At 37.4% G+C, this 234,189-nt stretch overlaps 14 protein-coding genes and 1 long non-coding RNA gene across 24 annotated transcripts in view; 2 read left to right on the top strand and 13 right to left on the bottom strand.

Annotated features, from left to right (window-relative positions):
* Positions 1-1,120: 1,120 nt before the first annotated feature.
* On the bottom strand, positions 1,121-16,733 carry LOC122838554 (6-phosphofructo-2-kinase/fructose-2,6-bisphosphatase 2-like). 4 transcript variants are annotated; one of them, XM_044129295.1, is made up of 16 exons: positions 16,660-16,733; positions 15,755-15,939; positions 14,716-14,841; positions 14,266-14,362; positions 13,657-13,723; positions 13,502-13,576; positions 13,251-13,307; positions 13,022-13,146; positions 12,412-12,619; positions 11,727-11,873; positions 11,538-11,642; positions 11,323-11,452; positions 8,913-8,975; positions 8,753-8,817; positions 5,983-6,165; positions 1,121-2,156 (listed from the first exon to the last, which is right to left on the bottom strand). In XM_044129295.1, exons 2-16 carry the CDS (start codon positions 15,843-15,845, stop codon positions 2,106-2,108), a joined length of 1,590 nt encoding a protein of 529 aa, XP_043985230.1. In that variant the 5' UTR covers positions 15,846-15,939; positions 16,660-16,733; the 3' UTR covers positions 1,121-2,105. The 4 variants fall into 4 exon arrangements, with proteins under 4 accessions (XP_043985230.1, XP_043985220.1, XP_043985212.1 ...); XM_044129285.1 differs by having other exon boundaries at positions 15,755-15,922; positions 16,607-16,728; XM_044129277.1 differs by having other exon boundaries at positions 16,607-16,728.
* Positions 16,734-18,705: 1,972 nt separating this feature from the next.
* Positions 18,706-38,817, bottom strand: spats2 (spermatogenesis associated serine rich 2). Its single transcript, XM_044129313.1, has 13 exons — positions 38,676-38,817; positions 35,264-35,502; positions 34,441-34,520; positions 32,504-32,612; positions 32,008-32,057; positions 30,420-30,645; positions 28,938-29,120; positions 27,613-27,748; positions 25,469-25,527; positions 23,339-23,448; positions 23,106-23,208; positions 22,221-22,366; positions 18,706-21,506 (listed from the first exon to the last, which is right to left on the bottom strand). The coding sequence occupies exons 2-13, from the start codon at positions 35,295-35,297 to the stop codon at positions 21,255-21,257; spliced, it is 1,488 nt and encodes a 495-aa protein (XP_043985248.1). The 5' UTR covers positions 35,298-35,502; positions 38,676-38,817; the 3' UTR covers positions 18,706-21,254.
* A 1,505-nt stretch (positions 38,818-40,322) lies between these two features.
* Positions 40,323-44,276, top strand: pym1 (PYM homolog 1, exon junction complex associated factor). Its single transcript, XM_044129322.1, has 3 exons — positions 40,323-40,647; positions 41,786-41,879; positions 43,070-44,276. The coding sequence occupies exons 1-3, from the start codon at positions 40,617-40,619 to the stop codon at positions 43,590-43,592; spliced, it is 648 nt and encodes a 215-aa protein (XP_043985257.1). The 5' UTR covers positions 40,323-40,616; the 3' UTR covers positions 43,593-44,276.
* Positions 44,277-45,562: 1,286 nt separating this feature from the next.
* LOC122838611 lies at positions 45,563-51,322 on the bottom strand. The gene is made up of 3 exons (XR_006371928.1): positions 51,127-51,322; positions 48,641-48,826; positions 45,563-48,072 (listed from the first exon to the last, which is right to left on the bottom strand). It is a non-coding gene; the product is annotated as an uncharacterized LOC122838611 (long non-coding RNA).
* Positions 48,673-60,029, top strand: LOC122838588 (matrix metalloproteinase-19-like). 2 transcript variants are annotated; one of them, XM_044129333.1, is made up of 9 exons: positions 48,673-48,789; positions 50,939-51,027; positions 51,105-51,235; positions 51,314-51,526; positions 52,270-52,515; positions 53,233-53,334; positions 54,100-54,264; positions 54,349-54,476; positions 55,934-60,029. In XM_044129333.1, exons 1-9 carry the CDS (start codon positions 48,673-48,675, stop codon positions 56,171-56,173), a joined length of 1,431 nt encoding a protein of 476 aa, XP_043985268.1. In that variant the 3' UTR covers positions 56,174-60,029. The 2 variants fall into 2 exon arrangements, with proteins under 2 accessions (XP_043985268.1, XP_043985277.1); XM_044129342.1 differs by lacking the exon at positions 48,673-48,789 and adding an exon at positions 50,627-50,706 and having other exon boundaries at positions 50,939-51,235.
* Positions 60,030-60,168: 139 nt separating this feature from the next.
* On the bottom strand, positions 60,169-65,447 carry LOC122838599 (transmembrane protein 198-like). 2 transcript variants are annotated; one of them, XR_006371925.1, is made up of 6 exons: positions 65,181-65,447; positions 63,103-63,387; positions 61,423-61,998; positions 60,616-60,743; positions 60,281-60,480; positions 60,169-60,219 (listed from the first exon to the last, which is right to left on the bottom strand). XR_006371925.1 is itself a non-coding variant. In XM_044129354.1 (5 exons), the coding sequence occupies exons 2-5, from the start codon at positions 63,287-63,289 to the stop codon at positions 60,331-60,333; spliced, it is 1,041 nt and encodes a 346-aa protein (XP_043985289.1). In that variant the 5' UTR covers positions 63,290-63,387; positions 65,181-65,447; the 3' UTR covers positions 60,169-60,330. The 2 variants fall into 2 exon arrangements, 1 of the variants encoding a protein (XP_043985289.1); XM_044129354.1 differs by having other exon boundaries at positions 60,169-60,480.
* A 6,294-nt stretch (positions 65,448-71,741) lies between these two features.
* LOC122838616 (thyrotropin-releasing hormone receptor-like) lies at positions 71,742-77,674 on the bottom strand. The gene is made up of 3 exons (XM_044129376.1): positions 77,590-77,674; positions 74,810-75,629; positions 71,742-73,601 (listed from the first exon to the last, which is right to left on the bottom strand). The coding sequence occupies exons 2-3, from the start codon at positions 75,584-75,586 to the stop codon at positions 73,212-73,214; spliced, it is 1,167 nt and encodes a 388-aa protein (XP_043985311.1). The 5' UTR covers positions 75,587-75,629; positions 77,590-77,674; the 3' UTR covers positions 71,742-73,211.
* Positions 77,675-80,815: 3,141 nt separating this feature from the next.
* On the bottom strand, positions 80,816-90,909 carry LOC122838624 (osteoclast stimulatory transmembrane protein). Its single transcript, XM_044129386.1, has 3 exons — positions 90,670-90,909; positions 82,464-83,460; positions 80,816-81,855 (listed from the first exon to the last, which is right to left on the bottom strand). Exons 1-3 carry the CDS (start codon positions 90,813-90,815, stop codon positions 81,511-81,513), a joined length of 1,488 nt encoding a protein of 495 aa, XP_043985321.1. The 5' UTR covers positions 90,816-90,909; the 3' UTR covers positions 80,816-81,510.
* A 2,915-nt stretch (positions 90,910-93,824) lies between these two features.
* Positions 93,825-105,617, bottom strand: slc13a3 (solute carrier family 13 member 3). 2 transcript variants are annotated; one of them, XM_044129398.1, is made up of 13 exons: positions 105,086-105,617; positions 104,168-104,433; positions 103,179-103,357; positions 102,266-102,335; positions 100,548-100,727; positions 100,347-100,472; positions 100,161-100,253; positions 99,972-100,076; positions 99,757-99,854; positions 98,235-98,347; positions 96,524-96,685; positions 94,440-94,577; positions 93,825-94,368 (listed from the first exon to the last, which is right to left on the bottom strand). In XM_044129398.1, exons 1-13 carry the CDS (start codon positions 105,191-105,193, stop codon positions 94,186-94,188), a joined length of 1,821 nt encoding a protein of 606 aa, XP_043985333.1. In that variant the 5' UTR covers positions 105,194-105,617; the 3' UTR covers positions 93,825-94,185. The 2 variants fall into 2 exon arrangements, with proteins under 2 accessions (XP_043985333.1, XP_043985343.1); XM_044129408.1 differs by having other exon boundaries at positions 104,168-104,381; positions 105,086-105,150.
* Positions 105,618-107,012: 1,395 nt separating this feature from the next.
* On the bottom strand, positions 107,013-129,116 carry LOC122838640. Of its 4 annotated transcripts, none has more exons than XM_044129439.1 (6): positions 129,100-129,116; positions 117,629-117,738; positions 117,429-117,548; positions 117,125-117,320; positions 113,449-113,603; positions 107,013-108,821 (listed from the first exon to the last, which is right to left on the bottom strand). In XM_044129439.1, exons 2-6 carry the CDS (start codon positions 117,653-117,655, stop codon positions 108,771-108,773), a joined length of 549 nt encoding a protein of 182 aa, XP_043985374.1. In that variant the 5' UTR covers positions 117,656-117,738; positions 129,100-129,116; the 3' UTR covers positions 107,013-108,770. The 4 variants fall into 4 exon arrangements, with proteins under 4 accessions (XP_043985374.1, XP_043985364.1, XP_043985355.1 ...); XM_044129429.1 differs by lacking the exon at positions 129,100-129,116 and adding an exon at positions 123,765-123,783; XM_044129420.1 differs by lacking the exon at positions 129,100-129,116 and adding an exon at positions 118,183-118,312.
* A 2,090-nt stretch (positions 129,117-131,206) lies between these two features.
* tcf15 (transcription factor 15) lies at positions 131,207-133,799 on the bottom strand. The gene is made up of 2 exons (XM_044129719.1): positions 132,872-133,799; positions 131,207-131,556 (listed from the first exon to the last, which is right to left on the bottom strand). The coding sequence occupies exons 1-2, from the start codon at positions 133,349-133,351 to the stop codon at positions 131,494-131,496; spliced, it is 543 nt and encodes a 180-aa protein (XP_043985654.1). The 5' UTR covers positions 133,352-133,799; the 3' UTR covers positions 131,207-131,493.
* A 10,826-nt stretch (positions 133,800-144,625) lies between these two features.
* On the bottom strand, positions 144,626-149,604 carry srxn1 (sulfiredoxin 1 homolog (S. cerevisiae)). Its single transcript, XM_044129730.1, has 2 exons — positions 149,270-149,604; positions 144,626-148,061 (listed from the first exon to the last, which is right to left on the bottom strand). Exons 1-2 carry the CDS (start codon positions 149,507-149,509, stop codon positions 147,852-147,854), a joined length of 450 nt encoding a protein of 149 aa, XP_043985665.1. The 5' UTR covers positions 149,510-149,604; the 3' UTR covers positions 144,626-147,851.
* An 11,417-nt stretch (positions 149,605-161,021) lies between these two features.
* scrt2 (scratch family zinc finger 2) lies at positions 161,022-170,324 on the bottom strand. The gene is made up of 2 exons (XM_044129675.1): positions 169,651-170,324; positions 161,022-165,406 (listed from the first exon to the last, which is right to left on the bottom strand). Exons 1-2 carry the CDS (start codon positions 169,808-169,810, stop codon positions 164,607-164,609), a joined length of 960 nt encoding a protein of 319 aa, XP_043985610.1. The 5' UTR covers positions 169,811-170,324; the 3' UTR covers positions 161,022-164,606.
* A 44,561-nt stretch (positions 170,325-214,885) lies between these two features.
* Positions 214,886-223,424, bottom strand: slc52a3 (solute carrier family 52 member 3). The gene is made up of 4 exons (XM_044129620.1): positions 223,147-223,424; positions 221,333-222,367; positions 217,882-218,005; positions 214,886-217,719 (listed from the first exon to the last, which is right to left on the bottom strand). The coding sequence occupies exons 2-4, from the start codon at positions 222,331-222,333 to the stop codon at positions 217,507-217,509; spliced, it is 1,338 nt and encodes a 445-aa protein (XP_043985555.1). The 5' UTR covers positions 222,334-222,367; positions 223,147-223,424; the 3' UTR covers positions 214,886-217,506.
* Positions 223,425-229,183: 5,759 nt separating this feature from the next.
* Positions 229,184-234,189, bottom strand: part of LOC122838794 (ubiquitin-conjugating enzyme E2 variant 1) — a 5,647-nt gene continuing 641 nt past the window's right edge. Inside the window, exons 2-4 of the mRNA XM_044129742.1 lie at positions 233,112-233,260; positions 232,012-232,137; positions 229,184-230,110 (exon numbers count right to left, since the gene is read on the bottom strand). Coding sequence (XP_043985677.1) covers positions 229,964-230,110; positions 232,012-232,137; positions 233,112-233,260 — 422 coding nt within the window. The 3' untranslated portion in view covers positions 229,184-229,963. The remainder of the gene's footprint in view (positions 230,111-232,011; positions 232,138-233,111; positions 233,261-234,189) is intronic.

A 234,189-nucleotide genomic window follows, 5' to 3' on the forward strand; every position in this document is an offset into this window, starting at 1 on the left:
AAAGAAAATCCTGAGCAGGAAAACTGAAGGAAGGAGAATAAATAACACAGAAGGAGCTTAATTGAACACAGAGAAGAAGAATAGGACTAAAAAATAAACTAAAATGCATAATACGAAGACAGGAAAAAGTAAAAACCTAAACACCGGCGAATGAACAAAGACCTGACCAAACCATAAAAAAGAATTGATAAAGAAACTCTAAATGGGAATGAAAAAAACTTAAAAACAACCAGAAAACAAACAAATATAACAAATGAATGTCAAAGCCATTTTCATTTTGGGCCATATCAAGAGCATGTGTGTTTGCAGAATGTATTGATAAAGCTTGTTAAACTATATAACTTCACAGGTCAGCAGTGTGGAAAAAGTAAAAATTACTGTCACCTGCATGTTGGAGTTAACAGTCACTTAAACCAATGTTTTGACTACTTTTGTGGAAAATATTTGCAATTGACTCTCAGCTATGCGGTAGCACTAAAGATGTGAGGACATGGTGATTTTGCGAGAATTTCTGTGATCATGGAATGAAAACCAGAGAGACTGATTTCTATAATTTAATTTATAAAAAAATATAGTAGTTAGACAATGTCCTGATTAGAGCTTTTACATGACTGTGGTCCTTTTTCAAAATATCTGATGTCAGAGAGGGAATTATCTACAACTCTTTATCATAGTGCAATTATACAAGGACAATCACAGGCCTCAAAATAATTTTAGATTAGTCTCCAAAGGACTGATTATTTGTCTGTTTCTTCCCACATTTCCCTTGTGACTCAATCACTCTCTGACGAAAGTGTTTTCATGTAAAGCAGATTATTAAAAAATGAGCCAGTTTTACTTTTTAAATTTTAAATCTGAAGCGATTGGGTAAGTGATGGTTATAAGTTACAGTATTTAAAGTTGTATATGCGATGCAACTCTTGTTTGCTTTTAAACAAAAAACTGAAATCGTGACTCTTCTGACGTCACCACAGCATTTGATGCGTTTTCTTGCTGAAGGTGGTGAGATTCGTCATCAGATGCCATAAAAAGATGCCACATAAAAAAGTCCCACGCTGGTCTGAGCCTGGTGATGCATGTCTGCTTGTGGAGTTCAGGCTACACCCAATGAGCTCACACAGAACAGAAACATTCCATTTTTAATTCAAACAGTGTGCAATTTCCCTTTATTTAACAGAAATGTGCAGACTTTAAAGTTCTCTTTAAGACATACAAATGCATCCATATTGTATTCATTCAATGCAAATATTACTTTGCAGATCATACTGCTCTGAGTATTGTTGAGTACAGGTCTTAACAGAGCCTCACTGAAATAAATAAAGGCACTGGCTCAATTTAATTCCAAAATAAAAAGTCAGCAACATAAATAAAACTCCAACAAAACCTCTTTGGGTGAATTTGGTATCGTGAATTATACCGCTAGTATAACAGTAGAAATGAGGGATACATTCAGACACCACAAGACATCAGAAAAGAGAAAAGGCTGAATTATTCTCAGACTAAAGAGAAAAGTGCACTCCTGCACATTTAAAGGGCTAGACAGAATGTTTCATTATTTCTTTATAGCATTTGTCTGTGAGATGAACCTAAAAAGCAATTCCACAAGCTTTAATCACAGTTTAAAACAGGGTAGTTACATCACTGTCAAATTACAACAAGGAAGGACACCTTGCATTGGAATGTTTAAAAAGGAAATAGAAAAATTATCAGAGGACAAATCAAGGACGTCTTCAAGAGACGCCCTCTTCTTGCCTTTTATACTGACAGACTTACAAATTATGTCGCAGGTTTAGGTCTTTTTACTACAAATCGTTCATTTGCATATTTGGTACGAACACAGTGCAGATATAATGGCTATCATTCAGAAGCAGTGAGTTCATACATGTACGTGCAAAACCATGCTAAGATGGACAACCTCAACATAAACATAATGATACACAGAAGAGATGCATTTTCTTAATATGACAGCTGGAATTTTACTGATGATCGGCAGAGCTGGGAAAACATTCCCACAGAGGAGACAGCCTTGGACGGTTAAAGGAAGGAGTGAAAACACCGAGGCGAAGGCGACTGAAGTTGATTGTGCAGATTAGAGGAAAATACCTCTATGTGCTTTTTTCTCCTGTGTCTGGAGTGCTGAAACAATCCAGAGAGTTCTGGAAAAGGAAGAGTGGAGTGCATTAACAGAAATAGCAGAGACAAACAGAAATGAGGTATTTGTTTTGACTGGCGCTGAGTAGGAGTTAATATTGAACTGTGAGGCTTCGAGCCAGAGTAAGACAGGTTGGTTGCAGCTTTCTGGGCTTCAGAAGGGAAGCTATGCTAACAAAGGTCACTTTGTGGGCAACAGCAGAGGCAATAACATTGGAAACACTCGTCACATTCATCCTAAAATAGCCTGCATGTTACATTTTTCACTTCAGAAGCTGCGCTCAGATACTTTAAGCAACAGACTGAGCCTTGCTGTTTAATGTACATCCCATTATGTCACTTTGCAACAACAAACTTTAGTGGCAATTTTATGAGCAAGGCCACAAAAAAAAAAGAAAAAACAGAAAAAAAGAAAGCCGTGGACAAATTTAAAGAGAAAGTCAAATACAGTAAAAACATGAAAGGTGTGGTCTCCATGTGTTTTCACCCCCGCACCAAGTAACCACCCTGTGTCACACCAAATGTTTTCCCTATTAGCACTTTTTCAAAAGGACTTTAAGACAGATTTGAACATCATTTTTCAGTAATTGCAACAGATTCTAGATTGGATTTAATTGTGGACCATTCTACCACATAAATATTATTTGATCTAAGCCACTACTGCTCTGGCTGGACGTCGACCTTCGTCTTCGTAAAGTATTCAGCTCCACCCATCAACTCAGACCAGATTCCCTCTCTGGCCTGAGGAAAACCATCCCGATAGCATAAAGCTGGCACTTCCACTGTCTGTTATTCTATAGACGGTTTGCTCTATGTGATTTGTGTTGTTTTTGGCCATGTGTAACACTTTGTATTAAGGCCAGTTATCTCAATTTTGGTCTCATCAATATTCCAAATGTTTGCTGTTTACATGACAAAATGCCAATTTTTATTAATCTTTTTTTTTTTTTACAAAACTATAAAGGGCTATCTGGGATTCTGGGTCCTATAAGTGGACCTTTAAAGGTTCCATTATTGGTCTTTTGATGCACATTTTTCCTGAAGCCTATTAACCATCCAGTGAGACATGTTGCAACACCTCAAACTCAGGAGGTCCCAACTCGTCCCAGATGCCCCATTTTTCATGAGGAGGACGGACCAGTAGTTACTCCAACCTTCTCCCACTGAGCTGATCTTCTTTACGTATCCCCAACTCCAGCTTGCAAATAGTTAAATACTTTTATTAACAACCCAATATGTTCAGGGTCACATTTATCTTTCACACAAAACTTTCCGGTGCTACTCCAATCCAATGTGACCTTCTGCTCTGTGTTACCAACAGTACTGAAGGCAATTTTTTTTTATTACTTCTCATAGTTGGTTTTACAAGCCTTCAGTGGCTGCAGGAGGTTTCTGCATGATGGTCCATCATTTGCAAAAGGCTCATTTAAAGACTCAAACTGCATAAACAGTTTGCTGCTCCGGAAAAACTCTGTCCACAAATGTTAAGAACAAAATCGGTGGCAAAATAAAATCCCTGCAGGAGTTCTGCTCCCACTGATGAATTATGTTCTCACTTCGAATACACAGGAACTGACAGGCCTGCAGTTAACTCCTAAAGTAACACCCACAGGAAACCACAAGGCCTGCTCAAAGTATAAACATTTTAAAGACTGTTTGGGCTAACTCCCATGGCCAAATGTCTGTTTGCAGCAATAATATAAGCATGATTGGCTTAACATTTAAACAGTAGCTAATTTAGTTTACTTGTTGTAGTTTTGAGCAACTCTTAAATTGTTTAATTGATTTGTAGATTTAAATAGAGTGCTTACAAAAAGTAATCACCCCCTAGGATGATTCAGCCTTTTCTAAATTACTTTACAAATCCATCTTGATCCAAAAAAATTTGACAAGAAACTTTTATGTAAAAGTGAAAACTGATTTCTACAAAGTAACATAACATCACTGCATAAATATTCACCCCTTTGTGGTGGCTTGTTTGTGGTGATGTACAGTGTTTGGTATCTGCCAAAGATAGCCTCTCGACTGACAGCCGAAATGCTCCATTATTATCTAATTTCTTCCACTTGACCACAGAGTTTGATATGAGTTTTCTTCAACAGTGGTTTGCGTGCAAAATGTTGGAGGAACTGTGGGAATGCATCTGCAGGACATTTTCATGTCTTTTGGGAATGTATTAAGAGCGCACCCTATTGGTCACAAGTGGGAAAATAAATCAATACTAAAATGGACCGGGCTGCACAGTGGCGCAGTTGGTAGAGCTGTTGCCTTGCAGCAAGAAGGTCCTGGGTTCGATTCCCGGCCCGGGGTCTTTCTGCATGGAGTTTGCATGTTCTCCCTGTGCATGGTGGGTTCTCTCCGGGTTCTCCGACTTCCTCCCACAGTCCAAAAACATGACTGTTAGGTCAATTGGTCTCTCTGAATTCTCCATAGGTGTGAGTGTGTGTGTGAATGGTTGTGTGTCTCTGTGTTGCCCTGCGACAGACTGGTGACCTGTCCAGGGTGAACCCCGCCTCTCGCCCGGAACACAGCTGGAGATTGGAACCAGCAACCCTCCTGACCCCATTAGGGACAAGGATGAACAGAGGATGGATGGATTAAAATGGACTTAAGTTTATGCTGTGATTTTACTTTGGTTTTCCTGGGTAATTCACCTCAGGAACTGAAGAAGTCTGATAGATATCTTCTACTAATATTATCACCAGGCGCAAAGAATTATAACTCGCCGGAGGCTGGATGTGAAACCACCGTAATGTTTGGACTGGAAGGACATAACTGAGGAAATTCACACAATGGAGAGACTGACTTTTTCATTAAGACTTGCCTCTTATAAGTACAATAAATACTGGAAGAAATGGAACACTCATCATAGCTCGACACCAACTGTATAATTTACGTAATTACCTATTTTCTTACTTTTGTTTATTTTTTTTCCTTGTTGATCATCACTCAACTGCTCCTGTCAAACTAGTTGCTCTGTAAGTTTTTGTTAGGGGGGGTCTAACTGTTCAATGTATGTATGTGTGTCTCTAAAACTGCAAAAAAATAACAAAAATAAAGTTTAAAAAAATAAAAACAGTGGTTTGTTCATTTCCACTCTCCCATAAACCTACGACTGGTAAAGGACAGTAATTATATGCAAGTATCCAGGAATATTGATTAATCAGTGAATGGACCTTCCAGACACAGCTGTTTTTATACTATGATCACTTAAAACAATGTCACTCCACTCAGGTGATCTCTGCTCTACTTGTTGTGAGACTACGAGCACCAAATGGCTGGATCTCTGTTGAATTAGGTCAGGGGGTAAATATTTAGGAAAATCACTTATTTTGTGTGAAATATTTTCACTTAACCCGTTTAATTACCAGACACTTCTGAAAGATCTACAGAAATTATTTTGACTTTTGGCTGCTAATTGAAGTTTTAAAATAAAATAATACTCTGTCTAGTGTAAGCAATATCAATTTCATGTATCTAATGTGAAAGGTCACATGACCAGACCCCTTTACTTCCTGCCTGTCTCAAACTTGCACGAGAGGAAGTCAGTAAAATATACTTTAATAAACAAATATAATTAAAATATTTTTGTACATATGAACTCCAGAGAGCCTTCTACTGATAAAATTGGGGATTAAACGGGTTAATTGTCATTATTTTGTAGATATCAGTTTTCAGCTTCACATGAAAGTGCTTTTTGGTCAAAAAAAGGGTAAAACATCCAAGGGGTTGAGTGCTTTTGTACCAGATGTGGGAATTAACTGGTATTATAAATTACAGAATATTTTTGCACACCGACTAAAAGCAGTTACATTTTTACTGGACACTGACCTCTCTTTGCAGCGATTCGATGCCCTTGGATATCCGTGTACTGGAAAAAGCTGGAGGAGGGAGTACGGGTAAAGGTGAAAAGTTGCCCATACTGTACAAACGGGGCCGTTTAATCTGGTATTCGGTGGACAGCGGATCAAAGCTGTTCCTGCGGGATAAAGGTGGCGGCGTTCTCACTTTGATCTGTTCAAAGACGAGCACAAAAAACATGTTTGGGTAAATTAGCCACTTGTTTTAGTAACTTTGCAGGTCTGAAAATACTTGTACTCTGAAACAAATCAGCACCAGTGAGTAATCCGTTACCAAAACAGACAGAAATACAAAACCCATTGCCATGTTGGTTTCAATAGGCAGCATATTCCTCGCTACAATACCAGGATGTTTCTCAAGAAACGTGTTGCTGCCTCAACACACACTGTCTGAACGCCTGGCAATTAACAAACATTTAGAAGAAACTCCAGAAACGAGGACAACCACGTTTGCATGTCACTTATTAGAACGGGACTCAAACTCCAGTCCTTGAGGGCTGCTTTCCTGGAGTTTTTAGATGTGCCACAGCTACAAAACACTGGAATGAAATGGCTTAATTACCTCCTCCTGGTGTAGATAAGATCTCCAGAGCCTTAATGACCTAATTATTCTATTCAGGTGTGGTGCAGCAGAGGCACATCTAAAAGTTGCAGGACTGCTGCCCTCGAGGACTGGAGTTTGACACCCCTGCTTTAGAGCAATTGGATGAGTGTGGGGCTGCACAGTGGCGCAGTCGGTAGAGCTGTTGCCTTGCAGCAAGAAGGTCCTGGGTTCGATTCCCGGCCTGGGGTCTTTCTGCATGGAGTTTGCATGTTCTCCCTGTGCATGGTGGGTTCTCTCCGGGTTCTCCGGTTTCCTCCCACAGTCCAAAACCAATTGTATGTCTCTGTGTTGCCCTGCGACAGACTGGCGACCTGTCCAGGGTGAACCCCGCCTCTCGCCCGGAACGTAGCTGGAGAGGAACCAGCAACCCTCCTGACCCCATTAGGGAAGAAGGGTGTAAAGAAAATGGATGGATGGATGGATGGATGGATGGATGGATGGATGAGTGTGTCAAAGGAATGACTATATGGGATTGCCTACCCCATCAGAAGAACATTGCTCATCAACATTTCTAGTGCCGATGCATAAACAATCAGTTTTCTACATACAGCATAAACAGATTTCTGCAAAACAAATTCATTAAACAACGTCAGAATACCACTTCCACCATAGAAAACAATCACTTTGGAAAAGTTGAGGACAATGTCATTTGTTTAAAGCAGTGCTTCTCAAACTTTTTCATACTGGGGATCACTTAACCCATTCAACAAACACTCATGGACCTCCGAACCTGAAATCGCCCCTGCGATAAGACATCTTAATATATGATGCAACTTGAAATTAAAATATTAGTCTCTTAAATCACATTTCCTTTGTTCATCCTAATGAGAAGAGAAGTGCTGTTTGCTAAATGTGTCTGACCACAACACAGCTCTACTTGGGCATTTTGAGTTATTTACAGATTCTGAAAGTGTCTAAACTTTCCAATGATGTCAAATGGAAATAAAAAAATAGTTGTTCTTTGCTACCAAGTATTATGTACTTTAATAACATTTAGGGCCATTTGTGATTTAGAAGCACAATTAAAGAAAAATAGAGTTGAGTTGCTCCAGCAGGAAAAAAATTGGTAGATTAAACATAATCTACCAATTTCTATAAATTGTATTTATTGATAGTATTTTATTTATTTAATGTAATCACTTTTAATTAAATAAAAATAACAGCAGCCACAGACGTGTAAGCAGAGCATCATAAGCAAGCAAAGTCATAAAAGACAAAGAACAGTTCTTACTACCTGAGAGGAGTCCTACCGCTGCAAAAACAGAGCCATTCAAAGGAATTCAGTCGCTAGTAAATGACACATCAACACTCTCAGCAGCTGATCATATAATATTCCTGGAGTTGTTTTCTTTCCACCGGTATCTGCAGATTTTCTTTTTTTTTATTGAGAGACCCGGTTTTAAGCCAGTTTTCCATTATTACTTTTAACACAGTCCTTTGGTAAGCTAGCTGTAGCGTCGCACTTTGACCTGACGTCATGGCAAATAAACGGTCTTTTACATGCAGCACTTCCACAGTTTGAGAAAACCAGGGTGAAAGCAAAGTTTGGCATAGTGCTGAAACGAATACAGATCAAATCTGAGACTCAGGAGTGATGCTGTATGTTATCTGATGTTTGTGTGTTACTGCAATGAATCTGTCTCTCCTTGATAACTGCACAAGTTGGACTGTTATACCTAAAATTTTCTAAATAAATGTTAAAAAAAAATAGGTTAGTAGTACAGACTGACAGATGGGTAGATGGACAGATAGACTGAAATCAAGTCTGCAAAAACTATTTTTTATATATTTTTTTTCATGTTTACCAAGCCCTGGAAAATCCTTCAATCATATTCCACACTGTGTAATTCATATTAATGATGGAGTTTCTTTCTGTAGCTTGCATTTCTGTGAATCTGAGTTAATATTTTACCCGAGAACAGTGTTATTTAGTGTGGCTGGGTGAACATCTGGCTTTTTTTAAGCAGGTAAATATTGTAAGGTGTAATTTTGGTTGGAGTTCCTAAGAAGAGATCGGCTCCAAGCAAGTCTCTCCTGTCCTGGCAGGTCACACCTTAGGAACACGTACGGTACTTTATTTTAAGCAAGGCTGATGGTGATGGCCGAACTTTTTTGTAAAAAAAAAACAACAACTTACCAATGGTTTGTCCCTGTGAGTGTTAACAGCTTCCACTTTCAGATCAAACATTTCCACTTTGCATCCTAGCAGAGGCAGAAGGATCAGAAATATATCAAAACAAGAAAAAAAAGAAAGAAAGATGCTGTTTGACTTTCCTACTAGCAGATTAATGACTTACCATAAGCCACTGGGGTGAGTTTCAGGACAGTGTGCAGGGGACACTTCATGTAGGGTAGATCATCTGAAGCCAGTAAAAGCACAAAATAACTGGTGAGGTCAGGTTCTGTTTTTATTCAGTCTTATTTGGTTTGCCGTCTTATAAATGTTTGTGTCTTTTGTAACTTCCTTAGGAAGACACACCCATGCTCTGCTCTATGAGCTATCCACTACACGCCTTTGTGGCCAACTCTGAAGAGCCACATGCCCACTGGTGGGAGAACATTCAGACAAAATACAAGTCAGAGTGGGACCCACACTTTGGCTTGTGAACTCATCTAACTGTAGCCAAGCCTTAAGCAGATGCTGCTTCATGGACCACTTCCAAAAACTGAGAAAATGTCTGCACATGATTAATTATAGTTCTGCCAAAGGTCATTTTTCAGTCATTTCCTTAAATGAGATAAAAATAAAAAGATTTTTAAAATGTTTTTGTGGGAGGCTGAACTAAAAATGATCCCTGGTTAAGAACGCTGCAGTAAAATATGAAAGATGAAGTATTTTTAATCTAGTTTCTCATGCAAATTTCTTAGTCCACTTGAAATAAGACAAAACTAACTTACAAATAAATTTTCACCACGATACAGGAGCTTCTTTAAAGTGAAAAGTTAATTAATATTGATTTTAAAAGTGTTACTTCCACTGGCAGATTATTTCAATTCCAAGAGAGTTTTTCTGTATTATTATAAGTGAAATAATCTGCAAGTGGAAGAAGTACTTTTTCATCAATATTAAAGAATTATTAATTTAACGCAAGTTCCTATATTTTTAAGTTACTTTTGTCTTATTTCAAGTGTACTCAGATATTTGTACTCGAATCTAGACCTAAAATACTTGGCAAGAATTTGTGTTTTTGCAGTGTGCAATGTGCCGTTTCCAAGCCTATTAATACAAAACTTTTGCAGAAAGCAGAGTGTGGGACAAAAGGCTGCACATGCAACAGAGACAACCAAAGTCTTGAAAGAATTGTGTCGCAAAGCTCATTCAAGCTTTTGGGGAAGCTTTGCAAAAAATATGGGGAAGTATTGCTCCTGCCTTCAACCACAGTTTTACATCAGTATTATTGCAAACTGTGAAAGAAAACTGATGATGATCAAGACAAAGTTTCATCCTAAGAAGAAACACATGCAGGATCCAGTAATGGGTTAAGGTCAAAATGCCAAAAACACACCTAGCGTTACTGCTCTGCAACAATCTGGTGAAGCAGGACTTCAGTAAAAATATAACTATCTCTAATAAAACTATTCCTGTGCTAAAAGTGGGTGCATCTGTTTTTTACCAAGGTTATAGACTTCTCTGAAACTACACCTCCCATCTTTAAGGTCTGGTACTCCCACCACCAAACGTCTGGCAGATGAAAAAGGTAAATAAATAAAAACTGCTACACATTTATGAAAGTTGTAACAATATTTGACTGCTACTACACTTGTAGTGCTTTGCAAAACTATTCATACAACCTGGAAAACTTTTACTTAAGTGTCACAATACACCCACAAACTTCAAAGTATTTTGCTGGATGGTAGCACAAAGCAGCACGTCATCGTGGGTTGGGAGGGAAATTTCCCTCAGCCAAGTTGATGGGAATATGGGTGCAGCTAAATTCAGGGACTGTAAAAGACTTGAAACTGCTTCATAACACAACACTCACATTGAAATGTTTTAGATCAAAGCATGTTACGAGCAAAAATGGCCGAATCAAAGTCCATGACTAAATCAAATTTAGGAGTCTGCCAATACTTGAAAACGTCAAAGAGGTTCTCCAACCAGCCGGACTTATTGTGTTTTCCTAAGAAACATTTTAGTATAAATGTGCGGAGCTGGTAGAGACATAAATCAAAATACCTGCAGCTGCATGAGGAAGGTGGTTCAACAGTGCAAAATTGTTGTTTTTATCTAGAAAAAAAATCTGAAAATCAGTCATGATTGTCCATTTATTCTACCTCAGAATCATAAACTACTTTGTATTGGCTTGTCATATAAAATCCCAATAAAACATATTAATGTTTGTGGTTGTAATGTGACGCCCTGCGACAGACTGGCGACCTGTCCAGGGTGTACCCCGCCTCTCGCCCGGGACGCAGCTGGAGATAGGCACCAGCAACCCTCCCGACCCCATTAGGGAAGAAGGGTGTAAGAAAATGGATGGATGGATGGATGTAATGTGACAATATAACTCCAATGGGTATGGATACTTTCACAAAACACCTAAACAAAAACATTTATGTTCAAACCTACATTTTTACGTAAATAAACCTTGTTAATCAAGATGACCTCAGTGAAAATATTTACATTTGCACAATTAGACAACTCTGTGAGCCCACAGTAGTGTGAATTTGCAATGTAAGGCAGAGTAAGTGATTTATGCTAGTAACCTGCGCCCTTGTCCAAGAAATAAGCGAGCAAACAGCGCATGACAGCCTGATGGCAGATGACCAGAATGTTGCCCTGTCGGTCCAGCTCCATGATAACCGGCTCCAGACGCTGCACCAGGTCTTGGTAGGACTGTTAGGAGCAGCACATATTTTGTTCAAGACTATTAATATATTACCATTTAAACCTCCTTCAGGGAGAAATAAAAGGTTGTTACCTCTCCACTAGGGTAGCGGTAATGATATTTGTCCTGGTCTCTCATAGCAAGCTCCTCTGGGTACTTTTCCTCAATCATCGCATAGGTCATTTCCTCACACACTCCCTGAAACATAACCAGCGTCAATCAGTCAGGCAGTCAGGACTTTCTGCATGAATGTGACCCTCCAGCTGGTTCATGAGGACATACAGCATCGATTTCGTTAAGTATCTTCCACTGCTCGTAGGGGACACCCAGCTCTTCCGCTGTCTGAATGGTACACTTCAGCTGGCTGGTCCAGACCTTCAGGTCAGACAGATTGTGCTCTTTCACAAACGCTTTCAGCTCCACAGCAAACTGTGAAAGACAGCATACAAGAACACTCAGGCTGGCAACTGAACATGTTACACGATATCTGAAGGTATAAGACTTTTTAAAGACCACATTGAATGAAATTTAAGAGAATAAAACTGATATAGCTGATTGTTGGGGGGATCCTGCTGGATTAATATCAAGTACAGTAAAAACAGTGAAACTTGTCAGGTCTGTTTGTGGCTCTTGCCAGCAGCTGTGTGCTTTCCACACTATGTCTGGCTGGAATATGTAATCATAAATCTTTTTCCATAGGCCTACTTGTATTTTTAATACATCTGCAGACCGGCAAAACATCTTAATTGGAATTTCAGACTTTGCCCTATTTCTAGGATTTTAGTTAACCGAGACAAGATTTATGGTGAAAAACACCCAAGTTCACCTTATCACTTTGAACACAATATGACAAGGGACTCATCGGTTAAACGTATCACATCTGCAAAAAACTCTCGTGTATCTTTTGTATTTAAATATTTACAGAGGCGATAATTAAAACGTCATCTATAATTAAGTAAATGAGCACCTTCTTTCCTCTCTCCGACAGGCCAGAGTCGCCTCCCAGGCGTCCCTCCAAATTGTGGAGGCTCTCTCCGTGCCGACAAAGGTAGATGGAGTGGGTGTGCACATGGATGTTCATCAGGTAGTACACTATCTTACTTTGGATGGAATCCTGCACCTTGTTCACCAAGAAGCGACGGCCAACGTTAATGACCTTAATGAAGGACAGGTTCCTGTGAGTCACAGTTAAAAAAAAAAAAAGTAGCAGTCAATCGGAAATATTTACATAAACAAAGACAAGAAGACCATCAAGGTTGAAAAGAAGGTCGCCCTTTCTGTGTTGTTTACAAGTCTTTGGAAACTTTCATTTTGTAACCTTGTCACATGTACATAGGATGTAAGCTGCAGTACAGAAATTGATACATTTTTAATCTTAGTTTAGATTTACTGACTTATAAAAGACACTGTTTCCACCTGCTGGACAAAGTTGGAAGGACACACAAGTTTTTTAAAAAATGGCAACAAAAACAAAACAGCTTTTCACCCTAAAACATTCGGCTCGAAAATAAAATAGATTTAGTTTAATTACAATAGTGACAGAAATAAAAACCTACATATCAACTAAGGCACCTTACATGTCATGTTCGTCCGGGTCTAACGGTTCATAGGTGACTTTATAACACTCTATTCTCTTTAGAAAATCGTCCATGACAAGTTCTCTGTCCCTTTCAGGGTAATCTGGGCTGGAGACCTTCACTTCCTTTGAGGGACAGAGATTTAAAAAGGTGATTCAGAGTGAGGTTTTAACATTTAAAGAATGGGTGTTTAATTGAATACACAACAAATAAACAAAGCGATATTTACCATAATGTTTTCAGCTATGACCTCTGGATCATCACATACTGATTCCACAAAAAAGACCTAACACAAAACAAGCAGAACCAAAAATAATTCAAAATATCACAGAACAACTGATCACTAGAAAAATCCCTACTACAGGAAGAGTAAGATTAATAAACCCCAAGTGAATGGCTAGAGCCACTGAAACCCAGTGGACCTCATATTCAGACTGAGTCCAAAAGTATTTATTTCTTATTTATTAATGTTTTTCTGACCTTGAGTGAATTTTCTTGTGCAAAATTAAGGATGAGTTTCCTCCTCTCCCTGGTAGTGTTGGTGGCATCAAAAACCTGACCAAACACAGAAAACATCTTAGAAAAATAAATAAAAGAAAAAAATAAATCTTTGTGTTTAGTTCTAGTATCCTTACAGCAATCTGGCCTCCTTCCTCGCTCAGATAGGTTTTAACGTCCTGCAGTGCCACCAAAGCACACTGTCTGTGGAGGCAAAAATAAATCACCTTGCAAAACCATGAAAAAGTCTTAAATGAAACTTCACATTTTGTTTTGAGTGGGTCACACAGCCACAGTTGGAGAGTAACATTAACTCTCCAACTGTTCCGTGTTTTGACTTAAAAGAACTAAAAACTTACAGAGGATGAGCAGCACCTGAAATTCTTATCCTTAAAATACATTTTACTTTTGTTGTTGATGCAGTCTAAGAAGTTGAACCAAATAATCTACATATTATGATATGATATGCACCCATGACACTAAAATACTAGCTTACTCCTTAATTTAGGTTTGTGTTTTATGACTGAAATACACACAGATCAGTTTTAAATGACAGTAAAGTGATAATTGTGAAGTTGAAAGAAAATAATACACATTTTAATACCATGTTTTATTCTACTTCCTTCACAATTTTGTACTACTTTGTGTTGGTCTTTCAAATAAAACCCCAAGAAAATCCGTTATGGGGTTTCCAAAATGTGTGAATACTTTTGTAACCCACTGTAAAGAAGATCTTTCTCACTCACGTTCTAATTTTCATTGCCTCTTCATTGTCATGTCTGAAGAAGTCATAGGACTTGTATGACTGCACTGCTTCTCTTCTATAAGCCCCGAGATTAAAGACTGCAAGGAAAACAGAGTGGTAAAAAAAAAAAAAAGAGACCGAAAGGCAGAGATCAGGATTAAAATCTGTGCGCTGTCTAGGCAGTGACCTTCGTTTAAACAGCCTGAACAGCAGGTTCTGCTGCATTCCTTAAAGGTGAAAACAAAATTACAACTTCAAACAGAGCAGTGCTACAGGGGGCATCACTCTCTGAAACTCCTTAGCCTGAAGCCCAACATTTTTATGAATCATACGTTTTAAAAGTACTGCAACGTTAACAAATAAGCAATGTATGACAGTACCTCAACAACTTTTTTCATGATCAAAATGTTCTTCCCTGAATGAAGATCCTGCATGTTTTGTGAGTACTGACCCTTTGTTGGAACTCCGATCCAGTTGAGGTAGCGTGTCAACTTCTTGGAAATGTACGTTTTCCCCCTTGCAGGCAACCCAACCAACACGATCAGAAGTGGAGAATTGGTCATGTAATACGCCCAGGCTGCAGTTCAGAGACAAATAACAGCATTTATGCTTTTGAATTTGTGAAAAATATTTTATGGCCTCTTGGAGTTCCTTCAAGGCCAAGGATTCAAAGGTTTAGAGGTCAAACAGACGTATTTTATAAACAACTACGGAAACACAGAGAGTACACTAGCAGCAAGAGGTGGGGGTGTTAGGTAATGATCCAATGTCACCTCTGCACATGTGTGAACTGGGTAATGTTTAAAATGCCACCTGTTTTAGGTTGCACTTCATGAATAAATGTTCCCTGTGTTCTGGAGTATAGACGCCGGGTTCACTGTTCCAACCCTTGCAGCCTTGAATTGGGAGTGGACAATGTAAAAAAAAAAAGATTTTCTTTTCTGCTCTAAAAGATACATCTATCCAAACAGGGAGCTGGCAAGACCAGACTTGACTGAAGATTCTCAGAACAGAAACTCAGGTGCTTGGAAACCTTCATGTTGATGATTAGAGCTTACAAGCATTCTTAGTAAAAAAAATAAAAATAAAAAAAATAGACAAGTTTGAATGTCATTCTAAAACAAATGGTCTGATGACAAACACTTTTAAAAACAGGAGTTGTTCTAATATTTACAGACCTTTTGAGTGAATGCATCAGTGCATACCTTTACAAACACACTAACCCATACCAGTAATGAGAGAAGGTGCATCACAGTTGACATTTAGCATTGTGTTCTGGCTGAAACTGTATTATCTTGTGTTGCTCGAGCCTCACAAAGCTGGGACTCTTTATCAAGTGAACATTTTGAAATTTACAGCCCAATCGTAAGAGAACATGCTAAATAATACAGTAGGTAAGAGGCACATAGAGTTTAATATTTTAAAAAGAATGAGTTAGGAGTTTCAGTTTTGCATTCCACCTTTAGAAAACAGAAAAACAAATCACTCACAGCCCTTCTTCTCATTGCTCTTTAGGTCCATCCTTTTGGACTTGGTGGAGCTTTCTGAAGCAGTACCAGGTTTCTTGTGCATGGCAGCCATTACCGGGCCTGATATGCCTCCTTATGTCCAGTTACAGCTGGCGTAGGGACAGCGATCGCTGGTCTCTGGGAACCGTGCTATAACATGTCACACACTGCATGAGGAAAAAGCACAACAGTCAGATTGCATATAATCAGATTTAAGGGAAAGTAAAGATAAGACTTCATGGAAATGAAGAAATCATTGGGAAAATATTTTGCATGTTTAGTAAAGTATAATAGGCATATTCTCAAAGATAAAATAGCAAAGTGGTTAAGTTGACAATTTCTAATGCTAATTTTATTCATATATCTTATTCATAAAAAATAAAAAATAAAAAAATGGACACTTTCAAACCAAAGAGTGAAGTTAAATAATACAATTGATACAAATTGTAATACAAAAGAAACATAACGCAGTGTTTCTTCTCGTGGGCTTATTTAAATACATTTGAATAAAGTGATGCTCAACAGTAGAACATGTTAGCTAAAACTTCCGCATGTCAGTATTTGCAAGTCAAAGCTGTACAACAAGAGCATTGCAAGTACAGGGGTTCTAAATCTGAATGGTTTTAATATGAACATAAATCGCCACTCTGACTAAAGGCAAAAGTAACGATTAATCTTTGTCAACCTGTTACTACCGTAACCGGGAGTTGTTACTGTACATGAACGCGCACTGACAAGAGCTGAAAACTTGTACGTTTACAAATAGAAAAGCATCCTGAGGAGAAACTCTGCAACATAAAAGCTTGACTGAAGAAAATAACAAGGATAACATACCAAAAACCAGCCTAATATCCAGTTTACTTTCGTCAACGATACTACAACTTGACCTGAGACGCGGACGTCACGTTAACGTCCCTTTCTTCCTCTCGGCTTCAGCTCCACCCCTTCAATGTCCTTCTTCTACGGGAAGTTCAACTCTGAAGTTAAAGTAGAAATTCCGGTGAATTGTTTCAAAATAAAGCAATGACGTCATTCTAAACTATCTTCTTCCTGCTGAGGCTGCGGTGCACTGAAAGTACTTTACCTTCTTCTTCTAAGACACACCTTATTAGCATTGCTGACTATAAGTATTAGTTTAATAATTTTTTAATTGTGTTTCTAAGTGTTTCTTCTACCGGAATCTGTTATTTTGTAAGCATGTTATTTATTTGTATTTATGTCTCAGCTAGCTTAACTTTAAACAAGTCTGAGCTTCCTACAAATGATGAAGACCATCGACTCTTTAATACACCAAGTTTCTTTTTATTGGCTTGTTCAGCACTTACCACGTTCTTGAAACATCTTTGTAATGTTTCATCAGCTTGAGCAGATGACAAATGTCTAGTTAGGGGGATGGAAGCTTTCTCCAAAAGTGGACCAGGCTCCTCCAGCTCCACCAAATCTGGTGGGGCTGGAGTCCAGCAACTTTGAATACTGTTACTTTTGGTTTCTGCATCACCCTCACTAGAAAATGGAGACATAAAAACAGAATCAGAAATGGAAATATCAGGGTCTTTGCGTGCCTGGGCACTGGTGACCACACAGGCTGGGTACAGCCCAGGTCGTGACCCCTAGGGATAAGCGTGTGTATAGTAATTAATGGATGGATAATGTACATGGATGGTATTGTACATTTGTCTCCAAAACATTGATTTGATTTATGACTTTTGTTTGAGATAGATAGGGTGTAAGGAAAGATAAATCCATATCCATGATGATTCCTTATTGTTGCTTATTTTAGATTATTTGCTACTAATACAATTTTAACATCCGAAAACAATAAAAATTTAATAAAGATTTAAAAATAAAAAAAGGGACATACCACGTGACATATCACGTTTTGCAGCCATTTCTTTACTGTTTAATTTGTATGTTTAATGTTGAAAGTGTTCTTGGGTGTTTTGAAAGGCGTTGTCAAATAAAATACGTTATTATTATGATTATTATAACACGGTTGGTACAAGAAAGTGTCACTAGCGCCCCCTTCATTTCCGGAATGAAATAGTCCCATTTCCATATAAGATATGAGACTGACAGTGGTCCGTCCCCGCCCCTTTCTGTTTGCTGCAGCGAGGTGTACTTGGACATTTTTGGTTGGGAAATCTTGATTTTGCAGGAAGTTTGCAGATTTGCTGCTCCAGATTCGCATCTAGTTCTTCTGTACAATACCGCCATCTGCTGGCTGGATGTGGTATTGCTCAACTTTCACATTTGAGCTTCTGCTTTCTTTAGCGCAAACAAACTTATTTCGGAAGGAAACATTTACATTTTTTTAGGTATTTAAAATTAAAAAAAGAAGCTAATTTAATATTGTGATGGCCCAGTTTTACGACGGAGTATTAGGGCTACGCTAAGAAAATGAAAATTACGAGATGTAATATTACGAGAATAAACTCGCAGTATGAAAACAATAGGCTGTAGCTGCTCGGGCGCAATAAGGAGTGGACAATAAATGAAGTCGAAATAATGGCTCCTCTGGTAATGTAACGACTTTTTTCCTCGTATTATTTTTGATCTCCTGTATTATGAATATTCTTATAATACTTTGACTATTTAATGAATAAAGTCATTTGCATTTTTTTGAAGCAATGCTCTAGTGAGATTTAAATTTACTAGTAGTGAATTTTTGATGTAATTAATAAAAAAATAAAAATAAAAAAAATCAATTGTAAGGTTACAAAAAATTACCTTTAAAAAGAAGAACCGACTGATTTAAACTTTTATTCACATGATAAAAAATCTGATTATATCTGATTTAATGTGTCCAAGAAACTACAACTAAGGCTTTTACCTTTTAATAAATTACTCATTTGAGGGATTTTTTATATTTGCAAAGGTCACCCTTGCTTGTTTTGTTTTGCCATTTTGTCGAATACAAAACTCCAGGATACACGTTTGGTATTGCAAACAGTTTTATTTGTAGTAAATGAAAAGTGTGCCATTCAGTGAGAGGGAGAGAGACGGGGCTGGACTGTCGGGGACGGTCGATGTCTTTGGTCCGTATTGTGGTGAAGGAGAAAATGTCAGAGGGAGAAGAAGGGACAAGAAAAGGCACTTGAGTTTACAGTTGGAAGAATGAACAAAACGGATGTTTTTGACTTCAAATATGCCTAATATGAATATCACATACAAAATGCCCGGTGTGAGCACAGAATCATATAGCTACATACATGTATGTACAGGAAAGAATCAGAACTAAAGCAGGGTAGGAGGAAGAAGTAAAAAAGAAAATAAAATGAGTTAAATTTATTCGCTTTAGATTTTTTTTTTGTCATTTGTAGTAAAAACCCCAAACGTTTCTGGAGCCTGGAATGTAAAACGTAACATGTGGATGAGAGAGAGAATCCAGCGTTTCTCAGGTTATCAGGGGATTTGTGTTCGATGTGTCCTGCAGTTTGATTCAGTACACAGTGCGGCCCGTTCTCAGGCAAAGAGCTGATGAGGAGCGAGCGAGGAAGGTTGTAGCACATGATACAATTTCAGTAAATATGCATTTTTTGTGATTTAACAAAAAAGAAAGAAACCTGGATGTGTTTTTTTTTACTCCATGCAAAAACAACAAAACAATCAAAGTATCTCCCTACTTTTGTGGAAATGTTTCATGATTTTTAAGTCTGCTCAGAGTTCCCATAAAAGCTGCATCAGCTCCGACGGATAAATACGGCGAGTTTTAAGCTCTAAATCGAAACAATTTCAGCACAAACGGCAACATCTGAGCGTCTGTGGATCACATCCAGAAGCCTCCAGTTAGCTACATTATCATAAGCTAACTGGCTGCTCACAATACCATCATATATGCTCTAAAATCTTAAGAGAAAGCCAACAATCATTCTCCCAAATAACAAAAAAAAGAAAAAAAAAAAAAACTACTTTCAGTCAAGCCTAATCACCATTTATTCATCCCCATCTCTATTTTCTCCACAATAATCACTAATTTAACTCGTAAAATAAATCTTGTTTTTACCTTAAACTTCAAAAAACTAAAAAGAAAAATTAGGAAAGAAAAGGAGCTTAAAGATGAATTTTTTTCTTTCCCGCTTGGAGGAAGACGACATGATAACGAGATGAAGCAATAAAGTAACACGACTGGTTTCCCACTACGGCTCTGCAGCTCGCTCTATGTACATAACTACATCAACGTAGGTGGTGAGGAATCACCAGGGGGTCGGCCGTCTCTTAAGGAAACAGGTCACGACAGAGGATCAGCTATGAGGTATTCACCAGCGTTTTGTTCTCAAACTGGACACAAAGAGGAAAATTTAACCCCAAAAAGCTGCTTGAAGAAACTCCTTAGCAGCCGCGGAAAGAAGAAATCAACACCCGCCCGATGCGTTCCATCATCCTATGAGAACTTTACTTCTGCAGTCGGACAATAAGCAGATAAAAAAAAAACAACAGAAATACAAATCCTGGAATCCAGGTTCTGACAGAGACATCTGTGTTTGCAGAAAGGCAAATGTGAAGTCTGCAACTAAAGGCAAGCAGGACATTATTATGCCACTTATGTGGATAAAAAGAAAAACAAAATAAAGCAAGGAACTGGGTATGCAGGAGAACATCCAGCTGGATAAATGCTCTGGATTATGAAATAACGTGTACACCAAAGCCTCCTTCATTAATAGTTTACAAAAAGAAAGAAAGAAAGAAAGAATATGAGCCCTCTCAGAAAACAATGGATTCCACTTCAGGCGAAATTAACAGGAATACTCTCAACTCCCTACAGACATGGAGAGCAAACAAAGCGATCCAGCAGAGAGAAAAGGAGCGAGAGCCTCTTTTTTTAATCAGCATTATTTTTTTTTATAAAAGTTAAACTACTCCTTTTGTGTCCAAACATCAAGTTTCCCCTACAGTTTGTAGCAGCCAAACATTAAGCTCTGATTTACAGTTTGATATGTCTCGTTTCCACCTAGCGAAGACAGACGACGGTCTGTAGTGTTGATTGCATGTCGGAAAGCTACAACTACTTTTTAACTTCCACAACACTTTTTTTTACCCCCCCAAACAGTGAAGGCATTGAAATGGTTCTTGGAGACGAAAAAAAAATAAAAATTTAAAAATTCAAATCAGAGAGCTGACGGCGCAAAGAAAATAAAAATAAAAAGGAAAGTACTAAGAGTTCAACTTCAATAGTGCGCAGATTGTTGCAGGTAAATGGCGAGAGTCTCGGTAATGACAAACGACGGAGAGCCACAGCAGCAGAGGCTAAAGATAGAAAGTGTCACAAAAACCGAGAAACGAACCGAGGAAAGAGACAGTCAGAGCTTTTCAAGTTCAAAGAATGAACAGAGGGATGCGGAGCGGCGGCACTACAGCTCAACTGACTGAAATATGTAAACTTGTATACTATTCTTCATTGAAGGGCGTTGGGGTGGAGGGGAAATGGGGCGCTTTGGGGGTGGGGGTAGTGGATGGGTTTGATTGAGTGAGACGGTTTCCGGTGTCAAGGGCAGTGCGTTCGAGGGAGCCGCTGGGGCAGCCCGTTGTGGGCAGGCCGGTCCGGGTTGTGGGGGGGATGGGAGGGGCCCCTGAAGCCGTGGGGCTGCTGTGAGGACGGGCCGGAGGAGCCGGCGTTGCCCTGGTAACGGTGGCTCCCGCGCCCGGCGTTCCTGTCGTGGTGGGAGCTGCCGTTGTACCGCTGGCCGTCCGAGTGGTAGCCGGGTCCCTGGAAGGTTCGCCTGTTTCCCTGGAAAATCTGAGGACAAAATTAACACAAAAAAATGAATAAGTTGAGTTTTTAAAAACGCTTCCCCCCCCACCAGGGGGTCTTTTGTGGGCTTTAGTGTCCCTTATATGACAGTAGGCTGACAGGAAAGGGGGGCAGACATGCGGCAAATGTCGGCGGGTCCGGGAATCGAACCCGCGACGGCCGCGTCGAGGACTCAAGGCCTCCAAATGTGGGTCGCGCTATACCCTACGCCACCACAGCACGCCCTTTAAAACGCTTTTAAAGTTTGTGCCTGTAACATGTCAAGATGTGAAAGTTAAAGGTGAACTATTATGCTTTCTTGAACAGGTTAGGGTCGACAGGTTAGTCAATAAAAACACTGACTTCCTTTAAATCTAGGATTGTATCCTAGATGTATCCTGTTTAGGATTGTATCTGAAACGTGATCATGAATCAATAATCTGATGAGCAAAATTTTGACTGTGTCTTCTATGACTTTGTAATCTTGTGCTTTTATGATGTGAAGCACTTTGAAATGCCTTGTTGCTGAAAGGTGCTATACAAAAAAAAAAGAAATTGATTTGATTTTTTCCATTTAGATCTGGACTTGAACTAGGCCACAGGTTTAAGAAGTACTTTCTGTCCATTTAACAATTATGTACCACATTTTTGCTCTGGAATTGAGATGTTTTAGAAGTACAAATGTGATAAAGATGATAAATGAGTTTATTTCTTTCTCACCTGTTTGACTGGAGGCGGGCGGTTTTCAACAGGGGCGGTTTGGGTCTGGGTGGGAGGAGGGGTCTCCGTTTGGACTGGGCTGGCGACAGAGGAGGACGTGGAGCTGCAGCGGGACCGGTCCGAGTAGCCCGTACGTGGATGGTACACTAGAAGAAACACATCGAGTCAGAAACAGCAAAACACGATTCCTGCCTCTTTAACAAAACTGACTTTTGGAGATTTAAAGAAGCTTAATTTAACCACAAACAGTTATTCTTTGAGAATTAAGGGCTTCAAGAAACAGTAAAGTCTTTGTAGGTTAAAAATAAACAAACGTTTTGCTCAAGATAAAGCTGAGTGTTTTCAGCCGACCAAATCTCAGAGGATTTTAGCCGACATGCGTGTGAAGAAGCAGCAAGACGATAAGAAATCATTAGATTTTTAAGATTGTACTTTAAAATTTCCTCATCATGAGTTTCTATAAACACATTTTCTCTGTTGCTCTCCGTCAATAAATCTGACGCATTGAAGTTTAGCATCATGATCAGACAGGTGTGAGCGTCTACTGCGACTGATTTTGGCATTAGGTGCCTTAACTGAACAGTAAACCGACAGGAAACTGGGTGAAGAAAGAGGGGAAAACATGCAGTGAATGCCATGATTACAATGTTTTCACACAAAAACAAACAAAAAAATAAAATAAATCTGATTTATGCCATGTCCATATGTCATTCCAATACCAATAAATATATGATCGTTTTCAAAACACCTGCTGTCTCAACTATTGGGTTTTTGGATAACCTAAGAGATAAACGTGTCTACATGAGGATAAGAGAGATAAAACTGGACTTTCGTTCATATTTTAGTATGAATAAAGAGAAAAATAAAGGAACTAAAGTGCTGTACCTGATCCAAACCTAGAGATGCTCGTCTTCAGTGGCTCAAGGTCAAAGGTAAATCTTAAAGCTTTCCCAAGGTCCTCGTCGTATTTACGTTCACTCACAAAATGCTGGAAAAAAATAAAAAAATCAAATTCTCTGCTTATTTCAAGCCAGAATGTTAAAGTCTTTTGTTTATCTTGCGTTATCCCATAAAATAAAAGTTAATTTAAATAAAGCAGAGTGAAAATCTAGCAGCACCTTGATGTCGGCGCGTAGCTCAGTCAGCTGCTCCTCAGACATGGAACCGGACTGGTCCGTCAGCCGCTTCAGCTCCTCCGCTCTCTTCTGCCGAGCGTCCAGAATCATAACTGCAACACAAAAAACAGAAACTCAGATATCAGGTAAATGGTTTCACAGACTGTCTTACAGAAACAACTACAGGCTGCAAATATTTGCATCAAAGCAAATTTTAAAGAGGTGCCCAGTATTAAAAATGTTGGCCTAAGGTCTCTCTTTCTTTCCTGCAGAAAACAAGAAAATATCATTGAAGTATAAATTCAACTGAACCTCCGAGTCCTGAGAGGTTTCTAACACAAAGCAATAAGGAAGAAAAGCTCCCTTCACTGCAAAAACATAAAACCTTACCAACTATTTTTTGGTCCAGTTTCTGCTAGAAATATCTTAGATTTTGTCTTAAAGCATACTAAATTACAAGTAACTTTTCAGCAGAAAATACGAGCTTATTTTAGGTCAATAATACCTTCATTTTGATAAATAGTGATAAATAGCACTTGCAAATTATTTCACTTAACATGTCTTGTTAAAGGTGGAATAATCTTCCAGTGGAACTAGTACCTTCTTTTATTAATATAAAAGGAATTATTGACTCATGTCAAGCTCCTATATTTTGCTGAAGAGTTGCTTGTAAAATAGTTTTGTCTTATTTCAAGTGGACTAAGATATTTGCATTAAAACTAGACAGAAATACTTGGTAAGATTTTGTGTTTTTGCAGTGATTTCTTCTCTTGGTGAGAGAAGGAGCCAGGTATCCATATAAAAAATTAGATTTTATTAACTCTGGTGCCTTCTCCTGCTGCATCTTGTAAATGGACGAGGGGCAGCCAGTGACCTGACCGGCCTTCAGCTCTGCACTTCAAACTGATACATTTTCAGATCCTGCAGGAATTTTCTCAGAAATGGGATCTGCAGAAGGTTTTCTACAGTCTTCACACCCATGTGAATTAAATCAACCCTGGTTGGCATTCACCGTTTTTCCCTCTGTGGCCCCCTAGTGGCAGGTCTGACCGCTGCAGAACAGCAACAACCTACAAAAGCAGAAGCTGTTGTGGATCGTGATTGGTTAAAAGTTGCTCAAATCTTAACATTTCTTCAAGTGCAGCAACTTAAAACAAATTTCCTCTTGTATTTTAATGTTACAGCAACTATTTGGTGTGAGTGAAGAAACAGGACATGTTTTAATCCCTCTTGACAGACAGCAGATAGCCATATCTTATTTCCATGTCAACATAGAACTCATCTTTACAGTACCCAGCTTTTTTCTAGATAATTTTCTATAAATATAAAAATGGAAGCTGAATGTAGGGCAAGGAGAGAAAAAGACAGAAGAATGACTGAACAGAAAGATGCATGCAGGAATAAATATGTGCATAAAAAGGCAGCAGCATAAATGGAATAAAGTATTTATTTTGTCCTGATTTGGGGGAAAATGTCTGTTTTTCCAGAAAGCTTGTAGAATATAATTTATTATAGCAAAATACCAATTATAGATGATTTTAAAGAATAAACTTCACCTTTGCTGCTGCTTTCTGTAACCAGGTAGTGAGGCATTGATTAAAAAAAAAAAAAAGCAATAATTTCCCACCAGAATAAACATTTTTATAACAACACAAACACAGCCCAACATTAAGGGGTAAATTTTCAAGAAACTGCTTTGGCTCTGTTGAGGAGGAACTCAAGTTTCCACTCAATTCACTGCACACCTTGCACAAAGGCAGCATTGAGTCTCCCTCGACACCTGACACTATTCAGCGTTTCCAGGCCTCAAACACACAACACTCCACACTGAGAGGACAGCGGAAGAGAGAATGGCCTACTTATACAAATATGAAGTCCTGCTCTGTCATGTTACACACACACACAAACACACAGGAAGACGCTGCAGGTAGATCAGCACCCTCAGGGCGTCGCTGCACTTTTCAGGAAACTGGGACTTGCTGTTCCACAACAATCTCTGTTACTCCTTCTGGGAATGATTTGGGTCAGATTCTTCTTCAGTCAGGTGATCATATGATGGAAGAATACCAGCAGCTCGGCTCATCAGTGACGAGCCGAGCGCAGCGTAAAAACACTTAAAAACGCAGCACTTACTGGCCTCAGCTTTCACTTTGTCCATCTCTCCCAAAAGAGTCACTTCTCTGTCCATTAAGCTGGAAAGAAAACAAGACGACAACGAGTAACTCACTAGAAAACACAACTTTTCTCTATTATAATATCACAACAGTTTGGAGAAGAAATGCTGCCACCATTTAAAAACTGTCTAAATCTAATTAAGGGGGGGGAAAAATTATTGCACCTTTAAAATTTTGTTTTAGAAAACATTTATGCATCCATTAAGGCAATAATATTTTTCTGGATGATAAATTGTTCCAGAAGTTACTGCAATAAATGATAATATTGTTGTTTTGAGACAAGTTTTAAGTAATATAGCAGTAATGGCATAATAACGCAAGTACACCATCTCAGAGATTTCTAAACTTTGATTCCCAATGAATATTTACCACTTTAACTGGAAGACATTCTAAATACCCAAAATAAATAAAACTAAATACACAAAACTACAAATAAAATTGAAACTGAAGTCTCTAAATTGAACTCTCCTTCAAAAGAGGAGCCAGTTGAGATTAATCATTTTCTCATCCAGTCTTTGGTAGAAAGAGAAACAAGAAATGGAAATTATTGAAATAGTTTTAATTTAATTAACTGATTTATTGTGACACTAGGCATTATTAAACATTAATAAAGAAATTAATCCCACTATTGTTACAAATAGAAATAATTTGTATAATTCTAATTGACCTAAAACGAAAGGTTTGGCCTGATTTGACTTTAGATTAAATCAATAGAATAATCGATTGCTAAAATTGTTTGTTGCAGTCCTGATCTACAATTATTAATTTAAATTTTTTTTAACTGGACTAGTGAAATAAATTCACTTTTCAACAATATTCCGGTTTTTTTTTACTTTTAGCTGAACTAGTTATAGAAATCACCAAAGTGAGAAAACAAAAATTAAAAAACAAAACAAAAAGTATTTTACTGCATTGGAAAACGCTGCAGGGCGACGCGTCACAGCAATAGTTACCAGTCATGTTTAGACTCCCATAGGATCGTTTTCCAGTCTGAAATCTGTGACCAGTTTACTCAAACAACAAAAAGGAGACATTGTTTATGTGGCCCAAGTTTTTTTTGCCACCTTCCTGTCTCAGATGTCACAATAATCCAGTACTACTCAACAGAAGATGTTTTGTTGACTTAATGTAATAAAAGTGAAACTTTGAGTGTAATAACATTGAAAAAAAGAGCTGCACTCAAATTTACTACAAACTATAATGAGGCCTGTTGAGATACGTTTTGCTGGATGATAAATTGCACCAGTAATTATTACGATAAACGATAATATTGTCGCTTTGAGATCATTTTTAAGTAATCAATTGACAATGGCATAATGATACAAATTTACCCTCTCAAATACAAATGAACTTTAATTTTTGTAAAGACTTAACTGAAAGATATTTTAAATACCCATAATAAAAAGACAAAAAGACGAAAAAGGGAGTAAAAACCACTTGCAGCCACTAGGGCTGAAACAATTCATCAATTATAGAAATAACTCAACTAATTTAGTAATTAATCATTAACTGCACGATACAGACTCAAAAAGGTTATTGCAGAAACATAACAGTAATTAAGTCAAAACTACACTAAAATATGTACATTACTTACTTATTTTAAAAAAGAATAAATTTTTTATATTTTACAAAAAGGCTTAATTGGTTAAATAAAAAATCCACAGAATGTGACAATTTTTGCCAGGATGATTGATACAATAATCAATTAGTAATTGTTCATTTCAGCCCTGCTTGCAACCAAAACCATAAATTATGAAGTCGCTGTAAACAAAATTGCTTTTTAAAAAAGTCAGAATGTAATTTATTGTACTCCTCTCAACTATCCCAATTCAATCCACCCTCCTATGATCTGAGGAAATAAACTTGTTTTCAGCTAAAAAAAAACAAAAAACTGACATATTTAGTCATTGAGCACCAGCAGAATAAAACCAAATAATTAAACTTTGCAGGAGCTCAATCTTTATGTTTTTTTCAGATGGCTGTAATTGCAACGCAAGTTCAGAGCCAGCTGGGCTTCCATCTCATTAAACCCTCAGTAAGATGACTTTCTTTTTCAGCAGAATCAGAAAGCAGATGTGAAGGTTTCACAGGAAGCCGACGTACCAGCTCTGGAGTTCAGCAAACGTCAGTTTCATCCTCTTGATGGAGGAGTCCATCTCCTCCTTCACCACCATCCTGTAGCGCGTCAGGGAGACGGTGCATCTCTGCAGGTCTTTCACCGAGCGGTCGATGTTGGGAGCTGAGGAGGAGAAACAGATTATTTTTATTTTTCCCCAACAGGGGGTCTTTTTATGGGCACTAGTGTCCCTTATATGACAGTAGGCTGACAGAAAAGGGGGAGGAAGAGGGTGGAAGACATGCAGCAAATGTCGCCGGGTCCGGGAATCGAACCCGCGACGGCCGTGTCAAGGACTCAAGGCCTCCAAATGTGGGTCGTGCTATCCCCTACGCCACCACAGCACGCCGGAAACAGATTATTTTTTAACATCTGAGGAACCTCTGATGTTCTCAGACTTAGGTTAACTTCAACTAGAGGGTAGATTAATTTAATTTAGATTTAAGTTAAGAATGCACCAATTCAGGTTTTTCACTTTTGTTACCGATATCTGAGGTTTAGTATTGGCCAAAACTGGTCCAATGCAGAAAAACAACGCTGAACTGACTTAAAACAAGCAGACATAGATGTACTGAATTAGAATAGAATGAAAACAACCTTTAATGTCCTTCAAAGGGGAAATATACATTTATTTGATAACTCTGCACCTGTACAGCACCTTAAATACACCAATAGCTTCACAAGTTTGGTCAGAACAACACAGCTTTAATCTGTTCAGTCAGTGTAATTAGGAGTATAATGGCCAATATTGAATAAAAAATAAAATAATTCAACCTGACTAAAACAAGAGGTTGACTATCTTAGTCAAAAGTAATAAACTGCAAGATACCTTTGAAATGGTTCAGAAAGTGCAATTCTGAACTCAAAGCATGACGTTGCTCAGAGCACAAAGCCCAGCCAGGGTTTCCCTCTGGGTACTGTAAACCTGGCGGGCCACCAGGCTTTACTTGTTAATTTATTATGTTGTTTTAATGATTGCCTTTTCTAAGACTTTATAGTTCCTGTTTAGGTGTTAATCTTCCAGTCTTCCAAAAATATATAACTATCAAATGATATTTTCAAATTTACTGTCAAACTGTTTTTAAAAAATTTTAAAATCAAAACCACGGCATGTGGTTGGATGACTGCGGCAGCGCCCTGAGCACCGGGCTTAAAAAGATTTCTGGGGGAAACCCTGATAGAGCTAGACTGAATAGATCTGCCCTTATGGATGGGGCACACCTTCATGATACCCAATCTAGAATTTTCTCAATACTGGGACCGATACAGATATTAATATCGGATCGGTGCGTCTCTATTTTAAATTACTCACCCATCTTTTTCCCTCCTGATGATCCCTGCTCATCAAAGGTGGCTGCTAATGAGGATGAGGGGGGATGAAGGTTTGAGCCTGTCCTGTGCCGAGGCTTGTTGCCTCTGGAAACCTGGTGGTGATTCCTTCTTCCCTGCTGGGGAGCAGGACTTGGAGCGCTAACGTTACTTTCTGTCTCCACACCTGTGAGAAGACACACTGATCACTAAATCCTTTCTAGATGTTTGTTGTAGTTTCTGTTGCGCTTTATGTCTTTCAAAAACTGCTTTCTGCTGAAATGTGGGTGAAGTCTGCTACTGCGCTGTGTGGGTGAGCGGCCAGTTTCAGATACAGAAGTTCAACACGTCTTCAGAGTGAGAAAATCATGCCATGATACAAACTAAGCTTTTAGCTAAGAGATAAAAAGAACATTTAAAAGAATAGCAAGTGTCTTAATTATAAAGTGTGATTTAAGCACAATTTAGGAAATGAATCCTTAGCATTAAGATTTTGCTTCAAGAATGCTTAAAAGCAATAACCCAATTGTCAAAATTGACATATATAAACCATTTGTTTCAAGTACAGCAAGTAGAAAGTACTTGGGAGCCATAATGTTGCGATATAAAATGCTAAATTTAATTGTCAGTTACTATCTTTTCATCTGCTCAGAATTAAATAGAAACATGCAATATTTTAATGAAGCAAAAAAATTGAGAATTTAAAAACAACTTCTGTTTTTAGTCCAGTTTAATTACTGGGTGGTTTTGAATTTAAAAAATGGCTGGTAAAAGAAAAATACTGTGTGGTAACTTTAAATATTGTACATTTTTACTTTAAAAAACATAAACACTCAAAAACTCAAATAAAAAAAAAAGAAACTAGAAAACGTTTTCCTAAATATAATAAAAACACATTTTTAACTACAACATGATAGGTTAATTCAATTGAAGGTTTTTGTTTTCTTATTGAGAAATAAGTTCCAGTTCATTGCTAGGACTGGGCAATATAGTTTAAAAAATAAAACCTGTGAATTCAAATTACGATTTTAATTGATTTTTTCCCTTCTTACTTTTTTCCTTGATACAAAATAATATATATAAATAATAGAAAACATGTTAAAAAAGGTTTTTATTACAGTCATTCCTTCTGTCAGTGGAAATAAATAGAATCTGTAAAACAAAAAGACATTGTGGTTCTCTGAACTTTGGAAACCCAAGGAGTCGATTACTGAGGGGAAATAAAATCCCACATTTTCCAAATATTAAATCTTCACAAACAGAAAATTGAATAAATATATTGTTACGATATAAACAATATAAATAAATAACCTCCTCACCTAGATCTAGTCCTGGTTTTTAGCTGAAAGATCAGCAGCCTCAACCTTTACATCAAGTTTTTTTTGTTTAATAAAAGTTCAAATTTTCCCTTCACATCAACCAATTCTTTGATTTATTTATTCCCCCCCCCATCAGATCTTAGAGGAAAACAACAGGCCGTTCTTACCCGGAGTTTCGGGTGTAGCGGGTTCAGAGTCCAGTTCGGCTGCATCCAGGGAGACAGAGTCCAGCTGCTCGCTCAGCGAATCCAGAGACTCTCCGTCCATTACCGACCCGTTGGCGTGGAAGCCGTTCATCTCATCATCCTTGCTCTCGTCGGGCGACGCCGCCTCCGGCTGACGCGCCTCTGTGGAAACCTCAGGCTGAGGCTTGGGCTTCTTTTTCTTCTTGGGCTGGAAATGAAAATATTCACGTCACACACGTTTAATTCAACTCTAAATGTCGGGTTTGTGCAGTTTTCCCCACAGTAACACTCAAGCACTTTCAAGGTAAATTTTCAAACTTTTCCAGCACCACATTGGAGATAAAAACAATAGAAATGAGCTCAAGAGGACACTTTCGATACACCATTATACAATATATGTTAATATTGTGATGGTATTCTACAGAAGGGACTAAATAAATTCAACAAAGTTTTATCTCTCGCATAATATTTGTTTGGTAATTCCAACTCATCCAGACCAAGAGACGTTTAGTCTGTTTTAACTTCAGACGTCAGCTGTGTTTCCATTACAAATGTGCGGAAAACTTTGTCCATATTCTTCTAATGTCGTAAAAACTATTTCACAACTGCTGTGTTATTAATTAAGAAACACAATCCACTTCCTGTCGACTCCTTTGTCTTTTCCACCAGTAGTAACGTCCAGTTATTGATCACATGACTCTTGTGCTAAAAAGTGTTTCCATTGCAGGTTTGTGAAATACACAAATTTTTACACGGCCGAAAAACCAACTCATCTTAGCGCGAAAACTTATCAAAAAAGTGAGTTTTTGGAATTACCGTGTTTCCATTAAGCAAATTTATTTTCATACTTCCAATTTGTGCAGTAATATGGTCAATAGAAACAATAGAAATGCGTCTTTTTATTAGGTGTATGAAAATATTTGGTTTCAACTATAAATAAATAACTTTTCAAGTTTGGGCTTTTAATCAAATGCTAGATTCAGGGTTTCTGTAGGTTTAACCACCTCAAATTTAAGACTTTTAAACACCATAAAAATTAAGACTTACATCTCACAGAAATGTATGAATTGATGATAAATTTGCACGGTAGATGCAAAAAAAAAAAAGCTAGCTAAGGTACATTAGAAATGATTTACTGTCTCAAAAATGCAATAAAGATGTTTGAATGAAACTTAAACTTTTGCCAGACAGAAAATCCCGCAAGAAAAAAAGAAAAATACAAAGAAGAGTAAATAGTTCTGTGAAGACAAAATATAAGACCAACTTACTTAAAACATGAATTTAAGACAGCTGAACACCTTAATTTTAACTGCATGAACTCAAGACATTTTAAGGAAGCGCGAACACCCTGTAGATTGCATTTTATCAAAACTCTCCAGTTTGAACATCAGACACTTTCAAGGAATTCATATAAAGCTTGTGATCAAATCGGAGCATGAAGTAAAGACAGATTTCTACAGTATTTTACAAGTAAGTTGGAATGTAACTTTAGAAATGGAAACTAGCATCTTTGAGGTAGATGAACATGCTGACTCAGAGGAATTTTAATTGCGTGCTTTATTACTCTCACCTTCTTTTTGCTGGTCACATTCCACTCTTTCAGGATTTCGGCTGCACTCCCTATGGAGGAAAAGAAAAAAAAGGCAGAACACCAAGGTCACAACTAGTTCAATCAGTTGCACGTCAGAGCTTCAAAGTCTTGCAATACCAACTTAATATACAAACGTGCTAAGAATTTTACTGGATGCCAGGGAGGAACAAAGCTCTGTGACGTTCAGGACAACCCTGTTTCTAAATTTAACCCTGTGAAACTGAAGGCATGCAAATGACGCTCAACAGCTGAATTCAAAGCATGGTACGCCTAATGAAAGCAGAGAAACGAGCTGCTTCAGCTCACAGGCATTAGGGCAACATGTCAGGACAAGCTGGCAATAGACGTCTGTTCGTAAGAGAGAGGAGAAAAAAATGCAGGCGGGTTTGCTTGATGTTTGAAAACAAAGTAAAGCCACTTATGTGACGATCCTTTAGTCATGAGAACTCTGAGATCAGCAGCAACATCCTCATACCTTCCAGGAACGCCTGCACAGCCTTGTCGACGCAGTTCTCAAAGTGCTGCAGCACCAGCACGATCTCATTGTTGCTTTTGTTGGGGACAACTGCCCTCACCGCACTGATCTGTGATGAAAGAAAAACACACCTTGAGTCCCGCTGCTCTGGTTTTACAGCAAAATGAATAAATATTTTATTCACTCACAGTTCACCCATTTATCAACTTGCACTGCAAGCTTGCAGCGAAGGACAACTTTAAAATATCGGACGCATTTGTGTCGTCATTTGCATCGACTATATTTGTCCAACTTCCTGAAACGCTTCACATTGAGAAAATAAAAACACTTACTAGCAGAGCAAACTAAAAGTTTTCTTCCTCTCCACAAAAGAAGCCGAACACTGAATCCATTAGCTGTAGCTCCAACCGGAAAACTTTTATATCTCATGCTAAATATCCAGGATATCTGGATGTTGAATAACTCAAAAATATTCCCAGATGACGGGTGGGGCAGCTCTTATTTAAAAAAAAAAAGATCATGCTGCTTTTTTTAGCAACATTTATAGCTAAATGTTGCAAAAAAAAAAAGTACAGAGTGAAACTAAATGCAAACGTAACTCGACATGTGCAGGTCTGAGAAGTTTCAAGAGTATTTAACCACAAATACAGATGCATCTCAACACATTAGGAGTCAATTTATATGGGTAACTTAATTTAAGAAGAGAAACTTATTTAAAAAGACTCGTTTCACTCAGAGATATTTTAAAGAAAAAGAAGATTATGAGCAACAGCTAAAAAACAAAAATCCAGTTCCTTCTAACATGAATCGTATATAAACCCCAAATAAAAAACAGAAGTTAAAAAAAGCATTTTAATGGAAAGTTTAGTGGAAGAAAAAAGTAATCCTGTATTTCTCTGAAAATAAAACAAAAATAAAATAGCCTGTTGAAGCAAATGTCCAAATATTGAGTCATATATGCAGTAAATATTTAATTGATTCATTTTTTTTTATATCTATAAATTTTGACAGGCTCAGATACAAGTGGTATTAAAAAAAACAGCCCAATTCAAGAAATTCCTATCCCAAACAAAAATATCACGAGTAATTAAAACATTACAAAAAAAAAACCCACATTACTCTTATATTTATTTTGGTGTAATTATCTTCAAGGATTTAAAATAGTTGATAAAAACGTTTCCATATCTGAAAAAAATTAAACTTGACATGCAGAATTCATGTCAAGTTGCACGATGACTAAAATATAACATTCTGCTAAATAATTCACCAAATCAGTCTAATTATGCAAATGCAATGACAGATTTTGATCAAATGTGTCGTGCAGCTTTAGACAAAACTTTACAGCTTCACTAAGATGTTGAGATCAGACGAGTTTGCTGATCAGTTAAGAACATTTATAAATAAATTACTAATATTTTTATAAAGTACAACACTTTAGTTTCTATGTTTATTCTGATTGATTTATAAAACAAACAAAACAAAACAGATGTTAGGTTTAACTTCTGTAGGATCTGGAGAGACTTCGCTTCACAATCCCAACTCTCAAGGCAGCATGAGGCAACCATACGTTTTCCTTCCACTCAACTTTCTATTAATATACCATAATTCTTTTATAGTTTACTCTCCTAGTACACAGACTTCTATAATTGTGGAGAACATATTTTCGGTATTTAAAACCCTTTTGGTCAAACTTACGCAATACTGTTTTACTTTTTTTTTGTTAAATGTGTTTTGGGTTGACGTATTTTCTTGGTACTTGGTCTTCTGTTTGTAATTTTCTTAATTTCTGTAAAGTGTCTGAGGGTTCAGACATAAAATAAAATTACTATTATGTAAATTGTCTCATAAATCAGCTGTAAGCCCTAGTTTTATGAACACTTGAGGTTTCACATATTGAATAGATTTACTGAATTAACTTATTGAGATTTGCGTCTTACCTTGTCCTTCATCCTCTCCGTCATTCCTCCCTGGGACATGACCATTTTTGAGCGAGTATCAAACACTACACCAGATGTATCTATAAAGAAGAAAAGAAAATCAGTCCAGGCCTTGACCCACATTTGCAAACCAATGAAGAACATAATTTGCAAAACAAAAGAAGCCCCAGCATCTATTTGCAAAGATACCCTGAAAAAAAATATATTACACATGAATCCTAATCACATCACAGCTGCAGATTATTTGGAAAATCTGAATGCTTTTATGTGCACACATATGTGCATACAATTTTTGTAAAATAAGGATTCAAACCTCTTTGAACTGTGGAGGTGGAAGGACTTTTTGTTGAGGCATTTAAGCACAAACACTTGAGCGAGCAGCACAAGCAACAAGCACTTCAGCGCTTTTGTGCGTGATTGGTTTGGAATCAGAGTCTGATTCAAATGACTCAAAGAAATACATAAATGGAGCTAGAGAAGACCAACTTCGAGGTCTGCAGTATCAGTTTAAAAAACCCACAAAAGGGTAAGTCGAAGAAAAGAAATCCTATGAAGATGCCAGAAGAGAATTAAGACTGACAAGCAAAGTCTAAAGTTAATCTACGACCGTTAAAAGATGGAAACTGCTGAGTCACAGTAAAGTCGTCTTTCTCATGCGATGAAAACACGTTGATGTCGGTGTAAACATTCAAAGCTGAGATTCTCCGAAAGGAGCGCGGCTGCATCATTTGACTCCACGGAAATTCAAACACAACCAAACTGCTGAGCTCGAAAGTTAAAGTTTCACCAGAAAGACATTTACAAGACAAACGCCGGAACGTACCCTTCAGACTGTTTTTCTTCGCCATCGTCGTCATGCAGAAGAATCAGAGTAAAACCAAAATTTAACCCTTTTAATATAATATTTGTCCTGGTGTTCAGACTGAGGGTAGCTCTTGGTAAAAGGAGATCCCAAATAAGGTTTCTAACTGGCAGGCGAAGTGGAAGAACAAGGTTCACATCCAGACCGTCTCCACTTGGGCAAAGACAGATTTTCCCTTCTAGCAGTCGACTTGATCCAACCTGTTGGAAAGAAAAAAAATTCAAGAAAAGAAGGTTAATCTGATAAATACATAAATATAAATGCAGCAGAAATAACCACTTCTGTAGGATCTGGAAACTAAATGCAACTTAAAAAAAATAAATAAAAATCCATTTCCTCTGGCAATGACGCATAAATGAAAACCAGATTTCAATGAATTATTGTCTGTCTTGAGAAAGTCTGTCCTTAATAACGTCCTTGGCAGAGCTGCTGCATTTCATTTCAAGAGAAGAGTCAGTAGAATTAAGTCTTTGAAGGATTTTTTTCCCCCCTGTTCACCGCAGGATTCATGATAACAAAAGACGACCCATAGGGTCAGAACCCTGACCTGTAAAGTCCCGGATGTTTGATCCGTTTAACACATCAGGGAAATCAACAGATGATCAAAAAATGTAATAAACCAGCTCCAGGAGTTCAGAAATGTCTGATCAAGAGGACTGCTGTCTAAACGGAAAAAAAAGAAAAATGCTTTTTGACCTTTGGACCTTTTTACAACTCTGTTTCACAGTAAGTGAAACAGCTGGTTAGATTAGGAGAGAACAGAAACTCATAAAATGTTATTTAATTTTGATGGGATTGAAAAAAAAAAAAAAAATGAAAAAAAAAAAACAGAAAAGAAGAAGATTATTTTCCACTTTTTAATTTAATGTCCATCCTGGCCTTTCCGACGCCCTCACCAGAAATCTGGAAATCTGGAACCAGTTTCCAGTTTCCCCTCTTTAGGTTTCTTTTTCTCTTGAAAGGGAAACTGGTTGGAGCAAACCAACACCTTCTTCACGAGGACCTGGCATGTCACGGTCCCAGTTCCACCACACCTTCAGACGTCAGACCCATGTAAGCACAAACAACAAATGACGCAGCAGCCGCAGCTCATGCCGGCACTAGGATGCATCCTGTTTATCAAGAGGGATGGTGTTTGAATATTCAAGCAAACCGGGTGCACTCGTGTGTGTTTAAAAAAAAAAAAAAGGCATTCAAATTAAACAAAAGCAAATTAAAATGCTTTGAGAGTAAGTGATATGCAGATTTGAGGAAATAAAAACCAATGATATCGCTTGCATGATAACGTTTATATATTGCAGCAACACAAAGAAATCTGTTGCAGTTTGAGACAGTTCGGGATACAATGTTGAGATTTTTAAATATTTTTTAAGAGTAACTGGCAGCATCATCTGCATTGAGGAAACTGTAAAACTATAGAAATGAAACTTAACTACACCCTCACATATATCAGACTTCAAAGTTTGTTGGCTGATTAATTCGACGACAAAATCCTAATTACATTTCTCCACCAACAAATCTATAGATAATGAGAATGCAAGTTTGAACCAACCCAATGATGCAAAAATCCTTAAATCCCTGATGCTATTAATTTAAAAATATATTTATATTAACATTGCAAATTTAGATGAAATTCTCAAAAAGAAAAAGAAAAACAAGTTACATTTAAAATCATATATTGTTTGCTATAATTTATTTTCTATTTTTACTTTAAAAAATAAAATAAACCTATATTGGTTGACTTTTTTCAACCCCATTAACAAGCACCTCTCACCTTTATGATAGGATGAATTTTGTCTTTTTTGGTAATTCTAATTTGTAATTTTCTAGGACTTTGGCAATAGAAAATTCCGGTTTCACTGGACTTCTATATAAAATATGGAAGAGCTCTACTAAGCTTTTATATTGAGCAATAAAAAAATGCCAATATTTTAATCAATTCCCAGTTTTTCTAAAACAATAGTGAAGCATATGAAGTTATATATTTAAATATTTTAAATTCTGGTTATGAGTGTCCAATTTAAATGGACACTCATAAGCTTTCAATATTGGTTAAAAATATACATTTTAAAAATATAAATATTTTGATTTAATAAACTCAAGCAGCACCAAAAACTGCAAGAAATACACTGAGCTGGAAATAATAACTGGAATATTTTCCCTTTATTTGATTTGGAAAAATTTGAATAGTTTTTTCCCCCCCAAGTTATCATTTGCATTAAATCTATAAACACCTAAAAAAAAAGCAGAATGCATGTTTTAATTAATGACCACATAACTGTTAAATGTTTGCATTTTTGTGCATAAATGGGAGTAGTTAATTAAATTTCCTACATTTTCTATAGTATTCAAAACCACTGCATGTTTTCCTTTTAATTTGTTACAGTTTTTAGAAGGAAAAATCTGGTTAATATTAGAATCAGCTGATCAGATCTTAGAAAAATCAAAAAGAGGTTGCAACGCCTGATCAGTGCATCTCAAAATAATAAAAGGAAATCACTTCTTCAGTCAAGTCAGAGATTACAAAACATAAACCAGAAGTTCTCTACATTGCAGAGTCATTAACTATTCAAATTAATTTATCTGATGGGTCCAGTCCAGGTAGGTAATCAATCAAGTCAATAAAAAATAGGAAGTGTAAAGTCTGTAGAGGACAATTCATCTTATTCTGCAGCTCCAAACATTCAAAGCAATGTTTTTATTAAAACTCTTCCTCCGTATTCAAACGTCAAATGTTTTTCTAGCCTATCTGCCGTGAAAGTAACCAGACGGCGTCGCTTTTCTAACACAGAAATCATCTTTTGTGGAAGCAGCTTCGCGACAAAGACTGACCATCTCCCAACCACACAGCCTGTCTGCTGGGAGGTGTGAAATCACCCAGTTTTCACCAACTATGCGCTCCGCAGCCGCTATAATTCTCCCCAACACTGAAGTTTTGGTTTTATTTTTACCTGAATTTGACGGATTTAACTTGGACAACTACATGGTGCCTTTATTCCAGAGCCCCCTCATCACTAAAGTCCGTAGGTTACCGTTAGCTTGCAAATATTACCTAACGTTTTATGACTAGCTCGGTGAAACTCAATATCATCGACTGGTAATTTATCCCACTGTAAGCTTTCCAGGACAAACAACCTCTGACTGCAAATCGCAGCACTCGGTAGAAATGATTTATTCCACCTTTCCACAGAGCCTTAGCTAATATTAGCTCGCAGCTAACAGTCTGTGCTGAAAGGCTAACGACCAGAGAGATAATCAATTCTGCCGTTACAAAAAAAGAGAGAGAGACGCAGCTGCTAAGCTAAGTATTTGTCTTCTTTAGCTAAATAAAAAAGCAAACTATGTTAAGTGCTCAAAGATACTAAGCACGTACCTGGTGTTGGCAGCGAAGTGGACGGTAGCTTCTGGAAAGAGCTTACTGCAGTTCCCACAGCAGTCAGCCGTCTGTAAAGCCAAGCAGTCTGCTGCTGTGGCCAATATTTTCCTCCAGTGAAAATATTGCGGTTGCCAGGTTGGAGGCAGACAACCCCATTTTAATACTCTGAGGAGTGGCGGAAGTATGTATTGTCCTAAGTAAAAATAGCACTACCTAAACATACTTTTGCTCAAGTAAAAGTAAAAAGTAGCCGTAGAAGAAATGATTGGACTAAGAATTTAAAAAAAAGTATTTGGTAAAAGTACTGAGTAAATGGTCAAAACATCAATCAATTAATATTTAAAAATCATATTGGACCAAAATATTAAACTATGTGGAAAGTTTGAAATGCATTTCAAACCAGAACTACTTTCAAAGACCAGAATGAAAATAATTAATATAAATAACAAAATCAGGTAAAATAAATGTTATTCCCAAGCAATTTCTTTCAGTATAAAGCTGATGAAACTCACAAAAACTGCAGGTGTGTCTGTTTTTGGTGAATTTTTGGTTAAAACAAGTTTGTTCTGCATTCAGTGAAGTTATTCACAGTGGGTAGAAAATCTGGAAAGTTTACTCAAGTAAGAGTACCTATACTTCATAATGAAATTACTGAGATATTTGAACTGAGTAAATGTAGCAAGTCAACTCTACTAAGTAATTAAGTTTGTCTATAATGCGTCTTTCAAAGAAAAAAAGAAAAAAGATCATTTTAAAATTACAAGTTTACAAAGCAAGCGGGTCCAATTCATATATGGAAATCTAAAATACAATTGATCCAATTGTATAAAATCCAAATTATCTCAATGGGGGAATTAAATGTTACAACAAATTATCTAAAAGTCTTCAAAGACTTTTTGATGGTGATACTGTGGTTAGCAGTCAGCCTGGCAACGAATATGAAGAGGCCTCTGACTGAACTGTTGTATGACAGTTTCATGACAGTCTAAACCAACAGCTCAAATTCTGATGTGGAGAGATATTTTACAATAATATGTCCTAGATCTCTGTGTAAAGAAGAAGTTGTTTTTATTTCCTTCTTCCTCTGTTCTTTGGTTCTATTCTACATCAATGAAGCTTCCTTTTCAACTGCTCTATAATTTGGTGTTGCAGTTCAGGTATTATTTGAGCTTTTAATATGCTAATTAGCTGCTCCCAGCCGGTAAAAACAATATGCTGTTCCCACGGTTACGCATCATAACAGCAATCCGAAAGTAAAAAAGTAGGAGCAATAATCCTTTAAGCTGTAGGCCTACTGCATTCAAAACCGGAGGGAACAGCATGTTTTGTCTAAACAGAACCAAAGTCTACCAAAGAAGGACAAAACTTGCTGCAACGTTCAAATTTGAAATGCAGCCAAATTTATTTTGCAAAGAGAAAAAAAATTTAAAATCAAAGTTCTTTGAAAACCAGTAAGAATGGTTTTAATAATACTACTAACTATGAAAACGTTCATCAATAACATTTTTGGCTGCCAAATTGTGCAACAACAAAAAAGCCCAATAATTATACCAATGTGTAAATAATTAACTTTAGTAAATGCAAGTTCTCTTGTAAGTTGTCATATTTTTTTACTCTCTTGTTTTTTCTTTAACAACGGGTTTGAGAGTCCAAATCTGGCAACCACACCGTCCACGTCGTCATTTCCGAAGCCGAAGAATAGGGTTCGCTTGGTTCGTGACCTTGCACCGCCCGCCTGAGCTTTTAGTACAATGTCAGTTGCAGTTGCCATGACCGCTCTCACATCGACTGAAATAGCAACTTTTAGGGAAATGTTAAAACAACGGTAGTCGAGCTGCTCCAGCGTGGGATTGAGCCGAGTGAAGGGAAGTTCTGGGTGATAAAATAAAAGGTTCTGAAAGCCCGACTGAGGAAAGCGGAGAAGCGTATTACATCAAAATGGCAACCCCCTATGTGACAGATGAATCTGGTAAGGCTGTTGCATGTGGTAGACATTTGTCCAATTGAAATCAGTTTAATTGAGCATACCCACAGTCTCTCATTGACTTGTGTTTTCTATCTGCCGTGCTCAGAATTTTTGATTTCAATCAATGCATTTAACTCGCATATTGGGTTTTAATGATAGCTTAGCCTGCTAGCTAACACGCTATCTGCAGAGCTAGTTAGCTTTTTGCTATCGCTCTGTGTAATTCACACATGTAAACATTACAGTGAATAGTAAACCTCCTATTACCAGGAACACATATACCCACTCACAGTGAAACTTTATGTTATGATGAGCTTATAACGAAGCTGATTTTGCAGCCTGCTAGCGTAAGTTAGCATCCGGTGTACTACCCCCCGCTATCGTAAAGGATTATATTTCAATTGAAACGATATTTTCTGACTTTATTAGATTTTATTTAAGTTCAATTCTATTAACCCCTTATTGACTAATGAAGCTAATTAGCTTTTACTTGTTTCACTGTGAATACAGCCAAGTGGGTGTATGAATAGCTTGTTGGTTAATAGTGTGGCTCTAAGAATACTATTAGAATTACTTTGGTACCGCCTAGTGGTCAGAGTGTGAACTACAAGTGGCTCATGGAAACCGTTTAGGCTTAATCGCTGCTCTAAAAAAAAATTTTTTCCGCCAAATGCACATTTTCAAGGTCTGTATACTCAGCGATAACTTGATTTTTAAATTAGTAGAGGATTATTTCAATAATTGATTTATCACGCTTAATCCGGTTTAAGCACTTGTCTGGAAGGAATCAGAACTGTCTTTCCAAAAAGTGCCTTTACTCACTTAATACATGATTTCATAAGTTGAAGTGGTTTGGATAGGCTTTTCACTTAATAAATACAATAATAATTCATAGAGTAAGTTAATAAAAGATCAAAGATTTTCTTTTATTTTGAATCAAATGATGGAAAGGGTTCAAAAGCTTCCAAACAAGACAAAATGTTCTTAGTATAGATTTTATTTTACAATTAGTTGGGATATTAAGTAGAGTTTGATCTTAACAAATACTTTTTTACAGACCAATAAAAATAATGAGATAATACTTATACAGCCCCAGTAGAGGGCCAACCAAAGCCTACTTTAAATCCTCTTTTTCCCTCAGGGAAATACATAGCTGCAACTCAGCGACCCGATGGGACATGGAGGAAGCCGAGACGGGTGAAGGATGGTTATGTCCCCCAGGAGGAGGTCCCCGTGTAAGTGCAAGTCCTCCCTCTCTCTGCTTTACACGCACAGTAATTATAAGATGGTTTTATTGCACGTGAGCCGATGCCAGACAGCGTCTCAGCTCCAGAATTACTCAGTTTATGAATGAGGAATGAGGCAGGATGCGGCTCAGAGACCTGCTATAAACAACAGGCTTTTCCTTGAAATTTTGTGTAAGTTTGGCCTCATGAAAGGAATTGACTGTTATATTTTCCACAATGCCATTTAGCCCTGTTTCCAAAGTGCCTCTTTTATCCAACCTTTTAGAGGAGATGTTTTTTGTAGAGTTACTAGACATCAAATCTGATGATTGATCTGATCTTGTTTATGATTTTCGAAGTAGTTTGGATTAGGGCTGCAACTAAAAGACCAAAAAAATGACACATTCTACAGATTTTTCATTTAACCACTTTGTCCTTTTTTAAATACAATACTAGAAATACTTTAAAAGAGGCACATAAACATTTATTCAATTCCTTTTTACAGCTTCCCTTTAGTGCACTCTTGATCATTTGTAGCAAAGGATGAATCTGCAGCTAAAGCTAACTTCTAACATAAAGATGTGAAAATCTCAGCCCTTTCTGCTTCACTTGATATAAATATAACATGATTAATCTGGTGATCATTTATTGGATTAAACTATTCGTAATTGGTCAGCAAAAGTTGCTTAGATCACTTGAACCACATGAAGCTAAAGCTATGCTACTAGAGGAGTTCTGGATAAAACATATTTCTTAAATGTAAAGTGTGTATTTTTTTTTACAGTTTTGCCCGGCTATTTCAGAAAATGGCCTTTTTTAAGTCTGTATTCTTAAGGTAATGATTAATTGATGACTAAATTAGTTAACATTACAGAGTTTTTTCCAGAAAACTTGCTAAGCCCTGTGGTAGGTGCACTATAGTTTTTTTAGTTAAAAAATGTTTAACAAGAAATTTGAAAACACCAATGTTATTGGAAGAAATTAAAAAAGACAAACGTTTAAAAAAAATCAGTAATAAACAAACACTTAGCCTGGTGGGGATGTAAGTAAAGCCTGGTGGCCCGCCAGGCTTATAATCGATTCATTATGATCAATCCAATTAGTCATGTCAACCCTAGTTTGGATTAATTTAGTTGCTCATACTGAAAGATGGTCAAAACAACCGTCCTTACATAAATTGCTTCTTTTTTTTCCCTCAGGTATGAAAACAAATACGTCAAGTTTTTCAAGAGCAAACCCGACCTGCCTCCTGGCATGAGCCCATCAGAAGCAGCTGCACCAAAACAGCAGCAGCAAAAGATACCCGGCTGTGCGGACAGCGAGATGGCCAGTCTGTCAAAGTCGGCGAAACGCAACATGAAACGCAAGGAAAAACGAAAACAGCAGCAGCTCCAGGATCAGGACGGCGAGGCGGAGGCGGAGGTGGATGCAGTGAGCAGCGCCGTGGAGAACGTGTCCATCTCAGAGAGAGGCGAATCTGACACCAAGACCCAGGGAACCACGTCAGTTTCGACACCAGATGAGTCTTCAGCAGCTGCAGCAGCGGGAGCTGAAAAGGCCAAGAAGATCAAAAACCTGAAAAAGAAGCTACGGCAGGTGGAGGAGCTGCAGCAGAAGGTGGACTCAGGGGAAATAAAGCAGCTGACGAAGGATCAGCTGGAAAAGCTGGGCCGCGCCGAGACCTTACGAGAAGAGCTGGAGCAGCTGGAACGCGACTCCTGAACCGGAAAAAAACGGGAGAGTCAGACTAATCATGCAAATTGCAAACCGGAAGGGACCTTTGCAACTTCCAGAAACAGTTTCCCTATTTGACATTCATCATGAATGATGGCAGGAAGCGCAGCTCTAAGGACAGCATGTCTGTGTGGCAGACATCACACCTGTTTTCTTTAGTTTTAGTTTGTGACCCATCTGCAAATATTCATTTTAACTATCTTTTAAACAGATCGTTGTGACTTGTTTTGTGCTTCTATGTTGTTTCCATTTTTTTTTATTTTTAATCCCATCTGGAACCACAGGAAATAAAAACACAAAACTTTGTGAAAGAGGGTTTAGTTTGTGTTCCCCTTAAACAATAACAACACAGCAAAAACAAAAACTCTTACTGAAAATCTTTGGTTTAGTTTCTTAAAACACTTGAAATAAGACAGAACAAACTTGAAAGTAAATTTTCAGCAAGTTATAGGAGTTTGCTTTAGGTAAATAATTTTTTAATATTGATTCCAAAAAGTACTAGTTCCACTAACAGATCATTTCACTTATTATTTCCATGTAATAAGTGAAATAGTCTGTCAATGGAAATAGAACTTTTTACCTATTAATGAAATACTTAAAACAAGCTCTTATATTTTGCTGAAAAGTTACTTCTAAGTTAGTTTTCTTATTTCAGATATTTGTATTAGAAACTAGACAAAAGTACTTGGTAAAATTTTGTTTTTGCAGTGTTTGATGTTGAAATGATTTATCATTGTCTCACTTATGCCACATCTCCACAGTCAGTACAGTAAATAAATCATATATTTGTCTTCTTGTTTCATTAAGTTTTTCTCTTTAAATAACCTGGATGTTACTGTGGCCAGCAGGACAGAGACCCTGAAAAACTGTATGTGTTTGTTGAGAGGAAGATGTGGCTGTATTTTTCTTTTTGCTAATAAATCCCATAATTAGGCGAATAAAGTGAACCTATCCTACCGAGGAGTATTACATGTGTAGCTAAAGACTTATAGATTTTATTTTTCTGTCTTGGAGCTCAATTGTTGGTCAAAACTTATTAAAAACATTCAACAGAATAAAGTTTTGGTTCTTTTTTCTTTCTTAACACGGGCACTGCAGATCAATGATCCAACAAGCAATCTCCAAATATTTTGTGTAAATTTAAGTTATTTAAAAATTAGAAAAGTAATCTGTTTTTTGTTTTATATTTTACAAAACAAATATTTTCGGATGACATTTTTTTACCACCACAGTAAAAGTCAAGTACTTAACTTGCCCGATTGATCTAAATTTTATAGAGAATCTAGGGAGGTAAGTTATCAATTCATGAGTTTATCTAAAGTTGATTAATTTTACCGATCGGCTAACGTTACGCATCTTGCTTTTCGGACCGTTTCCTCCTCCGTCCTGATTTGGCTCCGCCGCCATTTTTGTTTCTGTTTCAACGGCTCCGCTTACTGATGACCAGCAGCGCCGCCTGCTGGATGGAGGCCAAACTGAAATACTAAATTAAGGTCTGAGCTAACGTTATTAGTTTATTGATTGGAATTAATTTTAATCTAATGAACTATTGATAAGTCGATTAATTGTTTGCCTCCTTCTGTTCTCAGATATTGTTGTTGCAGTTTATTTACGAAAAGTGTTGCAAAAAACATGATTTTCTGAATGATTTTTGCACCAATTTAAGCTCACAGCTCTGTTTTTTTTTGTTTTGTTTTTTTGTTTTTTTAAATAAAATCCACTTATGTTTCATAAATTATTGTTCCACCTTTCTTTCCTGGCACAGATGCTGCAAGAACTAAGCTGAACCAGTTAATTCTTCATCACCAGACTGAATGGGTTTCATGCTAGAATGTAGCATTTCCTTTCAGCACAAGCTTCTTCCTAAAAATGAAATTTCTGCTTTGGTTTCATATCTTCAAACAAACCCTTGATATGTGCATGTCATTATCCAGACAATAAAAGTTATTCCCAGAAGGCTGTGAGTTTTTCATTGCATTGTTGAACTGCTCTCCAAACACTTTTTTTATTTTTTGCTCTTGTCAGGTCAGCCAGTCATTGCCCTCATTTTGCTCAAAACGATTCAATAAAACTTTTTTAGCTCACATTCTCCATCAAAATTTAACCTAAACAAAGATTCTAATTCAGCCTTTGGTTGTCTATTTTAATAAACTTAAACTTAAATAGCTTGCTTTGTCTACATTTAGACTCCAAAGGAAACCTCTGGGAGGAGAGTTCTTCAAATTTAACTTTTGACATTTGAGAATAGAATTAGATATTCTTTATTATCTCTCAGTGGGGGAATCGCATGCTGATTCACACAAAGGTAAAATATGAAGAAAAAATAAACAATCACTGTATTGTGAGGTCAAAGTTACAACATAAGGAACAATACTGTGCAGTTACTGAAAAAGTTTCAAAGAGATTTGCACCTGAGTAGAATAATGTTTCTATTTTTTCTATTTTTCTATTCAACATCATTTTAAAAATTTACAAAATATGTCTGATTTTACAAAATCCTATTTACAAAAGAATATGCAGATGATTGTGCAAATAACAGCAAAGATATAAAATGAGAATGCTTTTTTTTGTCAGCTCAACAAAATAACCAACAAACAACAACAACAACAACAATAATAATAATAATACATTTAAATATTATTTCTTGTGTCTTTTTTAAAAATTTTTACCTGCTCAATTACAATCTAAATTAAAACCACGAAAATTGTCAGAATATTGGCAGTCAAAATCTTTTACATATTTTTATGGCATAATTACTTTTCTTTCTGCCCACTTTGGGTAAAGTGTTACTGAATACACTTTACTCAAAGTGAAACAAAAGAAAATTGTTTCATATCCTCCAGGTCAGCAGGAGAGGTCTAATAGCAGATGCAAAGTCTGCTTATACCTTGCAGAGGCGTCCTGAAGTATTTGGTAAATTATTCCAATGTCTTATTTATCCTGATTAAAAAAAGGGAGACCCCAGTAACAGTAAAGGATAATCAATGTTTTTATATCCTATTGCATGCAGTTACAATTCAATTTAGAAAAATTTAAGAAGCGTCCCAATCTTGTCCTTCACGACATTGGTTCTTATGCGGTCGCTGAGCGTTGGAACACAAATGTACACGGTGCATTGAGTAAAAAGCGACGTATTCATATGTGTGCCATTGGGGTTCTTGTGGTTTGTGTTGTAAAGCATCGTGTGGTCAACAAGAATAGAAAGGCATTATATGAATGCAGCCATTTCTTTCTCTCTGATGAATGTAGTTAACTTAAAGGCACAGCTCCAATAAGAGCAGTCAGTATCTTACCTGCAGTGGGTAACCTTCTGGGCATCTTGACTTTGATACAATGAAAATTAAGTTCATCGCCAGAACATAAGCTGCAGACAATCAAACATCAGGAGAAACTGATCGTTTTTAGTGGACAACTGCTTGTATCTGCTTACAGATGAGGCTTCAGTTATATTTTCCATAATTGTATTACATACTGCTCAATTTTGATCTACATTACATTTCTGTTGTGCTTGAAATAAAAGTTCACAGATTATGAAACCTGTAATACTTTTAAAGGGTATTTATTAAACCTCTTTAATCAATTTGAAACAGCGATTGTTAATAACCAATACTAGGACATAAACTAAACCTCATAGCTTTGTAAAATTCAAGAATATATCAACATATGCTGTTGGTAATCAATCATGCAACATATTTTCATAGTTTTCTAAGTACACTGAAAAACACAATCACACCAAGAATTTTTTTAACAGTTTCTAATCCAAATATTATATTACTTTGTAATATTATAAAACTAACTAACAAGTAACTTTTAAGCAAGATATAGGAACTTTTAAGTCAATAATGAATTAATATTGTTGCAGGTTATGTCACTTATAATAACACGTTTCCCCCATTTTATAAGTGAAATAATCTAAAAGTGAAAGTAGTACTTTATATTCAGGAATTATCTACTTGAAACAAGCTTGTTTATCTTACTGAAATGTTACTTTTAAGTTAGTTTTGTCTCATGTCAAGTGTAATAAGATATTTGCACTAGAAACAAAGCAGAAATACTTTGTAAGACTTTGTGTTTCTGTAGTGTACATCAAATAACACTTTCATTAGTCATCTGTAACTTGGCTTAATCTAATGGAGGAGAAAAAAAACAGTTAAAAAGTTTAAGGGAATAGAGAAAAATCTTTTATCTTTCTCAGAAGGACTAAATTATGCGTTATCATTAATATTAGCCGTTTTTTAAAAACATGGTTGGAGATTACAGACTGACTTTTTCTCTCCTCTCAGTTTTTATGAGCCATTGTTTCTCAATGAGACTGAAAACGAGACGTTCTCTGTCACTGATTTGTTGCAATGGTTACTTGGAGGCGTCGCTGGTTTCTCTTGAATGCGATCCTACATTAAGAAGCGAAATAACAAGCGGTTCCTCTTGTCCCTCTGGGGAATATGTGGTCACTTGTTTTTTTCACAAACTGAAAACAATGAAGCAACAAAAAAAAAAAACAGAATCAGATTCTGCTGGAGAAGCTGCAAGACATGCAAATATGAAACAATTCCTCGCTCACACGCATTCGGGATGATTCAAGCTTCCTCAGCTTATCAGTAACATGTTTCTTGTTTTATACTCAAATGTTTATCTGTTCACAGTCAGCACCTTTCATTACTGGCAGGAAGCTTGCCCCCTTTTCTCAACAGCCCTAATCCCAAAATTTGCTTCCTTTGAAGTAAACGGCATGTCTGAGTTATTTTTGCACACGTCAAGGGGCTCAAAATGATGGTGTGCGAAGACTTGATCATGCAGTTTGTGCCTGAAATTAGCATGTTTTTTTTCTATACTCCACACTTCACATTCCTTGTCAAGGTTTTATTGTGTGGTTAGGAGGCATGTCTGGAGCAAATACTCGCTATAAAAACAAGTGCCCAAACTAACCAGCTTCAGCACAGTTGTCAAAGGGCTAATTTACAGAGGATGACTGTGGCTAGAGCAAGGAAGATAGAGCATTAATACATGCATTAAGTTAAAAAAAAATATCAACATACTTTATTCTAGCCAGTTTTGTTTTTCATCTGTGATGGGAAAGGATCCAGAGTGGAAAATGTTCTGCAGACTGGAGCTAATGGTGCTTCTTGTTTTGCTGACAACAGCTTCATCTATTGCTCTGAGCAGCAAGGACCTCACCGAAGCAGTGGTAAGAACAAACAAAACCGTCTGCGGCTGGAGTTTTACTGCAGATAGAGGGAATATAAAAGCAATTAATGAAAACTCAGCTTAATACTCAATTATTTAAATGTTTATTGGATTTTTATTGTCATCATTAATTGGATAAATAAGTTTTTTAAAGGTTTGTAGAGTATATTCTGTGTTTTACACAGTATTCATACCCCTTGAAGTTGTAAACATTTCGTCATTGTAATGACATAAATTCAACATGAATTGGACTTTTTTTTTTCCATAATGCTTTTGTTTTAAGCTCCAAATGGAAACAGATCAAAAATAAAGTTGTGAAATGTTTAAAATGTAATAAGTTTATATAGTAATATCCTGAGTTTTGAACATCTCATTCACTGGCAGGCAAAGAAAATTCAATGTGCTTCTGGTTATTTATATAGCACTAATTCATAATGAATCTCAAGGCAATTTGAAACAAAATTACTTTACATGCATTCCAATTGATAGTTATCAAACAATACATTGATTATAAGATAAGTTGTTTAAAAAAGAAAAAAAAATCTATCTAAGGAAACCCAGCAGATCCCAGTGAGTCATTATCTCAGCAATATCCCAAGGTTTGCTATTATGTAATTTGATTTTGATAATTTCATATTGATGACTAAAATATCTGCCTTACATTCAACTTAGTGAAGTTTTCTGTTATGAAAATATTCACCAATCAGATCTTTGATGTACGATGGAGTTTGATTATTAAGAGCTTTATAGGTGAGAAGGAGAAGCTTACATTATATTCTGGGTTTAACAAGGAGCCAGTGAAGGGAAGCTGAAATAGGAGATCTCTCTTTTTGAACTCTTGCTGCAGCATTTTGGATCAGCTGAAGCTTTTAACTCCATTTTGTGGACTTTGAGATAGTAAAGAAAACTTCAGCTTTGAAGTAGCAAATGCATGAACCAGTTTTTCAGCAGCGCGACAAAATATTTCTAATTTAGGCAATATCCCAGAGATTAAAATAGGAAATGATAGAAACTTGTTCAATATGGGACTTCAATTACATAATCTGGTCAAAAATAACACAGAGGTTCTTTACTTTATTCTTGGAGGCCAATGCAAAACTATCCAGACTAATCAGTTTCTGTTTTGACCTTTATGTCTTTAGTCTACCAAACTAACATCAACATTTATTGATAAATATAGTTGAGTATCCTCAGCATAACAGTGAACATTTATCCCGTGTTTTCTGATGATTTTACCAATTTGAAATATGGCAAAACTAACTTACAATATTTTTTCAGCAACATAGAAACTTGTTTTAAATGAGTAATTCCTTAACAATGATTTTATACTATTTTAAATATTCAAAATTACTAGTTCCTCTGGCAGATTATTTTGCTCAATAACATTTAGGAAAATGTTTTGTTTCAAGTGTACTAAGATATTTGAACTAGAAGCTAGACCAAAAATTACTTGACAAGGCTTTGTGTTTTAGCAGTGTGTTTGCATGACTTCATCATTTGGGTTTAATTGGACTAAAATCCAATTACAAATTTTCCCTCAAAGATGTGAAAAAGGGGATTAATATTAATATTAAATGAATATTGAAACGAAATACTAGTATTTCATTTCAAGTTAACACATAAAAAATGTTTGTTGTGTTAAATTAATCAATTCTTGTAAAGATAACATACGAAATAATTTTGTTTTGTGTGAACAAAATTTAGTTGAGTGAATTAACACACCGATACCTCTCTTGGCCATAAGAGGGCAGTAATGCAACAATAAAACGGCACTAAGAGAAAAACCAGTTTAAACCGGTTTAGTCATGTAAGTTAGATTGAACGTTGCTGTTCACGAATCTTATCTATTTGACTAAGCTTTTAGTGATTTTGTAAACAAAAACAAGCAGGAATTTCAGTCTCTACATCTGAAAAGCTGGTAGAAACTCCTCATTCCAGATTTACGGCTGTAATTTCAGAAAAAAACGTGGTTCAGTTTTGTCACTTGCCCAGTCTTTAAGATTTGTAAAACATCATTTACTTCACTGGAATTACATACACAATCAAATACAGTGAAGATCGTGATCGTAACGTGGCAGTAACCCTTCCCTTGAGGGTTCAATAAATTGATTTGGCGTCCAGCTGTTAAACTGATTGCTTTTTTCTTTTAGGCATATTTAAGGAAGTATGGCTACCTGCACATCCCACTGGACAACACACATCTCAACCCTCCACCTGAAAAAATAGAGGAGGCCCTGAGGTGACGCTAAATGAGGTTCACATCCTCATTTATTATTCAATGAAATCAATGAGAGTTAAGTTTAATGTTCATGTCAGAATCTTTCAGAAAGTATCCAACCTTCAAGTATCTGGAATCCTGGATTCATCCACACTGGAAATGATGAGGCAGCCCCGCTGCGGTCTGGAAGACTCTTTCACAAACAATTCTCTCAAATATCGAATCATGGGTGGGTATCTTTCCTCTGTGAAACACGTTCACAGACCAGTGAAGTGTGTAAGCATTAACTGTGGTTACTATTGAACAGGTTACTGGCGGAAGAAGATGCTGACGTATCGCATTTATAATTACACCCCCGACCTGGGCTCAGCCAAGACCCGGCAGGCCATCCAGACCGCATTCAAGTACTGGAGCGACGTCTCGTCTTTAAGGTTCAGGGAGCTGCATCAAGGAAGGGCAGATATAAAAATCTCCTTTCACACAAAAGACAAGTCGTGCCCCGTGCCCTTTGATGGACGAGGTGGGAGAAACATTAGATCACCTCACAAGTTTGTAGACATTTCTGCTGTTTTAAAGGTGACCTATTATGCCTCCTTGAACAGATTAGGATGGGTCTATGGGCTACACAAAACATGTTCTTTACATGATTTTTTTTTTTTTTTTTGCACAAAATATTTCTTAGATATTGTGGTTTTACTCTACTTTTCAACCTATTTAGAGCTCCGTTCAGAATGAGCTGTTTTAGGGCGTCTTGTTACTTTAAATCAAAATAGGTTGCTGCTAGCCACGCCCCCTAACTCAACGTTCATGCCTGCACTTGAAAATGGCTGCTAACAAATGTGCAATTATACAACAGTATATCTTTGAAAAGCATTAGTAGAGCCTCCTGCACAATAGTAAGTCAACAACGAAACACTTGTGTTTTCCAGCAGCCATTGTAGAGTGCATACAGTGGTAAAACCAGTTGACCAAACACTTAGCTCCACTCGGGTTGCTAGGTAACAAGCTGGGCTCTGCTGGGGTTGCTAGGTAACAGTGCAGTGCCCATCAAATGTGACTTAACATTTGGGACGTTTTTGAAAAGGCTCATTTTCCAGACACCAAAAAACATGAACTTTTTGCCAAATATCGACTGGGTGTTTTTTTAGAGGCAGTTGAGACACAAATGGAAGTACAATTGTCTGCAAAATGTTTTGCATGAAAGGTCCCCTTTTAAGGTGGCATTTGAAAAAGAGTGAGATGACATTCTTTCTTCATCTATAGGTCATGTTTTAGCGCACGCTGATGCTCCCGAGTCAGGCATCGTGCACTTTGATGAAGATGAGCTGTGGACAGAGGGGAAGAGCTCCGGCTCCAACCTGAGGATTGTGGCGGCTCATGAGATCGGTCACGCTCTCGGCTTGGGCCACTCGCAGTACTACAGCGCGCTTATGGGACCCATTTATATTGGATACCGCACGGACTTTAAGCTGCATCCGGATGATATAAAAGGGATCCAAGCTTTGTACGGTAATGCTTGAATCTGATGAAAGAGAAATTAACTGTCTTTATTAAAGAACGCAAAAACTAATTTTATGTGATCTGTTCACACTTTTAGCTTGTGATCCTTTTTCTCTCCTGCTCAGAAAAAAAAGAAAACACTCTGTACCCCTAAATACAGTAGTCGATTTGCCATGTGACCATGCAGACAGAGATCAGGTTCACACAGCAAGCAAATGTGACCAAAATCAATTTTTATTGCACAAGTGTGACCTATATCCAACTTTTTCACGGCAGTCTATGTTTATGCCAAAAAACTGAGAAATTTTTAGATTAATCTCAGAAATATTCTAGAAAAACATGGAAATTTTAGACTTTTGGAAACTTTTGTTCTAGCCAATTTTTAGCTTTTCAAACTCAGAAATATCTGACTACATATCCAAATAGACTTCTCTACTGAAATTCCTGTTAATGCTTCCCAAAAGGCCATCGCTATTAGTTATGCTTTCTTTTTATTAGTTTCCTTTGTGTTGTCATGATCTTAAAACCTGCTCAATTCATAGACATCATACATAATGCTCACTTCTTTTTAAGATAATTGTTCTTTTAAAATTGTGCTTTAGCTTTAAAACATAAAAGGTAAAGCTGATAAAAATCTATTTAGATTTATAGTTTATTTGCTTCTAAAATATGACTTTCCTCTTTAAACAGCAGTTCACATAACATGCAGTTGTTTCTGTCTTTCAGGAAAACCAGAGAACAGTCCTCCATCTGTGATTCCTCACCAGCCAGTGCCACGAGGTGCAGCCCCAGATCCGTGCAAGGCCAAACTGGACGCAGTTATGTTAGGTACAGAGACTCTGGTGCTCAGTTAGCTCTATATTGTACTTAAGTAAAACATTAATGTCTTTGCTATCATTTCATCAAAAATTATAGTTCTGAGTTTGAAAAGCCAAAAATCTACAAGAAAAAGCTAAAAGAAATTCTGGAATTAATCACAGAAATTTTCTAGGAAGACAAGGAAATTTCTGAATTTGAAAAGTTTAAAATGTGCAAGAAAAATCTCAGAAATTCTGCAATTAATCTCTGAAGTTTTCTACAAAAAACGTGGACATTTATAAGTTTGGAAAACTTAACATTTGCAAGAAAAAGCTCTGAAATTCCGAGATTAACTCAGAAAGTTTCTGGGGAAAATACGAAAATTCCTGAATTTGAAAAGTCTGAAATTTGCAAGAAAAAAACTGAAATTCTGAGAATAATCTCAGTTATTTTTGCTGGGAGAAAATTTCAGAGCTTGAAAAGTCAAAAATTTGCAAAAAATAAACTCGGAGATCTTCCAGATTTGTCCCAGGAGATTCAGAGTTTTTTTTCTCACAAATTTTTGACTTTTCAAAAATTTATGAAATACATTTCAGAATTTTGGAGGGATTTTTTATTTTTTTTTTTTTAGGAAATGTTCAACTTTTCAATTTCTAAATTTTTCTAGAAGATTTCTGAGACTAATCTCAGTTCTTTGGGGGACATTTACTCTTCCTTTGTTTTGTATCTAGAATGGCCATAATACTTTACTTCTACAAGAGGAAGTACGTAATCTTTCTGCTGTTTTCTCCTCAGCTCCTCCGAGTAAGACATATGTGTTCAGTGGTCAGTATGTGTGGACGGTGTCCAGCTCCGGCTACAACACTCCCACTGTGATTTCTGCTCTGTGGAAGGAGCTGCCAGGAAGCATCGATGCAGCTGTTTATTCTCAGCGGACTGGCAAATCTTACTTCCTGAAAGGTGGATCCAGTTATTTTTACTGGCCATGTTTTACTCGTAACAAAGAAAGTCTCTGTGGTTTTTACATGTCTTTCTGCCTTTCAGGAGACAAAGTGTGGAGGTACACTGGCTTCAAACTCGACAGAGGATTCCCTAAACGTATGACCAACATTCCCGGAAATATCGACTCAGCTCTTTACTTCCCCAAGAACAAGAAGCTGATCTTTTTGAAAGTAAGAAACAGAAATAGGGCTGCAACTAAAAATTATTCTAATCAATTATTCTATTGACTATTGTGACTACTAATCAGATAAAAATCACTGGCACATTCTGCACATTTTTCATTCAGCCTCATAATACTAGAAATACATTAAAGGATGCAAATAAACAAATCATTCAACTCTTTTTGCATGATAAAATAAACATTTTATCACCTAAAATACAGTAACATCATTTGTTTAGTGAATGCTTCATCATTTGGAGCAAAGGATAGAGCTGCAGCTAACAAAAACCTTTTACAATCAACATGAGAAAAGTGCAGCCCTTTCTGGTTGACTTCACACCAATATAGAGCTGATCTGTTGATCATTTTTAGATTTACCAATTTATAACTGGACAGCAAAATGTGCTTTACATAATTTCTACAAGGTGAAATCAAAACTTTGCCACTTGACTTATTCTGGCCAGAACATATTTACAAAGCATGTATCTTTTTTAATATTAAATGCAAAATGTATTTTTTATTTTATTTTTTTACATTTTTGGCTTGTTTACTCATCTAAGAAGGTTGGTCTTTTAGCAAATGGCTTTTTTGTGTCTGTATGCTCCAGTTTATGATTGATTACTAGATTAGTTGATTATTTCAATCTCAATTAATCTGCTTAATCGCTTCAGTCCTGTTCTCAATAACAGTGATGTCAAATTCATTATCATTTTGGGCCACATAAAGAGCAAACTGCTAACATTTCTCTTCGCTCAGTTAGTACTTTTTAATAAAAAAAATATTTTATTTATTTTACAGTTTTGGTCTAATTGCGCTTGCCGGTGTTCTTTCAGCAAATTGACTCTTTTGGAGTCTGTATGTAACCGTATCCTTTGTGCTGGTTTTATTGCGTAATCAGGCCGTGACACAGTTTGTCTTTAAAAAGGACGGCTTCTTGATTTATTCTGACGAGAACATACAGAAAACAACCGAGTTATAAGCTGCCCGCTCCAAGTCCTACACAAAACAAAAGTACATAACAAAAAATGACTTAATAGATAAATAAACTGGATGTATTTAGATGAAAAATAAACAGCACACACCTTTCCCGCAGGACAACATGACAAAAGGGGACGGTTTAAGGGACGCAAACAATTTAAACACAATACCACAGAAGAAGAAATAAAAAAGAGGGGCTTCCGATCTTAACGTAACAGTTAAAACAATGAGAGTTTTTTTAGAGGCGTTTCAATCACGTAAGGAACAATACAAATAACCAAAACAAAGACATTTTGTGTAATTATAACAAAAGAGAAATACAACCAGGTTACATGTAAATTTCAGTTAGCCGATGAATATTAAATTAATCATTTAAATAATCCATTCATCACTATTAATCCGATTAATCGTTTCAGCCCCAAACAGAAACCGCCTTTCCGTCAATTTACTCTGTTTTGCGTTAAATAATTACGTTTCTCTCCATTTTAGGGCTCTGGATACTGGCCGTGGGATGAATTTGGCCCCACGGACCTCCGTTCGTACCCCAGACCGATCGGGAATCTCTTCAATGGGGTTCCCAGCAACACGGATGCTGCCGTGACGTGGACAGACGGCTATGTGTACATGTTTAAAGGCAGCCAGCACTGGCGTGTGAACCAGAAGAATCAAGTAGTGGAGAAGAAGTATCCTCAGGACACGGCATCTAACTGGATGCAATGCGACGACTGAGCCACTAGAGGCCGCCAGGCGTTCAACACAGGCATAATCTGCACATTGTTTCAACAGCAAAGAGGGAAGATTTGACCCAGATTTTTGCATTTCTTGGAGATTCAAGAAATATACTGTTACTATAAACAGTTCACAGACAAATAGAGGACACCGTATTACTGCAATAAAAGTTAGAATAACACATGACAGATATTTATAGTCATATTTTTAATATTTTTTCTCACTTATTTAGTCAGTATTGTAGTCAGTGAATGTTACCCTGAAACAGTGTCTCCCTAGTGTATTTTACTGTATTCTTGTTTTTATATTTATTCTGTGATTTATGTAGATTGTATAAAGTAGGTTGCGTTAGCTAATGAAATCTTACCTGCCTTGTCAAATTGATTAAAATAAACTGAAAGTATACTGTTGAATTGTTCATAAACTGTATGAAGAGACAAATAACATTATTTTCCCTAACTGTCAGAAATCAGTCAAGACTTAACATTTCCTGTTTTAGGTCATTTAGGATTATTAAATTACATCTATTTGCTAAATGCCAGATTAAGAGAAATTAAGAGCTTTTAAAACTGTGCTTTCTTTAAAATCAGATTTATATACATTAAGATTACCTCTTTAAACAATATAAGAAAGTGCAACGATGATGTCATAGCTTTGGAAGGTTCTGATAGGTCAATTTGAAATGTTTGAGTTAAATGAAGGCTCATTTGAAGATGTGAACATCTCAAACACGTCGATTCCTCGTGTAACATCATAGGAAAATCTAAAGAAATCAGCCAAGAATAAGTTTGCCTCATTTTTGAGGAATAATTTATATATGCAAGTACAAACAGTATATGAACTGATTGTCATTATCAACATTAAAGAAAGTCCTGTGCCAACATGAGCTGAAAGGCAACTCAGCAAACAAGAAGCCATATGGACTCAGAATTTTATGGCAATAGTTTGTGGTACTATTGAGACAACAATAAAAGTATGATTTAAAAAAAACAACTATTTATTCCTCATTTTTTAAATTTTTGCATGGCAGTGACTACATAGCAGAGCATTCATAGTGCCACAAACACAAATATTATTCTTGAAAAACATTCCCATTTGAAATGGGCTTCTTCACCAGCTATTTAAAAAAAGTGGTATTTATCTCCTTAAATTGCACACAGTATCTGCATTTAATCATATTTCTGAATTTACTGATATTTACTGATGCTCTCATGGAACAGTGGAGAAAACATCAATAACTGAAATTCGTTACAATCTGTTAAATGCTTTTGTCTACTTGGTGGAAAAACGATGAAAACCGTGAAGTTCAGAGAGGCAGCATTATGATGAGGAATTGGTCAGGAGTTGAAACTTGTGCATAAATGGGTCTTCAAAAAGGACAATGTGTCCAAGCAAACAAACAGATTAATAATTACAAAGTAGCATAAGGACAACAAAGTGAAGATTTTGGAGCAGGATTACAAAAACCTGATTTTTAGTCTCCGGGAAAATTTGTTAGCAGAGCTAGCAAAGCTATTCATGCAGTTTAAAATGAAAGTTAACCAAACATTAAAGAAATGTAAATAACCTTCGGAATTTGAAGCAACAGCTATTTAAAAAAATTCAGTATTTTATTATTTTCCTTTTTTTTTCCCCACCAGGGATTCTTTTGTGGGCTCTAGTGTCCCTTATTTGAAATTATTTTTGTATTTAACAAACAGAATAAAAAAAGGATTCAAGTATCTGTTTTCAACTTTAGATTACTGAGCTGTCTGCCTTACTTTCACCTGTCAGTGAGTCAGACAAGGTGAATCCACCTGCGTGGTGGATGATGCAGAACCTTTACAGGATTTGGATTAGTTGTTAGAAAGTTTACCTTCCAAGCAAACAATCTGTGGATGGATTAGCATGTTGATCTAATGAAAGCGGACTGGATCACTGGAGAGATCGTCCACCTCAGGTGATTCCTGATAACGTTAGAATAATTTTAAAATGACAAATATTTGAGTTTACTGTTGTTTAAAGTGAAAAAGGCAACATAAAATCTGCCAAACGCAGCAATCTTTGTTGCAAGAACAATCTAAAAATATTTTAAAATGTATTCTGGTCAAGATAGCAACCATAACAATAACTCTTAAATTTAATAAAGATTTCTTAGTGCATTTAAGGAAGTGACTTGGCAATTTATTCAGTTTACATGGCAGAGAGAAACTAAATGTTTTCAGAATTATGTCACTATGACAAATACTGTATTTTGTGCATCTTGCAAATCCAAATCGCTCAGTTTGTGTTGTTGAGAAAACAGCAACTACATCTAAAACAAGTCTTCTTTTTTTCTTTTCCATGGATGGATTTTTATTTCTAGTTTGCATTAATATAAAATAAAACAATGTAATTAAAAAAAAATAATTTTAATAAACTTAAACTAAGATATAACAAAAACTCTGAGGCTTTGGTCCAACTCAACATTGTAATAGTTTATAGTCCACAGTTAAACAATTTTATTCACATTTACTTTGAGCAAACTAACTTTTTTCTTAGTCAAGCGAGCTGGGAATGTCCTGATCAAGATTTTTTTTGGACCTACAGACAGATCCAAGTAATTTAGGCATCTACAAATGTCATTTTTAAAATTGGTTTTCACATTAAAAACCAATCAAATCAATGCCATGTATAGGCTTGTAAACCATCAATTTCATTATCTACATATCCCTTTATTTTACATATGCAGTATTTATTTTTGCCTATTTTGTCCCAAAAGGATCTTGACAGCTTTAATATGCTGTCAACACAGGCATAACTTAGTTAAAAATTTACATTTTGTTCTCTCAGTACAACCACATCCTTCAATTTGCTACTGCTAATGTTTTCCTGCTCAGCAGTTTCCCAAAGTGCTAAGCTAATGTTAGCATTGTTCTCTATTGTGATATGACTTGTTGATAACTCAGTGTGGTTCCAGCTAGTGGAAAGCCAACAGTACAGAAGTTTCTGCTTCAAAAACTTAGCTTCTAGTTGTGTGCAGGGAAGCTACAGCAGCCAATTTCTACTTTTGTTTCTGCAAACATCCCTCGAAGTCTTGAAAAACAGTCACTTTGTTAGGAAAATACCCAACAAAATAATATGCAGAGCCTATAATACAGTATAAAAACTAACACAGTTTGCAAGTCTTGCACATAAAAATTGGCTGCCATGTTTAAAAAATCTGAAGCACAAACTGTGACCGAAAAGCTTGTTGGCTAACATCATGGAACCAGCTGACATGAAATCCCAGCCAGTCCAAGAACAACAGCTGTTGGGAGTTGAGTTTGACCAACGTTGTTCTAATATGCCCTGATCAGGACATCCATATATTTGCCCAAATAAGATATGGTTTGGATCTGGATGCATCAAGTGGCATGGACTGTTCCAAATATGAAGAAAATTGTTTTAAAGGAGACCTAATATGCAAATTCACATTGTGCATGTTTTTATACCTCCACTTGGGCCTGAGCGCTTAAAAAAATTTTTTGGTACTAAGTTAATGTTTTTAGGTATCTGGAAAATGAGCCATTTAAAAAAAACCTCCTAAACCTGAACACATGCCACAATCAATGGGCACTGTGTCGTTACCTAGCTGAGCTCCAGCATGTTTGGTCAGCTGGCTTTATTGCTGTATGCACTGTACAATGGCTGCTGGAAAAGTCAAGTGTTTTTTAGTTGGCTTACCGTCCAGAAAACAGTATCTGCATTCTTATTGGTTGTGCAGCAGGCTCTACTGTCCCTCCTTCTTTTCAAAGGAGGAACTCAAATAGGTAGAATGGAGAAAATCTAAGAATGATTTTGTGCAAAAAAATTGTAAAGAACACATTTTTTATAACTCGCAAGGCCAATCCTAACCTGGTTAGAAGTATAAAAGGTCACCTTTAAGAAAGAAAGGTTTTTTGATATTTACATCTAACAGCACACTTTCTTTAAGGTGAATACAACTGTTGTGAGAATAAAACTTCTCAAAGAATGTTGGAATTATGAGGCGGAAGAATAAAAAATGTAATTTAACAATCAGGAAAGACGACAATTGTCCAATGAAGCTTGTGAAGAAAACCCAAGGCAGAAACTGAAATATCTGAACATGTTTTGTGAAAGTAAACAGTTCAAAGTTACTTTCCCAGAGATTTGCTCTTTGGGTTATCTGTGTTCCTTCAGACTGTGAAGATGGGGGAGGCGGAGGTAAGAGGCACCATGGAGCCCGTCTCGAAGTTGAAGTCGATCAGGGTGTGTGTGATGGTGCTGACGCTGCTGGTGGAGGAGCCGGTGCCCAGTTGACGCTCTTGGAGTTTGTGGAGATAACTCTGCAAGGCAGGTAGCAGAGATGAGCGCCGTTGTTACAGTAGCCAGCAGTACTGACAAAAACTCCTAAGCAATCAGGTTTTCTGTCATGAAATCAGGATATTTTTGCATTTTATGTTTTTATTGGTGCCACTTACTGGCGCGAGGACATCTCCAGCGTATCGCTTCAGAGGCGGAGGCCTGCGCTGACGATATGGCCGGGGTCGTCTCCTTCCTTCTCTACTTTGCTGCTTCGTTCCATATTTTTTCTGTTTTTTATTTGCACCTGGGAAAGAGAATTAAAATAAATTAAAAATACTTTATTTATTTATACATGCTTTATTCGTTTATTCAGTTTGAACTTTTTTATATTTTATGTCCCAATCAAAAACTTTATGTGAGGAATCAACACGAGCTGTGTTTCCATAAACCATAAAATGGAAAATTAAAATAATAATAAAAAAATCCTTATTAGAACTATATATATATATATATATATATGTATGTATGTATGTTTCTACTGGCAAAAACGACAAAGAAGACAACAACAGGACATAGTAGGAGGATGGTGGTTTGTTTTTAGGGAAAATACACAAATTCAAAAAAGATATTAATACAAAATGTTTGCTGTGTGATTCTCATCCTGAAACTGTTGTTCACCTCTTATAACTCATCTTTGTTCTGAATCATCCGCAAATCTCTTCACAGTACGATGACAATGCTTCAGTTTTTGTTAAATATCTAATGTTTTTATATCTTTGAAAACATTATCATATGAAAACATATCATAGCACTACACTATCTGATTATTTTCGTGGAGGCTTGGGACGACTCTGCAGACAAGGCCCAAAAATGCATGAGTTTGACACACCTGCTTTACAGTGTTGAAGTAATTTAGAAACAACATAAAAAGAGAAAATGTTTAAAAAATCCACTTTTGTGTCTGCAGACTGACCAAAACTCACCTTCAAAGTGTGAAACTCCTCTCGCAGTAAACCACCACTGCACCAACACGCCTACGGTGCTCAAAACAGGACAGATCCCAGTGATTGCCCAGTTAAACCAGCAGAAGGGTCGCGGAGCCGCTTCACAAAACACGTCATACACTTTATGCGGCAGCACAAACGCGCCCACCATGTAGTCCGCGCACAGCATCACGGTCGTAGCTCCAAACACAGACGTGTAGAAGATGCTGAACAACCTCTGCCACTGCAGCGTGAACACAGCAGACGCGATGCTGACAGCCAGTACCGCACAAAGAGGCACCCACACTGGAGTAAGGCTGTGAAACTGTCCCACAATCACCAGCATGGACAGAGAGAGGAGGCTACCGAGCTGCAGGCCACAGAGGAGGAGTCCCAGCGTGGACACCAGCGCGGTAAACAGTCCACAAAGCACGCCGACTCCCAGCCCGATGCCCGCCTTGGCGTCCTCTCTCAACTGACCCGTGAAGTCTGGTTCCTTGTGGTAGAACAGGAGCACGGCAGATGAGGCAAACATGAAACCGGAGAAGAACATGACCATCTTGAAGCAACGATAGCCTGCGAAAAAAAACAAAAAACCCAGCAATCTTAGACTCTCCTTAAACCTTCTCTGAAGCCAGAGTTGAGTACAAAACCTAGCACAAGCTAGTTTCCTGTTAGCTTTCCTGCGCTATTCCACTGGATTCAAATCTCGCTTCTCAGACAGTCTGGGTTTTCTCCTGTTTACTTCGATTCCTCCGGTAGATTTTCTACTGGGCCAATCAGAAAACAGAAGGAGAAGTTCTGTTTTTGTCAGAAGATTGACCTCAATTTTCTGCGCTGTATAACTGTAGTCTCCCTGTAGTTTTAGAAAAAGGCAGCAGAGGAAATGAACGAAGCCGTTCAGTCTGTGATGGCTATGTTTCCAAATATTGAATCATAATTAACATTTCCTCAATTTATTTGTAAAAAAATAATAATAATAATAATTGTGTGTATTTTCCTGTTTACAGTTTAGCACAACTATGTGTTACCATTGCAATAAATAAATAAAATACATAAAAAATTGAATACTTTTGCTTATGATCAATTTCCAGATCCCTCCATAGAGCAACTATTTTAGTTTTTTATGTTTATGATAAGATTATTTCAGTAATGTTTAGACTAGGCGGTCTGATAAAATGTGAAATGTATTGCCATATGTTGTATATATGTAAGCACAAATCATCTGGTGAATAAAATAAGCTGAATTGCATCAGTTTAATGTTTAACAGCCCACACTAGCAGACTTTGGGAGCGTGTGTGTTTGCGTAATGTCAGGGTTCATGGTTGCCAGATTTATCTCAACGTTTTCTCTCAGGGAAAGCAGAACGGGAAATGTTTGCTTCACATTGCAATACATGCACACTAAACACAAAATCCCCGTTAAAAACCGAATGAACGTTAACACCATGACATCAGTGGGATTTTATTCAGTGCAACAGGTGGAGACTCATGAATGCTGGCTGTATAAAATTTAGATTCCCATCTGCCTCCTCCAGCTTTGGACTTATCCACTCTAAACCCCTGGCAACCTGCAGACGCCTGCCTCAGAGGATTTAAGCCATCAGGTGAGCTAATGAAACATTTAAAACAGCTTCATGTAAGCTACTACTAGAATCTAATGTCAGCGCGGATACGCACCAAAAAAGCAGTAGATGAGGCCGAATGAAAGGCAGACGGAGCATACGACAGACGGGATGGCTTCATATTGCACATTATTGTTAAGAACACATATATCCAGTTCAGTGATTCCAGCTCCAGGCTCCTCTGTAATGTAGAGTGAAGACACTGCCATCATGGAGGATTGTTGCTTTTGTGCTTTGGACATGAATGTGCTTTGTTAATTGAAGGAGGGAAGCTGGAAGTCCAACCAAAGAGGAAGTTCCTGGATCCAGAGCATGCATTAAACTGTTTCCTGGTGTGCACCTGCAAAAAGAAAAGGACATGTTTTCAGGGTTCGATAGAGACTGTAGTGGTGTCAAGTCATGAAATTTCCCTTTTCCCGTGGTGAAAAGCAATGTGTTTAAATTATTTTTAGTTAATATTAAATGGGACCTATTATGCAAAAGTTACGTTTTGAACGTTTCTGTACTTCAGTTTGGGCCTTTGCTGCTTCTAAAAACATCTTAAGTGCTTAAATTCACCCAGCTGCTCTTTGGTGTCTGAAAAGTGAGCTATTTCAAAAACTTTCTGAACGCAACGTCACAAATCAGCACGTAACGCCAGTTACCTAGCAACCAAAGTGCATTCCAGCCTGCTACCTAGCAACCCAAGTGGAGCTTGTTTGGTCAACTAGTTTTATCATGCACTGTACAATGGCTGCTGGAAAGGACAAGTGTTTTTTTTTTTGTTGATTTATTATTTAGAAACCACTTGCTGGGTCGTGCAGGAGGCTCTACTAATGTACGGTTGTATAATTGCGCATCTTTTTGCTGCCACTTTCACATGTGAGTGTTATTTGGATTTAAAATGACAACAGTTCATTTAGAAAGGAGCTCAAGATAGGCAGAGCTGACCAGATTAAAATCTGATTATCTAAGAATGATTTTGTGCAAAAAAATGTTAAAACATGTTTTGTGTAATCCCTTTAGACCTGTCCTAACCTGTTCAAAGAAGCATAATAAGTCATTTTTAAACTGCTGATGAGGAAGTGCCTTTTCCCGTGCCCAAATTTTCTATTCGGGAAGCAGAGAGGGAAACCTAGCATCCCTTCCAAGTTTTATGTTTTGTTTAAGAACAGGATGCAGCTGAGGAAATGACCTGCTGGCTCCATGCCTCTGTTTTTCACATGCATTGTTCTGAGCATGTGGTTTGGTACTCCGTTTGCTGAACAATAAGAAGGAAACAAACATTTAGACACCAATAAAAGCAGCAGGATGGACATTTTCCCAAAATGAACAGTAATGTCAGTCAAAAAAAACACTTAAGAAATACTTGAGGAATCCTGCATTCAAAAGAAGCAAAAGTACACTCATATTCAGTTTGTAAGATGAAAATGATCTTTTGAAAATAACCTTCAGCAGGTATTAAACATACTTTCATTAAGCCCTCATTTCTGCTTTTAAAAATAGTTTTTTTATTGGTCTGATGTAATAATCTAATTTAAAATTAGAATATTTTTATTAGCTTTTAGCAGAAAATCATCATGATTAAGAGGCATACAGGTGTTAAAACGTTCAACTTAGTCTAACTGAACAAAGTTGACTTTTCAATAATATTTAAATTTACTGAATGGTTCTGTAGTTCTATAGCATTTATTTGATGATGTGTAACAAAATATAACTAAAGATTAACATTGATAAAGTATGAGTCATTATTTCAAGCTTATTTGTAAACTTTCTGAACATTTTAAGCATGTTCACCTGCAGCTGATTGTATGATTCTTTTGATGCAGCATAAATTAGCCTCCTGTAGGGACATGCTAAGCTGTTGAGGCAGATCCTACGGTCAGCAAATGGAATTAGAGGAGCTTTAGCAGGTGAGTCATTCTCATGTTACTGTAAGGCACGAGAAAACTTTCAGACGTGGAAATTTCTCTGGTAAAACTGAAACATTAATACTAAAATATGAAAAATAGCAACATAAACACCTAATTTTCTGCTAATTTTACTCAAAAAGCACTACTGCAGTATCAGATAATCTCCACTGAATTACCACAAACAACATGAAAACGTAACAAATGAGAATATAAAATGTGTAAAAACATTTTCATGGCCTACCTGCAGTGGTTTTAAATGTGCGAGACGTAAGCATCCTGGTCAGCTTGTTAAATTCCTGTAAACAGGGAGCGTTGAGTCAAGAGTTTGTTCGGAGTTTCTGCATCAACTGTGTGGTTTCCCACTGAGAGCGTCCAACCGGTAAGTCTGTCATCTGTGCTTGTGAACAGCTGACGCCTGAGAGGGCGGCCATCTGCCCCCAGCGTTAGACTGACACAGCTGCCAAGTCCAAGGCCAAGACAGGGAGTTTGACCGTCCCTACCCATAATCCTCCAGGAACACTAACCTGCACGTCTGCTATCTTTATTTTACCCAGCATATCTTTTTAATCGGTCCAGCTTTGAACCTACATGTGTCTTTGTATGCCTGAGAATTAAAGTAAAAGTAAAAACGCAAAGTTTTACCAAGTGTTTCTAGTGCAAACATCTAAGTACACTTAGACAAAACACGCAAATGCGACAAAACTTACTTACAAGTAGCGTTTCAACAAGATATGGGAGCTTGTTTTAAGTTAGTATTTCCTTAAAATTGATTTTAAAAGTATTGGTTCCACTGGTAGATTACTTCACTTATAATAAGACTTTTTTTCCCATAAGTGAAATAATTTACCAAATAATTTCTTATTAATAAATAATAAGAAATTATTGACTTAAAACAAGCTCGAACAACTTCCTGAAAAGTTACTTGGAAGTTAGTTTTGGCGCATTTCAAGTGTAAAAATAAATACTTTATACAAAATAAAGACTGGTGAGACTATGCGTTTTTGCAAGACGAAAGTAGTCTAAGGCCACAAAGTGTAAATATTCTTTTCCTTTTTTTTGTGGTGAAGAGCTGTAGAAAATCACTTAAATGGACGTAAACGTCCCACAGGAGTTTCTTGCTGCACCAGTTACCAGATAGACTACACTTCCATCAAATCCAGTACAACTCAAACCAGGAAATGTAAGATTGTAAAAATGCCAGTTGGTCTTTTTCCAGTCTGGATTTTTGATCTGAACAAACCATGACAACATCTGGATGGATTTTTATGGCACATGTTCATTCCAGGGGGGAGTTGGACACCAAACATATGTAGAGATGTTAATGCAGTTTGCTCAAAGTGGCATTCACACTCAACACCATTTCCACCATCTAACCTCTGTTAGACAAAAAGCTCAAGTTAAAACCGTTGCAGATTTTACTTTGCAGCTGCTAAAAACAGACATTTTTGCGCCGCAGCTGCAAGCAGTAAAACAAGCTAAAGATATAGTGTAGTTTAAAATACCAAGCGACAAGTATAGCATGGTGCTGCTGTTGGCACTCAGAGACAACCTTAGATGTCCCAAAAAAAAAAAAAAAAAAACAGTGAGGAGTTTTGGATTTTAAAAGATCCTTTGCCACAATTCAGAGAAGTAAGTTACAATTTGCATTTTTCATAACGTGAAAGCAGCCTAAGATAAAAAAAAAGTATATATAAGTTAGACATGAAAAAAGCAATATAAAGCAACAATAAAAATATGAATTTGTGTAGAAAAGCGTTGCGTTTGAAGGCTACCGATTCAAATGTCTTCTTAGCAGCTCTGAATATCTGAGCTTTTTAGATTTGTGTCTTTTTGTCGCCCCCTGCCGGTCACTTTACTCCTCCGTTCCTCATGTGAAATTAATGGTAAATACACTAAAACCCTTTATAAGCTGCAATTAAGTATATATTTTTATCTACTCATATATCCCATGACACTTATATCTTTCATGCATGAATTATGATCCTTTATGTCCGGATTTATTTTCCAAAGGGATAGAAAAAAAGGGTGGGAAAAAAAGTTTTTTCTAGGATTTTTTTTTTTTTTACGTGATCAGTTATAATTTTCTTCAAATACAAAATTGTTAATTTGAAAATACATCAGTAGTGTTATTTAATGTCACAATTTTATAAATTTTTTTTACCTGCAAGAGAAGAAGGAGGGACAGGATATTGTTGAGTTGCTTAACAAAACTTTTCTTGCACTTGCAGCGGACGGCCAGTAGTTGGCGGTGTATTATATGATGCACAAGTGTCCACTGCAGAGACCGCGATGCATGAAAGGGCTAAATGGTTCTAATGGCCCAGTCAAAGTCCAGTCCTTAATGTAATTGAAAACCAGTGGCAAGACTTGAAAATTGATGTTCAAGCTAAACTTCAGGTATTTTGGATAGAAGAAAGGGCCAAAAATATCACTCTGTAGAGCTGCGAAGCTCCGAGGAACAAAACTTTGAAAGTGAATCAAAGAGTTTCTGACCCAGAGAGAGAAAAACATGAACTCTCTCACAATAATGCATGTCTTTGTGTTCGTCTATCGCACAAAATCTCAGTAAAATACATTAACACTAGCACATTTTTGACATGATAAGCCACTTCTGCCTCCTGTGGCTGTATATGAGAAGTCCCAGAGCAAAGCATTTAAAAAAATATCTGCGGCAGACTTTAAACACAAGAAAAATATCCAGAAAGTGGACATTAATAATGACAGACGCTGATCTACTGAATATTTACAGCGACTCTGAGTGGCGCTAAGGTTGGCTCAGGTTTTGAGCTGCCTGCTTGAATTAGGCTCCACTTGTGAGAAACGTACCAAAGAAGGAACAAACCTTTTATGCTTCCATCAACCAAATATGCTTTTCCATCTTCTGAATTTGCAGATGAAAGGAAAGCATGCTTTTAACATTTGAGTAGTTGAACAAAAACCAACAAAGGTGCTTTATGGAAGAGAAGGTGGAGAGCTTGTTTCATTTCATCTTAGCCATGCAACTGCTGCTCTTGATTTTTCCGCATCCTGCATCCTCCTGCTGGTGCACAAGTCAAATTAGTAATTTTTCAGTGGAACAGCATCAGAATGAGCGTTTTTAGGATTTAACATATTGCATACTGCAATATAAATCTAAACAAATGATCATTCTAGTTTGCTAAAAGCTCTGTTGCTTCCTGAAATATTAAAAGATAAAGTTAATCAATTCACAGAAAGTCACGTGTGATTGCTGAGTGGGAACTATTGATCAGAACGGAGTCTTTCTCATTTCTAAATGAAATGAACCGTCTGTCACCAGATTGTCTCCAACGCCCGTCATAGTGAAGTCATATTGATTCTGTACCTTCTGAAAATAAAGAAAGACAAAGTTAAAGTATTTTCTGTTAGATCCTTCAAAGTAAAATCTGTTTTATAAAAAATAAAAACAAAAACAACACACCACCTTTTAAGAACTGCTCAGTTAGTTATGTTTCATAAAATCAGCAGAATACACACACAGCTTATGTGCAAACAAGATTAACCTTAAAAAACTCATCCAAGCTTATCAATGAGAACTGGGCGTAAGAACTGACATAAAGTCTGTTTTTATACATCAGAGGTTTAATGAGTTCAAAGTACAAATCTGCTACAGCCACTAATCCATACAGAAATGTTTGCTGTTAGTGTGAAGGAACACCAAGCATCTACTCAGATTGGTTTCCTGTGGTGTATATATTTGCAGTGGATCTTTAAAGTTTATTCAACCCTATAAAACCTGGAGGTTTTGTGATGTAAAAATGTGACGCGTGTCCGATGTGATTCAGCTCTAAAACCAGCAGCTCTCCCACATGGACTCTCATCACATTTACACAAAGTATTTGCAGCCTTCATGGAAAAGTAGAGTTTTCCTGCAAAGTACAGGCTGTGACAAAAACATCATCATCTCATTTGTTCACACTGCATCAGGATTATGTACAGGTGTCAAGAAAAAAAAAATACATTATTTCCAAAGATTCGATAAAATCTTTGAAATTGGTGACAGAATCAATTACTCTCTGATTAAACTAAACCTGATCTTTGAGTCTTTAATTTCAAATGAACGTTTGGCACAAATCGACTCAGTGAAACACGGTGATGGCAGCATCGTGCTCACTTCCACTGGATTAAATTATAAACAGGCCAAAAGCCAGTTGACATTTGACCCCAATCCTTCAGGTGTCTGTTAGAAACCTCCAGATGATGAAATTTAAGTTTACAGCAACAGAAAACAAGCCCTTTTTACAAGTCTATAATTTTTTACAAGATTATAAAATGAAAGCTAACAAATATGCTGTGGGATTATCAGAGACGTCACTAATATCTAAAAATGTTTTTAATTGGACAATTATCAGCAAGTCAAGATGTGACATGAAGATTATTTCTAAGGAAGAACAATGGAGCATAAGGGCCACATTAAGGAAATTAAAAGAATTAAATTATGAGAGTATGAGAGAATTAAGTCTTAATAATAAAACAATAAAATTGTAGTATTACATTAATAAAGTTATAATTATATTGCTTTATTTAGAGAATAAAGTCATATCATTATGACATAATGACTTTATTCTCATATTATCTCAACTTTATTCTTGTGCAATTTTATTCTGGAAATATCTTGACTTTGTTCTCATGATTTTATGACTTTATTGTTTTAATATCACTTTATTCTAGAAATATTCTGACTTTATTCTTGTGCGACTTTATTCTTTTAATTTTATCACTTTATTCTCATAAAATGGTGACTTCATTCACTTATTCAACTCTGTTCTTGTAAAATAGTTTTTACATTTTTTTATTTTCTTATTATGGCCTGATGAGATTTTTTTTTTCTTTTCTGTCTTTTACATCTTTGAAACATTTTTACAACTTTTTGGTTTTCCAGTCATTTGAACGGGATAGCTGCCATTTTGAAGGTGGAAAAAAAATTTGATTTTATTTTTCTTTACTTTATTTTTAACTCTGGCCTTCTTCCTGGGGGGTGTCCACTAAATTTATTTATTTACCTGTTGTTCTTTGTTTTGGAACATGGAGCTTCATGAATGAAAGGATATGCACAAAAATATGACAGACTAACAAGCAACAAAACAAAATGAGTGCTTCAATATTTTACAGGAATAACGCGTCTGATTTCTCAGAAACTTATTTTGTTGCAATAAGATCTGCATTTTGTCCTTCCAGATCTGAAGCTCCTTCAGACCTGGTCGGTTTGTACGCCACAGGATGAATGGATAAAAAACAAAGACGAGCCTCTTTACTGCTGTGCAACAATCAACTCTAGTTGCTCTTTGAATATTTGTGTTAATGACGAGAGCTCTTGACAGATCCGGTGAATAAATTATTCATTCTGGCGTAGGAACGACTCCTTGTGTCGTCTGCTTTCAAAAGAAATCCAGTCATGGAGGGCTTTCTGCTGACATCCTGTCTCTGGTGGAGAGTCGTCTTCTAATGCTAATTAATTCAGACTCACATTTTCTAAATATATCATCAAATATAGGTTATTTGTAAAATTAGATTTAAAAACTATAAAGAGCTTAAAAACATGCATTGGACTAAAGGGGGTATATTATGCAAAATCCACTTTTTTTGTGTACTTTGTCTAAAAGTTCATATTTTTTTTATTTATTCTCTCCCTTTGCTGCTTAGACATCTTTATATTCTTTTTTAGATATATGTATTTTTTGTCTGCCTAACGACTTCTTGTCTATGACCTCACTGCATTTACTGTGGAACTGCTGAACAAAATCACAAAGTCTAACTAATCAGTTTTATGAAGCCGTAATTTTTTTTTCCCTCACAGTGATTTTTCTAGTCCAAGTTCAGTTACGTCAAAGTTGCAAGTAGACAAGTGAAAATGTTATTTCCGAAAATTTAACAACTTATGCTATTCTTGACCATTTGTAGAATAAGATACGTCTGTCTGCAGCAAAAAAATAAAAAAAAAATAAAAATATTTCCAACATCAACATGTGAAAAGCTCAAATCTTTCTGCTTGATTTACTGTATTATCAATAAAGGGTAGGGCTCATTTGCTGATCAATTTTCAATTAATCACTTAGTAATTGAGAGCAAAATGTGTTTAATCTGAGATTTTTTACAGAATTTGAACTAAATGAAATTAAAACTGCCATTTGATGAGTTTTAGATGTTTGAATAATTAAATCATTTTAACCTTAAAAGCAAAATGTATGTATTTTTTGTACATGTTTGGCTTATTTACTTATCTAAGCATGTTCTTTCACTTCAACAATCGGCCTTTTTTTTTAAGTCTGCATATTTGACAATTATTTCATCACAATTAATCAGATTAACTGTTCAGGTCTATGGAAGATGTAACTAAACAATCTTCAAGATTTGATGTTGGTTGAATTTGGACACAGATCCAGATGCTTTCTGGGGCATTGTATATCTAAAGTAAGAATTGAGAAGCAAATACAGAATTTACAAAAAATGTGAGAAGGCAAACTGGATGATCAACAAACCATGAAACAAGGAGCAACATGAACAAACAGGAGAATCCAGTAAGGGAGTTAATTTGATTGCTAGACGATGGGATGAATGCTAATTAGAAAACAGGGTGCAGCTGTGGTGAGAGAGCAGAAGGCAGACTGAGGGAGAGAGAGAGAGACAGAGAGAGAGAGGCTGAGAGAGAGAGAGAGAGAGAGAGAGAGAGAGAGAGAGAGAGACTGAGAGAGAGAGACTGAGAGAGAGAGACAGAGAGAGAGAGAAACTGGGAGAGAGACAGAGAGAGAGAGAGACAGAGAGAGAGAGAGAGAGAGAGAGAGAGAGAGAGAGAGAGAGACAGAGAGAGAGAGACTGAGAGAGAGAGAGAGACAGAGAGACAGAGAGAGAGAAGCTGCACACAGGAGCAAAACTGGTGAACAGGCAGAAGATAAAACTAAAAGGGATGAAGATAACTAAATACAAGAAATAAACAAACATTATCTAACCAGAGAAACAACTACTAACTGACTGATTTAAAGTAAGGCAAAAACAAAGATTGATTTAAATCAAAACAAGGAATAAGGAAGGCCAAACACAGGTCAAATGATCAAATAAACAGAAAATGCATTTTTTTTTTAAATGTCATTAGGAATCAAGACAATCTGGGAACTTAAAGCCAGGAGAGAAAATATACGTATTGGAGAAACTAAACCACATAACCAATGAAAAAACATTGAAAAACCTCAGACATGTAAACTTAAAAACTTTGAAACTGGCTACATGTTCGATCTGCTAACTAATAAGCCCGTCTGGTGCCAAAATCCAATTCCCCTCATACTGAGACTCTGGTTGTGGCCTCATTTATCAAAATAAGCCAATTAGAGCACGCTCACATCCATTTTGCTGCGCATTCATTTTGTAGAGCTGACGCCGTGGGCGTTATGAATCATAATGTTGTTAATAAAGAGTTGCTATAATCTTGAAAGTTCTTAAATTATTCCTAAACTCACTTACAGAGGATTATGATTTGGTGGTAGTAAATGGGACTTGATTTGAAATAAACTAATCCCTCCAACATAGCTGCCATTTCATTTAAAAAACCTTGAATAAGGGTGACAAAAATGTAACTTTATAACTATTGGGTTGAATATAATGATACTTTAGCTGTTAATTAGCAAGAAAACCACCAGCAGCAACATGACTCTGCAAATTTAACAAGTCAGGGGCTTTTTTAATGATTTATTCTCCGAAGAGGGGATCAAAATGATTCAATTGGAGGTTTATGTCAACAATTAAAACTCTAGGATGAAAGTGGCTGTGCCATATTTCCTAAAACCCCACATTAAGCTCAGACCTAAACATTTAGTTCAGAAGTTTAAATACATGTAAACTATATACACTTAGAGTCCCAACTAAATATTTAATTTGAAGGCCAAATATTTAATCTGCAAACTAAATATTTAGCTTGTGAATTAAAGATTTAGTCTGGAACTCTGCTCTGATATTTATAAATGTATGAATAAGATGGCGAAAACATGACTTTGAAAGATTAAAATTATTTTTCTATTACAGGCTCGATAAACCTAAATATTGCTGCTAATTTTTTACTACGCAACCTTACAAACACCGAAGCTTGTCGTGTTTCATATTTACAGTATAAAACGGAATATTAAAATAAATACACTGCTGAGAAGTGCAAAAATTCACAAATCCACACATAAGCACTACAGAGTTCATCAAGAATATCCACACATCTTTTTACCCATAGAAATAACCAGAAACCTAAACGTAAACAAGGAGTATGAACAACGTTTCATGCACTGAGCGTGCTGGCATCATCCTCCGTTACGTTGAACCTGCTGGACGTTTGACCGCTGAGCTCCTCCTGCTCTGTGACCGGTTCGTTGCTCCCATGGGAAGAACTCTTCATCACGCTGTAATAAATCGCCACGTTGTACTCGGCCTCCCTGCCGTGGCGGCTGCACCTGCACAGCTTTTTAAACGCGACGCGAAACTTCTGAGACATGAGGTTGTAGACGATGGGGTTGATGGCGCTGTTGGTGTAGATGCACATCCGGCAGAAGAGGAGGAACCAGGTGTCGTGGTACGGAGGGTCGATGAAGGAGTTGACCACCACCAGCGTTCTGTACGGCATCCACAGCAACGCGAAGAGGATCACCACCACGGCCAGCATCTTCGTTATCTGTTCAGGGGAAATTACGGAAACCTTTTAGTTACGCAGCTGTCATTACTTTGTAAAACGTTGGGGAAGATCAAGCTTTTCTATAAGGTGATACAACAAATCTCAATGCTAAATTGTTAGATAAGAAACAGCTTTTATTGCCTCGCAAAGGGGAAATTCAGGTGTCTGTGAAAAAATAAGAGCCCAGTGCACTGAACTCCATTGAAAACCTCCTGGTTTTTCCTCCAAATATTGATTCCTGAACTCTTCCTGAGTTAAAACATCACTATTGTTGTTTCTAAATGAATATAAACTTGTTTTCTTTGCATTATTTGAGGTCTGAAAGCTCAGAATATTTTTTTGTTATTTTGACCATTTTTCATTTTCTGCAAATAAACACTAACATTTTGCTTTGAATTTCAGAGACATGTTGTCTGTAGTTCATAGAATGAAGCGCTGCCACAGGCGAAGAGAAAATCCCTTTCCCAAGGGTTTGGTATCTTTGACAGTGCAGTTTTGAAGGTTAACCGAAGCAGCTGAAAATGTTACAAAAGTTGACATTTTGGTCTCCAAACAAGTCAAATCTACCGGACCTTCAGGTGTGAAAACACCCTGGAGATGTTTATCTTAAAGGTGACCTATTATGCTTCCTTAAACAGGTTAGGATGGTCTGTGAGCTCGGATATTGAGATTTTAGTTTGGTCAGTTCTGCCTATTTTGAGCTGTTTTAGAGCATCTTGTCACTTTAAATCTAAACAAACTGCTGCTGAACGCATACATTCGCACATGAAAATGCCTGCAAACAGAGGTGCAGTTATATTACAGTACATCTTTGAAAAGCAATAGTAGAGCCTTCTGCACAACGAACAAGAATGCAGGAAGTTATTTCTGGATGGTAAGTCAACAACACATACTGTGGTAAAACCAGCTGACCAAAGGTGCTGGAGCTCTGCTTGGGTTGCTAGGAGATGGGCTGGGCTTCACTGGGGTTGCTAGGTAGCAGCGCAGTGCCCATAGATTATAACTTTATAATTGGCAGCTAATTTTCCAGATACAAAAAAATAATTTTATTGCAAAAAAATTGCTGGGTGTTTTCTTTTGTTTTGTTTGTTTTTTTAAGTGCTTGGCCTGTTTTTAGATGCAGTTGAGACCCAACATGCAACATGTGAATTTTTTTAACTGGTTAAAAATTTTATCTAAAACAAAACGTCATAAAACAATTCTAGTACCTGCTTTCTTGCAGTAATCGCTCCCTTGTTGGGCTTGTTGGTGCTGTGGGAGCGGCCCTGATGAACCGACCCTCCTCCTGCTCGGTCACTCCAATGTGACGGCAGAGGACTCATGAACAAAATCCTTGCGATGAGCCCGTACAGCACACTGGCTACAGTTAAAGGGACCACATAGAAAAGCGTGAAGTCCAGGAAGTAGATAGGCATGTAGAAGCTCCTGGAGACGCGGTAGGCACACGTAACAACCACCCCGTTGGTGTAAACGGTTTCCTTAGTGTCTGCCAAGAAGAACCACATGGTGCAGTAGAGGGAAGTGAAGATCCAGATTCCAGCTATGATCCTTTTGGCTCTGGAGACCGTGCATAAGAACTGGGCCTTTATGGAGTGACAGATTGCAATGTAGCGTTCGATGGTGAAGGCCGTGATGGAGCACGAGGACACGTTGATGCCCAGATACTGAAGATACGTTATGCACAGGCACCCTGTGTAGCCGTAGATCCAGAAAGCCACCACATCTGAGATGTTGGGCAGGCCTGCAGCCAGGAGCACAATAAGATCAGCGACGGCCAAGCTGACCAGGTAGCAGTTCGTTGGCGTCACCATGTGTTTGGTGCGCAGGACGACGAGCACGACCATGACGTTCCCCGCGATCCCGACGCCACAAATGAGCGTCGTGAACAGTATGGTTACGACTTGTTCTTCGACAGAGTTCAGAGGCATCGCAGTCAGATTCACAAGCCGAGCGACGTCCTGGAAAACGGTGGTGTTGTTCTCCATCTTTGTTTTTCAGTCCAGCAGGAACAATTCAAAGGCGAGGACCCTCAACACAGAAAACCAAGTGGAAGGCTTAGAGATACACTAGAATTATGATATAAACTTCTTATCTACTATAGAGAAAAAACAAACAGCAAGACTTATTACCACTCTTAACATTTCTTGAATTTTCTTGGAAATTTACAAGCTCACATCTTCAAATACATTGTTTTTAATAAAGGTTAATTTTAGCTCTGTGTGTGTAACAATGCCAAAATAAAGTAACTCGGCCAAAATGCCTTATTTTTATATTACATGTAAAAAATCTGAGTAAATTACAGTTTCTTATAGGGCTGCAATTATTTTAATGATTGGATATTCTGATGATTTATTGATTAATTGGACAAAATATTGGCACATTCTGCAGATTTTTCATGCAATGATTTCAGCCGTTTTTATACGATATTAGGAATACATTAAAATATGTAAATAAGCAAATATTTCAGACAGCTGTGGTTGGCAGAAATTGTTTTTTTTTTTCATTTTACCATGTAAAATTAATTTCATATGGTAGAATTGATAATTTTATCAGACAAAATGATTAATCTAAATGTACAAATTTAAGTTTGTATATTTTATCACCTAAAATATACAATATTTTATTGTATATTTCATACAATTAAACTGATTGTTTTATTGTATAAAATGCTAATTATATCATGTAAAATGATCGGTTTTATTGTGCAAAATACGATCATTTTCTGGTGTAAACTGATCATTTTACTGTGTAAAATCAATTTATAAGTTTGATCAATTTCATGCAATAAAATTTACCATATGCGTACGTATGTATTCATACGGTAAATATCTGGCAACCACAGCTTCTGGTATTTCACCTTAAATTGTAAACATTTTTTTCTACAGTTCAGGGAAAAATCTACAGTATTTTAGTTTATGTTACCAAACATAAACCAAAATGCTCATTTTCATTTCTGGCATAATCAGACGTGTTGAAGTGTTATGCTGAATGAATGAATGAATGAATGAATGAATGAATGAATGAATGAATGAATGAATGAATGTGTGTAACTGTGAAGTGCTTTAAAATTGAGTTTGTTGCTGGGGTGATGGAGACTCTGTTGCTTGTTGACAGCAGATTCTCCCCAAAGCTCAACCCCCAAAGCCTTCTGTGTCTCTATTGCATTAAAACTGAGCAGAAATGGGGAGGCCAGTGAAGCAGAACACTGAATGGTACCCCGATGTGTTTAACACCACAAAACGATGAGGGAGAAGGAGATCTATGCAAAGTTATTGGCATTAATCATCCACTGGATCCTTAATCTGGCAATATGATTGGATTAAACTGCAATGAGTTGGATTTTAACCAAATACGGTAAATATCTGGATGTAAATTGGATTTATCTGAAATAGGAAATAATTCCTGCTTTTAGCTATCAGACTTCACAATCCCCAACCCTGAGTGTCTTTAAATCTAAATTTTCTTTGGACTCACTTCTAGATTTATTTATAGATTAACACGTTTTCATGTGCATACTTGTTATTTTACTTTAGCTTCATTTAGCTTATATTTAGTCATATTTAATCACCTACAATACCACACTTATTTACTTTTTTAAAACAAATTTCCCCTTGGGAATCAATAAAGTCTATTCTATTCTGTTTTATTCTATTCTGTTCTGTTCTATTTGTTTGCAAAGTGTTTTCAGATGATATTTATGGTGAAATGTCACAAACATCTGCATTGAGATCAAGCTTAATCACTTTTTCTGTAGCTTACAGTTCTTTGTTGATGGAAATCTAAACTCAAATCACCACTATAACGTGTTAATTATACCAAATACATACAAACCTCAGGTGAAGAAAAACAACAAAACACAAAGCCTGTATTAAATCTAGAGAAATTATATCATTACCTAAAACTAGCATTAAAAATGATCATGTTAAACATAACATGAAGATAAACACGTGACCAAGCTAATCACAGTAGTTAGTAACATCCAGCTCACCATGAGTTGGACGAAGCAGCGTTCGTTCAGAGACGGTGGCAGCGTTCAGGTCCGCTCTGTCCTCCTCCAGTGATGCTTCTACTCGTCCTCATCTCTCTCTCTCCTCGCTTCACTTCTCCCTCCCTCTCTCATCCACTCACCAGTACATCCTCACTGGTTCAGTCCTTGTTCTAAAAATCAATTGTGCCATGTTAGTGCTGGCAGAACAGGAGCGGCAGCCGCAAGTTTTACCACTGCAAACGTTGGTTTATGAATTTAAACAAAACTAATCAAAGCTAATTTCATCAAGCTTGTTGCTGTTGTGTCCCTTGCAGACATAAATTAGCTGACACTCCACAGTCTGAAGAGGCTAACGTAAAGGTGACCACAAACAGGTTAGGATAGGCTATGCAAAAATAAAGCGTTTTTTTACATTTTTTGCGCAAAATCATTTTTAGACAATGAGATTTGAGTCTGTTCTGAGTTTCTTCCAGAATGAGTTGTTTTAAGATTTCTGTCGCTTTAAATTCTAATTAGCTGCTGCTGGCCACGCCCCCAAAACTCAACGTTTACACTCGCAAGAGAAAATGGGTTTGCTGGGTAACGGTAACAGGCTAAGTTTTGCTGGGGTTGCTAGGTAACGGCCTGGACTTTGCTAGAGTTGCTAGGTAACGGGCTATGCTTTGCTTATTTGTGTCGTTACATTCAGAAGGTTTTTGAGTTGTTTCATTTTCCAGACACTAAAAAACAATTACTACTTTTTTTTCTTGAGAAAACCCAAAATCTTACCAAGTGTTTTTGGTCTAGCTTCTAGGATAAATATCTTAGTACACTTAAATTAATACAGAACTAACTTACAAGTAAATTTTCAGCAAGATATAGGTGCTTGTTTCAAGTCAAAAATTCCTTAGTAGTGATTTTAGTTTCATTATGTCACATGTCGCAATACATTTTTCAAATTGTTGGAAGTGAAATGAACTAGCACTTTTTCATTAGTATGAAGGTTTTTTGACTTTAAACAAACTCATATTTCTTACTGAAATTTTACTTGTGAGCTGGTTTTGTTTTTTTTAAAGTTCATTAAAATATTTGGACTAGAAACTAGACCAAAAGTACTTGGCAAGGTTTGTATTGTATTTCTAGTTACTTAACAATGAGTATCTTTTTCTCTAAACACCAGCACACCTAGTGTGCTGGTGTTTATTTGGGCCTCTACATTTTCTAGCAGCTTTTTTTTTTTATCTCTCAGACTCAACAACAGTTGGATTTTGTTGTTTAAATGTGGAGTTTTTCTTCATCATGCAGCCTCTTTTTGTGCATTTATAGACCTTTATTAAAGGCGTTTGCCTGTCCACCTTCTTCCACTATCCATAAACGAGGACTCTACTTTTGTCCTCATTTATTATATTTATGGCATTTTAACATATCATGTTAGAAAATAGATTGTTGCGGCTCTTCAATTTGAGAAGGGTTTTTGAGGCTAGATGACCGCCACTAGTCATCTAGCCATTTTGTTCACAAAAATTGCAAAAACCCAAGAGGTGCATCTCAAAATCTGCAGCCCTCAGAAACATCTATAAATATCAGAGTTCATGACAGGACGATAAGAAAAGACTAAACAAGTATAGCGGGCTTGGAAGGGTGGAGAAGCAAAAACCTCCCTGAAACAAATATGGCAACACATTTTAGGGTCATAAAGATTCACAAAGCTGAACCAAAATGAACTGCAGGACTTTTGCAACAATGTTCTTTGTCGAGATGCTACACATTCAACATCCAGCCTTAAACATTAACATTGGTCTACTTGCTGACAGATCTGAAGGCTACAGAGAAACCTATTTGTTATTTTCAGAGCTGAAAACCTGCTGAAAAGAAGTCATGATGATGTTTACATCTTTAAGCAGTCTGAAAGAGTAATTCATCCTGAATGTCTAATGCTTCAAAGTGACTGTTTTCAGAATCCAGCCTGAAAGAAAAAGGTCTTAAACCCTGTTTCTGTGCACAGGACCATCATTTTGAATACTAATGGAAGGTTCTCCATTTTCAAATAAAAGATGTTCATTCTGCAGGCTACCTGGAACAACTTTGGAGAAGAAAACATCAAAATTCGATCATATTTGTTCATGTCTGCTACACATCATGTTTGGTATACAGATAAATACATGCTTGAGTTGTAGTTTCTTTAGGTTCTCATAACTCTATTTTTACTGGTTCTAATTCAGTACATGCAAAATATACCAAAATTTGTAAAATTACAGATACCCAAATACTATTATACTACAACAAAATCAGGTCATTTAGATTAATTAATAGATCTATATAGTTTTGTTGTTTTGTTTTGTTTTTTATTGTAGAGTTGACTCTAACCAACAGAAATTTGAAAAGGAAGATTATTTTGCACAGGCGATTGCATTTTAAGAGAATCATGAAGTGGACACAGTGTCAGGAACAAAAATAGATTATAGAGACGTTTTCTATTAATATTCTGGGACGAGTCTTAAAATAAAACCCTCTAGCCTCATGGGAAGCCTTTGATATGCAAAGAACTTCTTGAGAAATTTTAAAATGTATTATCTATTTTTGAATAGCCTGGTGAATTATTTGTTACACGCATGAAACTAGTTGATTTAATCCATTTCATCTATCTAGGCCAATATAAAAATCCAGAAATTACGAGATCAAATCTGTTGTTGTTCATTTCCTGAAATTAGATTTTTTTTCCTTAAGTACCACAGTGCCACCTAGTGGTTCTGAAAGGTCAAAACCGTAATGAAGCCATACTGACGTCACGCATAACCACAAATTTAAACAGCAACAGAGAAAGATGGCGAGGTGTGAAACAGTTTTGGGGGGTTTTGGAGTTGTTTCCTGTATGACAGGGTGCTTGTAAATCTAGCAAATGCAGCAAATACGGCTTTACGCCTGAATAAAACCACAAGTATGCTCAGACTGGAGGACACCGCATGGAGACTTGCTTGCAGAAACAAAGGTGTTGGTTCAGTGTCTCACAAACAGGATGTTGATCATCGGTTCACATTCCGCAAAAGCACATCATGAGTTGAGGTGACAAACAGCCATTAGGCCTTCAGAGCCAAATGTCAGCAAAACAAGTTATGATCATTAAAAGTCAACAAACTGGCTCATCCACTCGACTGGTATTGAAATATTTGTAGTTTTGTCTGACAGACAAATTTATTGTTTAATTTTGTAAAATACATTTTTATTTTGTTTTAGAATATAACTCCAATACATCCAAAAACATAAAACCACCATATTTCCCTGCATTTATACCCCAATATGACAAATTTTCAAAAAAATAAAATAAGTGATGCACATCAGCTTCTTTAGCTTCAGCAGTTCATTTATTTTTAACGCTGTCAGTCAGGATGCAATTCAAAGAAAAAGTTGGATTTATATATATATATATAGGTGTGCTTTAGTTAAACAATCAAATACTTCATTGCATTTTACATTTTACAAATATGGCTAAATAAAGAAATTTCTTCACCAAACACCCTGAACTTAAACACCAAAACTTGTAAACAGGAGCCACTGGAGTTTCAGTTTCCCTACTGGACATGCTAAACATTAATTTGCTTCTTATCACCAATGCTGTAATACTGTATATCTGGAGGGTGAAAAAATAAATACCCTGATTTAGTTTACAAATTAAATATTTAGTTTAGAGCTAAATATTTAGGTTGAGTGATCATGAAGCAGCTCAATACTGAATGTATAAAATCAATATTTAGCTCTGAGCTAGCTTAAAGCTTGCTAACTCAATATTTAGCCCCAAACAAAAAAATTAGCCCTGAGCTAGGTAAATATTTAGTTAGCTCTGAGCTGCCTTAAAGCTAGATATTTAGCTTGCTATCTAAACTTAAAGACTTAATTGGTTGACTGAATATTTACCTTCCTGGAGCCAACCTTCTAAAAATAAATTCAAACATTAGTAGCTTTAGCTGTCTTTTTCTTCCTCGTCTTCTGTTTTTCCTCTAATTTCTTTGTCAAATACGCTATCCTTCTTTCTTCCTGCTCTCTGAAAAATGACGCGCAGATTTTTCTGCGAAGCCGCCTGGCGTAAACTTCGAGAAACACCATGAGGTAGCTCATGAGCCAGAGACATCCCAGCAGGAGAGTGACACCCAGCTTCGGAGCTGACGTTGTCACGTCACAGAGAGACGGTTCGGGGTCAAAGGTCCACTTGTAGTCCTTGTGGAAATTTAGCACCTCCTGTGTGACGCATGACTGAGGGATAATGCAGAGGGCAGGAGGAAACCAGTTAACCTGCAGTAAAAAGAAGAGCATTAAATATAAGAATATAGGCTACAAAAAACATGTTCATTACATTTTTTGCACAAAATCATTCTTCAGTAATGAGATTGTAGTCTGGTCAGTTCTGCAATTTGAACTTCACCTAAGTCAACGTTTACACTCGCACGTCAAAGTGGCTTCAAACAGATGTGCAATTATACAACCGTACATATTTGAAAAGCAAAAGTAGAGCCTCCTGCACGACCAACAAGAATCCAGCAACTGGTTCTGACTGATAAGTCAACAACAAAACACTTGTCTTTTCCAGCAGCCATTGTACAGCGAATACAGCAGTAAAACCAGCTGACCAAACATCCTAGAACGCAGCTTGGGTTGCTAGGTAACGGGCTGAGGTTGATAAGTAACGGAACAGGAGAGGTTTTTGAAACAGCACATTTTCCAGACACCAAAAACCTCTTGTCAAAAAGCAGATGGGTAGTTTTTTTAACTGCTTTGGCTGTTTTGGGAAGTAGTTGAGACTGAAAATGGAAGAACATAGAGCAATAAAAAAAATTTGAATTTTACCAAGTAAGGATAATATTAACTGGGGAAAAATGTAGAGCTAAAAAGAAAAGGTTTACCTTATAACTGACAGTTATAGCAGCAGTTGTTGGTGGGAAATCCATCACCAAGGGCACGATCATCTGCACTATGTGATACACAATGTGATCTAAAACTACAATTAGTGTTATTGCAATAAAGTATAACGTTACAATGACCAGAGATATGAAGGAAGAGGTACATTCCTGACTTGTTATTTTGCAAACTGCGACCCTGATTTTATCTTTAGCCCGCTGTTCATCCCCCTCAGAAGATGCAGAGATGAAGCGGTTATCAAATTGAACAGAGGTCAGGTAGGATTTTAAATATCGTGCAGATTCAATAATCAGTAATGCAACAAAAACAGCTGCGAGGATCCGGTTTGACAGCAGCTTGTATTCTCTCAGCAGGTTCTTTGCATATGAGAAGTTGACCTCTATCTGACCAATCACTTCAGAAAACATGCTTCTGACTTCTGACACGTCAACATGTGTGAAATGGTCCAACTTCCTTAAATTGCTGACGATGCTCAAGTCCTCCCTCCGTACTCTGATGGCTTCCTCAACCAGGTCTCGCTTTGCTTCGTTGAAGGGTTCAGACGAGTTCAGCAGGGTCCTTGTGAAGCCCTCAGCCGTGCACTTCAGGATCCGCACGACTGCTCCTACGTTTACCGTGATGTTAGGGATGACATTCAGCACCAGAATCATGATGGAGGCCGAGATGAGGAGTTTGCGTCCCTGTTTGGTGCACACAGTGGGCAGGGTCATGGTGAGAACGCAGCGGAGGGGGTGGAACACGAAGGAGACCAGCAGCATGGTTACGCTGTAGAAGCAGGTGGTCTGGACCGAAGCAACATGGTCGTATTTTAGAGTCTGTGACAGCCAGTGGTGCAGCAGTCCACCGGTAAAGATGGCGAAGGTGGAGCAGATAGAGAGCAGAGAAAGGATTTCTCTGCCTGAAGGAGCAGGTTTGGAGTAAACATCCCAGATGTAAACCAGCAGAGACTTCAGAGCCTGTATGTGAGATCCTGATTTGTTCCTGTGAATAGAAAAGAAAGCCTATTTAAACTGGTGGTCTGATTTGATATGAGGGGCTCCAACTTCCATACAGACCCCCAAGAATAACTAATGTTCACTTTATGTCAACTTTTCTGCATTATACATTTATTATAATCCTTTTTACAGTCAACAACAGTGGTTTCTTGCCATTTTTACGATAAATAACACCTCACAGGAAGTACAAGGTTTTTGAAATGCCACCATCTTCATAGATATTTTAGAGGGGACCTAATATGCTAAATTAGCATTTTTTTTTAACGTTTTTCTACTTCCATTTGAATCTCAACTGCTTCTAAAAATAGCCCACGTTCTTAATAAATACATACATAAATGAATAAAAACGGCTCACTATAGTTTTGGTGAGCCGTTTCAAAAACCTCCTGATTGATAACGCACATTCGACGAGCAATGTGCCGTTACCTAGCAACCACAGCAAATCCCAGCCCGGTTCCTAGCAACCAGGACGTTTGGTCATCTGTTTTTACTGCTGTATGCGCTGAATAATAGATACGTTGAAAAGACAGGCGTTTTGTTGTTGACTTCCCATTCAGAAGCTGCATTATAGGACGTACAGGTGTGGAAATGGGCATCTGTTTTGAGACATTTTCATGTATGACTGCAAACGCTGAGTTGGGAGGCACGGCCAGCAGCAGCTCATTTGGATTTAAAGTGACAGTAGCCCTAAAACGTCTCGAAAGGAAGTGAACATGTTTTGACCCGCCCATAAACCTGTGGGCTGTACAACAGTTTTTACAGGTTGTTGTGTTGCGTTATAAGAACTGTTAATTTATGGAACTCCATATTAATTAAATTTAAAAAAAAACCTGTTATCATTCTTCCCTGTGTGAATGAGACAGATAAAGTGTTAAATCTTTACTCAGAAATTGAAACGTTCCCGTTTTAATTCTATAAAATAACAGAAAAATGGCTTGAAAATCAAATTCTGAACAAGAAAATTTGACGTTTTCTCAAAATCACAATCCAATGGGTTGCCTTGCATAAAAAAAAGAGCGTTTGTGGATTTTTTTTTTCTGCGAAAAACCTGTGGTAAATATTTGCATATCATTTATATGCAAATATAAAAAATATCTGCATATAAGAAAGCTGTTGTCTGAATGTGTACTTTGTAGAGGAGCGTTATTTTGTTCTTTCAAGTCATTATAAACTAATCAAGTTTGGTTTATCATCTTCCTACCTTAAAAAAAGCTCTGAATTTGGATCCTCTCCTTTATTTTAGTTAGTCACAGTCAGTATAGCCTAAACTAATAAATGAGGCATAAAACAGTTACAAAGATATGCTGTAAATTAGATTTATTTTTATTTTTTTTACTGAGTCAAGTGACCTATTAATACATAAAGTAGCTCTGGTTTGATGCAAAGATATAAATATCTCTATTGAGTAGAATAACAGTAATGGAGCTTAGGCGAAAATTCAAACTGGGAGACTCGACCAGCTTCAACACATCATCTAATCACCACGCCGGGCCTCAGCCAATCCGGTACGGAGCTCCACGCCGCTCCAGCCAATCGTCGTCCGAGGACACCTTCAAGAGTTCAAGCTACCCTCGGGGCTTCCTGCTCGTCAGCCGTGCTACGACTCTACGTATGCGCTTTCCAACCTCTCCCACATTCAGTCAGCTAGTCAGCTGCCTCCCGTCCGCCTGCAAGCCCTGTCCTGCAGTCCCCAATTCAGCTCGCTGGCGCACCTTCCGATTATCTTAGCCCTCTTTCAGAACCAAATGCAGGGAGTGTCCCTCACCTGCCGGCTGCGCTCCTGTCGACTCCCAGTCATTCCTCACCGATCTAACCACCCCATCAAGCCTGCATTCGGCCTCCATTGATGTCTTTCCCTCATTGATGACGCAGGCGCCTCTGCCATCCGCCTGGCTCCCGTTGCCGGCTCACCGTGGTCAGCTGCTACGGCTCACTGGTGCTGTCAACCTGCAGCCAAGCGCTGGTTGTCTCCACGATCCGCCGTGGCTCCATTGACGACGTCGGCTCTTCCTCCTCGTCCCATCATGGACTCGATCCGTTGCCGGTCTTCTACCAGTCCACCTCCAGGAGAAAACCGAAATCAGATCACTACGCCACCTCCGCGTAGCTCAGCTCGCAGCTGGCTCTTCAGCCTCATCAACCGGGAACTTCGTTACGCCCATCGGGCGTCGTCTAGGTAAGACGTACCCACTCCTGATTCGTTCATTTTCATACGCATCATGTCACTGTCAGCGCACCAGTACCTTTAATTCAAGTTTATCTCGCCTCCTATTGCTGGTCAGTTGGCATCTTCAGGGTCTAGAGTAGCTCAATTAGTTAGAAGAGCCGGGGTTCTCACGGCCCGCCATTTAATGACGCACGCTCTTTGTCAACCTCATTCCGGTATTTCCCGCTCAGGCCGCTGTAGCCCTCTCTTTACTCTGTTGCTTAGCTCGCTCCAAATTCTGTCAGAAGTCCCAGTTCGTATCTCAGCACATTCTGCCCTCCAGCCCAGCTGCCGCTGGTCTCCTAATCACAGCACTATGTTTCTGTAAGCTCTTTTTACTAATAGAGGGGATTCTTTTAAAGCTACACATGAAACACACCTGAAAACGAACGAGTTTGGTGCAATCTTTTACTTACAAATTCCTCTTTTATCGGAGGAGGGAAAAAAAAAAAAAAAAAAAAAAACTTAATCGTTTAGTTAGTAATTTAGTAAGAGAATTTGTTGAGGTTTAGGAAGTATTATTATATTGCATGTATCTAAATGCATAATGTTTTAAGTGTTTTATTTTAGTTTGTATGCCTTATAACTTCAGTGGCCACTTAGTAATTTATGCAAAAGAGGCGAGGTGCCTGGTGTTAACGGAAGGGAAGAGAAAGGGGAAAAGGCGAGGTCGCTGCAAGCGAGAATCGACAGAGCCACGGGTTTTCAACCGTAGTTGGTTTTGTGGGGATTATTTAAGATTTGACTGCTTATGAAAGGATAACACAAGATACAGTGGAATAAATCTTTTTGTTTTACATCTTTACATCGGAGCGCTGTGGAAGTTGTGTTTTTCCTCCTCAAACACACGAGGGAAATCAGCGATATTAACCTTGTGGCAACACACATCGCCTGCGATAAAGCTTACATGATCTAACTTCCCTGGCATGTGGCCGTTTACCTAAAACTGTTATCGGTTGTCCCTCCCTGTCGGTTGCAAACGTAACCCAGGCTTTCCCTCTTCAAACCTGCAGCTGGTGGAGACACCCTACGGGCTCTGCGTTGTGTCATGTTGTATGTGTGAAGGTAGGATGTGTTCCTTGCAGAAGAGTAATCAGGCGCAGGGCTGTTAGTCGTGGGGAGACAACAAAGCTTACGGCCATCAAGTCTCACAGACCGCACCCCACCACGCGACATTCTCTCGACCGACTCACTTCAGTCTTCACGGACGCCGCCCCGCCCTCTAGTTTTGGGGGCTTTAAAAGGTAAATGGTTGCCGGAGTGGCCATCCTAATTTCCTCAGTCTGAATCCTCTTCATTTTATGAAATATTTCCCTTTGCCATAGCTTCCTGCCTCTGGGGCCGTCTTTGGAGCAGAATGCGTTTATTAGCGCGCTGCGATAATATTGCCATAATCCAAGCATTAATAAAGGCCGCCCATCCGTTAGCTCCATTATGCCTTTCAATCGCCGCTGCACTTGGCAAGCTGTCAACAACATTCATCATCTCAGCTCAGCACGTGTCCGGTCATACAATGCTATCGCCGACCCTCCGTCCCGTTCTAAATTTCAGGTTTCGCTGTTCATGCCGTGCTACCGACGCTCAACCCGAGCTAACGCCAGCCTTCGAAGATTTGATGCTTAATAAATGGCTCTCTCCACTCCTCGCTCATCACGCCACTACATAAAGTTGGTCTTCGCCCCATCTACACTTCCACTTCTTCACATACTCACGCCTGGCAAACCTTCACCGTTCGCGCTGCTATCAATTATCCCTTTACCCGATAATATATCCATAGTCCTCGCTTTTATCACACTGTTTCGACCATCGCCGATCTGCATTGTCCTCCATCCGCAGTCCGCCAAGGGCATCAGTTTTCACATGAAGCTACAGAAACCCAGTTAATCACCTAGCCTCTTCTCGAACTCTGCTGCGAAGCTTCTTTCCAAAGGGATTGCTAGGCATAGCTCCTCTATTTCCGATAGCGGAGACCGATCACTCCCATTACCTAGGCGTCTCATCACTGCGCTCCGTTCCGGAGTTTTCTCCTACTACACCTAAGCGCTCCTCCGTGCGCTTGCATCCTAGCCTTCCATGGATTTCTTGGGCTGAGTGAGTTCATGTCTGCATTGAAAGTATTCAGTTCGTCATGAGATCTATCTATATCTGATCTAAAAATTCTCTGCGGACCACTACAATCCTTTACATCAAACACAACAAAACAAAAGGTTTGCGTGCTATTGCACGCATGGACGGTCCGTTCTGCGCTTTTCACACCATGCTCAGATTCACATGCAAAGACATCAACTCTGCCACGGATCCAAATCTCTGTTTCTCACACCTGAATGCTTCACCTGGACTGCTAACTGGTTCACTCACCACTTCAGACTCGCGTTAACAGCTTGCGGTCTTCCACCTAGTCACTTTTCGGGCCATTCTTTAGAATAGGCGCCGCAACTTCTGCCGCCGTTCAAGGCGCCCCACAGCTTCCTCCTTCAGCTCTGTCGCTGGTCCTCCTCAGCCTTCTAGTCTTACATCAGACCGGATCTCTCAACCATACTCGAAGCTCAAAGTTCCATTTCTGCAGGTGAGCATCTCGTCATATATGGTGGTGGAGCGTTTCGCCATTTCTAACATCTCATTCTGCCTAGGAGATCCGGCCGGACCATCGGTCCTCAGCCCTCGGCTCGACAGCAGCCATTCCATCCTCCACAGGTCACCAAGCGGTCGTGCCTAACAAGTCTATCAGACTGCAGGCCCCCGCCAACGCGGTTCGCGCCTAACAAGTCTATCAGACTGCAGGCCCCCGCCAACGCGGTTCGCGCCTAACAAGTCTATCAGACTGCAGGCCCCCGCCAACGCACTTCGCGCCTAACAAGTCTCGCCAGACTGCAGGCCACGACTGACGCCTATCAGTTCGGCAGACTGCAGGCCCTACCCGACGCCTATCAATCCTGTCAGACTGCAGGCCTGACCGACGCCTATCAGTCTTGTCCGACTGCAGGCCCTGACCGACGCCTATCAGTCTGGCAGATTGCAGGCCCCGACCGACGCCTATCAGTCTCGCCGTGCTGCAGGCCTGACCTACGCCTATCAGTCTCGTCAGACTGCAGGCCCTGACTGACGCCTATCAGTTCGGCAGGCTGCAGGCCCTAACCGACACCTATCAATCTTGTCAGACTGCAGGCCTGACCGACGCCTATCAGTCTTGTCCGACTGCAGGCCCTGACCGACGCCTATCAGTCTGGCAGATTGCAGGTCCCGACCGACGCCTATCAGTCTCGCCGTGCTGCAGGCCCGACCTACGCCTATCAGTCTCGTCAGACTGCAGGCCCTGACTGACGCCTATCAGTTCGGCAGGCTGCAGGCCCTAACCGACACCTATCAATCCTGTCAGACTGCAGGCCTGACCGACGCCTATCAGTCTTGTCCGACTGCAGGCCCTGACCGACGCCTATCAGTCTGGCAGATTGCAGGTCCCGACCGACGCCTATCAGTCTCGCCGTGCTGCAGGCCCTGACCGACGCCTATCAGTCTCGTCCGACTGCAGGCCCCGACCGACGCCTATCAGTCTCGTCAGACTGCAGGCCCCGACCTACGCCTATCAGTCCCGTCAGACTGCAGGCCTCAACCAACGCCTATCAGTCCCGTCAGACTGCAGGCCTCAACCAACGCCTATCAGTCCCGTCAGACTGCAGGCCTCAACCAACGCCTATCAGTCCCGTCAGACTGCAGGCCTCAACCAACGCCTATCAGTCCTGTCAGACTGCAGGCCTCAACCAACGCCTATCAGTCCTGTCAGACTGCAGGCCTCAACCAACGCCTATCAGTCCTGTCAGACTGCAGGCCTCAACCAACGCCTATCAGTCCTGTCAGACTGCAGGCCTCAACCAACGCCTATCAGTCCTGTCAGACTGCAGGCCTCAACCAACGCCTATCAGTCCTGTCAGACTGCAGGCCTCAACCATCGCCTATCAGTCCCGTCAGACTGCAGGTCAGTCAGGCCTCGGCCCGGCTCCCTCTTTTGGGGGGAAGACTATCCGAGCTCGCCGAGCAGACCGCCTGCTCACGGCGATCCTCGGCTCGGGGTCTTCTGCCGGGTCCGAGCGCCAAAGAATTGTACCATTAAATCTTTTTAACTGCTATTTTCTTCTCTTTGTGAGTCTCTCCAGATTGAAATGGAGCTTAGGCGAAAATTCAAACTGGGAGACTCGACCAGCTTCAACACATCATCTAATCACCACGCCGGGCCTCAGCCAATCCGATGCACGAGCTCCACGCCCAGCCAATCGTCGTCCGAGGACACCTTCAAGAGTTCAAGCTACCCTCGGGGCTTCCTGCTCGTCAGCCGTGCTACGACCCACCTCCTCCCCATCTCCACCTTCACCATGAGGGACATACTCTAGGATCCTCCGGGCTCTCCCATCTCCAGGCTCCGCTCCACCACCAGATTCGGTCCCGGGGGGAAGACTATCCGAGCTCGCCGAGCAGACCGCCTGCTCACGGCGATCCTCGGCTCGGGGTCTTCTGCCGGGTCCGAGCGCCAAAGAATTGTACCATTAAATCTTTTTAACTGCTATTTTCTTCTCTTTGTGAGTCTCTCCAGATTGAAATGTAGTTCAAATTTAGTATGGAATAAAAGCAATTTATTTTAAGTGATTATTGCCAGTGATGGTAAAATAAAAGCACACCAAAGGTCACCAAGAGATAATTTTTCCTAATTTGATTTTTACCCAATATTATTTTTAGCTCATCTTGAGAATTACCCAAGGAAGTAAAAATAATCACAAAAAAAAAATCAAACAAATGCACTTATCACTCACTGAAAAAAGAAAACAGGTAATCCAACTAAAAATAAATATATTAGGTTTATTATGCTGTCACGATAAACAAAGATATATAAATTAAATTTGACCTACTTAATTCCATTAAATGTAATAAATGAATTCATTTTATAAAATTTGGAGCTCCATTCTCTTTTTTCAGTGCAGAGTGGCTGATATTTCTTACCTGAGTGGTAAAGCAGCAAGCTCCATGATCGACCTTTCACACAGAAAAGGATAAAGCCGCTTTGGGAAGCGTTGCTGAACCTCGAAGGCTAAAAAAGGGGAACTGAGCTGAACAGTCAGCGTCATGTTGGTGTTTGTGGGTCGCATGAGTTCTCACGAGTTCTCACATGAGCATTTTCTGTGAATTAAAGACCGGCGGTGACAAACTTTTCATGATGATTTAAATGTGATGACACCAAAAACTGACCATCAGTTTGGTCAGTTTTTGTTTCTGTTTGTTTACATTTAACTTTTTAAAGGTCATTTTAAAGCAAACTGATCGACAAACCAGAAATAAGGTTGGGACAAATGCAAAGACATGCATAATGACCTTGTATAACATTTGAGCAGCATTTAGTTGTGTCTACTATCTTCTACTCTTTAAGTCAAATATATGTAAATTTTGAACCCAAATGTGTGAGTTTGCGAAGGATAAATTTCCAATAGCAAGTTGTGTTAACTTTTTATTAATTTTGTCAAACCTCCAGCTAGAGTTTTTATGTTAGCATTTAAAAAAACTGAAAGAAGAAAAAGACAGGAGTTGGAACTATTTCCCAGAAAACGTAGTGGCTTGATTTTCTATCCTGAGATGGAAGGAAAATGTTTTACAGTGTATTTCTAGCCCTCACTTAATCATATAACCCTAAATGGAAGACAAAGTGTTACCTTTTCCAAAACCTACTTTACAAGAAATAAATATTATGATTTACAATATATAATAATAAATAAATGAATTTCATGGCTTAATATTTAGCTTTATGTACAGAATGCTACTATCAGTTTCTAAATTTGCAGATTTTTTTTCCCTTTCATTATTGATTGATGAAAATGTTTAGTCATCTTGTGTCAGCAAGTCAAGAGTCTGATAGGTAAAGAGCAGAATGTAATTCGTCAAACATTTGTTCAGTTGGCTGCTATTTTAGGTTGCCTCCTTCTACAATGTTCAGCTGAAGACAAGATTATGAAAATGAAAGTTTTATTTTTTGATGCAAAATGAATGTTTTTTTTTTTATTGTTTTTAAAGTATTGCCCAAGTGATAATTAACAACCTCCTCAGCTGGGGGGCTTTTTATGTTGTTTCTTTTTTTTTTTGCAGTAAAACAGGATATTATTCCCCAAAAATCAGAAACTGACTGTATTCAAATTATCACCTTCCTTAAGAAATGACCATTTTGGTGAGCAGCAGTAAGTCTCCCCATCTCATAAACTGTTTCTTCTTGTTGAAAACCACAAAAAAACAATAGCAAAATTAAACAGGTGCACCCAGAAAAGCTCCACCTACGATGCACAAACTAAAAACTTAATCCATAAAAAATATTTTTCTTCTATCTAACCTTTTTAAAACACACAAGTCTTTATCCAAGGTTGATGTTTCTGTTTGAGCTGAATCCACTCTGCTTCGTGGATTGTGGTTGAGTATTTTCTAGTTTTGCATGTAAACATTAAGAGGTTTCTGCTGGTGAAAAAAGCACTGAATGGATGATCTCTGCAGCCTTGCAGAAGTTAACCATTGCTCTAAAAGCCTTGTGACTTCAAAGTCTGAAACAAAATAATCCTTTATAACGCCAAGCAAACACGGGTTTTACTGCTGTTTGGACAAAATGTGCCAAAATGTGTGAAAACCTTCAGTCACTTTTTGTCATCGTATTAAAACTTTTTTTGACAGATGAGGAACCTGCAGATAAATCATTAGGTGTACAGATTCAATAATTAGCTTTCATGCATATAGTTGGGGAAGCTTTTAATTACTGGAAGTGAAATGTGTGCAGAAGGATTTACCAACATGATCTCTTTTTGAATTTAAGTGATACATGTATTATAAAAGTTATTCACAGATGTTTCTCTTCTTTTTGACTCACCTTGTAGTAAGAAATACAAACAGCACCCTCTATGAAACAGATTTTAAAGTATAGTATTGGGTCCTGTCTCAAAATTATCCCCTCAGGTGTAGCAACCATTATAACCAAGTAGAAGTGATTAAGACTTGTAGCTTTTGGTGCTATTGCCCAGTTTTGATGCCAGATTTTCTGTGATTTTTCTAAGTTTATTATTTATTTGTTGTCTGTTGGGTCTATGATCAAATGTGTATATGAAGAAAAATGGCTTTATGTACAGTTAAAGTGGCAGGAGGTGAATAATGAAAGATACATTAGCTACAGACCTCCGAACACCAGTTAACACAGCAAGCTAATTATGACGATGTTTGACCCGATCATCTCCTTCTGACTATTTTAAGTTTGTGTGTATTATTGGGATGGCTCTAAAGACAATGTTCTGAGATATTTCTGCCATGTTTGGAGTGCTAAAGGGGATCAATTATGCAAAAGTCACATTTAGCAGGTTTTTATGCTTCCATTTGCGTTTCTACTGCTTCTAAAAACAGCTACACTAAACAACATTTTGGCAATAAGTTCATGTCTTTCTGGTGTCCAGAAAATTAGCTGTTTCAAAAACTTCCCGATTTTTAAGTCACAATCAATGGGCACTCCTTCATTGCCTAGCAACTCCAGCAAAGCCCAGCCCGTCACCTAGCAACCTGAGCGAAACTCCGGGACTTTGGTCAGCTGGTTTCACCTCTGTAGGAACTGTACAATGGCTACTGGAAAAAAACAACAGTTTTGTTGTTGACTAACCATCCAGACACTGTATGTCAATAAAACAGTTTGCTCCACTGGCAAATAATTTGCCAGTTTTATTGATACTAAGGAGTAACTGACTTAAAACAAGCTCCTACATCTTACTGAAAGGTTACTTGTAAGTTTGTTTTGTCTTATTTCAAGTGTACCAAGACATTTGCACTAGAAAGTAGACCAAAAATACTTGGTAATATTTTGTGCTTTTACATTTTGGAAGATAGACTCAGTCATTTAACTCCAGTAAATGCAACGTTTAAGGCTTCAGGAAGCCGAGATACTGGTCTTCCTGTTCTAGTTTGAATTGGTAACAATGTACAAAGGTCTGTTAAGCATATTTTGTCTGCAAGAACCTGACAGGTCTGCACAGATCCTAACCTAAACCCGCTAAAACAATCTTAGGAGGAATTAGAGAAGAAATTGAGAGCCAGGACTTCTTGTCCAACATCAGTGTCTGACCTCACAAATAGGTTTCTGTAAAAAAAAAAAAAAAAAGTCCAAAACCAGAAGAGCAGAAGCTGTTTAGACTGTAAAAAGGGTGCCGACATCAGATTAAACTCAATGGATTAAGAATTAGATGTTACTGAAATTCTTAAATCTGACGGCATCTGGTACTTCTGGCCCAGTTAGTGTATGATAATTCAGCTTTTTGTTTTTTTACAGCATATTCACAAATCTTAAAGCCAAAGCAAACATTAAAGTATGAAGCAATAATTACAACGAGCTTCCTAACAGCAGAAAAGCCAAGAGCAGCAGTAACAGAGCTTTGTGGTGTTTTAGCACATTTAAAAACAGACACGTCCATGTATAGCTTTTAAATCTATATACAGTCTGCATTTACATCCTCAGAGCGTGCCGTTGGTTGACCTCATGGATGGAAAGTGAACATTTGAAGTGGCGGCAGTAGTGTTGGCGGAGTTAGCCCATTTTGGGTAGGAGCTCAAGTTAAACATGGCGACGCCCCACGTGTTCATAGCCAGAGAAACAGAGAGAATCCCCAGGATGTTCATGACGAAGCCGGTTTTCACCTGAAACAGAGGGGAAGCATGAGGACCGCTGCTGGTTTTTTAAAGTGAACGAGTCGGTGTGAGTTCGTTACCATGTCTTTGACCATGAGATGTCCGGATGCAAACGCGATGGAGTTGGGTGGAGTGGAAACAGGAAGCATGAAGGCGTACGAACATCCCACAGTGGCAGGAATCATGAAGTACAGAGGGTTGACAGAGACACGAATGGCCTGCAGAGACAGTCCTGCTCTTCAAAATTTCATTTAGAAAGGATTTAAAGCTATTAAACACTCTAACTTGTAGTTCTTACTGGAAAACTCTTTAATCAGAATTAGCTTGATGAGCCAAGATTGTTCAGAGAAAAGAGGAATTTGACTTTTCTCTCAGCTGATTATTTTAGTTATTGATTAATCTACCAATTATTATACAGTAAGTGTTTTTGTTACCTCCTCTATTTTGGCAATAGATTACTTAGGCAAATAAAAAAAATGTTTTTGGAAAAAAATTATTTATTATGATTATATTATTTTATATATTACTGTTGATTACGCAAAAAAAAAAGAAAAAAAAAAGATAACAACAGACACAGACAGACAAGAAAAAACACAAATAGGCTGATTTTAACATACAAAGTAGCCATGTTGGATTTTGATGAACCTTCAAATTTCAAGTTTCAAATTCTGAGTAAAATTGAATGCAGTTTATCTGTTTCATTCAGCCAATGAAGAAGGGACACTGGATAGAAAGTTTTTTTTCTCTTATTTCTTTGTTTATATATCTCAACACAATAGCCAGAAAAAGCCTGTGTCCAGTTTACTTTTTAAAAATGTCAGTCAAAATGGTGGTATTTCAAAAACTGTGTACTTTCTTATTTAACCTTTATTATAAGCAGGTTAAATAATTTCCTATTTGTTCACAGCATTTTGTATTTACACTGCAAAAACACAAACTCTTGGTGAGTATTTTTGGTCTAGTTTCTAATGCAAATATCTTAGTACACTTGCAATAAGACAAAACCAAAGTATAAAAAAGTTTTCAGCAAAATATAGCAGCTTGTTTTAATTCAATACTTACTTAATAATGATGAAAATGTACTATTTCCATTGGCAGATTATTTAACTTGTAACAAGACATTTTCCTTTGTTATAAGTGAAATAATCTATCAATGAATCTAGTACTTTTTTGCCCAATATTGAGAAATTATTTACTTTAAAACAAACTGGTATATCTCGCTGAATAGTTACTTTACAAGCTTACTAAGCTGTTTTTACAAGAAACTAGACCAAAAGTACTTGGTAAGATTTGGTGTTTTTGCAGTGTACTCAGTTAGAACTGAAATGTGTTAAATGGTGTTTGTCAGGATTAATTTCTTATCAGTTTTACTAATTAAGTCTTTCAATTATATAAATACAAAAAGCTTGAGTTCATATTTTATTTTAATTCAAATTCAAGCAAACCATAATTTAAGCACAAATTCTTCAAACTATCTATCCTGCAGATAAAACTTAAGACTTTTTTTGCGCAAAGACAAAATCATAGGGAGCAATAAAACCTTTTGGTAATCATTACCATAATAGCAGCAGTTAATGTTCAACAGGATAGAAACAAGAGAACATCCACTGGCAGAGTTTAACAAGTCCGCTCAGCCTCTTAATAGGAACAAGAACTGAACCAAAACTTGTTCACTGTCCACAGCTTTAACACGAACATCCAGTTTTTATCCTTTACTGTCGTATTTACCTGCATGTTTACATTGAAGTTAAGCATAAAATAGATTTAGCCCTTTATGTCCTAAATTTAAAATGTCCGGCTGGATATTTTTGCTTATTTTAATTGTACGCAGGTCTTTACATGTTTTGTGAGTAAATATTTATCCCCAACAACTGGAACTTTCAATATGCAGAGAGTTAATTTTGCAATTTACCATCTATTAAAAATGTTTTGTTGCATTAATTTCACTACAGTGCTAACTCATTATTGGCAGGAAAGCGCAAAGTGTGGCAGAATTACGGTACTACAAATATGGCTGGATCGCTGGCGCTACATGAAGAACTTAAAGGTTTAATTGTATAATTTAGCATCTGTAGAGACTTTTTTCACCAGGGAAATCATATATATTCACATGTGTGCTCATAAGAATCAATTTTTATTTTATAACTCTAGTTGTTAGACTCACCAGCTCAGCAATGACAGGTAGAAATATAATAATAGTTGCTGTGTTGCTGGCAAACTCAGTGAAACAAGCCAGGAAAGCAGTGATTAACATCACAGCTACAGCTGGGGGAACTTCAGCCAAGGGCTGGAGGTGGCCTCCGATCCAGGACGCAAGGCCGGACTCCTGCCGCAAGGCAAAATATCTGGGTTAAGGGTCAAAGGTCAAAGAAAAACATAATAAACTACATTTAAGAAAGGAGCAAATAAAAAGCAAAACCAGCAGAGAAAGTAAGGAGCACGTCAGAGTTGTAAAGTAAAAAAGTAAAAGTACTCAAGAAGATTTTGCAGGTATTTGTACTTTACTTGTGTATTTATCTTTCTGACAACTTTTTACTTTTATTCCCCACATTTTAAGAGAAATACCTCCGGTTTTGTCTCCTTACATTTTCACATATGGCTCGTTACTTCCAAAATGAAAAAATAATGACAGCGGAAAACAATTCACCATTCGCACCGATATTGAGTTATAGTGTTGGTAATAATGCTGATCAACAGCCAAAACATTGTCTGGGGTTTTTCAACTGTTTTAGGGTCATTTTGATGAGCTGAATCCAAAAATAACATTGGTTTTACTCAATCAGGTCAACTTTCTGAACCAAGCATGCAACATGAGCATCAAATGGATGGAGAATTTTGCACAATGAAGATGTAATGTTCAATTTACATGTATTTACCCTTATAAATGTTTCTTAGTCAAGTTACAGAAATCCGAGTTTGTAACATTTAATTAATACAGTGTTATAAAACATTTTTTTTCTCCTAAAACCTTTTTTGGGTGAGAAATATTAACAGAAATGAACTGAATATATCACAAAAATGTCATCAATTTAGTCAGAAGATCGGATTTCTCCAAATCAAATTAGAATAAAATCCTGCCCTGATAGAGAAAAATGGATGTCATTTTTGGATTCAGCTGTGCAAAAACAGTCCTAATTCAGATGAAAAACATAAACAACATCTGATTGGAGAAAAACAAACTAAACTTTACAATCGAGCAACATTTTTATTGAAGCTGACTACCGTGAAATAAAAAGACTAACATCCAACTAAAATACAAATAGTTAAAAATTAACGAGAAGCACACACGTTGTAACAGAGACAGAGAGAGATAAATGTCAATGTCAATTAGAGTTCAATGTCTTAGAAAAATAGCAGAAATTAAGTAAATATATTTTACAATGATTTTCCTTTGGCCCAATTTTGCAAATTGTTCAAAATCATAGGGTTTGTTCTTCAAAATATGAAGAAAGTCATTAAGAAATTCTAATAATGCAGAATCTAATACTAAAAATAAACCCTCCTATTATTTTTAAATTTAGCAAAACAAAACCATTTCAAAAAATATTATTCTGCTTTGAAGTAAAATATGAGAACATATATACATATTTGGTTTAAGGTGTATGGTTACATAGGGCGTCTGGTTTTAATTGTCAGAGAAAAAGATGTTCCTGTTTTGCTACATGAGTTTTATGAAGTAATTTGTTGCACCGATCCTAAAATAATTTTTCGAGTTTTTATTTTCTGAGACGTTATTGTCAAATTTTTCCAGGAATTGCTTTTAAGCTGCAGCAAACTATTGACTGTTTCATGTTAGGAGAGAACATAAAGGCTTTGACTGCAATCAGTTTATGACTTTAAGGTACGAAGCTCATTTGAGAAAAGAAACTCGTTACCTCACAAGCTTTGGCCATTGCAAAGCCGCCTCCAAGCAAGAGGATAATGTTCCAGGGAACAGAGTCCTGGGCCTTTTTCCATGAAAGCAGAGGGACATATGGAGTGTTTACAGCTGAAAAAAAAATGTAGAAGAAAAGGAATTAGACATTATTTTTATGTACTTTGCAAGAGTTTACATGGTAGAAATCTTTAAAGTTCTGTAGATTAGTAGATTTAATTGTCTTTCTTTCAAATATTTGACCCAAATCAGTCCAAAGAGCCCCATGCTTTGCTTTTTTAGCGAGTGTCCGTGGGTTTATTTGACCAGCTGAACATAACAAACACAATCTCATGCACATGTGCCTCAGACACCAAACATCCACAAAGCAGTGCATTCTCAGAAACACCTTTGTGTTTCCATCTTTTTAGAGGAGATGATTAATTACATTCCGGATACTTATCAGGACCACAACCATAAATAATATTCACCAAAGCTACGACTTAAAAAGAAGCCTTCAAAAGCAGTTCTTGGACAAAATAATACCTGTTTGCTTAAATATTATCGATCAAGTCAAAGCAGTTTTTATCTACAAATGGGCAAATTTCTTCGATCAGTCCCTCCAGCTTTTTAACGCCAAATCTACATATCCCTGCACGTTTTCGCGCTAATGGATAATTGTGAGATTTTTGCAAATTTTCTGCAATTGCAAAAAATATTGTATTACAGTGACTACTGACCCCTACTCACACTCATGCTTTCAAATGGTTGCAATTATACAGCCATACATCTTTGAACAGCATTAGTAGAGAATCCAGCACAACCAAAAAGAATGCAGCAAGTGGTTTCTGAATGGTAAGTCAAAAAACAAAACATTTTATATAGCAGTAAAACCAGCTGGAAAAAAAAACATGCTGGAGCTCAACTGGGGTTGCTAGGTAACGGGGCTCTCCCCTTCAATTGTGACTAAACAGTCGAGAGGTTTTTGGAACTGCTCGTTTTCTAGACACCAAAGATCATGAACCTATTGCCAAAAAAATTGCTAGGTGAATTTTTAAGTACTTGTGCTGCTTTTAAAGTTGAGATTCAAATGTAAGCACAAAACCATGCAAAATGTGATTTTTACATAACATTTCAATAAAATAAATCTTTTAGTATTCACTCAAGTTATCTTTGTCTGTTGTTTAAATTTGTTTGATGATCTAAAACATTTAAGTGTGATATAAATCAACAATATTGACAATAAATCAGTATTTTTTTCACAGCACTATATGTTTCTCCTCAGTGGAAAATGCTAATTATGTCGCACACATAAACAGAAAACACAAAGTGCAACAGCAGCGCTTTAAAAGCTTACCCTAATCACAGAGACAGAGAACATACAGTCTCGCTTCCAGACGGGAACTTTACTAAGACTCTCTAATCTACATTATTAACATTCCTCAATCTGCTCTGCGTATTTTGCAACAGCTTCTGTAGGGAAGAATGCTTGAATCTAAACCAAATATCCAGTCATAAATATTAACTTTTGACATGTGACCAACCTTTTGGGTCAAACCACCAACTCAAAGAGGGTTTTTGTGATGGGAAGAAGAATAAAATGGACACAATGATGATACCAGTGACAGCATCTGAGACATACCTGCAGAAAACGCAAGAAACAAAAATAAAAAGGAGTAAAAGTAATTAGTATACTTTTCTAAAGAATGATCCCTGTTCTAAAATTTTAAAAATGATGGGGAAGGTATCGGTTTCTTACCCTTTTTTGAAAAACACAGACCAGCCTGTAACAAATTTGGGATCTCTTGTGAACAGAAGAACAGCGAATAAAATAAAAAAGAAAGAGATGGCCCCTTCCGCAAAGCTAAAATGAAAAGTGAGTAAAAGGTACAGTAACATAAATAGTACATATTTGTATGAAATTAAAAGAAAATACAAGAGTCCTCACTTCATGGGTCCCAGTTTTCTGTAATCTTCTTTAATTAGAGCTTTGGCTCTGGCTTCTGCCTGGGCTCTGTGGTCTTGTTTCGTGAAACATAACCTGGATTTTTTTTAAATAAGTGTGACACTAGGCAGTTATGTTTCACTAAAGCAAAATCACACAATACTCCAACCAAATATAATTTTACATTACCTTGTATTCAGTCCGCCGTAGAGAAAAGAGATCCAAATCCATCCCAAAAACAGAAAGAGAAGCATAAGGGGGAAGGCGAAGGCAAACCAAGAGCCAAAGTTGATAAGGTCACAGTCTGGGAAGTAGCTGCAAAGAGCAAGAAACTCACTGGTAAATGGAGTCATTTCTAATAAGAAAATCTTTTTTAAAACATGAATTTACCTTTTGAGCTGTCCAATCAGGATGAGGTTTGGTGCTGTGCCTGTCAGCGTTGCTGTACCTCCAATACTGGCAGCGTAGGGAATACAGATCAAGAATCCTTTCCACACTTTCAGCTGATACTGTGACTCTGACTGGATCTCCTCAGCCGTCCTCATGTCTACAGGCTCCACAGCTTCCATCCTTATTGAAGTTTAAAGACAGGAATCAATATTTTACAGAAAAACTACACTGCTACTGACTTGTATTGTTATTAAGTTCCTTTATAAAATGAAGATATCAAAACAAATTTATCACTTTTTTAACGTAAAATGTAAGTTAGCTCGGAGACAAGCTTACCGTCTGCAGACTAACCGTCTCCAAGCTAATTTGGAGACAAGTTAGCAAACGGTTTCTTGTTGTTGTTTTCTGTTTAGCTAAGCTAACCATTACTCTCAGTTCTTATTCTACGCCAAGTTAAGACAAGCTAATTCTATTTTTGCTAAGCTTATAAAAGCTGTCTATTTTCACCATTACTGAGATCATTAGCTGTTCTCACGTTTAAGCTAAGTTTAGCTATGCTAAGCTAAGTGTCTTCTTGTTACGACTTTATTTCTAGATAAACTAATTGCATTTTTCTTTTAACATTTAACACCCAGTTCAAGAAAAACTAGACTAAGATACCTGACTTCTGTTCTCAAACCAGATAAGCTAAGATAACTGTCCTCCTTGGTTTTTATTTGAAGCTAAGAAAATATATGATAAGCAAACAGTTTTTTGTCATTTATTATTTTATCTAAACCTACTTGCCCATTACAGTTGTGGAGTGGCTGGTTCCTATCTTCAACTGTGTTTACTATCATAAAATGGTCTATAAACCCTTTATCTACAAAGTTTGGACTATTTTAAGAAAAGTTTCACTATTTGCCTTACTGATCTCAATTTTATGTCAAGTTAAGACAACATAAACTGAGCAAACAGCCTCTTAATCTGAGTTTTATGATCAGCTAAATTGCGTTAAGACAGTTGAGCTTGGCAAAAATTTTTATCTGTTTTCAATTATTTTTGTTCTAATTTTAATTTATTTCAATTTATTTTTATTCCTTAAATTATAACAAGCTGAGCAAACTGATTTTCTAATTTTTGTTTTCAAGCTTGGTTCAGAATAACTAACAAACATTGATTATTTTTCCACTGTTCTATTCGGTAAAATTAAAATAAGATACAGGTTTTCCTCTTTTTCAGTCTTGGTCCTATGTTAAGAACAGCTCATCTAAACCATTATTTCAAATAAAATTGCTTTCTCTCAATTTTTATCTAAATCTAAGCTTGTTTGGGCTAAGGCTAAGTTAGAATAGGCTAGGCTAAGCTAAGCTAATTGTTTTCTGGCTGCAGTTTATTGATGTATTCTATTTTTCTCAGAAGTAAACGAGTTTCGACATGGAAAGATCTCTAATAATCCAACTGTCCTGGTTTCAAATTGAAAAAGAAAAGGGATTTACCTTTTGATTTAAGGATAAAAGCACAGTTTGTTGCTTCAGTCTAAAAACTGGAGCTTAAGTTAGAAACTCTAACTTAAGCTCCAGGTGATATTTCGTAACTTAAAATCTGACTTATAAGATGAAATGTGAAACACCAAATGAGCTACAACTAGAATACGTTGAAGATTCCCTGAATTCCATCTAAATTCAGGAATTCCTCTAAGAAATCACTACCAAAGTGAGCTCTCTCTGCTCTTTTACCCATCCATTGACAGCATATGTTTTTCAGAAGGCTCTGATGGCAGCGAATGGAGCTTCAGTGAAGTTTGACCTGCAAGAAATTAAATTGAGACACAGTTTTTGTTAAGCAGAATCCAAAAGAATTAACATAAGTTAAATTATTAGCTCCTTTAGGCGTCTGCACCTTAAATGAATTTTTTATTTATTTTTTTCCCCTCTTTTGTGGGCTCTAGTGTCCCTTATATGACAGTAGGCTGACAGGAAAGGGGGGAAGACATGCGGCAAATGTCGCTGGGTCCGGGAATCGAACCTGCGAAGGCCTCCAAATGTGGGTCGCGCCATCCCCTACGCCACCACAACACGCCCGCCTTAAATTAATTTAACATGACTGTCACATGGCATAAGAACAATAATCAATTGCTATTTAATAATTGACCAACCCTGCATCCCAGGATTCAGTATATTTTAAACTGCACAAAGTTCATACATTAGATTACATATTATAAACAGCAAAAGTTACACAGGACGATGTACATTATATCTGCATTTTTGAATTATAGTAAATGAACAATTCTTGAATTAAATACTTGGTAAACATGATTCGTCCATCAGCTCTTGGTTTTGATATTTTCCACCAACTTCTCTGGGAAATATTTACCCCTCAACAAATAAATGTGCAACTATATTTGCAAACTAGTCACTGATTATGTCAGTCAGTGTGTAGTGTCAGATAGTTAGAGTTAAGTGGCTTATTCTGAGCTTTTTCTAAGAGATAATGCGATGGATTGCATCAGAGGAAAGTCTGAAATGGTCAGTAAAGCAGAAAAAATTTTTATCTCTCTGATGTAATCAAAAGAAATATTTTGTTTAGGTTGTTTTGATGGAAGCCTTCTTGATTTCCTGTCAAAAACACGGTGCCAACATTACACTGTACCATTTATTGCAGCACTGTCACGATCCTCTGGGGATTTGCACTTTTGCTTCAGGGTCTCCAGGTCCCCAAACAGGCTCTCCAGGATGGCGTTTGCAATGGGAAGCATCATGGCTGTTGTGGCGGTGTTGCTGAGCCACATGGAAAGGAAGGATGAGGTCATCATCATTCCCAAGATGAGCCTGAGGAGTTAATAAACAAAGATACAATGAATCCGCTTTAATCCTTGAAAGGATCTTCTTGACAGTTTTAAAGGTGACTTATTATGCTTTCTTGAACAGATTGGGATAGATTTATTAGCTACACAAAACATGCTCGTTACATTTTTTTCATTCTTAGATAATAAGATTTTAATCTATTTTGATCTCCTTTCAGAATGAGCTGCTTTTGGACTACTGTCACTTTAAATCCAAATAAGCTGTTGCTGGCTACGCCCCTCTTTCTCAACATTTAAACTCGTGAAAATGGCTGCAAACAGATGCACAATTATACAACCGTACATCTTTGAAATGCAGTTGTGGAGCCTTCTGCACCACCAATAAGAATGCCATAAGTGATTTTTAAATGGTAAACCAACAAAAAAAATATGTCTTTACCAGCAGCCATTATGCAGCGTTAAAACACTTTAAACTGACCAAATGTGCTGGAGCTCTGCTGGAGTTGCTAGGTAACAGGCTGGGCTTTGGTGGGGTTGCTAGGGAACGGCGGAGCGCCTGCTGATTTGTGACATCCAGAAGGTTTTGGAAGCGGCTCATTTATCTGAGTGTTTTTAAGCACTTGGAATGTTTTTAGAAGCAGTAGAAACCCAAATGGATTTACAAAAATGCAGCAAAACGTGAATTTAGATTGTAGGTCGTCTTTAAATCTAATTCTTCTCCACTTTTTACCTCGAATTTGATTTGGTTTGGGTAGAAGTAGATCAGGATGAGTGCGTATGATTTGTTTCACAAACATTAGAATAACAAATTCTCAATCAAAACTTTCCCTCTCACCAGGCCGGCTTCACGCCAACAATACTAAGGACCTTCAGTGCTATCCTACGATGCAGGCCCCACTCCTCAATCGACGATGCCAACACAAGACCGCTGAGGAAGAGGAAGTTGGTCTCGATGAAGTACTCGGGGCAGACTTTTTTGGCTGGGAGAATCCCCAGCGTCGGGAAGAGGCAGACTGGAAGCATCGCTGTGACTGCCAAAGGCAAGGCCTCTGTGCACCAAAACGTGGCCATCAGTATCACAACATAAAGGCATTTTCCCTCCTGAAAGAGGAGCAACACACACCTTAAGGTCAAAACAACACACAGTCAAATAATCTGTGTTTTTTCTTCCATTTTGTTTGTTTTTGAGTCTAAAAGATAAGAAGCAGGATCAAATTATGAAAAACTTTAGACACCAAAATGTGCTTTATTTAGTTTCAAGCTGTGGGTAATTTCTTTTTAAATAAGTAAATAACTGGTTTAATGGAAACAAACGTATAGTGCACCATAAGCATGTTCAAAAACAGAGAAAAAAACTGAGTTAATTTGTTACACGTGATCAAATTAAGTTGGTCAAACTTAATTTATTTACGTTTGTTTAACATGAAAACTTAATAAACATCATATATTTCATTAGATCAGCTTAATTTGATCACTTGTAACAAATTTAATTTATTTTAAGTTTGATCAGCTGTTTTCTTGCATCCAAACCTTTCAATCTGAGACAGACTGTTTTCATTTTTATGCAATTTAATGTCCTGTATCAAAAATTACGCTGATCAAGATATTTCTATTACATTAACAAAATCGACATAAGAATGAGTCAGTTTTCAGTTTTAATCAGATGAAATCTTTTGCTTAATGCTCAACAAATGACTCGGTATTATCGAGCTTATTGAATAAAATAAGACACAAGCATGTGATCGGTACTTACCTTTTCTGGCAGAGTAAAAAGTAAAGGCAGGAACACGAGTGGCGCGAGGCAGAGAAGCAGCTGCTTGTGGACGCACCACAGCTTCTTGGACACCACAGATATTTTCATTCCCTCAGTGGGTTTTCTGCTCTGTTTAGGGAAATAAAGTGGCTGGGAAAAGCCTGAGAGGGATCACTTTGAAGCCCCTGGCTGGACGCAGGAGAAGATTAACCACACGCTCTGCTACAGGTTAACTCCTCCTGTGGTGGTGTTTCACAGGACAGTCCGTTTTCTGTCAGGTTTCCAAATGACCGGCCTCTCCCACAAATCTGCAAGTTCATGCACTGAAAAGCTTCAGCAGGAAATGCCTGAGAAATCTAAGTGTCGTAAATGACCTAGTAAATAAAGACTGTAATACAGGGTAGTGAGAATGCGCTGTCGAATAGGATCATATAACTTTTATGGAGAAAAATGCGAAGGTCTAGCTGTTAGAAAACAAAAAACAATTAAGAAAAGGAAAGAAAGTGAAAGTAATAGCTCATGTTTTCTTTGTTTTATCTAGATGATTCAGACTTTTAAGCCACTGGACGTCACAGTTGAGCATCAGCAACTCAGACCTGATGATGAAATTTGATTTAAACTACTTAAAGTGATTTCCAGGCTCCATTTTCAAGTAATTTTGTTAACTTCAGTTGTTAATAAAATGTTTCATTTATATATATATATGTATGTATATGTTGACCCTTTAACATTTTTTACCACCACTGCACTGAGAAGTGGCTCATATAATGAGGTCTGCAGTTCCGTCAGGTGTTTGCTAATTGATGCTGGCTAGTCTGAAGGAGCTGAATGGGGGGTGGCTGCTCTGACAGGCGGAAACTTGGAAACTTTAAAGCTTTTCTCATTGTTTTCTCATTGTTTTTTTTTCCTCATATATGCTACTTTTCGTAAACTGCAGGTTTCTGCAGAGACCAAGCTGAGATCTGAAATGAATCATGACCCAAGTTTCCTGTGTGGGTAGCGCCTTCTTCAGCTATTTGGCATTTAAATTTGAGTTGTTTTCTTTACCAGTAAGTGGATGTAAATGAATATTATGACAGATTTGCAAGAAAAAAATAACAGGAAACTGATTCATTTCAGTCCACATTTAATTAAAAAATGATATAGTTATATGTTATAGTTTGCTGTTTGTTATTGTACCTTGATTTCAATGGAAGCCAAATTCCTTTTTTAAACAAAAAAAATTGATGGAAAAAAATTTGATTTTGATTCTTAATTTGAATACTCTCCAGTAGCAGCCAGTCTTCCATTAAATCTGAAGAGACTTCTGACTGAAGACTGATTCTATTTGATTCTGTTATGACATGCTAACCGCTCAATTTCCAGGTAGCAGAGATAAGATTCCACAATAACATGTCCTGGATGAGACTGTAAGCTGTAGTTAAACATTTAAAGAGGAGCAGCAAAAGCAAATGAGGTGGATTAGCAATGTTTGTCTGCTCTTTAGTCCTGCCCTGCATACATAAATGACCTCTCTTGAACTCTTTTACAATTTGGTTCAGGTTTTATTTGAGCTTTTGGGATGGTAACTAATTAGTCGAAGAAGTAAAAAATAAGAGCAAAGATCCTTCCAGCTGCACAGCATTCAAAACAAGAAGGAATAATTATCCAAATATGCAACACCTCAACCAACAAAAACATAAACAAAAAGAACAAATCAGAACTAGTGTGACAGAGCTGCTTTTTGATCTTACACCATTTTTATTGTGGTTGTTATTATTAGATGTAAACAAACCTCTTCAGAAAAAACAAGCTGTTTAACATATTTTTACCATGCAATATTTTACAGTGGTTCAAATTTAAATGTAAGAATTAAAGAGATCGGCAAGTTTTATTGCTAAAAATGCAAACAACAATCTTCATTTTATAATCGTTTTAATATAGTTGCAAAAAAAAAAAAGAAAAAAAAACATTATGAGAGGGTTTTTTTCTCTTTTGCTTGTGTTTGTTCAGAAATACAACTTAGTTCATAACTCTGTTCATAACAGAATAAGGGGCCCCATTTCAAATTCTACTTAAGGCCCCATATAATCTTTGTCCAGCCCTGGAGCTAAACATCGTCAAAGTTAATTGTTATGTTGAAGAAATGCACGGATTAGCCACCAGGTGGAGCTCTTATCACATTTCTCACTCAGCTCCGTTGAAGCTGTGTTGACAGCGGTGACCTTAAAAACTTTTCCTCTCTGACTCAATGGCAGGTTTCTTTTACTCACGCAAGGCTCTGAGCAGCAACAGTGACTGCATCACCTGAGCACCACGATTTCCTCTAAATCAGAGGGATTTTCTAAAGAAATAATGGGATTTGTTACCTGTAGGGTCTCTGATTTATCTTTAGAAAGGTTTAAGGGTTTTCTTTTTCTGAAAATATGTCAGGTTTAATCAGTTTCAAAAATTGAAGCACCAACAAGATTCTGAGTGTTTAAGAAAAATAAGATTTATCACATTTTGCTTATCATACAAAAGCCTATTTTCTTTTAGTTTTAATTAAATAAAAACACACAAATAAGGCAAACCAACTGTTAGTACTATACAACTACTTTTAAGCTAGACAAAAGAATAAAAAATTAACTTTTGATAATAGATTTAAACTTTGATCAAACATCTTTTTGGCCTCTCTCTTGAGCTTAAAGGAAACAACTTGCAGTTAAACAGCTACCTATTATGGAAAATTCACAATTTAGACATTTTTGTACTTCCATTTGTGTCTCTTTGAATAATAAAATAATCTATTTTTCATTTATTGGCCTTCTTGATCTGGGACCTGAGTCCGAATTTCGTACCACTAACAAGCAAAACTCCTTGGATCTTTGAATGCGCTTTGAAAAATGAGCTGCTAAAACAATTCGACGGGCACTGTGCTGTTACCTAGCAACCCCAGCCTAGCCTACCCCGTCACCTAGCAACGCAAGCTGAGCTCCTGCACTTTTGGTAAGCTGCTGGTCTAGAATCGGTGCTTATAAAATGGAAAAGTTGTGAGTGCTGCACTATTTGACTTGTCATTTATCATACCACATTTTTCTTTTCTTGTTGTTTACCGCTAACCTCCTGGAAGCTTCACGGTCCCATACTCCATGTTTAGCCTTAGGCTGCGCTATTGTTTTAATTGTAGCGCCCCTCACAGGTCTGGGGGAGTAAAAATAGCACTTTGGGTTGTTCTCTGTTTTTTGTGCGGATGAAAACATTTTTTCTGGACCAGTCATTGATTATTTCAATAGCTTTCTTGAATTTCCAAGTCTGCAGAGTAATTTGAGAGATACTTTGACTCTTTTTAACATCCATACTTCTTCCAGGTTTAAGATTTCAGAGGCATGAAAACTCTGGTGTTTCAAAGATTCATGGACTAGAATATTAAATGTATAAAAGGTGAAAAATCAGAAATATATGATGGACATTTTATTTACATTGGATACATATTTGATTAAGTTATTAAGGTATGAATGGAAACATAGTTTCTGTTCTGATACTTCTCATTCGGTTCCTGTTGACCTTGATTACACACAGTGACACACTTTCACAATAAAGAAGCAGAAAAAAATAGAACAAACACAACCACAATAGTATTTTTAAAAAAGAAGCAAAATAACAAATAGGAAAAAAATGCATCTTTACAGATATTTTCTTTGCCGTTTCCATGGGAATTTTTCTGCTAGCCGCGCAATATGTTCTTCTGACGTCTCGAAGACACGACCCGAATTGTCTGAAATAGTCAGAAAAAAAGAAAGAAAGTGCAAATCTCATCAGTATGGTGATACAAACTGAGAACGAGACCACCCCCTTTCACCACATAACATTAAAACCCTTGCAGGAGAGCAGTCGCAGAAAGAGGAAACGGTGCCTCTCAGAGAAGGAGCTCGACCGCCTACACGACTTAACAACACAGCTGCAGGCACCGTCTCTCTTACCTTAGGGCTAAGGTGTTAGGAAAACAATTTTATGACTCAATATGTGAACTCTACATTTCCATCGTATTATAAAATATGCAGTTTTAACTCATTTTTGACTTCTCTTGATGCATTTTACTGCATTTCCCCTGTAGTCAACACATTTTCTCATCTTTTAGGACGTATTTGACACTAAAACACACATTTTGGGAAATTAGGAGTTAAAAAAATGCAGGTTCTTTAGAAATGATCTTTACATCCCGCAAGATTTGCAAGTCTCCTGTGGGATGTGATATTTACCGCAAAGAGTTTATCTCTAAACCAAGAGTTGAGTTGGGTTTTTTTCTCCTCCACAGCATTTTTTTCTGAGCCACATTAATCATTGCATCACTTTGCACTCCCCTGCACTCCCCTGCTGCATGACTATGGACATTAGCATAAAATTCCCTTCCTGTATCTATGACTAAATTTGTGTGTAGGCAACAAGTCAGACCTGTGCATACACTTCATGTGACTCAGAGCTGCTTCATAAATCAGATTGAGACACAAAACACAGTTTCCATCCACACCACATCAAGCAGGAATGGATGAAGACGCTCTTCATCGTTTGTAATGTGTTTAAAAGTGTTTGAGACAATAGTGGCAGAAGAGGAGCAGTTTCACATTATGTGGAAGTGACTAGTGAGGAAAAGCGAAATGAGAAAAACAGCAGAAAGTGTTTTCAAACCTGGTCGCTTAGTTTTACAAAAGATGATATTAACAGATACAGCTCTGGTAAAAATGAAGAGCCCACTGCACTGAACCGCATTGAAAACCTCCTGGTTATTCCACCAAATATCGCTTTCTGAACCCTTCCTGAGTTAAAACGTCAGTATTGTTGTTTTCTTTGCATTATTTGAGACCTGAAAGCACTGAAGCCTTTTCATTATTTGGACAATTTCTCATTTTCCGTAAATAAATACAAAATTTCTGTTTGGGAGTTCAGAGACATGTTGTCAGTAGTTCATAGAATAAAAGAACAATGTTAGTTTTACTCAAACATAGACCTATGAAGAGTGAAATCAGAGAAACTGACATTTTAAGTGGTCTCTTAATTTTTTCCAGAGCTGTATATAAAGCTCTAGAAGTATGTAAAGTAAAAATTGTTTATTATGTCTCTTAATAAATTTATTTAATTCTTTTACTTATTTAACCACATTAGTTTTGTTCAATCTGTTAGAGTATGAGGCTGCAGAACCAGTTAGATAAGCTTTTCTGTTGACCTCTCCCTTTAGCAATAGCAGCAGGCTGATAGTTTAGATAGATATAGTGTGATGAAATAAGCCTTGAGTCTTAAGAAGTTTCTCTATGGAAAATCACCAGCTCAGAGTTTTAAGAATTTGGTGCACCTTCTGGATATTCTGGTTTGACAATGTTCTTGTTATGCAAAATTGTCCCATTAGTAAACCTAATTTTTGGAAACTCACATACTTGAACAAGAAGATGTTTATCATCCAAGGAGTTAATTGACCCTCCAGTGTGGTTTACGTGGCTTGTATATTGTTCGACTGAAACTGGAATGACTGCATTGTGTAACATGAGTTCTATATATTGTGAGGGCTTGCAGCTCCAAATCAGAACTCAGTCCAGCTTGCTGTTATGTGTGTTCTCCGTCTGCAGACGAAATAAAGCTTTGCTCTTTGCCATTTGCCAGAGTCTCAGCCTGATCTGTTATCATACAGATTTTTCCTCCACAAGTACATCTTATAGAGCGGTCACGAGCATTTCATTGGCAGCACTGGCTAAATGAGACACTTATTGTGCACCAATCAGTCAGACACAGATTAAAATTGATCAGTTTTCTCTTGATAGGCTTGGATTGGTCAATCAAAACTAAGAACTGCCACAAATCTCAGCATATAAGCACACACATAAGTTAAACATTTTTTAGATTAATATTCAGATAAAAGTTGTGGACCTGTGCTTTGATGCACAGTGTTCGAGTTCCCACTAAAACCAGGAGGATGGAGCAAATCACTCCAGCTTAAAGTCCTTACACTGGTTTCCTGTAGCTCAGAGAATAGATTTTGAAATCCTGATGTTAGTTTATGAATCGCTGAACGGTTTAGCACCACCACACATTAAAGATCTGCTGCTGTTGTATCAACCTTCCAGAACCTCTCAGCTTTTCCGGTCCTGGTTCTGGTGATGCAGAGCAGAAGTCAGAGCCAAACATGGAGAAACAGAATTCAGCTTCTATGGAACACAAATCTGGAACAAACTTTCAGAAAACTGCAAAACAGCTGAAACACTGAGCTCCTTTAAACCAAGCCTAAAAACCTGTCTTTGTAGAGTTGCCTTTGATTAAGTGGAACATTGATCAGCATATTAGTTGTGTATTGATGATTTTAACGCTGACACTTGTATAATGTTTGAACTTTGAACTTTCATGCTGCTGAAATGTGTTATACAGATAAACTCGATCGACTCAGAGAAATGGTCAAAGTTGTAATCAAGTTGTAATCACATTAGACCTTAAAGAGGAATGCAGTGTGTCGTTGTCATGAAAAAAAACTCAAGTACATCTTACTTTTTGTAAAAAATGTCCTCAAAAATACAACAAAAAGTTAATTTTTGTTGTTGTTTTGGTGTAAACAACTACACTGCAAAAAACACAAAATCTTATCAAGTATTTTTAGTTTTGAGGGCAAATAAAAAATTAAGTCAATTGACAGATTTTGGCACTAATAACACAGAGAAATGTCTTGTTATAAGTAAAAAAAATCTGCCAGTCGTTTCTTCACTATTAAGGAATTATTGACTTAAAACAAGCTCCTATATTTTGTTGAAAAGTTGCTTGTAAATTAGTTTTGCTCATTTCAAGTGAACTAAGACATTTCCACAAGAAACAAAACCAGAAATACTTGATAAGATTTTGTGTTTTTGCAAAAATAAATAAATAAATAAATTACTTGTATTGAAACCTAGATAAAAATACTTGGTGTTTGTGTTTTTACAGTATAAACAAACAAAAAAACAGAAATCCTAAGATGCTGCAACATCTAAAATCTTACTGAAAACAATATCTACTTTGTTGTTTGTCTTTTATTCATAATTTTTAAAAAGTATTTGAAGAGCAGAGTAACTTTTGGCAGCTGTAGATCTTTTTTTTTAAAAGAGGAAAGGGACGAAAATGGGTTTTTGGATCACAAAAGGTGCAGAAACAACCATCCTGTCTCAGAAATGTTCCAACCTCGTCTTTTAGAGACCACTGATCTGTCACATCGCCTACACAAATAAACACTGAGAATAACTGAGGCACTGAGTTTTGTGGGTTCCTTCTTGGTCACTAATCATCTGCCACATCCTCTGAAATAAAAACAAAAATCTTCACAAGCTGCTCTCTGAAAAACAAAAACTGTTAATCATGCAACTGTTTTGCTCTGCTGTATTTTTCACCCACAGGTATTAACTTCTAAGGTCAAATGTAGAAGGTATTTTTCTGCTAAGTTGCAGAAGCAGGATTTTTCAGTGTTTTGCATTAGAAGCTCACTTTAATCTAAAAATACAGTTTTCTCTGTTTTTGAATGTGAAGAAAAGGTTTGTCTTGTTTTTAGACTTTGGTTCAATCATCGTAAAACTGCATTTTAATCTCATTTTGTTTCTTTAACAAAACATAAAAAAGTTATTAGTTGTTCTGGTTCTATAATCATCATGTAAATGCACCAATATTCTGACAACGGCTGCAAAAACAAATATTTATGTAATCGGTTATTCTATTGATTATTCTGATGATTTAATCTGATTAAAAATAATTGGTATATTCTGCAAATTTTTTCTACATAACCCGTTTTATGCTATGTTAGAATTACATTAAAAGATGCAGATAAACAAACGATTAAATTTCTTTTCTGAATAAGAAAATAATTTATTGTCTAAAATGTGATAACTTAGTGTTCCTTCAGTGATCAATTCATCATTTGTAGAAAGGATGCATCTGCAGATAAAATATTCCTAACATCAACACGGGAAAATCTCTGACCTTTCTGCTTGACTTGACATCAATACAGTTATTGATTATCAATTCATAATAGTAGAGTTTTTTTCTATAGAACTTGAACCAGATGAAGCTAAAATTGCCACTCGAGTTCTGAGTATTTACATACAAAAAATATTTTTTATTTTTTGTATTTTTTCTTAAGTACAAGATGTTTACGCTTTTGTACAGTTTTGGTTTAGTTATTGATTTGAGTGTGTTGTTCTGCCCCCTTTTGTGAGTCTGCAGTTAACGATTAATCGATAACTAAATCACGTTATAAACCATTATTTCAATATTTGATTAATCACGATAAATCCGGCGAATCATTTCAGCTTTAAAATAGATCTGTCTTTGTAATTATGTTTTTTTTTCTTCGCAAATCCGAATATTTCCCTAAAATGAATGTAAAGATGGATTACATTTACCTGAATACTGATCAAAGACAGAAGAACCTTTACGAAGGCCACTGTCAAGTAGCCAGTTGCAGTCCACATAAATGGGAACTCTTCAACTGGACAGTTCTGGTTGGTCTGGGTTAAGTTCAGCACCGTCGGTTCAGTCGGGGTCACACATTCTGTATCTGAAACACAAACAAGTCAGTAGCTGGTTCTTTAAATAAAATACAAAGTCTCAAGTGTCAACAACTTGCTCAAATTCATAACAGAATCAGAATGGAAAATATTGAAGTGACAGGGAAGGGAGGAAAATTTTGTTTACGCCTCAGAGAGTTTCCTGCTTCTTGATGTGGCTTGGTGTGTTTTGGTAAAGGGTTCAGGAGAAAGTTTTATTCTTAAAAAGAAACTGAAAACATTTGTTCACCTCTGAGTTTTTCCTGTATTAGTTAACTGTATTAAAACTTCTTAGTTGAAGCTTATGTTCGCTCATTACATTAATAACTGTGATAATAATGGAGGATGATTGATTTCTTCAGTAACTGTGTGCACACACTTCAATTAATTGTGAATTTTCTCCAATTCAGTTTAAGATAAAAACTTTACATATAGTCTCAAGTACATAAATAAATAATTTGGTCAAGTTCTTTTTTTTCTTTTTTTTTTTTTTTGCCAAAACACCAAATTGGGTCCAACACTTAAAAAAAAAAAAAAAAATAAGAAGAAATCTTACCAAGGCTTTAAGGTTTAGTTTGTATTGCCAATATCTTCATACATTTGAAATAAGATTAAGCTAACTTAAAAGTAACTTTTCAGGAAGATCTAGAAGCTTCTTCTAAGTCACTAATTCTGCAATATTTAATTTTTTGCTGCTTTTTAAAGTACGAAGTACTGAGGTACTTTTTTAAGTATTAGTGAAATAATCTGCTGGTGGAACTTTTTCATCAACATGAAGGAGTTTTTAGACGTAAAATTAGCCTGTAACTGAAAAGTTACTTGTGAGTTAGTTTTGTTTTATTTCAGGTGCACTAAGATATCTGCACTAGAAACTAAAAATACTTGGTCATTTTATGTTTTTTGCAGTAAAAGCTCCACTTTTTGGCTGTTGGTTTGAGGTGCAAACATTTAATTCATGTGTGTAGGACAAAGGACAGAGAGAGACACCAAATCTTACCAACTGTTTTTTTTTTTTGTCTAACTTCTGGTGCAAAATATCTTAGTTCACTTGAAATAAGACAAAACTAACCTGCAAGTAACTTTTCAGCAAGACATAGGAGTTTGATTTAAGCCAATAACTCCTTAGTATCGATGACAAAGTTCTAGTTCCGCTTTCAGATTATGTTACTAACAACCTGATAGAGGAACTAGTACTTTTTTTTCCCCCTCCAGCGGGTCTTTTGTGGGCCGTAGTGTCCCTTGGCTTATATGACAGTAGGCTGACAGGAAAGGGGGAAGGAGAGGGGAAGACATGCGGAAAATGTCGGTCGGGTCCGGGAATCGAACCCGCGACAGCCGTGTCAAGGACTTATGGCCTCCAAATGTGGGTGGCGCTATCCCCTACGCCAGGAACTAGTACTTTTTAAAATAAATTTAAAGGAGTTATTGGCTTAAATCAAGCTCTTATATCTTCCTGAAAAGTTACTTGTCGGTTAGTTTTGTCTTATTTCAAATGTACAAAGATATTTCAGACAAAAACAGTTGGTAAGAGGAACTCCTGTTCATTTAACTTGCATTGAAACAATCCCACAGCATGATTCAACCACCACTCTAATTCACAGAGTTCTTAGGTTTAAAAGCCTCACTTTTCCCCTTCAAGACAGTTTTCTGAGCTCAATCTGTGTCTCGCTTCATCATAAAACATTTCTTCAGAAGACATCGGTCTTGCTCATGTGGGCAGCTGGAAACTCCAGTCAAGGTTGAAGCTGTCAGCTCTGGAGCAGCAGCTTCCTCTCAGGACGTTTTGGCCTTTAACTAAACGTCACTGCGGACAGAGATACTGCTGTTCCCCCAGCTTCCAGGTCACGGCACACTTGACCCTTAGTGGTTGTTCCTGAGCATCAGAAACTGTTCCCTTTCATGTGAAAGCAATGAGTTGGATCTACTTCCAGACGTCTTCTGTTTTAAATAAACTTCCCAAACACGTCAAAAACGTTGTCATAATGGGATGTTTGTGTGTAGACTTTTGAGGAAAGAGATTAATTTAATACAATTTGGAATAAAATGTGGAAAATTCAAATTCAAAAAAACTTTATTAATCCCCAAAAAGCACTGTGAATACTTTCTGGATTTGCTGCACCATCAATGCAAACTTATGCATCCAATACTTGTTTTTAAAACCGATTTATGTGAAATGTCCCGTGATAATCAGCTCTGTTTCAAACAGCTGCAAACAGAAAAAGGTGAAATGACCACAAACTACAGAATTCCCATTTAGTTTTATCAAGTAAATTTGATTTTCACAACAGCCCACAGCCCTCGATTTAACCAACAGGTATGTCTATTTAGAGCAGTAATGTTTTGATTTTGATATTTTTATAGTAAGTAGTTTTATACTATAGTTCATAAGATGTTGATGTGCAGAGAGAGCAGGAGCTGCCAAATTCATTTCTAAACTTGGATCATTCATAAAGTCCATGTATTTAATGCCTAATCCAGATTATTTTATGGTCTTTATCCAACAGCACCAAAAAAACTAATGGTCCAGTTTAGACATATCAAAGTTTGGTCCGGATGCAGATTGACTGATTTCTTCAATATGAAAGAAAAATTCCCCTTTGGAAATATACAGTAACTAGATTGGAGATTTTTTTAGGATTTGTAGTTCTATTGTGACGATAAATTTTATTTAAAGTGTTGATAGATTCAAACTTAACCATGTCCAAAACACTGCAAAAACACAAAATCTTACCAAGTATTTTTGGTCTTTTTTTCTAGTTCAAATATCTCATCACAATTTAAATTTGACAAAACTACATCTAACTATTCAGCAAGATACACAAGTTTGTTTTAAGTAAATAATTTCTTAATTTTGATGAAAATATTTATAAACAAGCTCTTATATCTTGCTGGAAAGTTACTTGTAAGTTCATTTTGTCTTATTTCAACTGTACAAAGATGTTTGAACTAGAAACTAGAAAATACTTGGTGAGACTTTGTGGTTTTGCAGTGAAAAACCTCAAATATTATAATTTTTATTTTTTCCTCCATTGAAGATCCAATGAGGTCGTCAATAAAGATCAATAAATTCACAAATATGATTAAATGCATTTACTGTGTGCAGCTTAGCCATATTGATCACACTTTTTTATGCTAGTGGTTTTCCAAAGAAGCCTTTTTCGAAATGTTTGTGTCTGTTTGCGGGCTTTCGTTGCATTAACATGCAACCAAACCCTTGTAGTTGACCAAATAAGACTAAAAACGGTTGTAAATTGTTCTTTCATGGTTTTTTTTTACTGTTATAACAATAAATACCAACAAACATTGTGATCTAATAAATTAGGGAATTAACTCAGGAGGTAACTGACCGGTTACAAACCAACTGTTACTTTTTCCATTCGGTTTCTATCTTGCATGTTTTTACTTGGTACTTATGTAGCTCCGTAAACAGGAATATTTGTTGCAGAGTGAATACAGAATGATATTTAGCTTAGTTTAAACGGTCTGCATTCCTGAAGGGTCATGTATGAGGTGTAGTAAACTCGCAGCTTACCGTCAACCTTCAGATCGACGTAGCCTTCTTGGTTTCTCTGCCCAACATTTGCTCTAATGTCACATTTGTATGATCCTGAATCTTCAGGCTTCACTTTCGGCAAAAACAGACTGAGGTCCTCTCCAAAACTGACATCCCGAGAGAAGTTGGAGGGCTGTGTTTGATCTTTGCGCCTCCTGATAATAGGAATATCACCCTGTTCAAAATAAACAAAATAAAAACCATAAAACGCAGCTTTCTCATGGGACAATGTACATTGAGAGATTAAATATTGCAGCATTATTTATGGCAGAGTAAAACTGACCTTGTACCAAGTGAGTGAAAAGAAGTCATTGCCACTGAAAACTGGACACTTAAGTGTAGCATCTTCATTGCATTTTTTTTCTTCTGAATGTCTCTGGGTTGTGTGATGCACCAACAGCAGCTGAGACGATTTAAACAGAAACAGTCAAAATAAGATGGCTTTTCTGAAAAGACCATTTTTAACAATTAAATCTGACTTACGCTGATGAACAGTATCACCTGGGACATGTTCTACACTTCATCTGCCTCCCGTGTTTACAGTGAAAGTGGGGTCTTTTTCTCACTTTACTTGAAATTGAGTCATAAGTTTCCTGAGAAACAGGAAACAAGAATAAATCTATGGAGAGATACGCCACCCGGTGGTGCCCGAGAACATTGCAGCCTTGTTGTAAAAAACAAAATTTTTCATAAGAGGAAATTTGTTTAATTTACATTAACTTCATTTATTTAAAAACAAAAAAGGTTCAGCTTAGCCAAAACAAGGCAGATGATTCAGGATATAATAAATAGATTCATGTTCTCCAGAGGCTTGAACTTTTTTAAAAGAAAAAAACGTTTTAGTCCCCCAGAGACAGAGAGTGGAAATTTAAAAGCAACATCTACCCAAAGATGCATGAAAAGATTAATTTTAGAAAAGTCTAACTGTAATAGTAAAGCAAATCTAAAATAGAAAGGTACAACAATTATCTTCTCCCACCCCAGGATTATCTTGTTGCACAATAAGCAGGATGGAGAGAGAGAAAAGTAATACATACCATAGGTGAGGAGAAGCACCGAGTGATGGATTATGTGTCTATGAATGTTCAGAGACACATAAACACAGTTACAAAGTCGGCCTTCTATCACCTAAAGAACATTTCCAGGATTAGAGGATTAATGTTTCAGCAAGATCTAAAGAAACTCATCCATGCATTTATCTTTAGTTGCATTGATTACTGCAACAGTGTCTTCATAGGTCTGGTTTAAAAAATCAATCAGATTCAGAACGCTGCTGCTGGTGTTCTCACTAAAACCAGGAAGTTAGACCACATCACCCAGTTCTAAAGTCCTTACACTGCCTCCCTGTAGCTCAGAGAATACACTTTAAAACACTGTCGGTAGTTTATAAATCACTGAACAACTTAGCGCCTAAACACACCAAAGATCTGCTGTTTGATGCATATTTGATTGATTGATAAAATGTAATGCTTATTAGTTGTTTCATAATTGGTTACTGTACTGTTTTTATGGGGTGAAGCACTTTGAACTACCTTGTTGCGGAAATTATGCGAATATTGATGAATACTCAGAAATACAGCAGCTAAGCCTAAAAACAGGGAAGCAATCCCAAGTTGAGTATTCAAGATGGCTGCCATAAATATGAAATACAGCTCTGGAAAAAATTTCATCTCATTCTTTATAGGTATATGTTTGAGTAAAAATGAACTTTGTTCTTTTATTCTGTGAACTGCTGACTTGTCTCTGAAATTCCAGGCAAAAAATTTTGTATTTATTTTCAGACAATGAAAAGTGGTCAAAATAACGAGAAAGATGCAGTGCTTTCAGACCTCAAGTAATGCAAAGAAAACAAGTTCATATGCATCTAGAAACAACAATACTAATGTTTTAACTCAGGAAGAGTTCAGAAATCAATACTTGATGGAATAACCAGGAGGTTTTCGATGGAGTTCAGAGGAGTGGGCTCTTAGTTTTTTCCAGAGCTGTATGTGAAATCAGAAGCTGGGGCCAATCGACGGTGGTCATTCAGTCTATCACAGACATATTGTCACGTTCTCCTAAGCATTTCTTTCCAAAAGTCTTTTTTTTTTTTTTCAGCCAAAATTGCTCTTGGCAAAAAATGACTTAGGTGACTAATTTTAGGAAGGTTACAATTTGCCAAATAACCATGAACACACTCGTTGGTAATAAAAATTAGAGACCGGACAACCTAACAGCCGTATTTCTGTACTGTGGAAGGAAGTTGGCTGGGATTCAAACCCAGGACTTTCTTGCTGGATGGTAATAGTGCTGCTCACTACTTCCCCACAGCCAAACAACCCCAACAATGCATGTAAAAGTGTAAAAAAGTAAAATGTATTTTTCTGGTCTAAAAGCACTGTACAAAACAGGAAAAAACTATACTACAAACAATTAATAAACTGCTAATAATAGTCAACAACACAACATCTAGCTACTGGTTTTACAACTTTCAGCCGTGTTGTCTCGTCTTTGAATTAGAAAGTCTGATTTTCTGTGTTACCAGTCAGAAATAAAACCTGTAATCCCCCTGCAGTTTCAATTCCCACTAGAAAAGTCAGAGGTTGCTAAGCAGCTTTAAGTTCAGTAGCCAATATGGCTGCCACACAACACATAGCTAAAGATGCAACTAGAAACTATTAATTTGTGGATTTTATGGGGTTACACCAGAGGCACACATAGTACTGTACAAAAGCTATTTATTTGTTCTTTCAATGACTGAGCGCATAAACTGGAGAGAAATATGTTTGTTTTAATTGGCCTGTGTTGCTAGTGTGAGCAACACAATCCTTCTCACAGTTTGTGTGTTATAAAACAAAGGTACACACAGTCCTGTACAATCTGTTTCTCAATTTGTTGTTTTAATGCATAAAACAGAGAAAAATGTTGCAATTAGCTTGGGTTGCTTCTACCAGTTAGCAGCTGCCACACATTTCAATGTGGGGAAACATTTATAAGCACTTCTGACAGCTTGTACCTTATGTAACCAGCGTCATATACATTACTGCACAACTCCTGTTTGTTCCTTCAGTGTTTGAACACAAAAACAGAGAGAAACGTTGCAATTAGCTTGTGTTGCTACTCGTAGTTAGCAGTTCAAAAATGAGAAACTCACTCTGGTTTTCTGAGCAGATTAGGTTTAAAGTGACCGTACCTTTGTACTCATAAATCAGGTTTTATACATTCATTGTAGCTAAAAATACCAAAGTAGCGTTCCACTTAAGTATGCGTTATTACAGTGAAAGTCAGAAATGTAGCATTCCAGAGCTCCTATCCAATATGGCTGCCACACATTTAAAACGCAGGAAAAATTGCCGGAATAAAGCATTTATTAGCACATATAACAGCATGTAACTGATGTAACCAGTGTTACATCAGTTACAGGAAAAATTGCCGGAATAAAGCATTTATTAGCACATATAACAGCATGTAACTGATGTAACCAGTGTTACATCAGTTACATGCACATTACTGCACAACCTCTGTTTGTTCTCATATTCCTTCAGTGTTTCAATGTTTGAAACAGAGCGAAATGTTAGAATTAGCTTACACTGCTACTAGGAGTTAGCAGTTCAAAAGTGAGAAACTCACTCTGGTTTTCTGACTTGTCAGTACAGTGTTTACCTTCATACTTATAAATCAAGATTTATACATTCTTTGTAGCTGAAAATACTAAAGTAGCGCTCCACTTAAGTATGCATTATTACAGGGAAAGTCAGAAATGTAGCATTCAGAGCTCCTATCCAATATGGCTGCCACACATTTAAAGTATTTATTAGCACTTTTGTACCTGAAGTAACTAGTGTTACACACATTACTGCATAACTTCTGTTTGTTTTCCTATTCCTTTAGTGTTTGACTTAATTAAAATAGAGTGAAAGACTTTGCTAGCTGGCTAATGTTGCTACGGGTAGTTAGTTAGCATCAAAGCAATTTGCAAATTCCCCAGCTTATTCGGGTTCAAGCTGTCTTTCCTTTAAACTCTTGGGTTTTTCTGACACTTTTCCATTTCGGTTTCATCTTTTATTCAATAAATAAAACCATGGAGTTTCAATTCAAATCGTCTTTGCAAACCTAATGGTTGGATCATATTCGTTATAGCCTCTGGAACTGAAAAGGGTTGTACTTTCCTTCACGACTACACATCAAACACAAGATCAGAGACAGCAATGTTAAATGTTTTTGGAAATGAAAGAGGACTTAAGAGGGTCAATGAGCTCTTTCTTCTAACGGTAGACCCACATCAATCATTCACACACACACACACACACACACACACACTTAAGTGTCAGGCTCATCCTGTTGTTTTGGCCACAGGGAACTAACCATTGTCTTCCTCTCAGCCATATTATTTGTATGTGTCGCTCCTGTTGACAAAGGAGGGCGATATATGGTTATTAATAGCAGAGTGACTTTATGGAAAAGGGAAGAGTGAGGTCTCTGGATTCCCCCAACTGCATCAAACAATACCTCATTCAGCAGCCGCTGGCACTGCAAGAGCAAAGGCACAGAAAGTTTTACTGATTTTACAACTGAATTTTAGTGAACATTTGTTGTTTTTTTCATCCTCCTCCCACTGGACACCAGCGACTGCAGCTGCGAGCAGTTTTAGCTCCATGACCCAGCGTAAACCCAGAGTTGGACATAAACTTCAAATGTAAAAGCACGACTCTCAACATTCCTGGAATATCAGTCAGAGGCAGATGTGCTGATATTCCAGTGCTGCTTTTAGCAAAAAACACCCATCATGAAACACAGGGGAGTTTTAAAGTTCATCCAAACCACTTATCACGAGAAATAAAAGGTCAGCGGGAAAGGATTTGCAGGCTAGTGGGACGAATTAAAAGGTGCGTTCTTCTAGGCTTAATATTTGGTGTAAATGTGACAGAGCAAAGGGTTTGCATTCTTCCTGTTGGTGTTGGAGCTAAAGGGTGTTACCGCGGTAAATCCCAGAGGTTGTTAGCACGCCCAGCTGCAAGCTGGGGCCTCCATGTTTCTGTCAGCGAGCTTGTTCGTTGCACACTCTGTCGCCTCTGATTGAGGAAATCCTCTGACTGTTTGCTCCGTTTGCTGAAATGAAAGATCCCAATGGTTCCGCCGTCCCTCCCATAGGTCCTGTACGCAGAGACTTTCCCATGAAGACCACAGCATGTTTACAAGGGTTTGACAGATATATGGCTTTTTGATGGACCCGAGCAGTGCCACTGAGCTTCAGTGCCAGGGAGGAAGACAGACGACACCACCAGATAAAATTAGCTTTTTTCAGCTAGACTACTGTATCTTTGTTAGTAAAATAGTGCAACATTACAGTAATGTTTTATGCTATTATTAAGTTAACTTTGTTAGCATACATGGCATTTTACAACACCAGCAGAGTTGGTAGTGTAAAAAGTTACTTATGTCAGTTACGTTGACTTGAGTAAGTTTTTTGTTTTTTTTGAAGAAAAAGGACCTTTAAGGGTATTTTTAACACTTTGTACTTCTTTACTTTTACTTCAGTAATTTTATTATGAAGTAAAATTCATGATTTTCTACCCACTGAATGAAAAACAAAAATGTTTTAACCAAAAATTCCCCAGACTTAGACACACACCTGCAGTCTGTGATAAAGTTTTATAAGTAACTGGTGGCCTGATTTTGGGTTTTTTGTTGTTTTTTTGTTTTTTTTTGCTAATTAAATAAATTATTGTAATTTTCATCCTTAAAAGACCAAACTTTGCACTTAATTTTATATTTAGGTCCATCTAATTATGTCATTTTTAAATATAAAATTGATCAGTTACTCAGTACTTGAGTAGATGGTTTACCAAATACATTTTTACTCTTTCTTGAATAATTTCTTGGACGCCTACTTTTTACTTTTGTAAAAATATGTTGAAGTGGTGCTACTCTTACTCTTAATGAGATTTGCTCTGCTCAGTATCAGCTGTTTTAGGGCCTCTGTCACTTTAAATCCATATAATTTACTGTTGGCCACTCAACGTTTACAATCATGTGAAAATGGCTGAAAGCAGATGTGTAATTATACACAACTGTACATCTTTGAAAAGCAGAAGTAGAGATTCCTGCACAACCAATAAGATGCAGGAAGTGGCTTCTGGATGGTTATTCAACAACCAAAGACTTGTCTTTTCCAGCAGCCATTGTACAGCATACATAGCGGTAAAACCAGCTGACCAAACATGCTGGAACTCTGCTGGAGTTGCTAGGAAATGGTACAGTTCCCACTGAATCTGACTTAAACAAATGGGAGGTTTTTCATACTGCTCATTTTTCAGACACCAAAAAACTCTAATTTATTGCCTAAAACCTTCCAGGTGTTTTGTTTATTTTTCCTTTAGTGCTTGGTCTGTGTTCAGAAACAGTAGAGATGGAAGTATAAAAACAGATAAAATGTGGATTTTGCATTGTAGGACCTCTTTAGCTGGGAGAAAAACATTCAGAAGGAATAACTACAAGGATGGTGCATAAGGATTCACAAGGCATTGAGGGTGGCTGGACTCAGAGTTTCAAACCACCCTGAGAGGAAACCAGAACATTACTTATACAACTTTGGTAACGTTAAGCAACTCCTGAGCCAGAAACTTTAGAATCATCTTACCTTGACCAAAGAGAAAAAAGACTGGGAAACCTATTCACTTTAAAAAAAGAAAATTGATTCCCCAAGTCTGAAGGAAGAGAGGAAAGGCATAGAGTTGAAGCTGCCTGAGGTCCAATGTCAGTGGGGATTCGAGAAGCCATGTCATCTTCTGGTGTTGGTCCACCATTTGTGCTGAAATCTCAAAGCAGCCGGAAATTTCAGAGTAGCTTGTGTTTCCGTCATAGTGGCAGACAGGAAGTAAGCTGATGATACATATTAAACATTAGCTGTCTCTTTTGAACTTATGACCAATTGTTAAGTGTTTGTATGTTAATGTTTGCGTATAAATCATGGCAATAGCTATGATTCTCATGATCATAGCTACACCAAATATTAAGCCTAGAAACATAGTAGCAACACTGCCTTTTTATCTACGGTAGTTTCTAGTGAAAAAAACATTTTTGAACTTGAAATAAGACAAATTTAACTTACAGTAACTTTTCAGAAAACGTAGGAGCTCATTTTTACTTAATATTTTTTTTTCTTTTTTTTTTTAAAGAACTAGTTAAACTGGCAGATTTTTTTTAAACTTATTTCATGAGTGAGGGCCAGGCACTGTGTCGTTACCTAGCAACCCCAGCCATGCCCGTCACCTAGCAACCCAGTTCTAGTTCCACTGACAGATTATTTAACTAGCAAAACATTTTGCCCACATTATAGATGAAATAAGAAAGCACTATTTCATCAATATTCAGAAATTACTGACTTAAAACTAAACTAACTCACATGTAGATTTGTTTTAAATAGTTGTTCAATATTGATTTTTAAAAAGTTGATTTTTTTAATTTACAAGACATTTTCCATGTTATAAGTGAAACAATCTGGCAATAGAGCTAGTGCTTTTTAAATCAATATTCAGAAATTATTGACGTAAAACAAGCTCCTGTGTTCTCTGAAAAGTTATTTGTAAGTTAGCTTTATCACATCCTAAGATATTCACACCAGAAACCAGTCAATAATCCTTTGTAAGATTTTGTTTTTGCAGTGAATACAGTTGAGTTCATCCTGTGTTAGAGATCATTGTCTTTTATCAACTTACACAACACATAAACAAAGTCCGCTGTTTTTCTGACTTACAGGTGAATCATTGTCCAGATAATTTAAAGACAAAAACAGCTTACTAATTGAATTTTTCCATTAGTTTGTTTCACAGAAAACCTAAGTTTAATCCAACACTTTGGGGGAGTTGCGATAAAATGTGGCTAGAGACAGAAATATTATGTCTTTCACATCTTATCTGTGCTGCACAACTAAAACACAAATTACGGATCCAAACACCATGGCACCAGGCAACTCAGGGTGTTTCACCACATGAGCTTTATCAGGCGTTACTATGTCAACATTGTGTTTGCAGCCTGTTTCTCCAGCCCCATGTGCTGCGAACACATAAATCATAATATTTTTCTTTTCACATGCACTTCCATAACAATGACCCTTTACGCATGCAGCAGGGAGGGTGCGCTTCTCCACTCTGAATATGATGTTTTTCCTTCCGTTTGATCTGGATCATGTTTTGTTATGCTGATTACAGCGCTACCAGCCTCGGATGATTTCTGTTTTTGAGAGAGAGCTGAGCCCACGGAGCCGCATCACGATGCCAGTTCAATTGTTTATTCAAGGAAGCAGAAGAAGAAGAAGAAAAAAAGGAAAACTCCTCTCTAATGTGTTGTAGGATTCTCATCTCAGCCTCTGGGCTTTGGCAGGCTGCTTACTGCTGGGGGTTGATTGGCCGAGCCAGCAGCAGAACACAGCAGCGTTACCAGGATCTGTATTGTTCCCTAATTTCTTCTCTGGGATTTCCTCAGACCAGCTCCCTCCACCCACTCGCTCTATTCTCTCTGCAGCCCTCAATCATCCTCCCTCTGTCTGAAGGCCTTGCCAAACTTTCTGGCACATGAAAACAATTGTTCTTGCATGTCTGAGCAGACGCAACCGGCTTCTCGGACTGGTTTTCTCCCCCACAGAAGCTCAGCTGACGGTTCGGCAGACAGACAGACTTCCTCCTCCGCGTGGAAAAGTGTCCGTGTCCAGTGAAATGGGAAGGGAGGCGTCTGAGCCTCAAAATGACACAACACAGCTGCAATGGACTCCGAGAGCAGAAGCTATTAAAATATTACCATGTGCACAGTTTGCCTAACAAGACCTCTTTGGCAAGAGTACAAAATGCTGAGGAAAAACACCCATCTGGGAATCAGGACAGCGTTCCCAGATGACGCTGAAAAAACGCTTTACATCCTTCCTGTTTCTGGTTCATGTACTTTTTCTTCTCCTTTTTTCTTCTTTTCCCCCCCGACTTGAGCAGGACGGCTCTGAGCTGTCTCAGCTGTGATTTGTGATTCATCTGTAAAGGTGTTTGCAAGCAGCCGTTGCTCAACACGATTCATCAAACCGTCCTTCCTAAATGAAATACAACCGCTTCCTGTTCCGTGCATTAGCATGACAGAACAGGCTTTTCAGCATATGTCTCCAGAAACACGAACACCGCGCTGCGTTCTCGCATTCGCTTTCGAGGCAGAGCAGTTAGGAAAAAAATGTAAAAAAATTATCACATGGCGTCAGTGAAAATACAGAGTCGCTTTGACAAATTAAAAATGGGAATTTGAATAGTCATACATGTGCTGTTTTAATTTTGATGCTTTTGAAAAATATGTTTGTTATGTTTGTTTGACTGGAAGTAATCCAAGTCTCAACTCAAAAACTGTCTCTTGATTTAATAAGCCAACACTAGATTAAGATTTCTGTCTAATTCTGACAGTTTTCATGCTAATCTGCTTTGTTTTGGCATTTTCTCACCAAAACATTTTATAAATTGGCCTAAATCAAATAAATCCTGGAGTAATGTTGCGTTTAACATTGCGTTAAACATATTCTTAAATGTTTTGTAATCTTTATGATTTTATCAGTTCAAGCACTTTCAGTTGCCCTGTTGCTGAATCGTGCGTTGCTAATAAACTTGTATGTTTTTACGTGTTTTGACTATGTGTAGTTTATGCTTGTGTAATTTGTTGTGAATAGTCTGCTAACGTCCAAATCCAGCTGCAGGAAATACAACAAAACAAATGATACTGTCATATTTCCCAAAGGCCGGAGGGATTTCCTGATTGAAAAAGTATTGAGTTTTTAATTTTAAAATCAAAATATGTACAGAAACGTGACTTTTGTGCACAATTACAAAACTATAATATCCATCTAACGTATTTCACTGATTGATGCGTTGTCCTTGATTCCTGACAGTTTTTCTTTCAAGTTGGTATTATTTGCGTTGTATATGGATTATTCTCTATAAACTGGTAGGTGATGTTTTGTTTTTTGTTTGTTTGAACTGTGTTTTAACCCTTTAATATCTACATTTATGATATAAAAGTCCTATTCTTATATAATTTAACATTTTTCTAACTTTTTTTTAGGTGAAAAGTGATTTTTTTTAAAAATCAGCTAAAACAGAAATCCAAAAATTTCCAGAAAATTTCACTCAGTTGTTTGTTAATTAAGGGATAATGTGGTTAAGTGTAACCTGACAGGATTAGAAAGTTTTCCATTTTAACTAGAGCAAATTATTTAGTACACAATTACAAGTCTCTGTGTGGAAATCAGACAACTTTGAGCTTAAAGCCTGAATTGGCGAATGAAAGGATGAATCAAATCCATGAGGAATTAAGAAGTTATAGCGGACTGGAAGTCAGCTAGCGAGTGAATAATGGGACACGTTGTTAAAAACAGAAAAAGAGGAGTATCAAGATTATGTTGGTGCAAAAATCAGTAAATATGATGTGTTCATATTAGGTTGGAAAAGATAAGCTAAGCAGAAACAACTTAATTTTAGCAAGATGATATCAAAACAGAGTTTGCATGCAGGAAGTAATCTCTGCAGGGAATATTTCTGAAGCCAAGCCGCCCTGACTGCACTCTTTTGTTTTGTTTACACTATATAATTATTAGACAGTCACTATTACACAATTATAAAGCAGCTTTTGCAATCCAGAGTTACACAAACGTTGTTTAGAAGTTGAAATAAGAGGTGATGCATTGGTAAAAAAAAATAAATAAACCTGGTTTCTATAAGTTGTTGGGTTATAAATAAATGTCCAATATTAGCATCTGATGTATTATTGTTTTATTTTGAAGCTCAGAACTGACTGACTGTAACATTATGTGTGTGGGGTACAGATCTCTGTCAAGTTAAAGTAAATAATAGGTTCAATTATGACATACAGAAATGATTAGTGCTGGATGTAATATTAGTCAATATTGTTAGCGTTATGTTTTTTTGGTGAAATTTAAAGTAATAATTACTAATCTGCTGTAGTTAAAACTAAATAGATAGAATATTGATGGGTTAACTATCAAGTACGGTTTTAGTTGTTATATCTATGGATTATACATGTAATAAATACATGATTATGTAAGAATATACTTCGACCCACTCCCTTGAATATTTAAAACAAAAGTTTTGGCATTATGTTGTATTTTTTGGACATATTTAAAAAATAAAGAATTAAGTGATTAGAAAAGTTAACCAACCATTTTAATTTAAAAAAGTAATCTTTTAAAGTTTTAGTAAGATTTATCTCTGCATTTATAAAATGAGTACTCTTAAAGTTGCAACACGTAAGCCAGAAATATGAAAATGAAGAAATAGTCGATGTTTTCCTCCTGTTGCTTTAAAAACCCAAATATTCTGTTACTCAGCACAAACGTCCAGGTCACAAAAGCATAAAGATTGATTTCAAATCTGCAAGAATCTTTCCAACAACAACAGCAAATCTGTTTTGGAGGCTTAAGACAAGAAACTCAGCAAAGCGGTGAGGTAAACTTGATTTCCCAGACGGGTCCGCTGGGCCCTCGCTTGTCGGACATGTTAAACAGACCCAAAACTGATCATGTCTGCTGTCTTTCTGTCTTTGCTCTGACTCGTCTCTTCTGCACATCAATTTCATACCTGCCAACTTGTTGGGAAAAAAAAAGAAAGAAAAGAAGAGAAAAATATCTTTCAGATTTCACCGTTGGGTTTGTTCTGCACCAGAGAGCAGTACATCTGGGTCCCAGCGCCGGATGATGTCAGGACTGGCGATGACCCAAAGCCCACCGCACAGAGAGTTCCTCAGAGAGGCCGGCTGTGCGCCGTTTCCCCCCTTCCTCTGCCTACGTGACATCTTCCTGCCTGGGGGAGCCTCGGGGAGCCATTTAGGGAGGCCTTGGCCTCCGAACATGGAGGACGAATTTGACTCATCCCGACGGGGACGGGTTGGACACGGAGACGGAAGGAAGCCTGCACCTTTACCTGCCTGAAAATTACCTTTCCAGTCGCCCTGGGGAGCCACCGGGGAGCCTGCCTCCTCCAAACCTGCAGATTCACGGTAATTGATGCCAGACAGGAACTCTGGCTCGGCTGCAAGACATAGAGCAGAAAGAAGCCCAAAGAGACCGGGCTGCTTCCGCTGCCTTCAAGTGAAAGTTGTTTGTATTGACGTGGATCTGTGGGGAATCTAAGGAAGCCTGTTTAGTCCACTTTAATCAAACTCTAGTTTGTTTGTCTAGAAAGTCCGGTTCATTTGGAGAGGTGTGAATTACAGGTGTGCAATATTGCATGTTTTGGTATCGATCTGACACTAAGTAAATACAAGCCCTGTATCACCAATACTTTTTATTTAAGTTGGATATATTTTCAAATTTATGACCTTTTGGTCACAAGTAGCAACACTCACAGCTATAAGAGAAATGTGTCACACTAAAACAAAAACACTCCATTATTTAATGCCACAAGCAGTGATTTAAAAAAAGTTAAAGTGGCGAAGCACCAATCAGCCTCTTTGTGACCTGTTTTCCTTTAATTATTTTTTTTTTAACCCAAATTAGAACACAATTTGGATAAAACTTCTGAGTGTCTAGAAAGTAGTTTAATTATTCTAATAATTATTTTTAGATGAACATATTTCCACGTGCATGCTTGTTATTTATTTATATTCAGTCATATTGAATTACCAACATCAATCTTATAAACTTCATCTCTTATAGTTGCATTTAATATTTAACACCATAAATGGAGTAGCTTGTCAACTATTAATCAATTTCTCCCAGGGGATCAATAAAGTATGTTCCATTCTAACATGATCTGTGTGCATTTTTCCTAAATAAACAAAATGCAAAAAAAAAATAAAAAATAATTAAAGAGCAAACCAAATCTCTTTTTGACACAAAAGCAAAATAAAATTTCAAGACTGAATCTGAATCTAAAGTATTGATCATTCAACCCAATACTGGTACCAACTTGGTATCAAAATTTGCAATATTAAGGATCAACCTTCTCATCACTGGTGTGAATGTGGATCAAAAAAGCAAACATCATCTGAAAATGTAGAGCTCCCTTCGATTAAAGTGAATTCTGGCACAGTTCAAATGTACAGAAATACTGAGGTGAGCATTTCTGTACATTTAGGAAATTTTATCTCATTTTGTGTTCTGTCTGAGGTATTGATAATATAATTAGACTGGCAGCATGTTTTTGCTGGCAGCATGAATCAGCGCTTTGTATTATGTTCAGCTCATATTTTTGCTGCACATGTGAACGCCAAGTGAACCAGAGACGCTCCAAAAGCATGAAGTGGACTCCAGTGCAGGGCATTCTGGGTAAATACAACCAAAACAAACAAGCTAGACTAAACGCCATACTCCATTTTTGTTTACATTTTGTGAAGGAGGAAGTTGCGCTCAATGTCTTCCTCTGAGGTTTTCATGTCATTTCCTTCAGTGGTTCTTAGTGCAGCGCCACCACAGGTGAGGAGGGGAACAGGTTCTTCAAAGGGTTTGGTTTGTTTGACAGTGCAGTGCGAAAGCAAACCACAGCAGCTGAAAATACAACTAACTTTGCAATTTCGGTCCCAAATCGAACCGAGTCCTCCGGACTATCAAGTGTGAAAACATTCTGACAACGTGAACTAAGCCACTAACAAGAAAAGATGAAAAACGGACAAGTCTAACCGCGTCATTTGCCATCATTACATTTCACTTCACTTCAGAGCTGCGACCTTTCACCTCTCACCCCATCTCATCTTGTCCAGTGGGCCCACGGCGGTGATTTATCCCTCTGACACACCAACAGCTGTGTTGGGGCTGCGAGCAGAGTGTGGGCTACTATTTGCCGTGACTAATCGGAAACAGACTTCAAGAAAAACACTGAATGGTGAGATTTGAAGGGGGGAGTGACACTAGAGACGCTGAAATTTTTGCTGTAAGTTTCTCAACAACATTCTGGATGAAACCATGGAGACACGAAGGTTCGGGAGATGCAGGAAACATTTCATACTCATCCAAAATGGCAACTGGGAGTCTTAAAAATGTTTGTTTTGCACTGAACCTTAGTTTGTGGCACATCCACTGTCACCAAATGAGATTGTAAAAATGCCTTTCATTTTGATAAAATATATTTTATTTAAAACATCTTCCAAATAATAATAATAAAAAAAAAAAAGACAAGACAAGTTTCAAACAAATGCACTGCATGTTTGAAAGTCTTACAGTCTCGGTTGTCTCAGTCAAGTATAAATAGTCTCTTCTTTGGTGCCACCTTTTGATCCAGCATGTGTGTACAGGTACATGAGAGCGAGCTCTCTTTGTTGCACCAGTTTCAGCTCTTTCCCTGAGAAAGTCTTGAGGGTTTTCAGGTTGCAAACGATCCACCGACGGCGTCCGGTCAGCGCCTCACTCGCAGCGGACCGAGTCCTCGCATTTTCAAACACTCTTTCCCATCTTTAATCTGAAAAGGGAAGAAGAAAAAACGCTCTAGTGATTAAAAACAAAAAACAAAACAAAAAAAGCAATACTGAATAAATCTGCACCAGATTACTCTCCTCCCAAAACACTGTTCTTTTTACAACTTTGCAATTTTAAGTGTTGTCTGTCACCATATGAACATTAAAGACATACAGCCATCTGTTTGAGGAATGTTTCAGCTAGCTTGAAGCATGTGTGCATTAAAAGGTGTCCAGGATTCAATTCATTTCAAATCAGTTTATTCATCCCTGAGGGGCGATTCAGGGCGCAAGACACTCACAGCTACAAGAGAAATATATCACACTAAAACAAAAAGAATGCGTTGCTTAATGTCATCAACAAGTGACAAAAAATGTTAAAGTGGAGATGTGCCAATAAATCAGAGAGGAATAGAAATCAGCTGATTTTATTTTTGTAGATCAGGAAGGAAATCATAAATTATTTGATATTTTCAACCCATTATATCCAAGAATCCCAGTATTATTTGGTCAATCATGAGAATGTAGTTTAACACACTTTTTTAATTAAATAAATTAAGAAAAAGGATAAATAGGAATAATTTTGTGATTCCTTTATTTGCTTGATTCCAAACAGAAGACCTACAGTACATTTACAAGTAGAAAGAAAGAAAGAGAAAAAGAAAGAAAGAAGCAAATGGTGTGTGCCAGAAAAAGCCAGATCAGTGTAACAACATTAATAAAGCCATTAAAAGTTTTACAGTGCAGCTCTGAATTGGCTGAACATCAACAAAACGTTATGTAAGAAGAGAAACATGCAGAACGGAAAAGAATAGCGTTTAATGTCAATGCATGGCGGCTGTGCAATAAAGTTACGAGAAAACGTCACTTAAAAAAAAAAGAAGAAAAATAAAACAAAGACATTTGCGGGCATTTACAAATCCCAGTCAATGGAAATAAGTTGTGTCTGTGTGTTCTGCATTTAGTGGATTCTGTTCAGTTTAAAATAATTTTATGTGGAAGAAGAGAAAAAAAAAACTGTTCTGAATTGAAATATGAATTTATATATCGTCAAAAACAATCCGTACGAGTTTTGGACATTTTTCGAACTCTAGAAGTTTTTGTTGGTTTTGTTTTGGTATTTCTTGTTTTGTTTGGGGTTATTTTGCATTATTGCGTGTTTTGACTTTGCAGTAACAGCTTAAAGTGCAAAAAATTTAAATGACCGCTGATTGTACTAAGAGCGTTCAAATACGCAAGTGTTCACCACATGAATGTGTCATGTTCTCATGCTATGTTTATGTAGAATAAATATAAAGGTAGTTGCATAAATATATTTACCCCTTTCCTCTGGTTGCTCAAGCAGAAGGTGCAGATGGTGCGCGGCTGCTTCCCCGCGCCCTCGCCCTGCGCATGGACCGCTCCGAGGCACGGCTGTCCCTCCGCGCCGGCGTCCCCGATCAGAAGCACGTTGGCCAGGTGGGAGATGTAGCTGGACGCCAGTCGGAGAGTTTCAATCTTGGAGAGCTTCCTGTCCACCGGCTCGGTGGGAATGAGAGTCCGGAGGGCCGTGAACGCCGTGTTGACGCTCTGGGTCCGGCCCCTCTCCCTGGCGTTGGCCGCGCTCCGCTGCTTCATCACCACCGCGGAGTCGCCCTCCAGCTTGCGGGAGATGCGCCTCCGTTTCTCCGTGGAGCCGCAGTAGCTCTGCTCCGAGCTGCCGTCGCTCTCGCTGCGGTTCTCGTCGTCCTCGGAGTTGGTAACCGTGAAGTCCGAGTAGATCAAGTGCGTCGCCACGGGCCGCAGCATGGCGAAAGTCATGATTAAAAGTTACCAGTGCCTCCTTAATCCGCTTCAGAGTCGCTCCGGAAGACAAACCAGGCCGGCGAGCTGCGTCTACATTTCCATGTGGGACAGAGATCCTCGAACCAAAGCTTCTGAGGAAGCAGCCCAAGCCTTCATGAGGCAGCTTGAGCTGGCCTACTTCAGGGTGGACGGACCCGCAGGTCAGCTGGGCTCTTATAGCTGGATGGGAGGAGCTGCCTGCTCACTCTAGTCCCATGCAAAATGTTTACTTTTTGTTATTTTAATATGAAATATCAGGTTATTAGTAGCAGAAAATGGCAAGTGGTCTACACAAGACAGCAGCATGTTCACACCAACGATGTTTTTAGAGTAGGAAGAGTGAAAAGTATCAATATTTGGTGGAATAAACCTTGATTTTTAGTCATGCGTCTTGACATCTTTTCCATAAGTCCTTCACATGCACGGAAGAGGATTAGGGCCACTGAAAAACAAATTATTCTGACTTTAATCCCAAAATGTTGACTTTAATCCAGGAATTCTCTTTTTAATCTCACAATTCAGATTTTTTTCCCCCCTTCATAATATTGACTTTTTTCCCCCACAGAATTCTCACTATTAATCCTGGAATTCTAACTTTTAATCTCAAAATTCCGACTTTTAGTCTCAGAATTCCAAATTTTTTCTCAGAATTCAGATTTTTCCCCCTCAAAATTCTGACTTTTAATCTCAGAATTCAGATTTTTGATCTCAGAATTCTGAATTTGATTTTCTTTCTTCACAATTCTGACTTTTCCGACTTGAATCTCAGAATTTTGACTTTTGGTCTCAGAAGATTAAAAGAGAGAATTTCGAGATTAGAATCAGATTTTTTTTTTTGTAATGGCCCTAATCAGTTTCTGTTCTGCTGGGTTGAGGGAATCATCTATTTGCTCATCAGGAAACATAAAGGTTGTCATATAAAGTCGATTATTTCAGTAAAGTACAGTAAAGTTTTTACTACAGCTGTAAAAATTCAAGAAAATCTTGAAAACAGCAGATAAATACGAGGAAAATAGACAGATAGATAGATAGAAGTATTTATTTTTGAGTTTAGGATGATTATTTATAAATTATTCCAGAAGCTTTTAAGAGTGTAAAAATAAAGTTGCACTTTTTGCCACATTTTAGTCATAAATTGGCACAAAGTAGTGGATTATTAAGAAAAGGAATAAAAATGGTAAAAAGTGTTAAACATTTTTGCAAAAATAATCTGAAAGAGTTCAGTTATATCCAGCCCCCTTTTACTGTAATAACCCTAACCAAGTGCAACCACTTCCCTTTATACTAGTGAATACAGTGTGTGTGGGTATTCTTAACATAAATCCAGAAAAGGAAAGAGGAACTGCAAACCTACATTAACATTGCTGCTCGTTAAAACCTGGGATGTCCAAAGTGTGGTTCGGGGGCAGTTTGTGGTCCTTGGAATGACTTTGTGGGCACTGACAGCAAATCAAGAGCGCTACAACTTTGGCGCTCTGGCATTTGGAGCTGAAGCAGATGAATACTTTTTGGAATTATTTTTAAGATGAGATATTTTATTCCAAGTTTATATCTTCTTAAATGGAAAATGTTAAGTACAAAACAGAATTTTTCTTTTGTTAGCCTTTTTTTTTTTTTTTTGCTTTTATTTTTATTTCATAGTCAGTCGTGCCACAAACATCAGGTGACTTTTTACACAGAGACACATTTGGACACAACCACCAATGGTCAATAAGTCAATCATTTCTTCATATTGAATGGATGAAAAAGTAAAAACTAATAGTGGAATAATCTGCCAGTGGAGGAAGACATTTTAACTTATAATATGGGAAAAATATTTTGCTCCAATGGCAGATTATTTCACTTATATCTCGTACATTTTAATCAATATTAACAAATTTTTTAAAAGCTCATATATCTTGCTGAAAAGTTACTTGTTATCTTGTTTCAAGTCTATTAGAAACTAGACCAAAAATACTTTGTAAGATTTTGTGGTTTCTGCTGTGTGTTTATTCTGATTAATCACATAAAGTCCTAATAAAATTATAAACTAGTTGTGGTTGCAAAGTGGTGAAATGTGAAACATAGGGCTATAAGTACTTTTACAAACCACTGTATATTCATTGAAGCATCACTTCTGTAACTGTGTGCAACAGCAAAGGTTTTAAATGTTGCACCAAATATTTTTAGCCAGGACTTTAGGAAGTTTGGAGTATTTTTAGAGGCATTTAGGGACCAATTATAGTCAGTGTATTTTTCTGTGCCACATGCCGAGATCTGCTTTTATTAGCTGGTAAAACAAAAAGTGTAAGATGTTCCTTAATGCAAATACTCTCTTCGGGGACAGACATTACATTTGTGCATTTATTGTAAAAAGCTAGCATGCTTGTTAGAGCAGTGGCTCCTGCTGGGACGTCCTCCTGCTTCAAGACAGCAGGAGAAAGTTAAGTGTGAGTAAATAAACAATGAACAGATGATCCTGGAATGACAGGGATTTATTTGCTCGCTGCCCTGGGTTCAAAACAACAAAGCGGTGGCAAATGGATGATTTAGTCCCTCCAAGCCACGTAAACTCAAGCTGGCAGCCAATTCAGACACTTCAACGTGCCTCAGCTGCATCAACAGCGAGAGATCAGACGCCCTGACTGTCAGCTGAAGGAGCACACAGGTCTGTCAGGGCAGGTTTTCCCAAACTTTTCCATGCCATGGTCCCGCAAACAACAATAACTTCTGGCAATGACACAAAGTGTGTAAAGAAATTATGAATTTAACATTTCTTTTCTCACTTTTATTTACTATTCCATAGTTATTACATTTATTAAGCATACATGCTGCCTCATACCTTCTGATTTTAGTTGTACTCAAGTAAGAGTAAAAATACTTCAAAATATTTTCACTCAAGTAAAAAGGAGCTGTCCAAGAAATTACTCAAGTAAAAGTAAAAAAAGTATTTGGTAAAAAATCTACTCAAGTACAGAGTAACTGATCGATTTATCAATCATCTAATGTTGAAAAATTACATAATAAGATGGAAAAAATACAATGTTAAGTGGAAATTCTTGTGTTTTAAGGACCAATAATTTATGTAAGTGACAAAAAAATAAATAAAATCAGGCAAAATAATTGTTTTCCAAATAAGTTTCTTTCAATGAAAAATGTATGAAACTTTAACAAAAACTGCAGGTGTGTGTTTGTTTTTCACTGGGTAGAAAATCCAGAATTTTTATAGATTAAAAATACTTCAAAATAAAATTATTCAAGTAAATGTAACGAATTACTGCCCAACTCTGGTTCTGAGGTTGAATATCTAATCAGGTTATTCTGACTTCATTACTGTTGAATATTTTACCACATAAACCCATGATAATCATTCAAAAACTGATTATATTTAAAAAATAAAAAATAAAAAAATCAAATGTATGATTTAAAAATGTATTGGATTCCATTTTTTCCCCCCTCATTTTCCATCCAACTTTCTTTCCCAATCAGCAAACCACAGTTTCAGGGGACAAACACCAATACAGCATTCTCTTAAAATTGAAATTATCTACTTTTTAAAATTACTGATAAGGTGTATGAGATCTGAGGTAGTTTTTTCTTGTCTTCAGTTAGAATGTCTAGTGACTAAACCCACCAAATATCAACAAATCCTTCAAAACTATTAGCCAGCAAATGATGCTGCAAGCCTCGTCTCTTTGGCTAATTGCACATATCATGAACTCTTGCTGGGGCTTTAATGGATAGCAGGCTGTGGATGGATGCAGCGTCCAAATGGAGCCATGAAATGCTGTTGGGTCCTTCTGGACTGCAGAGATCTGTTAATCCTGATGAGGCGAAAGCATGTTGGTTTAGCCACCTGCTGAGGTCCGGGTCGTTGGATTTCTGAGCTTAGGGAGAAAACGGCAGCTCTGTTTAAGACACAGCAAACTGTTTAAGCACATTTTCCTTCCCAGGCTGCAGGTGCATTGATTCAGTGATGAAATAATACCATAAATATTGGTTCTTTGATTACAATGCGATTTTTTCTTGGATAAAAAGTCTTCACAGCTTGTGTAGACAGTTGTCTATAAAACTCACTTTTATAACTACCTGTGGTTGTCAATTTTTGCATTTTCCAATGACTAATCTTATTTTCCTATTTATTTAAATGACATAAACGTTAATAAATCAAATGAAATTAATTAAAGAAATGATCCAGTGAAGGTTTTGGGCTGCACTGTGATCTTCTCAAAGTAAAACTCCCAAAACGAGACGCATCTCAGGCTCCAGAAGGCTCCTTTAGTTTGCACAAATTTGTGGTCTTCCTTCTTCAAAAACCCTCAAATAACGTTTATTTTTCTTTTAGCTTACACTTCCAATGAAGCCAATCATGTCAATGTGGTTATTCTGCACACAATGCAAAAAATACAAAATCTTACCAAGTCATTTTTATTTATTTTCTAGTGTAAATATCTTATGTTACTTCAAATAAGGCAAAACTAACTTGCAAGTAACTTTTCAGCAAGATATAGGAGCTTATTTTAAGTCAATAACTCCTTAATATTGATGAAATGGTTCTACTTCCACTAGCAAATTATTTCACTTTTAACATGGTAAAATGTCTTATTATAAGTGAAGTAATCTGTCAGCGGAACTGGTGCTTTAAAAAAAATAAGAATATTAAGCAATTACTAACTTAAAACAAGCTCTATATCTTGCTGAAAAGTCACTTGTAAGTTAGTTTTGTCTTATTTCAAGTATATTGATATATTTATACTAAAAACTAGAAACAAATGGCCTTTTTCTGAGTCTGTATACTCCTGTTAAAGCTTAATTTATTACTAAATTAGTTGAAAATTACTTGACGATTAATCATTTCAGTCCTAGCATATATGCACACAGAACATTTAGTGAATCTTCTGAGATCTGCACACATTTTTAAACGCTCAGCTATCATTATGAACACAACTGTTTGGGAGAAACTCCAGAATCAGTGATTCTAAGGATCTTACATTCCTGCATGTTTTAATTGCATGTTCTGCATGTTCCTGTGCTAAAACATCTGATTTAAATCAGCGGGACATTAACAGGCTTCTTCTAACTGTGAGGTTTGTCTGAACAGAGAAACATCTGAAACATGCAGGGCAGTGGGCTGCGAACCCAGAGGTCAAGGTTCTCAGATATACATGTCTCAGTGAGTCTTTTCAACCTGTGTTTTCATGTTACTTCTGAGAAAGTCGTGAGATTTTAAAATCCACCCATTTAGTGTCATTAAAAGTTTCTTAATTAACATTAAGCGTGCTTGATGATTCAAAACAACTAGTCAGAAGATGATGATTTGTTTTCTTCTTAGGTGAGAATACAGAAGTGTTTGGGGCTTTGGTACCTCATTTAGATAAATACAGTAAAGCCATTTGACAAGCTTACATTATGTTTACAGTAATTAAGGCATTTAAACATTGGATTAATCAATAACTGACAAAATTAACAACTAATTTAGCAATTAAATAATTGTTAACTACACTGCAAAAAGACAAAATCTTACCAGATAGTTTAGTTTCTTGTGCAAATATACTAAGAAATTTTAAACAAAAATAAATCTAACTTACATGTAACTTTTCAGCATTATAAAGGAGTTTGTTTTAAGTCAGATACTCCTTAATACTAATAATAAAGTAGTAGTTCCAGTGGTAAACTATTTCACCAATAACAAGACATTTCTCCCATGTTATAAGTGAAATATTTTGCCAGTTAAACTAGTTTTTTTTTCCCATTAATATTAATAAATTGCCTTAAAACAACCTACTAAATCTTCCTGAAAAGTTACTTGTAAATTAGTTTTGTTTGATTTCAAGTGAACTAAGATATTTGCATGAGAAACTAGACCAAAAATATCTGATAAGATTTTGTGTTTTTGCAGTGTAGAGTATACAGACTCTAAAAAAGGCAAGTTGCTGAAAGAAAAACAGTCAAAGCAGCAATTAATCCAAAACTGTACAAAAAAATATTTACACATTTTGCATGCAAGATGAAAACCCATCTGTAAAAATGTTCTATAGAACTTAAGTTTCACCTGAATTAAGTTTCACCAAATAAAAAAAATAATCTATGAATCATTTTTTGTAATCCAATTATTAATTAATAAAAAAATAAACCAACAGATCAGCTGTATAGCGTATTGATGGTCAGTCGAGCAGAAATAGTTCAGCTTTTCAAATATTGATGTTAGAAGTATTTGAATCCTTTGTTACAAACGAGAAAGAGCACTGTCATTTCATTTTTGGAAATAAAATATTTATATTCTTATTTTTTTTAAAAGACAATTGAATTATTTGCATCTTTTAACATATTCCTAAAATTGTACTAAAAGGCTCACATGCAAAATCTGTGGGGTTTTTTTATTCGATTAATCGATTAATTGTCAGAATAACTAAAATAATCATTAGTTGTGGCCATACATTCTTTTTATGCCAAGGAAACGTTCCTTGGCAGGGCAAATCTCCGTGTAAATTTTTAAGTCGGCTGAATCACGGCCCTATGTTTGAAGACTGTGTGCCAAATAAAACCTATTGCTATTTCATCCCAAGTATACTTTTACACAACTACACAGAGAGAAAGGTTGGACTGCAGTGCCTCTGTGCTGTGAGGTCAGAGGATCAGTGGAAACGGCATTGCAAATCTGGCACAAATTACACGCCTGCTGCCACCGGCAGGCTGAGGGAATTCCGGATAGGAAGCTGTGAGAAATCCTCAGCCACTCAAACACCTAAAGTTAAAAACTCTCTCAGGAGGATTTGGCTGGAACGCTCTCCAGAGTGGAACAAATGTGCGAGCTGGCGAACCGGAGATCATTTTTCAGCTTGCATTTTTAATGTTGACAAACGCAATGAGAGGGCAACAATAAGCTGGTGAGGCGAGTTCCTGTCCAAACTAAGTTCACTTTTAATTTCTTGAGCGCAGTCCAGCTACTGAAAGCCATCAGAGATTTAAACGGACACAAATTTTGAGTTTTATTTATGTGTGGCTCCCTCCATGCTTTTTGGCTGCATGAAGAGACTAAAATGACATAAATTTTTTAATAGAGTAGTAAAAGTTTAAAAACACTTCAGCATTTAAGAAACAGTTTTCAGCTTCAAAGCACCACAAATATGGAACAAACTTCCAGAAAACTGAAAAACAGCTGAAACACCGACTTCCTTTAAATCAAGGCTAAAAACCCCAATTTCTTAGAGCTGCTTGACCAACTTATTGGATTTGTACTGATGATTTTGATGATGGCACTCGACAAAAAGTAAGTAAATTTGCTGCTGGTTTCACAATTGGTAACTGTATGATGATTTTATGACTTTTTTAAAGCATTCTGAACTGCCTTACTGCCAAAATATGCTATGCAAATAAACTTCATTGATTGATTAATTGATTAATATTAAAGGGAAAACTTCAGGGTAAGCAGTTGTGGAGAAAATACTCACACTGTAAACACTATAGTTAAGTAAAAGTACAAATAAACATGCACAAAAGCAGAGGAACCACATGTACATGTTTACTTGAGGTAAAGAAATTAATTGATGAATTAATTTCCTGAAGCAATGGTCTAATGGTCACAATCACAAGCTTTGCTGGATGATAAATTGTCCCCGAAGTTATCACAATGAAACTGACCATTTTTAAGTAATATAAAGGTAATAGTATAATGATGTAAGAACATATTCTCAAACATTAATAATCTTTAAATTTGAATCGACATTTAACACTGGAACTGGACGACATTTTAAATTTACAACATAAATAAACAAAACACCAGAAACAACAAATGAATTGAGCTATTAGTGTCTGTAAACAAAGTTGTCCTTCACAAAAAAACAACCTGAAGACTTTTGTCATCCAGTTTTTGGAAGAAAGAGAGAAAGAAATGAGAAAAACGATAAATTATGCAAATAGAAAATGTTCAGCTCGTATTAATTTATCATGCTATCGATCTATTGTCTATTGCAACATGCTGAAGTCTAGAATATCATTAAGTGTGCCTACATATGTACATATTCTATCATACATCAATAGAATGTGCCATTTTAATGAACTATGCTGCAGATAATGCATGTTTTATTGTGTTAACTTTCTGTAATACAGTTTGTTCACCATTGCTTGGATGCAATTCCTGATTTATAAAAATCAGAAAACATCTGCTTCAATTGGTGTTTTCACTTGTCTTTTCCATTTTGGGAAAGACCCCAGGAAAACAGGTGAAGAATTACCAAATTTGTATTTTTTTTCCACTTAATGAATCCAATCTTTCAGTTTTAGACTTATCTTAAGGCTTTTACAAATCTAGAGCCATTAAATATCGACTGTCACTTTTGCTACATAGTTTTGAATTAAAACATATTCTGCTGAATAGAAAGACAATGCAAAGAAAAACTAATAAATCATATCTAGTTAGTAATCTGACAAGAGACAAGTTTGGAAAACTTGTTCAGACTTTAGAAATCACCAAATACAGAAAAGAGGAGAGAGGCATAAGAGAAAAAGACTAACATTGGTAAAAGTGGTGAAAAAGAAGAAGAAAAACTACATTTTGACAGTTAATCTACAAGTGAGCTGGTGGCCATCTCCAGTAGTCAATGAGCAAGAGGTAGGGTCACAAAGGTCACAAGGGTCACAAGGGTCGCAGGGCCTGGACAGGTCACCATTTCATCCACAGAGCAACACAGAGACACACAGGGCAAACAAACATGCACACACACGCCAACACACACCCACACACTCTAACATCTAAGAGCAATTTATAAAGACCAATTAACCCAACACTCATGTTTTTGAACTGAACTGGAAGGAAACCAGAGAACCTGGAGAGAACCCAAGCATGCATAGGGGAAAAACAGGTTTAATCTATAAAATTAGCTATGCTACAACAAAACATGTAGCAGTAAAGACGCCCAAAACTTGACTTCACTTTGCTTTACTGACCAACACTGCACAAAAGGTTTCATCATGACATTAAAATGAGCTGCTAAAGCAACTTTTCATTCAACACACTGGTAAATTGCAACGTTTACGACTTTAAACACATGCTGCAGTGGGCCATTGATCAGGCTAGCTTCAAGCTGAGCCACCGATTTCTAGGTAAGGTTCATCTGTGGATTCATTGTCCTTTAATAGTCAAAAACTGGGATTCAGGATGACCTACTGGATGTCTTATTTTTGTTGTTCATTATATTTTTTGCACAAAATAATTCTTACATAATGAGATTTTAGTCTCAGAGTGGGCTGTCACTTTAAATCCAAATAAGCTGCTGTTGGCCCCCCCCAACTCCACGTTTCCACTCACGTGTGAAAATAACTGCAAACAGATTTGCAATTATACAACCGTACATCTTTGAAAAGCATTAGTAGAGCCTCCTGCACAACCAACAAGAATGCAGCATGTGATTTCTGGATGTTAAGTCAACAACAAAAAACACATCATTTCCAGCAGCCATTGTACAGAACAGACAGCAGAAAAATCTGCTGACCTAAAGTGAATGAACTCTACTTGGGTTGCTAGGTGACGGGCTAGACTCGCCTGGGGTTGCTAGGTATCAGAGCAGTGTCCACTGAATGTGAGTTAACAATAGAGAAGTTTTTCAGCTGTTGTTAGCAGAACTTGAGAATCAAAAGTTTAAAAACGTGTAAAATGTGAATTTTGCATAAAAGATTCCCTTTAAAACCAGACTGTTACAATTAAAAATTGATTAATAGGACTTATCCTGGCTCTACCAGAAGAATTAAAAATGTCTTAAATCCATCTGTAGCTATAGCCCTGCAAAATCATTCATACCATTTAAACTTAGCTGCATTTTATTATGTCATAACTATACAATTTGGTGTATTTTGGGGGGATTTAATATAAAATTTGAAGTAGGGGAAAAATTATGATGATTTCCAAAGCATTTAAAAAATAACCAATATGTTTTCAACACTTTATTGAGGATTATTTGTTGCTCTTTTTCTGGAAGATATGACTTCAAAAGTGTTTAACTAGATGCACATTTTATTTTGCCCCTGCTTAAAACATTTCAATACAATGAGAGACCTTGAAGGAGGAACACTGCAGGTCCTGCCAGGGGTATCTAAAGTTATGAAACTGTCTCTGAAAGATGCAAACAACATTTTTTAATATCGAAAAGATAAATGTTTGATTCCAAATAATTATTTATGGGGTGACAGATGGTAAATGCTCAGATAGTTCAAAGAGACACATGAAAAAATTACAGAGTAAGGATTACAGAACCAGCACCAGCAAAGAAACCCAGTTGGATTAATCCGTCCCGGATTGACTGGGTTTAAAATTCTGATTATTTTTGCCTCTTTCACCTGCAGGAGACTAGAATCCAGTTTATGGAGCAGGATAGTTTTTCAAATTGGTCACAATTTGGTTCTGGATCCAGAGTATGCCAGTGCCAGGAGGAAACCCTCCCGGGAGAGTTAACCTTGAGGCCGGGTCGAACAGATGTTGTGCAGTGATTTCCCTCCTCCACTGAGCTAAGAAACGGGACGTTCAGAACCACGGGTCAAGGAACGCTGTCCGGTTCACTGACAGGTGACACAACAAAACCCAAGGCAAAGAGTAAAGCAGCTTAGTTTATCTAGGGCTGATTTAATGTGTAAGGACCTGCTGGACCTCAAAGGCTATCTCCTGTTTAAAGTCCTTTTTTTATTCCCTTTCCAATCTTTTCCTTGTATTTAGAACGCCAAGTTATGCATGAAAGCCTTAAATTGAACCTTTTCATTTTAAGAGAGAGAAATTATTACTGATTTGATCAAGTTAAATGTTTTTACAAGGGCAGTACCGTGTATTTTCCAGTTACACAGTGCCAATTTGTGACACGATCAAGTAACGGCCTTAGCTTCAGTTATTATAAAAATACTGCATATATTAAATATGACGTAAAAGAAAATTGACTTCACAATTTGATGCCTTGAAATTGGGCCTCTGTCTCTTTAAGAAGCTCCTACTCTTTCCGATACACTGCATTCAGAGTGCCATCACAACAGCGCTCCTCCGGTATGATGTTTACAACCATTTTTAAGAGCACTGAACCGAGAATTAGCTCCTATGAAGAGATCAGCAGACTGTTTGCTAATTGCTGCTGCCACTAGTCGGAAGGAGCAGAGTGGGGGACGGGTGGTCTGTGGAGACTGCAGAAAGAGGCAGAACTTTGTGAAAGATAGCATTTAGGCGCAGCTTAATGGCTGCCAAGGGAGAGTAAAGGATTTCTGAAACATGCATGAAAGAATCAAAGTAACGCTTCAGGTATGTTTTTGAAGATAGAACTTTATAACACAACATAAAGCTAAAGAAAAAAAAAATCTATTTTACATAATACTCCACCTTTAATCTCTCAACGTAATCATAAAGATTCATCAGTTTCATCACTTTTCAAATAAAATGCCAATATTTTTTCTAAATTTTTCATTCCACATGTTTTATTCTTTCTATGAAGGATATTATTAACACACCCTGAAAAAATGGCCACTTACCAATTAACTGAAAAAAAAACAATTAACAAAACTGCACATTTTTGGACTGTGAGAAGAAGTCAGAGTATCTGGAGAGAAGCCATGCTCACACAGGGAGAAGATGGAAAGTTCATGAAGGCTCTAGACTGGGATTCGAACCCAAGACCTTCTTGCTCCAAGGCAACCATGTCCCAGTCTGATAATAATTCTGTAGCTTCAACAATTATGATCCAGTTTATGAGACATAATAATCTCTACACCAGATTTATGAGCAAAGGATCTCTCCACATCTGTATGTTATTATTTTTTTATGTTCATGAGAAACTGAACTTTTTCCAGCAAATTTACAGTAAGGGTAAAGAATATATATTTAAAAACTAAACCTTAAAATGTAGGTAAGCAATTTATAAATAATCTAGTTAATCAACACTTTTGAAAATAAACAAACAATACAGACATTAAGCAAAACAAAGGAAAAAAAAATAATAAAATCACACAGCCTGAACCAGTTCCTCCCCCTTGGCCCTCTGATTGGTTGAAATCCTCAAAGAGAAAGCGTGTAAAACCACCCATGGAAAGCGGTCCCAGCAGCAACAGGTGCAATGCGTTTTTTCAGACTGGTATTGCGTGTCAAACCCCCCTTTGAGGATATGGTTACTTCCAGACAGTGAGTGAGCTGCAGGAAATCTTCTCACACGCGACGATTCAGAGTCCTTTTGGGCCCGTCGGTTAAAGCTGGCCCCGGGTCGCCCTTCATTTCCTCGATGGCCACAAAGGGAGATCGTCAAACGGCTCCCAGCTCACATTGTGAGAGCACTAACGTCGGAAAAGCCTCGTCTATATTTTACCTATGTTATTCTGCAAAACTTCAGTTCCTTCCGCCGAGGCAGAGGCAGAAGAGCAGCTGTCCAACTTGATTTAGTGATCCACTCTCAACGACTCAAAATAAAAACACACATAGGGAAGTTTATGTATTTATGAAATTATTGCTGCTATGCACTGCATATAACACAAATTATTTAAATTGAACATGAATTAGTAAATATTTTGCTAGGGGGATTTTTTTTATCCTTCTAAGAGACGATGGAAACAGACATCTGATGACAGGAAGAATGGGATAATTTTGCAAGACTCAACAGCATCTTGCATTGTGTCATCAGAATATTCTCTGAACATCTGATTCCTCCAACAAAACATCTGGTCTCTAATCTCCCGTGCTGTCTACAATGTCAGCGTTAAAGCCGACTGCGCGTAAAGAAACAGGGAGAACATCTGAAAACTTCAACTGTCTAACAAACAAAAAAAATCATTGTTTAAAAAAATAGATTAAAATATTGGTATTTTTATGGAATGTGTGGCTAATTAAAATGATAATTTACTCTTTTCATTCCAGACCAGAATTTTTAAAAAAATATATTAGAAAATAGCAGTCATGCTCTGGTTGGAATAAAAAAAAAGGTTCAATATAAGAAGATATTTATAAATTTGTTTCTGTTGTTCATTTGACTTGATTGAAGTCAAATGAAAGTAAATAAAGTAGAAAATATTTAAATAAATCAACAACTACAACAAAATTAACCTGCCACAATAGAAAAACAATCAACCACATAATGAATCATCGATTCAGTTTCTTATGCAAATTTTAGAAGGTATATACAACTTTAATCTACTGAGAAGTATTTGATTAATAAAACTAAACATTTAAACATGCAGAGATTTGACATGAGGAATGTGTCCAGAGCTTTGTTTCCCCCTGCTGGTACATCCTGTGCATTACAATCACCTGCTGCAGCTGGCAGTCAAAGTATGATCCTCCCGTGCAAACAGTGGTAATGTGACGTCTAAAGTCTGGAGTCAAAAGCATTTTACATATTATAATGATTGAAAACATCTAAATCAGGGGTTTCAAATCCATTTTTAAACCTCTATTTCTTAAACGGCCAGTTATGTCAGGATATATAGGTTAAACCCATTAACTGCTAAAATATTAATAAATAGTTTGTCTCCATTAAGCAAGTTCTTCTTGAGTATCTTTTCACACTGATTAGTCCATCCTGGATTTCATAATTGTTTTTGTGATTTAAAAAAAAAAAAAAGTCACAGACATTTCTGTGGAGCCAATTTAGAAATATCTGCAAGGAATTTTGCAATTTTTTTGCTTATCTGAAAGTAAATTAGCCTTTTTTATTTAACTCATATAATTCATGGACTATAACTTGTACATCAAATAAGGCTGAGGGAGCAGAGTAGTAGGAGGAAAACAGACTGCCACCTTCTGGTGGGAGTTAGCATCACGTTAACACAATGTTTTTGACTTTTGTGGAAAATTTGCAATAAACTCACAATTTTATATTAACGTAAAAAATTGCATCTGTTGAATTTGTTGAATGTCCCTCCAGTCGCAAAAAATTGGAGGGACTGACGGATGTAATTTGGCAGTATACATGTAAAAAAAAAAGTGATTTGATTGATAAAATAATATTTAATCATACAACTGTTGTCTTGAAGTTTCTATTTATGTATCCCTCTGGAATCTAGAGCAGTGGACCCCAACCACCACTAATTGGTACCGTGCCGCGCAAGAAATAATTAAATATGTCCATTGTACGTATTGAGTCTGGAGGAGCTTTTATTTTGAAAATCCTAAACCGGATGCTATCGGTTACGTCTTGCGCGGCAACATGCAGCAGAATGAGTAAGAAACAACGGTGACCGACGCGTTGTGAGGATTCCCCCCAACCCCCGTCGTAAGAAAGAACAGCATCGATGTCGATACTTATAACGTGCGCACAGGATTGACCGGTCCGCTGTACTAAAAAGGTTGGGGACCACTGATCTAGAAGACAACATAAGAAGCTTCGGCGGACCAGATTTGGACCACGAGCCTGGAGTTTTACACATGTAACTTAGATGAAATGAGTGGCTCACTACTAGAAATCTGCAGAAATTCATAATTCAATTGAGGACTAGAGTTGGACACTTCTGATATAGCAGTTAATATGAGAAAAAGTCCAAAGAATTATTGTAGATCAGGCGTTGAAGCCCCCAAGTAAGTCCTGAGATCCGAGATGTTTGATCTGATGAGTTTGGCTGGGATGGTTGGCATGTGGAGCCTCTGATAGGCAGCAAACCTGTGACAGCCTCCGAAGGAATAGTAGTAATTTCCTCCCTCTCTGCCTTTGATCCAGAGAACATCAATAGGAGGAACAACGCTGATGTCTGACGTCTCCTGGAAGGAAAGGCGAAACGTCAATTAGGGCACACAATAGCACCAAAACACGACACATGCAAGTATTACAAAAACATGTTTTAAAGTGAAATAACTTTCATGCTCTTTCATAATTAAACTATAAATATATTATTATTAATTCAACAGTTCTGGGGGTGTTTGGGGTAATACATATAATGGTTCTTTACAAAAATATGCACAGTGCAATAAAAATGACACACAATGTTTGTATTGTTTCAGATCACAACTTATAAAATTTATGGATTTGTACAATTTAAAACCGCACAGCTGATGTTTAATAATAAAAACAATACGCTTATATTGAAAATTTAAATTTTATTTAAGAATAGAGAGGGAAAAATGGTCTGACAGAAAAATGTAATTAATGCAGTCATGTGAACATAAAAAACTAAATCATTTGATTTCTTGAAAAGTTTGTTTATATTTTGAATATGTACAAAAATATAGCATGAAGCATAATGTCAAAACTTTTGTTTAACATATTCAAGGGTGTGTGAAAATATAAACATATCACAATTCCCACTCCTTAATCACCTAGATTAGCTTCCATTCACTACATCTATAATCCATACATATAAAAGCCAGTATTTAATAGTTATTTGATATAGTATCTATTTAATTTTAACTTTAGTGAAAGAACAATCATTATTTCTTTAAATTTCAGCATGAAACAAAACTAGCATCAGCAACAAAAACACCAACAAAATTAACTGAAAACATGATATATCCAGAAATACCCAATGTTTATTTGCCAATTTGAACAGTTTTATGTTTTGACATTGTGCTAGTTCAATATTCAAATAATACCAAAGTTTGACTCCAAACGTTTTCCCTGTATTTTAAAATGTGATTCCCTGTTAACTTATACATTTACTTAGTCTTAAACATTTTTTATGTTTCTGGTAATGGTTTATTTTTGGCTTTGTATAGAATTCAGGTGTCACCTTATTATTATTATTACTATTATAATGACTTGATTAATATTAGAAAGTTAAATGTATAAAATGCATGATAAAGACAGGCTATACCACAGAGATAAAAACCTCAAACCACCAATCAGATAGTACCTCAAAGGGTTGCGAATAGTCATTTAACAGTGTTAGTTTTCGGTTTAAATTCAAGACAATATTTTCCAGTTATAACACAAAAACGACTGCTTATGTATTCATTAAAAATAATTAGGTTACCTTAATTGTATCCATCAGACTTTGGACTTTCTGCTCGTCAAGCTCCGAGGGAAAAGGTCTGATGATCACCTGAATAGGAACGTTGTGAACCTCCTGGATGGTGTCCGAATGAACCGACCTGTTGTCGCCACTGTTTTTAACATCTGCCGCGCCACATTCAGTAGGTATTTTAGACATTTTTCTGCTGAACAGAAAAATCTGTTTTAGCTGTGTTTCTTCCATCCGAAAAACCCGAAACATTGGATAACACTTCCTGGGATAAACACTTTCAACTGCTGTAAGCTACTTCCTGAATTTTTTCGTCCGTTACCAACGGAGGAATTTGATTGGTCACCGTCAGTGTCGATCAATAAAACGCCCCGCCCTATTTGTAGCTGGTCAGCAAAGGATGGAGTAAGTGAAGTCAACTGTTTTCTTTTTTCTTTGTTAATATTGTATTTTTGTTTAGTTTATATGATTAGCTACTTAAGATATTTGGTAGTAAATGCCTATTAACAAAATAACGCTAAAATAAAATTGCCTCCTATTGGAATTTAAACAAGTTGTTGTCTTTGTATTTTGTTTTAATGGCGGACTAGCTAAAAATGTGAACACTTGTTACAAAGTGAGGCTGTTTCATACTTGTACGAGGTGCATTCCTCCGTGCTTTTAAATGTTAACAGCGGGTTTGTTTCAGTTTATTTATATTTAAACCGTCAGTGTGAATTGATAAAGAAATAAGTTAAATGTAAATTTACCCGGGTTTGACAACTTTTTCCTGTCTGACTTAAGGCATTTATCATGTAAATGAAACAATAAATAAAATTTAAAAAATAATTAAATAAAAAAAAAAATTAACAAATATATTTTAAATAGAATTTTAGTCAAGCGATTTTGGATAATGTCTTTTTTCATTAAAAAATTTATTGCTAATTGGCAATTTATTTTTTACATTACTTGCTACTTTAAATGTTTGTAGCAAACAGTGTTGACGGTACATCGGAGTGAAAATACCGATCAGGAGTCAAAAACTTTTACATCCAAAAAGTGATTTTTGTACTCCCATTTCCTGAGTTAAATTTGTGTCGAACTACAAAAGTTTGAAACATATCATTTTTTTCTTTGGTGAAACTAAGCAATAATTTTCATGTCTAACTTTAGGACAAAAAGCAAATGATCAAACTTATAAAAAATATGTGTAGAGAATGAAGCTGTTTGAGTTTTTTCTATAATAATGAATCACTAAGAAGTACTTAAATTAACTTAGTAAATAAATAACAGATAATTTGCAGCCATGACTTGGACCAACTGTTTTATAGAAAAACAGAAGAACTGATAAAATTTGTCTGATTAAATTTCTCAAAATATTTTTTACATATTTTTTGTTACAGTGTGCCACTGTGTAACAGCTGTGTATGGCCCAAAGAGCTGCACAAGGCTCTGGAGCCACAGACCATTGACTTTCCAGGTAAGAAGACATTTAGTATCAAACCAAACGTAGATTAAATAATAAAGATCATATTTTTGTTTTAGTCATACTACTGCGTAATGTTGTATTCAAATAGCTCTTTGCGGTTGTGCATTTATGGGATTGTCTCCTGGATCTGTCAACTCTCAAACCTTCTCTTATAGAGTTGGATAGATAAAGGAGAGATGATAGCGGTGATAAAATTAACAAACTGTTAAAACATTATTACATTTTTTTTTACTGTCCAATTATTAAGATTGTCTTATTACATAAAAATGTTATTATTAGCGTGTTTATGTAGGACTAAAGCAATGCAAAACACCTGTTCAGATGAAATGCTTGTCATTAAAATTCACTCCAGCAGTTAGTCAGCCAATTACAAAGTACAGCATAACCTTTGATGACAGTACTTTTAATGAGGTCCTTGTTTTGTTGTCGGCGGTTGTGTGATGTAGGCCTGCTCCTTCAAAGCGATCAAACTTTTCTGTGTTTTTTTATTTTTGCAGGAATTTTAACAAACCAGCTGGGTTGCTGTGGTTACAAAAAGGACATCGGGACTCGTAGCTTGGCACAGGTAAGTGGAAATCATTAAAGATCTGCTGCATTCAAGCAGAAACGGTAGTATTATTGTTTTCCCAACACAAAGCCACAACAACTTTTAATGAGACAATTAAAAATGATTTTTTTGGACAGGAGAGGCAGGTAGTTATTCTGAATTATTAGAAATTTTTTGAACTAGAGTGACAGTGCTTTTCATGCTGATTAATTGGTCACACAGGGATCAGTTAAAGCATAAAGGAGGTTTATATAGAGTTTGTAATAATTGACCGTGATTTCAGTGTTGTATAAACTTTAATAATGCAGTGGAAATGTCTTCTGTGATGCAGTGCAGGTAAATGTGCTAAATGTTTTGGCCTCATGGTCAAGTTCAATATCAGCAAGAAGTTTAAAATTCACTGTCAAATTTATTTAGATAGCACATTTAAAAACAACCACAGTTGACCAAAATGCTTAATAGAATGAAACTGTTAAAATAAAGCCATAGCATGTTTTGCTGAAATTTTGTTGGACACAAATCAAACATGCGCTGGTCAGATGAGACCAAAATGTAGCTTTCATTTGAAAGCAAAATACTGTTTGAAGAAAGGTGAAGACTGTGCATTATTCTGAGCACACCATTCCCATGGTGAGAAATGGTGGTGGCAGCATCATGCTGTGAGGAGGCTTTTCTTTAGCAGAATCGTAAATGCTCAAGAAAAACACATGAGCTGAAATGCAATTGTGTTAAATGCTGCAAATAACTTCAGACTGGAGCAAGATTACAAATAATTTTGACTAAACGAGGTTAGAGAAACATAAGTTTTTGGATTTTTATTTGTAAAAAAAAAAAGGCAAAAAGGGAAGAAAGTCATGTATCTATGCAATATTTGTACTCTGACATTTGCACTTTTTCCACCGTTTTCTCTGTACAACATAGTCAAATTTCTGCTTTGCTGTCATTCAGATTCCATATTAAACACCGAAGATAAACCAGCATCTCATGATGAGAGGGAACCCTGTCAGTGAAGGCGTATAGACATGCAAATTAGCGCCGGTGTTTTGGTGTTTTTGGAGTCCTGCTACACTCCACACGACCCTCTGCTGTCACAGCAGGACCGCATTCTACTTGCTAACATATCTCAATTACTCAGATTGAGTTAGTCACACAGGTACAACAGCGGGTCATGGAAGAACAGTTCCCACATAATAATTTGCTGTTAATATTAGATTTCGCTCCCTGTGGGATTGTCACACATAGAGCAGCTGGAGAAAATTACCTGCCAGCTTTTAGTCGAAGAAGCAGGCTATATTTATTCCTGCCTTTTTTTCTTTCATCGTTCTTTCTTTTTCTACACGCTGACATGCTTTTTAAAGTGATAATTATTCTAATGCTGATTTCCAGCCTTCAAAGTATAGCTTTGTGACAGACGAGGCCTGTGAAATCACAACACGATTTAGCAACAGTGGATGTTTCTCCGTGACTGATTCGTGCAGTGATGTTAAAGGCTTTGCTGGCTGAATCTGCAAAATTATTTTTCTGCTTCCTCCTCGCAGTAAAGCGTTTCAGAATGAGATTTCTGTTTAATGATCTTTTGGTGCCTTGAAATAAATTTGCTCCCTGTATTCAAATCCAAAGGGAGAACAAGTGGTGCTTGAGAGTGAGGTTATTTAGGTGTGGACTGAGCTGCTGTCTTTCTTTTCATTTACACTTAGCTCAGTTCATTAACCTTACAGTACCACTAGAAGCACAAGGACATTATTTCAGCACTTAATGCTTAAATATAAGCACAGAAAGCCTCAGAAGAAGCATTAAATATACATTATACAAATCATTAGGGCGCCATCAGCCAGTGATTTCCTTTAGCTACTAATCACCTCATTCGTTTTTGATTGATTTCATTGTAACTTGTAACAACCAATAAAGAAAAAGGCCTTATAACTCTTAGATATTTGGTTAACCACAGATCTAGTCACAGGTTTTCTCTCTTAATAGTTTCAATAATTTTTAACAACAAGAATTGGTGACACAGTCTTGAATTCATTGTGGATTTTTTTTTAACCAGTCTTGATCAAAATTATAAACATAGACCAAAAATATCTACATACAACTACATAGATATTTATCTAAATATAAGCTTCTGATGTAATTTAAGCCTCATGTTGACCCAGTTTCTTACTAAAAATGGTATAACTCACGTAAATTGGTTCTTTTCTTGCATGCTATACAGTTTCAATACAGTGTACTCTCAGAGAGGTAAGGGACAACAACCGTATACAAAATCTAAAATGAACAATTAGGTGTTTAGAGGGGTTTTCAGAGACCCCTCTAAAAACACTTGCTTATTTTAATAATTCAAGAACCAAATATACCTTAACATGCATTAATGCGCACAGTGGAAATCTATATACCGTATCTATAGGCTTCCTTCTTAGGAAAATGAATGGTGCTCCCAGTCAAGTAGGATTGTGCTTAGGTTTTTCGGCTTCATAATTTTCTTTTAAATATTTTAGATACGCTCCACAAGAAGCTTATCTAGTAGCTGAGGATCCACTGTACAGTTGAGGTTGGAGCCATTACAAAAGCTTTAGACATACAAAATTAGTTCTGATGTGCGCTTGGACCAATTCTCCAACAACCGTGTCCAAGTTTTATCAGTAAATTGAAGAGTGAAATTGAAGAATTAAGCGGTAGTTCTCTTTTTTTCATAATTTCTTCCACTGTTAGCAAAGTACCAGGACCATTAGGAGTGAAGCAGTCCCTCAGCATGATGCTACATGATGCATGATACCACTACCATGCTTAGCTATTGTTACAGTGTTGTCAGGTTTAAAAACCTTGAGTTGCTGCAAATTTCAGTTTAGCTTGAAGGCGTCAGTTTGGAAACCACAACTCTCTCTCTGTGCTTGTTGAAAACTTGCCTCACTTTCTTCTTTTCCTCACTTCCTTTCTGCCAAAAAACTAGATTTCTACTATGTAACCTAAAGATGTAAACTTATTGGGTTGATAAGTTTTTGAACAAATAAAATGAATCAGTAAAAACTCAAATGAATACAATATACATGCCTGAATGTAAACTTCTGACTGGAATTGTCTATTATGTAATGACAATGACAAATATTTGCCACTCATTTCTTAAAATGTCTGTAAACTATTGTTATTGAAGCAGAAAACAATCATGTGTTTTAATCTCCTTTCGGTCTGTTAAGCAACTAATCACAGCAGCTCTGCAAATCCTAAAATCTATCTTCTCCTGTCCTCATTTCTGCATGCATTGTAGATAAAGGAAAGAAAGGAGCTATTTAAGGAGTGCCCTCTTTGACTTTTGCCTGAGTGCTGATGACAAGTTGGATATCGTAGATGCATAAAAATGAGATTTTGACATGACTTCAAAAAGAGAAGCATACGGATGAGGTGGACCCTCTGCCAACAGAGAGGCGAGGAAACAGATGGGTTTTTACACAAACAGCACAAACATCAAGAACACTGAGTTAAAGAGCTTGGCAGTCTCACTTGATGAAACAGTGAGGAATGGAGGAGCTTTTAATGAGCATCTCTCCTGTGATGCAGAATGTGAAAAGACAAACTGTTCGCTCTTAAAGGGGAAGTTACAGTTGGTTGGTCCTGACTGGCTGTGCCGGATGATTCTTCGAACGGCTTGTTGGGCGGTCAGTTTTAACGCTTACTGGTTTACAATTTATATCTGGATGGAAATTTGTTTTTTCGTCAGTAAAATAAGAAATGTGCAGATTGTGGTACAATTTTTTTAATTCTACAAAGCGCTTTTGTACCTTTCTATATAGCGATGAAATGATTTAAGAATTAATTAATCATTTGCTGGTGTAGATACCCTCTAAAATTGACATTTTGTTAAAAAGAACATATTCAACCCAATAATTAAACAAAATTGAACCAAAAATTTACACATTTTGTATTTAAGATTAAAATAGACATTTTTTGGTAAACCTGTTCAATCCAGAACTCCTCAAATTCAGTAAAAAAAAAAAAAAATCCTACTAAGCACATTTTGCTATCTAATTATTAATCGGTTAATCCAAAAAATAGTCAACTGATCAGCCTTACACTGTTATTGATGTTGGTTAATTAGAAATGGCTGAGCTTTTCACATGATGTGTATTTTTTAGCTGCAGATGCATCTTTTGTTACAAAAAAAATTTAAGCGTTCATTAAAGGAATGCTATGCTTAAGCAAGAAAAAGTTTTTATTTAAAAAAGTGATTGGACTGTTTATTTGTTTTTCTAATATGCTTTAAAAAATACATAAGTGGTTAAATGAAAAATCTGCAGAATGTGCCAATTTTATATCCCATTAATTGATGAATTATCAGAATAATTGATAGACTATTCCTTACTAAAATAATCATGAGTTTCAGCCGTACCTCTATACCTTATAATTTAAGCATCATTAATAATTCCTTCATTGTTATTGCTGATATTGAGACTAACCACAAATCCCAAAGCAACCATCAAATAATTGGTGTTGATTTGTTTTTGTAATTGTTTCTTGTTCACTACGTTTTGTTGCATTTTTGACCAGTGCAAGCATAAAAAAGATGCTAACATTTAAAACGGTGTGTGAAAGCCTCCCAAAACTTCCCTCAGCTGAATCCACAATTATGTTGTGCTGGTAAAACATTTGTTTATTTGTAATTTTTGGAAATCAGCCAACAGAGGGCGCCAGGTGCAAGGGACGGGTCAAAATGAGGGTGAGTTAAAAATGAGTTAATCTAATTGCCATAAAAAAGAAAATGTTGATTGCTGTTCAGCTGTGAGAAACCCACTTACAGCTGAACAGTAACCGCTGCTGCATTTTTTAATTTATTTAATTCGGTCACATTAATGTTGTGGTACAATCGTCTTAGGTTTTTTATTAGTTGATTAACAAATCTTCAATAAGCAAAAAACAAGTCAGCAGTTCAAACCTCCTGAAGGAATAAAACTTTTATCGCTTTTTATAAAGTAACTCATAGAATGATTCATGTATTCTAAAAAAATGCTGCTTACTTAAATTATTTTTCTGCCGAATGTTTGAGCTTTTCTGTTCAAAATCCGCCTAAAATTAGTTCCTGATGAAAAATAATAAACTTTTTAAAATATCCCAAAAAGTGACAGAAATTCAGTTTCCGTTATAATAGTACTGTTTACGAACATATTATTATTTTTATTATACTTTTTAGATATAAAGTGAGTGACTCAACACAATGCACTGCACTTCCTTCAATAGCTTTTTCACCTGTTGCCATTATAATCTGACTTTGATTGACCTGCAATATAAATAGATTCAAACTATCATGTATGTAATTAATTAAAAAAATATATTATTAGGTTGCGTTAGATCAAGTATATTATTTGATTCTACGTAAATGAATGTAGAATTTTCTTGTAGCTTGAGGAAATAAATAATTACAGACTTTTTTAATAATAGAAATAAAAATAGTTAATCTGTGCTATATTTTTGTCGCTTCAGATGAAGCAGCAATGATTAATGCAATTGTTTAATGACCATTTTTTAAAAAGGAAATGCCAGAAAAATATAAAAACTGTTTATTGCAAATATGTAAATATGATGCACATTTTAATATCACAATATATGAATAAAAGGCACCAAAGATTACATTTTTTAAACTTAACTTCAGGCCAATTCAGTTTATTTATATAGCAAAAATTCACCACAAATCTCATCTTGGAGAATTTGGAGACAGATTGGTCTAATTTACATTTACAAATATACAATTCGCAACTCCAATCATGTATAGATTTATATTTATCCAATTTGAGTGGAGCTATGATGCAGTGCAATCAAATTTAGTTAGTTATGGCAGTGGTTAAACTTTTTTTTTTCTGAGCATGCCCAGTTGATTGAATTGAGTCGTTGACTTTACAGCAATCGCTCATCCTGAACACGTACGCGGTGAAATGCTCAGTATCCACTTTAAAGAAAAATAGTTTATAATCAGAACTTGCTGCATAAGTAATTGCTAAATCAATTATTATGGTGCAACTACATTGCACTCCTTTAATTACCTCAATAATCTCAGCTGCACTGAGGAGGGTTAAACACTCGCATTAACGCTCAGGATTTGTGCAGTAACCTTGTGGTTACCCTACACCCCCTCCATCCGACAGAAAGCACTTATATTTTCTCTCTGACAGTCACTCAGATGGTGATGATGTTCTCAAGTCAATATCTGAAGTTTGAGTGTGGCATCCTCAATTTTGCAGGGCTGTTTTTAATAATTTACCTGATGTGCCCTGAGTGTTGGAGGCGGTGGGAGGCGCCGGCTGCTGCGTCGCTCTCTAGACTGTTGCAGAGATATGTATGCAGGGCCACAGCCTCCCTACCGGCCTCTCTCTGCTGATTGTTGTTACCCCCAGCACTCTCATGGGTGATGTAATTGGATTCCATGGGTCCCTATTTTACAGTTCATTGCCATGTAATGAAATCAGTTATTTACTTTCATCATAAAATCTGATAGGGGGCAACATCTGTTGGAGTAAAGTTTGACTGAATACTGCGTATGAATGCTGATGTGCAAACGAGCTCCAGCCCTCTGTGCAGTCAGACCAGCATTTGTTGCTCATCTTTTACTCAGCATGTAAAAACAGAAGCAACAATTTATTGTTTAAATGTGAGCAACGCAGCGAGCAACAGTAAGCACAATCATGGAGGAGAATGCTGTGCAGCACATTGTCCCCGCTCCACTCTGCTGTCTCATTATGCCACTGCTCTGCTGCTGGAGGACACTGAAGGACACAAGCGATTGAATTCAAGTGTTGTATATTCCCTGGAAACCAATCAAGAAAAGCCCCCAGAATAATAATCCCTGTCCACTGTCGTGATTCATTTTTATTTTGTTCCATATTTTTCTCCGGCTTTTGAGTCACTCAGGAAGGGTAGTTCCAGCATAAAATCAATGTTCCATTAAAATTTAATGGCCAGGAAGGGCTTAATAGTGGCGGAACAGATGCCTCTGCTTTTGAGAACGCCGGCATCTCAAGAACTCTTACTCAAAGCGATATTGGTGTTGTCAGCCACTCTGATGGTTCTCCTTTTCACCCGCTTTGAGAACTAAAGATATTGGCATTTCTTCCCCCTCAGAGTGGGGAAATTAAAATTTAGGAAATTGACAGTAAAGCTCATCCAATCCCTCAAATATTGGCAGAAGAGGTGGCAGCTGATGGCATGTTATTGTCTAAGTATAATTACTCACTCTGTTAATGTTGACTAAAAGCTACTTCAATCAGATACCAGACTCACTATCTTCTGAGTAGGAACATCTGCAGATGACAGTGCCTTGCAAAAGTATTCACACCCACAAAAGTATTCAAAACCACAAAGTTCAATTTATCTACGGGACATATCTGTGACAGACCAGCACAAACTAGTAGATAAAGTAGGAAAATTATTGTTTCTTTCTAATTTATTAAAAATCGGAGTGTGTTGTGGACATATGTTTTGCAGATCCATTTTTATTACGGCTCTGGAGAAAATTAAGAGGCCACTAAAAATGATCAGTTTCTCTGATTTAAATTTTTGCAGGTCTATGTTTGAATAAAATTAACATTGTTCTTTTATTCTATGAACTACTGACAACATGTTTCTGAATTTCCAAGCAAAGATTTTTGTATTTATTTGCAGAAAATGAGAAATGGTCAAAATAACTAAAAAAGATGCAGTGCTTTAAGACTGTATCTTTTATTTAGAAACGATACTGATGTTTTAAATCAGGAAGAGTTCAGAAATCAACTTCTGGTGGAATAACCAGGAGGTTTCCAATGAGGTTCAGTGCAGTGGTCTACTAGTTTTTTCCAGAGCTGTATGTCTCTACCAGCTTTTCACATCTTGAGGTTGAATTTTTTCTTTTCAAAATATCCTTTGCTCAGTCACATTGTATGTAGGCCTGTCACAATAACACATTGTGCTGGACAACAAATTGTCCCCAAAATAAATGCGATACACAATAATATTGTTTTGACACCCTTTTCAAGTTATAATTTGATATTGACATAATAAGGCAAGGTCTTTCTCTCAAACACCAATAAACAAAGAACTGGGAGATATTTAAATGTCAAAAATGAAACAAACAACCAAAAACAATTAAAAATGGGAATAAAAACCACACGCACCAGAAACCATAAATAAAATTGATTATTATGTGTCTGTGAACAAAATTGCCCTTCAAAGAATGTTAATTGTCAGAACTGATATTATCGAGCTCATTTTAATTTATGATACAATGAATTGATTAACTGCTTAATGCGAAAGGCTTAATTGGAGAGCAAACCTCTCTGCACATCCACATTTAAGTCTTGCCACAGACTCTCAAATGACTTTTGGTCTAGACTTTGACTGGTCCATTCTAACACACACAAGAAGATGCTTTGATTAAAAAATTCATTCTGTTATTACTCTGTTCATGTGAAGATTAAGCTCCACCAGAGTCTTAAATCTTAAAGATTATATTGTCAGATTATTATTTCACTCTATATATCTTCCAATCAACGCTGACCCCATGGCATGATTCTGCCACCACCATGTTGGTGTGCTTAGAGTGAGCTCTTTCAAAGCCACTAGCTTAAAAAATTTTTTTAATTTGTTGCAAGCAATCAAATTGAGTTTATCCAAGTAAATACATTGACTTTATTAAGTTTTTATGTTAAACAAATGGAAATAAATTAAGTTTGACAAACCTAATTGGGTTATACAGTACAGACCAAAAGTTTGATTTCAATTAGAAGGCGTGTCCAAACCTTTGGTCTGTACTGTATGTAACAAATTAACAAAACTTTTTAAAGTTTTTTTCAAGTGCAGTCTCTATTTTGAGTGTATAACCATCCTATGTCTGCTGGTTGTTTATTAAATGTTCTCTAAGAAACCTCTGAGAAAAGAGAAGAACAGCCGTATTTATACTGAGATTAAATTACACACAGATGAATTTTCTTTATTAGACATTTGGTTGCACTGGATTTTATTTAGGGGTGTCAATGTAAAGGGGGCTGAATAGCTATGCACACCAGTATAAAATAAATATAGTCTAATCAGTATCAGACCTTTTGAGACATTGAATTTATCACACTAAATTCTTATTCTGTTCAGTTTTGTATATCTTTTTTTTTTTTTTTTTTTTACTTTAAATTTGCCTGCGAAAATTCATCTGTAAATGTGGCGACCTTCTGGTAAGTTAAGTGGCTTTTAGCCAATTAAATTATGTTTCTTTGAACAGTTAGCTGTTTAGCAAAGCTAACGGTTAAGAAATGCTCCTTTGGTCCAGCCCAACACACTGGTGTCACGTGATCAAAGGAGCATAATTTGATTGGCTAAAAGCTGCTCTACTCAATCTCATGCTGATTGCCAAGCCAAAATGTTTGAAGGAAAAATTTTGCAGTCAAATTTAAAGTGGAAATAAGAATATATATCTATAATTGCATTCAATAATGTCTAAAAAATAGTCTGATTCTAACGAGACTATATTCCTTCCAAACACCACCCTTCTCGAATTTCTCTATAAAAAGAGAAAGCAATGCCTAGTTTTGCATCCACTTCGCTATTATTCTCCATGTTATGTTTGTCTGTTACATAAAGTCGCTGTAAAAAGTTTAAACTTTCTGGTTGCAAGGTAGCAAAATGCTTTTGCAAGGCACGATATGGGAGTTTTTGCTCGTTTTGAAATGTACAAAAATACAGAAAATCTAATTTATTAAAAAGAAATCAGGGCATTTGAAAAGAAATACAAGTGGACTTGCTGGTTCCTTGTGCTATTGTTTTTATTAATGTTATCATTGCTATTGTTGTTATTAATTGTAGCAGAACAAGATAAATGAAAACACCCCTCAGCAATCATGGCTTAAGTTTCTTCATACTGGAACGGAGAGAAAGAGAGAGAGATAAGGAGAGTGAGAGAGAGAGAGAGAAAGAATGAGTAAGAAGGTGGAAAATCTTAATCAGTTTTTTTTTTTTTTTTCTTTGAGGACCATATGGATGGTTTCAAGCAGCCAACCATATGTTGAAGGCTTTTGTCATGGAAATCATACTTTTTGGCACTTTTTCATTGCGCAGCCAAGCCGGGCACATAAATAGAAAGAAAAAAAGAAAGGAAATTTTAAAAAATCATATCCAACATGATCAGATCTTTGAGAAAACACAGAGTTGAAAGTTGTTGTTCTAACTTATAACAGATAGCTTCTTAATCAAGACGCTCCCTGATTCACATGGCCAACCAGACTGCAATTGGTACCTGCATTTGTCTTTTCTTTTTAAATAGAAAAAAAAGACATGGATAGAAAAAGAGCATTTAAATGTCTACATGCATTGTGATATTATTGCTGTGATATATTTACAAATATATTTACAAAATCAAAGAGGAACAATGTTTCCCTACATCTAAATGCAATATTTTTGCTTGTTGTGCCCCTTTTTTTCTGGAAACAGATTTTTAATACTGCCAGGTTTAAATGCAAGCCTGCATTTGCTATTTTAATATGCTCAGTGCATGTATTTGTTGTTTAAACACACATCCCCCATGTTTTGGAGATACTTTATTGTCCCCTTGCACGTTAATATAGAAAAACATAAAAAATCTTTTGGAAGCAATTTTTTAATTTTTTGCATTTGTGTAATATTACAGTGATGTTCCAGATTGTGTGTCCTACACGTTGATCATTAGACAGGTGGTTTGGATGCTCTCATGCAGTGATTCAGCTGTAGCACTACACAGGATGATGGTGAAACAGAGAGAAGAGGATGAACAAATAGAACAGAAGCTCCTCTTTGCTCTCCTTTCTCCTCCTCAGCTTTGCTTTTTTTTTTTTTTTTTTTTTTTTTTTTTTTCCCAGAGCGAGCTCAGCATTACTGCGATAGTGCCATCCATTTGGAATATGCAAATAGCTGACAGTGCATTTGCCTGCTGGTGCTTGACCTTCCCCTTGGAGGTCGCTCACCGACTCAATTACGCTCCCTATCTGCAGTCTGTCTACAAACACCTGTTATCCTCCCACACTCCGCCACCCTCCGCCAATCCCACTTCAGCACATCTAATGCTTGCCGCGTCTGTTCAGAGGCAGTTGGGACAGGGTGAGGACGGCTGCTGCGTAGGGGAGGGATGAGGGGAGGAAACAAAAAAACCCCATAGAGCTGCGGTTTAGAAGTGCAATGCTGCATGTTATTTTATTACAGCAATTTGAAAAACTTTCTTTTCCCTGGAAGTTAATGCCAAGATTGTTTTAACAGTGCGGCTAAAGAGAATACATTAGCTTCCTTCAAACCATTACACACTTTGGTGCATTTAAATACTTTATTATTATTATTATTATTATTATTATTATTATTATTATTATTATTATTATTATTATTATTATTATTACTGTCTTGTTGTGTTTTTAAAGTAGAATAAAAATTATTACGTGAACAAAAAACGATCCCATGTCAGTTTTGGAGTTATGACCTGCTAATCTTGGCGTCATTATTGCTGTTGCGACTTTAGCACACCCGAGACCTTTTTGTTTTCTGATTTTCAGTGTAGACCACTTCTGAGAACTTATTGCCTGAGATTGAAAGACAAAAAAAAGAGGCCAAAAATCTCCTTCTGTGAGGAGGTGGAGGGCTTTTGGGAAACAAAATCAATAATTTTTTGTCATTGTTTTCTTTTTATTGCCCTAAGTTGAACAAAAACAGAACAGCTGTGATTGTTTTTCCAGTCAATTGCTTTTTCAGTCATGTTATTGCCACAAAACATAAAACTAATTTTGCATTCATTCATTGGAAGTCCTCTAGCACTGGTACTGTACATTGTTCCTCTTTAAAACTAAGTCCCATGGACTCTCTACAGTTTTCATGCATATAAACATTTTCTTTGAAGATCAGCAGCATCTTACAAGGTCAATGGATGTTCATTTTTTTAAATTACAAACAATAAATAAATACATAATAAATAAGTATTCAATAAATAAGCAAAAAATAGGATGAATAAATAAATAAATAGATAAACAGGAGGATAAATAAAGTATTTACATGATAAATAGATGGTATGCATCTACTAAACCATGGGCGTAGCTTTGAGCGACATATAAAAACAGACAAACACAAAAATTTGTCACTTTGTAACTGAGGGTGTGCGAGTCCGTACGTTCACTCTGAGGTAATACTGGTGGAGGGGGGAGCACCTCAAATATGGGGTCGAGATTACTCATTAAGACTGGACGAGGCACCATGGAGGCAGCGGCGTTTACGCTAGCCATCATGGTGAAGGAAGAACAACAAGAGTTTTAATTGCTATAGATGAGTGAACCGCTCATGGCACTTATTAGATCATTTGGTCTGGCTCTCTGTGAGTATGTATTTTTTTTGTTTTGTTTTGTTTTTGTCCAAGTCTGTGCATCAGGGTGAGACTATGAATCGGATCGGATGATGGAAGTAATAATACCTGCTCAACAGGCCAACATTTTAAAATCGCTGTTCCTGCAGAATTGATCTGAATGACGTATGTTCGTCTTATAGCTTATTTAAGATGAGCTCTGTTTCATGTACCCACAGTTACAAAGAAGCTTTTGATCAACAAGAGATAAAAAGCACAAAAAAATAAATTTAGAAAAATTAAATAGAAAAATAACATCCGTTGAATTGAAACGTTGGTGTGGACAAAAAGGAGGGTTTGTCTTTTTTTTTAACCTTTTTAAAATGATCTCCCTTTTTTGCAAATACTGTCATAGTTCACATTTTTGTAAAAAGTTTATGTTGGCAGTTGCAAAAGAATTAAATTCTTAGCAAATAAAAAGCAGCATAAAAATACAAGAGGTCATTTTGTCTCTAAAAAACAAAAGAACACTGTTAGTCCTTTTTTATGTTTTTTTGTTTGTTTTTGTTACTATTTCCTATAAAATATCAGGAATCTAAATATTATTACTATTGATATCAATATTATTATAGTCATTGATAAAAATTCACATGCCAGGCCTCATATATAATTGTGTAGTAAGTGTGGGTGTGCATTCATGTAAGCGTGTGTGTGCGTGTGTGTGTGTGTTTGCGTGTTCCCACATTGGTGTGAGGACACGTTGCTGAGTTGTGTACAACTACCATCTACAGTCTCTATTTGGGGGAAAAGGTTGATTGATTGTATGTTTCTGTGGACGATTAGCTACTGTGCAGGGAAAAAAAATCCAGCATCTTTTGAAATTGTCTTTGCCATAATCAGTTATCAGAGTTTCTTCACGTAATCTCAGTGAAAATATTGCTTTCTAAAAAAAGGGAAGAAAAAAGGCATGGAGGGCAGAGTGATCAGGGTTATTGGTTGTGAACCTTCGACAGGGGTTCAGAAATTTTGCTTCTCTCTTGTGTTAGTTCTCTGATCCAGAGTCGTCTTCGTCCGCAGAGCCCTTGAAGCAAGCTGACTCATAGTGCTTGTTCAGGTAGGACTTGAGAGCGAAGGTCTTATTGCAGCGCTTGCATCTGTAGTGCTTGAAGGCAGAGTGTGTTTGCATGTGGGCGCGGAGGTTTGAACGGTCAGCAAAGGCTTTGCCACAGTGGGCGCAGGCAAAGGGCTTCTCCCCCGTGTGAGAACGCATGTGGCCCTGCAGCAGCCAGGGCCGGCTGAAGGCCTTGCTGCACACGTCGCACTTGTGCTTGAGGTCGTGGGTGAGGATGTGCATTGCCAGTGCCGGCATGGACACGTACACTTTGCTGCAGGTGGGACACTTGCGGGCCATCTTGCTGTCCAGGCTGCGGTGCGTCTGCTTGTGTCTGCTGAGGTTGGAGGAGGTGGCGTAGGTCTTCCCGCACTCGTTGCAGGTGTGGCGAGGCACCCCGGTGCCCCGCTCCTGGACCCCTCCGTTCGCACTGCTGCTTCTCGAGCTGGACCCGCGAGCCTCACCCTCTCCCTTTCGCCGGGAGCGCCCGTCGGAGATGAAGAAGGCATCCATGGTGTAACCCTCGGCCAGAGCCTCCGATTCACCAGTGTAGAAGCCGCTTGCCGTCATGCCGGACTGCGGGCTGTCGGGGTGCTTCAGGTCCGGGTCGCAGTACTCCCCTCCGCTGCTCACCTGGGTGTACAGGGGGTCCGACACCGGCGATGCCAGTTTATTCTCCATCTTCTTCTCCCCCTGGTATACAGATGGTGTGATGTAATCCTGGATGTATCCTGTGTAAGAGACAAACAAACGCAGTTGGCTAGAGGTTGTGATGGATGGGGACACAGTGACACATCTGTGATTACATTATTTCAGTCTTGGATGGCAGCCCTTTCTCAATGTAGTGAAAGGATGAGTGGCAGCAACGGATCTCTTACTAAACTCCAGTTATTCTCAGCAAGAGAGAGAAAAGTGACACATTTAGGCTGGTTACCATCATTCAGCTGCACCACGGGAGTTATTGTTTGTAAACCACTAAAATATTTTGTCAAGAGAAAGGGATGGGTGAATTTTATCGCAATATTTTATGTTATTATTGTGATAACAATAAAAAGTATGATAAAAAACGTACTTTTTAAGTAACCGTATGGCTGTACCTGCATGGCCAACACCACAAACACAAATACTGCTCTTAAAAAAACATACCCATTTGAAGCAGGCTTCTTCAGGACGCCACTTACTAAACCGCATACTCTAATGGCATTTAATTATATTTTCAAATTTACTGATAGTTATTGATGCTTTCATAAAACAGGTAGTGGAGAAACTTATCGATAATACTGCCTTGTTTTGTTCTATTTGTTATTAATGGAAATTTATCAAGAAAACGACGTAAGAAATTTTTCACATGAAATGATAAATGCACGTATTGCAGTTTTCTGACTGATCACCAATCTTTAAAAACCCCGAGTGGCCAATTGTGAGTTTGGCTGATACAGATTTTTTTGTCTGAAATGTCACTAAATATAGCAGGTCTCTAAGTTGGAAACAGTGGGGTGAATATTGTTAACTGCACACATGTAGACACGGCCTGGTGGGCCGGTCTGTCAGTCCCTCTCTGACTGGGACGGTGGCTGATTTTTAGATCTATGCAGAGGTAGAAAAGATCCATTTCTAGAAATTAAAAAGAATTTGAACTGATTTATTGGTGCTCCTCTGATTTTGTCTTATCATTCTTTGCTTTAAATGTCTTTAGATGTGAGATTCAAGAATGAAGCATAGAGTAACTCAGCGCCACCCCTACCCCACTTGTTGCTTCTTACTGCCATCCAGCTTGTCCTTGACACTCATCCTTTCTCAATAAAGCTGTTTTAAAACTAAAGTTGAAAAGCTATGAGCTGTGGCAAACTGATATTTTTCTGAATTATATTGTTAGATTCTCATAATGACTCAGTGAAGTTTATCATAGAGGATATAAACTGATTTTCAGAATTTATCATAGTTTACATTTTCATTAATACATTTTTAGCTGCAACCAGTTCATCACAAAAATAATCGCTAGTAGGACCAATTAATTATTACAATATAATTTTACCCATTTATGATGCCAAGAAATAGAACTGCTATTCCTGCAAGTCGGTGATATAACAGTTCTTCTTCTGAATCAAGCATGTGGCGACAGTGGGCACATGATTGCATCACATTATAGTATGCAGTACATAGTTCAAACTAACCTGCTTATATCATGTTGAGGTTTTAGTTCTGCAATAAGCAGGGTTTAAGACGGTGCAGGTAGCCACAGCACACTGTGAGCTGTTTTTGTGTTTCCTTCAACATGTCCACTATAGGATGCATTTTGGTCGGCATAATTCTCATCCTACGTTTTTACCTCTGGAGCAGCTCTTAGACAGAGCAGCTAAAAGGCTTACTGGCAGCTAAATAAACCCAAACAGAGATTGATAGATGCTGAAACGGTGTGCTGCTCAATAAAAAACTAAATGCATTCAGTCTTCTGGGTTGATATTTTTCAAGTGCAAACTCAAAATGTGGCGAATTTCTTTTCCTGAGACAAATAGTGCATAACTGCAGAAAAAAGGCATTCCTAAGCGCTGCGTGCAGCAAGCAGTGGAAATTAGGTATTGACTGCTTTTTAATGAAATTCAAAGTTTTGAACTGATCAATAACCTATCATCTGTAAAATAGTGCAGCTGTTGGTAGAGTTCAATGCTGGAGAAGATAGAAATAATAGCGTGGAACAGATCAAGTGTCTTAGAGACACAATAATAGTTTATTGAATGGAGTTTGCTGGAGGACTAAGAATGTGAGACATGGCATCACGCACCATGTTTCCAAAGAGGGTCACCTGTCTGCAGCAGCGAGCTTGCTGAAGTGCTTTCAAGAAACAAGCCATTAAGAAATCAGTTTAAGTGCTCTCTTACTACTGCTTCTCCATTCCCAAGGGTTTCGGTTCGCACATCCCCTTTGTCAAAGACGTGACCGTGACACCCGGGGACAAGGAAGCTACAGGCCTGTGCACGCGGCATTATGCTGCACTGCATGGCTTCACGAGTTTAAACCGCACAGATGGTGTTTGTCTGTGAGACGGAGTCACTTTCTTTCTAAAAACCAAACAAATGGATCTGTTTGTCAGCTTCGTTCCTACAGCTGTTGCTAAATGCATAAATGCTGCTGTTGCAGTAGTGATGAGCAGCTAAATCCACCTGTTTTACAGCCACATTAGCAGCAGGCACAGAGAGTGTTTGCTCTGCATTATAGCGAGGTATATATTTTTTTATTATTCTCGCCAACAAAAAGCTGCGTGCGCTATCACTGTACGCAGAGGTGTTTACCGTGTTTCAATTACTCAAGGTCAGACACGAAGCTCACCATTTAGGACTCGCGCTGTATCAGCCTTTACAGCTCATAGACTCGTTTCTGTAATGCAAAGCAAGCATGTAATTAATGGACCCTCTCATCCACCCCTCTTTGTTGTTCGACAGACACTCAAGTCAAATGTCTCCACAATGGGGGGAAAGAAAATCTCCCGGAGCAGCAGAAGTGCTGACGTTAGGCTTTTCAGCTGCGCTGAGAAATCTTTTATTTTATCTCCTTTATATTGGATTCAGCGGAAAATGATAATTCATTCTTTCAGATGAAAAGCTTTTTGTCCAGATTATTATGGTGACTTATTATTCTTTTCTTCTGTTAATAAAAGTGCTTACTTTTCATGCCGTTGAACAATAGAGAGAAGAACAATAGAGTGACTAAAACTGTACAAATGGATTGTTAAGTTCAGGAAGAATAATTTAAATTCAGCACATGCAAAAACACATCTCTGTGAGGATAAATAGTTATTTTATCACTACGTCTTCCTATATATATCTTGAGTTTTAAATGTTGGTTTAGTGCTTATTTTGAATATTTGGTGGGTTTTTTTCTATTTGCAAAACAATAAGAATAATTTTAATCTGGTTGCATAAAATTTCACCTTGTCAGTGAAATGGCTGAATAACAGGTGGGCATCATCAACAGGGTCTAGCTGTGCTCTGTGACTCCTCTCCTTCTGCTTAAGCGACTTTGGGAATCACAACAAAGGCTCTCATGTGGCCCACCAAGACGTGGCCACAAAATGGAAGCGACGATCCCAAAGCAGGCTGCGAAAGTGAAGGTCGCCCCTCGCCTCTGACCGGAAGCCCGGCCAGGCCGAGTGTTGACCACAGCGCAGTTATGCGCCTCGTCTCCGTGTTTACTGTACAACCTCCCGTCACGTGATTTGCCTCATTGCTGCCCCAAGCATTTTTCTATCCTTATTCTTCCTCATTTTGGCGCTCCTTCAGCTCCCCGCCTCCCTCCCAGCTCCACTGTACAGTGTGTTGATGTCTCTTGTGGCGGCAATAGGCCTGCTCGGCTGAAACTCTAACCCCTGCTAGTTTTCAAATGCCCGGAAGGAAGAGAAAGATGTAGCGGAGCGATGGGGGTGGGGAGACTGTGTGCATGCTCCATTTGGATGGGAAGAGGGGGGCAAGGGAGGACCGGACCATGATGGGACTCAAGGACAATAACATCTAAGGACAAATGTATCATCTGATACTCATCACTTATATTCATGAATTTTTTACTCCACATGATGAGCAGAAATTCCCTGCCTTGCATGTGTTTGACCAGCACAGGGCTATAGCAGTTCTACAAATACGTATCCCAGCTCTCCTGATTAGACACATGTTTGCTTCCCTATTTACATAAACTAATCCGTGGCTGTGACCTGAATTGTGTCTGTCCTTCGCCAGAGTCAAAAAACAAAAGTCTGGGAGCACGGCGATGGGGGTGGGGTGCCTCGGAAGCGGATTATTTTGGATGTTGGTGCGGAAAATCAGCTGGATGCATGTAACGTGTCACATTAATTTACACAGTTTCGGTCGTTTTAGCTGACTCAAACAAAAAAATCTCGCCCACCACATGAAAACCCAGGCATGCTGAAATCAGCGGCGGAGCTTGTTTACAGGACGTCTTTAACTAGAGGCATGTTGCAACTCACCATTCTCGCTGAGGCGAACCCCGAGACTGGTCACCGAGTCTGTGATGGACCGGGCAAAAGTGAACGAGTCGTCCAGGTGGTGATGATGGTTGGAGTTGGCCACATTGGATGAAGAAAAATCATCAAGCTTGATTTTCTTCACCAAAAAAGAGCGGGGCATGTTTCAGTGGATGAAAACACGGGGCTGAGAGAAACGCATGAGAAAAAATAAAAGACCCTCTGAGGACGCAAACAAGCGGAGCTGGCTTGACGGTAAATCCTTGTGGTTGATGTGGTCAGAAACATAAGACAAGAAAGGAAAAAAAAGATGGAAACCGGCGGAGAATGAGGCTGATGGCAGTGCTAGGTTGATACTCTTTGGTTCCCCCAGCGTCCCCCAGAAAAAATAAAAAAATAAAAAATAAAAGCGATCCTGTTCAGCACTGGATAGCTCCTGTGATGCAGCAGGCTTAAGAGACCAGTGAGGAAGAGAAGAGATGGAGACAGACAGAGAGAGAGGAGGGAGAGAGTGCAACAGAGAGAGAGAGAGAGACTGTCAGACTAGCTGAGATCAGCAATCACGCCAGCCTTTATATGGGGCACAGGCAGAGGAAGATCAGGTGGTGCTGCGAAATGGAGCTGCTTAGCTTTAATCCATCAAATGTCCCCAGGGACACACATCAAATTACTACTGAACCGTCTGTGCATTCGCACACAGACAGAGGAGAAAGAACACAGCCAGACTCCCCCCAGCCCCCTGCTGCTCCCCCTCCTCCTCTCTTCCCCTCCTCCTTTCACCCCGCTTATGCTCCATGCTCAGAGGAGGAGTAAAAGAGATGGGCAGACAATGGAGATGTGGATGAGAGCACACTCGGTGTCCTGTCCCCCATTGTCTTCAGATGAAGTGGCACAGTTTATGTTTGTCTTGCACCGGCTCTGCCTCCCTCAAGTCATCTCTGTTTCCTCAAATAGCCTCAAATCTTTCCTTCCCGTGGTCGCACCGCACTGAACTCACAAACCAACAGCAGGCACTGAGTTTCTGTTTAAGAGTCCAGCTCCTTTTTCTTTTAAAGTTGAACTGGATTCCTGCACCGTTGAGGAGTCTGAGAGCTACTCAGCTCAGCGCTGCTGTCTCCCTCCCCATTACTGCTGCACAGATGTGTGTCCTGCCATGCGTGGCAGTGAATTATCTGATTAATTAATTACATCTTTTTTGATTAGGGTGAAATCCAGAATTAGATCTGTGCTTTCTAAATTGGCCACATATCTCTTGGCATGTATTTGTGTAAATGAATTTGCTGGTCTAGAGTTTATTTGTGTCTTTCAGTGTGTAGGCAGAACAGTTAGAGTGTTATTTTTAATAAAATAGAAATGATGCACCTGTTTGATTAACCTGAATCAACAGGAAACACTTGTGTCTCCTCACTTCTTTCTACTCTTTTGGCTAAAAATACCTTAAAATGGTATACAAAAGTCATGCTAGACTTGTATCAATCTCTGTCATTTTGCCTGACGGTTATAATAACATTAATATTAACATTTGATTGCATTTCATTTTCATTCTGTTGAGTCAATATTCAACAATCTGGACAGAAAATCCACATTAAGTTATTATCAAGCTGAATATGTTAAATTTTTTCTTTGCAGTGACAGTTTTCAAAGTGATCAAGTGTTGATAAGACTCTGAATGTTACCTGATGCCGAATAACCCTGCAGCAGTGGATCAGCTATGCTAGACGCTGACCCTGTCTAAGATGCAAAATGTCTGGTTACCGCAAACCCTGCTGGTATAATATATAAACACTAATTATTAAACAAGAGTTGGTGAAAAAAACTTAGAAAGTAAAGTAAGTTTGCATCTGTTACATATTTTTTTCTATTGTTTTGTTGAACTCAGAATTATGGTAAGAACTTTGGAGCTGGCCAAAAATTTTCAAATAAGTGACATGCAGCAAGATAATTCATGTCACAGCTGTAGCGATACCTAAAAAACACAACCCGAGCGGGAACGAGATTGTAATATCCACGGTGTACAGAGAGCCTTAAAAAGCCTTAAATTTATGTATTTAAAATTAAGGTCTTAAAAATTGATTCAATTCAGGAAAAACAGTAAGTTGGCCTTAAATATGTTCATTTCAAGTCTTAAATTTTGTCTTGGCAGGACAGTTTATTCTCACAAATTCTATGCAGTTTATTTTTCTTGCTGGACTTTTCTTTCAGTCTAAAATTTGAGTCATTAGACATCTTCAATGCATTTCAATGTGGTTGATGATAGCGCCTACTAGCTGCTAACATGCCATTGTTAGCAGCTAGTTAGCTAGTTAGATTGGGGCGACTTTGGCTGTGTGGTTAGAGTAGTTGTCTTGTGATCGGAAGGTTGTATGTTCGATTCCAGCTTCCTCAATGTGCCTCTGGGCAAGGCACTTAACCTACCGATCTGCGTATTGGTGTATAAATGTGTGCGCGTTTGTATGGGTGAATGTGACTCTACTGTAAAGTGCTTTGAGTGGTCAAAATGACTGGAAAAGCACTATATAAGTTTAGTCCATTGTACAGCTTGCTAGCTAGCTGTAGCTTTTTTGCATCTATCATTGGTAAGTGCAAATTTGTCACCAGTTGGCTAAATGACATTAGTACATTTCTGTGAAGATCTAAGTCTTAATTTCATTCATAATGGAAATTTGAGTTGGTGAAGCCTGCAGACACCTTGTTATAACTTTCAAGAAAACTTCAATGGACAAATTTATACTACAAAAAGGCCTTTATTCTACCTTTTTATTGATTGTGCCCCAAATTCAACAGGCTGATGATTTTAGTGCTTCAACTATGCATGGTCTGCAGTACAACATTGACCATTTCCCATTTACGATTGATAGGATGCACTATGATTGTGCTGTAGCTCATTGGTTGTCATTTATTGTGCCTACTGAGAACCCAAAATGCACTTTTTGAATTACATCAATGAAATAAATTCACTTTTATTAGTATGTACATGATAGAAATGCAGGAATTAAAAAAAACACTCAGGTTTACAATAAAAAGAGCATTATATACTCCAGCTTTAAGAGATTTATTGATTTAATTTATTTCCGTTTTGGTAAAGTGCTTGATTCTGGTTGAAGGCCTCATAGATTTCCTCTGGCACAAGGGCCTGCCCTTCCACCTGGGTCGCTCTAAATCATCCACACCACCTACGGTGACCCTGCAGCTCGGACGCAGCTGGAGCCGAGTGGGGGCCAGCGATGTTAAATCACCGCAGTGAGCATTTATCGCAGTTATGTGATTGTACATTACGGTACAAGTTGATGTTGTCACCAAGCCTGGCATGTAGTGCAGGGGTAAGGAGAAGATGGGTGAAGGAAAGACTTGAAAACAATTAGCTGAAGTGGAGTTTAGTTTTGTTTTTATTTGAATAATCTTATAAGGAAATGCTTTACACGTTGTAATTTTTGCAGTATTTTCAGACTTGTAGTACATGATAGTTCATTTCCACTACTTTGGTAATACTAATAGGGGTGGGACAGTACACAGACATCACAGTTTGATATGTTTTGTGTCCATTCACTGCAGCCTGTTTAGTCCACTGTAATCAAACTTTATTTTTGTGAAGAAGGAATGTCTTGTTCAGAGGTTTTTGCGCCGGTTACTTCAATAGTTCTTGGTGCAACGCCACCACAGGCAAGGAGGGAAACAGGTTTTTCAAAAAGTTTTGTTTGTTTGACACAGTGCGGTGTGGAAGTGAACCTCACCACCTGAAAATGTAACAAATGTTGCAGCCGAGTCTACAGGACTGTCAGGTGTGAAATACTCTTAAAGTGGCATTCTCTCATATTTTCAGTTTGCTTCAATCAAGAGAAACTAATGAAGAGAGACAAAGTTAGGGGGACAGCTATATCTATGTTTCTATCTAACAACAATGCAAATTTCAATCTTACTTTTAAAATCATGCGAAACAAAAGAAAATGTGAATTAGGCATTTCCACCCACTACTTTGGGGTGAATCAACTAAGCTATGAAAGGCGTCATTTCACCAGAAGTTGACGCTACACATGGCTGCAGCAAACAGGTAGTAAAGGTTGCAAACTAGCATGGACCATGAAACTGGAGAAAGGCTTAACAGAATGTGTTGTTCTGTCGGGCAAGTTGTAATTTGTCTGTAATAGGAAACCAGTTTGGGTGATGTTACACGCTATCTGGAGACCTAGAGAAAGAAATGCAGTTCTAACAGTTGATCAGTAATGTGAAGTAAATGTTTGCAAAGTTAGAACTTACTTGACAAATGGGTTATGATTTTCCCATTGGCACATGAATTATTTTGTTGAAAGAGCTACAAACCACCTCAAATGGAATTTTTTGCTAATTTGAGAAAGTTGTTTTGAGTTTTGCCATTTTCATCAACCTCTGATGCGATGCAAAATGTGCATAAAAAGCATTGATTGGTGCATGGTTTATATCTGGGTAAGTTTGCAGTTCCTCCTTCACATTGTAGACAAGATGTTGAACAGCGCTTTGTAAGATATTTACAGCTTGAAATAGTTACATTCAGTGCATTTTCCTTGCAAATAGTTGATGTGTTTAAATTCAGTTAAGGAATTAGACGTTGTAATGTAATGTAAAAACACAAACCAGCACACTTAAGCAGTTTTGCTGAACATTTTATAATTAGTTTCTGCACCTTCTTTATCCTATTATGGCTTTGGAGGAGGCTGGTGTTTGTCGCTGCTGTCAACAGGTGAAATAGGGTGAAACAGCCACCAGTCCATGCCTTCATAAACATGTTTTGAAGCAATTATTTCACTGCATATGATCATTTACTCCTAAATAATTATGTCAGCAACTCATCGATAAGATAGATAAGTTCCAACATCCTTACATTGAGATGTGGTGACTGGGCGTTTCCACAGTCGCTGCCCTCTTTCAGGCCAGAGTAAGGATTTTTACTCTGCTGTGCTGGAACAGGATGTAAAAATCTGTACCGTGGTCAGAAGAGGGGAAGCTGCGAATATCAGCCTCATTAATATCCTGTATCACCCTCAGGGTTATGGAAATGTGACCTGGCTGGCCAAATGAATGAGATCAGGATGGTTGATTTGCTGTTTCACACTAGAGACACTGCTTACATTTTCCTCATCTACAAGTCAGTTTGCCATTTCTATTTATAGACACCTGAAGCCTGTTCAATATTTAAACTTTCAGCAAATTAAATGACAAATCATACGTATAGAATAAGTTAAAAAAAAATTATTCATATACATAAACCCTAACACTTTAGCGCTGCATGCTTCGCTTCGCTTATATAAAGACAACCAGGGCTTTCTGGGCTAAGGGAAGAGAAACTAAAAGTCCATTAAGTGTATTCATCTATAATTCACCTCACTCTTGCTTACAGGGTCACTTGACTGAGGCTTTTTTAGGCTGGTACAATACAAAGCCAATGCACTGTTTAAAATGGCAAGGCATGATAATCATTGCAAAATTTAAATTTAGAGAGACCAGTTTTTTGAAGCAGAAAATAACATTTCCTTTTTTTCATTTTGCACAGACACAACATTGTGCAACATTTCATTAACCTTTTAAAAGGAGAGAAACTTTTAAAAGCTAAAAATCCTCATTTCCACCTTCAGTCCCTGGACAGGTTGATGGTAATCCTGTAAGATTGAACAGATTATAAATTGGTGAAAAGCCAGTGTAATAATTAATGACATACATTTCCAATAATTTATTAGTCAACTCTCACTAAAATCAAGCAAAAATAAACTAAACAAACTGCAAACCAATGCTAGATTGTAGATTTTTATGATAACTTTACATATAAATATATAAAATAAACATATGCACCTTTGGAAAAAATGAAGAGCCCACTGAAAACCTCCTGGTTATTTTACCAAATATTGATTTCTGAACTCTTCCTGAGTTAAAACATTAGTATTGTTGTTTCTAAATGAACTTGTTTTCTTTGCATTATTTGAGACCTGAAAGCCCTGCATCTTCTTCATTATTTTGACCATTTCTCATTTCTTGCAAATAAATACTAAAGTTTTGCTTGAATTTCGGAGACACGTTGTCAGTAGTTCATAGAGTAGAAGAACAATGTTCATTTTACTCAGACATATACCTGGAAAAGGTTTAATCAGAGAAACAGATCATTTTAAGTGGTCTCAATTTTTTCCAGAGCTGTATGCTTATATAAAGAACTATTAATATGCTAAAAAAAATCATCTAATTTTGTCACACTAGAAATTTCAGACCTTCAAGCATATTTTAAGAAAGATGAAATGTAAAATAATTATTTTTTTATCTCTTATGGCAGAAAAAATGACACCAGAACCAATTTGTCCCCATGTAAAAAATTTAATTACTCCCTGAACCTGATAACTTGGTTGTTCCACCTTTGAGGGCAATGACTGAAAATTGGTAATAAGTCATTTATATTCCTGCTGAGAAATTTTATCCCACTCTTTTATCCCACAGAATTGTTGTAACCACTATTTTCTTTGTGCATGGGAAGACAGATTTCAATCAGATGTAAATTAGGACTTTGATTAGGCCACCATCATTATTTTTGGGTCTTACCAGATTTTCTCTGTGTGTATGATTGTGTTTGTGTAGGGTTCCCATAATAGTTCATTCTTTTATGTTTGCACCTTTATTTTCGTTGTTTAGTTTCTTGTATTTTTGAAGGTATTTCAAGTTTGAGTTTTTATATAATCATTTTATTGTCAAGGTTTTTTTCTTTTCTGGAGTTTTGAGTCTCGTTTCAGGATTTTCTGTGTTTATTATTCTGCTCCATCAGTCTCATCAGCTTCATTCAGCCCACCAGTGCTTAACCCGATAGTCTCCCTGCTTGCCTCAGCTGCTACACATTTCCCCCTGATTAGTTTATTTTGTTCCTTCATCACTTTCCACCTCTGCCTCTGTAGTTAAAATTCAAATTTTTCATTGTTCTGTGTCAGATGGCTTTATGCCAAGAACTGTCCCCATGCTCTCGGTTTCAAGTCTTTCTTTTAATGCTAAAACCTGTAAGTTTACGTTTGTTTTGTAAAAATTTAAGATGCCATAACCTATTGACATCTGACTGTGGAGTGAAGTTCTTTAGATGTTCTCCTGGGTTGTTTTGTGACCTCCTGGATTTTGGTAAGTTGTCCCCTCCTGTCAAGGTTCGTCGCCGTTCCATGTTTTCTCCATTTGTGTATAACGGCTCTCGCTGTGATCCGCTGGAGTCCCAAAGCTTCTGAAACATTTAAGTGTGACAAAAAAAAGCAAAAACAGAAAAACTGTGTAGAGGAGGCAAATCGTTTTTCACAGCACTGCATAAGACATGCCTCAGTGAAGAACGTCATGAATCCAGTTATAAAACGTTGTTCTGTTGATTTATAGCCTAATATGAAGAATAAAAGGACATTAACTTCCTTCCAAGTCATCCTGGATCTAATGCTGTTTGTCAGAGAGTTCAGTGTATCACTCATGCCCTATTTGGCTTGTGTCTGCCTGTTGTCCTGTATGAATCTCGGAGCGTGTGTGCATTTGTTGTCCACAGGCAACTGTTCAGTAAATAGGGCAATTAAGTGTGAAAAGCAGAAAGGAGCGAGCATGTTCCTGTCTCTTTGGTGGGGGAGATAATTTATGCTAATAACATCTCTACAGCTCAAGCTGCCCAAAAATGATAGCAGACCCTTTTGGCTTCAGAAGAATCTTTTCATCCTCTTGGAGGAAAAAAAAAAAGTGGTTTCTCAACACCTTGCAAATAAGACAGCTGTGTGGCAGTGAATGAATCTCTATCCCTGCCTTTCATCTCCAGATGATAATCTTTTCTCCTTCACTGTCTTGTATGGTGCATGTTTCTTCTTCTTTTAGCCTGTGGTACACTTGAAGCCTTGCCCCCCTCTGCACTCTCTCACAGCCTCACACCCTGCACACATATCATTATGCTTCTCTTAGGAGCCGTCATAGGAAGCTGCACCACGTGTGAATGCATTACTGTAAATAGTATTCTATGCATGAGCGATACTTCTTAATAACACTTAAACCTGAGTTCAGTATGCTGCTCATATGACATAAATTCCTCTATCATACTGAGGTACACCAAGGCACTGGGTGGCTGTGGAGAGCAGGGGCCACGCTGGCAGTTCAATAAATAATACTAGTGAAAGTGAGAGCAATAAACCATATGAAATCTCTACAAGCTGCCCACAGACATGCTCAGAATGGAGCTACAAACAGAAAATGTTGATGCTTTTTCTTCTTGTGTGCCTCAAAAAGAAGCAGAAATGTGTCACAGACCTAATATTTTCTTGCAAAGGGAAAAGACATTTTAGAAAATTGGAGGTTTCTGCCTCTAACATCCAGTAGCTGTAGTTGCTGTGGGTTTCAGTGTTTACATTGGTGGTTTTCTAGGAATATAGAAAGTCGTGGATTACAGAGTGTCAGTGTGTTCCTTCATCAGAATGACGCAGGCTCTCCTTATTGGAGGTGTGCCTGAAGACTCCTGTTAACTTGAAAGTTACCTTCTGCAGTCGTAGGTGTGTGCCTAAACCTCTTTCTACCAGGATGTTAAATATTGCTGTTCTGTTAAATGTTGAAAGGTCTGCTTGGGAATCTAAATATAAAATTCGAAACTAGTAGAATTTATTCGATAGAGTCTCATTGCGGCAAATCTGTGACAGATCAGACCAAGTGTTTGTCTGGTAAGTGACTCTAAGGGTGTTTTCACACCTGATATTCCAGTAGATTGGTTTTGATTGGGGTTCGATTGCAACAGTTTTCACATTTTAAGCCGCTGCAGTTCTCTTTCACACTGCAACGTGTCAAACAAACCAAACCCTTTGAAAATCCTGTTCCCCTCCTTGCCTGTGGTGGCGCTGCATCCAAAACTACTGAATAAAATGACACAAAAACTCAGAGGAAGACATCAACGTAAATTCCACCTTCACAAAATGGAATGGTGTCTGAATTTAGTGGTTGTAGGATTTTTCTTTTGTCTTTGGTAAAAGACTGCAAGCCATTTCTCCCTCTTGCACTAGACTCTCACGTTTGTTTAGGTTCTGTTTACCCAGAATGCCCTGCATTACAGTTCACTTCCTGTATTTGGAGCAGTCTCTGGTCTGCTTGGTGTTTTCATATGTATTTGAACCGTGCCAGACTAACTTATCTAGAGACCTAGGTTTTTTAGGAAGACCAGAATTAGCATCTTTTTGCAGTCTTCTCATTGCATTTACCTGGTCTGGATTATAAACTTGCCGTCTACAGTTACTGCACCTTGCAAAAGTTTCCATGCACTTTCAGCTTTTTCCTTTTTTGTCACAATCACAAACCTGAAGCACAGCACACACAGCAAACATGGAAGAATTCACTCTGAACAGATGAGATTCAAATTTTAATTATTGGGCTACAAATATAAAGCCGGGTTTGGGAAAACTAACACAACATATAATTCTGAACAATTATTAAAATGTCAAATATATTTAGGAAAACTCAAAAAGTAATGTTCGCAGATGCTCTCCATCCAATCTGACTGAACTTTATCTACTTTGTAAAATAAAATGGGGAAAAATGTGCAAAACTGGTGGAAATCAAGAGAGGCACAAAACAAAGGGGGCAACACATTTTTATGTGTATTATTTTTGAATTAAAAAATTGCAGATGATCATTTTCCTTCAACTTAGAGGTTTGTAGTTGTAACGTCGCAAAATGTGAAAATTCTAAGGGTGTAAATACTTTTAACAGGATACTCTAGTTCAGTTTACTGCTTTTTTTCTGCTTCACTATAAGGTAAATTTAGTTGAATTTACAATACAAAAAAAGAAGAAAAGTCATTCATGGAGAATGTAAAAATTATTAGCAGCTGGTCAATAATGAACTTAATTTGAATTGGGGTACAATACAAAGGCAATGCACTGTAATGCACAAATGAAATTCTGCCGGAGCCCAGTACAGTTTTGGGCTTTGAGACTGTTATTAGTTCATTCTAATGTTGCAATTATTTCTCAATATTTTTGCTCAAGACGGTTCCTTTTGAAACAGATTAACTCGTAATGAAAGTATAACTATAAAAATGATCACATCTTGGTCTGATTTATCGAGGAATAATTGTTCAGATAATCTGAATCTGAATTAATTGTGTTAATTAATCACCGCCGTGTCCTCGCCCTGCCTCCGTCAAATAAAGCCACTGTAGGTCTTTTTGCATTATGTTCTATCATGAAGGTCAGAGCGCTGGGTAATAGACTGTCGTTTCCAATTTGTACTTTCACACAAAGGAAGAGCAAATGCATTAGTGAGATCATATCAGCCAGTTTAAAATTGGACAACAAAATGGTCAGATTTGCATGTGTTAGACCAGCCAAGTTGAGAGATGTGTGCGTTGTATTCAGCAGGTCTGGAAAACAATTACAAATCGGTTACTAATTTTCTTTTTTGAAAATTTTCTGTTTGCAGTCGAAGGGACAAGCAATGATGTTCCAGTTTCTGACCGTGCAGAATATATATATATATATATAAAAAATTCCCTTCTCACCCACCGCGGGTGGTGATTCTTCTTCCTCTTAGCTCGGGTCCTCTACCAGAGGCCTGGGAGCTTGAGGGTTCTGCGCAGTATCTTGGCTGTGCCTAGGACTGCACATTTCTGGACTGAGATGTCTGATGTTGTTCCTGGGATCTGTTGTAGCCACTGTTCCAGTTTGGGGGTGACTGCCCCGAGGGTCCCGATGACCACAGGCACCACTGTGGTCTTCACCTTCCAGGCCCTCTCCAGTTCCTCCCGTAGGCCCTGGTATTTCTCTAGTTTCTCATGCTCCTTTTTCCTGATGTTGCAGTCACTTGGTATTGCCACATCCACCACAACAGCTTTCCTCTGTTGTTTATCCACCACGACTATGTCTGGTTGGTTCGCCCTATATATATATATATATATATATATATATATATATATATATATATATATATATATATATATATATATATAAAGACACGAAATGAAAGAAATCTGCAACCAAACAAATTTCTCACAAGGCAATACTCAGCCAGGCATTTTACTGCTATGTGTTTTTCCCCACTAGTGTGTGTCAGAGAAAGAGGTGAGATCAATTTCCACAGGATTAGGCAGCCCAGGGAAAATGATTGCTTTTTCTAATACTTAGTAACAATTTTTCAATTTCCTGTGGTCTTTGTTACTCTCAACATTTTTGCAAATGAGCAAAACAGAGGCAAGCGTTGTTGCTGCTCTACGAACTTCACCTTGGGACCAAGCATCATTTGCATATATATTGAGAGCATACGTTTTTGGTTTATAATAGTAACCATTCTGGGGTGGGGGTGGGGAACCGGGGGCGGCTGGCAGGCATTCTGTCACCTGTTATGAGGCCCTTGTCCGTGAATGTCCCTGGGAAACGAAAAGCAGGCGATAATTGCAGTGCTGAGACTAGAACCGGTGTTTCTCTCTACACTTTCAGTGTTTTTAAAACTGAGGAGGTGAAAAAAAGAGAGATAGCCAGAGGGATAGTTTTCTTTACCTAAACTCCCAGAGTAAAATGCAAAATTCTGAGAAAATGAAGTTCTTTTTCTCCTATTGACGCAGTGCTGATTTGGTGGTGATTACAGTTGGATCTTGACACTAATAAATCCACGCGTTCCGCTCTTTGCACTTTCAGAGGGGCTAACTACATTCAGGCAGAATCTGAGAAGATGCGCTGCAGATGGTCACATGACAAATGGCTTTTCTGCCCCTTTATGGAGATTTGAATCATAATTGAGCGCCTCTACAGTGATGTGTGCACTTGCTATGAGTCACTGTGAGTCTTTCTGCTAGAGGACAAATCAGCTCTGTTACTTCTGCCTCAATCTTTAGATGTCTTATTAAAGATTTTTAAAGCAGGCATTTAGTCAAAAATTAAAAAACTCATCAGGAGAGAAGTAATTTATTTCTCTGCTACAAGTTTCTGTGCTGTTTTCCAGCTCTAGTGGATACGTGTTAAGTTTTGTAAAGAGTAATGTGAGCATTCCCGTTTGCACGCTGAGGCATGTTCGCCACGCATCATTGCTTTTGTGTGTGTTGAGCGTCTTTCAAAGGGCATGCTTTTGTGCAGGCACAGATGATGCAGCTGGCAGAAACATGGCTATTGCTTGAAGCACGTCCACGTTGGCACACTTACAGGAAGCCTGGGCTCCTGGGTCACACATTATGTAGGCTGCATAAAGGCTGCCTGTCCGTCTGCTGTCTGGCTCCTACATAACGGCTATAGTGCAGATAGAGACGAAGAAGCAATATATATATATATATATTTTAATCCAGAACAGACCAGCTAGTTGATTAAAACATGTTGGAGTTTGGTAATTAGTTTGAGTTTTATAATAACAATGCTGCCTGTACTTTCAAAATTATTCTTTTAAAAAGAATCATTCTTTTTAAAATACAGATAATTGTTAATGATAAAAAAGCCATTCAAGATGTTTTGTAGGATTTAAATAAGCTTTTACACCATAAATGTGTAAAAGCTTATCTAGTGATGATTGAATTCATTGTTGTAACAAGTATCAGCTACTTTAAAGTTTTCCTGTTAAGCTTCCTTGAACAAGTTACTGTTGGTCTATGGCCTATGCATAACATGTTCATAGCATTTTTTGCATAAAATCATTGTTAGATGATGCAATTTTAATTTAACTTGAACTTCTTTTAATCTGAGCTGTTTTAGGGCCTCTTGTCACTTTAAATCTAATGGTGCGTTTACACCAAACCTGTTAGACACATCAAAAATGCTTCTGACGCTTAAGGTTTGATGCGTGTGCACTTTTGGTACGCTCACAACAAGTGCGTTTTCAGCGTCAGGTGCGTCTGGTTTACGTGGACGAGCTCGATACTTCAAACGCTCCAAACGAGGTTCAAATCGCGTCACACTAGATGCTCAAAATGCACCGCAACGGCCCGCGACATGGCTCCACATAATGTTAACCAGACGCGCTTGATGCTCAAAACATCAAGCGCACCATTAATGAGCTATTCCTGGGAACGCCTCCCAACTCAACCTTTACACTCGCACACAAAATATGGCTGCAACAGATGCGCAATTATACAATCGTACGTCTTTGAAAAGCAGAAGTGGGGCCTCCTGCACAACCAACAAAAATATATGTTTTTATAAAGGCAAAATGATATAACAGTTTGGCTTGCCAGAAAAACATACTAATATTTTTTTTAAAACAAGCTTGTTAATTTTTTAAAAAGGCATTCTAAGAAATAATAGACATTTTATTTTGGCTAAATCATAAAATTGAGTTGACCAGCTCAATTGGACCAGATAGGAAAGAGATTATAGAGTTGAGATTTTTTTTATAATAGATTAAGAGTTGTTGAAGATCCTTAGCAAGCACATTAACCAAACCAATTTTGCTTACACACTCCTCGCATTGGTTGGCTGCTTTTTCTTTAAATTTTAAGTCCAATTCAAAAGTTGAATAATTTCAAGCAGGTTTGAAAATATGGCCCCATTTATGTTGTAATTGCTTGATAAATTAACCAGTACAGACACCTGTCAAAACAGCAGACAATCTCTGTAAATCCACCTCCCAACAGGCTCATCTTGATGGACTAAGTTGGTGATGACAACTCTCCAAGTCTGTCCCCTCAGGCTGAAGGATGAGAGCACGGTGGACTCCACTCCTCCCAATCGGTCCCTATTACGATAATGCATCAAATAGACATTTTAATTTGAAGTTCGTTTTCTTCTCAAGGCTCTGTAAATGTCTGCAAGCGTACATTCCAAACTAGACAACCCTTCAGTGTGATCCTTTTGTCTCTGGGTCCTAATGAAATGTTCATTTTTCATTTGCAGCGATTTGACTTTTGCACAGCAGTATAAATTCATACCTTTGGGTGACTCTTTGGAAATAAGGTGCTTTCAGGAACAAAATAAAAAACAAAAAGCGGCTCCTCCTCCATGTTGAGGCGAGACAAAACTGCTGATGACTCACTGATTTCCACAAACAAACCAAACCGCCAGGAGTCTTGCATAGAGGCATGCCTCTTAGCGAACCTCATCACTCAGCAGTTATATTGTTGTGCACCCGGCGACCTCTTTTTTCGATGGAGCCAGTGTGGCGATAACGTGCGTGAAATGAGCGCCACGGCCTGCCAGCGGTGCCTGAATCCTTGCAGGGCCTGACACCTGCCTGCGCTCAGCTGTTCCAGCCACGCTTGACCGCATGTGGCTAATAAACAGACCCGTTCTTATCACTGGAACTCCATTAACGGGGGTCGCAGTCACCTGAATCCCTCACTGGGGCGACATCAAATTACAAGGCAAATGTAATGGGTTTTGCTATATTGCCACACACTGAGATAGTGAATTACACCAAAGGCCTGATGTTATTACATGTCCCCAGGATGCTGGCTCTGTGTTTTATGATGACTACAGTGAAAACCAGGTCAGCGCTCAAATTGTAACGCTCTTTGCCTCCATTGCTCCAGTTATATCTATCGTGTAAAATGAAAGAAGGGACAACAACATGCAGCAGAATTTCTGCTTTACATGTCCACCATTGTTAGCTCTGGACAAGTGTTTGTATGGGTCAGTATGAGATTCTCACAGTTTCAGAGCCTGAAATTAATTGTCTTAAAGGGCAGTTTCAAATAAAACCAGCTCTTTTTTTTAGCTTTACATCATCTTGTGATGTTATTCCCTTCTCACAAACATACCTGGAGTGTTGCCTTGATTGTTTCATACATGTTTGAATCTCCCATGGCAACTATTTAGCTTTGCAAAACGCCTCGATGGACACAGTCCCGTCTTCGATGTGCAGTTTCCAAGCTTCTGAAAGTGCAAGAGTTTTTAAAGAGACAAAAGCCCAATTTCAAGGTGCTAAATTACAAAGTCAAATTTCTTTTAAGTCTCATTTGATATATACAGCATTTGTATATCAGCTGAAGTTAACAGAGTGACTTAATTGTGCTACAAAATGGCATCATGTGTCTGGAAAATACATAATATTGCCCCTTTAAATGGAGGTAAATTCCCCAATACTGGCTTCATGAGGGGGAGATTTATACATTTGAGGGGCATTTTCTCATGTGCTTTGTAATCAAATTATTACAGTCCCTGTATTAACTGGTTCCACTACTATGGCAAAAATATGGTAAAAATATTTTGAAATGTCAACAATAGGTCAGATATTTCAGATTTACTTTGCAAGTCACATCAAAGATCTTAAGCGTTTCTTTCTTGAAATGTTTTTTCTTTACTGGTAGTCTCTGGGATTAACCTAACTATTCACCGGTTGAATTGGAAAAGTTTTGTATCCAAAATCGTATGTTGCATTCTATTTCAAAAAGTACCTTATCAGTCAGACACATTTAACTTGCAGTAAAAGTAGGGTGTTTTTCTTTTTTGTATGTAACTGCAGTAAAAGTGTCATGTGACCATTCAAGCTGAAGCCCTTGACTGTCCTTAATCAGCACCGTAGAGTAAAGTCCTCCACGGCCACGTCTGAGTCTTTAATGGACCTGCAGCATGTCTCCGTCTGTGCCCGTCTCCACCGCTGCTCTGCTGATGTTTTGTGCCACTACATAATTTATTGCCCTCTTTGCAGGCCTCTTCGTGCACATCGCCTTCTCGTGGTGCAGGTGAGAGTTCAGCTGTTTGCTTTAACACATCACTGAGAAGGGTCTCAGACCCTGCTCCATAGCCGCAGACCCCACATGTGACAAATGCAATTAGAGGAAAATATGCAATTACCGCAATCCCCACTCCCTCATGCGGCTAGACAAGGACAATTTGTCAATGAGGCCCCCGGTGGCATCTTTCGAGTCTGGATAGGGACCTGCAGGTACTATTGTCCCTTCCTCCTTCTCATGAGCTGGCCTATGGTGTTGGATGGCCAGAAGCCCCTGGGAGGCCTGGCAGAGGAAGATGTATGGCCATAGAAAAGATGTAAGGTTCAATAATCAGGACCAGACCTCTTGTCATTGACTGTTTCAGTTACATTGCTTTTCCTGGTTTTTACTGGAGACCGCACAAATGCAGCCTTTTATATCAGCTGCCTGCAGCAGAGTATCAAACTCTGCTAAATTATTACTTTGATCACGGTTAACCATCTGATCCCTGTCTGTCTGTGCTTAATTTTTATTTTGTGTCATATCTAATTAAATCTAATTTATTAAGGTAAAAACATAATCCTTTCCTAGCAAGCCAACAGTGGTTGGCTTTTATCTGGTAGGTAATCAAAACATGGAAACAAAACTAAAACAAAAACTTATCAGCTGGCAGAGGACAGGAGGGGTTGGGGAGACTGGGCACTGCCAAAAAACGACAATGCTAGAGGGGCAGCTATCAGTGATCAAACCTCGTTTTCTCCAACAATGACCATCAGTGGTTTTAACGTTACCAAGCAGTCCAAAGATGTAAGTGTCACGCTAACTTTTTCAGAGTATATCCGTAACTTAACGGGGACTTTTAAGTTCTAATTTTGCATACCTTTGTAAATCCATTCTAAAAACACCCCTAATGTTTGGAAGATAAAAAAGCACACCCAATTGGTTTTTGGCAATAAAGTTAAAGTTTTCTGTTGTCTGGAAAGTGAGCCCTTTCAAAAACGTTTGGTATGTAAAGTCACCTAGCAACTCCAGTGAAATCCAGCCTATCATCTAGCAACCAAAGGAGAACTCTAACGTGTTTGGTTTTACAATGGCTGCTGGAAGAGACAAGTGTTTGGTTGTTGACTTACCATCCAGAAACCACTTGCTGCTGCATTGTTGATTGTGTAGGAGGCGCTAGTAATGGTTTTCAAAGATGTACGGTTGTATAATTTGCGCATGTCTTTGAAGCCATTGTAAAGAACTGGACGTAAAATGTTAAAGAGGGAAGAGAGGCTGGTGGGCGGGCAGTCAGTGTCAGTTTCTCTCCTATGGGTCAGTATCAAGATTCAAGGTCTAGTTTGGATTTTGAACATTTGGATGCAATATTTGCCATATAAATTACTTTATCAAGTCTTTTATTACTTCTATATTTGTTTTGACATAATCAGACCTCGGAAGGAAGGAAGTTTCTTAAAACAAATTTATTGCAGAATCAGTTATTTTGGAAAGCGATAAAGAGAGAGTGAGAGAGAGGTAGGAGAAAGAAAGATGGAGACGAGAGGAGAAGGAGGCACCAAAGGGAAAAATATTCCCCAAAATTCAACCCTAAAATTTGGGAAAAGATGCAACAAATTATATCGATGCAAATGGTTTAGATGCCAGCTCAGGAAATACAGAGATCATGTGAGCAATTTAAATATTAAGTAAGTTATTGCAATAACATTATTACTATTTAAGGAACTGCATGAACCAACAAAGGAAACTTTGATAACCAACAGGGAAGACAATTAAACAGAACGACAATAAATAAATATCTTTTAAATAAGTCTCAATTAAATTAAGAGTGTGAGAAGATTTCTAGTTGAAGTATCCTAAATAGTTTTCCATGCTTACAAACTACCTTTAAGCACTAGATTTTAAAGCGAGAGGACGTAACCCTGGCATTTTTTTGAATTCTTACAAATATAAAAAACATATTTTTTATAAGATTTTTAATTTTTTTCCCACCATTGTTTCTCCACTCAGGTCAGTTCAAGTTAAAAACCGTCTGATTCCTGTCACCATTCGGTTTCTCTGTTCATGTCCGGTTCTTTTTCCCTCTAACATACATAATAAAAAGCAGAAAATGTGTTCTCCACTTTGAGCTGAACAATGACAGGAATGATTTATTCATTGTCAAAGGAGTTTTAGATAAATCCTTTGCCATTTGTATCAGCTCAATCTCCAGCCCTGTTTCACACGTTTCTGTCCTGTTTTCCTGCTTCAGCAAAGTTTCACGTCAGGGTGGTGGCAATAATAACAAGCGTCTCTCATCTTGGCTTCTGTCGCCTCGTGATATGCGGCCAGGCTGCTGCATTATACAGAGGGGTTGTACAACTACATTTTAATCCACTCGTGTTTCTGGCCTGATAAAAGGATTCTCTCCATCTCTTTCTGTTTAATTCACACCATCATCAATCAAATGTGTCCCTACCCCCCTCCTTACATCCTCTTGGGTTTTGGGGTGGGGGGGTCTGCAGCAGATAGGTTGGGGGTCCCCCGAGGGGGTTAGGGACATGACGGACCGGTCACAGATGCCACAGAAATTAAAATGCAAGAGTCTGTGCAAGGTGTTACATTTCTCAGACATGCTCATTTGCAGGAATATCTGAGCAACATAAGGAGGCTTATCTGTGATTTCACAAACGACTCTCACAAGATTATGTGAATATGATTAAAAGGACTGCTGCTGCAATCTCCATAGTTGGGCTACAAGTGTGGAAGAGATGCACTGTTTTTGTCCTCAACCATTGTCTACACATGACAGTCGCCACAGGCTACTTAGTAATGAACATGTGCCTGTAGCATGCGAGCTGCATGGAGCTTATGAATAAAGTAAATATGCACATCTCTGAACAACAGGTCAGCTTCTAAAGCACAGACAGAGGAGAATATGATCAGCCGCAGAGTACAATCCTGAAACTACAAAGGAATTATGTATAAACAACTGCTGAGCCTGCGACTGAAGTGTCACACGATGATGTCTGATGTCCCAGCAAACCCCTTTTGTCTAAATAAGGCTCCCATTCTCTGTTCCTCATTGTCTTTCATAAATAGCCATGAAGCTCTGATGGTGGCTCTCTTTATCTGACACTTGAATGTACACTCGTCTGACAGGTAAAAACTGACTGTAACAAAAATAGCGTGTTTGTGAAAAGCCGACGCTGAACTGTTTCATTACATACTTTGCAGAAGATTAGCATTTTTAGCAGATTTGTCAGTCCAGCATGATTACCGCCGAGCATTCACATTCTTTCATCACACAGGAGAGCAAAGTCGAACAGCTTCACTTCTGTAATGTTGTGCTGCGTATAAATATTTCTCTTGCACCTAAGCAGAACTGGAGATCAAAATGTGTCACATTTTTAAAAAAATAACCGACTTGTACATGCCTTGTGGTGATTGTAAAGGTGTAGTATATTTTATTTCCTTATCATACGAGATGAAAACCTATGACAAGGGAGCAGAGTCACTCCTGTATCCTTCATGATGCTATACATCTAGATATTGTAAATCAGTAATAACGTTTTAAACTGCAGAATCTGATAAAGAAACACGTTCCAGCCTCAATCCACGGATTTAAACCCATTATAACCAGCTCTGCAGGGTGTCTGTGCATCCTTAAAAAGTCTTACATTCATATATCTAAAATTAAGGCATTAAAATGTCTTAAATTAATTGGGGGGGGGGAGATAAGTTGGCCTTAAATATGATAATCCACAGGTCTTAAATTCTGATTTGGTAGGATAATTTTATTTCTTATTTATATATATATTTTTTTACTTTGCTGTTGTGACAGTTTGAGTGATTTGCAGACATCTTTAGTGGGTTTTGTGACTCAAGACGGTTGCACCTACCGCCAGCTGTTAATACACTGTAAAGCAAGCTAGTTTTTTACGCCAGTTGGCTATTCAATACTCTCCTTTGCCGTTGACTTACTTCTGTTGCCAACTTGTACAATTAATTTCTATCTTTTACATTTCTGTCATGATAGAGGTCTTAAATTTCATTCGTTGAGGTCTTTAAAAGTCTTAAATTTGAATTGGTGAAACCTGGTCTAAAAATTGAACTTTTTACCCACTTTTCACTTAAACATAGTTCCAGTTTAGTCATTTTTGCTGGAAGGTATTTTTCTAAATCCATTTTCAAGACTTGCCAAAAATCTACATTTGGATTTAAGGCTAGATCAATCTAACATCCTTTTATCTAAAGTATTTTGTTGTGGTTTTGGCTGTTTTGGGCTGTTATTCCACTTTAGGTTGGTTCTTTAAAAGAAATTGTAGCTACATGAAGATGCCATTTGGCAACAATAACATGCAGTCAAAGCCATAAAATTGCCCAAAAGACTGTAAAAAAACTTCTAAAAACTCTTGTCATCGTCACTTTCAACATTATCAAAATAAATAGGACAAAATTAGCTAGAAGTAATAAGTTTGTTTCTGATTGGAAATGAAAGAGGCATTTCTCAAAAGATCATAATTGTCTGTTTTGATTTACATTATATTTTAAAAATGATGTCAAAAAATATTTTCAACCCTTTTCAACAATCAATAAAAAAATATTTATTTGCAATACAGCAATCATAGCCTTCTTATAATTGTTAGCCAGCTTTTTTTTTTTTTTTATGTTTCTACTGGTATTTTGATCATTTATCTTCAGCGTTAAACTTAATAGGTCTTTGAGATTAGAAATCATCTTGAACATCATCTTCATCTGCAGCTTGTTTCACAGATTCTCTCAGATTTAAACCTGGCTTCTGGCTGAGAAGTTTTAAAAAAAATTTCTTCCAGTGCAAAGAAACATGTTGGGCAAAAAAAACCCCACTACTTCAAACCTATTTCTGCTTTGAATATTCCTGGGATAAACTGCATATATTTACAAATGCATATTTTTAAGTAAAAGTGTTCTGCGGTGCATTAAACCAGTTACCCATTACTTTGTCCAACTGTAAACATCCAAATGGATAGAAAGTTACTAACACTAGAATTTCGTAATAGCATTTATTTTTTGCAGAGCTTTTACCCTTTGTGATTACACTTGGGTTCACTCAGATCTGCTTCGTTGAAAACCATGGACGGAGGCTTAGTGTTGTGCAATGTTGCTTCAGGTTCCTGTGGGGCAAAACCCACCAACCAGAACGTCCCATTGAAGGACGAGTCTGTGAGTTTTACGGATTTTCACTGACTCAGCTGATTTTCACAGCTCTGCAAAGTTCTCCAAAACAAAATATACCACATGTATATAACTCTATTCCAGACAGCAGTATATGAGCATCTCCAGTCCTAGTGATTTGCAGTGTAATGCTAACTCTGTTTTCGCCATAACACTAAGCTGCTCTGTAGCACACTAACCAACCATATTTGATCAAATTCCAGTAAATAATTGCCACACTGCCTCTTGTTTCAATACATGTTGAAAGAGAAGGCATTATTGATATAAGCTAGGAGGTCTGCTAACTGAAGGAGCTGCAGCTACACTGGTGGGCCATTTGTTTCATAAAGGGGGCATTCAACCATAATATTGAGCTCAGCATTACTCCGGGTTGGAGGCGCTTCAAGTCCAGTTTACCATCACTTTAGTCACACTGGTGTGCTGCAAGAAAATAGATCTAATATGTTAAAAAGAAAAAAAACTTTTTGTGGGGCTGTGTGAATAAAAATGTTATCAGATACCCAAAACAATATTGAAAAAACAGTTTTCTTTGTTTTGCTAGCAGCCATGATCTGTTTGTCTGAATTTTATGTTCTATCCATTTTGTGTCAAGTTTGTTTAAAGTTCATGTAAGACTACTGAAGAATCCATATTCTCCAAACACAATGGAGAGGGATAGCTCAGCTGTTTTTCTTTTTCCTTGTGATTCAATTCATCCAGTTCATCCTACAACCTGAACCAGAAGTAACAGCAACATCTACCTGCGTTAGAGTGACCTCAAACACTTTCTGTAATGAGAACTAACAATCTAGCAACCTAATCTGAAACAACATAATCCAAACCTAAAGTAAGGTACTTAGTTCTCCATGTGCAGCTGATGAAGTGTTTCTGTCTTTCTGTTTGTCTGAATGAGGCCATAAAACTCTTTACACCTTAAACGGGTTATTCTTGGTTTGAGTAAGTCTAATTATTAAAGGTTTCCTTACTTCTTTTATTTTTTGGTTATCAGTTGTTAAGTGGTGAAGAATTTGAAACTGTTTCTATGTGACGTGAAACTTTCTGAGTCCTGAGGATCCTGTGCTGCTTCCTGTTGTCTTGAATATGAAAATTATTCATTTATTAATAGATTACACTGGGTTACAAAACATATTTTTGGAAGTTGTTGTTGCACTGACAAGAGTCAATGCATATAAGTTTAGCATTATGTCTTCATAGTGCAAAGTTCAGGTCTTGAACTTCGACTGCCTCATATGCTCTACAGCTGGGATATCGCTCTCTTCAGAGTCCAATAGTAATCAGCCATCATGACTGCATTCCAGCATCTTTGGTTCAGAAAGTTGACCTGATTAAGCAAAACCAATGAGACTTTTGGATTCAGCACATCAAAATTACCCTAAAACAGTTGAAAAACCCCAGACAATGTTTTGGCTGTTGACCAGCGTTACTGGATTCTCTGGTTCCCGCAAAATGCGCCAATCACTTCCTTATTCCACCTTTAAATTTTCCAAACCTTGTTTTGAATGGAAAGGAGCAGATTTATCTCAAATACTGCCTACTCTACATCTTCCATCCTGTTGAATTCACCTGTAAGAAACGGCTACACCTGCACAGTGTGACACTTTTGAAGGGACAAACGATACAAGCGTGCATGCGGCGGTTATTTAGATGACAGGCTCTTTCTTTCCGCCGTGTGGCTCTGAAACAGGACAGCAGGTGGCAGGTGCTTCTGGAGGAGAAAAGTGAAAGCTTTGTCTTCTTCTGCTACAATCGTTTCAAACAGTTCAATTTGGCTAAAGGATTAAGTGTCCAACATTAATCGTAGGCTAATCTTGTAGATTTAGGCAAGTGCTTCCCGAAAGTCAATAAAGCGGTAATTTAATCAGCCAGTGTCACGTCATGTTTGTGGAGCAAAATGGACCCTCCGTGCACTGAAAGCTGAATTTATCCTAACATTAAAATTATCTGTTTTACACATTAAAGGAAGAAAATTTGTGAAGCGATGTCTGTTTTTTTTCTTCTCAGACATCTTCCATTATGAAATCAGAGCTGTAGCCCTGTTACATAAAGGCTGTAATATTTAGAAATGCCACTGATGCATAAATTATCCTGCCTGTAAGTTCAGCGAAACATAAATTTAAGACCTGTTTCCTGCGTTGGGTAAGTTTTATTAATCAGAATTAACGACGTCAGGCATTGATCTTACATCATCTTTACGCCTCTGAAGCCGTCTAAAAACAGCTTCCTGCCGTGACTCTAACTGCAGCCCCACTTTATAGTTGTAGTTAAGAGTTTGTGGGACAAAAGTGTAAATTTTTCATCGCGAGTGAATAATTCAACACCTGTGTATTCCTCTGTGGTTCTCTACCAGCTCTGATCCAGTCACTTAAAGACATCTTTTGTGGATGGAGAGCCCGTCAGCCTAAATGACACTTGGCCAAATAGCACTTAAGTACATGCTCAATATTTTAACAGGGCAGCGCAAGGAAGCTGTGGAGTGGCTAAGCTGTTCCTGCAAAGCAGAACAGGTGGATTGTTATTGCTGTGGAGGCGCAAGCACAAAGCAATTATTAGTGATTGAGGAGCTTCTTTGCTCTTTTCTAATGATTCACTCGGAAGTGGGAGTCAATAGACCTGTGATACCCTTATACAAGGAGGCGATTATTATTGTTATATAATTACACTGTGTTAGTCAAAGACTGCAAGTCTTTGCATTTTAAAAACCAAGGCTGTTCGCTTTATTTTCTATATAAAGATCAGAATATTTTTGTGTTTTATTCATTTGTGCTGAGTGCATGCTGCAGCTTTGCAACATGGTGTTCTGGTGATGTTGCTTGCCCTAATTAAAATAAATGAGATGGCAGTATAACACAAAAACATGTTTAATAGCAAAAACAAACAAACCGCTGTGCTCAAAAATGATCATATAACCCGACGCTGCGTCTCTAATGATGAGAAAAGTGAAAGAAAAGTTCCAGCTTTGGGTTCTGGACTTAAGTTTTGTTGGGTGTGCTTAATAAACAGCCAACTTAATCCAGCTAATACGTCAGGCTTCCTTTATTTATTTATAATCTTTTATATGAGGATGAGTACTTTCATTATGCAGTTTATCCTTTGTAGCTAATTGTAATCTGATAATGTTGCACCAACTTGCTGATTTGTGCTGATTGGTGCAAAAGACCCGTTTCCAGAGTACTCTGCAGATATTGATTCTCAAGTGTAACACACAAACAGATTTGTAAAGTTAAATAAAAATAAAAAATATAACAAGCAAATTGCTGCATGTTCTGCAACTGAAATTCTACTGAAAAGAGACTATTCCCTTTCATTTATCAAAGAAAAGTGAGTCAGAGCTGGTGTGTTTATGAACCAATGGTGCCAGTTTAAGTTTTGACACATATACAATTTTTTTTTATTTGATTAAATGATCCAGAAAGTTTTTGGATCATTGGTCAATTCAGAAGAAAGTGTCACAAATACAGTTCATTAACAGAAAGGTAATCATTTAATCTGGACCTATAGCAATGGACAATGAACGGCAATTTAAGATTACAAATTTAGGCCTGTCGCAGTAAATCAGATAACCACATGATAAATTAAAACTAGCTTAATAATTTCCATTTGCATAATTGTTGTTGTTTTTTTCATGTCTTTCTGTATCTGGATGACAAAACGTTTCAGTCTGGTGCTTTGGTCTCAACTAGCCCTTTATTTGAAGGACAATTTTGTTTTTGCAGAAGCTTTGTAATTCATTTTATTTGCTGTTTCAGTCATTTTATTTATTTATTGTGGGTATTTAAAATGTTGTCTAGTTCCAATATTAAATGTCCATTAAAAATGAAAGTTTATTGACTTTTGGAAGGGTGAACTTGCATTGTTATTGCCATCACTGTTATATTACTTGAAAATGGTCTCAAAACAACAATATTATTGCTTATCGCAGTAACATCTGGAACCATTTGTCCAGTAAAATTTCTCATTATGACACAATTATGTGACCAGGCTTACCTGAACATAAATAAAACACTATTTCTAATTAAAAACTCCAGAAAACAGATTTTAACGCCAGTTCTGCTGTTTATATGTTGGGACGCAATACATGGAGATGAAAAATCTGCATTAATATGGAACTCTTTTTACCGCAAAGTAATGAAAATCATGAGTTGGACCAGTTCAATGTCAAGCTCTGAACTGTTGATGGAATAAAAATTAAAACCTTCCAACATCTCTCGTCCTTTGAGTCAAAAAGGAAACAGTTCTTTCTAGAAAGCACGGTTTAGGCCTACGCTTTCAGTAATTTAATTTAGTACTACCACCACCCTAAAATAGCACCAACAAGGCCATTGAAGAAGCTCTGATTAACGCTCTGTCTGAGAGAAAATGAACTTATATACACTCCATTATAAACCCGGTAGAGCTCAAGCACCCAGACTTTTATGAAGCTCCGACCAGATGTCATCCAGCCACAGCCCCAATTAATCTCTGGGCCTTGTAACACACCCTAAGAAACAAAAAAAACCTGATTGGGTGCGGAGGGCAGAGACATTGCGGAGAAAGCGAGGGTGAGAGATGCTATCCGGGGAGCAGCCGGCCCTGGCGAGTCTGCAGAGGGTGAGATAAGCAGGGGGGGCGGCCGCGGCGGAGCCTGGGTCTCAGAGTGGAAGCTGAGGTTATTCATTGCTCTGCCGTGAAAGCTTGAGAAGATTACCCAGAGCCTGGCTGGCAGTGATACAAGGGGGACAGCCAAAGGGGGCCCCCTCTCACCCCTTTGTTCCCCATCCATCTGCTTGAATCTCACAATGGCTCATCAGGACCAAGTAGGGTGGAGGGGTTGGAGCGGAGCGGGAGGAAGTGAGTTTGGGGTGGGGCTGAAGGGTGGTGGTGTTGGTTGGGGTCCTGCAAGGCACTGGGAGGTAAATGTGAGGGAGAAGGAATGGATCCTGGAGCTCGGTGGTTGTTGAGATTGAATGAATGGTGCTGCAGCTGACAAGCTCTGACAGACTACATTGGGGAAGGCTGGGCAGGCGGGTGTTCACATTGTTATTTTCTGGGAGGTAATGGCCTGGCAGCTCCTCTTCACTTTGAATAATCAGTACTTTGGTTAGACTCAGACACCACTTCAAACCATGATAAATACAGCACTCAAACCCCCTTGTCACCGAGAGGATGGCATTTGTCTCTAAATGCCTTGACCACCATATTTATCTTGTTGAGGAATGATCAGATGATGAAGGGTGCTTTCTTCCATTACACAGGTAATTATAGGTGTTTTTTTACACAGGAATACAACACCAGCAGCAACTTACCTCTAAAGAAGGGAGCTTTACAGTTCGCTGCACTGCTGCTGGTGAATAATGACTGTAAGCGGGGAATGGATCCAGGTTATGCTCCTTATGTTCTGCCAAGGAAATATGTGTGCATGTACAGTGAGCGTCCTGTTACATACTTATTTATTCTGCAGGAAAACACTTCTTGAGATCTGGCACAGTAATTGATGATTCACTGCATGCATTTGAGAGTGCAGTACTGCTGCAGGCCTCTCTCCAGGAAAGGAGGGCAGGTTTTTTTTTTTATTCCACATGCAGCAGACTCTAATAATGGCAGTTCATCATGATGCAAGATTCACAGAGTGGCTGACATCCACGCACAGTTTTTCACCTGCGTAATAACAGAACATGTGCAGCCTGGCAGTGTTTCTGCCATTAATCTCCCCACTAAATGCTGCAGACTGGGATCCGGTGGATAATGTTTGACAGATTCAATCAGAGAGGGATTTATCTTCTTATGCATCAAATCTAACCTGGTTAGATTCTCTCTCTCTGTGTTGCCTCTGTAACCTCTCGTGGAAAACCAACGCTCAGGTCCAGCCGTCTTCTGATTGTTCTCGGTGTAACTAGTTCATGTGTGACTGCGTGAATGGCTAGAGGCTATTACACTGCTGAATATGAATAGCAGGCCAATTACTCTGGCCCAGATGGAGCTGCGTGCTCCTCGGAGAGCGCCCTATCCTTGGCTTGCACCCATGCACGTAGATCTCTCCGGAACCGTCACCGTCTTGATTGCAGAGGGGACACCAAGAAGGGTAATGAGGTGCAGAAGTATGAATTTGAAGCTGATGTCATATTTTTTGACAATTGAGGCTTTCTCACTTAGCTTGACGTTTTATTTCTGACAGTGTTTTGATTAACTGCTTTGCTGCGACAAATAGCACCCAGCAAAATTGTCATTCTAATTAGGGCTGCAACTAAAACTAGAAACCCACCTGTTAAGAGCAGTTGATGTGTATTTTGGTGATGATTTTGACAAAACATAATGTTTATTGCGAATTTCGTAATTGATGACTGCATTATTTTATAATGCTAAGCACTTTGAACTACTTTGTTGCTGAAAATGTGCTATAAAAATAAACTCGGTTTGTCTTAACGGTTATTTTAGTTATCGATTATTCAGACAATTAATTGATTAATCAAATAAAAACTACCATATTCTACAGATCTTTCACTTAAGCCATTTTAAATAATATTAGAAGTACATTAAAATATCCAAACTAATAAAGAAAATAAACATTTTATTGCTTAAAATGCAATGGCATTCCTTTACTCAACACTCAATCATTTGTACTTAAGGACTCTGGTTAATCAATTCCTAAACTAGTTGGAGATTATTTCAATAATTGATTAATCACAATTAATGCAATTAATCGTACATGCACTCCTCAGAGGAGAAAACCACACAGTTTATTCATTTCAGCTGACCAAAACTGAGCTGAATGGAGGTTGTAGCTGATTTTTTTTTTTTTCTCTCCATCCCAAAGGAGCTTTTACTGGGACGTTCCCAAAAGAATCTCAAACCAAGCCAGTGTTGCTGGCGCTCACACACACGTGCTCACGCATACACACACAGTGGACATATGGCCAATCTCCCGTCATCTGCTGTGCTATTTACGGCTCAGTAGTCTGTCATTTGTATTGCCTCTCAGAAACCAGTATGACACCTGTTTGAATTCTCAATAAAAGCCTTTTTTCATGTCTTGAAGGAGGCTGCTGTCGCTTAATCTTCCTCTCTACATCAGTGATGATTGGCACGGTGCCTGTCTCCTGAGATTGACAGTAATGTTTCTGTTTTTGCCGACGACAGTTTGCGCTCACAGTCATTGTCAAGTCCCCTATCAAAAGTCAAAGAATTAGAAAGCTGTTGGAAGCAGCCATGTGCATCTGGACGTGAATTAAAACAGCACTCCATTTCCTCTTTGTGAACTAAAAAGAAGCACAACTGAGATATCTTATTTTATTCCTTTAAAGGGACTTGCAAGGAAGTGGAGGATTATGTTTTGCTGCTGGTTCCTTTAATTGCAGCCTTTAATTATGAAGAAAGTTTCAGTTCGGTCAGGAAAAAACGTGCTTAAAACATCCAGTACGGATTTCGTCTTAGTCAGATTTTATTTTGGCACAGTATGGTTATAAATTAGAATATTATCAAAAGCTTTATGCTTTTATTTTATTTCAGTTATTACACAGATTATTTGCACCATTATAGATTTATTTCAATAAGTTTAAGTTGAAATATTACATAAGATTAAAGAAATGTTTTTCATATAGAAATGTGTTATGTCTCCTACTGGCACACAGCCGTGGGGAACGCTGCTGATTTGACAGATGTCCAACCGTCATTGACACCAAACACAAAGAGGGTAACAACTAAAGGCTTTTGCTGATTCTTAGCATATCACTGGAAAGCTAAGTGGAAGGAAAAAGTGTGATGGAGAGGAGAAGGATCAAAATCTTCTTTTTTTGATGAAAGAAATCTTTGCATTTCATTTGGAAATCAAGGTCTCAGACATCGAGAGAGAGGGACAGAATCCAAGCTGCTTGAAGTCCAGTCAGCATTGATATAGCAGCCATGCTACCAACTGATGTTGGTCCAAAGTCAGTGCATTTGTGTAAAAGTAATATTTAGAGCAGTTCATGCCTCAACGCTGCTAACAAGCTTAGTGAAGGTGCTGATTTCCTTTTTCTGCAAGTCTTGGCTCCTGCACACACTGCCAGGTTGACCAGCTAACTGGGCTGACCTTAAACCGGTCAAGAGGAAGATGACAACCATCACAGCCAACAATTCAGATGAGCTTAAGGCGGCTTTTAAATAAAACTGGACTTCCTTATAATCATTAGAATACAATATTGGCCTTTGCTGTTACTGTGGGTAGATAAGATTGTGGAGGGTTGCAGTCTTAACAAAAATCTTATGTGCAATATGTTGCAATATGTTTACACAGTGTCTGCGCATCCTAAAAAAGTCTTATTAATTTATCTAAAATTTAGGCCTTAAAATGTCTTAATTTAAAACAAAATGTTAATCACAAGTCTTAAATGCTGTTGTAGCAGGAATATTTAATGTATAGATTAGATTTTATTGTGGGATTTTTCTGCCAGACATAAGTTTCATCTTCAGTGCTTTCAGTGACTCAAAGCGGTTGAGGCTTTTCATACCTCGAAAAGCTAGCTGGCTATCGGTACCCTTGGTGGTAGGTAGGGTACTGCTAGGCAGCTTTTTTGCGTCTGTCATAGATCAGTAAATTCATTGAGTGTATGGTGTTTTGTCTTCTGTTGTCAACTTGTATGATACTATGTCCTGTACAGAAAAAGTTTGCCACTATGGCAGAGAGAGTGTTGAGAACCATTTGCAGTATGAGAAGTACAAATCTGCAAGTTTCTTTAGTACATTAATGTTGGGATAAAGGTCTTAAATTTTATTCATTTTAAATTTGAGTTGGTGAAACCTGCATAAACCCTGAAATACAGTATATAATTATTTAAATGGTTCAAAGAAAAACTATTTTATAGATTTTTTTTCACAGCATTTTATGTCAAAGAGTCATTTTTTCACATTTGATTTGCTGTAACCTATAATTATGAAATTGAACTGAAATAAACCCTTTAAATCTATTTATACAGATTAACCTGTGCATCCAGTGGTCTTTCTCTGACTGAGCTTATTATTAAATTATATCTGTCTTCTATTTATTTTGCTGCGATAACCTGCCTGTGGCTTTGTTCATGATGTAGCCTCTTCATGTGATAAGCAGGTATGCATAATAGATGGATGGACAGATGGAAGATCAAGGGGGTTAACACATGCAGTGATGGATTTCTAACTAAACAAAGGCTTATACTGAAATCAGATTTAGTCTAAATAGAGACCAAGGCAGTTTTAGAAATGGGGGGCGGATGAGACTCTGATAATTAAATGAGATTTGGACCAATAGTTTGAATCAAAGCCCACACCAGCAGTGTCAATCCTGTTGATTTTCACTGTACTCAGCAGATCCAGCAAAGGCTTAACAACAGGTTTTAATTAGTGGATAATCAATAAGAATGCAGAAGTAATTACATCATGTCGTCTTAAATATCAGCTGGACACACATCAGGGCAACAGTCACATTCCTGGACGTGTTGCAGTTGTCTGTAAACTTCAAATTAAAAGAGCAATGATTTTTTTTTTAAATACTTTTTCTGTAGGTTTGACCAAACTGTTCAGGTTAGAAACTTGCTTGCAGTCCTTGGTCAGAGTTGTTGGGTGGGACATTTGTCTCTGCGACAAAGGCTGACTATGAAGACACGAATCATCCCTAACCTCTCACTTAAGCAACTGATCAATAATAGGAAAAACCAGTGTCACCACGTGTTGAAATTATACATTTCTTCATTAATGTGACAGCTAGCCTTCATCATCAGATCAGAGGTTGTTTCCTGAGTGAAACTGCTGAGAGGTCTGTGGACCGTAGAGCGACCTCCGTACAGCCAATTTGGGTTGTGGGAACCATCTTTGTGAATTTGATGAAATATTTTCCCTCTTTACTGAATGCTGGAGGCAGATATATTGATAATCCATCTAAACGTTGGGAGAATAAAGCCCAGAAACATACTGAGCTACACAACAAATTAGAGATGCGACTCTTTCAGTGTCTAGCGATTTGATTGAATTCGGATTTTTAGGGTTACGATTCGATTCACAAACAATTTGCCATTCAGGAGCCAATTTTCTATTCAACCAGTTTGAACCTATTCAGACAGTCTAAAGATCAGGGAGAACCCGCTACGTAGCAAAGAACAAGAGGGGACGTAGGTGATTGACAGCACTAAGACCCTCCTCCTGGCTCTGATTGGTTGTTTCTAATTAGCACTGGGAGTTAGGGGAACTTGATTCTTTTCAGATTATCTGTCTCTTATTATACTGTCACAATGTGACAGTTTTACCAAATATGTAAAAAATTAACTTGGGCTTCCCTAAAGTGTTACTAATCACCACGTCAGTGTTTTGTTTTTTTACTGCTAAACTTTGTTAAATATGTTATTTTTGGCTTCTATTTTTATGTTCCTGTGTGATTTTTGACATTTTTGTGTGAATTTGTTTAGCTCTGCATTATTTTACCTAAAACCGTCTCAGTGGTGTCGGTTGTAGGTTCAGAGGGGCGTTTACTCACACCTTCACACCTTCACACCTTAATGCTGCACCGATGCAGTAATTCAATGCTGCAACCCAAGCCCAGAGTCCATATAATGTACAGGAATGTACTTCATAGTAGGCTGACATGTTTTGTTGGTGTTATGTAATGTGTTAATTTTCTGGTGAACACAATTTTGTTTAAATTTTTTTTTAGTTTTAATTAGATGGAAGCACTATTTATCAAAATAAAAACAAAGAAAAGCTTAAAAATGACTTGTGTCATAAATGTATATAATATGCGAGTCATGACACAATATTGACCTTCCCTCCTATTGACAGGCTGTTTTAGAGACTTTAGGTGCCATTCCAACAAAAAAAAAAAAAAACATTTACTGTATACTAAAAGTGTTGTTTTTTTTTAAAGTGGTGCAACATAAAACAGAAAATTATAATAGCGGTTCAAGTGAACACTGGTTTATTAACTGATGCAGACTTCTTGTGTAAACGTTTGTAAAATAGTGTTTACTTGAACCACGACACTTCAGAGATTAGAGTCGTTTCAAGATAGCAGAAGTGTGGTTTTTATCTCAGCCCTGCTCTATCTGTTAGCTGGAAAACTAATCTGTTTCATCAATATGAGGATGCTCAAACAGCTATCTGCTGCTGGTAAGACATTTAAAGGTCACACACAACCTCTGAGCAGAAACCGGCCTGAAGAAATCCCTGAATTGTTCCTTTAAACGGGGTGGTATAAAAGAAGTCCTGCCTCACTTATCTCAATCAGCCGATTTAGATATCAGCAGGGTCTGTTTAAGGTTGAGAAATATTAGCTATCTCACAAAGATTGTAATGCAAATCTGCACAAGAGGATAGTCTGTGTACCTTTTACAATGTTCTCATGGTTTAGGAGGATAAATATTTCAGTCTGCAGGTTGTAAAGCTTTATGATTTGGATCCAGAGTGTACATTAATAAACCAAGGCTCTCTGAGCAGAAACTGGGCCAGTAAACTGTTCTGCATTTGGACATCGGATGAGACCAGCCTGAGAGACAAGCAACAAGATGGCTGTTTTACAGAGAGGTTACAAGCAGACAGGCGTTATGACAGCAGGTTATGACTGGGTTACAAAACAAGACCAAGGAAAACAAAACATTCCCGAGCAGAGCAGGTGGTTTTACCGAGTCTGAAGCCGAACTGAGCGGGTTTACACTGCAGTCAGTTCAGTTCAGCTTGTTTATATGCAGAGATTGGTAGTAAATAGTTACATTTACTTGTGTAACTTTTTCGAAACATATTTACTTTTAGAGTTTGTTTTACTACACTGTACCTTTTGTTTTTAATTGAGTAACATTTTTAGAAATTATTGCTACTCTTAATTGAGTGAAATTTCTGAATATCCTACTGTGAATAACTTCACTGAATGAAGAAAAAACAAAAAACTCATGAGATACAGACACATACCTACAGTTTGTTTTTTATGATGTTATTTTCTACCTGATAAGCTACTTGGCATTATAAGTACTTCACCCTGTTCTAACAGACAGTATAACCGACTGTAAGTATTAGTTTCATAGTTGTTGTTTTATGATTTGGAAAAGTATTTAAGTCCCTGAATGTGTATTTGTATAATATGTTGTTTTTTTATTTAATCTTTATAATAACAGGATTTGGACATAAATGCCCGTGTTACTCAGCAGGTTGTTGCTAGGTAACCATTTAGTGAGAGAGTTAGTCGATTCCACCAACCTTGTTTAGCTGCAGTTGAAATCTTTCCTCTGCCGACATCCCCCAGAATGCTGTGCTGTTCTGGATCAGAGTTGAGGGAAATTATTGAACATTCTATCGGAAGTATTTCGTATTGTTATTGATTTATTGTTATTGATTTATTGCAGGGTCCTGGCTGAGGGTGAGGTGAAAGATAAACTGAGCTAAGAGAATGAAAGTGGAAAGGAAACTTGGACCTAGTATAAACCGTAAATAGATCGAAATACTAATCTAACAAAACAAATTCAAAACATAAAGACAATAAATTAATTAATATGGCAAGAAATAAGGAAAACAAACAATAAATATTTAGTTTGAAGTATGGGCTAAGATTTTAAATTCTAATAGTGTGTTCACACCAAACGTGTTTTGAGCGCCAGGCGCGTCTGGTTTACATTCAAGTCTATGTGGCAGTGCTTTGTGGCGCTTTCGCTCCTCGACACGGAGTTTGACCCAGTACATAGTGGTACATTTTCTGACGTGATCTCAGAACAAAAATCTATGGGGGATAAACTAATTGTCACTGTTTGCTCTCATCCTATAATCTATGACCAATCGAGTTATGACTAACGAGACAGGATCCTCTTCCTTGAAGATTTGAGTAAGTTATAACTTTGAAAATATTTCCCCACATTTGAGATCTTTTATTTGTAAAGGATGTTAAATACTTTGCATGATTTTCCTTTCTTGTCAATATGTGAACTACTCTACTTCGGTGCATCACACAAAAACCTCTAACGATGCGCTGAAGTTGATTCAGACGGGGCAAGGCTTCCTGAACTGAACTTGGAAGATGACGTTGTGTCCATCGATGATGTAGCGTCACAATGTGTTATGAATGGCAGAGGATGCATTTCTCAGGTTTAGTGTCACCCTCTGGCTGCAGACTGCTGAGTCAGTCACCAGTGACAAGGTCTTCTCGCCCCGCTTTCACCCTGACAGCTGAATTATTTATTAAAGCAGAGGAAAGCACAGGGGACCCTGCTAATTTCTCAATGGGATTGTTGGCTGTCCTCACAGTCCGCCGTGCAACAAAAAGACAAACCCACAAGACCGGTTTGAAATAATCTGTGTGCATGTTACCCAATATATTTATGAAATGGATCTCAGCCGCCATCCACGCAAATAAAAGTGCTCTCAGTGACTCATTGACTTGTGGCAGAGCAGATGGATCTTGTCTTTTTGAACAGATATTGGTGCTAGCTGGTTTCAAGGACACTGAGTGGCGATGTGTGGGAGTCTGAATCAGACCCTTGCAGATTTATTGAGTGCACTCACACCGTCGGATTCATCCCGCAGCTCGAGCTGTTTTAAAGGTTGGGGACTTTGCCAGTTGTCATCATCGGAGAGAGTGTGTCTGTGTTTGTGTCCTTTCATAAATGGCGGCAAGCCAGCGAGCCATGCAGAGGTTAACTTAGCATATGACATTCTCTCCAGCACAGAACCCCCACAAAGAAGTAAATCATGTTAAAGTGGGAGCTTACAGAGAGAGGAGACACCTGTTTCTGATGTTCATCTGCTTAAAGAGGAGCCATTTATACATAAAGGAGCAATCTGTATCATTAATGCTTTAAAACGCCACGCAGCCAAACTAATAACAAGTCCTTTGATACCAATTATGCGGAAATACAAGCTCTAAATGTCAAAGTGGTTTAACACGCCACAAATTTAACCAACTCAGAGCAAAGCAGCTGTGCAACACATGCCTGCTTTGGGTTATCAATGAATTATTTAGCAGTTTCTTATCTATTATGTACATCAAATATAACAGATTCAATACGTAACGCCCCTGCAGCGGGTTATGTATCGCACATCAATCAGCACGGTTCAATAATCACAAGGTCAGTGGTATCAAAAATCACGTTCCTGGGGCTTTTTGCAGACAGATATTCCTTACTGTAATGCAAAGCCCGGTTACATTATGACCCATAAAAGTCAGCCGGTTACAGGAAAAGTTTCCGCCCTTCACATAAAGACCTGAAATAAAAAATATGGCTGGATGTAAAGTATACTTTGAACGTGACTTTTTGTTTCACTTCGGTGAACTTTAATAGACTTGGCTTGTACTTTATTTGTTTGTGAGTTTATTTTGGTTAAATTTATTGCACATCCCGGCAAATTCTCTTAAATATGTCAAATATAACAAGTCAGAAAACAGCAAAATTTTACAATGAGCATAAAAATTAAAAGCATGTGATTTAGAGTATCATTTTATGTATTGCTTCTACAACAAATGGTCAGATAAAGAATAAAAGGAAAGAACAAGAATCATTTTAAATCCTCAGTTCCAACACAGTGATGTGTCTCATTATTTTAACTTAAAAATGAGGAAAAAATCTTCAGAAATTATCTTTAAGCAATCTAAAATATATGCCTTTGACTCCTGGGGAAGTAGCGTAGTTTTTTCTTTGAACAACCTGAATCATTATGAAAAAACAGCAAATGGTGAATCATTTATTTATTACACTTTTCAGGTCTTGTTGACAACTAAAACCTCTTACTAGTACTTCATCATACATGCACTTTTTAAAAAAGCTCTACATAAGAACACAGTTACAAACACACAGACATTTCAGAACCAGACTTGGATGAATTACGGTGCTCACTTGAGAATCCACTGGTAAAAATACAGACATTAAAGCAATTCAATTTTATAGTTCTTTTCCAGTTAAACCATCAGATCCATTAAAGATTTTAACATTCACACTGAAATTTACAGAAGAAAACAAACTGTTACATATGTTAGTGTTGTGTTTTCTCCACCTACATCAATATAGACTTTACCTAGATCACTTCATGGAAGAGCAGATTAGTTTTTTATTTAAGTTTTATTTAACCTTTATTTTACCAAGATAAAAAACAAATCTCATTGAGATTCAAATTCAAAAATACCTCACTGAAACCAAATGGAGATCAAATAAAATAAAATCTTGTTCAATGGAGTGCTGGGCAAAACACGGCAACAAATACAACACAGAAAAATAAACGGTTAAAAGAAAATGTCAAGCTATTTATTTCCATGTATTTTTCCATACAGTTGACACTTTGTGTTTGTTTACATCTGTTTTTGCTGAATATTAATGAGTCATATGTCATTTAGGTTGGACTGCACAGATCATATTTTTCAGCTTGTTGCTTCCTTTTGCTTTGAGTGCCATCTCCAGACAGGTTGGCTGCAACCAATAATTATGATAGTTATTGATTATTCTGATGACTAATGAGACCAAAAAAAAGGTGCATTTAAGACTTTTTATGCAATATTAGAAATATATTCAAAGATTCAAAATAAACAAATAATTTTATTCCTTTTTCAAATAAGAAAATAAATATTTTATCACCTAAAATGTAGCAACATAACATGATCATTTGTAGCAAATGATGCATCTGCAGCTAAAAGATACTTCTAACATCAACTTGTGAAAAACTCAACACTTCCTTCTTGACTTAACATCAGTCAGCATAAAGTGTAGGGTTAATCTGTTCATTACCTTTCAAGTAAGTAATTAATAATTGTGTAAAAAAATGTGTTTGGATTTTTTTCCCACAGAATTTGAACTAGATGAAGGTAAAACTACGCCACGAGAGGATTTTTAGGTAGAATATAATAATAGATAGTTTGTTTTTTTTTTATTTTAAATGAAAAACTTTTGTCCAGTTTTGAATGTTATTCTTTCAGCAATTGGCTTTTTTGAAGCTGTATAGTCCAGTAACAATCAATTACTGAATTAATTGATGATTATTTCAATAATCAATTCATCTGGATTAATCTGATTAAATGTTTTAGTCATAGACTGAACAGATATGAATGTTTTATCCAGCTTGTCGTGCTGCTTTTTGGATTTTTCTGGCTAATTCCTCATCAAGTGTTGCCTCTTTTTGCTTTTTGCATGACCAAAAGGTGTCAACAGGAATAAAATCGACATATCATCTGCAGTGCTCCACTCAGGGCACACCCAGATGGATGCCAAGTTGCAGCCACACACATTCACCTGCAGCCGCGCTTCCTCACAGCAACAGATGGACGGCCTTGAGGCAGAGCCAGGGAGACTTGCATTAGGGCAGAGCTGCCGGTTGATTTCTAAGATCAGGTGCGCGTCTACACAAAGGCACCTTCTGCTCTTTTCAAGTATGGTGGTTTGCTAGCCTCAGGACAAATGGGGACGCAAAACAACAGTGGCATCTGTGGCAGGTAATGATCCCTTCTCCAAAAATCTGGATAATGACATACCTCGACCATTTGTTGCAGTTAAAATCACTGTTGCTCACTCGAAGCTCCACGTGTGTCCTGCAGCAACATGTGCCGGAGCTGCGTGAGCGGCCCGGCCGAGCTGCAGCCATACATCAGCAGTCAGCCGATGTTGGAGACGGGCCAGCGAGAGTAGAGCCAGATGAAATGGCTTCTGCTTTTATCTTTCGCGTCCATAAATTGTGGGCTGCACACGTTGCGTGAGGTCAAAGGCTGGTCCGAGCACACCGCAGCCAATAAATAACATTGCCCTTTTTGCAGGAGCTTTTGGTTGATTCTCAATGCTAAGGTTCTTGAGACGTTGCATTTCACTGCCGTTTGCTTTTAAAATGTAACGGTCAAAAATAATCGTGTTCTCGGGGCCTTCAGCGTAGCATCTGTTTTTATTGTCACCTTAACATTTGAATTACTGATGGTGATTCCAAACACCTTCATGATGAGAACTATATCTCTTTGTGTTCTGTGGTGTTTCACATCCAAACGGTGACATTGGGTACTACAGCTAAAGTATGTTGCTTCTATAAATCAGGCTTTCCCAATATATGCTGTTAGGCCTGGGCGACATGGCTTAGAAATAAAATTTTACATTTTTTCATATCAGATCCGATTTCAAACAATGATTTTTTTTTCTCACCTTCTTTTCTTAAAGAAGTTAAGAATGACAGAATATTTTTAAAAAGTGGTTTTTATTTCAGTCATTTCTTCTTTGAGTTGTACGACTGTGTATTAGGCTATGAGAATTTTTGTTTAATTACTAGAATAAAGTCCTAATATCAACAGAAAAAAGGCACAATAAAAAAAAAATACATGTTTAAATTATAAGAAAAGGTTATTTTGTTGGTGAAAAGATTACCAACATAAGCTTGTTAACAGGATCCGACTTAACAAGTTCAGTTTGTGGTTCTTTCTTCTAATACAGAAACAAACACTGAAAGTTGTTTGCATCATTGATCAAAGTCCTGGTGATGATAATTATTTGATTCTGTTGTTAAAAAAGGAAGTATTTCTATTAAGTATTATTTGTAAAACTTATTCCAAAGTACAACTTTAAAAAATGCTCAACATTCCTCAGTTTTCATGTTGGAGTTCTCATGAAATTACTACTTTATTCTCATAATTAAAAAATAAAATCATAGACTGGCCCTAATACGTCCTCGTAGAGTTTATCTGAATTCAAAGCGCAACTAAATAGAAACTTCAAAACGCGTTTGTCAAACAATATGGCGACCCAGAGCGTGATGACATCACTCTCCAGGAAACACAAAGAGTGCATTGATGGAAAAAACCAAAAGTTTGATTTATCCCAAGTCTTCCTTCCTCTTTTATGTTTAATACAATTTACATAACTTAGCATATAGCATGTTGCAGTGCCTTGCATAATTATTCAAACAAAAACCAAAACGTTTAGTGTATTTTACAGGGATTTTATGTGATAAACCAACACAAAGTAGTAGATGGTAATTAAAGTGGGAGGAAAATTCATAGCTTCAAGGTAGAATAGGGTAAAGTACTCCTGTATATTATGGTAATAGTATAGAGTTTTGTTTTGTTTTTTTTTTAATCTCCAAATGGCACAAAAATCAGCAGATAAGAAGTAACAGAAAAACAAAGCTTGTTTACAAAACATAAGTCTTTAACATAAGCTGTAGGTGTCAGTCTGCATCTCATGCAAGGTTGGGTAAAACAGGTTTGTCATTTATTTCAGTAACGCTACTGTAGGTACAGTATCCAGACATTTTACTGAAGTAACAGCAGTAATCCTTTATAATTAAGTAAAACTTAAAATTGAGGTGTAAAAAACTACTAAAAGTTTGTTTTTGTTTTTTTGTTGTTGTTTTTTGCAAAAAAATGTAACTGGTTACTACAGCTGCATGGCACACTAAACGTTTATTTGTAAATCAAAACACTAAAATGTATTAACTTGAAAATTATGCACTACTTTTTGTTGGCTAATCATATCAAATACTAATGAAATACATTTATGCTTGTGGTTGTACTTATAAAAGTTGTTGGGTTGTTAACCAAATAAAAACAAAACAGTTGTCAGTTTTGTTTTGAATGAAAAGCAATGTTTACATTGTGAGTTTCCCCACAGTCAATATAGCAAAATTACACTAATGTAATAAACTCTGTGCTACAGTAATACACGTACAATAATTAAAGTAATTTAATCATAGTAGACTGCTGTTCTCTGATTGGTTGAGCCGTTGTATCAAATCATTTTAGATTAAAACTTGGCTCAAACATAATCTTTTTACCTTGACTTTAGTTGTTTTCTTGGATATAAAGAGTTTGTTTTTAAACAGATTAGATGAAGAGCAGGATGCCAGCAGAAAACAACTTAAAAAGATGCCAATAATCTTCATGATGGAGATTATAGCTACAGACAGCTAGATGGTTTTGCAAAAACTCATCAGTTTACATAAAAGGAGTCAATAACAACTAATTAACTATTGGCTTCTTTAAAGTGGCATCCCATTAATAGGGAATGTTTCAACAACTTCAATTAGTTGTTTCAATTAAAGGTCGAGGAGTTGCCCAGTCTGGGGCTAAAGGTAACCCTTGGAAAGCTGCAGATGGCCAGACGTATGGATGAATAATGAATGAAATTCAGTTTAGTCAGATATTGGTTGATTTATTGTTGACTCCCGTTTGATTGATGCGTAAAGCCGCATGAATTGGATCTCTCATGCTAACTCAGTTTTCAGGAAGTGAGATTTCCACTCTATTTTTGTCAAACAAATCATGAAACTTGTTTCTGCTGGAGTGTTTGTAGCATCGGTGTCGTTCTGGAACTAGATGATGGTTCGATAGTAATCACATTGCTGCTAACGGAGAACACATGGGGCAGACATCGCTACACACATACACACAAACACAGTGAACGACCTGCTCGGTAAAGGCTCAGCTGACGCGCTGAAACACAATCTCCACCTGTCTGTGAGTGATCCGATGTCATGTTTCCCCACCGCTGGGGCCCGGACCATCTCCCCTCTATCTCTGGATTCAAACATCAACCATTAGTGTCTCCCCTTGATCCGCTCTCCTCTACTTTTGCTTTAGTAAACGCGATAATAGCAGCGCTGTGTTCGTGTGGGTTCTGTGTTAACGCTGCGGCTGTCAAAGGCCATCATGCCCCTTCAAAGGATGATGGCTCTCTAAAGTGGGCTCTCTCAGTGGCAGCCATTTTCCACTTGACTGGCCCCACACACCAAGGGGGACTGGTAGCCCCTAGCAGCTGGGCGGCTCTGGCCGCTGGGTTGGGGGAAGGAGATGAATGGCTTGATAAAAGGGGAGGGAGGTAATGGCGAGATAAGACGGCCATCTACACACATCACAGTGTTTGTTTTTTATATGTTTGGTTCAAAGATATTTGCCACCAAAACACTCTGATGCTCTCCAGGCGTGGCGGCTCGTTTATCCAACAACAAATCGCTTTTACTTTTTATCAAGTTATTAAGATGCATATTCAGAGAAACACAGAAGCCAACAAGGAGTCTGGGTTCTAATCCCAATCATCTGATTCCCATTCATCCTCCCATCCAGCCATCCATTTGTTCATCCATCCATCCGTCCGTCTATTCATCCATCCTTCCGACCATCTGTCTGTTTATCCATCCATTCAGCCGTCTGTCTGTTTATCCATCCATCCATCCACCTGGGTATCCATCCATGCTTCTGTCTGCTCATTCATCCACCCACCTCTGAACCATCCATCCACCAATGAATCCATCCGTACATCCATCCGTTTGTCCGCCCAATCATCCATGCTTTTGTTTATCCATCCATCCATCCATCATTCCATCTATGAACCGTCCGTCCATCCATCCATCCATCCAGTCTAGATGGATGATCAGAACTATCTCCCATAAATGTATTTATTTGCCAGCCAAGCGATGGGAGTCTGTATGTGGAACAGTGTGGGATTTTGACATGAAAGACGTGTTGCAGCCTTGAACAAAGCATTGATCGGAGCGCCAGCTGAAATTTTATCTCTTGTAGAATTCTTGCAAATCTTTTGAGCCCCTAGATCATCAGCAGAGAGCCAGAGTCTCCCCAGCAGCTGGAAACCAAAGCCCACTGAGCTGCGAATATGTTTGCTCGGCCATCTGGGCTTTGTGTCAACACCCAGGGTCCACTGAGGTCTCTGTCGAGACGAAGGGAGCAGGAAGTGTTTTCATAAATCACTTCCTGACACCAAATCAAGGTGATGTGGTTGGCAGCCTGCTGCATGTGGATTGTGCTTGCTCTGGCAAAACACAGAGAGCTCTGCTGGGACTTAAGAAGCTCTGTTGCTATTTATGGCTGAAAAATAAGTATCATATTTTTCCTGAACTTTGATAATTGGAATATATTCAAAGAAATGTGTTAACTCTATAAACTGCTTATTTAAAAGGCACCTATTACTCAAAATTCACATTTTGCACAATTTTGGATTTCCATTTGGGTCTCTACTGCGTCTAAAAACAGCACAATTGCTTAAACAAAAAACACCCATGCATTTTTTTGGCAATAAGTTAACATTTTTGGAATCTAGAAAATGATCTGTTTCAAAAACCTCCTGATTGTTATGTCACATTGCGCCATTATCTAGCAACCCCAGCTGAGCTCCACCCGTCTCCTAGCAACCCAAGCAGAACTGAATCAGTATTGGTCAGCTGGTTTTACCGCTATGTGTGCTTTACAATTGCTGCTGGCAAAGACAAGTGTTTTGTTGTTGATTCACCATTCAGAAACAACTTCCTTCATTCTTGTTGCTTGTACAGGAGGCTCTACTTCTGCTTTTCAAACATATACTTTGTAGGCCACGACTTGTGGTAATTAAGTCGTACCAACAAGATATCAAGTTATTTATTTATATTATTCTTCCATGTCACCATACAAGCTCTGTGGAATTACAACCATATTCACATGAGAGTGTAAACGTAGAATTGGTGGTGTGGCCAGTAGTATTTTAATTGGATTCAAAGTGACAAGATGCCTTAAGACAGCTCATTTTGAAAGGAGCTTAAAATAAGCAGAACTGAGCAGGGTAAAATTTCAATGTCTAAGAATGATTTTGAGCAAAAACTATGGTGAACATGTTTTGTATGGACCATAAACCACTCCTAACCCGTTCAAGGAAGCATAATAAGTCACCTCTAAAATGTTCATGCAGCAACCTTGATTTTACTCCCCACCCTGATGGACTAGCTCTGTACTACCCACAGTGTTGAGGTAATAATTAGCTCACTGCAGCGGGGTAACAAGTTTGCACCCCCGTCCTGCTGCGCAGCTCTGTAATTGGTCCCCTCATGTGGCACAGTCAGGCCCCAGAACAAAGGGTTCCCAGAGGGGGAATCTACGCTGACCCATGCTGAACCCACCACAACAATGACAGGCAGGAAACATTTACATATGCTGACAGACTTGTCTCTTCCTAGGGTGGAGTGCTAGGCACTTCATTAAAGCAACATCAATACCTGCTGATAGAAAACGAGGCGAGGGCCCGTGCGCATCACTGTCTGCTCCGAGACGCCGTAGTGAAATGACATGGGGCTGTCACATCTAATTTCAAATAAATGGACGACGTTTATTAAAGCGAGTGTGTGTGGAAATTGATGGGAGAGAGGCGTTGAGATGCTGTCTGAGCCGAGCCTGTCTGCATGCATCAGCAGTTGGTTTACCCACAAGCTGTTCACCTGCCCATCAGCAGCCAGAATATGCTGCCCTGTGGCACAACCAAACACATTTCCTTACTCCCTTAGTGCTTCAGATGGGACCCGCAAGACATCCATTACAAGGAAACATAAAACTGTGATAATATTGGTGAATTTTGCAATGATTTTTTCCTCACTTTTCCTACTTTCTGTATCATCACATTGTACCCATTATTCTCCTTAAGCTTTAGCATTTTGGTTACTAAGGGTGCTTTCACAGCAGCTGGTTCGTTTGAAGATGTCTGAATGTGTAATCAAACTCTAATGCAAAGTTAATTAAAAAAAAAAAAAAACTTTGGTCCACTTAAAAACCTGTCTCTTTTCAGTTCATATGTGTGTTTGTGAACACCAAGCAGACCAAAGACCACTCCAAAAACAAGAAGTGGACTATAGAGCAAGGCATTCTGGGTAAATACAACTAAAGCAAACTTGTTCGATCTTTTTTAACTAAAGATCTAGTGCTACTCCATTTTTGTTTACATTTTGTGAAGAAGGAATCTGCGCTCATATCTTCTTCTACGTTTTCATAACTTATAGTCCGGAAGACTCGGTTCATTTGGGGACCAAAATTACAACATTTGTTACATTTCCAGTTGTTCACTTTCACACTGCAGTGTCAAACGATCCAAACTAATTCAAAAACCTGTTCCCCTCCTTACCTGTGGTGGCGCTCCACTACAACTCACTGAAGGAAACGACACAAAAACCTCTGAAGAAGACATGAGCACAACTTCCTTCTTCACAAAATGTGAACAAACATGGAACAGTGTCATATTTTACCGTTTGTAGGATTTCTCTTCTGTCATTTGTAAAAAAAAAAAATAAATCAAGAGCCATTTCTCCTCCTATGACAATATCTATAGAAATATATATAAATTTTGAATTTAAGATGACAAAACTGTGGTTTGTAAAAATGTTCTATCCATAAATCCTCAAATGACTTGTTAAAGGAGTCCTTTGTTTTTGCCTTTAAGGAAATAAAATATTTATTTTCCTATTTTACAAAAATTTAATTATTTGTTTATTTGCATCATTTAATATATTTTTTAAATTCTATATTTTAAAAAACATGTAAGTGGTTAAACAAAAAATGTAGCAGAATTTCCAGATCTTTGATTAATCATCAGAAGAATCGGTTAATAAAATAAATAATCGTTAGTTGCAGCCCTACAGTCGATATTTTGCAGGTACAGTATGGCAGACTTTGAAATTGCTGCGCTGATTATGATTCGAAACACTGTGCAGCTCTCTTTGAGAGTTACAACAAATATCCACCCTCTCTTTGCAGCTGTGCTTCAAAGCAGAACCCTGCAGTCGTGCAAAGTCACGCACCGGTGACACATCTGTCGATTCAGCAGCCATGCTGCAGGAGTGCAGGTGGGTTCCTCCATCCATTGCATCACGCGGCTGCACATTTGTTCCCTTACCCATTGGAAGGAAGGGTAAATCCTGCTTCCATTCGACATGCTGCTCATTTAGCTGAGAGGATCTGTGGCTGGCGGGAGGAATGGACGGCGACAGGAGGGCTGAGGGGGAGCTGTGTTTGTGTCAAGGGCCGGGGGGACTCTTTGGGAGGTGTCGACCTGAGCAGATGGACTTCTCAGTGGCGTAGTAAGTGGAGTTTTCACATGACAGAGGAGACTGCAGGATCTCACAGGACCGCAACCCAGCGTCCAGGTGGCCACGGCCCCTCCTGACCAGCTGGAGCAGCGATGGGACCATCTGACACTCCAAGGGAAATGATACACTTTTCTTTTGCTGCTTTGTTATTTCCCCACACACAAAAGCCCAGAGCCAATCAAGGAGTTTAGCTAATCAAGCGTAAAGAAAACCCTTTTGATTGCATGCAAGCATCCAAGGTCATGTTCACTGAAGAGGAGCAGGTCTGATAAACACTGAAGCTGATGAGTTGAATTAGGGCAAACTAATACTGTTGTCATCTCTAGATTTTCTAATACTGTGTAACAATAAGAATAATTCTCAAATACAGAAAAGATTGTTATGCAAAATTCTCGCACATTTTCAATTGTCCATTTTCTTCTACAAACTGCCCCAGTTCTTAAAAAAACACCCAGGCAATAAGTGGATGCTTTTTGATGTCTGGAAAATGAGCAGTTTCAAAAACATCCCAGTTGTTAAGTAACATTTGATAGGCATTGCGCCATTACCTGGCAACCCCAGATGAGCCCAGCCCTGTTACCTAGCAACCCAAATGGAGTTCCAGCATGTTTGGTCAACTGGTTTTGCCACTATATGTGCTGCTGGAAAAGACAAGTGTTTTGTTGTTGATTTATCATCCAGAAACCACTTGCTGGCCGTGCAGGAGGCTCTACTTCTGCTTTTCAACAGTTGTATATTTGCGCATCTGTTTGCAGCCATTTTCATGTGTGAGTGTAAACGTTGAGTTGGGTGGCGTAATGAGCTTGTTTTGTGTTGACCATGTAGACACACTGGGTTGCCTTTAAGATTTTGTAAGACTCCATCCTGCGAACTCGCATCTGCGGCCGTGTGCAGTGATTTCTGCTCGGTTTACACGCACTGCAATGTGGATTCAGCAAATCCAAGTGAGAAAGTCCCATCTGCGCTTCTCCTCCACTGATCCCGAGCCCCGCAGGCTGCGTAGGGCTAATTGTGGCCTTCCTTATCTTTTTGTTTTTACTCCGTGTTGGGGTCAAAAAAGCTCCCAAGTGACCGCCGGCAGGAGCAACAGCCATCGGCCCCCGCTGAGTGTCAGTAATTAGACTCCTCCCCCACCCCACAGACGTCGGCCGGGGAATCTCTAACTCTCAGTCTGAAGGGTCAGGATGGAGAACAGCTGCTGAGGGGAAACCACCCTCTGATCCTCGTGGTTCTCCTCAAAATGCCGCTGCCAGCATTTCGAGGAGTATAATTTGGTGGCCAGTTTTCAATCCGATATAACATTGTACATTTTCAGGCTGATTATTTAATGTTAGAAGCAGAGGTCTGTGAAAGAGAGGTGTTGCTGTAAAACAAGTTTTATTTTTATTTTATAACAACCACAAAATTAATACACAGATGTTTTAGATGATAAAGTCATATATTTTATTTTAATGCAGTTAGCATCACTGTACAGCGGACACATGTTTATTTGGAGATTTTTCAAAGCATTTCTAAATTATTTGAAATATAAAATTACAACAATATTCACTTTAGGGTCAATAAAGTATCTTTCAATTTGAATTTAGTTGAATATTTAGTGTTTATAATTAACTGGGTTTCTCCACAGTCTAAACAAAACCTTTATTTCATTTAAAAATTTGAATGTTTTGCCCTAAAATCTTAAATAAGGTCAGATGATATGTAATTGTTCTTTAAATATATCCGAAATGTATGTTTATTCACCCATTATTCTCATTTAGCTTTTTAATATTGTATTAAGTTACTGAAATTATTCTGCTGTAAAATCATTCCCAGAGCTGAAAACCATTTAAAATTATCAAAGCTGCATTTTAAATGAGATATTAAATAAAATTAAGCATATTTTTTATCTTTATTGCAGCTCATAACTTTTAATCGAGATTAAAATCGAGGTTCTAACTTTAACATAATTCAACCTTGAAGAAACTTTTATAGTCTGGCTACCACACAGTAAATGAAGGTGGCGATTGAGATTAAAAGCAAAATTAGGAGCAATAATCCAAAAGAATACAATTTCACCTGAAATGCTGATTTAGATGTAAAGAAGAATAATTTATTAGATTGCAAAGTGCATTAAAATGTTGAGGTTACAGGTGGAGGTTAAACAGGAATCGATGCGTTTCACTGATGAGTGCGTTCGTGTTTTAAAAGTGTGTTTGTGACATCTGCTGGCCAGAAAAGTACAATGCAGGATTCTTCCATTCAGTAGATATTCACTTTAAAGGTTATGCATTTTCTCTGCATGTTGTTGCATGCACAGAATATAATAGTAAACATTTATAAAAACTTAGCAGAGTGAAAATTGTCGGTAACAATCAGGATTTTAGTCCTGTGACCTGATGGCAGACGGTTCTTAGGTTTTAGATTATCACCTACTGAAGGCTGTGTTTTTAAAAATAGTAATAATAAAATAGTCTATAATGGTTGCACAAGAAGTCATGGAGCTTTTAGAGACTGAGTAATAGAGCCAAGTTTAAGAATGGATAATAAAATAAAATCATGAGAATGAAGTAAAAATAATACAATAAAAAAGTGACATTATTATTAGAATAAAGTCTGACACATAGAAGCTCTCTTACCACTGTGGTGTGTTGGGAAATTATAATTTGATAATTGGTTTTACAAAAATGAATATACTGAATAAGACATCAGAATAAGATTATTATAACAGCCTCATGCTAATATGTTTAATAAAACCTTATTTTAGTCATTTTACGACTTTTTTCTCAAAATATTATGACATAACATTACAACTTTATCTACGTATTATTTTGACTTTATTCTTGTAATATTACTTTATTCATGTGATTCTGTGACTTTATTCTCATATTACTTCTACAATTTTATTTTGCTAATATTTTGACTTTATTCTCACACAACTTCATTCTACCATTTTTGTAATTTCATGCCATTTTTTTGTAATTTAATTTTTTTTTATTCTGTAACAGTTTATTTGAATTGGTGTGCACAAAACTGACATGACACTGTAATAAACATGATATAACACCTGTTATGAACATGAAGGAGGCTTCGTAAAGTGTAATTAGGTAAATAATGACACTTTTAATGCAGCTTTGTATTAAAAGTGTCATTATTTACAAAAAGAATGAGGACTCCTTCATGTTCATAACAAGTGTTATGTTTATGCACACGCCTTCAAATAAAGTGTTACCTTTTATTTTTATTTTTTCTTAGCCTGGCCTTAACACTGTCAAGTATTTTGGCATTTCGCTGCTTCAAAGTAATTAAATACACAAACTTCCTGAAGCGCAGATCTGTTTCTGTGCTTGAGAGTCTTGAGACTTTCAGGCTGACTGTCATAACGGACAGACAGTGTTGCAGAAGTCTCCCGACTTGAAGAGCTGGTAAACGTTAACCAGCGGGAACATGGTGACCGAGCCGACCAGCGAGCCCATCTGTGCTGCAGCTCCACACCACACGAGGGCGCTGTGGCTGCGATCTCTCAGGATGACTCCCACCATCACCTTAACGTAAGACAGCGTCCCAGTGAACAAGAGCCAAGAGAGCACCTGTTGGGGATAAAAACAGGAGTGAGGACTCACCTGCTTATCTCAGTTGTTAAACGGGAACATACTGACACACTTACACCTTGTTTCGTCATCAGCCGTGCTGAACTTTATCACCGTTCTGATAAAAACACGGACAAATAATGACTCAGTGATTGCACTCACAATGATCGCCTCTCCCAGCGCAGACCCACGCAGCAAAGGACAGGGACTGAGAGCTGCCATGGCCATGTTGTAGCCGCCGAAGCCTGAACCCAACACGGTCAGGACGCAAAGAAACATCAGAGACCTGAATACAAACAAAGTCAGTTAGCTACTGATATAAATGAAAGACTAAAGCAGGTTATCTTTTGAAGTTTCACCTTGATTTTATAGGAATAATTGTCAACTAATTTAGTAATTGATTAATCGTTAACTTAAACAGAGTCAGAGGCTTCTTCAGATCTACTGTAATGCAGACTGCTACCAGAGATATTTCCTGCCAACAGTCATCACCATTTACAGTAACTCTTTAAAAAAAAGTTCTGAATTAATGGATTATGACAACATTTAATTTCCCTTTGGGATCAATAAAGTATTTTTGAATTTGAAAGTAAAAAGACAATTTGTTGAAAGAACAAGTCAGAGCAGTATTTAAACCAAAACTGTACAAAAGATTTATCCATTTTACAATTAAAATAAAATAAAAATAACTTTGCTATAAATATGTTTCCCCTAAAACTCCTCAGGTTTTTGCTTCAACCGCTTCAAATTTAGCAAAAAAAAAAAAAAAAAATAATTACCTTTGGCCATCTAATTATTAATAAATTAATTAAAAAAAAAAAGCTATTTCTGATGTTAAGCCAAGCAGAAATGACTCAACTTTTCACATTTTTATGTTAAAAGTATTTTTTTAATTGTAGATGCATCCTTTGCTGCAAATGATCACGTACTAAAGCAGTGCTATCTTATGTTGTGTAAATGTTTATTTTCTTATTGGTAAAAGGAATTTGATTGCTGCTTAAATGAATCTTCTCATCTGATTAATTGACCATTCTTATTAAAATCTGAACAAAAAATCTTTTTTATTTTAATTAATCCTTCTCTTATGGTGTTCTATTATTGCCTTTCCTATCAGAAAATAAGTTAAATGAAAATATTTTACATTTTAAATCTGCAAGGGCTATGAATATTTTTGGTCAATGCACTAAAACAAATTTGTGTTGCTATAGTCAAACCTGGTGACAAATTAATCGTTTTTCTGGTGACTTTTCAAACTAAATGACTTGCGGTAAAGAAATAATTTTGTAGAGTGTTTTATAAACCTGAGAAAGAAATCAAATAATCTCCCCAGATAGCGATGTGATGTAGAGACAGCTGTCTGAAGCAAACCCACTCCACAGAGACGCAACCCCACAACCCACAGAGCCTGGGGAATTTATGACTAATGTCCTGATGATGCACTGCGCTGTCAACACGGTCATGGGAAAAAATTAAACACTCCCTGATTCACTGGCTTGTGTCACCACCATTAGCTGCAGTAAGTGGAAAATTCGGTCCTCCATGTTCCAGGTAAAGTTTGCAGACATTTTTTTATGCAAAACTCTGTTAAAATGTAACTAAACCAGAAAAATAAACCTCTTTTGTAGATAAAGTGTAGAAATTGGACCTTAACGGTGTGTTTCTGTAAAAATTACTTTTGTGTAGACTTGTTTAATTCTTCCATTTAGTGGTGCCCTACTTGGGTTGAACCATAAGCGTCACACACATGGGGGAAATGGATGTTTTTAACATCGTGACTTTTCATGCAGTTTTGCTCAAAAACGGCATTTCTGTGTCGCTGTCTTCATGCCACCAATCTGATTGTGAAGTGAAACTGATGTGATAACATATATTCATGCAAACAAACAATAATTTGTGGTGATTTCCATTTATACCTCACAGTCTGTTGCTAATTCACTTTTGACATTCCTGCTCCTCAGCTATGGAGCACCAAGAAGGTCAAAAATACGTGAAATTCTATGTCTTTCAAATCACGTTGCTTTCACTATTCCATTAAAACCGGAGTATTCCTTGGATGAAAAAGAACCAATCATAACTAACAAACTATCGCTCTGCTCATCCAAACTTGGCCACGCCCCTCAGTGTCCTTTGGCCCCACCCACTTGGATGGAATTTTTTTTAACTTGTCTGATAGTACGATTATAGAATGACATTTTATTTTAAGAGTCAACCCACCAAAATGACTCCTTTCGTCCGACTCTGGAGGTAATCATAGATCTGTGACTACCATGAGCTCTAAGGCTCTGGATTTCAAAACTATCCATCCATCCATCCATTTTCTGTTCAACCTTGTCCCTAATGGGGTCGGGAGGGTTGCTGGTTCCTCTCCAGCTACGTTCCGGGCGAGAGGCAGGGTTCACCCTGGACAGGTCGCCAGTCTGTCGCAGGATTTCAGAACTACTGTGACATAATGATAGTCAGTAGTCTACAACAGCATAGTCTATTTGTGCCTGATTAAATTATCTGATCAGATGACTCTGATGTAGATCGTACCACGAGGAAATTGGTTCAGCTTCAGTAGGATTTGAAGTACTAAATGTATTCAGGCAGCTTGCAAGACAGGCATGATACTTGGATCAACCAGATACAGTGGAAATCCCCTCCAAACGATTCATCAGTGTATTGCTCAAGTGAATGCTGACTGAAAGTTATGAGCCACTTCCCTTTGGTGGCTCTGAAAGCACACAGCCTGTGACCCTACCAGATTAACTTGGATATGGATTTAAAAAAGTCCAAATCATCACCTCAATTTGTGTATTATGGCCAAACTTTTCTACATTGGTCTAATTTGTCCAAATCTCAGTGAACCAGAAATCTTGAAGTTCCACCAGTTGCATGTTGGCAAATTCCTTTATGGAGAAACTTTTCCAAATTCTCCAATTTCTCCAATTCAGTGTTTTTGTTATTTTCTTCTGAACATCCCAGAATTTGCTGGGATATCCATGCTTGCAATGTTTTAAATGTTTTCTGCTGTTGCATAATTTTTCTCTCCATGTTCGAATCATTTCTGGATGGCAGCTTCAGTTTTTTTCATTGCTGGCTTGTTTTGCTTGCTAATCAACTGAAGTTGATTTATAGCACCTGACTTCTGTTTTCCTTAAGAAATCTAGCATAAGCAGCAAGGGTCCTCTTGTTATTCCTCATTTCTAATTACTCTACCTGCAGAGCAAGGGGGTTTAAAGTAGGGTGTGGGGGACATTTGCGGCCACTTGACTTATTTTGTCTGGTCTCTATCCATCCATCCATTTTCTGTACACCTAGTGGGGTCAGGAGGTGCTGGTGTCTATCTCCAGCGAACGTTTCGGGCGAGAGGCGGTGTCACCCTGGACAGGTCGTCAGTCTATTGCAGATTTTGTCTGGCCTCCCAAACACAATTCAGTAAATTGGGACCAAACTACGACTTTCAAATTAAATTCTATTTATAAAAATGTTAAATGCAAAACAAAGTGATCGTCTTTTTCAGCTCGTACGTGACAAAAAGCTTGTACACGCTCACTGTAGTGTCAACGCTTTGCGGTGCTTCATGTTTCATGAGTTTCATGACTTAAATTCTATGATGAGTATTTATTTTTACCTGTTCTGGAAGAACATTGCAATAGTGCAGGCCACTGGGTTGGCCACTGAGGCCAAAGCTGCAGACAGATGATAGGCAAGATTCCCATACGGCATGCAGGAGTATGTCTGGACTGATGGCAGCAGTCCATTAGTCAGAGCGTTGATCCAAAACACAAGGAGGTACATGAAGACCAGCTTGGAAATGGAGTATTGTGGTTCAGCCAGCAGAGGTTTGCTCTTCTCTTCTCCTTCCTGCTCACTTTTCTTGCCATCAGTTTCTACTGCTGGGTTGTCCAGCCCAGAGCTGACTGAACCCACCGTGTCCGGCACAAGGTTTTCCGTAGACAGCTCGTATGTCCGAGGCAGCCTGTTCAGCCCGACGAACGCAGCCAAGCTAATGCACATCATGGCCGCCAGGAAGGAGAAGAACACCTCTGTGGAGAAGTTTGGAGGAAGATACTGTGTTTGCGATGACCACACTACCTCGTCTGAGTGGTTTCCTGACGTGTGGGAGCTGTTGACGCACTTGGCCATGCCGACACCTTGCGCCAAAGCAATGACACCGGGGATGAAGCCACTCAACCCTTCTCCAATGAAGAAGGTGGTGAAGTATTTAGCTGGAAGCTGCATCATAAAAGGTAGGAAGGTCACTGAAGATGTGCAGTCCACCAGAGAGAGGAAGAAGGTGATAATGAAGAAGGCGGTGCTGTGTGACGCCCCCGCCACAACTGTTGTTTTGTCCCAGAAGAAGACGAGCAGGATGCAGGAGGCGATGCCGATGGAGAGGATGGAGTAGATGACGGCACGCTCATTGAGACGACCGGGACGCAGTTTGTGCATGAGGGTGACCAGCAGGGGGCCCAGGTTGGCCAGCTGGATGATGACCGTGAGGTACGAGGGGAGCTCCCAGCCTTCAGGCAGAGCGTTGACGATGAGGGGAAGCTCCACCCACAGGCCGTTCACCGCCACCCAGGAGCCCAGGCCAAAGGCGCAGGCCAGGAGATGCACCTGCAGCGCCATGCTTCAGCCAGATCCGTCTAGAGATCGGTCATACCTACAGGAAGAAACGCAGAAACATCCAGACGATAGAGCTGAAAGCTTCATTTGGTTATTGGAGTTAAGGCTTTACTTTAACACAACTCACTGAACTGACAGGAAGAGGATTAGTGCCACTGAGGAAAAAAATATTCTGACTTTAATCTCAAAATTCAGATTTTTTTTCAGAATTCTGTCTTTTCCTCAGAATTCTGCCTTTAACCAGAATTATGCATTTAATTTCAGAATTCTTAATTAATCTCAGAATTCTGACTTTTTTCTCCAAATTATGTCTTTAATCTCAGTATTCTGGTTTTAATCTCAGAATTCTGACATCTGCCCTTTATTAATGTTATCCAGGAGTTTGACACCTGTGCTCCTTCAAATGTCACTAAATTTCTTTTGACCGATAAAGATGCTGACACTATCTAATGTATAAATGAGAATTAGGAATATGAAGTAACAAGAATACATACAAAGTAAAGTCTACAGTCTGCAGCGTTCAGACAGGCAGCTTATTTTAATTAGCTTTACAATTAATTTTTTAAGTCAAAAGCATAGAATAGATGCGTCAAGGCTCTTATTTTTGAAGTTTTAGAGGAAATTGTGTCATACACAGGTTGATTTATTGATTTAATTAGAGTACATCCTACACGTCTCTCTGGGTTTCACATCCCTTTGGTCTAAAATGTTCAAAACTACAACAAAATCTTCAGAGCAAAACTTTATTTGCTCTGATTTTCTGTCAGTTAGGAAATCAATCACTCAGACGACTGCTGGGTGTTTAAATGTACTTACAAGTTTCTGCAGTTCCTCAAAGCGCCGCTCTGGACCGTCTGTCATTGTACGAGGAGACAAAGAGGCTGCCGACGGGCTGTCTCTGCACAAACATCCTGGACTTACAGCGAGTGGGTCAGAGTCCGCTGCACCATGGGGCGGGCCTAAACCTGCACTTTCTTCACTGCTGATGAGGAAGTCAAACCACTCTGGGTCAAAATCAGAACCATTTTGGGCCAGATCAAGATCCTGAATGTTCTTAAAGGGCCAGTGTGCCAAAACGTTCCAATAAAACCCACCAACAAGCTATTAGAATATTCATTAGGAAGCTATATTTGCTTTCAATAAGTACTTTTTAAAATTAAATAATATCGAACATCTATTCCTTCAGAGTTCTGTGATTGGTTTTGTCTTTTTTTTTTGCAATCAAAATCACTGATTTTGAGGAGCTAATTTTGAAATATTTGCAAAAAAAATTTGCAATATTTGTACTTAAATGTTACTTTTTGTTTTTTTACATTATATTTACTAAAATTGTTACATTAGGAAATGAGGTAAATTTATTTATATAGCACATTTTCAGTAACAAGGCCTTTCAAAGTGCTTTACTTGAATTAGAAGAAATACAAACAAAACAGCAAAAGTACAATTATAACTTACTAGGAGTTTCTCTAAGAAATAAAAATAAGTAATCCACAATTAATAAACTAATAAATAAAGCAAGTCAACAACCAAATCTGCACTCCAAAAACAGAAATCTAAGATTAAATATCTTATATTAAAGAGATTTATGCTTGTTTGCTTTCTTACAAGATCATTTCTTTTTAAGAATATTTTTCTGAAGTGTTTTGTACTTAATGGTCTCAGTAGGATATTAATAAAATATTACTGTTTATAAATATATTTTAGAAACTAGAATATCAATAGTTACAAAGTAAACTTCAAGTCTAGAGGTAAACATTTCTTATTTCAAGCAAAAAAAGAAAATAATCACTTAACTAAGTTTCTTCAGATAATTAAAACAGACTTATTAAATATAAATTACAAAAAAAGAAATTAAATAAACAGCACAGATAATAAAACAAAGAAAAAACCTAAGCGCCATCTGTTGCAACACAGACATTAAAAGTTAATTATTACGCTAAAAAAATAATAATAATAATATTTACTTTTTATGGTCACTTACACTGAATTTTGGTGTATTTGCTTCTATAAGAGTTTTTAGCTTCTATTAAACTGCAGATTATTGAATATTTCCCTCTTTCCTGTCACACAATAAGCCTTTAACCTTCACCACCCCCTACTGGCTGTAACGTGAAACTACAGCATGTTTGCGTCTCATTGGGAGCGTCAGTTTCCCGATGTTAACAAAGGTCATTGCAGGTCAATAATTAAACAACCCTGACGTCATAAAAAGATCACTGCGGCTGGTCTTGTAACTCTAGAGTTTTCCTCCTAAAGACAGAATTAAAAATCGGATAAACTAGTTTTTGGACAGTGATTTAGAGAACGATACAAAGAAAGTCCAATTTTTTGTTTCTTTTCTTTGTAGGTTCACTAAATACAACTAAATCTGTCCATTTTTTTCAGTCAGTAAATGCATCACTACAACATAGCATTCATGTTACTGTTTAACTTCCAGCACATTTTTCTGTGCAGTGTTTGTCGCTTGTAATCATTTAAAGTTTATACAAATATGTTTTCACTTGTTCTAGTTCTTATCCATTAAATGAGAATCAGCGGTTCTGACCTCGAAGGAAACCACAAATTGGTTTAGAAGAAGCTGCATCTCGAGCCATAATGCATTGTAAAGTAAAAATTGTTTATTATGTCTCTTAATAAATTTATTTAATTCTTTTACTTATTTAAGCACATTAGTTTTGTTCAACCTGTTAGAGTATGAGGCTAGAGAGTCTCTGCAGAACCAGTTAGATAAGGTTTTCTGTTGACCTCTCCCTGCAGCAATTGCAGCAGGCTGATGGTGACAATGCTTCACCATACATACCACAACAAGGGTCAGTATTTGTTAACAGAAAAGAACAGATGGTTTAGATAGATATAGTGTGATGGAATAAGCCCTGAGTCTTAAGAAGTTTCTCTATGGAAAATCACCAGCTCAGAGTTTTAAGAAATTGGTGCACCTTCTGGATATTCTGGTTTGACAATGTTCTTTTTATGCAAAATTGTTCCATTAGTAAACCTGATTTTTGGAAACTCACATACTTGAACAAGAAGATGTTTATCATCCAAGGAGTTAATTGACCCTCCAGTGTGGTTTACGTGGCTTGTATACTGTTCAACTGAAACTGGAATGACTGCATTGTGTAACATGAGTTCTATATATTGTGAGGGCTTGCAGCTCCAAATCAGAACTCAGTGCAGCTCACTGCTGTGTTTGTTCTCCGTCTGCAGACGAAATAAAGTTTTGCCATTTGCCAGAGTCTCAGCCTGATCTGTTATCATACAGATTTTTTCTCCACAGCCTGTCAAAACTTTACCAGGTTGTAAGGACTGAAAAATCACAAGTTATGTAAAAAATGCAGCTCCAGGTGAATGTTTAAACGCACTTAAAAACATTCTTACTGGGTTGTTAGAAAACTGAAAATGTAAGACTGTATGAAACATTTCCTATCAACATTTAAATGAAACATGTTGCATACAACCAATAGCATGAAAAACTTTAATAAATGTCATGGACGTCATTAAGTCATTAGTACTTGTGAAAATATAATTAATTTAAAGTCTGATGTGAATGCCTCAACCAAGATGTTTTATTGATCTATGAGTTAAGATCAATAAGAAGAAAAACTAAGCTCAGTTTTAAGCTCGAAGGTCAGAGAAATCGCATTGATCGTGAGAAATCAATAACGTCTTGAGATCAATTCCCCTGAGAAAGGAGCTGGAGTCGATCCAGAGTGAAGCGAGAGGCTGCTTTGCTCTGCATAAAGAGTCGAGTAGTGTAGCAGCATCTGAAAACAGTTTATTTTTATATTTTCCACATGCTTCAATCTAAAGCAATCTACAAAAATAAATTAAACAATTACAGATGTCAGCAGTTTTCCAAATCTTTATCTTGCTACTGCTTGGTTTTTTTTACACTTTACTGTCAAATTGTTAATATTTTACATATTTTTAATATTCATTTTTATTCTTTCTGTCTTTATTGTGACGTGTGCTGCTTCCTTTCTTGGTCAAGTGGTTCTTGTGAAATTTATCTGGTGAAGTAGAAGTTTAAAAATAAAAAAATGAGGATCTAGTGACAGTTTGAGGTTTTTCTGGAGATATTTAGGTACGAACTCGTGATGCAGCCACACGCATGTCTTTTATCACTGGAGAGAAACTAAAACACCTATAAACAAACAGCAGTAAGAAGGTCTCACTTAACTTTTATAAATTATTTTACTAATAAGTAACAAACTCATGATTTTTTTTATGTAGAACAAATTCTCATTTCGACCTTTTCAATTAATCTCTTTGAGTTTCACCTTTTGAACTAAATTACTGATGAAAATATGTGAATATATTACATTTAGATAGTAGCTAGTTTTAAATTAACAAATCTTTAAAATGTGGCTTTAAAACTCTGTTTGTGTTTGTCAAAGCTGCTGTTGTGACTTTATTTTAACTTGACAGACATCTGACATTAAGCTTCCACTTTCTAATAAGAAAAGGAAGCTTTTTTTAAAAATGATCACACAAAGTAACAGTCAGCATCATGTGCTCAGAAAAAGGTCATGTGTGCTTCCTCCACATGTTCTCTGCTCTGCTGATTTCAGCTAAAATGTTGTCCGTTTTGTTGTTTTTCAGTCAAAACTTCCTCTAACTTTTATATACATAAAATCCCAGCACTGTCCATGTAGCCATTTTATTGCTTCTCTGGGAAAAGATTGTAAAAACAAAAACATTGTGGGGCATTTTTCACTTTATATTTATGATAAAGTTAGGTTTAAGTTAGCAGCTATGCTTCCTAAATATTATCTGGAGAGAAAAAAAAGTTAAAATCAGTTTTCTTTTCCATAATCTCTGTCGTGTAATTTGTCTAATATACCATCACCACTAATATTTGCAAACTGCAGCGTTGCACCCTTAGTATTTTGTCAACATTTAAAAATAGGACATGATTGGTAAATTATTATTAGCTGATACAGTAGAAACTCTGAGCCTCCGTCTTAGTAAATGTCACAGCAAGCTCTAGATGTAGATTATGCAGCTTCATTTCAGATTATATCTAGTGCGTTTTATATAATTTATGTGAATAAAATCAGAATCCGTACTGGATGTGAGCGCATCCTTTAACAGTCTGAAATTCATCTAAAATTAAGATCCCAAAAAAGCCTTAGTATATATTTTTAAAATGCCAGTTGGCCTTTAATATACTTAAATTTTGTCTTGACTGAACTATTTAATATCTACGATGGAGTTTTAAAGTATATTGAAAGTGTATTGAAAAGTATAAAATTATGAGAATAAAATCAAAATACAAGAAAACATAGTGTTAAGAGAATTGAGTTATAATAATAGAATAAAATCATGACGCGACTTTATTCTCATACAAGTTTATTATCGTAATATGACTTTATTCTTGTAATTTTTGTCAGTATTTTATTCTTAATTCTGTTTTTTATCTATATGGTTCTGGAAAAAATTCAGAGACCACTTAAAATAATCAGTTTCTCTGATTTTACTTTTTATAGGTCTTTGTTTGAGTAAAATGAACTTTGTTCTTTTATTCTGTGAACTACTGACATGTTTCTGAAATTCAAAATATTTAGTATTTATTTGCTGAAAATGACAAAATAAAAAGAAGCAGTGCTTTCAGACCTTAAATAATGCAAAGAAAACGGGTTTATATAAATTTGGAAACAATACTAATGTTTTAAGAGTTCAGAAATAAAAATTTGGAGGAAAAACCAGGATGTTTTCAGTGGGGTTCAGTGCTGTGAGCTCTTCACTTTTTTTTTTTTCCAGATTTGTATTTTTACACTCCTATCTTTTTGTGGACCTGCATGTGTCGTTTTGCTGCCGTTACACATGAATTTTCCCACTGGGTTTTGATGCCAAGAGATCCAGCCAAACGTTTGGTTCCTCCCTGGTTTTATGACCGTTGTGAATGAAAATATTAAATTCTAGTTTCAGTAAATGTAGTGGATGTGACCTGAAGACGCTTAGATACCGACGCCTTTCCACTGAAACACCCAACAACAGGGAGCCTTAAAAAGATAAACACCAGCAGTGATGCAAATTATGCTTTACATTTTTCCTGCTACGCTGGTTTTCAATAATTATTCCCAACAAAGAAGAGGAACAGAAAATTTTATATCTTTATGCGCAAGTACAGCAGCTCATTTAAAGGTGAATTGTTAAGCTTTCTTGAACAGGTAAGGATGTGAATATGAACTCTACTGAACATGTTCATTACATACTATTTTGCACAATAATCATTATTAGTTAATGACGTTTCAGTTCCGCCTATTTTGAACTGTTAAAGGGCGTCTTGTCACTTTAAATCCAAATCCCCCCCCAGTTAACGTTTACACTCAAATGTGAAAATGGCTGCAAACAGAACCAAAATCATACAAGTCTACATCTTTGAAAAGTATTAGTAGAGCCTCCTGCAGAACCAGTGAGATAGTAATTCACTGCAGAAATCTTGAATTGAAGCCTCCATACAACTTAATGATAAATCTGACATTTATATAAGTTATAATGTAATTAAAGGTATCTCAAGTGAAAATATATGTATCTTAACATGTGTAGTCAGAAATCAGTTTCAGTCAATTTTATGTTAAACCGGCCTGCCAAACATTTAATTTGAATTAATTTAGATGCATCTATATGTCATCTAATGTGCTTTTAAAAATTGGTTTTCTGTCATTTTGAATATTTTTTTTGCTTATTTTCAGCTAAGACCGATGATGAAAAGGTAGGAAAAGCATCATCAAAAATAATTTGACTTTTTAATTTATCTTTAAAAATTAAGTTATTTCCTGGTTATCGATATAATAATCTACTAAACGTGTCACGTGGTGGCAGAACACACAACGACCTTCACCAGAGATGCATGAATAGAGATTTATGAAAGAAACTGGAGAGAGGAACACAATAATGCAGTACATCACATCGAGTTGGGCCAAAAGAGGTAGCTGATTTCACTTTTCTTTTCAAGCATGATATAAATGCAGGTCTAATTGCATACAATGCCTCTTAGGATATAATTTTAGATAAATACACAATGTTTACAAGTCTAAACATTATGCATTTACAAGAGCACCTGTACAAAAACATTTTTGCAAAGCCCACAGCAACACATCTAGATTCATCTGAACACATAAAGACATTCTTATTGCCACGTGGAATGCAGTAAAAAAAGAAAAAGAGAAGAAAGAAAGAGAAAGAGAAAATGGGATTCTTATGTACATCTTCTCCAAGCCACGTTTAGCCAAGGATGGTGATGCATGTTAAAGTTTCCTATGTTTCCTATGATGCAAAAGGCAGCACACAAAGAGAAACACTCAATAAGTTTGTTATTATACAATCAGCATTTTTAACATTTATAACTGGAAAAAATAATAATTAGTACAATGTACAGTATTTGGATGATTTCTAATGAAAGACCAGGGCCTGAAACGACTAATGAAGAGAATCTAGGTGCTTTCTGAGTAGCTCTTAATGTCTCTGCTCTGGCGCTTTTACATCTCCTGCTGCTTATGTGCATGTTTGTAGGTGGAAGGTGGAGTGTCTCTTGGCATGGAGTTTGGATTAAGGGATTAAAACTAAACAGAGAGAAAGTCGGAGGGAGGAAGAAGGAGAAGAACATGACAGGAGAAGCAGCAGAAGCTCAGTTGGAGTACATCTGGCCCTCTGGCGGCTGAGGAAGCTTCATGTTCTCCTTGCACATCATGAGGCGCCGCAGTTCCAGCAGCACCATGCGGATGCTGTAGGAGTTCTGCCACTTGGCCAGCGGGGTCACGGCGTGCATGTCGACCTGCGGAGAGCCAGGCGTCAACGAGGTGAAGCTCCACATCCAACACCGCGACACGCAATGATATCAGGGTTCAAAGTGCAATAAAACGTTGATACATAAAACTCCAGAACCCATTTTTAATTCTTTCTGCCACATATGTACACTGCAAAAAATCTCAACGTATTCTTGGTCTTGTGCAAATATCTTGGTACACTTGAAATAAGACAAAACCAACTTATATGTAACTTTTCAGCAAAGTATGAGCTTGTTTTAACCTTAAAATTGATAAAAATGTACTAGTTCCACTAATGGCAAGATATTTTCCCCACACCATAAGTGAAATAATCTGCCAGTGGAACTAGGAACTTTTTTAACCAAAATTAAGGGATTATAGACCAAGTAAATTTTGTCTCATTTCAAATGTACTAAGATATTTGTACAAGATACTAGACTAAAATACCTGGGAAAAAATCTGTGTTTTTTAGTACACTTTAAAAACAAAATCTTACTTTTGGCCTAGTTTCTAGTGCAAATATCTTAGTACATTTGAAATAAGACAAAACTTTTTTTAAGTCAATAAATCCATAATATTGATTGTAAAAAGGTATAATTTCACTGGCAGATTAATTCACCTGTAACAAGATTTTTTTTCCACAAAATAAGTGAAATAATCTGCCAGTGAAACTAACTTTTTCTTTAACATTAATGAACGAATGACCTAAAACAAGCTCCTGTATGTTGCTGAAAAGCTACTTATAATTTAGTTTTTTTATTATTTTAAGTGTGCTAAAATATTTGCACTAAAAAGTAAACCAAAATACTTGGTAAAGCTTTCTGTTTTTGCAGTGTAATGACATTATTATATTTTGCACTGATAATTACAAAGTGCAGAGGTTGCTCTTTTTTAGAAATTATGTGATAATGTGGCACATTATGTGATAAATAAACAAACTCTGATCATTATTCTTCTGATAACAATCATGTTGTAGATTCTACACTCATTTAAATTGAAACTTTGGTCAATAAAGTCCAAACTTTCAGTCATTTAGTCGCCATTTCAGACTCAACCAGAATCCTCGTTAATTGACATGTTGACAAATAATTCAAAATGAGTTAAAGGATTTTATAACACTTATTACATAATGCAGTTTTAATGATGTTTTATTACATTTTACAGCCACATTTTATGGCATAATGAAGTTATGTTATGCAATGGACCTACTCCCCCCCTTTCCTACAACACCCCTAAATAAAATCTAATGCCACCAATTTACTTAAAAAGTGTTTTTAGACTCTGAGCCAGAGTTTCAACACAATCAAACCTTACTGGTTTGTAAGAATGGCTTAGTCAAAGCCCAGACCACTAGATATTCACACTTTCCACCCAACATGAGTGAACTGGAGTTATTTTACAGAGAATGAGACAAAATTCACATTTCTTGGTGAAAAGCTTGTCATAGAAATGCGGTTTTTCAAAATATAGTCAGGGAATTGAATACAGATGTACACCACACTTTTCAGATTGTCTTTGTGAAGAAAAAAACATATATAATTACTCTTAAAATCCACAATTACTTGCTACTTTATGCTGGTCTATCTCATAATACATTACAGTTCGTTGTTATAACATGACACAAAGTAAAAAATTAACTTTAAAATGAACCAAAATCAGCTTATAAATCATAATAGAGCCATCCAATTTTAAATTATAAACATTTATTTAGGCAAAACATCTTTCAGCTCTTTTCCTACAAGCATAAAACTGAAACAGGAATCTCATCACTGCACAGGAGACATGGGGAAAAGTCCCTTCTGGTTTTAAACAGCCACTCCTGAAGCAAATACTAAACAAATAATCAAAGATAATCACACAAGATAACATTCATAGTCATCATAGTTAGTAGCTTTGGGGATTTACATACCACGCCGTTGGACGTGTGCACGCCATTCAAGTTTATCTTGGTCACAAATCTGACAAACGGCGGAGAGTCTGGGTAGCCTGGCCCACATTCAACCTTCAGGTTGTACATCCTGTTTTCATAACTCGTCTGCGGACAGACAGACAGACAGACAGAGAGGTTAGCAGGCCGAGTCTGGAAACAGGAAAAGATGCAGCTTCTACTCATATTTAATGTGTAAATACAAACGTTTACTAAGCATATTTACCGTACAGTTAAAAACATGTAAACACAGTAAAGTAACAATGAACAAAACTTCTTCTGAAGAATCTGTCCAGTAGCTCTGCAACAAATTATTCTGGTTAGTAATTGGATTAAAGAAAAACTTCATTTTTTGCAGACTTTTCATTTTTACACAATATTAGAAATACACTATAAAGCAAATCAAATCTTAAATTCCTTTTTTCAAATAAGAAAATACATATTTATATCAGTTTTTTATGCACCTTATTTTACCTTTTTTTTCTTTTCTTTTTTTGAAACTTTCTGAGATTAATCTCGACATTTCTGATTTTTTTTTGGTGGAAATTTACTACTTTTTTTCTATTTACAATGGTAGTTAAATGAAGACTGAACTAGATCCTGTGTTTATTGCTAATAATAGATTAAATATTTTATCAGTTTTAATAAATTGAGGCCAATATAAAACAAACTGTTTTTTTGTTTTCATTTAACAAAAAAGAAAAAGTGGATAAACCATTTGAAGTTTTGGATCTACAATCCTGTTCCTACATTAAAATCTGATAATTTAATTAAAATAGTTCATGTTTAGTTTAAAAAAATAACATTTTTGGTGATTTCACTTACTAGAAATGATATTTGCTTGGCCTGTGATTACATCTGATGTGGTTTAAACGCAGAGATGCAAGGATAAAAACTCTGCCAGCCTTTAGAGGAAAGCTAGTGCTAATCACAGCTACTCCTCCCTGATCTGCTCTCTGAATCTCCATGTTCAGCTCAAACCTTCCACCTTTCCTGTCCTGTCATACAGCACTGCATTAACCTTTAACCTCTGCTGCTTAACGGCTTACGAGGCCGTTAGGTGTTGAAACGGCACCACTAACCCTCGGAGGGCCGAGGATCACGCCTCTCCACCGTGTCAGGGTCATGTCCTCGTCGTCCTCCAGGCCCCAGCTCACCGTTCCGTCTCCCACACCCTTCTGACCCTCTTCCAGCTCCTCCAAAAGTCGGAAGTTGCGGGGAACTTTAACGCCTGTTTGTGAAAAAACAAAAAAAAGGTGTAAATACGTCTCGTTAAGTTGTTTGTTGACGAGACGCTGAGTTGGGTAATCAATCAAGTATTCTGACAATGTGTCAGTTTTAAAAACTGGCACATTCTCCATATTTTTCATGTAAAGCTTTTATACAATATTACAAATACACTAAAAGATGTAATACTACTCCTTTTTAAAATAGGAAAATAAACATTTAATTGCCTAAAATGCAATTATATAACATTCCTTTAGTGAATCATTTGTAGCTCATCAACATGTGAAACGTTCAGTACAGTAATCGGTTTACTATTTTAAGACTAACTGATAAATAATTGAATAGCAAAAAGTGATTATAGGAGATTTTTTTTAACCAAGTGAAGCTGAAACTGACCCCTGAGGAGTTTTGGAGGATTTTATTAAAAGTGCTTTGATGCCAATCTAGTGTTTCGACTATTCAATAGGTATCAAAGCACTTCTGTGAATTAGATGTGGTTTTCCCTTATCAATTAGTAAGAATTAAGGTGCAACACTTTAAGCTTCATCTGCTACATTTGGAGTCTCCAGGTGGCTCTTTGATCATCTAAAATGATGAAATGTCGCCCTGTTTTTGTTCCGTTCTTTTGTTCTGTGCCTCCCTGGTGAATTTGGCCTACAACCACCGCATTGTTTTGATTTACTGTGGTGCCGCCGCCGTGCTGCTGCTGCATCACTTGGCCTCTGCAGTGAGACGGAGGCAGAGCTGCGCCCTCCGAACAAACACAGCCACTCTTCCAGCCCACCGGCATCCGCACAGCCCGGATCACCGCAGCAGGTTCCGTCGCTGTTGACCGTAAACACGCCTGGATGCCGATGCACCAACACCAACAATCAGCTAGGGGACAAACCCCGGTCGGTGACATCCGTTTTCAGCGTCCGTTAATATTTCAAT

This window comes from Gambusia affinis, linkage group LG01 (genome assembly GCF_019740435.1).
Source record: "Gambusia affinis linkage group LG01, SWU_Gaff_1.0, whole genome shotgun sequence".
Classification (NCBI taxonomy): Eukaryota; Metazoa; Chordata; class Actinopteri; order Cyprinodontiformes; family Poeciliidae; genus Gambusia; species Gambusia affinis.

Excerpts from the sequence above, each read along its gene's own strand:
- LOC122838616 (XM_044129376.1), bottom strand. The coding sequence starts at position 75,586 with ATGGAGAACAACACCACCGTTTTCCAGGACGTCGCTCGGCTTGTGAAT. Across the intron at positions 73,602-74,809 it reads CGATTACTGCAAGAAAGCAG|ATAACGAAGATGCTGGCCGT; the intron begins GTACTAGAATTG and ends TCCCCTGAACAG.
- LOC122838554 (XM_044129295.1), bottom strand. The coding sequence starts at position 15,845 with ATGGCTGCCATGCACAAGAAACCTGGTACTGCTTCAGAAAGCTCCACC. Across the intron at positions 13,724-14,265 it reads GAGGCAATGAAAATTAGAAC|ACAGTGTGCTTTGGTGGCAC; the intron begins GTGAGTGAGAAA and ends TTGCCTCCACAG. Across the intron at positions 11,453-11,537 it reads ACCGCTACCCTAGTGGAGAG|TCCTACCAAGACCTGGTGCA; the intron begins GTAACAACCTTT and ends TGCTCCTAACAG.
- LOC122838624 (XM_044129386.1), bottom strand. The coding sequence starts at position 90,815 with ATGCGACCCACAAACACCAACATGACGCTGACTGTTCAGCTCAGTTCC. Across the intron at positions 83,461-90,669 it reads CTTGCTGCTTTACCACTCAG|GAACAAATCAGGATCTCACA; the intron begins GTAAGAAATATC and ends TTCTATTCACAG. Across the intron at positions 81,856-82,463 it reads CTATAACTGTCAGTTATAAG|GTTAACTGGTTTCCTCCTGC; the intron begins GTAAACCTTTTC and ends TTTTTACTGCAG.
- pym1 (XM_044129322.1), top strand. The coding sequence starts at position 40,617 with ATGGCAACCCCCTATGTGACAGATGAATCTG. Across the intron at positions 40,648-41,785 it reads CTATGTGACAGATGAATCTG|GGAAATACATAGCTGCAACT; the intron begins GTAAGGCTGTTG and ends TTTTTCCCTCAG. Across the intron at positions 41,880-43,069 it reads CCCCAGGAGGAGGTCCCCGT|GTATGAAAACAAATACGTCA; the intron begins GTAAGTGCAAGT and ends TTTTTCCCTCAG.
- LOC122838640 (XM_044129439.1), bottom strand. The coding sequence starts at position 117,655 with ATGTCCCAGGTGATACTGTTCATCAGC. Across the intron at positions 113,604-117,124 it reads CGTCGATCTGAAGGTTGACG|ATACAGAATGTGTGACCCCG; the intron begins GTAAGCTGCGAG and ends TTTGTGTTTCAG. Across the intron at positions 108,822-113,448 it reads TGTCTTTGATCAGTATTCAG|ACAATTCGGGTCGTGTCTTC; the intron begins GTAAATGTAATC and ends TGACTATTTCAG.
- spats2 (XM_044129313.1), bottom strand. The coding sequence starts at position 35,297 with ATGACGACGATGGCGAAGAAAAACAGTCTGAAGG. Across the intron at positions 34,521-35,263 it reads GAAGAAAAACAGTCTGAAGG|ATACATCTGGTGTAGTGTTT; the intron begins GTACGTTCCGGC and ends TCTTCTTTATAG. Across the intron at positions 27,749-28,937 it reads ATCAGGAGGGAAAAAGATGG|CTCCCAACATCGACCGCTCG; the intron begins GTGAGTAATTTA and ends TCTCCTCCTCAG.
- srxn1 (XM_044129730.1), bottom strand. The coding sequence starts at position 149,509 with ATGTTTCGGGTTTTTCGGATGGAAGAAACACAGCTAAAACAGATTTTT. Across the intron at positions 148,062-149,269 it reads GTCTGATGGATACAATTAAG|GAGACGTCAGACATCAGCGT; the intron begins GTAACCTAATTA and ends CTTTCCTTCCAG.
- scrt2 (XM_044129675.1), bottom strand. The coding sequence starts at position 169,810 with ATGCCCCGCTCTTTTTTGGTGAAGAAAATCAAGCTTGATGATTTTTCT. Across the intron at positions 165,407-169,650 it reads GGTTCGCCTCAGCGAGAATG|GATACATCCAGGATTACATC; the intron begins GTGAGTTGCAAC and ends TCTCTTACACAG.
- slc13a3 (XM_044129398.1), bottom strand. The coding sequence starts at position 105,193 with ATGAAAATATCTGTGGTGTCCAAGAAGCTGTGGTGCGTCCACAAGCAG. Across the intron at positions 102,336-103,178 it reads TGACAGTGCTGCAATAAATG|GTCAAACTTCACTGAAGCTC; the intron begins GTACAGTGTAAT and ends AATTTCTTGCAG. Across the intron at positions 94,369-94,439 it reads ATCTCATGGTCAAAGACATG|GTGAAAACCGGCTTCGTCAT; the intron begins GTAACGAACTCA and ends CCTCTGTTTCAG.
- LOC122838588 (XM_044129333.1), top strand. The coding sequence starts at position 48,673 with ATGGGAAAGGATCCAGAGTGGAAAATGTTCTGCAGACTGGAGCTAATG. Across the intron at positions 51,028-51,104 it reads AAAATAGAGGAGGCCCTGAG|AATCTTTCAGAAAGTATCCA; the intron begins GTGACGCTAAAT and ends TGTTCATGTCAG. Across the intron at positions 53,335-54,099 it reads ACTGGACGCAGTTATGTTAG|CTCCTCCGAGTAAGACATAT; the intron begins GTACAGAGACTC and ends TTTTCTCCTCAG.
- slc52a3 (XM_044129620.1), bottom strand. The coding sequence starts at position 222,333 with ATGGCGCTGCAGGTGCATCTCCTGGCCTGCGCCTTTGGCCTGGGCTCC. Across the intron at positions 218,006-221,332 it reads GCAATGTTCTTCCAGAACAG|GTCTCTGATGTTTCTTTGCG; the intron begins GTAAAAATAAAT and ends GTTTGTATTCAG. Across the intron at positions 217,720-217,881 it reads CGCTGGGAGAGGCGATCATT|GTGCTCTCTTGGCTCTTGTT; the intron begins GTGAGTGCAATC and ends TATCCCCAACAG.
- LOC122838599 (XM_044129354.1), bottom strand. The coding sequence starts at position 63,289 with ATGTCCAAAGCACAAAAGCAACAATCCTCCATGATGGCAGTGTCTTCA. Across the intron at positions 60,744-61,422 it reads AGGAGTTTCACACTTTGAAG|GTGCAAATAAAAAACAGAAA; the intron begins GTGAGTTTTGGT and ends TCTCTTTCCCAG. Across the intron at positions 60,481-60,615 it reads CTGGAGATGTCCTCGCGCCA|AGTTATCTCCACAAACTCCA; the intron begins GTAAGTGGCACC and ends CCTGCCTTGCAG.
- tcf15 (XM_044129719.1), bottom strand. The coding sequence starts at position 133,351 with ATGACTTTCGCCATGCTGCGGCCCGTGGCGACGCACTTGATCTACTCG. Across the intron at positions 131,557-132,871 it reads TGAGCAACCAGAGGAAAGGG|ATTAAAGATGGGAAAGAGTG; the intron begins GTAAATATATTT and ends TTCCCTTTTCAG.